Genomic DNA, 286,136 nt, shown 5'->3' with positions numbered 1-286,136 from the left:
ATACTGTGTGCCGGGATCCCGACATTCGGCAACCAGTAGACCACCCCATTGTTACAGGTTTAGCAATCTGGAATTGAAACGTGTTGTTCATTTCCTTAAATGTCCTTTCAACTTGTAACAATCTATAAACATGTGCGCACACAAGGGGGAAAACATTTCTTCTTTATTATTTCTTTCCTTAAGTTACACTCCTGGGGTATATTTACTAATATTTTGATTTCATTCGAATCCATTCGGTTTCAGTAATTTCCTCTAAGTGTGATTTCGGTAATTTACTAACCCAGATATGCGGCCGCGTTTTAAGCATTCGTATTTTTTCCCCCCGCCTCGAACACAAATACGAATGAATACACCATCGGTCAATTTTGTCAGTAATTGTATAGAATACAGTAATTTACTACTGATTCGTATTTGTGTTTTCGGCCGTAAATACCTTCATCTCTGCCGCAAATCTGCTTGATTCGTACTAAAGTTCGATTTTCAAATAGAACTGCTTTTGGCAGGCGTGTTTGCATACGAACACTATTTTTTTTAAAGTATGTAAGTGTTAAGTGTTTGTCTGTAAGTGTATGTTTTGTAACCTCGCTGTATTTATAACCCAACAATACACTTTGTTGTGTCCTTGTTTACTTTTATGTCCTTTTACATTGTATGTCCTGTCATTGCACACAGTGGATGTACCAAATATTTATGCTGTAATGGTTTGTGTTTTACATTTTAAAAACATGCATTACTATATTCCCCTGGTACTGTTACCATTTGTCTTTGGATTAGTGGTTGATTAACTACTGCTGTAAATCACAAATGCACTGGTGTATGTTATGTGAATTCTGCTTGCTTCTATGGCTTGTATATGATAACATTTTCCAATTATATGTGTAATGTATTTCTCAAAAGTAAAAACAAGAATATGATGTAGTACAGTACCTTGATTTTACTGGCACATTAGGCGAGATGAACGAACATTTTATAACTGTAAACTTGTGTTCATAACTGATTTTGGAATACACACCAACGCTGCGTAAATCAAGTCAACAAATAACATTCCACCCACATGCTTACGCACAACTATTTATGCGGTCTGCCACTTGAGGGGGCTGGGCCTTTTTCTCTGGTGTGTTGGCGACTTCTGCTTGAGCGTCTTGGAGGGGTTGTTACTGGTGTCACCAAGGGGGTTGTGGTGCCGGAACTCGAGCCTGTCTGTTGTTCTGGATGCATTAGATGCTGTGTAAGCGTCGTCATAGTACCATGTAAGTCTCGAGTTGCCGCCGTGTGATTCTCCATGACTCTCAGCATTGTGTCTTGTGTGATTTGGTTGGCTTGTATTATTTGCAAGTATGTTTGATGTAGTCGTATATTGTCGTCCATTACTCTTTGAAATGTATCTAGCATGCGGGTATTGTCTGCCCGCATTAGTTCGACTGTATTGGTCAATCTAGTGAGCTCCGTATGTTGGCGACTGTTGCTTCTGCATGTGATGGGCTAGACTCGTTAATGCTTGGGTCTGTTTTGTCAGACTTTCTGTGGTGTGGGCTTGTTGTGTGGCCCAGGTGGACCAAAATGCCCAGTCTGTTGACTGGGTGTAGTACTGCTGACCGGCGGTCAGGAGACCGCCGGTCAGCTTACCGACGCCGGGATCCCGGCGGGGAGGGGCGAGTGCAGCAAGCCCCTTGCGGGCTCGCTGCGCTCGCCACGCTGCGGGCTCGGTGGCGACCTGCGGTCGCCATGGGTTCTATTCCCACTCTATGGGTGTCGTGGACACCCACGAGTGGAAATAGTCCCCGTCGGTCGGCATGCCGACCATCGGGATACTGACCCGTCGGGCTGGTGGAGGAGGTCATGTGACTGTCGGTCAGCTGACCGGCGGTCACATGAATACCACCCTGTTGACTGAGGCATGGCTATGCTTGGGCTTATGTGATGCTCAGGTGTTTGTGGTTGTGTTTGGGTTGGTAAATCTGTGGGTGTGGCGTATGATGGTGGTATTGTTGTAAGCTGAAGGGTAAATGTGTCCTCAGTTTGTTGCTGTTGTGTGTCACTTTCAGGTTGATTGGTGTCCTCTGAAAAGATAAAGCAGTTATGTTTTGTTATATATTGTGAAGGACATTGTATTTTTTAAGGACAATTTAATTTTTTTAGTTTAACAATAGCTTTACAAAAAGCACATTTGTGACTGACATTTCTGTCCATACGTTTTTTTGTAGATAAATTCACGTTTTTGAACTAAACTATAATTGTACTCAGTAGCGCAATGTTAGCGTGTTTGAATTTGGAGGTCAACTTAGCATTTTTGGAGTTCTGCTTCCATATTTCTGTAAATGTTGGTTATGCTAATATATACATTGTGCACATATTGTGACGATGCAATGTCATTATGTATTTATATGTGCTTTTATGATGAGGATAACTTGCCAAGTGCAGTTTTACATCTATATTTCTCAACATTTGCACAACTTTGCTGCTTTTTAAGTGAATACCTTAAATTTAAAATGATGGATTGCACACAGCAACTCACCTGGCAAATGTGGTGATTGTGGCGACAAGCGTGGAGGACTGTCCAGCAGTTGTTGTGGGGGCACGGGTGAAACCAGCAATACGCGGCGTTGGGGTGATGGCTGGAGTGGTGAAGCAAGTACCTGGAATCTGATTGGTTGCTATGGGCAACATACCATCTTAAATAGAACTCCCATCTTAGTAAATTTCCCCCATTGAGTGTGAAACACAACAAGGGGTTATGAATTTACCTCCATCTGCATCATCCTCTGCTTCAGACAAAGTGCTAGCATGTCCAGAAGATGTGTGTGTTATTTTGGACACTGCAAACATAAAGGATTTAAAATGTCAATCTTATCCTGTTTTAGTTTTATTTAAATTTTTGACAATATACACCTCCATTTCTATTAGTTTAAATATTGAGCATGGGCAAAGGAATTGTCCCTAAAAATACCATTAGAAAAATGAAAAACACAAAAAGCAGCATGTCTGAACTCTATTCCAGCATGCAAATGAAAATGTCTTGCCAAACTCATCCTACAAACATTTCTTGGTCCAATATTTGCCACTCACATAATACAAAACATACGTTACAATATATAATGGACACATACCTCCCAACTTTCTTCTTCGGGGAAGCGGGACACTCGTGCGGCGAAGCCGCGCGCTCCTGAAAAGTGGGCGTGGCCTACGAAAAGGGGGCGGGGTTTCGCGGGAGGACCCGCAATCGCGAGTCACGCCCCCTTTTCGTCACTGAGGGGGCATGCCCAGCGCTCTGTGAGCCGCTGGCATGCCTCCTCTCCCTCTGTCTGCACTGAATAGACGCTGTGCGCATGCGCACAGCGTCTATTCACCACTGCTCTGCTAAGCAGGGCAGCGGGTGACAGAGACTCCCAACTGCCCCCCCCCCCACCGCGGTACACTGCGGCCCGCGGGTGGGACAGCGGGACAGTCCCCAAAAAACGGGACTGTCCCACGAAAATCGGGACAGTTGGGAGGTATGTGGACACCTTTAGGACTGAAATATGTTTTGAACTACATATCTTAGTCTGTGTTTTTTTAAAATGTTGCACAAATATATGCATTATCCGAAAATACATTATGCTAAACATATGAAGGCCAAAGAAAAGTGAACACAATAGAAGTGAATAATAACTACAAAGATGCCCAAAGTCCATTTTGCACACATACATCAGCATATGTGGCCTTACCAGGCCAAAAAAATAGCCACATACCAAAAAAAAAAAAAAAACGGGAAAAACAAACACATCATATTAAACCACCGGTGGGCCCATCATGCCCCAGACCGAAACTGACTAAGGATAAGGGCAAAGGAGCAAGTTTAAACATAACCTGTATTTAAATAGATTATGAATGAAACATTTAGGACAACAGAGCATACACAATTTAAGATATAATAATAGACAATCCAACACATATTGTTTGTTTCCCAAAATAAGAACACAAAAAAAACCCACTAACCTGACACCCTGGGCCGATCAGAGTCCCGCACATATGTGGCCCGCACTACCTCCGGGGGAATCAGCCTCTGCAGCGGCTCCTCATATTCCAAATAGGTGGCTACAAATGGGCGGCCACCTCCTGTTTGGCATGCAGACTTGGCCTCCTTCGCCATTTTGGCTTTCACACGCCACTTAATATCATAATACTGCTTTTTGCAGGTCTCCTCTGTTCGCCGCACAATCCCCTCACTAGTCACAGCGTCTACCACCTTCTGCCACATTAAAGCTTTTTTCCTTGCTGACACCTTACCACAGGCATTCCCAACCACGGTCCTCAAGGCACACCAACAGTGCAGGTTTTAGTGATATCCAGGCTGCAGCACAGATGATTCAATCAAAATAACTAAGGTACTAATTAAGTCACCTGTGCTCAAGCCTGGATATCACTAAAACCTGCACTGTTGGTGTGCCTTGAGGACCTTGGTTGGGAATGCCTGCCTTACCAGCATCCTGACCAAACAACTGACGATGATATTTCATTATCACCCTCACCAGGGCAACATTCTCTGCATAGGTACATTTAACATTATGGCCAGACTTGGTCCTAACACATGGCTGTGGAGCCACATCACTTTCACTAGAGGACTCAGGCACTTCCTCTGCCACCTCCTCCGCCTCACTTCCGTCACTAACCTCCCCAACCTCACTAACCTCCTGCACCTCCCCAACCTCACTCACCTCAGACTCAGACATGCTGAGAACAAACACGGAACAGATAATAAAAAAACCACAAAACAAAAACCTCCTCTACCTCTACACAGCACACACACACAAAAACCGACAAGAGACTATAAAAAAATATACAAGGACAGTAAATAAGACACACTAATAAGTAACAATACAATCACAAAGACAAGACAACTTTCAAAGCACAACACTCAGAAATCTAACTCCAAAAACCAAAACAACTCACCAAGCTCCTCTCAACACTACCTCTCTCCTCTCCACTGACTAAACCCACGAGGTTCGGACGTTTGGGGGGCGTATTTATATGACTACGATCAGCCACTCCCACGTATTCCTCACAACCAATCACGCATCACCTACAGAATCTACACCATTCCTACAATTATGGCCGAAAAATAAACAACTCTGCTGCATCGTAAAAAAAATACGAAACATGCGTCACAAAACACATCTTTGGCCGAAATACAACACAATCGGCCGAAAAAACATAAAAAAAATACGAACCTTATCGACATCGGAAAATGCGAAATACCAAAAATCGACAGCTTAGTAAATTACTGAAGATGTTTTCAAAAAGTTGCAGGAAAATACGACCGATAAAATTCGAAATCAAACTCCCTACAAATCGACACCAACACGAATATTAGTAAATATACCCCCTGGTCTGTCATTCAGTCAGAGTAGTTATTTCAACTCATCCCCTGTTGTTCAGTAAAGGGCTACAATTATCCCAAGAACTGTTAATAGGTGTGCTGCTTCATAAATTTGTTCCCAAATAAGAGCAATCTCCGTCTTATATACTGTAATGTCTCTATGTTGGAATTATAAAATAGTTGAGAACCTGCGCAAATTGATTCAAAGGTGCAGCTAAAAACTGTGGGGGTAATTCCAAGTTGATCGCAGCAGGAAATTTTTTAGCAGTTGGGCAAAACCATGTACACTGCAGGGGAGGCAGATATAACATGTGCAGAGAGAGTTAGATTTGGGTGTGGTGAGTTCACTCTGCAATCTAAATTGCAGTGTAAAAATAAAGCAGCCAGTATTTACCCTGCACAGAAACAAAATAACCCACCCAAATCTAACTCTCTCTGCAAATGTTATATCTGTCCCCCCTGCAGTGCACACATGGGCCCTCATTCCGAGTTGATCGCTCGCAAGGCGATTTTAGCAGAGTTACACACGCTAAGCCGCCGCCTACTGGGAGTGAATCTTAGCTTCTTAAAATTGCGACCGATGTATTCGCAATATTGCGATTACAAACTACTTAGCAGTTTCAGAGTAGCTTCAGACTTACTCGGCATCTGCGATCAGTTCAGTGCTTGTCGTTCCTGGTTTGACGTCACAAACACACCCAGCGTTCGCTCAGACACTCCCCCGTTTCTCCGGCCACTCCTGCGTTTTTTCCGGAAACGGTAGCGTTTTTATCCACACGCCCATAAAACGCCGTGTTTCCGCCCAGTAACACCCATTTCCTGTCAATCACACTACGATCGCCGGAGCGAAGAAAAAGCCGTGAGTAAAAATACTATCTTCATTGTTAAATTACTTGGCGCAGTCGCAGTGCGAATATTGCGCATGCGTACTAAGCGGAATTTCACTGCGATGCGATGAAAATTACCGAGCGAACGACTCGGAATGAGGGCCATGGTTTTGCCAAACTGCTAAAGATTTTCCTGCTGCGATCAACTTGGAATTACCCCCTGTATCTCTAAGTGTACACCCCTTTACACTTGCATTGGACAATTAGAAAAAGGAAAGGGAGATACAGACTTAAAGCGCTCCAATAAAGACCCAAAATTACAGACAAGCACCCAGTGGGTAATTAAAAGGATAATACCGTTAATTATGGGTATATCACATATTCTGATATTCTTTGAGGTATTTTATTCTTTGAGGTGTTGCATTTATTTTATTACTGAGCAGGTCTTCTACGCATCAAAGAACAAAATGGGACTGCTGTTTTTTGTTTCCTTTTCAATACCCGTCTTTTGTGTACACTGGGTATTGTCTGGATATACATACTGTAGATGTCCTTAATGCTGTGGTTATTCGTTATGTTGGTATTGCACAGATATGTTATTGCTCGGCAGGTCTCAATCTTCTGCACATCACATGTACTAGAGCCACTGCTATACACATAAGGATGTTGATAATAGACTACAGTATAATTACATTCTGTGACAAGAATTTATTTGTTAATGTATTTCAGTGATTGTGTTTATTTCATTTTTATGCAGATCACCTGCATATTGTACATGGACCACGACTGTCGCCATTGATTTAAATTCCGACACTTGTACCTTATACCTTATAAATACCGTGTGCTATTTAGGCCAACAGACGTCCTTATCTCATCAGATCTTGGTCCTGCACCATTTACTTTACAAGTATCAGTGCTGCTCCTTCTGTACTTATAACTCTGATGCCTGTTATTAATGTTTGTAGTGAATAAACCGCTAGCCTGCTCCCGGAACACACTCCCACATCTCTCAGAGGGACAGTGAAAACCCGGGCGAACTAGCAAGGTTTGCAGATAGCGGGAGGCTAAATTAAAAAATGGGAGCCTCCCGCAGCACGGGAGGGTAGGCAAGCAAGCCTGCTCCTGTCCCCGCTCCTCGCCTCACCATTCCGTCTCCTTCACTGAGCTAGCCCGTCCTCCTCACCTGCCCACCGTTTCTTCCTCCTCTCAGCTCCTCCGTCCTCCTCATCCTCACCCATACCCACACTCCTCAAAACATGTCACCACCACCCTCAAAACATGTCCTAACTAGAGATGAGCGCCTGAAATTTTTCGGGTTTTGTGTTTTGGTTTTGGGTTCGGTTCCGCGGCCGTGTTTTGGGTTCGAACGCGTTTTGGCAAAACCTCACCGAATTTTTTTTGTCGGATTCGGGTGTGTTTTGGATTCGGGTGTTTTTTTCAAAAAACACTAAAAAACAGCTTAAATCATAGAATTTGGGGGTCATTTTGATCCCAAAGTATTATTAACCTCAAAAACCATAATTTACACTCATTTTCAGTCTATTCTGAATACCTCACACCTCACAATATTATTTTTAGTCCTAAAATTTGCACCGAGGTCGCTGTGTGAGTAAGATAAGCGACCCTAGTGGCCGACACAAACACCGGGCCCATCTAGGAGTGGCACTGCAGTGTCACGCAGGATGTCCCTTCCAAAAAACCCTCCCCAAACAGCACATGACGCAAAGAAAAAAAGAGGCGCAATGAGGTAGCTGTGTGAGTAAGATTAGCGACCCTAGTGGCCGACACAAACACCGGGCCCATCTAGGAGTGGCACTGCAGTGTCACGCAGGATGGCCCTTCCAAAGAACCCTCCCCAAACAGCACATGACGCAAAGAAAAAAAGAGGCGCAATGAGGTAGCTGTGTGAGTAAGATTAGCGACCCTAGTGGCCGACACAAACACCGGGCCCATCTAGGAGTGGCACTGCAGTGTCACGCAGGATGTCCCTTCCAAAAAACCCTCCCCAAACAGCACATGACGCAAAGAAAAAAAGAGGCGCAATGAGGTAGCTGTGTGAGTAAGATTAGCGACCCTAGTGGCCGACACAAACACCGGGCCCATCTAGGAGTGGCACTGCAGTGTCACGCAGGATGTCCCTTCCAAAAAACCCTCCCCAAACAGCACATGACGCAAAGAAAAAAAGAGGCGCAATGAGGTAGCTGACTGTGTGAGTAAGATTAGCGACCCTAGTGGCCGACACAAACACCGGGCCCATTTAGGAGTGGCACTGCAGTGTCACGCAGGATGTCCCTTCCAAAAAACCCTCCCCAATCAGCACATGATGCAAAGAAAAAGGTTAGGTGGTATACAATTATGGACGGACTGCCTGCCGAGTGCAGACACAGAGGTAGCCACAGCCGTGAACTACCGTACTGTACTGTGTCTGCTGCTAATATAGACTGGTTGATAAAGAGATGTCGTAGTAGTATGTATGTATAAAGAAGAAAAAAAAAACACGGTTAGGTGGTATACAATTATGGACGGACTGCCTGCCGAGTGCAGACACAGAGGTAGCCACAGCCGTGAACTACCGTACTGTGTCTGCTGCGACTGGATGATAAATGATATAAAAAATATATATATATCACTACTGCAGCCGGACAGGTATATATTATATATTATATAATGACGGACCTGCTGGACACTGTCTGTCAGCAGAATGAGTTTTATTTTTATAGAATAAAAAAAACAACAACACACAAGTGAAGTCACACGACGAGTGTTTAACTTTTTCAGGCAATCACAATATAAGTATACTACTAACTATACTGGTGGTCAGTGTGGTCAGGTCACTGGTCAGTCACACTGGCAGTGGCACTCCTGCAGCAAAAGTGTGCACTGTTTAATTTTAATATAATATTATGTACTCCTGGCTCCTGCTATAACCTATAACTGGCACTGCAGTGCTCCCCAGTCTCCCCCACAATTATAAGCTGTGTGAGCTGAGCAGTCAGACAGATATATAATATATATAGATGATGCAGCACACTGGGCTGAGCCTGAGCAGTGCACACAGATATGGTATGTGACTGAGTCACTGTGTGTATCGCTTTTTTCAGGCAGAGAACGGATATATTAAATAAACTGCACTGTCTGGTGTTCACTCACTATATAATATTATGTACTCCTGGCTCCTGCTATAACCTATAACTGGCACTGCAGTGCTCCCCAGTCTCCCCCACAATTATAAGCTGTGTGAGCTGAGCAGTCAGACAGATATATAATATATATAGATGATGCAGCACACTGGGCTGAGCCTGAGCAGTGCACACAGATATGGTATGTGACTGAGTCACTGTGTGTATCGCTTTTTTCAGGCAGAGAACGGATATATTAAATAAACTGCACTGTCTGGTGGTCACTCACTAGTAAACTCTCTGCACTCTCTACACTTCTACAGTACTCCTCCTAGTCCTAAGCTCCAGTAAATCTCTCTCTTTTATAATCTAAATGGAGAGGACGCCAGCCACGTCCTCTCACTATCAATCTCAATGCACGTGTGAAAATGGCGGCGACGCGCGGCTCCTTATATAGAATCCGAGTCTCGCGAGAATCCGACAGCGTCATGATGACGTTCGGGCGCGCTCGGGTTAACCGAGCAAGGCGGGAGGATCCGAGTCTGCTCGAACCCGTGAAAAAAACCATGAAGTTCGGGCGGGTTCGGATTCAGAGAAACCGAACCCGCTCATCTCTAGTCCTAACCCCTCCATAACCCGACTCATCGCCTCTCTACCGCTTCTCTTCTCACCCATTCATCTCATCTCAACATTTCGTCTCACGTCCTCCTCATCTGCATCCTCTAAGCTTCTCCGCTCCCCTCACCTGCATCCTCCTCCTCCTTTTCTCTGCTCCGCCATTCTGCTCAGCTGCCTGCCCTCCTCCTCCTCCTCTTATACCCACTGCTGTCATTGCCACCTCTGTCACTGTGACGTCATCCTACTGTGACGTCATCCCTCTGTTACTGTGACGTCATCCCTGTCCCCGCACGCTTACTGCTCCCTCTGGATTGGTGGACAATCTTTGACAGACAACCAATTGTACTGCCATCTCAATCGGGTGTGAATCTAAGAGTCGACCAGATTTAGGATCACAGTGTCTAGGTCGACCACAAGCATTAGGTCAACATGTACAAGGTTGACATGAGAAAAGCTCAGGGCGTTTTCATCGTAGAGTGAACGGGAACCCCAATTAGTGCACCATGTCCCCTCGCATGGCTCGCTTCGCTCACCATACTTCGGGCAAGATGCCTCGCTTTGCTCACCATACTTCGGGCAAGATGCCTCGCTCCGCTACCGCAGTGCTCAGCACAGGTTACCTTGCCCAATCGTAGTCCACGTGGATCGTTAAGTATGAAAAAGTTAAAAAAAAATAGTTTAAAAAAAAAAACCTCACGTCGACCTTTTGTCATGTTGACCTAGAACAGGTTGACCTAGTGTCCATGTTGATCTAATGCATGTCAACCAATAGTGGTCAACCTAGACACCTTTGTCCTGTCCCTGAGACCCCTCTCTCCTGTCCCCTCTGTTCTGTCCTGGCCCTGTCACCTCTGTCCTGTCCCTGACACCCTTCTCTCCGGTCCCCTCTATGCTGTCATTGGCCCTGTCATCCCTGTCCCCTCTGTCCTGGTCCTGTCACCCATCTCTCCTGCCCCTCTATTCGGTCCTGGCCCTGTCACCTCTTTCCTGTGCCTGTCCCCTCTGTCTTAGTCTGTCCTGGCTCCACTGGACTTTTCATTTCATCTCAGTACTGGCCCTGACACCTCTGTCCTTGCACTTTTTTTTCCGAGGGTTGGGGGCACCAAACTCTAACTTGCCTCTGGACGACGGGGATGAACTTACGCCGCTGGCTATGCCTACAACGTATCTTCACATAAAATACATGGAAATTGTTATATTACAAACTCATATTTGCACAATAAAATGTATCCAGTGACTTACAACTTGCAGTATCTAAGAGCAGTAACCATTCACCTGTGTATACAAGAAGCTGCAACTATCACATGTACCTACCGCAAACTCTACACGCAAGAGAATTAAGTGCATGACGTATGACCGCTCCCTGCTCCGCATATGACGTAATAATGCTCATGGCCCGTGTATGACATAATAATGCACATGGCACGTATATGACGTAATAATGCCCATGGCACACATATGACGTAATAATGCCCATATGACGTAATAATGCCCCAATGACGCACACCCTGGGGATGCAGACGCCGCTTATACCCTGTGCTGTCACTTACAGTGGGGCAAAACAGTATTTGGACAGCCACCGATTGTACAAGTTGACCCACTTAAAAAGATGAGAGAGGTCTGTAATTTCCATCATAGGTACACTTCAACTGTGAGAGACAGAATCTAAAAAAAACCAAACAAACAGGAAATCACATTGTATGATTTTGAAACAATTTACTTGTATATTCTTGTGGAAAATAAATATTTGGACACCTACCAAGCAGCAAGATTTCTGGCTCTCACAGACCTGTTACTTCTTCTTTAAGAAGCTCTTCTATCCTCCACTCATTACCTGTATTAATGGCACCTGTTTGAACTGGTTATCTGTATAAAAGGCACCTGTCCACACCCTCAAACAGACTGCTACCTCTCCACCATGGCCAAGACCAGAGAGCTGTCTAAGGACACCAGAGACAAAATTGTAGAGCTGCACAAGGCTGGGATGAGCTACTCGACAATAGGCAAGCAGCTTGGTGAGAAAAGATCAACTGAAGGAGCAATTATTAAAAAATGGAAGAAATACAAAATCACTGACAATCTCCCTCGACCTGGGGCTCCATGCAAGATCTCATCTCGTGGGGTATCAATGATCTTGAGAATGGTGAGTAATCATCCCCGAACTACACAGGGGGACCTGGTCAATGACCTCAAGAGAGCTGGGACCACAGTCATAAAGCTTACCATTAGTAACATATTACGTCGTCCTGGATTGAAATCCTACAGTGCCCGAAAGGTCCCCCTGCTTAAGCCAGCACATGTCCAGGCCCATCTAAAGTTTGCCAGTGATCATCTGGATGATCCAGAGGAGGATTGGGAGAATGTAATGTGGTCAGATGAAAGCAAAATCAAACTTTTTGTTATAAACTCCACTCGCCGTTTTTGGAGGGAAAAGAATGATGAACGGCATCCCAAGAACACCATACCCACTGTGAAGCAATGGCTGCTTTTCTGCAAAGGGGACAGGACGACTGATCCGTATAAAGGAGAGGATGAATGGGGCCATGTATCATGAGATTTTGGGCAAAAACCTCCTCCCCTCAGTAAGAGCATTAAATTTGGAACGTGGCTGGGTCTTCCAGCATGACAATGACCCCAAACACACCACCCGGGCAACTAAGGAGTGGCTCCGTAAGAAGCATTTCAAGGTCCTGGAGTGGCCTAGCCAGTCTCCAGACCTCAACCCAATAGAAAATCTGTGGAGGGAGTTGAAAGTCCGTGTTGCCCGGCGACAGCCCCAAAACATGACAGATCTAGAGAAGATCTGCATGGAAGAGTGGGCCAAAATACCTGCTACATTGTGTGCAAACCTGGTCAAGAACTACATGAAACGTTTGACATCTGTAATTACCAACCGAGGTTATATTACAAAGTATTGAGTTAAACTTTTTGATTGTCCAAATATTTATTTTCTGCAAGAATATACAAATAAATTATTTAAAAATCATACAATGTGATTTCCTAGTTTTTTTTTCAGATTCTGTCTCTCACAGTTGAAGTGTACCTATGATGGAAATTACAGACCTCTCTCTTTTTAAGTGGGTCAACTTGCACAATCGGTGGCTGTCCAAATACTTTTTTGCCCCACTGTATGTCTAACCCATCCGGCGGCCGGGGCTTCTAATGCTGAGCTCTGGTGTCCCTTCTGTGCTGCTACTGTCCCAGTGTTTTCCGACACTAACTCGCTCCTCACCCATCCTGCTCCTCTCCTCACCATTTTGTCTCCTCATCTTAGCTCCTCCTCATTCATCCCCGCTGCATCTTCTCTCCTGTCCCCGCTCCTCTCCTAACCTATCCCTGCTCCTCTTCTGTCCCCAATCATCACCTCTCCTGTCCCCACTTCTCTCCTCACATTGTCCCCTCCTATCTGTCCCTGCCCCTCTTCTCACCCGTCCCCTCTCATCTCAACATTTCGTCTCCTCCTCTCATCTCCTCCGCTCTCCTCACCTGCCTCATCCTCCTCTCAGCTCCTCTGCTCCCCTCACTTGCATCCGTCTCCTCCTCCGTCCCCCTCACCTCACCTGCACCCCCCTCCTCTCGGCTCCTCTGCTCCACTCCCCTCACCTGCATTTGCCTCCTCCTGGCAGTCATAATACCAACAGCGGCATCACAACGCTCAGGATATTGACACCTAATACTCAAACCCCCTAACCCTCCTCTTCCGCACCCTGACTCTAGCCCCCACCCCCCTGCAGCCTAACCCTAAGCCTCCCCAGTGAAGCCTAACCCCCCTATCCCCACCCCAACCCTGGAGCCTAACCCTCTCCCCGCAGTCTAAACCTAACACCCCCGCCTCCGCACACAGCTTACCCCAGCCCTGGCAAACTCTCGTTTGGGATCCCAGTGGTCGGGGTGATGACACAGGGATTGTGATCCGTGTTGGAATGCCGGCACCAGCATTCCGATTAGCAGTGGGATTCCGGCATCACTATTTCGGCTGCTGGGATCCAGTTTCACACTTAACAGAATCTTCTGATATACAATATAAAGACTGTAATATGAAGAGTGCTAAAAATTAAAATTCATATGTATCCTCTAATATGCTGCTATGCCTACAACGTATCTTCACATAAAATACATGCAAATTGTTATATTACAGACTCATATTTGCACTATAAAAGACACGTCAAGACATATCCTTGCCCCCCCATCATCACCCGACTCATCTCCTTTCCTGTCCACCGATTCTCTTCTCAACTGTCCCCACTCATCTCAACATTTCGTCTCCTTTGTCTTCACCTGCCTCCTCCTCTTGGCTGCTCTGCTTCCCTCAGCTGCATCCTCCTCTTCCTCTCGGCTCCTTCATTCTGCCACCTCCCTCTGTCAATGTGTATTTTGACTGCAGGGATCCCGTTTCACACTTAACAGAATCTTCTGATATACAATATAAAGACTGTAATATGAAGAGTGCTAAAAAATAAAATAAATTTCATATGTATCCGCTTATATGCTGCTAGGCCTACAATGTAGCTACACATAAAATACATCCAAATTGTTATATTAGTGACTCTTATTTGCACAATAAAATGTATCCAGTGACGTACAGTTACATACAGATTGCAGTATCTCAGAGCAGTAACCATTCACCTGTGTATACAAGAAGCTGCAACTATCACATGTACCTACCGCAAACTCTATGCGCGAGAGAATTAAGGGGGTAATTCAGAGTTGATCATAGATGTGCTAAATTTAGCACATCTACAATCAGTTACTCTGACATGCGGGGGGAACGACCAGCACAGGGCTAGTCCACCCCGCATGTCAGGCCCTATCCCTCCCCCCCCTCCCCGCACAGGTACAAAAGCATCACAGCTGTGCAATGCTTTTGTACCTGATGAGTAGCTCCGTGCCAGCGCAGCTCCTGCATGCCTGCAGGGAGGTACTGGTCGCAGTGGCTGCATGTGATGTCACGCCCGTGGCCCGCCCCCCCAACGGTCCGGCCACACCTCCGTTACCCGGACCGCACCCCACCAACGATGTTCTAACGCCATTAGCACGCCCATTTCAATAAGGCAGAGGTGATTGCAGCCAGTGAGATGCTGATAGCATCTCACTGGGGTCCCGAGGTACGCACATGCACAGTGGCCGCTGCACGTGCGCCCTCCACACAGTAATGCAGACTGCGATTGCTGCCGTTGCAGTGATCCAGTCTGAATTACCCCCACAGTGTATGAGGTATGACTGCTCCCTGCTCTGCATATGACGTATGAGTGCTCATGGCCCGTATATGACATAATAATGCCCCTATGATGCAAGCCCTGTGGAGGCAGACGCCGCTCATACCCCGTGCTGTCACTTATGTATGACCCGTCTGACCGGCGGGGCCTCTAATGCTGAGCGTCAGTGTCCCGTTCGTGCTGCTGCTGTCCCAGTGTTTCCCGTCAGTGACCCGTTCCTCCTCTCTACTCGTCCTTTCTCCTCGATCGACCCGCGTTTACTCACCCCTCCCGCTCCTCGCCCCACCAGAACTGGGTGAGGAGCGGGACGGGTCAGCTCCTCTGTCCTCTTCTCCTGTCACCACTCCTCTCTTCACATGGTCCCCGCCCCCTCCTACCTGTCATTGCTCTTCTCCTTACACGTCCCCTCATCATCACCCGTCCCTAATCATCTGTTCCCCTGTGCCCGCTCCTCGCCTCACCACTCCATCTCCTTCCCTCAGCTAGTCCATCCTCCTCACCTGCCCACCATCTCTTCCTTTTCCTCACCCATCCCCACACCCCTCAAAACATGTCCCTGCCCCTTAAGACATGTCCTGACTCATTTCCTCTCCTGTCCACCGCTTCTCTTCTCACCCATCCCTACTCATCTCAACATTTTGTCTCCTCCGTCCTCCTCACCTGTGTCCTCCTCTCAGCTGCTCTGCTCCTTCCAGCTGCATCCTCCTCCTCCTCTCGGCTCCTCCGTTCTGTCAGCTGTCTGCCCTCCTCCTCCTCTTATACCAACTGCTGTCATTGCCACTTCTGTCACTGTGACATCATCCTTCTGTGACGTCATCCCTCTGTCACTGTGACGTCACCCCTCTGACCCCGCACGTTTACTGCTCCCTCTGTATTGGTGGAGAATCTTTGACCATCAACCAATCAGCAATACGTGCTGCCGTGGGATTCAGTGAAACCCAGACCGGACCTGTTTCCGGAATGCCGGACCGGATCAGCTCCCTGCAGCAACCTCTGCCACTGAGGAGCTGTGCAAGCATGTCCCTTCCTGGGGAGCGTGTCCGCGACGGTCTGTCAGCGGGGAGGGAGAGATCATTGCTGGCTCCCTGCACGAGGCTTCTACTGCACTGCCAGGAGGCTGTAAGCCCTGCACGATGCAGGGCTGACAGCCTCCTAGCTACGGGGCCGCATTGGCCCCTAAAGTTTCAGGAAAGTTTCCGGGAGGTGGGCTGGAGTGTGGGGCTGAATGCAGAATGTGGCCCCGCCACCAGTGGATCGTGAATGACACTCGCTATAATTCCCGACAAGCATAGGGCAGGCAGCCTGTCGGTACATGTCAGAGACAGCAGCTTAGAGGAGCTCTGTGATTCTGCAGCCATAAGAAACTGGAGACAGTGCTCCTCCAGTCCCCGGCCAGCACCCGCCCAGACAGAAGAGCACAGCAGAGACTGACACATGGCCATGAATTGAGTGGCCGCCCTCTCTCCTTCCTGTCACTTTCGTCCAGTGCCTCTTGTTTCCTCACCTCTCCACCCTCAATTCTTTCTTGCTCTGCTAGCTTCCCTCCCTCCTACTGCACCAAACATTCTGTGACACCCCCTCCCACAGCTTCCCCTCACAGCTCCAAACCCATCTCCCCATACACAGCACCCGTGACCTACCCTCTCCCCACAGGATGCCCTCTCCTGTTACTCTCCCCTCACCTTGGCATCCAGCGTGTTTTCATCAAACGCTGCCGCATTCTGACTTCAGTATAAGTTAAAAGCGGTTTGGCGGGAGATCCTCGTTCCTGCTGGCTGCTTCCACAATTGGAGCAACACTGAGAGAACGCTGTACAGTATAGGAGGAACTCACTGCTGCTACATGCAACAGGCAGCGATGCTTACATGCAAGTTCCACGAGGCTGAAGTTAGCTAACTTCTGCCTCGTACAAATTCCATCATCTGTACAGCAGCAGCAGCAGGGTGAGTCCCCGCTGCCATGTATGTGGGTATGTAACAGGTAAGTACTGTGGGAATGTGGTTGCAGGTGTAGCTGTCGGGGGACGTACCTGGATTCTTCACTGGAATCACTTCCGAAACCGGATCTCACTGCTGGAACCCTAGGCAGAGGAATAAGGAACCCCAACCCCAGAGGACCCAGTACAATAGTCACCACATGTTAGGACAGTGATATATGATTTATTATTCAGGAACAAAACTGATTACCACTGTATAATTAGATGGTTAAAAACAAAGGCACATCACAATGAGGAGAACAACATAAATAAGCAGTAGTTTTGCAACCATAAAATACAGATGTAATATAAATGTTGATGACAGTTCACAATAATAATCACTGGCAATTTCCTAACGCTTCCACATAGTGGTGGTATAACCTCAGCTATCACTGTAACCTGCTCTAACTTAACGCATGTACTCCATTTGTAGTTACTCTAAGTAACAAAATAGTCAAATTATGTGAACCCTTTACAATCCACAGTCTTTAAGGCAGGCAGTTCAGTGAAAGGTGAAGAATGGCATGAAATGTCTTAACACTGCTCAGGCCAAATGAGAGCATGCATAAGCTGCAGAGTAGCAAAGTACTGTGTACAGGGCAAGCAGCTGTGATTAGATAAGGCAAGCAAAGCTGGCAGATGAACAGCACTGGCTAATTCTAATATAAAATGAAAAAGGGTGTGTGCTCTCTCTACAATGGCACTGGTCTCTCTTACGGTCACCTAGGTATGTGGATAATACCCAGGTGTGAAAGTGTATGTTGAAACACACTGGTATGGTAAATAAAATAGAATTTAATACAATACTAACATGCAATGTCTAAAAACAAGCAATACACAAAAAAACAAGTGGACTGGGAACAGGCCATGGGGGGAATGTGATCCTACCGATGCAGGTGGAGGAGCCGCAGGTGTCAAATAAAGGCAGGGTACCCCGGGAAATACCCTGCTGGTGGCTCCTCTGATCGAATTCCCTTCCAGGCAATCAGGAAAACAGTCTGCCAAACATCCAGGGGGTGGGCAGCACCACAAGGTAGACATTGCATGTTAGTATTGTATTAAATTCCATTTTATTTACCATACCAGTGTGTTTCAACATACACTTTCACACCTGGGTATTATCCACATACCTAGGTGACCGTAAGAGAGACCAGCGCCATTGTAGAGAGAGCACACCCCCTTTTTCATTTTGCACTTTTGTACTAAGCCGTTAGGGAGCTCTGGCACTCTCCACACGGCCAGCTGTCTCAGTCCTATACAGCGCAGACTTGCTACCCCCGCCCTCCAGTTTGCACTAATTCTAATATAAGACAGTTAACACTATACTGTAGTTCCTCACTAGGGTCAATCAGCATTGAGTAAGAATAAGCAAGGCAGTATCCGGTTGATAGATAGACAGTGTCTAGTTAGACAGTCATTAGATAGACACCATATGTTAGACAAACATTAGGTCGACAGGGTCAAAATGTCGACAGGGTCAAAAGGTCAACATGGAAAGGGTAGACAGTACAAAAGGTCGACATGCTCAAAGGTCGACATGAAAATGGTTGACATAAAAAAGATAGACAAATGTTTTTTTTAAATGTAACATGTTTTGGGACTATTTCATACCTTCCCTATCCATGTCGGCATAGAGTTGGTTATAAACCTTGTGGCAAGCACAGCGAGCCACCGAGCCCGAAGCGTGGTGAGCAAAGCGAGCCCCGCGAAGGTATGCCTTTCTACAATTGGGGGTCCCAGATGACAAAACTATCTACACAAACCACAAAGATGCAAAAAAAGGTGTCTACCTTTTTTATGTCGACCATTTTCATGTCGACCTTTTGATCATGTCGACCTTTTGTACTGTCAACCTTTTGATACTGTCTACCTAATGTCTGTCTAACATATGGGGGTTTATTAACTAAAGTCCCAATTTTTGGCTAGTTTTTTTTTTTTATAAGTGTGAAGACGGGAATTTACTAAGTACAAATCTCGGCAGTGTTGGGGCTATTCGTAATGGTTTTCATGACAGAGGGCAGAAATACAAATGAATACACCATCGGTCAAACACGGCTGTTTGTTCATACAACACAGGAATTTACTATTAATTCGTATTTTGGTGTTTGTCAGTGAGTGGTCAATTGTGGTCATTTTTTTTTGCAAATCGTAAAAAAAATCAGGAAAAAAATAGACCTGCTTTTTCATGGCGTGTTGGATGGTCAATAACGGATCAGTGAGATCCGTGCATGCTTATCTGTGGGAAAGTGTCTTATTCCGTTAAAATGTAAAAAAAAAATTGCGTGGGGTCCCCCCTCTTATGCATAACCAGCCTCAGTCTCTTTGAGCCGGTCCTGGTTGTAAAAATACAGGGGAAAATTTGTGTAGGGTTCTCACATATTTAAACAACCAGCACCGGGCTCTGCATCCGGTCCTGGTTCAAAGCATATGGGGGACAAAAGACATAGGGGTCCCCCATATTTTTTAAACCAGCACCGGGCTCCACTAGCCAGAGAGATAATGCCACAGCTGGGGGACACTGTTAATTGGGGTCACTCTTGTGGGTGACCCCAATTAACTGCGTTTAACCGCAGACCACAAAGTTCCCATTATTGGTATTAATGGAGCTGCGCTAAGCTACATTGTAACCAGTGCGCTCCTCCTGATTGACATTTGTAAACCTTTCATCAATTAGTAGAATATACACAATGATGCTCTGCACGGATCTCACTGATCTGGCCGGGATTCATTGTGTTATGTCCGGCAGTGTTTTACTAATCACTCCCGTAAAACACTGCCCAACAATACGAATCACATCGACATCGTAAAAAATGAAAATAGAAAACTCGGCAGCTTAGTAAATTACCATAGATGGATTCAAAAAGTTGCAGTCAAATACATCTGATAAAATTTGAGATCAAACTCCCTAAAACTCGGCACAAACACGAATATTAGTAAATTAACCCCCTGGTGTCTATCTATTGATTGTCTAACTAGACAGTATCTATCTTTTACACTACACCCAAGCCACCAGGCAGCTTAGTAATGTAAGTAGAGAGTAGCATGCAGTTCAGTTACTTCCCTTGAGAAATGGGCATGCAATTTACTGTCATACATCATAGCACCATTCAATCCTTAGTAACTGGTAGGCAAATGAGTAAGGTCTGATAACAGCAAAAGAGTGTCAGATGTCACAGTAAACAGTAGTTCAAAGCACTTGTTCTGCACAGACATTGAAAAAGTAAGCTGGTAGACGGAAAAGGTCTCAGGGTGATACCATGAAGCCCCTGACTAAGGGCCTAATTCAGACCTGATCGCTCGCTAGCAGTTTTTTGCAGTGCTGCGATCAGATAGTCACCGCCAACAGGGAAGTGTATTTTTTCTGTGCAAGCATCACACAAAGTCACTGTGCGATGCTTTTGTACTTGTGTGGGGGGGTCGGGTCTGACATGTGGGGCGGACTAGCCCTGTGCTGGTGTGCCCCCGCATGTCTGTGTGACTGATCGTAGATGTGCTAAATTTTGCACATCTATGATCAGGTCTGAATTAGGCCCTTTGTCCTATGTAAGCATTGTGATATTAACATAGTGGCACCACACAAGTACAGAATGCTTGAGCTTGTTGTGCCTTTGCTTTACAGCCACAAATTCCACCATGCCTGAATGGTTGTGTGTGGTCTGGGATATAATGGGGATAGATGTTGGTGGTGGGGTTACATGATGGATGCAGTGTTCCCCAACTTTACTATAATACCTGCTTTGGAGCACTCTATGACAATAATGTATCAATGTTTTTGATGTGCAGTACTAGTGGAAGCTATAGTGTAGGGTATAGAGGGGTCAGTAGTGTAGGGTATAGAGGGGTCAGTAGTGTAGGGTATAGAGAAGTCAGTAGGGTATAGAAGGGTCAGTAGGGTATAGCGGTGTCAGTAGTGTAGGGTATAGAGGTGTCAGTAGGGTATAAAGTGGTCAGTAGTGTAGGGTATAGAGGGGTCAGTAGCATAGGGTATAGAGGGGTCAGTAGCATAAGGTATAGAAGGGTCAGTAGCGTAGGGTATAGAGGGGTCAGTAGGGTATAGAAGGGCCAGTAGTATAGGGTATAGAGGGGTCAGTAGTGTAGGGTATAGAAGGGTCAGTAGTGATAAAGCTAATTATTTATCTTATAACATTCACTATATATTGGTAAGAGACCCAGTACGCAATGGGCGTACGGGGTACCGTAAGGGTACGCACTTAGCGTAGCAGACGCTAGGCCGTGGTCGAGACGCACGAGCGGCACGTTCGCTCACGGCTTACGCTGGGTATCGAGCATGCCATAGGCGGTCCGAGTACCGTAATGCTACGCTACTAGCGTAGCGGATGCTGTGCCCACAAGAGGAACACAAGCGGCGCAGACGCTCACAGGATGACACACAATAAACCTTGTATGCAACACAATGAAGGGATATACTTATACTGTAATGATAAAAAGCTTCTTAACCTTGTTAATATAAAAGCTGCTTGAGCAATTGAGACGCTCCGAATACCCTTAGCTATGTAATGATACACACAATACCTTGTAAGGTTCCAAAACCTTTATCTAGATGATTTTAGTATGTAAAAGGGGAAAACAGTTACAGCTTATACACTACAGCACTAACATAAACACCTAAACAGAATAGCTGAAATTATACAATATACAACAGTTTCTTAATCCTAAACAATAACAGAGAGAGAGAGAGTATGGCAAATACAAACAGAGAACAAGTTGGTTACAGAGAAAAACTTACACACGTGGGAATGACTTCGCCGGCGCAACCTGGACCAGGGCTCTAGCCTTCAGTGTGAAAACCTTGCAGAGTCTTGTGTCACCAAGCCTATTGCAAGCTATATTTATTTACTAACTCAAGACATACTACAATAGATACTGTGTGCTCTCTTTCCATTGGTTAGGGGGTGGGACATGTACTGCACCTGGGATCATTGGTTAGTTCAAGAAGTGGGCGATGGCTAGGACATGTTAGTATTCTAAATTCCTCTTTGTCTGATTATATTGAGGAAAGCTATTGTTTTGGATCTTCCAAACAAACTCTGTCTCTGGGCTTTGTTTACCCCACCTTCAGTTGAGACAATTGACTACTCAGCACTCATTATTCTGGAGAGAAACCTGGTTCTATTCATAAACAAAGGTGTAAGCCCTCTTCATAGAATCTCAAAGCTTAGTGTAAATAAGGCTATTGTATTCAGTCTGTGGGAAAGAAATGACTGAATTCCATTCACCTACCCTGCACTTATGTGTAATTTATTCGGAATGCAATTAATCTTATTTTCTACTTCTGTGCATAACCATGAGCAGGAACTATGCGAATCCCTCCCAACTATCATAGGCACAACACCCCTTCAATACCCCACAGCTGGACACCATACACTACCCTCCAACCTTTGTCTGAGCCCTCCCAGCATGCAAAGAGGAATCTCTCTGTCCCTGAACCAGTTACACTAATCATACTTACAGATATTATTAAAGGGAATATTACCTATAAAATACATTATTTGGATTAAATATGTAACGATCGAGTCGCCCACCAGATGCACACAAACTCTACCGTAAATGCACATACCACGCGCCTGAGCACACAACCGTGGAGGCGCCGTCACGCAACTGCGAATATGCGCACGCACTGGAGAGAATGTGCACGTGCAGCGGGCAAGCGTATGGGGTTAGTACAAGGCATCATAGGTCGCTATATTTTTCGACTTTGACAGTCCACCCTTTGGCAGTCACCAATAACTGCCACTTCCTAAACAATTCAAACAGAAAAATATATGTCATCATGTAAATACCTTTTTATGATTGGGTAAAAGGAGGAGAGGAGAAGGTGGGAAAGATATGACCTAGTGAGATAGTAAAGCATGTGAGTATGAATCCATGTCTGAGGGGTCATGTATCATCGTGCCGTACGTGTTCTAAATCAAGCTTCGAGGTATTGCGAAGTATACATTTGAATCCTTCTTATCCCGTATCAAGGGTCTGTGGATGGGCTGTCAAACTCTACCGAGCTCTTTTCGGCTTTTGGTTGCAACAAATGGGGGAGCACATTTAGTTGATGATACATGAATGGGGGGAACATGTGAATGCTGATATATGTGTCTATACTCCCTGTCGACTATGTGTGTCATTACCTGGAGGTTGTAGAGATGAAGATAAGAAACAATCGTTATAAATACAGTTGTAAACTATGTGAGTTTAAATAAACAGTCGCCGATTGAGGTCTTGTCTGATGTCTTGTCTGATGTACATGTTGTCTGATGTCTCTCGGTGCTTTTGCTATAAATAACGAGCAAAAGCTGTTCCATTGTCCATAAAATTACAGTCTCTAAAGTATTGGGCTTTCGTAAAAAGTTAAAGTCACTGGGGATATTGGGGGTCTGTGGCATAGTTCATCAATGGTCTGTATAAAAGAGGTTGTCAAATTCTTCTTCCAAGCGGATGTCTTTGTACCTTGGAGGAAAACAAAGGAGAAACGGGTGAAAGAAACGGACCGTGGAATCACATTTTCATCACAACATTGTCTCTATCGTTGGGTCATAAATCAAATTAGTTGTTGTTATTACAGTGTCCTCGCGCCTCAGACTCATCACTCTGTTACTACCTTTACACTTCGTTAAAGTCCGAACGCATCTAAATATCAGACCAACCAATATGACGACTCCCAGAATACACAAGAGAAATTTCCCTACCTCAATAATAATACCTTGGGCCCATTCTCCTTAACCGGAGAACCAATTTCGTGGGTTCAACCATGACACCCAACTGGTCAGCTCCTTACCCAGAGCAGCGAGTGTGAGATTGTGTTTCCTTCGAAACTCCCACTTCAATTGCAAAATGTCATCCATCTTTTGGTCTATGACCTCGGCCGGGTCCTCAGTGCTGTTTGTAATATACGTGCAGCATTTTATTCCATATTGAGTTGCTAGGGTAACACAATACCCGCCTGTCACTGCTGTGAGATAATTGAGAATCATCCTATGCTGAACCAGCTCTGTTTTGTAAGCTTGTAACTCTTTCCCAGTGTACCTGAATGTGTCGTCATACATTTCGGTGATATTGTCTAACAAGTTCGCTAGCGCAGATATATATCTATAGTTTATCACTCCTCTGGCGGTACGAGTGATATCTAACGCGAGTAAGAATTGAATCCCGGTGGATTCATGGATCAGATCAGAGGCCGGATGCTTTGTCCTTTAAATCAGGTGCCGTTTAACGACGTGCTCGTAATGAGTGTGAGTATAAGGAGCTTGGGCACCGCGGTGAATATCTTTCATTTTGTTATGGGATACAGTCATTACTTCAGGCAGTACCTTTCCAATGTAACACAATCCCTCTGAGTTTGGGGCAAGCCACTTATATGCCTTTCTCCCGCATATGAAATATGCATCATCGGGGAGAACATATGGGACGGAGTATGACATAACCATGTTACAAATTTTCCATGTGAAATCTCCTAACCCTAACTCTCCCATCTGTTTAGTACACGTATCAGGTTGTACGATATGTGCACAGTATCCTGGTGATACTTCTCCAACTCGCATGGTCCTACTTCCTAGAGTATACCTATACCGGGAATATTTTCCACTGTTGGCTATCTTGCGTATAAGCTCTGTGTCTATGGGCATTCTATCGGCTCTATATGAAAATGTCATGGTTTGATTACTCCATGACACTTCCCAATTTCCCGGCTTTCGGGGATTGGAAATGTTAAAGCATACTAAGGACTTATCCACATGATACTGGTGGAGCTTCAAACTAGGAGGACTAGAGATATTAAACCTCTTGTCCACCAGCCTCCCACCACTTAACTCAAGTACCTCTCCTACAGTTAAAGGGAATGGTACTAGTCCTGATTTGCTATGACCTTGAGGTACTTGAGAGCATACCCAACAGTCTGTCTGGTTTAACACTTTACCCACTAAGGAGTGGTAGTCACTCAATGGATGCCGGTCCATGTGGACATTAAAACTGGACTGACATTTCTTGATGCACCCATCCTCAACTATATTGTCACAATGCCTACAGATGCAGTTCTCTTCAGCTAACAATCCTTCACAATTCCTTCTATTGTCAATGCTACCAGATCTTTTTCTGATACTCGCCTTTACTCAGTGATTATGTTGCTCTTGGAAAACTACGCCTCCATCCTGGTCATTAGAACCCATTCCAGATCCTTTCTCAACCTCCATGGTACTCTCACCGAAACAGACTGTTCTGGTCAACATCATGGTCAACAGGAAAATCCAGATCACAGTCTCTTGGGGCAAGTCCATCTTACAGGAGGAGAAGGAGAAATTTGTAATGGGGGTACAAAAAATAATTTGAGGGGAAAGAAAAATGTTACGATGTCTTCTAGTCTTGTTGTTCCTCTTGCTCTGTCGTCATCTCAAAGGTGCTGTCTCTCAGTCTCCCAAACGAACATTCTGGTGATACAATATTCCTTCCAAATCTGCGATCTTTCTGTAAGGAGCAAAAATCTTGCATTACCATTTGTCTAACTGACGTGTGACATACCATCTGTAAAGCATGAGAACATGAGAGAGAAGAGGAAAAAAAAACACACGAGAGAGAGAACAATTCATATATATGTTACATAAAACAACAAACAAAAAAAACATTGTCAGATCTTCCGCTCACCATCAGGCTGTCACACCATCACATCCATTGGTATCCTTGCGAAGTCTCCCCCAACAGTATTTCCACACTCCACCCTTTTGTGCCTGGCCAGGACACACCTATGTCGGTAGGTCACACTGGGGTTAGGTAGACTTCTGCAAAGACCAAGTAGCTATGTGATGTTTGAGTTCTGCCGATGAACGTCAGAGATGGGGAAAAAGAAACATTTCCAGATAAATTACAAAGTTTACTCGGCCGTTCCTGTGTCTACAAGGGACTGACCTCCCAATATCCTTACCTGTAACCTCAGGCTTACTATCAAGGTTAAATGACCAACTTTCCGGATCATAAATTATAGGTGTAGCTCAAAATTTTACATATGTGGTACCTGATTACAATTTCATTTTTCATGTCGTTGCCTAGGGGTTTTATATGACTTTTGTATATTTTTCACTCTACAGTCTCGTGCAAAATGTCCCTCTTTGTGACAATGGTAACAAACTATCACATTTGAATTTCTCACAAGGGTTTGGGGCTTAAGCTGGTGTGGCTTCGTTGTCAGGGCTTGTCTACTGATTGTCATTTGCTTACTGCCCTGTGACTCCAGGTGTCTTTTGATGTTCCATTCATGGTCAATAGCAAACTCTCTCAAAACAGCCACCGAGACACCTCTCCAGTTAGGTAGAGAGGTCTGTACCCTTGTTCTCAACACTTCCTGTAAACCATCCATTAATACCTTAACCGCTATATCTCTATGCTGTGCATTTTTCTCAATGTCCGTGATCCTAGTATCTCTAGCCATTACTCGCAGTGCTCGATCGAAATAATTAGAAGTACTTTCCCCCTCACTTTGTCTTATGGAGAAAAAAATTTTCCACTCGACAACGGCTGGGAAATATACTCCTAACTGTCGGTTGATCTGCTTAATACATTCCTGATTGTGTTCCTCCGTACGAGGTACTTCTGTGTCTAATTTACAATCAGTAATAAATTCCACAGGGTCAACACTGGAAGGCAAACATGCCCTCAGCACTGTCCGCCACTCTTTGTTGGTGGGTTCTGTGGAGTTTCCTAGTTCTTTAATAAACCTCTGACATGCAACTAGATCTCTCCTAGGATCAGGAAATTCAGACATAATTGTCCTTAATTCTGTCCGGGACCAGGGGCAGGGCATTGCACTGTTCCTGGCGGGAATGATTCCCTGAGCGTCAGTCTTCCCATTTGGGACTGCGATCACCCCGACAGGGTTAAGTTCAACTACATCATCTTGTGTTGGTTCTACAATATGAGGTACATTTGTTTGTGCGTGATATATAACACCGTACGTACCTGTGGACACGACCTCACCTGACCCTCCGTTAGGGGGTTCGACTACTGCCTTTACCGATTGGGTCGCGTCCACCTGGATGTCTTGTATGATGGCTGCTGGAAAAGGTGCCGACCTCGTGCTGGGCTCACTTTCTTGCTTGTAATCCTGAGGGAAGTTTAACATGGGGTGCAACTTGCACAGGTTAACAGTTGTACATTTAACAGTTTTACTTTTATCATTGTTACATTTACTACTACCATAATTATTAATACAGTTGCTAAGTGCATTTTTATCATACACCAGTGTGCCATTCTCTGTAACCACTTTCTCTCCCGTTGCCATATTTTTCTTACCAAAGTGAGAGTCAGCTGTATAAGCTAATTCTCCTTGTATTTCACTTTCCCGTTGCCATAACTGTAAACAATCATAATATTTGATCCGTCTCTTTGCAGATTTTATTAGACATATCCTTTTCTTTAGATTTTGTAACACCTTGGGGCTAAAACTGCCTACCCGTGGGAACTTTTCCCCGTCATGCACAGTCATTCTTTCCCATTCATCGCACAAAATCTCTGTGTGTGAACCGTATTTCTCACACATGATATACCTTGCCGACCCTATTGGTCGGTTTACTAAATCAACCTGAACCAGGGTTGATCGTCCCCTACCTAAACAACTGGCCCCCATCTTTGCAGGTGTTGCTTTCACTACCTCTGACCTTACAAAAACCAAGATGTCCGTTGTAGGCCGACGGTGAAAGTTTACCGAGTACCTTCACTCACTCGCCCACGTCGACCAATACGCCCACACACTGCCTTAGTGCTGGCGTACTCAACCTAGGGCCCCTGCAACCTGAACCTCTATTTACTGGAACGTGTGGGTGTGATCCGAAGAGCACTTAACCCTTCCCAGTAAATATCAGTTGCCGGAGAATTCCTGAGTGACCAGCGAACCTCCCTTAAAATAAAAAAATTTACACAAATCACGTTAGAATGTACAAATAGCGTTTATGACCCCTCTAGCGTACGCAAATGGTACTGGGTCAAGTTACAAACTAATGCACACAATTACATGCGGTACAATCGTTCTGCACATAAGCAACTAATCTTATGTGCGGAACGACCAGTGGAATCGAAAATTGTGGCTGCGAATTCCTTCAGCCGGAGCTTAATGGCCTATATGGGTATTGCACCAAGCCTCCTGGGGTTGTGCTTCTTGACTCTATCTATAGCGGACTTCCTAGTCCGCTGTACCTAGACCTCCTGGTCTGTCTCTGGACCTCCTGGTCCGTGACCTCCTGGTCTGCTATACTCTAATGCTCTTATTTCAATATTTAACAAGGGATGCCTCCCAAGCCACGCGCTGTCACTTTCAGGAATGTACCTCACGAGAACTCGATTTCCTGTGGTTCCACCCAAAAATGAGAAACTTATATATATATGAATACACACTCTTTCACCTCATATACTCTTTACTTTCGTTTCTGTACAGAAATCCCTTTCATTCAGTATCGCAGTCTTAGTCCCAAAGGAGTTACAACTAGAGAAGGATTATTTACGCTAAAATTTAGGACACTGAGATTGACTTGCGCTATTATCGCGTTGCCTCCGTATCGCCTACTAAAACAATACTATTGTGTGATTTGTATTACGTGGGCGTACCCATATGCTCCGTTGCGTAATATACGCTACGTGTGTGAGCCCTTGCGTATGCTAGTCCCGCCCTTTGTTAGAGACACGTGTACGCAGGCCAGACACGTCCACAGTAACACAAGTAACACGTTTCTATCAATGCAAATGATATTTAACTGTAATCATTTACTGAACACCACACAGAACTTCCTTGTATCTTGGGCAAGCCGTGTGCGTGTTTTACAAATTACTTCCTTATGTATTAATTTTACTTTTAACTACCAATAGCAATAGATCTTTCTCAGCACGTTATCAATGATAAATGGCAAACAGGAAGGCGAGATGAGAAATTACACAAATGAAAAATGCAGGTGTGTGCGTGTGTTGCGTATGCAATGTGTATCAGACAGAAATAAAACAGTTTTAAAAGACAATAGCGTACTGTTCTTACCTTCCGGTTCTGGATTCCACCAGCACTCCTACAGCGTAGCGATGCAGACGCTTATCTAGTCAGCACTACCGTATCCCTCACCATCAACACAGATACGAAGGGATACGCCTTCCCGCCCTTTGCTGACAGATAAAGTCTGCTTGTGTTCGCTAGAGCGGATATGTGGAGGACGGACGAGCCGCCAATTGATAAAGCTAATTATTTATCTAATAACATTCACTATATATTGGTAAGAGACTCAGTACGCAATGGGCGTACGGGGTACCGTAAGGGTACGCACTTAGCGTAGCAGACGCTAGGCCGTGGTCGAGACGCACGAGCGGCACGTTCGCTCACGGCTTACGCTGGGTATCGAGCACGCTATGGCGGTCCGAGTTAGAGATGAGCGGGTTCGGTTTCTCTGAATCCGAACCCGCCCGAACTTCATGTTTTTTTACACGGGTCCGAGCGACTCGGATCTTCCCGCCTTGCTCGGTTAACCCGAGCGCGCCCGAACGTCATCATCACGCTGTCGGATTCTCGCGAGGCTCGGATTCTATCGCGAGACTCGGATTCTATATAAGGAGCCGCGCGTCGCGGCCATTTTCACACGTGCATTGAGATTGATAGGGAGAGGACGTGGCTGGCGTCCTCTCCGTTTAGAAATTAAAATAGATAGGAGAGTGAGAGTGAGACACTTCATTTACTTACTGGAGCTTAGGAGGAGTTATACTAGTGACTGATGACCAGTGACCTGACCACCAGTGCAGTTTTATAATTTATTATTATTTAATAATCCGTTCTGTTCTTGTTCTCTGCCTGAAAAAAACGATACACAGTGACTCAGTCACACTCACATACCATATCTGTGCTCAGCCCAGTGTGCTGCATCATCTATGTATAATATCTGACTGTGCTCACACAGCTTAATTGTGGGGGAGACTGGGGAGCAGTTATAGGTTATAGCAGGAGCCAGGAGTACATATTAAACAGTGCACACTTTTGCTGCCAGAGTGCCACTGCCAGTGTGACTGACCACTGACCACTGTGACCAGTGACCTGACCACACTGACCACCAGTATAGTATATTGTGATTGAATGTCTGCCTGAAAAAGTACACTCGTCGTGTGACTTGTGTGGTGTTTTTTTATTCTATAAAAATTAAAAAACTCATTCTGCTGACAGACAGTGTCCAGCAGGTCCGTCATTATATAATATATACCTGTCCGGCTGCAGTAGTGATATATATATTTTTTATATCATTATTTATCATCCAGTCTATACTAGCAGCAGACACAGTACGGTAGTTCACGGCTGTAGCTACCTCTGTGTCGGCACTCGGCAGTCCATCCATAATTGTATACCACCTACCCGTGTTTTTTTTTTTCTTTCTTCTTTATACATACTACATCTCATTATCATCCAGTCTATATTAGCAGCAGACACAGTACAGTACGGTAGTCCACGGCTGTAGCTACCTCTGTGTCGGCACTCGGCAGTCCATCCATAATTGTATACCACCTACCCGTGGTTTTTTTTTTCTTTCTTCTTTATACATACTACATCTCATAATCATCCAGTCTATATTAGCAGCAGACACAGTACAGTACGGTAGTCCACGGCTGTAGCTACCTCTGTGTCGGCACTCGGCAGTCCATCCATAATTGTATACCACCTACCCGTGGTTTTTTTTTCTTTCTTCTTTATACATACTACATCTCATTATCAGCCAGTCTATATTAGCAGCAGACACAGTACGGTAGTTCACGGCTGTAGCTACCTCTGTGTCGGCACTCGGCAGTCCATCCATAATTGTATACCACCTACCCGTGGTTTTTATTTTTCTTTCTTCTTTATACATACTACATCTCATTATCATCCAGTCTATATTAGCAGCAGACACAGTACAGTATGGTAGTCCACGGCTGTAGCTACCTCTGTGTCGGCACTCGGCAGTCCATCCATAATTGTATACCACCTACCCGTGGTTTTTTTTTTCTTTCTTCTTTATACATACTACATCTCATTATCATCCAGTCTATATTAGCAGCAGACACAGTACAGTACGGTAGTCCACGGCTGTAGCTATCTCTGTGTCGGCACTCGGCAGTCCATCCATAATTGTATACCACCTACCCGTGGTTTTTTTTCTTCTTTCTTCTTTATACATACTACATCTCATTATCAACCAGTCTATATTATCAGCAGACACAGTACAGTACGGTAGTCCACGGCTGTAGCTACCTCTGTGTCGGCACTCGGCAGTCCATCCATAATTGTATACCACCTACCCGTGGTTTTTTTTTCTTTCTTCTTTATACATACTACATCTCATTATCAACCAGTCTATATTAGCAGCAGACACAGTACGGTAGTTCACGGCTGTAGCTACCTCTGTGTCGGCACTCGGCAGTCCATCCATAATTGTATACCACCTACCCGTGGTTTTTATTTTTCTTTCTTCTTTATACATACTACATCTCATTATCATCCAGTCTATATTAGCAGCAGACACAGTACAGTACGGTAGTCCACGGCTGTAGCTACCTCTGTGTCGGCACTCGGCAGTCCATCCATAATTGTATACCACCTACCCGTGGTTTTTTTTTTCTTTCTTCTTTATACATACTACATCTCATTATCAACCAGTCTATATTAGCAGCAGACACAGTACGGTAGTTCACGGCTGTAGCTACCTCTGTGTCGGCACTCGGCAGTCCATCCATAATTGTATACCACCTACCCGTGGTTTTTTTTTTCTTTCTTCTTTATACATACTACATCTCATTATCATCCAGTCTATATTAGCAGCAGACACAGTACAGTACTGTAGTCCACGGCTGTAGCTACCTCTGTGTCGGCACTCGGCAGTCCATCCATAATTGTATACCACCTACCCGTGGTTTTCTTTTTCTTTCTTCTTTATACATACTACATCTCATTATCATCCAGTCTATATTAGCAGCAGACACAGTACAGTACGGTAGTCCACGGCTGTAGCTACCTCTGTGTCAGCACTCGGCAGTCCATCCATAATTGTATACCACCTACCCGTGGTTTTTTTTTTCTTTCTTCTTTATACATACTACATCTCATTATCAACCAGTCTATATTAGCAGCAGACACAGTACAGTACGGTAGTCCACGGCTGTAGCTACCTCTGTGTCGGCACTCGGCAGTCCATCCATAATTGTATACCACCTACCCGTGTTTTTTTTTTCTTTCTTCTTTATACATACTACATCTCATTATCAACCAGTCTATATTAGCAGCAGACACAGTACAGTACGGTAGTCCACGGCTGTAGCTACCTCTGTGTCGGCACTCGGCAGTCCATCCATAATTGTATACTAGTATCCATCCATCTCCATTGTTTACCTGAGGTGCCTTTTAGTTGTGCCTATTAAAATATGGAGAACAAAAATGTTGAGGTTCCAAAATTAGGGAAAGATCAAGATCCACTTCCACCTCGTGCTGAAGCTGCTGCCACTAGTCATGACCGAGACGATGAAATGCCAGCAACGTCGTCTGCCAAGGCCGATGCCCAATGTCATAGTACAGAGCATGTCAAATCCAAAACACCAAATATCAGTAAAAAAAGGACTCCAAAACCTAAAATAAAATTGTCGGAGGAGAAGCGTAAACTTGCCAATATGCCATTTACCACACGGAGTGGCAAGGAACGGCTGAGGCCCTGGCCTATGTTCATGGCTAGTGGTTCAGCTTCACATGAGGATGGAAGCACTCAGCCTCTCGCTAGAAAACTGAAAAGACTCAAGCTGGCAAAAGCACCGCAAAGAACTGTGCGTTCTTCGAAATCCCAAATCCACAAGGAGAGTCCAATTGTGTCGGTTGCGATGCCTGACCTTCCCAACACTGGACGTGAAGAGCATGCGCCTTCCACCATTTGCACGCCCCCTGCAAGTGCTGGAAGGAGCACCCGCAGTCCAGTTCCTGATAGTCAGATTGAAGATGTCAGTGTTGAAGTACACCAGGATGAGGAGGATATGGGTGTTGCTGGCGCTGGGGAGGAAATTGACCAGGAGGATTCTGATGGTGAGGTGGTTTGTTTAAGTCAGGCACCCGGGGAGACACCTGTTGTCCGTGGGAGGAATATGGCCACTGACATGCCTGGTGAAAATACCAAAAAAATCAGCTCTTCGGTGTGGAAGTATTTCAACAGAAATGCGGACAACAGGTGTCAAGCCGTGTGTTGCCTTTGTCAAGCTGTAATAAGTAGGGGTAAGGACGTTAACCACCTCGGAACATCCTCCCTTATACGTCACCTGCAGCGCATTCATAATAAGTCAGTGACAAGTTCAAAAACTTTGGGCGACAGCGGAAGCAGTCCACTGACCAGTAAATCCCTTCCTCTTGTAACCAAGCTCACGCAAACCACCCCACCAACTCCCTCAGTGTCAATTTCCTCCTTCCCCAGGAATGCCAATAGTCCTGCAGGCCATGTCACTGGCAATTCTGACGAATCCTCTCCTGCCTGGGATTCCTCCGATGCATCCTTGCGTGTAACGCCTACTGCTGCTGGCGCTGCTGTTGTTGCTGCTGGGAGTCGATGGTCATCCCAGAGGGGAAGTCGTAAGCCCACTTGTACTACTTCCAGTAAGCAATTGACTGTTCAACAGTCCTTTGCGAGGAAGATGAAATATCACAGCAGTCATCCTGCTGCAAAGCGGATAACTGAGGCCTTGACAACTATGTTGGTGTTAGACGTGCGTCCGGTATCCGCCGTTAGTTCACAGGGAACTAGACAATTTATTGAGGCAGTGTGCCCCCGTTACCAAATACCATCTAGGTTCCACTTCTCTAGGCAGGCGATACCGAGAATGTACACGGACGTCAGAAAAAGACTCACCAGTGTCCTAAAAAATGCAGTTGTACCCAATGTCCACTTAACCACGGACATGTGGACAAGTGGAGCAGGGCAGGGTCAGGACTATATGACTGTGACAGCCCACTGGGTAGATGTATGGACTCCCGCCGCAAGAACAGCAGCGGCGGCACCAGTAGCAGCATCTCGCAAACGCCAACTCTTTCCTAGGCAGGCTACGCTTTGTATCACCGGTTTCCAGAATACGCACACAGCTGAAAACCTCTTACGGCAACTGAGGAAGATCATCGCGGAATGGCTTACCCCAATTGGACTCTCCTGTGGATTTGTGGCATCGGACAACGCCAGCAATATTGTGTGTGCATTAAATACGGGCAAATTCCAGCACGTCCCATGTTTTGCACATACCTTGAATTTGGTGGTGCAGAATTTTTTAAAAAACGACAGGGGCGTGCAAGAGATGCTGTCGGTGGCCAGAAGAATTGCGGGACACTTTCGGCGTACAGGCACCACGTACAGAAGACTGGAGCACCACCAAAAACTACTGAACCTGCCCTGCCATCATCTGAAGCAAGAATTGGTAACGAGGTGGAATTCAACCCTCTATATGCTTCAGAGGTTGGAGGAGCAGCAAAAGGCCATTCAAGCCTATACAATTGAGCACGATATAGGAGGTGGAATGCACCTGTCTCAAGCGCAGTGGAGAATGATTTCAACGTTGTGCAAGGTTCTGATGCCCTTTGAACTTGCCACACGTGAAGTCAGTTCAGACACTGCCAGCCTGAGTCAGGTCATTCCCCTCATCAGGCTTTTGCAGAAGAAGCTGGAGACATTGAAGGAGGAGCTAACACGGAGCGATTCCGCTAGGCATGTGGGACTTGTGGATGGAGCCCTTAATTCGCTTAACAAGGATTCACGGGTGGTCAATCTGTTGAAATCAGAGCACTACATTTTGGCCACCGTGCTCGATCCTAGATTTAAAGCCTACCTTGGATCTCTCTTTCCGGCAGACACAAGTCTGCTGGGGTTGAAAGACCTGCTGGTGAGAAAATTGTCAAGTCAAGCGGAACGCGACCTGTCAACATCTCCTCCTTCACATTCTCCCGCAACTGGGGGTGCGAGGACTAGGCTCAGAATTCCGAGCCCACCCGCTGGCGGTGATGCAGGGCAGTCTGGAGCGACTGCTGATGCTGACATCTGGTCCGGACTGAAGGACCTGACAACGATTACGGACATGTCGTCTACTGTCACTGCATATGATTCTCTCAACATTGAAAGAATGGTGGAGGATTATATGAGTGACCGCATCCAAGTAGGCACGTCACACAGTCCGTACTTATACTGGCAGGAAAAAGAGGCAATTTGGAGGCCCTTGCACAAACTGGCTTTATTCTACCTAAGTTGCCCTCCCACAAGTGTGTACTCCGAAAGAGTGTTTAGTGCCGCCGCTCACCTTGTCAGCAATCGGCGTACGAGGTTACATCCAGAAAATGTGGAGAAGATGATGTTCATTAAAATGAATTATAATCAATTCCTCCGCGGAGACATTGACCAGCAGCAATTGCCTCCACAAAGTACACAGGGAGCTGAGATGGTGGATTCCAGTGGGGACGAATTGATAATCTGTGAGGAGGGGGATGTACACGGTGATATATCGGAGGATGATGATGAGGTGGACATCTTGCCTCTGTAGAGCCAGTTTGTGCAAGGAGAGATTAATTGCTTCTTTTTTGGTGGGGGTCCAAACCAACCCGTCATATCAGTCACAGTCGTGTGGCAGACCCTGTCACTGAAATGATGGGTTGGTTAAAGTGTGCATGTCCTGTTTATACAACATAAGGGTGGATGGGAGGGCCCAAGGACAATTCCATCTTGCACCTCTTTTTTCTTTAATTTTTCTTTGCGTCATGTGCTGTTTGGGGAGGGTTTTTTGGAAGGACCATCCTGCGTGACACTGCAGTGCCACTCCTAGATGGGCCCGGTGTTTGTGTCGGCCACTAGGGTCGCTTATCTTACTCACACAGCTACCTCATTGCGCCTCTTTTTTTCTTTGCGTCATGTGCTGTTTGGGGAGGGTTTTTTGGAAGGGACATCCTGCGTGACACTGCAGTGCCACTCCTAGATGGGCCCGGTGTTTGTGTCGGCCACTAGGGTCGCTTATCTTACTCACACAGCTACCTCATTGCGCCTCTTTTTTTCTTTGCGTCATGTGCTGTTTGGGGAGGGTTTTTTGGAAGGGACATCCTGCGTGACACTGCAGTGCCACTCCTAGATGGGCCCGGTGTTTGTGTCGGCCACTAGGGTCGCTTATCTTACTCACACAGCTACCTCATTGCGCCTCTTTTTTTCTTTGCGTCATGTGCTGTTTGGGGAGGGTTTTTTGGAAGGGACATCCTGCGTGACACTGCAGTGACACTCCTAGATGGGCCCGGTGTTTGTGTCGGCCACTAGGGTCGCTTATCTTACTCACACAGCTACCTCATTGCGCCTCTTTTTTTCTTTGCGTCATGTGCTGTTTGGGGAGGGTTTTTTGGAAGGGACATCCTGCGTGACACTGCAGTGACACTCCTAGATGGGCCCGGTGTTTGTTTCGGCCACTAGGGTCGCTTATCTTACTCACACAGCTACCTCATTGCGCCTCTTTTTTTCTTTGCGTCATGTGCTGTTTGGGGAGGGTTTTTTGGAAGGGACATCCTGCGTGACACTGCAGTGACACTCCTAGATGGGCCCGGTGTTTGTGTCGGCCACTAGGGTCGCTTATCTTACTCACACAGCTACCTCATTGCGCCTCTTTTTTTCTTTGCGTCATGTGCTGTTTGGGGAGGGTTTTTTGGAAGTGACATCCTGCGTGACACTGCAGTGACACTCCTAGATGGGCCCGGTGTTTGTGTCGGCCACTAGGGTCGCTTATCTTACTCACACAGCTACCTCATTGCGCCTCTTTTTTTCTTTGCGTCATGTGCTGTTTGGGGAGGGTTTTTTGGAAGGGACATCCTGCGTGACACTGCAGTGACACTCCTAGATGGGCCCGGTGTTTGTGTCGGCCACTAGGGTCGCTTATCTTACTCACACAGCTACTTCATTGCGCCTCTTTTTTTCTTTGCGTCATGTGCTGTTTGGGGAGAGTTTTTTGGAAGGGACATCCTGCGTGACACTGCAGTGACACTCCTAGATGGGCCCGGTGTTTGTGTCGGCCACTAGGGTCGCTTATCTTACTCACACAGCTACCTCATTGCGCCTCTTTTTTTCTTTGCGTCATGTGCTGTTTGGTGAGGGTTTTTTGGAAGGGACATCCTGCGTGACACTGCAGTGACACTCCTAGATGGGCCCGGTGTTTGTGTCGGCCACTAGGGTCGCTTATCTTACTCACACAGCTACCTCATTGCGCCTCTTTTTTTCTTTGCGTCATGTGCTGTTTGGGGAGGGTTTTTTGGAAGGGACATCCTGCGTGACACTGCAGTGCCACTCCTAGATGGGCCCGGTGTTTGTGTCGGCCACTAGGGTCGCTTATCTTACTCACACAGCTACCTCATTGCGCCTCTTTTTTTCTTTGCGTCATGTGCTGTTTGGGGAGGGTTTTTTGGAAGGGACATCCTGCGTGACACTGCAGTGACACTTCTCGATGGGCCCGGTGTTTGTGTCGGCCACTAGGGTCGCTTATCTTACTCACACAGCTACCTCATTGCGCCTCTTTTTTTCTTTGCGTCATGTGCTGTTTGGGGAGGGTTTTTTGGAAGTGACATCCTGCGTGACACTGCAGTGACACTCCTAGATGGGCCCGGTGTTTGTGTCGGCCACTAGGGTCGCTTATCTTACTCACACAGCTACCTCATTGCGCCTCTTTTTTTCTTTGCGTCATGTGCTGTTTGGGGAGGGTTTTTTGGAAGGGACATCCTGCGTGACACTGCAGTGACACTCCTAGATGGGCCCGGTGTTTGTGTCGGCCACTAGGGTCGCTTAGCTTAGTCATCCAGCGACCTAGGTGCAAATTTTAGGACTAAAAATAATATTGTGAGGTGTGAGGTATTCAGAATAGACTGGAAATTAGTGTAAATTATGGCTTTTGAGGTTAATAATACTTTGGATCAAAATGACCCCCAAATTCTATGATTTAAGCTGTTTTTTAGTGTTTTTTGAAAAAAACACCCGAATCCAAAACACACCCGAATCCGACAAAAAAAATTCGGTGAGGTTTTGCCAAAACGCGGTCGTACCCAAAACACGGCCGCGGAACCGAACCCAAAACCAAAACACAAAACCCGAAAAATTTCCGGCGCTCATCTCTAGTCCGAGTACCGTAATGCTACGCTACTAGCGTAGTGGACGCTGTGCCCACAAGAGGAACACAAGCGGCGCAGACGCTCACAGGATGACACACAATAAACCTTGTATGCAACACAATGAAGGGATATACTTATACTGTAATGATAAAACGCTTCTTAACCTTGTTAATATAAAAGCTGCTTGAGCGATTGAGACGCTCCGAATACCCTTAGCAATGTTATGATACACACAATACCTTGTAAGGTTCCAAAACCTTTATCTAGATGATTTTAGTATGTAAAAGGGGAAAACAGTTACAGCTTATACACTACAGCACTAACATAAACACCTAAACAGAATAGCTGAAATTATACAATATACAACAGTTTCTTAATCCTAAACAATAACAGAGAGAGAGAGAGTATGGCAAATACAAACAGAGAACAAGTTGGTTACAGAGAAAAACTTACACACGTGGGAATGACTTCGCCGGCGCAACCTGGACCAGGGCTCTAGCCTTCAGTGTGAAAACCTTGCAGAGTCTTGTGTCACCAAGCCTATTGCAAGCTATATTTATTTACTAACTCAAGACATACTACAATAGATACTGTGTGCTCTCTTTCCATTGGTTAGGGGGTGGGACATGTACTGCACCTGGGATCATTGGTTAGTTCAAGAAGTGGGCGATGGCTAGGACTTGTTAGTATTCTAAATTCCTCTTTGTCTGATTATATTGAGGAAAGCTATTGTTTTGGATCTTCCAAACAAACTCTGTCTCTGGGCTTTGTTTACCCCACCTTCAGTTGAGACAATTGACTACTCAGCACTCATTATTCTGGAGAGAAACCTGGTTCTATTCATAAACAAAGGTGTAAGCCCTCTTCATAGAATCTCAAAGCTTAGTGTAAATAAGGCTATTGTATTCAGTCTGTGGGAAAGAAATGACTGAATTCCATTCACCTACCCTGCACTTATGTGTAATTTATTCGGAATGCAATTAATCTTATTTTCTACTTCTGTGCATAACCATGAGCAGGAACTATGCGAATTCCTCCCAACTATCATAGGCACAACACCCCTTCAATACCCCACAGCTGGACACCATACACTACCCTCCAACCTTTGTCTGAGCCCTCCCAGCATGCAAAGAGGAATCTCTCTGTCCCTGAACCAGTTACACTAATCATACTTACAGATATTATTAAAGGGAATATTACCTATAAAATACATTATTTGGATTAAATATGTAACGATCGAGTCGCCCACCAGATGCACACAAACTCTACCGTAAATGCACATACCACACGCCTGAGCGCACGACCGTGGAGGCGCCGTCACGCAACTGCGAATATGCGCACGCACGGGAGAGAATGTGCACGTGCAGCGGGCAAGCGCATGGGGTTAGTACAAGGCATCATAGGTTGCTATATTTTTCGACTTTGACAGTAGTGTACGGTATAGAGGTGTGAGTAGTGTAGGGTATATTATTATTATTATTTATTATTAACAGTTTCTTATATAGCACAGCAAATTTCATTGCACTTTACAACTGGACACAATTAGAAGACAAAACTGGGTAAAAACAAACAGTCATAAAGGTAGGAGGGCCCTGCTCGCAAGCTTACAATCTATGGGTAAATAAGCATTGATATACAAGAACAGGTGCTATCTATTGCATAGTTGTCCACCATATTGCAGAGGTTATTGGTGGGCTGCATGATATCACATCACATTAGTGATGAATCAGGGTCAGGAGAAAGGGAGAGTGATGAATTAAATATGTGGGGAACATGTGTGGACTGTACTGTGGGTATATAATTGTATAGGAAAGTTATAAAGGTTATGTGAGTGGTTCTGGAATTTGATAAGCTTGTCTGAATAGGTGAGTTTTCAGGGAATGCTTGAAGGTTTGAAAACTAGAGGAGAGTCTTAATGTACATGGTAGGACATTCCACAGAGTGGGTGCAGCCCGAAGAAAGTCCAGTAATCGTGAATGGGTGCAATGAGTGTGGATGAGAGATGTAGATCTTGTGAAGAGCAAAGGGGCCAGATTGGGAGATATTTTGAGATAAGCGATGAGATGTACGTGGGTGTAGTATGGTTAATAGCCTTGTGTGTAAGTAACAGTATTTTATATTGAATATGTTAGAATACAGGTAGCCAATGGAGGGACTGACATAGTGGGTCTGTAGATGATGAACGTCTAGTGAGGAATATTAGCCTTGCAGCTGCATTCAGAATGGATTGTAATGGTGAGAGTCTCTTCTTAGTAAGACCAGTAAGAAGACTATTGCAATAATCAATGCGGGAGATAATGAGAGCATGGATTAGAGTTTTAGCAGTATCTTGTGTAAGGTATGATTGTATTTTGGATATGTTTCTTAGATTCATGTAACATGATTTTGAGACAGATTGAATGTGGGGAGCAAAGGACAGTTCTGAGTCAAGTATGACACCTAGGCAGCGAGCTTGTTGTGTAGGGTTGATTGTAGAGTTCTCAACAGTGAAATATCAGGTTGGTAACTGCTATTGGCTGGTGAAAATATAATTAACTCTGTTTTAGAAATATTAAGTTTGAGGTGGCGAGATGACATACAAGATGAAACAGCAGAAAGGCATTCCGTGACCCGGCCCAATACAGATAGAGGCAAATCAGGGGAGGATAGGCAGATATGAGTATCATCTGCGTACAGATGATACTGAAATCCAAAAGAGCTTATTAGTTTCCCAAGGAAGAGATGAGCTTTAGATTGAGAAAAGCAGAGGACCTAAGACTGAGCCTTGCGGTACTCCAACTGAGAGAGGTAGCGAAGAAGAGGTGGATTCGGAGAAACGGACACTGAAAGAGCGATTAGATAGGTAGGATAGGAACCAAGAGAGGGCAGTGTCCTGAAAACATAGGGATTGCAGTGTTTGTATGAGAAGAGAGCGGTCAACAGTGTCAAAAGCAGCAGAGAGATCTAGAAGAATAAGTAGTGAGTTATGGCCTTTAGACTTCACAGTGACCAGATCATTCACTACTTTAGTCAGTGCTGTCTCTGTGGAGTGTTGGGAGCGATAGCCTGATTGTTGTGGGTCCAATAAGTTGTATGAGTTAAGAAAGTGTGTGAGGTGAGTGTAGGCAAGTTTCTCAAGTAGCTTGGAGAGACATGGGAGTTGAGAGATGGGACGGTAGTTTGAGAGAGAGTTAGGGTCAGAATTTTGTTTTTTTCAGAATGGGAGTAATTACTGCATGCTTGAACAGTGAAGGAAAGATACCAGTAGAGAGAGAGAGAGAGAGATTACAGATGTTAGTTAAGGTTGGGATGAGCATAGGAGACAGAGCTTTACTTATTTGTGAGGGTATAGGATCAAGAAGAGAGGTAGTAGAGTAGCAGGATGAGAAGAGTGTTGATACTTCATCTTCATTTGTGGGATCAAATGATGAGAAAGTACCAGAGGGTTATGGTAGAGTATTGAGTAGGTCACTGGTTGAGGAAGAGCATACCATTTCATCTTGTATCTTATCAATCTAGTCCTTGAGGTAGGAAGCATGATCTTGTGCCTTGATAGTGGCTAGTGGGTTGGGTGAATGAGGGTTGAGAAGTGATTTAAATGTATTAAAAAGTCGTTTGGGTTTAGAGGCTTGAGCAGAGATGAGAGTTTGGAAATATGTTTGTTTGGCAGTGTCCAGGGCATTATGATAAGAGTGGTAGACAGTCTTATATGTGAGTAAGTCACTTGGAATACGAGATTTACGCCACTAGTGTTCAACTTTACTTGACATTTTTTGTAACTGTCTTGTTACTTTAGAGTGCCACGGTTGATATCTAGGCCTACTTGGGGTGTGATGGGTAGCAGAAGCCACTTTGTCAAAGGCTATCTCTAGAGTCTGGTTCAGGTGTGATACAGCCATCTCAGGAGAAGTGAATGCAGAAATAGGTGAGAGCAGTTGTTGCAGTGAGGTGGAAAGTTCTTGTCACAATCCTGATTGTAGTTTTCATATTTGGTGACTTACCTCTGCCATCTCTGTCCTGGATCCTGCATCTTTCTGCTCACTGGGATAAACAGCTTGCCAATACCATGAGTTTCCTGAGTCCTGAGTTCTCTGCCTGGAAGGTAATAGTTAACGAGCTCCACCTGTGTTGATTAATCTTCTGTGTGAGTCTGAATTCAGCAATCAGAAGTTTAGGCCTAAAAGCCAGCATCCTCTGTTTGTTTGCAGAAGTTCAGGCTTCAGTGTTCTCTCGGCCTGCTAGGCTTCACTCCACATCACAGCCTAGTCTAGAGTACTCACATGACAGTGACTGTTGACCTGACCCAGAGCTGTCCAGAGCTGTCCAATCCTGTGCCAGCCTGAGACTCTCTGAATCACCTGACACTGCTCACCAATCACCAAGGACCAGGAAGTATAAGTCAGGAGACTGAGTTGGAAACTCTGCCAGTTCCTTGTGTCACACACAGCTCTGTGTAAGCTTTGAAGCTGAGCTCCCTAAAGGTAACCCTTGTACTTCAGTTCCTGTAAAAACTCTGTTCCTTTGCTACCTAGTTTGGATTACATTTGTATTACTGTTGATATCCAGTATTTCTACAGTTTCATCTTAAAGGCACAGTTGCAGTATTCCATAGTTTCATCTTAAAGTCACAGTCGCAGTATTAAACAGTCTCAATTTAAAACCACAGCTGCAGTATTCTACCGTCTCATCATAAAGTCACAGCCGCAGTATTCTTCAGCCTTGTCCAAAAGTCATAGCCACAGTTATCGTTCTACTTTCAGTTGCGTTTCCAGTTATATCCGGTACCAGCCCAGATTACAGTTGCATCCCAGTCTCACCGATAACCAGCCCGGTTCTCAGTCTCACCAGTAACCAGTCTGTCTTACTATCTCGCCAGTAACATTGAGTACATAAGCACCCACTCCTGTGACACTATATCCAGTACAGTCTCACCTATACATTCATCATCCTGCTATCAAAGTCCCTGGTGATCCAGTGGTCAGGATATGGCTTCCTCTGCCGAGGCCCGGGTTCGATCCCCGGTCAGGGATTGCTCCTTCTTCTCACTGATTCCTTCAGACCAGCCTAATATTCACATAGTCCTCCAGTCACCCGCACAGACTTCACTAACACCGGGTTCACAAAAACCACAGTCATGACAGTTCTTGAAGATTAATTGTGTTAATATTTCTGAGGGTTTGAGGAGGATTGGAGGATGTCAGCGACACTAAGTTTGAAGTATTAGAGGAGTGCATGCAGGTGATAAGGTTGTGATCTGAGAAAGGGAAAGGCATGTTAGTGAATTGAGAGAGTAGAGGAGTCAGTCCATTGTGAGAGGCCGAGAGAGGAGGTTAGAGAGAGTAGACTGGAGGTATGATCAGCGGATTTTGGACTATCAATAGCAATATTGAAATCTCATGATAATGGTGGAGATGTTAGAGGATAAGAAGTGAGGGAGCCAGGCAGAAAAACCATCTAGAAATTGGGCGATAGATAGCTGCAACATGCAGAGAAAAAGGAGTGTAAATTCTGATAGAATGTACTTCAAATTATGTAAATGTGAGTGATGGAACCTGTTGTAGAACTGTGTATGCGAAAGATTGGGAAAGTAATAATCCAACCCCACCACCTCTACTGTTACCAGGCCTGGGTGTGTGTGTGTGAAGTGGAGACCACCGTGTGACAGTGCTGCAGGGGAGGCCATGTCTGGTTGTGTTAGCAATGTTTCTGTAATAGCCAGCAGGTTGAAGTTGTTAGATGTGAAGAGGTCGTGAACAGATGTTAGTTTGTTACAAACAGAGCGTGCATTCCATAAGCCATATTTTAGTGATTTGGAAGGTGATGGGAGACACAGCTAATAGCAGTAAGAGAGAGAAATAAATAAATAAATAGAGTTGTATGAGGTTTGTGAATGCTTTTTATGGTGTCCAGTTGTGGATGTTATTGTTAAAGTACAAAGATGAGTAAAAAGCTCATGAGTGTTAATAAGAGGTGTGTGGATAATTGAGATGGCAATGTGTACAGAGGGGTGGGTTGCAGGGAGAGTAGACAATGGGGTATATTTACTAAGGTCCCGATTTTGACCGAGATGCCGTTTTTTCTTCAAAGTGTCATCTCGGTAATTTACTAAGCAAAAATCACGGCAGTGATGAGGGCATTCGTAATATTTTGGAAGTCCTTGGAAAAAATCACGAATCAATACACCATCGGTCAAATACGCCTGCAATTTGGTAGAAATCGGTCATTTACTAAAAAGTGCAAAACACAAACACTGCCGACAATAGCCAAACACTGCCGTGCTAAAATACAAATCGTGAAAAAGTGCTAAAAAAAAACAGACCTGCTTTTTTATCCCGTGTTTGTATAGGCATGCACGGATCCATGAGATCCGTGCATGTTTATCAGTGGGAAGGGGTGGGAAATGTTATAATTTTTCCCCAAAAAAATGCGTGGGGTCCCCCCTCCTAAACCAAACCAGCCTCGGGCTCTTTGAGCCGGCCCTGGTTGCAAAAATATGGGAAAAAAATTGACAGGGGTTCCCCCATATTTAAGCAACCAGCACCGGGCTCTGTGCCTGGTCCTGGTTCCAAAAATACGGGGGACAAAAAGCGTAGGGGTCCCCCGTATTTTTGAAACCAGCACCGGGCTCCACTAGCTGGACAGATAATGCCACAGCCGGGGGTCACTTTTATACAGTGCCTTGCGGCCGTGGCATCAAATATCCAACTAGTCACCCCTGGCCGGGGTACCCTGGGGGAGTGGGGACCCCTTCAATCAAGGGGTCCCCCCCCAGCCACCCAAGGGCCAGGGGTGAAGCCCGAGGCTGTCCCCCCCATCCAATGGGCTGCGGATGGGGGGCTGATAGCCTTTGTAAAAAGTGTTTGATATTGTTTTTAGTAGCAGTACTACAAGGCCCAGCAAGCCTCCCCCGCAAGCTGGTACTTGGAGAACCACAAGTACCAGCATGCGGCGGAAAACCGGGCCCGCTGGTACCTGTAGTAGTACTACTACTAAAAAAATACCCCAATAAAGACATCACACACACACCTTGAAAGTATAACTTTAATACATACATGCACACCAACATACATACATACTTACCTATGTTCCCACGCAGGTCGGTCCTCTTCTCCAGTAGAATCCATGGTGTACCTGTAGAAAAAATTATACTCACATAATCCATGGTTAAAGGCTCCTCTGCTTGTAATCCTTTTGTAATCCACGTACTTGAAAAAATAAAAAAACGGATACCCGACCACGAACTGAAAGGGGACCCATGTTTTCACATGGGACCCCTTTCCCCGAATGCCAGAAACCCCCTCTGACTGATGTCTAAGTGGGTTTCTTCAGCCAATCAGGGAGCGCCACGTTGTGGCACCCTCCTGATCGGCTGTGTGCTCCTGTACTGTCTGACAGGCGGCACACGGCAGTGTTACAATGTAGCGCCTATGCGCTCCATTGTAACCAATGGTGGGAACTTTCAGGTCAGCGGTTGACCGAAAGTGACCTCACCGCTGACCTGAAAGTTCCCACCATTGGTTACAATGGAGCGCATAGGCGCTACATTGTAACACTGCCGTGTGCCGCCTGTCAGACAGTACAGGAGCACACAGCCGATCAGGAGGGTGCCACAACGTGGCGCTCCCTGATTGGCTGAAGAAAACACTTAGACATCAGTCAGAGGGGGTTTCTGGCATTCGGGGAAAGGGGTCCCATGTGAAAACATGGGTCCCCTTTCAGTTCGTGGTCGGGTATCCGTTTTTTTATTTTTTCAAGTACGTGGATTACAAAAGGATTACAAGCAGAGGAGCCTTCAACCATGGATTATGTGAGTATAATTTTTTCTACAGGTACACCATGAATTCTACTGGAGAAGAGGACCGACCTGCGTGGGAACATAGGTAAGTATGTATGTATGTTGGTGTGCATGTATGTATTAAAGTTATACTTTCAAGGTGTGTGTGTGATGTCTTTATTGGGGTATTTTTTTAGTAGTAGTACTACAGGTACCAGCGGGCCCATTTTTCCGCCGCATGCTGGTACTTGTGGTTCTCCAAGTACCAGCTTGCGGGGGAGGCTTGCTGGGCCTTGTAGTACTGCTACTAAAAACAATATCAAACACTTTTTACAAAGGCTATCAGCCCCCCATCCGCAGCCCATTGGATGGGGGGGACAGCCTCGGGCTTCACCCCTGGCCCTTGGGTGGCTGGGGGGGGCCCCTTGATTGAAGGGGTCCCCACTCCCCCAGGGTACCCCGGCCAGGGGTGACTAGTTGGATATTTGATGCCACGGCCGCAAGGCACTGTAAAAAAATGACCCCCGGCTGTGGCATTATCTGTCCAGCTAGTGGAGCCCGGTGCTGGTTTCAAAAATACGGGGGACCCCTACGCTTTTTGTCCCCCGTATTTTTGGAACCAGGACCAGGCGCAGAGCCCGGTGCTGGTTGCTTAAATATGGGGGAACCCCTGTCAATTTTCCCCCCATATTTTTGCAACCAGGGCCGGCTCAAAGAGCCCGAGGCTGGTTTGGCTTAGGAGGGGGGACCCCACGCAATTTTTTTTTTAAGTTTAAACATTTTTTTTTTTTTTTTTTACAAGGTGCACAATGAAGCCCTGCACGGATCTCTCAGATCTGGCCGAGATTCATTGCATTAAAGTCGGCAGTGTTTTACAAGTCACTCACGTAAAACACTGCCTAAAAAAACGAATGACATCGACATCGGAAAAACCGAAAATGCAGAATACGGCAGCTTAGTAAATTAGTCGTAATCAATTCAAAAAGTTGCATATTTACACTTTCGATGTCATTCGTGATTGAACTTTGACCTCAAACGGGAAAATACGAATTTTAGTAAATTTACCCCAATGTATTTGCTTTGAGGAGAATACCATGGAGTGCAATGAAGTACAACAATTTGAGGTGCATGGCGTGTTTGTGAAAGAAGTTGTTTAGGCTAAAGCATGAATGTATGTGCAAGTTTTTAAGTTGAACATTCAAATACTTGATTACTGGTGTTCAGCTGTTCATTTACAAACACCTTATGAATGTGAATGCACGTTGACCAGCACAGCTGACCCTAGATTGCATGTAATGAATACTATGGCTAATTGATTCAGGCTACCAATGAGAAAAAAGTGATGTTGATGAAAGGTGATAAATTACACTGTATTGATCTAGGCAAACAACAGCCATATAGACCTTCAGTAAGTATTATTACTACCAGTTATTTATATAGCGCACACATATTCCACAGTGCTTCACAGAGAATATTTGGCCATACACATCAGTCCCTGCCCCAGTGGAGCTTACAGTCTATATTCCCTACCACATGAATACGCACACACACACATTCAACCTAGTGTTAATTTTGTTGGGAGCCAATTAACTTGCTAGTATATTTTTGGATTGTGGGAGGAAACCAGAGTACTCGGAGGAAACCCACGCAAGTACTGGGGGAATATACAAACTCCACACAGTCAGGGCCATGGTGGGAATCGAACCCATGACCTCAGTGCTGTGAGGCAGTAATGCTAACCATTACACCATCCGTACTGCCCAGTATGAGTTAATAAGTAAAATTAGAAGTACAAGTATTATAATTGTATGCAAATCATGATAGAACAAAAGTTGCTAAGCATAGATTGTTTGCATAGTGATCACAAAGTGAGGGCCGCAGAGTAATATATACATACATTTGAAATTGCAAAGAAGTTCATTTGTAGTTGTTTTAGGTGCTTGATGTTTCCTTTCAGTTTTTGTACAGTTAAAGTACAGGCTGCAAAACACTTACATTTCTACTGGCTAATACTACTTTAACCATATCTTGTTGCTGTTTGTGTTGATGTTAAGTAAATGACTGTATTGAAGTCAGATTTAGAAAAGCAATTGATTATTTATTGTAAGGACCACGCCCGTATACAGGTTGAGAGACCACATTCTCTCCGCCTGGATCAAATGAATCAACCCCAAAACATGTCAATACAATGATTTTTATAACATCCAGTTACGCCCCATTCTTATAACCCTCCCATATGATTTCATGCATCTTGAGTACAGTGTTATGCAATATTAGGACAATTGGCAAAAACAACCAAGAAATATTTAGCAACACCCATCCTTGTGATGAGGCTAACTCTTGCTTTTCAACTATGTGTCCATATTAGGAATTAAACTGGACTCCATCGGCTTTTCGGATGTGTGTACATGGCTCTTCAGCTGACTAATTTGTTATTGTACTGGAAAGTAGGCTAAAGGTACTTTAGCCTGTATACAGTTCATATGAATATACTTTCCTCTATAAGATAGAACCAAAATGGAGTCTGTTATGCTTTTAGACTATAATGGTGAATATGAGGTCACCTTTGATATTGTGATTATTATGTGTATGCATAAGGGCCCTCATTCCGAGTTGTTCGCTCGCAAGCTGCTTTTAGCAGCATTGCACACGCTAAGCCGCCGCCTACTGGGAGTGAATCTTAGCATAGTAGATTTGCGAACGAAAGATTAGCAGATTTGCGAATAGACAGTTCTTAGCAGTTTCTGAGTAGCTCGAGACTTACTCTGCCACTGCGATCAGTTCAGTCAGTTTCGTTCCTGGTTTGACGTCACAAACACACCCAGCGTTCGCCCAGTCACTCCCCCGTTTCTCCAGCCACTCCCGCGTTTTTCCCAGAAACGGCAGCGTTTTTCCGCACACTCCCATAAAACGCCCAGTTTCCGCCCAGAAACACCCACTTCCAGTCAATCACACTATGATCACCAGAACAAAGAAAAAACCTCGTAATGTCGTGAGTAAAATACCAAACTTAATAGCAAATTTACTTGGCGCAGTCGCACTGCAGACATTGCGCATGCGCATTAGCGACTAATCGCTCCGTTGCGGAAAAAAAATAACGAGCGATCAACTCGGAATGACCCCCAATATACGTACTATCCCGTAGTACATATATATGGCTGTTAGGCCTTTAGAATGTTGTCTCTGTCACAGTATTTGACACTACACTTTGATTTCTACACCCTGCCTATGTCAGCCAGGCTATATCAGCCTTGTATTCCTTAATATGTAGACCAAATACCAAGTGTTTGAATTTTCACTGATTAAGGCCACACCTCACTACCCATCACACACAGAGGGGTAGTGAGAGCAGTACATTTAAAACAAACAGATGCTGAGGGGAGAGACACAATCACAGAAACACAAAGCACTAACAGATCAGACTGTTATTAAAATTATTTCAAATTACCTAATGCAGTAATATTAATTAAGCCCAATGTATCAGGGTTTGCTGGGAGCAGTAGTTCGATAAGATGAACATGAATGTGTAGGGTATAGAAGGGTCAATAGTGTAGGGTATAGAGGGGTCAGTAGGGTATAGAAGAGTCAATAGGGTAGGGTATAGAGGTCTCAGTAGTGTAGGGTATAAAAGTGTCAGTAGTGTAGGGTATAAAGGGGTCAGTAGGGTATAGAAGGGTCAGTAGTGTAGGGTATAGAGGGGTCAGTAGAGTATAGAGGGGTCAGTAGTGTAGGGTGTAGAGGGGTTAGTATTGTAGGGTATAGAGGGGTCAGTAGTGTAGGGTGTAGAGGGGTCATTAACATAGTGTAAGGTGTAGAGGGGTCAGTGATGTAGTGTAGAGGGGTCAGTAATGTAGTGTAGGGTGTAGAAGGGTCAGTAATGTAGTGTAGGGTGTAGAAGAGTCAGTAGTGTAGAGGTATCAGTGATGTAGGGTAGGGTGTAAAAGGTTCAGTAGTGTAGGGTATAGAGGGGTCAGTGGGTTATAGAAGGGTCAGTAGTGTAGGGTATAGAGGAGTCAGTAGGGTATAGAGGGGTCAGTAGTGTAGAGTATAGAGGGGTCAGTAGTGTAGGGTATAGAGGGGTCAGCAGGGTATAGAAGGGTCTGTAGCGTAGGGTATAGAGGGGTCAGAATTGTAGGGTATAGAGGGGTCAGCATTGTAGGGTATAGAGGGGTCAGTAGTGTAGGTTATAGAGGGGTCATTAATGTAGCGTAGGGTTTAGAAGGGTCAGTAATGTAGTGTAGGGTGTAGAAGAGTCTGTAATGTTGTGTAGAGGGGTCAGTGATGTAGTGTAGGGTGTAGAAGGGTCAGTAGTGTAGGGTATAGAGGGGTCAGTAGTGTAGGGTATAGAAGGGTCAGTAGTGTAGGGTATAGAAGTGTCAGTAGTATAGGGTACAGAAGTGTCAGTAGTGTAGGGTATAGAGGGGTCAGTAGTGTAGGGTACAGAGGAGTCAGTAGGGTATAGAGGGGTCAGTAGTGTAGGGTATAGAGGGGTCAGTAGTGTAGGGTATATAGGGGTCAGTAGGGTATAGAAGGTTCAGTAGTGTAGTGTATAGAGGGTCAGTAGGGTATAGAAGGGTCAGTAGTGTAGGGTATAGAGGGGTCAGTAGAGTATAGAAGGGTCAGTAGTGTAGTGTATAGAGGGGTCAGTAGAGTATAGAGCGGTCAGTAGTGTAGGGTATAGAGGGGTCAGTAGTGTAGGGTATAGACGGGTCAGTAGTGTAGTGTAGTGTAGTGTGTAGAGGGGTCAGTAACGTAGTGTAAGGTGTACATTAAACTTGTTCAGAACATTAAAACTTGTACCCTCGCGGGCTCGCTCTGCTCACTACAGGTTAGTATTCCCCATAGATGTCCATGTGGATAGTAAAACTGTTAGCCCAGGCCAGGGCTCCCATGTTCTGACATTGAGCCCAGTGTTTGATATCATAGCGTGACTTGCTATTATTCCTAGTTATCATGTATTCACTGAAAAAGCTTTGTATTGAGACAGTATTCATAATCAGAGTATGAATTGCTACATGGGCTGACTACAGGGGGCCCTGTCTATTTTGTCAGTCCCGGGCCCCACAATTTCTGATGGCAGCACTGCACACACAGGCTACCCTCTCCTGTATTCTCTCCCCTCACAACCCCATTCGCTGCACCCGCAACCATAGGAGTGCGCACGGGTTGTGCATTGTGTGCACAGCACACCCTAATGCCAACCATTTCAGGGATGGATTACTGGCAGGTGATGGGAGGGTGGGCCAGGTGACAGTGATATGCATGGTGCATATCACTGTCACACACACAATTGTGCTGCCTTCAGGACCCTTTGCAATGGCACGTATCACACCCCTCTAGTTATGGCCATGTGTACTAATCCTGCCTACTTTGGTGTTAGTTCCGCCTATCATTGATTTGGTGCCACCCACATGAGGCCACTTCATGAAATTTTTCCAGGGCCACTTTTAGTTCCCAATCCGCCCCTGGGTCGGGGTCTATATGGTCGTACAGGATGAAAGAGGAGAGAGAACAGGTACTATATGAGTGCACAGGGTGACAAGGGAGAGGTGTCAGAGTGACAGGGGAGAGGGGTCAGGTACTTTATGGGCATAGTCAGTGACTAGGAAGTGTGGTCAGGTACTATATGGGAAAACAGATGGATGTGAAAGGAGACAGGTACTATATGAGCACACAGGGCGACAGGGGGAGGGATCAGGTAGTATATGGGCACACAGGGTGACGGGAGAGGGGTCAGGCACTATATGTGTGCATAGTATTACTGCTGTAGAGGGGCCAGGTTACATAACGTGAGGGAAGAGAAAGCTCAGGTTCTACACGGGAACACAGGAGGATAGGGTGGAGGAGTCAGGTACTATATGGGCATGTATGGTGAGAGTGTAAGTGGTTAGGTCCTGAGTGACAGAGGAGAGGGGTCAGGTACTATGTGGGCTCACTGGGTGAAAATGGAGAGGGGCCAGGTACTCTATGGGCCCACAGGGTGATGGAGGAGGAGACAGGTACTTTATGGGTGCACAGGGTTATGGAATAGGAGAGGAGACAGGTACTGTATGTGCGCACAGGGTTACAAGTGTAGAGGGTGAGAGGAGAGAGGTCAGGTACTACATGGGCAGATGGGAGAAAGGGGAGGGAGGTCAGATACTATATGGGCACACCGGATGACAGAAAAAGAGGGGTCACCCACTATATGAGAGCACAGCATGATGTGAGCAGAGTCAAGTATTATATGGACACACAGGGTGACAGCGGTGAGAGATTAGGTATTATTTGGGCGCACAGTGTGATAGGTGTCAGGAACTATGTGATCAAACAGGGTGACGGGAGAGGGTTTAGGCACTATATGGGCGCATAGGGTGATAAGGGTGAGAGGTCAGGTAATATATGGGCACACAGGGGAGAGGGGTCAGGTCTTAAATGGGTGCACAGTGTGATAGGGGTCAGGAACTGTATGGGCAAACAGGGTGACGGGAGAGGGGTCAAGTACTATATGTACACGCAGAGAGACAGGGGGAGAGGGGTTGTGTACTCTGTAGAGAGGCTAACTGGGCACATGTACTTTTCAGGGGGAGTGGTCTAATTACAGGAGGCACGCCCATGCACCCTTAGAACAAAATACAGAAAAAAATTATTTTAAGCACCTCCCTGGCTACACTGCAGCCCAGCACATAGCAGCGTTCGCTGGGCTGAGGAGAAGAGATGCAGCTGTCGGGTAAGGGAGGGGGATACCTAGGGCCCCATTTGGGCACCTCTATCAGACTTGAGCCTGGGTAATATAGTACCACCCTCCCTCTCTGCGCCACTGGGTACTATATGGGCACATAAGGTGAAAGGGGAGAGGGGTCAGGCACTTTATGAGCACAGAGGGTGACAGATTAAGATGGATCATGTGCTATATGGGCGCACAGGGTTAAAAGTAGAAAAGGGTCGGGAACTATATGGGTGCATAGAGTGAGAGGTGATAGGACAGGTAAATCAAGGGGACAGGGGAGAGAGTTCAGATTTTATATGGGCACACAGGGTGACAGAGGAAGATGGGTCTGTTACTATATGAGAGCAAAGAGTTACAGGTGAGAATAATCAGGTACTATACAGGCACATAGGATGACAGGGGTGAGAGATCAAGTACTATACGGGCGCTTAGGTTGACGTGAGAGAGGTCAGTTACTTTATAGGTGCACAGGGTAACAGGGGATAAGTGTCAGGTACTATATGGGCACACAGAATGACATGTGTTGAGAGGTCAGGGTAATAGGGTCAGAGATGTAGCTAGGTGCCATGGTGCCCAGAGCAAGGGTATGTTTTGGCACCCCGTCCCTGTTCTGAATTGGGGGCATGTTACATTTGAAAAGAAAAAATATTTAAAAAGTCTAAATTCGTGACAGGGCCAGTTCTAGACCTTGTGGAGCTCAGGGCAAAATTTTACTTTGGGCGCCCCCAAAGGTTAAAAACAAGGACAGTGCGCGCCGAAAGTGTGCAACAAAAATATAGAGGAGTGGCTTCATGTGAAGGGGCGTGGTCACAGAATAGTAACAATTCATATTACACCACACAGTATTGTCCGTTATTCATATAACACAACACAGTAGTACCTTTTATACACTTTATGCCACACAGTATAGTCCCTTATACACATTACGCCACACAGAAGAGCCCTTATACATGTTACACAGCACAGTAAAGCCGCTTATACCTGCTACGACACAGTAGAGTTGCTTATATATTTTACACCACAGTAGAGCTGTTTATATACATTGTACCAAAGTAGAGCCGCTTATACAAGTTACACCACAGTAGAGCTGCCTATACACATTACACCGCAGTAGAGCTATTTACACGGGATGCAATCAATTTGCCTACAATCAAAATCCCGACAACCATTGACCGACGGTCAAAATCCCGACAAGGTTGAAATCCTGTGCCCAAAGCATGGAGAGCGCAGCGAGCCATGCGAGGGGATGCCGGAACACTTACACGGCGTCCATGTCGAGCTATGACATTGACAAAGAAAAACAGAAAAACTCATGACGGTATTTTGACATGTCGGCATTTAAAATGTCGGTATTTTGACCATGTCAGTATTTTGAACTTGTTGGGATTTTGCCCGTCGGTCAATTGTTGCCGGTATTTTCACCGTCTGCATTTTGATTGTAGGTATTTCATACTAAACCCATTTATACATGTTATGCCACAGTAGAGCCATTTATACTTGTTACTCTGCAGCTTCTAATGCAGAGAGAGGTGCTGTAGCTGCAGCTGGGGCAGGGAGAGATGCTGCAGCAACAATGTAGAGAGAGGTGCTGCAGCAGCCAGGACAGAAAGAGATTCTGCTGTATCGAGGGCAGAGTGGTGTAGCAAAACAGACGTAACCCTGCTGTACAGCTTCAAGCAGACAGACATATAAAGAGGGCGGCAGAGCTACGGCATGTACTGGCTGTCAGTGTCTCCTGCTTTCACCTCTGGCCTGCCCTGTTCCCTACCTAGCCTCCTTGTCCCTCTGCTTCTCCTCCTCCTGCTCTGCGGCGGCCTATACAGTGGCCCATGGTATAGATGGCGAAGGGAGGGGGAGGCGGCAGCGTATCTTCTAACTTTTCAGGCACCCAGGGCTCACGCTCCTCTGGAGCCACCCTTGCTACACCCCTCGATAGGGTAAAGGTTAACAAGTACTACGTGGGCGCACAGGATGAAAGAGGAGAGGTGTCAGGTACTATGGGCCTAATGCAGATCTGATCATAGCAGCAAATTTGTTAGCAGATGGGCAAAACCATGGGCCTAATTCAGACCTGATCATTGATGTGCTTCCCTGACAAGCGGGGGGACGCCCAGCACAGGACTAGTCCAGCCTGCATGTCAGGCCCTACCCTGCGGCACAAGTACAAAAGCATTGCACGGCAGCAGGGTGCTAGTATCTCCCTACAGCACAGCTCCTGCACACTGGCAGGGAGCTACTTGTCACTGTCCAGGTTGCAGCGGCAGCGTGTGATGTTACGCCTGTGTTGCCTGAACTGCGCCCCCTAAAACAGACCGCCCCCTTCCGCCCGGTGACCACCTCTGCCTGTCAATCAGGCAGAGGTGATTGCAGGGCTGAGACGACTGCGATCACATCCGCAGTTCAGACCTGATTGGCTGCTGTGCGAAAATGCACAGCAGCGATCAGGTCTGAATTAGGCCCCATGTGCACTGCAGGAGGGGCAGATATAACATGTGCAGAGAGAGTTAGATTTGGGTGGGATGTGTTCAAACTGAAATCTTAATTGCAGTGTCAAAATAAAGCAGCCAGTATTTACCCTGCACAGAAACAATATAACCCACCCAAATCTAACTCTCTACACATGTTCTATCTGCCCACCCTGCAGTGCACATGGGGCCTAACTCAGATCTGTTCGCTCGCTAGCGTTTTTCGCTGCACAGAGATCAGGTAACTAATGCACAGGCGTATGCACCGCAATGCGCAGGCATGCCATATGTTTACAAAGCGGATCGTTTTGTACACTGGTTCTAGCGAAGAAACCATTCGCACAGCCGTTCGCAAGGAGATTGACAGGAAGAGGGCATTTGTGGGTGGTAACTGACCATTTCCTGGGAGTGGTTGGAAAAACGCAGGAGTGTCAAAGTGTTTGCAGGGCGGGTGTCTGATGTCAATTCCGGGCTCCAATAGGCTGAAGTGATCGCAGCGGCTGAGTAAGGTCAGAGCTACTCAGAAACAGCACAAGCTGTTTTTGTACAGGGCAGCTGCACACGTGTTCGCACACTTGCAAAGCTAAAATACACTCCCCTATAGGTGGAATCTATCTTTTTGCAGCGCTGCAAAAAATAGCTAGCGAGCGAACAGATTTGAATTAGGCCCATGGTTTTGCCCATCTGCTAACAAATTTGCTGCTACAATCAGGTCTGAAATATATGCACACAGCGTGATAGGATAGAGACTAACAAGTACTATATGGGCAAACACAGTGACAGGGAAGAACGGTCAGATGCTATATGGGCACAGGATGACAGGAGAGGGGTCAGGTACTATTTGGGGACACATGATGACAGGAGAGAGAGGTCAGTTACTATATGGTGCACAGGGAAATGGGAGAGGGATCAGGAACTAGAGGGATAAGCTACTATATGAGAACACAAGGTGATGGGTGAGAGGTCAGATACTATGGGGTATATTCAATTGCGGTCAAATTCATGAAATTGTCGAAAAACGGGGCATTTTCGACAAAAGAAAACCTGTCGAATTGGATTCGACAATTCAATACAGTACTTTTTGACAAAAAAACTGCCGTTTCATTTTCGACTTTTTTCAATTCGACATTTTTTCAATTCGACATGTCTGCAATGGTAAAAATGCGGCTTTTCGACAAAAGTATATTCAATTGAAGAATGTCGATTCGACAACAGTGCTTTTCGACAGTCATTTCGTCAATTTCATTCTGCCTCATTTTTCTGTCGTGAGCTGATAACTTTTTTAATAACATGTATTTTTTGGTGCTTTTTTATCTATTTATATTTGAAGGGATTATCTACTTAGTTTGTCTATTTATGACCCACAAGTATTATTTAATTGATTTTTTTTAAAGAATATTTATTCCTGCACTCGGCTGAGGGAAATGTACCCATGATTCCACAGTTTTACCCAGGATACACTTCGGCAAAGCCACTCCTCTCTCCTCGCTCCCGTTTTTGACACTTCAGGGAGAGGAGCCATTACAGTCAGCTCTCTTGTGGAATCGTTTTTTTAGGACAATCCCTGCGTTTTACCACATTTATATCCTATTTTTGTACTGACTACAATAATGGAGCCTTTTTCTGACCAGATTGTGATGTTCATGCTGGCTGCAAGTATGGAGGAAGAAAGGGCTGCTGAACATCAGGATCAAGGTCAGCAAATGTCTGCATTGAGTCAGTAGTGCGTGTTTCATTTCCACGTCCACGCCAGTATCGCACTAGGCGTGAACTGGAGGATCACAGCGAGTTCGAGGTGATTCAAAATTATTGCTTATTGACTAGCGAAATATATTCGCTGTACGATCTGTTGGAGGCCGACCTGGATCCTCGGGCACGGACCAATCGCGCAGTCAGTGGTTTCCAGATACTGCTGGCTACGTTACATTTTTTGGCGTCAGACACATTCCAGCCTACTTTGTCTCAAACATGCGGTTTTTCACAGCCGACACTGTCGCGCAGTATAACCCAGGACATTAGGGCTTTCCGCAAATTGACAACCCAGTTCATCAGATTTCCAGATACAGTCAGCAGATGGCGTGAGATCCAATTAGGCTTTTTCACTGAACACAAATTTCCCAATGTTTTGGGCGCGATTGACTGTACCCACGTGCACATCAGGCCGCCACGGAATTTGGAAGAATGTTTTTGGAACTGAAAACGCTTCCATTCCATGAATATACAGGCGGTCTGTGATGTCAATATGAAATTTACCAATATTTTTGTGGAATTTCCTGGGTCATCTCACGACTCCTTCATCCTAAGCCAGTCATCGCTGTTTGACAATTTCGAGACAGGAACAATGCCGAGTGGCTGGCTGTTAGGTAATTTTTAAAAAAATTATTATTATTATTTTTTTATATTACCCACCATTTTTCTTTTTCCCATAGGCAATGCGGGTTATCCCAACAAATCTTGGCTCTTGACCCCATTGTCTAATCCTGTTGGTGAAGCTAAAGAACGGTACCAAGAGCCACACAATACATCGAGGGGAGTAATTGAGCGTGCCTTCGGTGTACTCAAAAGCCAGTTTAGATGTTTAGACACTTCCGGTGGTGCTCTTTTGTACTCACTGGTGAAGGTTTGCAGCATGGTAAATGCATGTTGTATTTTACACAACATATGTGTCACAAACCGTTTGTCGGTGACTCTTCATCGCAGGGCTTTCCGATGCGGGAACCGTTCTTCTGCTCCACTGGTGGGTATGGATGAAGGAGATGATTTTCGAAGGACACTGCTCAACACTTTTTTTTCCACTGCCTGTGAGTATACTTGTAATATTTGTATTTTCCTGGAAACTGAAATTGTCATATTCTAAAAAAAAATGTTTATTTATGTATTACAGAGTTGCACAGTTTACATCCTGTTGATGGCCCTTCCCAGGAATATTTTCATCCTGTTGATGCCCTGTTACCACCAGTTTTTTTCTGTTGTTGGGTTGCCGCAGTTATTGGTCCAGTTTACCCCCCTCTACCATGGACGTCCTACTTGTGATGTGGACATGAACCACCGCCATGTTACAGAGTCACTCTTTCAGGTGAGATGTATTGGCCAAAACTCCATCTTGTCTGAGTAACCTGTATGTATGCGCAGTGTTGCTGGGACCTCTTGTTCTTTCCCAAGGTGGAGGAAACACTCTCAAATTACCTGGTACTTAATCCTTTTTCACTTCCACAGGTCTTGCGGAGTATCCTTCCCAAGTTGCAGTAACCAGCGTGGATGTGAAGTGACATGACAGTTCCCCTGCTGTACCATGGGCGACCTACCACAATACCACCGCATCTCTGAAATGCCCTATTTTACATTTCATTTACTAATAATTTAAAGAAAACACACAAAACTTCTCAATTTAACAATTTATTGCAGAATATTACACTTGCATTTTATTTTGTATTAAAAAATAAACTATAATAAAACAAAAAAGAAGTGTTTGTTCTTCTTTAAACATTACTTTTTCTTGTGTAGATATCTGTTAAAAAAAAAAGAAATTCCATATTAAGTAAAGACACTGTAATGATGTCATGTTCACATTCTTTTCCCAAGAACATTTGTGGAACCAAACAGTCCAGCATGACCCATTGCTGGACGGTGTTGTTCCCCAAGGGCAGGAGGTCCAAAGTGGCAGAGTGGTGTCAGTGTTCAGCACTTTGACACGCCTGCACTTATGGAACCATACAGTCCAGCATGACCCATTGCTGGACTGTGTTGATCCCCAAGGGCAGGCGGTCCAAAGTGGCAGAGTCAAGACAGTGTTCAGCACTTTGACACGCCTGCACTTGTGGAACCACACAGTCCAGCATGACCCATTGCTGGACTGTGTTGTTCCCCAAGGGCAGGCGGTCCAAAGTGGCAGAGTCAAGACAGTGTTCAGCACTTTGACACGCCTGCACTTGTGGAACCACACAGTCCAGCATGACCCATTGCTGGACTGTGTTGTTCCCCAAGGGCAGGCGGTCCAAAGTGGCAGAGTCAAGACAGTGTTCAGCACTTTGACACGCCTGCACTTGTGGAACCACACAGTCCAGCATGACCCATTGCTGGACTGTGTTGTTCCCCAAGGGCAGGCGATCCAAAGTGGCAGAGTGGTGTCAGTGTTCAGCACTTTGACACGCCTGCACTTGTGGAACCACACAGTCCAGCATGACCCATTGCTGGACTGTGTTGTTCCCCAAGGGCAGGGGGGACAAAGTTTCTTGAATATATACAGTTGTGCTCATAAGTTTACATACCCTAGCAGAATTTGTGATTTTCTGGCCATTTGTCAGAGAATATGAATGATAACTCACAAACTTTTCTCTCACTCATGGTTAGTGGTTGGGTGAAGCCATTTATTGTCAAAGAACTGTGTTTACTCTTTTTAAATCATAATGACAACAGAAACTACCCAAATGACCCTCATCAAAAGTTTACATACCCTGGAGATTTTGGCCTGATAACATGCACACAAGTTGACACAAACGGGTTTGAATGGCTACTAAAGGTAACCATCCTCACCTGTGATCTGTTTGCTTGTAATCAGTGTGTGTGTATAAAAGGTCAGTGAGTTTCTGGACTCCTAAAAGACCCTTGCATCTTTCATCCAGTGCTGCACTGACGTGTCTGGATTCTGAGTTATGGGGAAAGCAAAAGAATTGTCAAAGGATCTGCGGGAAAAGGTAATTGAACTGTATAAAACAGTAAAGGGATATAAAAGATATCCAAGCAATTGAGAATGCCAATCAGCAGTGTTCAAACTCTAATTAAGAAGTGGAAAATGAGGGATTCTGTGGAAACCAAATCACGGTCAGGTAGACCAACAAAAATTTCAGCCACAACTGCCAGGAAAATTGTTCGGGATGCAAAGAAAAATCCACAAATAACTTCAGCTGAAATACAGGACTCTCTGAAAAAAAAGTGGTGTGGTTGTTTCAAGATGCACAATAAGGAGGCATTTGAAGAAAAATGGGCTGCATGGTCGAGTCGCCAGAAGAAAGCCATTACTACGCAAATGCCACAAAGCATCCCGCCTACAATACTCCAAACAGCACAGAGACAAGCTCCTTGGTAGTACCCGGTCGGGGGTGGGGGAGGCCAACACAAATTTAAAACAATAGCAAGAAGAAAAAAAAACTAATGGGAGGGAGAGAAAGGGAAACATGAAAAACATAGTAAATAATAAAACAATACGACCGCGCTTATGGTGGTTGTTGGCTGTCCGGATCCTCTTCCTCTTGATGTGGCGACGATGTCCTGGGCGGCTGTGGAGTGCCTTGAGTTGGCCTTGGTGGCCGTGCTGGTGTAAATGTTGCGGCTGGTGTTGGTGGTGGAGGCATCTGGTAGGTGGGGTACATCCCTGTATATCCTTGGTACAGCTGTGACTGTCCATACCAGGATTGTGGTGGAGCAAGGGCAGGAGGTGTCAGTGTGGTTTGTGGTGGTGGATGTGGTGGTTGACCAGCGTGTTGATGAGCTGACTCTGGGAGCTTATCGTAGATCATCTGTAGCGTTGTTGCAATGATCTGATGGCTGGCTGCGGAATGTCGTTGGCTCTCTGACATGTTCTGAACGCTGTGTGCCTGGCATGCCGTGTTATCCACCAGCCGGTTGATGGATGTGACCAGAACGTGAAGGATGTCCATAGTCTCCCTGTGATCTGCTTGCCTGGTCTTTCGCGTTTCTGCCGTGCTGTCGGCAAGAGCCTTTTGCATTTCAACCATACCAGTTGCCATCTTCTCCATTGTCTTCTCAATGGCGTCCAGTCTGGTATCAACGACAAACGTGTAATTATCCTGGCGGGCATTCATCTCTGCTGCCAGGGTGTTTACCCTCTGAACATTTGAGGGATCCTGCCCTTGCTGAATGTCTGCCACCAATTGCATTTGTGCAGCTGAAAAGAAAATTAGAAATTATAATACACATTCATACATATGTTTGAAGGTTCACAATTTGTTAGATAATTACTCACACAGGGATGTAGAAACAGCGGGCTGCTGCACTTCCACCTCGTCGTCCGACTCATCCTGTAAGAGATCCGGCCTGAAGTAGGGACCAATCCCTGACGCAAATCCGTTGCTGGTCCGTGGCACCTCTGTTTGCAAAAGAAAAAACACAACAATAAAATTAATAAACTATACAAAAATGGTGACCCCCCCACACCCCCCAAAAAATAAATAAATAACCTTCTCCATCCTGTGGTGCCACTGCTCCAGGAGCTTCACTGGTCCTCAATTCTGGAGACTTTTCTTGGGTATGGCTGGATGCGTCTACACGGCTGTCATCAAACCCTAGAAAAGTCTTGTCCGTTAACCCTGTCGACTCAAACAGTTCAGGTGATGGGTCCACAACGGTAGTGTCTTCTTGAGGCTCTTGTGTCACAGTCCCAGAGCTCCTGGAGAGATCATGAGCTGATGATGCCCTGCGCGCAGGAGATGTAGTTTGGCGCCCAGCTGGTGGTGTGGTCGCCGACAGTGTCTGGTGCGCAGGTGACGTTCTGCGCACTGATGTCTGGCGCGCAGGTGATGGTCTGCGCGCTGACGATGTCTGGTGCGCAGGTGACTTTCTGCGCACTGATGATGTCTGGCGCGCAGGTGATGGTCTGCGCGCTGCTGATGCTTGCTGCGCAGGTGATGGTACGTGCGCTGCTGCTGATGCCTGCTGCGCAGGTGATGGTCCGCGCGCTGGCGATGTCCTGCGCGCAGGTGATGTCCTCTGGGCAGGAGGGTCTGGGGGAAAGAACAAACACATTAGCAAATAAAAACAAAAATGTTTAGTACAGCTCATCTGAATGTATTCTTACCATCACTCCTCCTTTTGGACTGCTTTTCTCCTGCCGTCTTCCGTCTTCTGGGTGGTTCTTCTTCGTCCTCGGGAAAGCCAGCAGGGTGGCTGGAGTCCACACCTCCGCGAACTCCTTGGACCATGACAGGGTTCATGCACCTTTTTAGAACTTCCTCCCAGGGAAGCCACTTCAAATTGAGAGCCGGACCACTTCCGGTAGCTGTCTTGTGTCGGCGCTGAATCCCCATCTTTTTCTTGGTCTGTCTACAGCAATCACTGTACCGCTTCATGCAGTTTCTGGTGCTCCGACGGTTTCCAGATACTGCAGTGACTTGTCTCGCGATGGCATCCCAGATGTTTTGCTTTGTCTTAGCTGCTGTGATCTGTGCCCTTGGTCCATACAGAACATATTAGGAACTGTCGACGCCATCCACTAGGGCACAGTTTTCCGCCTCAGTGTATCTGGGTCCACGCGGATTCTTCCGTCCTGTGTCTTCACCAGAGGCTTCCTCCTCCGACTGATCCTCTGGCTGGCTTCTTGCCTTTAGGGATAAAAAACATGCAATTAATACTAACACAATGATCTGTATGTCCCTGGGAGTGTGTCAGTATCCCTGGCAGTGCGCAAAGATACCTGTTGGTGTGCCTGGCAGTGCGCAAACTAGCCCATGGGTGTGTCAAGTTGGATGCTATTGTGTCTGCAGGTGTTGTCAGTAATTACCTTTCTAGGCCTTTTCTTTTTCTTTCTCTTTTCCGTTTGGTACATTGATGACCGCGGCTGATCACTGGATGCCTATTCAGTCATCTCCTCCTCCTGGGTCGGCTCCCACTCCTCGTTGCTGGCCAGGGAAAATTCTTCTGAGGGGTGGGGGGAAGGGGGGTATCGGGGGAGCTTGTCCCTGGACATCTCTGGTGTAAAAATAAAGTTTTTTTTACAAATTTACCCCACATTACATAATTACATGCAACCACACATGTCATGCTGCTGGGACCACAGTGCCCAAACAGGACCAAACACACATTCGCACATAGAAAACCACGCCCAAACTGGCAAAAAGTAAGTAAATGTGCCAGCAGCATGACATGTTGGGATGCAGCAGTGCTGAAGCATGACCAAACTTTAAAAAAAATAAAAAAAATACCAAAACGCTATTAGAGACACACCAACATGACATGCTGCTGGGACCCCAGTGCTCAAGCAGGACCAAACACACATATATAAAAAAATAAAAAATAAAAAATTGCAAAACCTCACCCAAACAAGCCAAAAAGGCAGTAAATGCATCCCTGCACCCCAACATATCATGCTGGTGGTACACCAGTGCTAAAGAATGACCCAAAAAAATATGTTTTGCAAATAAAAGGGGAGCACATGTAAACCGCATGGCACAAACCAAACATGCAAACCCCCCCCCCCCCCAAACAAGCCAAAAAGCCAGTAAATGCATCCCTGCACCCCAGCATGTCATGCTGGTGGTACACCAGTGCTAAAGAATGACCCAAAAAACATGTTTTGCAAATAAAAGGGGAGCACATGTAAACCGCATGGCACAAACCAAACATGCAAAACCTCATCCAAACAATCCAAAAAGGCAGTAAATGTATCCATGCACCCCAACATGTTATGCTGGTGGCACACCAGTGCTAAAGAATGACCCAAAAAACATGTTTTGCAAATAAAAGGGGAGCACATGTAAACCTCATTGCACAAACCAAACATGCAAACCCTCTCACAAACAAGCCAAAAAGCCAGTAAATGCATCCCTGCACCCCAACATGTAATGCTGGTGGTACACCAGTGCTAAAGCATGACCCAAAAAACATTTTATGCAACCAAAAAAACGTGAAAAACTACCCCCAAACAAAAACGCAAAAAAATACATGCAGCGATACAAGCAGGACCTGCAGCAATACAAACAGGACCTATATACACATACCTGTACACATATACATACCCCAAACACCCCAAAGCAACACCACATGTACACCTCATGGCACCCTCCCACCACCCAAACATTACATACTGCACTCATACCTCATCCAAAACAGTAGCCAAGCACTCAGAACAACACCCGTACACTACACAAACACCTACATGCAACACCAGACCACAAGTGGTACTTACCTACAAATGTAGAAATCGCTCCAAAAACGACTCTCCTCCGGGGTAACAGGTCTTCTGTCCGTCCTGGATTAAAGTCTGCTGGGTGTACAAACGATACCACAGCAAAAAACAACAACCAATTTGCTAGCTCTGCAGCACCTCCACACCTCTCTGCAGTTTCACAAAATGGCTGCTGAGCACGCAGCAAACAAGCCCTATATAGAACTCCAAACGTCGGGAAGTCGAATCCAGGCCGCCCACTATTCAACGATTGCTCCGTTTTTCGACAGGGGGAGTGTCGAATCCGTTATGAAATGAATATGTCGAATTCATGGTCCCGGGTGGAGGGTTCGACTGTCGAATAGTGTCGAATCCAAAAATTGGTCGAAATCACGCCGTAATTCGATCGGAATTGAATATATCCCTCTATGTGCAAACAAGGTGCCAGGAAAGAGAGGTCAGAAACTATATGGGTGCAAAGGGTAACGGGAGATGGGGCAGGTACTATATGGGTGCACAGGGGGGAAAAAAGGAGAGTAGTCAGGTACTATGGGAGACATTTACTAAGCAGTGATAAGTGCAGAGAAGTGAGCCAGTGGAGAAGTTGCCCATGGCAACCAATCAGCACTGAAGTAACATCTATAATTTGCATACATTAAAATTATACAGAGCTGCTTATTGGTTGATGGGACAACTTCTCCACCGGCTCACTTCTCTGCTCTTATCACTTCTTAGTACATGTCCCCCTATATTACCCCTTTCACATCGCAAAAATAACCAGGTATTGACCCGGCATATTGCCCGGTCGACATGGGTTCGTGTGCGGTGTGAAAGGTCCATGGCCGAATTCCCGGGTTGCCTGACCCAGTAATTCAACCCAGGTTATAAGAAGGGTTATTCCTGGGTTGAATACCGGGTCAGTGGCAGCATAAACGGATTCTGACCAGTTTACTACATAGGGAGAGGCGGCGCAGAGATGAGCTCATCTCCCAGCTCCACCTACGCCGCAACTGCCGCCTCCGTCTCCCACCGCTATGTCAACCGACCTGTGCCGGGTCGGGAAGCCAGCGCTTAGCCTCCAATGCCGAATCCCACCTGGAAAGGACCCGTTTCCAGTTCCCGCGTGGGATCCGGCATTGGAGATGTGAAAGGGGTATATGAGAGCATAGAGTGACGGGATCAGTACTAAATGCCGCCGGTCGGAATCCCGGCAGGTATTATATGGGCACACTGGGTGATGGGGTTAAAGGGTTCAGGTTATATGTGGGCCCATAGGGTGAAAAGGGAGAGGAGTCAGGTATTATATGGGCACACAAGGTGACAGGGGAGAGTCAGTCTAGTTAAATGCTAACTGGCATCTGATCAGAGCAACAATTGAATAGCTCTGATAGTTTCACATTCATTGAGATGGCCAGCAGGAGGCATGCACTACAAATGAATCATCCCCTGTGTACTGCAGAGCACTCTGACTGATGATGGACCTTACCCAGTCCCCAGCACAAGAGATTGGTGGCAGATGATTAGAGATGGCTGCACGTGGTGCAGGCATGCTTTACTTTCTGGTTCTCACTGTGCATATCCTAGACAGACAGTTTAGCAGAATTTTATAACATATACATAATTATACAATAGATTAAGAAGCCAACAAATGTTTCAACTGTGAGTGGGCACCATGCTGGGGGAACAAAGGAGGTCCCTTACCTCCGTTTCCCTTGGGTGGGCGGCGGTACGCGGCGGGATGCGGCAGTGCGGCGAGCTTCCAGGACGGAGGGGCTTGTATCTGCTGGGATTCAAGCCCCTCCAATCACGTTGTAGCCATTTGAATTTGGGGCCGGGCGTGAGCCAATCGGGGCTCGCGTCCGGTCAGCCAATAGGAACGGGCCGCGACAAGCCAATCAAGGCTCGTTGCCTCATAGCTCCGCCCCCTCCCAGCATCATATAACAGATGCTGCGGAGCGGGAGAGCTCAGTCAGGCGCCGGAGCCGGAGCGGTTAAGAGCTCTAGAAGAGAAGAAGCCAGCAGCGGAGGAAGACCCAGCGGCAGTGGAGGAAGACCTGGCGGCAGCGGAGGAAGACCCGGTGGCAGGGAGAAGAGGAGGCGTGGCCGAGGACCAAGAGGAGGCGGAGCCCGGGATCCAGCGGCGGAGGTCCGGTAGGGAGTGCTGCAGTGTGTGGGCAGCAAAAGAGCTAACGAAGCTACCCACTGCAGCCTCTCCCTAGGAACCAGGTAGGAGGCCTTTGGCCATCAGCACAATCCTCTAGACCACCGGGTGTTCAGGCAATAGGCCTGTGGGAATAAACAGGCAATAGGCCTGAGTTGCAGATAGGAGTACGGTCCACCAATTTGTCAGTAGTAACTTCTACCCTCTGTTTGGCAGGCATTAGGCCTGGGCGCACTACAGGCTTAGGGCCTGCGAGGACATAGGTTTATTAGCCACAGGTATAATTTGTAATCTTGGTGCTAGGCCAAGGTTAAAGCATCACTAGGCAGGCAATAGGCCTGAGAGGCAATTACCGGCATTAGGCCACGGGTGCATTAGGAAAATAGGATTTGGATTGTGGTCTTTGCTCTAGGCCAGGACCACCAATGATAAAGTAGAGGGCTCTAGGTCCACTGGGTTATTCCAGGGTTTTCACCCCCAAAGTGGGAGAAGTTCACAGTACAGACCCCCCTCTCTGGCTGGGTACCCGCAGCGGGTGGGCTGTACGGTAGCTCGCTCGGGGGCCAGTTGCAGGTCGGGTGCGGAGGGCCGGCTGGCCCTCGTATTCTGTACACAGCTGTAGTGTTGTGGAGGCTGTGGAGAGACTGTCCAGCCTCACACGGCCTACCCCTTGACTATGGAGTAGGCGGCGGCCCCCGTAGGGAATTAGATTATGCAGGCAATTGTCCACCGGCGCGAAGTGGTTGAATCTTCCACCAAACCGGACTAGAGAGGTAACACATTTTGGGGGTAATTCCAAGTTGATCGCAGCAGGATTTTTGTTAGCAGTTGGGCAAAACCATGTGCACTGCAGGGGAGGCAGATAAAACATGTGTAGAGAGAGTAAGATTTGGGTGGGTTATTTTGTTTCTGTGCAGGGTAAATACTGGCTGCTTTATTTTTACACTGCAATTTAGATTGCAGATTGAACACACCACACCCAAATCTTACTCTCTCTGCACATGTTAAATCTGCCTCCCCTGCAGTGCACATGGTTTTGCCCAACTGCTAACAAAAATCCTGCTGCGATCAACTTGGAATTACCCCCTTTGTTCTGTTGTCACATTGTTGCCTTGTATGTGCTTGTACTGCTTGCTGGAGTTAGGTGTAGTAGCTAACCAAGTTGCACTGTTTAGAGTTTGTAGTAAATAGGCTCAGTTCCGTTGTTTGTCTGTTTATAAGTTTGTAGGGAGGCTGCTGTCATTCTCTTTCCAGGAGTGACAGGCAAGCTGACAAGAGTGCCAGTGTGAGTATACTCGGTGTGTGTGTGTCCTGGTCCGCATTGAGCGCTGGTTTGCGAGACCCCGCTAGGCCTAGTGGGCTCGCTTTCACCTAGGTGCGCAAGTGCTGAGTAGGTGACGTTTGGGTGGCTGAGGCCTTAAGGCCAGTGATGATATTCACCAAACCGGTGAAAGTCGGAGCCACCCCGGTGTGCCCTTTCTCCCATCGCGGAAAGAGCTGACACACAGTGATAGTGTTTCTTTTCCCCCTAGCCGTCGGGCCCTCCAGGCTGAGTCCCCGTCTTGAGGTTTAAAGGAAGGATTTCCCCAGACAAAGTAAACATGCGGTCGGGAACTGAGGATAACCACTTGTGGTAAGGAGCGCGGTACACCTGCACGGCAGCAGGCACTACACTGCACCGCCACCCTTACACAACCAAGACTCCAGCTGATGACTGAGACAAGAAAGTGAGCCATCTATTGTGTTATAAACATAAGAGAAAGGCAGTACCTGTACTACCAGTAACTGCTGCCATCTAATGGCAGCAGAAAAAAACAACATTGGCCCTCAGTCCGAGTTGTTCGCTCTCAGGCTGCTTTTAGCAGCATTGCACACGCTAAGCCGCCGCCTACTGGGAGTGAATCTTAGCTTAGCAAAATTGCGAACGAAAGATTCTCAAAATTGCGAATAGAAATTTCTAAGCAGTTTCTGAGTAGCTCGACACTTACTCTGCCACTGCGATCAGTTCAGTCAGTTTCGTTCCTGATTTGACGTCACAAACACACCCAGCGTTCGCCCAGACACTCCCCCGTTTCTCCAGCCACTCCCGCATTTTTCCCAGAAACGGCAGCGTTTTTTCACACACACCCATAAAACGTCCAGTTTCCGCCCAGAAACACCCACTTCCTGTCAATCACACAACGATCACCAGAACGAAGAAAAAACCTCGTAATGCCGTGAGTAAAATACCAAACTTCTTAGCAAATTTACTTGGCGCAGTCGCAGTGCGAACATTGCGCATGCGCAGTTTGCGGAAAATCGCTGCGATGCGATGAAAAAGAACGAGCGAACAACTCGGAATGAGGGCCATATTTCTTAAGCATGCATAAGAACAGTCTCAGGTAGCAAATTATTTTCTTTTCTCTGGATGTTTATCACAGAATAAGTTAGTAAAGAAGACTTTGGTTGATTTTAAGCTTTCTCCATTTATGTAGAAAATTGGAACTATTCTCAGGTAACTTCATCTTAATGTGAGCAGAGTTTTTCTTTAATAAAGCTTGTCCCAGTACAAACAACAGATCAGCCTGTGCGCTAAGCATTGTAGGTTAGCACAGATTGCTCAGCACACTTCGCTATACACCGCTATACACACAGCGATGTGTGCTAAGCGATCTGTGCTAACCAGTGTTCTTAATGCACATGCTAGGCAATCTAACTAGATCTTGCCTACATGCATGAATGAACTGAGCTGGCGATAGTGGAGCGCGGGGTCGTGTATCACTATCGCTATGGGGCATACACACAGAGCAATGTATGCTTAATTTCTAAATGATCTAGTCCAGTGTTTTTCAACCACTGTGCCGTGGCACACTAGTGTGCCCTGAGCAGTCTCCAGGTGTGCCGCCAAAGAAACAGAGCCAGGACCATCAGTGTTTTGCCGCTACTGAGGCCCTGGAACGATTAATACTGGTGGGTTTAGTGGTTGCAGAGCCAGTTCTAATTTTGGGCCCGGGCAGTGTTGGGCTTTTCTGGCTTTTTCAGAAGTGGCTCAGGCATTACCTATGGAGAAGCTGCGACATGACATCCTAGGACACGCAACTGCACCATGCATCACCATAATATTTGAATGTGCCTTGGCAATATTTAGATCTTGTTCAGTGTGCCGCGAGTTGTAAAAGGTTGAAAATCTCTGATCTAGTCAGATCGCTTAGAAAATAGGTAAAAATCGCCCTGTGTGTACTCCCCATAAGACTAGCTTGTTGCATCTGATGCAGTGTCCTGGACCCCAGTTTACACATTATGTTGCAATATTAACTAGTTACAGCTGCTAGTGTTTAATATCAAATAGCAGCCAGCTTGGCTGTGATTAGACGGGAAGCATTCAATATCCCAGCTGTCGGAATCCCGGTGCTCAGCATAACAGCCGTGATATTGTAGTAGACCCAGTTAGAGTGTAGGTGAGGTCCTCATCAGTTTCTTCTGTGGCCCATTGTAATGGATAGTACTTTTAGCCTGGGGCTTGACTTGGCTGATGTAAGCTATGATCCTCAATCTTCCTGGTTAATCTTTATTAAGAACACTTCCTATCCCATGGTAGCTGGGATAGGATGACTGTGATGTGATGACTATCCACATGATGAATATATGGCTTACTGGGTTTTTCATAAATCCAGAGCCTCTATTAGACATGTGTTTGGCTTTTAAAAGGGTTCTGCACAAGGAGTACATCTTGCATCGGAATTAACATTAGGAGTTTCAAGATGCTACTTTACTGATAGCATGGTCCACTTTGATCAGTAGCTTGTACTCATGGTGTACCGAAACACAAAACGGTAGTAGACACAGAATTTGCAAAATGGTTTTAGCTCAAATAAACTAAAAGACAGGATGAGGCCAGTTTCTTTATTTTGACTAAAGCCAGTATGTCCTTATATATTTTACAGATATTTGGGGAAGCTTACATTTAGCAAGAGAAAGATTTAGTCCATATTCTCTGAAACAACTAATGGCTTACAGGAGACTTAATTCATGCTATTCTTGCATCAAACCTACAGAGCAGCTCATGTACAGCAAACTGGAAGGATCCCAGTAGGCGGAGACTTGAAATAGTTGAATCTAGGCACGTAATACTGATTCATTATAGTCCTCCTCTTTAATGTCCATCTGTCAACACACAGGTAAATTGATCCAGTCCCTTTTGTATAAAACGTCAGTTGGTAAAGTATACAGATAAGAGTGTTAGTGGTCTATTTATTAACAACAAAAAGCTCTAAATCCAGTGAGAATGTCCCATTGAGAAATGTTGCCTATTTTTCACAACTCAACTGCGGGTGTAGGCTATTGTTGGCAGTAGCCAGCGATGGCCTATAGTGGGGGAACTCTGAGATGTATGGCGAAGTCTATCATAGATAGCAGTAATTTCAAGTACTGCTGCTGTTCTACAATAGCTAATGTTGTCGATGGTATAAATCACATGAACATTTTGGTAGAAAAATATGGTTGTTTATTAAAAAATATATTTTTTTCTTCTTTCTTGTTTGTTACTAATTGTATTTTCAATTTTTTTAAAACTTATTTCTTATTCTAATTAACCAAACTTGTATGGCATTTGTTAAGACTATTCTCACTGCTGCTGGACAGTGTTGCTATAGAGCAGAGTATTACTAAGCACCAGGATTTTTTTCAAATTACAATTAATCGGTCCAATTTTTTCAATTTTTGGAATTAATCTGGTCCAGTTTGACAGACAGGCCCATAGTGTGTAGATTTTGGCCCTCATTCCGAGTTGATCGCTCGCTAGCTGCTTTTAGCAGCAGTGCACACGCTAAGCCGCCGCCCTCTGGGAATGTATCTTAGCTTAGCAGAAGTGCGAACTAAAGAGTAGCAGAATTGCTATTAAAAACTTTCATGCCGTTTCTGAGTAGCTCCAGACCTACTCCTAGCTTGCGATCACTGCAGTCAGTTTAGTTCCTGGTTTGACGTCACAAACACGCCCTGCGTTCGGCCAGCCAGTCCACCGTTTCTCCAGCCACTCCTGCGTTTTTGCCTGGCACGCCTGCGTTTTTTAGCACACACCCGGAAAACGCTCAGTTACCACCCAGAAACACCCACTTCTTGTCAATCACTCACCGATCAGCAGAGCGACTGAAAAGCGTCGCTTGGCCGTGTGTAAAATTGCATAGGTTTGTGTGAAATTACTTAGAGCGTGTGCCCTGCGGCCCATACGCATGCGCAGAATTGCCGGTTTTTAGCCTGATTGCAATTCTGCAAAAAAAGGCAATGAGCGATCAACTCGGAATGACCACCTTTGTTAATATCCACTGGCCTTTCATCTTTTTAACAATCTTTTGATAATCATTGAGAGTTACTAGGAAGGATTCTACTGGACCTTTCTCAAAAACAAATGTTATCGATAGAGATGAGCGGGTTCGGTTCTTCGAGATCCGAACCCCCCCAAAATTCACGTGTTTTACACGGGTCCGAGGCAACCTCGGATCTTCCCGCCTTGCTCGGTTAACCCGAACGAGGCTGAACGTCATCATCCCGCTGTCGGGTTCTCGCTAGTGATGTGCACCAGAAATTTTTCGGGTTTTGTGTTTTGGTTTTGGATTCGGTTCCGAGGCCGTGTTTTGGATTCGGACGCGTTTTGGCAAAACTTTCCTGAAATTTTTTTGTTGGATTCGGGTGTGTTTTGGATTCGGGTATTTTTTTTTTACAAAAAACCTCAAAAACAGCTTAAATCATAGAATTTGGGGGTCATTTTGATCCCATAGTATTATTAACCTCAATAACCATAATTTCCACTCATTTTCAGTCTATTCTGAACACCTCACACCTCACAATATTATTATTAGTCCTAAAATTTGCACCGAGGTCGCTGGATGACTAAACTAAGCGACCCAAGTGGCTGACACAAACACCTGGCCCATCTAGGAGTGGCACTGCAGTGTCAGACAGGATGTCAGATTTAAAAAATAGTCCCCAAACAGCACATGATGCAAAGAAAAAAAGAGGTGCACCAAGGTCGCTCGATGGCTAAGCTAAGCGACACAAGTGGCCGACACAAACACCTGGCCCATCTAGGAGTGGCACTGCAGTGTCAGGCAGGATGGCACTTCAAAAAAATAGTCCCCAAACAGCACATGATGCAAAGAAAAAAAGAGGCGCAATGAGGTAGCTGTGTGACTAAGCTAAGCGACCCAAGTGGCCGACACAAACACCTGGCCCATCTAGGAGTGGCACTGCGGTGTCAGACAGGATATCAGATTTAAAAAATAGTCCCCAAACAGCACATGATGCAAAGAAAAAAAGAGGTGCACCAAGGTCGCTGGATGGCTAAGCTAAGCGACACAAGTGGGCGACACAAACACCTGGCCCATCTAGGAGTGGCACTGCAGTGTCAGACAGGATGGCACTTCAAAAAAATAGTCCCCAAACAGCACATGATGCAAAGAAAAAAAGAGGTGCACCAAGGTCGCTGGATGGCTAAGCTAAGATGCAAAGAAAAATGAAAGAAAAAAGAGGTGCAAGATGGAATTGTCCTTGGGCCCTCCCACCCACCCTTATGTTGTATAAACAGGACATGCACACTTTAACGAACCCATCATTTCAGCGACAGGGTCTGCCACACGACTGCGACTGAAATGACTGGTTGGTTTGGGCCCCCACCAAAAAAGAAGCAATCAATCTCTCCTTGCACAAACTGGCTCTACAGAGGCAAGATGTCCACCTCCTCCTCATCGTCCGATTCCTCACCCCTTTCACTGTGTACATCCCCCTCCTCACAGATTATTAATTCATCCCCACTGGAATCCACCATCTCAGGTCCCTGTGTACTTTCAGGAGGCAATTGCTGGTGAATGTCTCCACGGAGGAATTGAGGTAGAGGTAGAGCAGTGGCCTTCTGTACCGTACTGCTATATATTATATACTGGTGGTCAGCAAACTGTGCAAAACTGAAATGCACCACAGGTATGGATGGATAGTATACTTGACGACACAGAGGTAGGTAGAGCAGTGGCCTACTGTACCGTACTGCTATATAGTATATACTGGTAGTCAGCAAACTGTGCAAGACTGAAATGCACCACAGGTATGGATGGATAGTATACTTGACGACACAGAGGTAGGTAGAACAGTGGCCTACTGTACCGTACTGCTATATAGTATATACTGGTGGTCAGCAAACTGTGCAAAACTGAAATGCACCACAGGTATGGATGGATAGTATACTTGACGAAACAGAGGTAGGTAGAACAGTGGCCTACTGTACCGTACTGCTATATAGTATATACTGGTGGTCAGCAAACTGTGCAAAACTGAAATGCACCACAGGTATGGATGGATAGTATACTTGACGACACAGAGGTAGGTAGAGCAGTGGCCTACTGTACCGTACTGCTATATAGTATAAACTGGTGGTCAGCAAACTGTGCAAAACTGAAATGCACCACAGATATGGATGGATAGTATACTTGACGACACAGAGGTAGGTAGAGCAGTGGCCTACTGTACCGTACTGCTATATAGTATATACTGGTGGTCAGTAAACTGTGCAAAACTGAAATGCACCACAGGTATGGATGGATAGTATACTTGACGAAACAGAGGTAGGTAGAGCAGTGGCCTACTGTACCGTACTGCTATATAGTATATACTGGTGGTCAGCAAACTGTGCAAAATTGAAATGCACCACAGGTATGGATGGATAGTATACTTGACGACACAGAGGTAGGTAGAGCAGTGGCCTACTGTACCGTACTGCTATATAGTATATACTGGTGGTCAGCAAACTGTGCAAAACTGAAATGCACCACAGGTATGGATGGATAGTATACTTGACGACACAGAGGTAGGTAGAGCAGTGGCCTACTGTACCGTACTGCTATATAGTATATACTGGTGGTCAGCAAACTGTGCAAAACTGAAATGCACCACAGGTATGGATGGATAATATACTTGACGACAATGAGGTAGGTAGAGCAGTGGCCTACTGTACTGTACTGCTATATAGTATATACTGGTGGTCAGCAAACTGTGCAAAACTGAAATGCACCACAGGTATGGATGGATAATATACTTGACGACACAGAGGTAGGTAGAGCAGTGGCCTACTGTACCGTACTGCTATATAGTATATACTGGTGGTCAGCAAACTGTGCAAAACTGAAATGCACCACAGGTATGGATGGATAGTATACTTGATGACACAGAGGTAGGTAGAGCAGTGGCCTACTGTACCGTACTGCTATATAGTATATACTGGTGGTCAGCAAACTGTGCAAAACTGAAAAGCACCACAGGTATGGATGGATAGTATACTTGACGAAACAGAGGTAGGTAGAACAGTGGCCTACTGTACCGTACTGCTATATAGTATATACTGGTGGTCAGCAAACTGTGCAAAACTGAAATGCACCACAGGTATGGATGGATAGTATACTTGACGACACAGAGGTAGGTAGAGCAGTGGCCTACTGTACCGTACTGCTATATAGTATAAACTGGTGGTCAGCAAACTGTGCAAAACTGAAATGCACCACAGATATGGATGGATAGTATACTTGACGACACAGAGGTAGGTAGAGCAGTGGCCTACTGTACCGTACTGCTATATAGTATATACTGGTGGTCAGTAAACTGTGCAAAACTGAAATGCACCACAGGTATGGATGGATAGTATACTTGACGACACAGAGGTAGGTAGAGCAGTGGCCTACTGTACCGTACTGCTATATAGTATATACTGGTGGTCAGCAAACTGTGCAAAACTGAAATGCACCACAGGTATAGATGGATAGTATACTTGACGACACAGAGATAGGTAGAGCAGTGGCCTACTGTACCGTACTGCTATATAGTATATACTGGTGGTCAGCAAACTGTGCAAAACTGAAATGCACCACAGGTATGGATGGATAATATACTTGACGACAATGAGGTAGGTAGAGCAGTGGCCTACTGTACTGTACTGCTATATAGTATATACTGGTGGTCAGCAAACTGTGCAAAACTGAAATGCACCACAGGTATGGATGGATAATATACTTGACGACACAGAGGTAGGTAGAGCAGTGGCCTACTGTACCGTACTGCTATATAGTATATACTGGTGGTCAGCAAACTGTGCAAAACTGAAATGCACCACAGGTATGGATGGATAGTATACTTGATGACACAGAGGTAGGTAGAGCAGTGGCCTACTGTACCGTACTGCTATATAGTATATACTGGTGGTCAGCAAACTGTGCAAAACTGAAATGCACCACAGGTATGGATGGATAGTATACTTGACGAAACAGAGGTAGGTAGAGCAGTGGCCTACTGTACCGTACTGCTATATAGTATATACTGGTGGTCAGCAAACTGTGCAAAATTGAAATGCACCACAGGTATGGATGGATAGTATACTTGACGACACAGAGGTAGGTAGAGCAGTGGCCTACTGTACCGTACTGCTATATAGTATGTACTGGTGGTCAGCAAACTGTGCAAAACTGAAATGCACCACAGGTATGGATGGATAGTATACTTGACGACACAGAGGTAGGTAGAGCAGTGACCTACTGTACCGTACTGCTATATAGTATATACTGGTGGTCAGCAAACTGTGCAAAACTGAAATGCACCACAGGTATGGATGGATAGTATACTTGACGACACAGAGGTAGGTAGAGCAGTGGCCTACTGTACCGTACTGCTATATAGTATATACTGGTGGTCAGCAAACTGTGCAAAACTGAAATGCACCACCAGTATGGATAGATAGTATACTTGACGACACAGATGTAGGTAGAGCAGTGGCCTACTGTACCGTACTGCTATATAGTATATACTGGTGGTCAGCAAACTGTGCAAAACTGAAATGCACCACAGGTATGGATGGATTGTATACTTGACGACACAGAGGTAGGTAGAGCAGTGGCCTACTGTACCGTACTGCTATATAGTATATACTGGTGGTCAGCAAACTGTGCAAAACTGAAATGCACCACAGGTATGGATGGATAGTATACTTGACGACACAGAGGTAGGTAGAGCAGTGGCCTACTGTACCGTACTGCTATATAGTATATACTGGTGGTCAGTAAACTGTGCAAAACTGAAATGCACCACAGGTATGGATGGATAGTATACTTGACAACACAGAGGTAGGTAGAGCAGTGGCCTACTGTACCGTACTGCTATATAGTATATACTGGTGGTCAGCAAACTGTGCAAAACTGAAATGCACCACCAGTATGGATAGATAGTATACTTGACGACACAGATGTAGGTAGAGCAGTGGCCTACTGTACCGTACTGCTATATAGTATATACTGGTGGTCAGCAAACTGTGCAAAACTGAAATGCACCAGAGGTATGGATGGATTGTATACTTGACGACACAGAGGTAGGTAGAGCAGTGGCCTACTGTACCGTACTGCTATATAGTATATACTGGTGGTCAGTAAACTGTGCAAAACTGAAATGCACCACAGGTATGGATGGATAGTATACTTGACAACACAGAGGTAGGTAGAGCAGTGGCCTACTGTACCGTACTGCTATATAGTATATACTGGTGGTCAGCAAACTGTGCAAAACTGAAATGCACCACAGGTATGGATGGATAGTATACTTGACGACACAGAGGTAGGTAGAGCAGTGGCCTACTGTACCGTACTGCTATATAGTATATACTGGTGGTCAGCAAACTGTGCAAAACTGAAATGCACCACAGGTATGGATGGATAGTATACTTGACGACACAGAGGTAGGTAGAGCAGTGGCCTACTGTACCGTACTGCTATATAGTATATACTGGTGGTCAGCAAACTGTGCAAAACTGAAATGCACCACAGGTATGGATGGATAGTATACTTGACGACACAGAGGTAGGTAGAGCAGTGGCCTACTGTACCGTACTGCTATATAGTATATACTGGTGGTCAGCAAACTGTGCAAAACTGAAATGCACCACAGGTATGGATGGATAGTATACTTGACGACACAGAGGTAGGTAGAGCAGTGGCCTACTGTACCGTACTGCTATATAGTATATACTGGTGGTCAGCAAACTGTGCAAAACTGAAATGCACCACCAGTATGGATAGATAGTATACTTGACGACACAGAGGTAGGTAGAGCAGTGGCCTACTGTACCGTACTGCTATATAGTATATACTGGTGGTCAGCAAACTGTGCAAAACTGAAATGCACCACAGGTATGGATGGATTGTATACTTGACGACACAGAGGTAGGTAGAGCAGTGGCCTACTGTACCGTACTGCTATATAGTATATACTGGTGGTCAGCAAACTGTGCAAAACTGAAATGCACCACAGGTATGGATGGATAGTATACTTGACGACACAGAGGTAGGTAGAGCAGTGGCCTACTGTACCGTACTGCTATATAGTATATACTGGTGGTCAGTAAACTGTGCAAAACTGAAATGCACCACAGGTATGGATGGATAGTATACTTGACAACACAGAGGTAGGTAGAGCAGTGGCCTACTGTACCGTACTGCTATATAGTATATACTGGTGGTCAGCAAACTGTGCAAAACTGAAATGCACCACAGGTATGGATGGATAGTATACTTGACGACACAGAGGTAGGTAGAGCAGTGGCCTACTGTACCGTACTGCTATATAGTATATACTGGTGGTCAGCAAACTGTGCAAAACTGAAATGCACCACAGGTATGGATGGATAGTATACTTGACGACACAGAGGTAGGTAGAGCAGTGGCCTACTATACCGTACTGCTATATAGTATATACTGGTGGTCAGCAAACTGTGCAAAACTGAAATGCACCACAGGTATGGATGGATAGTATACTTGACGACACAGAGGTAGGTAGAGCAGTGGCCTACTGTACCGTACTGCTATATAGTATATACTGGTGGTCAGCAAACTGTGCAAAACTGAAATGCACCACAGGTATGGATGGATAGTATACTTGACGAAACAGAGGTAGGTAGAGCAGTGGCCTACTGTACCGTACTGCTATATAGTATATACTGGTGGTCAGCAAACTGTGCAAAATTGAAATGCACCACAGGTATGGATGGATAGTATACTTGACGACACAGAGGTAGGTAGAGCAGTGGCCTACTGTACCGTACTGCTATATAGTATGTACTGGTGGTCAGCAAACTGTGCAAAACTGAAATGCACCACAGGTATGGATGGATAGTATACTTGACGACACAGAGGTAGGTAGAGCAGTGACCTACTGTACCGTACTGCTATATAGTATATACTGGTGGTCAGCAAACTGTGCAAAACTGAAATGCACCACAGGTATGGATGGATAGTATACTTGACGACACAGAGGTAGGTAGAGCAGTGGCCTACTGTACCGTACTGCTATATAGTATATACTGGTGGTCAGCAAACTGTGCAAAACTGAAATGCACCACCAGTATGGATAGATAGTATACTTGACGACACAGATGTAGGTAGAGCAGTGGCCTACTGTACCGTACTGCTATATAGTATATACTGGTGGTCAGCAAACTGTGCAAAACTGAAATGCACCACAGGTATGGATGGATTGTATACTTGACGACACAGAGGTAGGTAGAGCAGTGGCCTACTGTACCGTACTGCTATATAGTATATACTGGTGGTCAGCAAACTGTGCAAAACTGAAATGCACCACAGGTATGGATGGATAGTATACTTGACGACACAGAGGTAGGTAGAGCAGTGGCCTACTGTACCGTACTGCTATATAGTATATACTGGTGGTCAGTAAACTGTGCAAAACTGAAATGCACCACAGGTATGGATGGATAGTATACTTGACAACACAGAGGTAGGTAGAGCAGTGGCCTACTGTACCGTACTGCTATATAGTATATACTGGTGGTCAGCAAACTGTGCAAAACTGAAATGCACCACCAGTATGGATAGATAGTATACTTGACGACACAGATGTAGGTAGAGCAGTGGCCTACTGTACCGTACTGCTATATAGTATATACTGGTGGTCAGCAAACTGTGCAAAACTGAAATGCACCAGAGGTATGGATGGATTGTATACTTGACGACACAGAGGTAGGTAGAGCAGTGGCCTACTGTACCGTACTGCTATATAGTATATACTGGTGGTCAGTAAACTGTGCAAAACTGAAATGCACCACAGGTATGGATGGATAGTATACTTGACAACACAGAGGTAGGTAGAGCAGTGGCCTACTGTACCGTACTGCTATATAGTATATACTGGTGGTCAGCAAACTGTGCAAAACTGAAATGCACCACAGGTATGGATGGATAGTATACTTGACGACACAGAGGTAGGTAGAGCAGTGGCCTACTGTACCGTACTGCTATATAGTATATACTGGTGGTCAGCAAACTGTGCAAAACTGAAATGCACCACAGGTATGGATGGATAGTATACTTGACGACACAGAGGTAGGTAGAGCAGTGGCCTACTGTACCGTACTGCTATATAGTATATACTGGTGGTCAGCAAACTGTGCAAAACTGAAATGCACCACAGGTATGGATGGATAGTATACTTGACGACACAGAGGTAGGTAGAGCAGTGGCCTACTGTACCGTACTGCTATATAGTATATACTGGTGGTCAGCAAACTGTGCAAAACTGAAATGCACCACAGGTATGGATGGATAGTATACTTGACGACACAGAGGTAGGTAGAGCAGTGGCCTACTGTACCGTACTGCTATATAGTATATACTGGTGGTCAGCAAACTGTGCAAAACTGAAATGCACCACCAGTATGGATAGATAGTATACTTGACGACACAGAGGTAGGTAGAGCAGTGGCCTACTGTACCGTACTGCTATATAGTATATACTGGTGGTCAGCAAACTGTGCAAAACTGAAATGCACCACAGGTATGGATGGATTGTATACTTGACGACACAGAGGTAGGTAGAGCAGTGGCCTACTGTACCGTACTGCTATATAGTATATACTGGTGGTCAGCAAACTGTGCAAAACTGAAATGCACCACAGGTATGGATGGATAGTATACTTGACGACACAGAGGTAGGTAGAGCAGTGGCCTACTGTACCGTACTGCTATATAGTATATACTGGTGGTCAGTAAACTGTGCAAAACTGAAATGCACCACAGGTATGGATGGATAGTATACTTGACAACACAGAGGTAGGTAGAGCAGTGGCCTACTGTACCGTACTGCTATATAGTATATACTGGTGGTCAGCAAACTGTGCAAAACTGAAATGCACCACAGGTATGGATGGATAGTATACTTGACGACACAGAGGTAGGTAGAGCAGTGGCCTACTGTACCGTACTGCTATATAGTATATACTGGTGGTCAGCAAACTGTGCAAAACTGAAATGCACCACAGGTATGGATGGATAGTATACTTGACGACACAGAGGTAGGTAGAGCAGTGGCCTACTATACCGTACTGCTATATAGTATATACTGGTGGTCAGCAAACTGTGCAAAACTGAAATGCACCACAGGTATGGATGGATAGTATACTTGACGACACAGAGGTAGGTAGAGCAGTGGCCTACTGTACCGTACTGCTATATAGTATATACTGGTGGTCAGCAAACTGTGCAAAACTGAAATGCACCACAGGTATGGATGGATAGTATACTTGACGAAACAGAGGTAGGTAGAGCAGTGGCCTACTGTACCGTACTGCTATATAGTATATACTGGTGGTCAGCAAACTGTGCAAAACTGAAATGCACCACAGGTATGGATGGATAGTATACTTGACGACACAGAGGTAGGTAGAGCAGTGGCCTACTGTACCGTACTGCTATATAGTATATACTGGTGGTCAGCAAACTGTGCAAAACTGAAATGCACCACAGGTATGGATGGATAGTATACTTGACGACACAGAGGTAGGTAGAGCAGTGGCCTACTGTACCGTACTGCTATATAGTATATACTGGTGGTCAGCAAACTGTGCAAAACTGAAATGCACCACCAGTATGGATAGATAGTATACTTGACGACACAGAGGTAGGTAGAGCAGTGGCCTACTGTACCGTACTGCTATATAGTATATACTGGTGGTCAGCAAACTGTGCAAAACTGAAATGCACCACAGGTATGGATGGATTGTATACTTGACGACACAGAGGTAGGTAGAGCAGTGGCCTACTGTACCGTACTGCTATATAGTATATACTGGTGGTCAGCAAACTGTGCAAAACTGAAATGCACCACAGGTATGGATGGATAGTATACTTGACGACACAGAGGTAGGTAGAGCAGTGGCCTACTGTACCGTACTGCTATATAGTATATACTGGTGGTCAGTAAACTGTGCAAAACTGAAATGCACCACAGGTATGGATGGATAGTATACTTGACAACACAGAGGTAGGTAGAGCAGTGGACTACTGTACCGTACTGCTATATAGTATATACTGGTGGTCAGCAAACTGTGTAAAAATGAAATGCACCACAGGTATGGATGGATAGTAGTGATGAGCACCGGAAATTTTTCGGGTTTTGTGTTTTGGTTTTGGGTTCGGTTCCGCGGCCGTGTTTTGGGTTCGAACGCGTTTTGGCAAAACCTCACCGAAATTTTTTTTGTCGGATTCGGGTGTGTTTTGGATTCGGGTGTTTTTTTCAAAAAACCTTAAAAAACAGCTTAAATCATAGAATTTGGGGGTCATTTTGATCCCAAAGTATTATTAACCTCAATAACCATAATTTCCACTCATTTTCAGTCTATTCTGAACACCTCACACCTCACAATATTATTTTTAGTCCTAAAATTTGCACCGAGGTCGCTGGATGACTAAGCTCAGCGACCCAAGTGGCCGACACAATCACCTGGCCCATCTAGGAGTGGCACTGCAGTGTCACGCAGGATGGCCCTTCAAAAAACTACTCCCCAAACAGCACATGACGCAAAGAAGAAAAAAAAGAGGCGCAATGAGGTAGCTGTGTGACTAAGATAAGCGACCCTAGTGGCCGACACAAACACCTGGCCCATCTAGGAGTGGCACTGCAGTGTCACGCAGGATGGCCCTTCCAAAAAACACCCCCCAAACAGCACATGACGCAAACAAAAAAAGAGGCGCAATGAGGTAGCTGTGTGACTAAGATAAGCGACCCAAGTGGCCGACACAAACACCTGGCCCATCTAGGAGTGGCACTGCAGTGTCACGCAGGATGGCCCTTCCAAAAAACACCCCCCAAACAGCACATGACGCAAAGAAAAAAATAGGCGCAATGAGGTAGCTGTGTGACTAAGATAAGCGACCCAAGTGGCCGACACAAACACCTGGCCCATCTAGGAGTGGCACTGCAGTGTCACGCAGGATGGCCCTTCCAAAAAACACCCCCCAAAGAGCACATGACGCAAAGAAAAAAAGAGGAGCAATGAGGTAGCTGTGTGACTAAGATAAGCGACCCAAGTGGCCGACACAAACACCTGGCCCATCTAGGAGTGGCACTGCAGTGTCACGCAGGATGGCCCTTCCAAAAACTACTCCCCAAACAGCACATGACGCAAAGAAAAATGAAAGAAAAAAGAGGTGCAAGATGGAATTGTCCTTGGGCCCTCCCACCCACCCTTATGTTGTATAAACAGGACATGCACACTTTAACCAACCCATCATTTCAGTGACAGGGTCTGCCACACGACTGTGACTGAAATGACGGGTTGGTTTGGACCCCCACCAAAAAAGAAGCAATTAATCTCTCCTTGCACAAACTGGCTCTACAGAGGCAAGATGTCCACCTCATCATCATCCTCCGATATATCACCGTGTACATCCCCCTCCTCACAGATTATCAATTCGTCCCCACTGGAATCCACCATCTCAGCACCCTGTGTACTTTGTGGAGGCAATTGCTGCTGGTGAATGTCTCCACGGAGGAATTGATTATAATTCATTTTAATGAACATCATCTTCTCCACATTTTCTGGATGTAACCTCGTACGCCGATTGCTGACAAGGTGAACGGCGGCACTAAACACTCTTTCGGTGTAACCACTTGTGGGAGGGCAACTTAGGTAAAATAAAGCCAGTTTGTGCAAGGGCCTCCAAATTGCCTCTTTTTCCTGCCAGTATAAGTACGGACTGTCTGACGTGCCTACTTGGATGCGGTCACTCATATAATCCTCCACCATTCTTTCAATGGGGAGAGAATCATATGCAGTGACAGTAGACGACATGTCCGTAATCGTTGTCAGGTCCTTCAGTCCGGACCAGATGTCAGCATCAGCAGTCGCTCCAGACTGCCCTGCATCACCGCCAGCGGGTGGACTACTGTACCGTACTGCTATATATATAGTTATACTGGTGGTCAGCAAAATTCTGCACTGTCCTCCTACTATATACTACAATGAAGCACAGGAGCGTTTTTCAGGCAGAGAACGTATAATACTGGTGGTCACTGGTCAGCAAATCTCTGCACTGTCCTCCTACTATATAATACTGCTGGTCCCCAGTCCCCATAATAAAGCAATTAGCACACTGAGCACAGATATTTGCAGCACACTGAGCACAGTCAGATATGGAGCGTTTTTCAGGCAGAGAACGTAGATATTTGCACTTGCAGCACACTGAGCACAGATATTTGCAGCACACTGAGCACAGATATTTGCAGCACAATTTGCAGCCCACTGAACATAGAAACAGAGAGGACGCCAGCCACGTCCTCTCACGATCATCTCCAATGCACGAGTGAAAAATGGCAGCAACGCGTGGCTCCTTATATAGAATATGAATCTCGCGAGAATCCGACCGCGGGATGATGACGTTCGGGCGCGCTCGGGTTAACCGAGCAAGGCGGGAGGATCCGAGTTGCTCGGACCCGTGAAAAAAAAGGTGACGTTCGGGCGGGTTCGGATCCCGAGGATCCGAACCCGCTCATCACTAGTTCTCGCGAAATTCGTATTCCATATAAAGAGCCGTGCATTGCCGCCATTTTCACTCGTGCATTGTAGATTGAGCGGAGAAGTCGTGGCTGCATTCTCTGCCTGAAAAGCTCGATATCTGTGCTCAGTGTGCTGCATTGTGGTGACCACCAGTATATTATAGTAGTACAGTACAGTAGGTCATTGCTGTATCTTGCAGCTCCGTGTCAGACTCAGTTCTAGTATCCTGATCAGTGCTCAATATCTGCTGCATTGTTGTGTGACCAGTATAGTAGTACAGTGCAGCATTTTGGTGGACCACCAGTATATATAGTAGTACAGTACAGTAGGCCATTGCTGTATCTTGCAGCTCTGTGTTACTTCTAGTATCCATATCTGTGCTGCATTGTTGTGAGCACTATATAGTAGTACAGTGCAGCATTTTGGTGACCACCAGTATATATAGTAGTACAGTACAGTAGGCCATTGATGTATCTTGCAGCTCTGTGTCACTTCTAATATCCATATCTGTGCTGCATTGTTGCGAGCAGTATATAGTAGTACAGTGCAGCATTTTGGTGACCACCAGTATATAAAGTAGTACAGTACAGTAGGCCATTGCTGTATCTTGCAGCTCCCTGTCACTTCTAGTATCCATCTCTGTGCTGTGTTGTTGTGAGCAGTATATAGTAGTACAGTGCAGCATTTTGGTGACCACCAGTATATATAGTAGTACAGTACAGTAGGCCATTGCTGTATCTTGCAACTCTGTGTCACTTCTATTATCCATATCTGTGCTGCATTGTTGTGAGCAGTACATAGTAGTAAAGTGCAGCATTTTGGTGACCACCAGTATATAAAGTAGTACAGTACAGTAGGCCATTGCTGTATCTTGCAGCTCCGTGTCACTTCTAGTATCCATATTTGTGCTGCATTGTTGTGAGCAGTATATAGTAGTACAGTGCAGCGTTTTGGTGACCACCAGTATATATAGTAGTACAGTACAGTAGGCCATTGCTGTATCTTGCAGCTACATGTCACTTATAGTATCAATATCTGTGCTGCATTGTTGTGAGCAGTATATAGTAGTACAGCGCAGCATTTTGGTGACCACCAGTATATATAGTAGTACAGTACAGTAGGCCATTGCTGTATCTTGCAGATCCGTGTCACTTCTAGTATCCATATTTGTGCTGCATTGTTGTGAGCAGTATATAGTAGTACAGTACAGCATTTTGGTGACCACCAGTATATATAGTAGTACAGTACAGTAGGCCATTGGTGTATCTTGCAGCTCTGTGTCACTTCTAGTATCAATATCTGTGCTGCATTGTTGTGAGCAGTATATAGTGATACAGTGCAGCATTTTGGTGACCACCAGTATATATAGTAGTACAGTACAGTAGGCCATTGCTATTGATATAATAATATTACTGGCATATAATTCCACACATTAAAAAATGGAGAACAAAAATGTGGAGAGTAAAATAGGGAAAGAGCAAGATCCACTTCCACCTAGTGCTGAAGCTGCTGCCACTAGTCATGGCAGAGACGATTCAATGCCATCAACGTCGTCTGCCAAGGCCGATGCCCAATGTCATAGTAGAGAGCATGTAAATTCCAAAAAACAAAAGGGCAGTAAAATTACCCAAAAACCTTATTAAAAGCATCTGAGGAGAAGCGTAAACTTGCCAATATGCCATTTACGACACGGAGTGGCAAGGAACGGCTGAGGCCCTTGCCTATGTTCATGGCTAGTGGTTCAGCTTCACATGAGGATGGAAGTACTCATCCTCCGCTAGAAAAATGAAAAGAGTTAAGCTGGCAAAAGCACAGCAAAGAACTGTGCGTTCTTCTAAATCACAAATCCCCAAGGAGAGTCCAATTGTGTCGGTTGCGATGCCTGACCTTCCCAACACTAGACGGGAAGAGGTGGCTCCTTCCACCATTTGCGTGCAGGGGGCAAGTGCTGGAAGGAGCACCCACAGTCCAGTTCCTGATAGTCAAATTGAAGATGTCACTGTTGAAGTACACCAGGATGAGGATATGGGTGTTGCTGGCGCTGAGGAGGAAATTGACAAGGAGGATTCTGATGGTGAGGTGGTTTGTTTAAGTCAGGCACCCGGGGAGACACCTGTTGTCCGTGGGATGAATATAGCCATTGACATGCCTGGTCAAAATACAAAAAAAATCATTTCTTCGGTGTGGAATTATTTTAACAGAAACGTGGACAACAGGTGTCAAGCCGTGTGTTGCCTTTGTCAAGCTGTAATAAGTAGGGGTAAGGACGTTAACCACCTAGGAACATCCTCCCTTATATGTCACCTGGAGCGCATTAATCAGAAGTCATTGACAAGTTCAAAAACTTTGGGTGACAGCGGAAGCAGTCCACTGACAACTAAATCCCTTCTTCCTCTTGTACCCAAGCTCCCAGTGCAAACCACACCACCAACTCCCTCAGTGTCAATTTCCTCCTTAGACAGGAACGCCAATAGTCCTGCAGGCCATATCACTGGCAAGTCTGATGAGTCCTCTCCTGACTGGGATTCCTCGGATGGATCCTTGAGTGTAACGCCTACTGCTGCTGGCGCTGCTGTTGTTGCTGCTGGGAGTCAATCGTCATTCCAGAGGGGAAGTCGGAAGACCACTTGTACTACTTCCAGTAAGCAATTGACTGTCCTACAGTCCTTTGCGAGGAAGATGAAATATCACAGCAGTCATCCTGTTGCAAAGTGGATAACTCAGGCCTTGGCAGCTGTGTTGGTGTTAGACATGCGTCTGGTATCCACCATTAGTTCACAGGGACTTAGAGAATTTCTTGAGGTAATGTGTCCCCGGTAAATGTCATCTAGGTTCCACTTCTCTAGGCAGGCGATACCGAAAATGTACACAGACCTCAGAAAAAGAGTCACCAGTGTCCTAAAAAATGCAGTTGTACCCAATGTCCACTTAACCACGGACATGTGGACAAGTGGAGCAGGGCAGACTCAGGACTATATGACTGTGACAGCCCACTGGCTAGATGTATTGCCTCCTGCAGCAACAACAGCAGCGGCGGCACCAGTAGCAGCATCTCGCAAACGCCAACTCGTTCCTAGGCAGGCTACGCTTTGTATCACCACTTTCCATAAGAGGCACACAGCTGACAACCTCTTACGGAAACTGTGGAAAATCATCGCAGATTGACTTACCCCAATTGGACTCTCCTGGGGATTTGTGATATCGGACAATGCCAGCAATATTGTGCATGCATTACATGTGGGCAAATTCCAGCACATCCCATGTTTTGCACATACAATGAATTTGTTGGTGCAGAATTTAAAAAAAAAACGACAGGGGCGTGCAAGAGATGCTGTCGGTGGCCTGAAGAATTGCATGACACTTTCGGCATTCAGCCACTGCGTGCCGAAGACTGGAGCACCAGCAAACAATCCTGAACCCGCCCCACCATCAGCTGAAGCAAGATGTGGTAACGAGGTGGAATTCAACCCTCTATATGCTTCAGAGGATGGGGGAGCAGCAAAAGGCCATTCAAGCATATACATCTGCCTACGATATAGGCAAAGGAGGGGGGATGCACCTGACTCAAGCGCAGTGGAGAATGATTTCAACGTTGTGCAAGGTTCTGTAACCCTTTGAACTTTCCACATGTGAAGTCAGTTCAGACACTGCCAGCCTGAGTCAGGTCATTCCCCTTATCTGACTTTTGCAGAAGCAGCTGGAGAGATTAAAGGAGGAGCTAAAGTGGAGCGATTCCGCTAGGCATGTGGGACTTGTGGATGGAGCCCTTAATTCGCTTAACCGGGATTCACGGGTGGTCAATCTGTTGAAATCAGAGCACTACATTTCTGACACTGTGCTCGATCCTAGGTTTAAAGTCTACGTTGTATCTCTCTTTCCGGCAGACACAAGTCTGCAGATGTTCAAAGACCTGCTGGTGAGACACTTGTCAAGTCAAGCGGAACGTGACCCGCCAACAGCTCCTCCTTCATTTTCTACCGCCACTGGAGTTGCCAGGAAAAGGATCAGATTTCCAAAACCACCCACTGGCGGTGATGCAGGGCAGTCAGGAGCGATAGTTGACATCTGGTCCGGACTGAAGGACCTGCCAACGATTACTGACATGTTGTCTACTGTCACTGCATATGATTCTGTCACCATTGAAAGAATGGTGGAGGATTATATGAGTGACAGCATCCAAGCAGGCATGTCAGACAGTCCGTACGTATACTGGCAGGAAAAAGAGGCAATTTGGAGGCCCTTGCACAAACTGGCTTTATGTTACCTAAGTTGCCCCCCCTCCAGTGTGTACTCTGAAAGAGTGTTTAGTGCAGCCGGTCACCTTGTCAGCGATCGGCGTACGAGGTTACTTCCACAAAATGTGGAGAAGATGATGTTCATCAAAATGAATTATAATCAATTCCTCCGTGGAGACATTTACCAGCAATTGCCTCCAGAAAGTACACAGGGACCTGTGATGGTGGATTCCAGTTGGGACGAATTAATACTCTGTGAGGAGGGGGATGTACACAGTGAAAGGGGTGAGGAATCGGAGGATGATGATGAGGTTTACATCTTGCCTCTGTAGAGCCAGTTTGAGCAAGGAGAGATTGATTGTTTCTTTTTTTGGTGGGGGCCCAAACCAACCAGTCATTTCAGCCACAGTCGTGTGGCACACCCTGTCACTGAAATGATGGGTTTGTTAAAGTGTGCATATCCTTTTTATACAACATAAGGGTGGGTGGAAGGGCCCAAGGACAATTCCATCTTGCACCTCTTTTTTATTGTATTTATCTTTGCATCATGTGATGTTTGGGGCCAATTTTTTTAAGTGCCATCCTGTCTGACACTGCAGTGCCACTCCTAGATGGGCCAGGTTTTTGTGCCGGCCACTTTGGTCGCTTAGCTTAGTCATCCAGAGACCTTGGTGTAAATTTTAGGACTAAAAATAATATTGTGAGGTGTGAGGTGTTCAGAATAGACTGGAAATGAGTGGAAATTATGGTTATTGAGGTTAATAATACTATAGGATCAAAATGACCCTCAAATTATATGATTTAAGCTGTTTTTGAGGGTTTTTTGAAAAAAAAACCCACCCGAATCCAAAACACACCCGAATCCGACAAAAAATTTTAAGGGAAGTTTTGCCAAAACGCGTCCGAATCCAAAACGCGGCCGCGGAACAGAATCCAAAACCAAAACACAAAACCCGAAAAATTTCCGGTGCACATCTCTAGTTATCGATGGTTTGTATGTAGAATATTGTTATCTGTCATATATCCATCTTTTTATTGGGGAACTCGTATTTCCTCCATAAAAGATAACAAAGCAGATTTTTTGAAGGTTCAGTACTAATAAAATCATCCTTTCTACTGAAGAGATATTCAGAAACATTAAGTATTCACCTATCTGACAGGATAACAGGGTGAGAAGTTACACTTCTAATGAATCTATTCAGTAATCACCAGGGGCATAACTAGAAGTACATGGGCCCCATAGCAAAAGCTTGAAAGGCCCCCCATCCAGCTTTTGTCACCTTTTCTGCCCCCCCCCCCCCCCCACCACCACCACAGTTCTTACTACAATGCCCCTTATTGGAGCAGGAGAGAGAGACAAAAAAAGTGTAAGGGGGAAATAGAGAAAGAGAGGAGCAAGAAGAGTGGTGGATGGCAGGAAGAGAGAGAGAGGGGGTTTCATGGAAAAAGAGGGCATGAGAAAAAAATAGGATCTTGGTTACCTACCGGTAAATCCTTTTCTCGTAGTCCATAGAGGATGCTGGGGTCCACATTAGTACCATGGGATATAGACAGGTCCACCAGGAGTCATTGGCACTTTAAGAGTTTGAGAGTGTGGGCTGGCTCCTCCCTCTGTGCCCCTCCTTCCAGACTCAGTCTAGAAAGTGTGCCCGAGGAGACAGACATCTTCAAGAGAAGGATTATACACAGATAGTGGTGAGATTCATACCAGCTCACACATACAAGGCACGTCAAGCCAACGAAGCTTAAACACTCAGCAACTGCTGAAACATTACTTACCAAGTAACAATGCAGTACTCAACTAAAACAAAGTTGTACTGAACCAGACAATGGTTGCAGGAAAGCGAAGCGCTGTGCAGGCGCCCAGCATCCTCTACGGACTACAAGAAAAGGATTTACCGGTAGGTAACCAAAATCCTATTTTCTCTTACATCCTAGAGGATGCTGTGGTCCACATTAGTACCATGGGGATGTACCAAAGCTCCCAGAATGGGAGGGAGAGCGCGGAGGCTCCTGCAGAACTGATTGACTGAACTTCAGATCATCAGAGGCAAAAGTATCGAACTTGTAAAACTTTGCAAACGTGTTCGACCCAGACCAAGTTGCAGCTCGGCAAAGTTGCACTGCCGAGACACCCCGGGCAGCCGCCCAGGAAGACCCCACCTTACGAGTAGAGTGGGGCTTAACAGATTTTGGACACGGCAGTCCTGCTGTAGAATAAGCGTGCTGGATAGTGAACCTAATCCAGCGAGAAATAGTCTGCTTAGAAGCAGGACACCCAATTTTCTTGGGATCATATAGGACAAACAGAGAGTGACGAGAAGTTCTCTTCACATATATCTTCAGAGCCCTTACAACATCCAAGGACTTTGAAGTAATTGAGGAGTCAGTAGCCACTGGCACCACAATAGGTTGGTTGATATGAAATGCTGACACAACCTATGGAAGAAACTGCTGACGTGTCCGGAGCTCAGCTCTATCTTCGTGGAAGATCAAGTAAGGGCTTTTACAGGATAAAGCCCCCAACTCGGACATGCGTCTAGCAGAAGCTAAGGCCAACAACGTGACCACCTTCCATGTAAGAAATTTGACCTCAACCTCCTGGAGAGGCTCAAACCAATCTGACTGGAGGAACTGCAACACCACGTTAAGGTCCCAAGGTGCCGTAGGCGGTACAAAGGGAGTTTGTATGTGCAGAACTCCCTTCAACAAAGTCTGAACCTCAGGGAGGGCAGCCAATTGTTTCTGAAAGAAAATGGACAGGACAGAAATCTGGACCTTCACAGATCCTAACCTCAGGCCCATATCCACACCTGCTTGCAGGAAGAGGAGAAAACGTCGTAGTTGAAACTCCACTGTAGGAAACTTATTGGATTCACACCAAGAGACATATTTCTTCCAAATACGATGGTAATGTTTAGACATTATCCCTTTCCTAGCCAGTATCAGGGTAGGAACGACCTTCTTCGGAATGCCCTTCTGAGTAAATATCAGGCGCTCAACTTACATGCCGTCAAACGTAGCCGCGGTAAGTCTTGATAGGCAAACGGCCCCTGTTGCAGCAGGTCCTCACGAAGAGGAAGAGGCCTCGGATCTTTTAGCAGTAGATTCAGAAGGTCTGCGTACCAAGCCCTTCTTGGGCATTCTGTGGCAATGAGGATTGCTTGAACCCTTGTTCTCCTTATGAGCTTTAGGATTCTTGGGATGAGTGGAACACCCATGGAGACACCAGGACATCCACTGCCACTACCTGTGGGTCCCTCGACCTGGAACAATAACGCCGAAGCTTCTTGTTGAGACAAGAGGCTATCATGTCTATTTGGGGTAATCCCCAAAGATGTGTTATTTCCTTGAACACCTCCGGATGGAGACCCCTCTCCCCTGGATGTAGATCGTGTCTGCTGAGGAAGTCTGCCTCCCAGTTGTCTACTCCCGGAATGAAGATGGCTGATAGCGCCAACGCATGCTTCTCTGTCCAGAGGAGTGTTCTTGTCACCTCTGACATTGCCGCTCTGCTCTTCATTCCGCCTTGTCAGTTTATGTAAGCCACTGTTGTTACGTTGTCCGACTGCACTTGAATGGCCCGATTTCTTAGAAGAGGGACCGCCTGAAGAAGACCATTGTAGACGGCTCTTAGTTCCAGGATGTTGATCAGCAGGCTGGTTTCCAGGCTTGACCACCGTCCTTGGAAGGTTACTCCTTGAGTGACTGCTCCCTAGCCCCGAAGGCTCGCATCCGTGGTTAGAAGGACCCAGTCCTGAATCCTGAACCTGCGGCCCTCCAGAAGATGAGGCAATTGGAGCCACCAGAGGAGTGAAATCCTGGCCTGTGGTGACAGACAAATTCTCTGGTGCATGTGGAGATGAGATCCTGACCACTTGTCCTGGAGATCCAGTTGGAAGGTCCGAGCGTGGAACCTCCTGTACTGGAGAGCCTCGTAAGAGGCCACCATCTTTCCCAATAGGTGAATGCAATGATGAACCGACACCCGGACTGGCTTCAGGACATCCCGGTCCATAGCTTGTTTCACCAACGCCTTTTCCTGCGGGAGAAACACCTTCTGCACTTCCGTATCCAGGATCATTCCCAGAAAGGACAAACTCTGGGCTGGTTCCAAATGTGACTTTGGAAGGTTCAGAATCCAACCATGACTCCTGAGGAGGCATGTTGTGAGAGCAATGGACTGCAACAGCTTCTCCTTGGATGATGCCTTTATCAGCAGATCGTCCAGATATGGAATGATGTTCACACCCTGTTTGCGGAGGAGAACCATCATTTCTGCCATCACCTTGGTAAACACCCTTGGTGATGTGGAGAGGCTGAATGGCAGGGCCTGGAACTGGAAATGACAGTCCAGCAATGCGAAACGGAGATAAGCCTGATGCAGCAGCCAGATCGGAATGTGGAGGTACGCGTCCTTGATATCCAGTCATGGAACCCAGGTCTTTCATGGATTCTACCATAAAACCTGCTGAATCATGTATGTTGCGTAAATATAATGCAACATCATCCCTATCCATCGTACCCAAATCCTCAAGTAAGGTAGCCGACCACTTTACTATTGCCTTTGCAATCCATGCAGTAGCAATAGTAGGACGTAATATGGCCCCTGAGGCAGTGTACATTGATTTAGGCGTGTTATCAATTTTTCTATCAACGGCTCCTTTAAGGCGATAGATCCTGGAATAGGCAAAACCACCTTCTTTGAGAGTCTAGACACAGATGCATCAACAATCGGCGGGTTTTCCCATTTTTTTCTAACCTCCTCAGGGAATGGAAATGCCACCTGGACCCTTTTAGGGACCTGGAATTTTTTCTCAGGGTGTACCCATACTTTTTCAAATATAGCATTCAATTCCTTTGAAGCAGGAAAGGTTAGTGAGGCTTTTTTTATTTTCAGTGAAAAAAGCCTCCTCAACCTGCTCAGGTGTGGTATCATTAACATTCAACACATTCCTGATAGCCTCTATCAACAATTGCACACCCTTTGCAAGAGATGCGGACCCCCCAACACATCCCCATCACCGTCTGTGGTGTCAGAATCGGTATCCGTGTCATCTTGTGTGACATGCACAAGCGGACATTTGTGGAGGTATATAGCGGGCGTCCTGAGTTACCAGAAACCGGCCATATTGCCATAGAGCTCTGTAATACCTGGGTTGCAGATTCATTACTTGCAACCCTGTCAGAAATCTGATAAATCCAAGATTTGATAGAGGAAAACCACTCAGGCTCCCTTGCTGGTATCTGTGCTAAACCAGTGCTATCCTGACTACATGGAATGGGATCATCCTGGGAGGTTAAAGCCTCTGCAGCATATAACACAGTGTCCCTGGACATAGCTAAAGGAGACCACCAAACGCTCCACACACACACACAGGTGAGGGCAGATAGAGTTTACCCCCAAGAATAGAAAGAGAGACACAGAGATTGGAGCCAACCCACATACAGCACTTTTAGCAAAGGGAGACCCCTTGTCAGCACTGACTGTGCATCTTAATAGGACACACAATCCTACAACCCCCTGGTACCGTGTACAGATAGGTGGAGTTGCTGTGGAGGGACCTGTTTTTCCTCTCAGCGCTGTGCAGGCAGGAAAATGGTGCAGAAACGCTGCTGGGTCCGCTCTGAGGAGAAGCTCAGCCCCCTTAATGGCGCTGTCTTCCCGCTCTTCATGGATTTTACTGGCCTGAGGAATTAGTGCTGGCTGAGATCCAAGGAGCCCGACAGGCTTCTGGACCAGTGTAAGGGGTAAGCGCTGGCCCAGGGTGCCCCTCACAGCACCGCACCATGTACCACTGAGCCTTCCCAGGAGCGCAGTTAAAACTGCACTACCTCCCCACTGCCACCATCTTCACACCGGCCCCCCGCTTGCTAGGGGGGTCAGTGTCTCACTCACCAATACTTCAGCACTGTAAGGAGTTGGCGGCATGCTGCTTGGGCGAGCAGTCCCCTGTGATGGAGAATGATCAGACCCCTCTGGAGCTCAGTGCCCAGTCAGCGGAGACAGTGGCTCAGACCCCGCCGGGCGTACACTGCTCCCCCCCCTTAGTCCCTCGCTGCAGGGAGGCTGTTGCCAGCAGCCTCCCTTTAAAATAAAAAACTCTAAGTTAAACTTTACTAGAAAAGCTCTGTAGAGCCCCCCTAGCTGTGACCGGCTCCTCTGGTCACATTTTCTAAACTGAGTCTGGTAGTAGGGGCATAGAGGGAAGAGCCAGATCACACTCTCAAACTCTTAAAGTGCCAATGGCTCCTGATGGACCCATCTATACCCCATGGTACTAATGTGACCCCAGCATCCTCTAGGACGTAAGAGAAAATAGAGAGGAGCAAGAAAGAGGGTGTCAGGGAGAAAGAGAGAAAGGGATGAGGGGGGAGAGAGAGGACATCAGTGAGAGAGAGGGTGTCGAAGAGAGAGAGAAAGTATGTCACAGAGAGAGAGAAGGGGGAGGAGCAAGAAAGGGAGGGAAGTGAGAGGGAGTGAGAGAGATAGTCTCAGGGAGGGAGAGAGAAAGAGGGGAGCAAGAGAGAGTGTCTTGGAGAAAAAGAGGGAAAGAGAGAGGGAGAAAGAGAATGAGAGAGAGGGTGTCAGGGAGAAAGTGAGCGAGAGCGTCAGAGAGGGAGAGTGTGTCAGAGAGAGAGAGATAGAGTATCAGGGAGAGAAGGAGAGAGACAGTGTCAGTGGGAGAGAGAGAGAGAGAGAGAGAGGGAGAGAGAGAGAACATGTAAATGAGAGGGACAGTGTCTGGGAGAGAGACAGTGTCTGGTAGATGGATAGAGAGATAGTATCAGGGAGAGAGAGAGGGTGAGACGATGTCAGAGAAAGAAAGAGTGTGTCAGAGAGAAAGAGACAGTGTCAGGGAGAGAGATAGACAGTGTCAGGGAGAGAGAGTAAGACTGTCTGGGGGAGAGAGAGAGAGAGAGAGACAATGTTGGAGAGAGAGAATGTGTCTGGGAGAGAGACAGTAACAGGGAGGGAGAGAGATAGTGTCAGGGAGAGAGAGAGAGAGAGAGAGTGTGTCAGAGAAAGAGAGAGACAGTGTCAGGGAGAAAGAGAGAGACAATGTCAGGGAAAGAGAGTGGGAGTGTGCCAAGAAGAGAGTGAGGGAGAGAGAGAGAGAGAGAGTGTCAACTGGGATATAGACTATCAGGGAGAGAGAAAGAGACAGAGGAACAAGAGAGGGAGGGAGGAAGAGAGAGAGGAAGAGGGAGGGTGAGTGAGCACTACCTAACTTCTTCAGAGTTCTCTGATGTGGGTGGACACTTCCTGACATAGGCCCTGCCCCCTAAATAACTGCAAATTGTGGGTCTCAGAGCCGGCCCGGTAGAGCCCCCACTGCTTCACTCTCCATGCGGCTGCACTGCCTTGGGAGAACGGGGCTTAGTTATATCAGTGTCGCCCGTTCTTAGAGGTGGGGCGGGAGATGAATGGGAGATATGGACCTCGGAGAGGGGGGGAAGCAGCGGGCCCTGAAAGCAGCCTGGGTCCCTTAGCAGCTTCTCCCCCTGCACCCTTGATAGTTACACCAGTGGTTATCACATTAGAAAGGGATCATCACCAATGCCGGTCCTTAGTAAGAGCTTCCCATCAGTGATGTGCGGTGAGGTGAGGCAGAGCCTTTCCTGTCATACTAATGTATAAGCCAGAGTTTTGACTTTAAAATGTATATGAAAAATACAAAGTATGGGGGTCATTCCGAGTTGTTCGCTCGTTGCCGATTTTTGCTATGCTGCGATTTGGCAGGGCACATGCGCTTAGTTATTTAACTAAAAACTTAGCAGATTTGCTGTGGATTCTGCGGCGCTTTTCAGTCGCTCTGCTGATCGGTAAATGATTGACAGAAAAGGGGCGTTTCTGGGTGGTAACTGAGCGTTTTCCGGGAGTGTGCTAAAAAACGCAGGCGTGTCAGGGAAACATGCAGGAGTGGCTGGAGAAACGGGGGAGTGGCTGGCCGAACGCAGGGCGTGTTTGTGACATCAAACCAGGAACTAAACGGGACTGAGCTGATCGCAATCTGTGAGTAGGTCTGGAGCTACTCAGAAACTGCTAAGAATTATTTATTAGCAGTTCTGCTAATCTTTCATTCGCAATTCTGATAAGCTAAAATACACTCCCAGAGGGCGGCGGCCTAGCGTGTTCAATGCTGCTAAAAGCAGCTAGCGAGTGAACAACTCGGAATGAGGGCCTATATCTTAGAAATATATTTTTGTATTATTATAATCATTTTTATAGTCAAAACTCTGGAGTAAAAAGTCTATGTATCTTTTCTGCACATCTCTGCTCAAAACTCACCAAATTTCCAGCAGTATATACTGCTGCACCTGTGTACAATGACCATATGTACCCTTTGGCTCATATAGGCCCTCATTCCGAGTTGTTCGCTCGTTGCCGAGTTTCGCTATATTGCGATTAGTCGATTACTGCGCATGCGCAAGGTTCGCAGAGCGCATGCGCTTAGTTATTTTACTGAAAAGTTTGGTATTTTACTCACGGCATAACGAGGATTTTTCATCGTTCTGGTGATTGGAGTGTGATTGACAGGAAGTGGATGTTTCTGGGCGGAAACTTGCTGTTTTATGGGAGTGTGCGAAAAAACGCTGGCGTTTCTGGGAAAAACGCGGGAGTGTCTGAAAAAACGGGGGAGTGTCTGGGCGAACGCTGGGTGTGTTTGTGACGTCAAACCAGGAACGAAACTGACTGAACTGATCGCAATGGCTGAGTAAGTCTGGAGCTACTCAGAAACTGCTAAGAATTTTCTATTCGCAAATCTGCTAATCTTTCGTTTGCAATTCTGCTATGCTAAGATACACTCCCAGAGGGCGGCGGCTTAGCGTGTGCAATGCTGCTAAAAGCAGCTAGCGAGCGAACAACTCGGAATGAGGGCCATAGTGTGTGTAAATCTTGCTTTGGTGCTGATTCAGAATGTAGCATCCACAACCACAGCATTCAGGGAACTTTGCACATGTTGCATTCTAGAGTGTTTAGTAATAGTTTGATAAAGGTCTGAACTTTCCTCAAGCCGTGGTGTTTGTATTCTAATTAACAGTTGGCTTACTAACGGGTTGGGGTAGACAATATGAAGAATGGGGTGCCATCAATTATGGCAGGATGATTCTGCTCGTACCTCCATAGGCTGTGAGCATATTTAGCCCTCAGTGAGTTAATGTGCATAGCCACTGGAACCTGTTCATGGCAGCCTCTGCTTTTAATTGAAACTGCCCCAGTTTGTCTACTGCTCCCAACTACCAGTACTATCAACTATCAGTGTGTCTCCAAACATTACTGTGACTCCCAGTCCTATCAATGTGTTTCCCAATCCTGTACGTACTGTAAGTGTGTGTGTGCCAGTCATGTTAGTGTGTCTTCCAATCAGTGCTGCAAGTATGGCGGTACAGAGCGGTACGACGTACCAGTAAGAAATTCCCAGCCGATACGCTGTACCGCCGGGCTGCTACCTTGCAGAGACCGGGTGTTGGAAAGAGGAGACCACAACATGCGCCTCTCCTGCCTGCCCAGTCACTCCCGAGTCCCCTGAGTCCAGCGCCGGCGTGCGCTGAAATGCTGGTTTCATGAGCCAATCAGAGCCGCCGCTGTCGGACTGCGAGCCCTGATTGGCTCGCGAACCGGCGCCAGATCAAATGTACAGGATGCCGCCGCAGGAGGACTCGGAGACTGGACTGAGGGCAGCAGAGGGGCAGGAGGGGCACGTGCAGCACTCTCCTCTCCCCAGCAGCAGCAGAAGACAGTACCAGACCAAGGCAGCAGCAGCAACAACAACAACAACAACAACAACAACAACAACGGTGAGTTGCACTGCTGGGGCATATCTGGCACTCTGGGGGCATGTGTATCTGGCAAAGTGGGGGCATATCTGGCACTCTGGGGGGCATATCTGGCACTCTGGGGGCATGTGTATCTGGCAAAGTGGGGGCATATCTGGCACTCTTGGGGGCATATCTGGTACTCTGGGGGCATGTGTATCTGGCAAAGTGGAGGCATATCTGGCACTCTGGTGGCATATCTGGCACTCTGGGTGCATGTGTATCTGGCAAAGTGGGGGCATATCTGGCACTGTGGTGGCATATCTGGCACTGAAGGGGCACATCTGACACTCAAAGAGCATATGTGTATCTGGCACTGTGGGGGCATATCTAGCACTGTGGGGGCATGTGTATCTGGCAAAGTGGGGGCATATCTGGACTGTTTGCGCATATCTGGTGCTGTGGGAGCATATCTGGCACTGTGGGGGCATGTGTATCTGGCAAAGTGGGGGCATATCTGGCACTCTGGGGCATAACTGGCACTGTGGGGGGCATGTTTATCTGGCAAAGTGACGGCATATCTGGCACTGTGGGGGCATATCTGGCACTCTGGGGGGCTATGTGTATCTGGCACTGTGGGAGCATATTTAGCACTGTGGGGGCATGTGTATCTGGCACTTTGGGGGCATATCTAGCACTGTGGGGGCATATCTGGCACTCTGGGGGCATATCTGGCACTCTGGGGGCATGTGTATCTGACAAATTGGGGACATATCTGGCAAAATGGGGGCATATCTGGCACTTTGGGGGCATATCTGGCACTCTGGGGGCATATCTGGTACTGAAGGGGCATATCTTGCACTCTGGAGGCATATGTGTATCTGGCACTCTGGGGGCATATCTAGCACTGTGGGGGCATGTGTATCTGGCAAAGTGGAGGCATTTATGGCACTCTGGGGACATATCTGGCACTCTAGGGGCATATCTGGCAACCTGGGGGCATGCGTATCTGGTAAAGTGGGGCATATCTGGCACTGTGGAGGCATGTGTATCTGGAAAAGTGGGGGCATATCTGGCACTTAAGGGGCATACCTGGCATTCTGGGGGCATATGTGTATCTGGCACTGAGGGGGCATATCTAGCACTGTGGGGGTATGTGTATCTGGCAAAGTGGGGCCATATCTGGCACTGTGGGGGCATATCTAGCACTGTGGGGACATGTGTATCTGACACTTTGGGGCATTTCTAGCACTCTGTGGGCATATCTGGCACTCTGGGGGCATATCTGGCATTCTGGGGGCATGTGTATCTGGCAAAGTGGGAACATATCTAGCAAAGTGGGGGCATATCTGGCACTGTGGGGGAATTTCTGGCACTTAAGGGGAATATCTGGCACTCTGGGGGCATATATGTATCTGGCACTGTAGGGGCATATCTAGCCCTGTAGGGGTATGTGTATCTGGCAAAGTGGGGGCATATCTGGCACTGTGGGGGCATATCTAACACTGTGGGGACATGTGTATCTGGCACTTTGGGGGCATATCTAGCACTCTGTGGGCATATCTGGCACTCTGGGAGCATATCTGGCATTCTGGGGGCATGTGTATCTGGCAAAGTGGGGACATATCTGGCAAAGTGGGGGCATATCTGGCACTGTGGGGGAATATCTGGCACTGAAGGGGCATATCTGGCACTCTGGGGGAATATGTGTATCTGGCACTGTAGGGGCATATCTAGCCTTGTAGGGGTATGTGTATCTGGCAAAATGGGGGCATATCTGGCACAGTGGGCGCATATCTGGCACTGTGGGGGCATATGTGTATCTGACAGGGTTGGGGCATATCTGCCACTGTGGGGGCATATGTGTATCTGTCACAGTGGGAACATATCTGGCATATGTGTATCTGGCACTGTGGGGGCATATGTGTATCTGGCACTGTGGGGACATATATGGCACTACTGGGGGCATTTGTGTATCTGGCACCATAGGGCATTTGTGCATCTGGCACCGTGGGACATTTGTGCATCTGGCACCGTGGGGCATTTGTTTATTTGGCACTGTAGGAGCATATCAGGCACGGTAGGGGTATATCTGGCACTGTGGGGCATATGTGTATCTGGCACTATTGGGGTCGTATGTGTATCTGGCCCCCATATGTGAATCACCCCCCCATTTTCATTGGCCACGCCCAATGTGGCATTTGGTCACACCCATTTTGGGCGCGCGCACACAGTACCTATAAGACATTTTTTCTACTTGCACCACTGCTTCCAATCCTGTCAGTGTGTCTCCAATCATATTAGTGTGTCTTCCAGACCTTTCAGTGTCACCAGTCATGTCGGTGTGCCTCCCAGTTCTGCCAGTGTGTCTCCAATCTGGCTTGTGTGTTTTCCAATCTAGTGTGTCTCTGATTACTGTTGGTATAGTCATAGTTCTGTTGGTGTGTCACAATCCTGCTTTTATGGTGAGGAGTGGCAGTCTACCACCAAGCATGAAATTGTTAGTATGGCTATACACCAGGATGATTTGGCCTCCAATCCCCCGGTTTCGACGCATCGTATGATCAGTTTTATGGAAAAAGTGCAGAATCGTACCTGTTTTGACAATGATTCTGGTCCGATGTGCGCTCCCGCCGCTCATATGTTGGATTGGAGATTTTACCTACTGCAGTAAAGATTCATCAATCCGAACTCCGATTGGGTGCCGATCGTGTGTGTGTGTGTTTCCATCTCCATTCCATCGTGAGACCATTGTGCGACCCACCTAATTGAGTGGCATTTCCTGGACACTCCCACTCTCACAAAGCAGAGCAAAATAGCTATGTACAGCGTTCAGCTGGTATACATGAAGCCTCACACACACAGCACAAATGCACAGATCTAAAATGGCTGCTGCTATTTATATCCCCTTAGCTAGTCCTGCCCATTATTTAAATTTCAAAGGCCAATCTGCAAGATGGTCGCATGGTGTACTGTGCAACACACAATGCACCGGATCCGACTGTCTAACGACCATCGGAATCGTCTCGTGATCGTTTGACAATCGTTTGACACAAATGCACCGTTATTAACAAATCGTGAGCTTAGGACTGCCCGGGAGCTCCCGGGAAGTTCAAGGGAAATCACTTCACGATCGTCGCATGATCGTGGTCGTTCTGGCGTGTACCCACCCTTAGTGTTTTGCTTATGTTATTACATTTTAGGGCCAGGTTCAACTGACCCCGGAAGCCAATGGAATAGGTTTTGGCTGTTTTGCATGTTATGACCCATTAGCTGATTTCCACTCACAGCCAATGTAGGTGCAAGCACAAATCAGTTAAATAAACTGCCCGACAGCAGTTTGCGATTATTTGAATCCAGCATATGGGGTAAATTTACTAAGATTCTTGTTTGGTCCGAGATCAAACATGATTGGCATCGCTGGGATACGTGAGAGCTTTTCAGGTTCCTTCACTCAAATTTACTAAGAATCGTGTTTTCCAGTAGTGTATGCACTGGTGTTTAGTTGTGTGTGAATTCAGTCACGCCTGTGCCTGAATTCAATAGACCTGTATGTGAGAAGCGTATTTTGCAGAAGTCTGCACAGATCAGTGTGATCTGTGCAGTGCTTCTGTGTGTGTGTCACTGTAAAGAAAGTGTTATAGATCAAAAAAGAAATTGTGTGTTCTCCACCATAAACAAAAAACCAGAAGAGCTGGCCCTAAAAATACGAGGATAAATTACGTAGAGGTCCCCCGTATTTAAAGAACCAGCACTGGGGTCAACTAGCAGGGGGGTAATGCCACAGCTAGGGGACACACTTCACGGGGTCACCCCACCCAAAGCATTATCCCCCCAACTAGTCAGCTTAGGGATTCCTCTGGAAGTGGGGACGCCCACAATAATCTGTGCAGGCATCTGCAAAACATGCTGCTCACAGGCAAGTCTACTGAATTGGGGCACAACACGACTGAATTCACATACCACTAAACAGGATTGCACAGAACAGGGATGGGGAACCTTTGGCCCTCCAGCTGTTGTTGAACTACACATACCAGCATGCCTTGCTACAGTTTTGCTATTTGGCCTTGCTAAAACTGTTGCAGGGCATGCTGGGATGTGTAGTTCAACAACAGCAGGAAGGCCGAAGATTCCCGATCCCTGGCATAGACCATCAGAAAACACAATTCTGTCAAACACAAGTCTTAGTAATTTTGAGTGTTTGAACTTGAAAGACTTTCACGTATGCAAGTGATGCCCATCGTGTTTGATCTCAGACCAAACATGATTCTTAGTGAATTAACCCCATAGGGCTGGAAGTCGTCTATTTGAAAAGTCTACAAGTACCTGTGAGTTGGTTTGATGGTATATTGACTTCTTTTTGCGTGTTCGGCCATGCTTTGCAGTTTGATTCGTGTTTTCACACTTGTGTTTGGCTTTATTAAATTACCCCTGTGTTAATTTTATACAGTAAAGGGCCCCATACACTAAAACGATAATGACCGATTTCATTCAATTAAGAACTTTCAAGCCGATAAATCAGATGGAAAGTGGCAAATCGGAAATGTTTTACATCCGATCCAATGCGTGGTCCCGTGAGCATCGGATCGGAGCCCCTAGGTCGTTAGTGCTGCACTCATGATGTCGGATCCCGCAGGCATGGCTGGGATCGCATACAATACATTGTATGCAAAAGGAACACATACAATGTATTGTATGCGATCCTGCCACCCGAGCAGCTGCCGGGCGGTTCAAGGGAAATCGCATCCGACTTTGGCCCTCATTCCAAGTTGATCGCTCACTAGCTGTTTTTAGCAGCAGTGCAAATGCTAAGCCGCCGCCCTCTGGGAGTGTATCTTAGCTTAGCAGAAGTGCGAACGAAAGGATTGCAGCTCAGCTGCAAAAAAAGATTGTGCAGTTTCTGAGTAGCTCGAGACTTACTCCTAGCAAGCGATCACTTCAGTCTGTTTTGTTCCTGTTTTGATGTCACAAACACGCCCTGCGTTCGGCCAGCCACGCCTACGTTTCCCCAGCCACTCCTGCGTTTTTATCTGGCATGCCTGCGTTTTAACACACACTCCCCGAAAACGGTCAGTTACCACACAGAAACACCCACTTCCTGTCAATCACTCTGCGGCCAGCAGTGCGACTGAAAAGCGTCGTTAGAGCTTGTGTAAAACTGCATTGGCTTTTGTGAAAGTACGTCGCGCGTGCTCAGTGCGCACCATACGCATGCGCAGAAGTGACGATTTTTAGCCTGATCGCTGCGCTGCAAACAACGGCAGCTAGCGATAAACTCGGAATGAGGGCCTTTATCCTCCGACATGTCTCTGTAGTGTATGGGCCCTTAACTGTGGAATTATATCTTTAAGGTGGCAGAAAATAATAATTTGGTGTATTTTCTTTAATTCTCTTTTAATTGGTGTGTGGTTCTTTTTGTTGCAGAATGTTGATGGAGCCAGTGATAAGGGATAAGAGAGCCTTTATTTTATATTATAGCAGAAAGTAACCTTTTCAAGGGGTAGCAGTTGATTTACCGACGGACACAGTACCGAATGTCATAATCCTGACAGTCATTGAACGACAGTCAATATATATCGTCACTGTCAAAATACCGACATTCATTATGCCCACATGTTCAAAATCCCGACATAGTCAGAATACCGAAATTTGAAATGCCACCGTCTGTGGGAAAACTCTTCATGAATGGTTGACAACAAAGGGAAGTTATAGGTAGTCGACATTTTGTTCATTTGGTGACTGCCAGTGCTATTGTAAGCATGCTACCTTTTTTCCCTATTGTCTTTTCTTCACCAATTGGACTACAATGAATCAAGGATGAAAGATTTTCTTTTTCATTGGGCGGTGTATCAAAATGTGATATTATATTTAATAAATTGGTAAACAGTAAGTTTACTTATTCTTTACTGTTTTTGATTAAAGGATAGGAGTTTTAGAGATTTTCCATCCATTATGGTGGGATGTCTGTAGTTGCACATTAGCCCTCATTCCGAGTTGTTCGCTCGCTAGCCGCTTTTCGCAGCAGTGCACACGCTAAGCCACCACCCTCTGGGAGTGAATCTTAGCTTAGCAGAATTGCGAATGAAAGATTCGCAAAATTGCGAATAGAAATTTCTTAGCAGTTTCTGAGTAGCTCGACACTTACTCTGCCACTGCGATCAGTTCAATCAGTTTCGTTCCTGGTTTGACGTCACAAACACACCCAGCGTTCGCCCAGACACTTCCCCGTTTCTCCAGCCACTCCCGCGTTTTTCCCAGAAACGGCAACGTTTTTTCACACACTCCCATAAAACGTCCAGTTTCCGCCCAGAAACACCCACTTCCTGTCAATCACACTACGATCACCAGAACGAAGAAAAAAACCTCGTAATGCCGTGAGTAAAATACCAAACTTCTTAGCAAATTTGCTTGGCGCAGCCACAGTGTGAACATTGCGCATGCGCAGTTAGCGGAAAATCGCACCGATGCGAAGGAAAATAACGAGCGAACAACTCGGAATGAGGGCCATTGTGTGTAGTCTTTTCCATTAATTTCAGTGGCCTATTCAATGGGTTTGAGAACTCCTTGCTTTGATCTAACTTTAATTTGGACTAATCAAATCTGTAATTATGTTGGACAAGAACAGTCACCATTGATATGTGCATGTTCATATGTTTTGGGTTTCTACATGCAGTGCATATGATGGAATCCCAATATAAATTAATAGACTATGGAAATTAATGGAAATACATTCAAACTATTGGGGTCATTCCGAGTTGATCGCTAGATGAAAATGTTTGCTGCGCAGCGATGATGCCAAAAAATGGCACTTCTGCACATGCGTATGCAGTGCAATGCGCACACGCGACGTACTTTAACAACGGCTGATGTAGTTTCACACAATGCCTAGCGAAGCTTTTCAGTCGCACTGCTGGCGGCAGAGTGATTGACATGAAGTGGGCATTTCTGGGTGTCAACTGACCGTTTTCAGGGAGTGTTCGAAAAAACGCAGGCTTGCCAGGAAAAACGCAGGCGTGACTGGGCGAACGCAGGGCATGTTTGTGACGTCAAAACAGGAACTGAACAGTCTGAAGTCATTGCAAGCGCTGAGTAGGTCTGAAGCTACTCTGAAACTGCACAAAATTATTTTGTAGCCGCTCTGCGATCCTTTCGTTCACACTTCTGCTAAGCTAAAATACACTCCCAGTGGGAGGAGGCATAGCGTTTGCACGGCTGCTAAAAACAGCTAGCGAGCGATCAACTCGGAATGACCCCCTATATGTCGGCCAAGATGTGAACAGCAACATTGTTGTCTTTTCCTCTTACCCTGTAGAGGTGCACAGGAGAATTAGTGATGATAAGCTATTGGTGTACACTGAAATATATATAGATGAACATCGCAGGATGTCTGGCATCACATCACTGCTAATTGAATTTCCTCTGTATTTTTTTTTTTTTTTAAATTGCATACAAATCAACCAAATGCACCACAAAGTGCTTCATTTTTTTTCTAGCAATTTTTTTTTAATATACTGTAGGCCCATTAAATAATAAAACATACTGTAGCCTATATGTCTAGCTGTGACTTGTTTATTATATTTGGCCTGTATAATAGCTAACTGCTAACTCATGATACATTACAGACATTATCTAACATGGGAGCAGATGTATTATATTAAGCCTGGAGAAGTGATAAAGTGGCAGGTGATAACGCACCAGCCAATCAGCTCCTAGCTGTCATTTTTCAGATCCAGTCTGTAACTTGACAGTTAGGAGCTGATTGGCTGGTGAGTTATCCCCTTCCCCTTTATCACTTCTCCAAGCTTAATACATCTGCCCCATGATGACACAATGCTTATGACAACATCACAAAGACCTCCAAAGAGTAAATGTATTTGCTCCAACATTGGAGGTAATTCCAAGTTGATCGCAGCAGGAATTCTGTTAGCAATTGGGCAAAACCATGTGCACTACAGGGGAGGCAGATATAACATGTGCAGAGAGAGTTAGATTTGGGTGGGGTGTGTTCAATCTGCAATCTAATTTGCAGTGTAAAAATAAATTAGCCATTATTTACCCTGCACAGAAATAAAATAACCCACCCAAATCTAACTCTCTCTGCAAATGTTATATCTGCCCCCCCTGCAGTGCACATGGTTTTGCCCAACTGCTAAAATATTTCCTGCTGCGATCAACTTGGAATTACTCCCATAAACTGCTTATTTCCTCCAGTCACTCTAAGCAGCCACTGAGAGAGCCAGACATGGGGGGTAATTCCAAGTTGATCGCAGTATCAAATTTGTTAGCAGTTGGGCAAAACCATTTGCACTGCAGGTGTGACAGATATAACATTTGCAGAGAGAGTTAGATTTGGGTGGGGTGTGTACAAACTGAAATGTAAATTGCAGTGTAAAAATAAAGCAGCCAATATTTACCCTGCACAGAAACAAAATAACCCACCCAAATCTAACTCTCTCTGCAAATGTTATATCTGCCCCCCCCCCCCCCCCCCCCCCCCCTGCAGTGCACATGGTTTTACCCAACTGCTAGCAAATTTGATGCTGCGATCAACTCGGAATTACCCCCCTGGACACTGCATTTAAGGTAATGATGGTCAGACACTGTGAGATCAAACTCACCATCAGACAGACAAATTATCTGACAACGCCATACACTGTCAGACAACTGTTATTTCTGTTGGATTGTGAGTATATCCACTGTCAGATCCTAGACGCAATTATCATATACAGTATGTAATGCATGCAGAAAGATTTCTCATGCCCATCAGAGCAATAATTGCTACCGATCGCAGCCATAGTCTGTGCATATATCAGCCAGATTGGATAATTGGATGATTGGACCGATAATAACACAGTGTATGGTCATCTTTACAGAGACTGTTAACTGTTAATAATGACAAAAACAAATTTTGGGGAATTTTTATTAACTGTAAGATTCTAAACTCGATAATTATAATTTCTTATCACTGCTAGTCATGGCAATAAGAAAGGACTGATCATCTGATGTATTAAAATACATATGCAGGGACAGTTGCTCTGAAAGGAACCTGTAACTGCAGCATGTTAGAAGTGAAGTGATTGCTGAACTTCACTTCTTCTTCTGGACCCCAGTGCCGTTGTGCACATACCAGGGGGTATATTTACTAAGATTCGTAATTGTCGGGATTTGGAGGGAGATTAAACACGAATGACATCGGTAGTGTGAATTTGCAACTTTTTGTTTTTTTACGACTCATTTACTAAGCTGTCGTATTCTGCATGTTCGTTTTTTCCGATGCCGATGTCATTAGTAATGTCTGGCAGTGTTTACGGGAGTGATTAGTAAAACACTGCCGGACTTAACACAATTAATCCCGACCGGATCTGTGAGATCCAAGCAGGGCTTCATTGTGTATATTAGGAGGTGAAGAAAGAGTTAAAAATCAGAAAAAAAATGCATGCGATCCCCCCTCCTAAGCATAACCAGCCTCTGGCTCTTTGAGCCGGTCCTGGTTGTAAAAATACGGGGGGAAAAATGACTGTGGTCCCCCCATATTTAAACAACCAGCACCGGGCTCTGCGCCTGGTCGTGGTGCAAAAAATACGGGGGACAAAAAACGTAGGGGTCCCCCATATTTTTAACACCAGCACCGGGCTCCACTAGTCAGAGAGATAATGCCACAGACGGGGGACACTTTTATATTGGTCCCTGCGGCCCTGGCATTAAATCACCAACTAGTCACCCCTGGCCGGGGTACCCTGGAGGAGTGGGGACCCTTTAAATCAAGGGGTCCTCCCCCTCCAGCCACCGAAGGACCAGGGGTGAAGCCCGAGGCTGTCAATCCCATCCGTGGGCGGTGAATGGGAGGCTGATAGCCTTTTTTGTAAAAAAAGAATATTGTTTTTTGTTGCAGAACTACAAGTCCTGGCAAGCCTCCCCCGCAAGCTGGTACTTGGAGAACCACAAGTACCAGCATGGGGGGGGGGAATGGGCCCGCTGGTACCTGTAGATCTACTACAAAAAAATACCCAAATAAAAACAATACACAGACACCGTGAAAGTAAAAGTTTAATGAACATACATGCACACTTACATTAGAGATGAGCGGGTTCGGTTCTCCGAGATCCGAACCCCCCCGAACTTCACCTACTTTACACGGTTCCGAGGCAGCCTCGGATCTTCTCGCCTTGCTCGGTTAACCTGAACGTGGCCGAAGGTCATCATCCCGCTGTTGGATTCTCGCGAGATTCGTATTCTATATAAAGAGCCGCGTGTCGCCACCATTTTCACTCGTGCATTGGAGATTGAACGGAGAGGACGTGGCTGCATTCTCTCCCTGAAAAGCTCAGTTTCTGGCCTCAGTGTGCTGCAAATATCTGTGCTCAGTGTGCTGCAAATATATGTGCACAGCATGCTGAAAATATCTACATTCTCTGCCTGAAAATGCTCCATATCTGTGCTCATTGTGCTGCAAATATCTGTGCTCAGTGTGCTGCATTGTGGGGACCACCAGTATATAATTATAGTAGTACAGTACAGTAGGCCATTGCTGTATCTTGCAGCTCTGTGTCAAGTATACTATCCATATCTGTGCTGCATTATTGTGAGCAGTATATAGTAGGACAGTGCAGCATTTTGGTGACCAGCAGTATACATATACAGTAGTACAGTACAGTATGCCATTGCTGTATCTTGCAGCTCCGTGTCAGACTCAGTTCTAGTATCCTGATCAGTGCTCAATATCTGCTGCATTGTTGTAACCAGTGTATAGTAGTACAGTGCAGCATTGTGGTGACCACCAGTATATAGTAGTACAGTACAGTAGGCCATTGCTGTATCTTGCAGATCTGTGTCACTTCTAGTATCCTGATCAGTGCTTAATATCTGTGCTCAGTGTCAGTGCTGCATTGTGGTGACCAGTATACTACAGTACAATAGTCCAGTGCTGTTCTCGCTGCTCAGTGTCAGTTCTCCGTAGTATCATCAGTGATCAGTATAATCAGTTCTCAGTATAATCAGTGCACTGTCAGACGTGTGCCCGTTTTCCGCCATTAGTGGAGGGGAATTTAGGCAAATGATGAAGTTATTGTGTCCCCGGTACAAAATCCCATCTAGATTCCACTTCACTAGGCAGGCGATAGCGAGATTTTACCAATTAATATCAGTGATTTATAATTATTAATTACAGTGATCTTGCCAAATAATTCCAGTGATTTTGACATTTTCTTCCAGTGATTTGGACCAATAATACCATTGATTAGAACGAATAATTCCAGTGATTTTGTCATTTTCTTCCAGTGATTTGGACCAATAATACCATTGATTAGAACGAATAATTGCTGTGATATTGAGGTGTTTGTGTCGCTTAGCTTAGCCATCCAGTGATCACAGTGCACCTCTTTCTCTGACGTCCTAGTGGATGCTGGGGACTCCGTAAGGACCATGGGGAATAGACGGCTCCGCAGGAGACTGGGCACACTAAAAGAAAGATTTGGTACTACCTGGTGTGCACTGGCTCCTCCCTCTATGCCCCTCCTCCAGACCTCAGTTAGATTTCTGTGCCCGGCCGAGCTGGATGCACACTAGGGGCTCTCCTGAGCTCCTAGAAAGAAAGTATATGTTAGGTTTTTTATTTTACAGTGAGACCTGCTGGCAACAGGCTCACTGCAACGAGGGACTAAGGGGAGAAGAAGCGAACCTACCTGCTTGCAGCTAGCTTGGGCTTCTTAGGCTACTGGACACCATTAGCTCCAGAGGGATCGACCGCAGGACCCGTCCTTGGTGTTCGTTCCCGGAGCCGCGCCGCCGTCCCCCTTACAGAGCCAGAAGCATGAAGATGGTCCGGAAAATCGGCGGCAGAAGACTTCAGTCTTCACCAAGGTAGCGCACAGCACTGCAGCTGTGCGCCATTGCTCCTCATACACACTTCACACTCCGGTCACTGAGGGTGCAGGGCGCTGGGGGGGGGGCACCCTGAGCAGCAATAAAAACACCTTGGCTGGCAAAATAATCACAATATATAGCCCCAGAGGCTATATATGTGATAATTACCCCTGCCAGAATACAGAAAAAAGCGGGAGAAAAGTCAGCGAAAAAGGGGCGGAGCTATCTCCCTCGGCACACTGGCGCCATTTTCTCTTCACAGTGTAGCTGGAAGACAGCTCCCCAGGCTCTCCCCTGTAGTTTTCAGGCTCAAAGGGTTAAAAAGAGAGGGGGGGCACTAAATTTAGGCGCAATATTGTTTATGCAAGCAGCTATTGGGGAAAATTCACTCAGTGATAGTGTTTATCCCTACATTATATAGCGCTCTGGTGTGTGCTGGCATACTCTCTCTCTGTCTCCCCAAAGGGCTGTGTGGGGTCCTGTCCTCAGTCAGAGCATTCCCTGTGTGTGTGCGGTGTGTCGGTACGGCTGTGTCGACATGTTTGATGAGGAGGCTTATGTGGAGGCGGAGCAGTTGCCGAAAATGGGATGTCGCCCCCTTTGGGCCGACACCAGAGTGGATGGATAGGTGGAAGGTATTAACCGACAGTGTCAACTCCTTACATAAAAGGCTGGATGACGTAACAGCTATGGGACAGCCGGCTTCTCAGCCCGCGCCTGCCCAGGCGTCTCAAAGGCCATCAGGGGCTCAAAAACGCCCGCTCCCTCAGATGGCAGACACAGATGTCGACACGGAGTCTGACTCCAGTGTCGACGAGGTTTAAACATATACACAATCCACTAGGAACATCCGTTACATGATCCCGGCAATAAAAAATGTGTTACACATTTCTGACATTAACCCAAGTACCACTAAAAAAGGGTTTTATGTTTGGGGAGAAAAAACAGGCAGTGTTTTGTTCCCCCATCCAATGAGTGAATGAAGTGTGAAAAAGCGTGGGTTCCCCCGATAAGAAACTGATAATTTCTAAAAGGTTACTGATGGCGTACCTTTTCCCGCCAGAGGATAAGTTACGCTGGGAGATATCCTCTAGGGTGGATAAGGCGCTCACACGTTTGTCAAAAAAGGTGGCACTGCCGTCTTAGGATACGGCCACTTTGAAGGTACCTGCTGATAAAAAGCAGGAGGCTATCCTGAAGTCTGTATTTACACACTCAGGTACTAGACTGAGACCTGCAGATAGTGCTGCTGCAGCGTGGTCTGTAACCCTGTCAAACAGGGATACTATTTTGCGAACATAAGACGTCGTCTTATATATGAGGGATGCACAGAGGGATATTTTGCCGGCTGGCATCCAGAATTAATGCAATGTCCATTTTGTCAGGAGGGTATTAGAGACCCGACACTGGACAGGTGATGCTGACTTTAAAAGGCACATAGAGCCTTATAAGGGTGAGGAATTGTTTGGGGATGGTCTCTGGGACCTCGTATCCACAGCAACAGCTGGGAAGAAAATTTTTTACCTCAGGTTTCCTCACAGCCTAAGAAAGCACTGTATTATCAGGTACAGTCCTTTCGGCTTCAGAAAGGCGCTTCCTTTCTGCACAGAGACGTGGGAAGAGGGAAAAAGCTGCACCAGTCAGCCAGTTCCCAGAATCAAAATTCTTCCCCCGCTTCCTCTGAGTCCACCGCATGACGCGGGGGCTCCACAGGCGTAGCCAGGTACGGTGGGGGGCCGCCTCAAAATTTCAGCGATCAGTGGGCTCGCTCACAGGTGGATCCCTGGATCCTTCAAGTAGTATCTCAGGGGTACAAGCTGGAATTCGAGGCGTCTCCCCCCCGCCGTTTCCTCAAATCTGCCTTGCCGACAACTCCCTCAGGCAGGGAGGCTGTGCTAGAGGCAATTCACAAGCTGTATTCCCAGCAGGTGATAGTCAAGGTGCCCCTACTTCAACAAGGACGGGGTTACTATTCCACACTGTTTGTGGTACCGAAACCGGAGGTTCGGTGAGACCCATTTTAAATTTGAAGTCCTTGAACATAAAAAAATTCAAGTTCAAGATGGAATTGCTCAGGGCGGTTATTGCAAGCCTGGAGGAGGGGGATTACATGGTATCCCTGGACATCAAGGATGCTTACCTACATGTCCCCATTTACCATCCTCACCAGGTGTACCTCAGTTTTGTGGTACAGGATTGCCATTACCAATTCCAAACACTGCCGTTTGGACTGTCCACGGCGCCGAGGGTCTTTACCAAGGTAATGGCAGAAATGATGATACTCCTTCAAAAAAAGGGAGTTTTTAATTATCCCGTACTTGGACGATCTCCTTATAAAGGCGAGGTCCATGGAGCAGTTGTTGGTCGGAGTAGCACTATCTCGGGAAGTGCTACAACAGCACGGATGGATTCTATACATTCCAAAGTCACAGCTGGTTCCTACCACACGCCTGCTGTTCCTGGGGATGGTTCTGGACACAGAACAGAAAAAAGTGTTTCTCCCGCAGGAGAAAGCCAAGGAGCGGTCATCTCTAGTCAGAGACCTCCTGAAACCAAAACAGGTATCGGTGCATCACTGCACACGAGTCCTGGGAAAAATGGTAGCTTCTTACGAAGCAAAATTCCATTCGGCAGGTTCCATGCAAGAACCTTTCAGTGGGACCTCTTGGACAAGTGGTCGGAATCGCATCTTCAGATGCATCGGCTGATAACCCTGTCTCCAAGGACCAGGGTATCTCTACTGTGGTGGCTGCAGAGTGCTCATCTTCAAGAGGGCCGCAGATTCGGCATACAGGACTGGGTCCTGGTAACCACGGATGCCAGCCTTCAAGGCTGGGGGGCAGTCACACAGGGAAGAAATTTCCAAGGACTTTGGTCAAGTCAGGAGTCGTCCCTACACATAAATATTCTGGAACTGAGGGCCATTTACAATGCCCTAAGTCTGGCAAGGCCTCTGCTTCAAAACCAGCCGGTACTGATCCAATCAGACAACATCACGGCAGTCGCCCATGTAAACCGTCAGGGCGGCACAAGAAGCAGGATGGCGATGGCAGAAGCCACAAGGATTCTCCGATGGGCGGAAAATCACGTCTTAGCACTGTCAGCAGTGTTCATTCCGGGAGTGGACAACTGGGAAGCAGATTTCCTCAGCAGACACGACCGACACCCAGGAGAGTGGGGACTTCATCCAGAAGTCTTCCAACTGTTGGTAAACCGTTGGGAAAGGCCACAGGTGGACATGATGGCGTCCCACCTAAACAAAAAACTAGATATTGCGCCAGGTCAAGGGACCCTCAGGCGATAGCTGTGGACGCTCTAGTGACACCGTGGGTGTACCAGTCGGTCTATGTGTTCCCTCCTCTGCCCCTCATACCAAAGGTACTGAGAATAATAAGAAGGCGAGGAGTAAGAACGATACTCGTGGTTCCGGATTGGCCAAGAAGAGCTTGGTACCCGGAACTTCAAGAAATGTTATCAGAGGACCCATGGCCTCTACCGCTCAGACAGGATCTGCTACAGCAGGGGCCCTGTCTGTTCCAAGACTTACCGCGGCTGCGTTTGACGGCATGGCGGTTGAATTCTGGATCCTAAAGGAAAAGGGCATTCCGGAGGAAGTAATTCCTACGCTGATAAAAGCCAGGAAAGAAGTAACCGCAAACCATTATCACCGCATTTGGCGAAAATATGTTGCGTGATGTGAGGCCAGGAAGGCCCCTACAGAGGAATTTCAGCTGGGTCGTTTTCTGCACTTCCTACAGTCAGGAGTGACTATGGGCCTAAAATTGGGTTCCATTAAGGTCCAGATTTCGGCTCTGTCGATTTTCTTCCAGAAAGAACTGGCTTCACTACCTGAAGTTCAGACTTTTGTAAAGGGAGTGCTTCATATTCAGCCCCCTTTTGTGCCTCCTGTGGCACCTTGGGATCTCAAGGTGGTGTTGAGTTTCCTAAAATCACATTGGTTTGAACCACTTAAAACCGTGGATCTCAAATATCTCACGTGGAAAGTGGTCATGTTATTGGCCTTGGCTTCGGCCAGGCGTGTGTCAGAATTGGCGGCTTTGTCAAAAAAAGCCCATATCTGATTTCCCATATGGATAGGGCAGGATTGAGGACTCGTTCCCAATTTCTCCCTAAGGTGGTATCAACTTTTCACTTGAACCAACCTATTGTGGTGCCTGCGGCTACTAAGGACTTGGAGGATTCCAAGTTACTGGACGTAGTCAGGGCCTTGAAAATTTATGTTTCCAGGACGGCTGGAGTCAGGAAAACTGACTCGCTTTTTATCCTGTATGCACCCAACAAAATAGGTGCTCCTGCTTCTAAGCAGGCTATTGCTCGCTGGATTTGTAGCACAATTCAGCTGGCGCATTCTGCGGCTGGATTGCCGCATCCTAAATCAGTAAAAGCCCATTCCACGAGGAAGGTGGGCTCATCTTGGGCGGCTGCCCGAGGGGTCTCGGCTTTACAACTTTGCCGAGCTGCTACTTGGTCAGGGGCAAACACGTTTGCTAAATTCTACAAATTTGATACCCTGGCTGAGGAGGACCTTGAGTTCTCTCATTCGGTGCTGCAGAGTCATCCGCACTCTCCCGCCCGTTTGGGAGCTTTGGTATAATCCCCATGGTCCTTACGGAGTCCCCAGCATCCACTAGGACGTCAGAGAAAATAAGAATTTACTCACCGGTAATTCTATTTCTCGTAGTCCGTAGTGGATGCTGGGCGCCCATCCCAAGTGCGGATTGTCTGCAATACTTGTATATAGTTATTGCCTAACTAAAGGGTTATTGTTGAGCCATCTGTTGAGAGGCTCAGTTGTATTTCATACTGTTAACTGGGTTAAATATCACGAGTTATACGGTGTGATTGGTGTGGCTGGTATGAGTCTTACCCGGGATTCAAAATCCTTCCTTATTGTGTCAGCTCTTCCGGGCACAGTATCCTAACTGAGGTCTGGAGGAGGGGCATAGAGGGAGGAGCCAGTGCACACCAGGTAGTACCAAATCTTTCTTTTAGTGTGCCCAGTCTCCTGCGGAGCCGTCTATTCCCCATGGTCCTTATGGAGTCCCCAGCATCCACTACGGACTACGAGAAATAGAATTACCGGTGAGTAAATTCTTATTTTTTCTATTTTCTTTGCATCATGTGCTGTTTGGGGACTATTTTTTTAAGTGCCATCCTGTCTGACACTTCTGTATATGTCCAGTGGTACTGCCATTTGATATAATTCCCGACATTACTGCTATTTAATTCCAGTGATTTTATCATTTTCTTCCAGTAATGTGGACCAATAATACCATTGATTAGAATGAATAATTTCAGTGATTTTGTCATTTTCTTCCAGTGATTTGGACCAATAATACCATTGATTAGAACGAATAATTCCTGTGATTTTGTCATTTTCTTCCAGTGATTTGGAGCAATAATACCATTGATTAGAACGAATAATTCCTGTGATATTGAGGTGTTTGTGTCGCTTAGCTTAGCCATCCAGCGACCACAGTGCACCTCTTTTTCTCTTTTCTTTGCATCATGTGCTGTTTGGGGCCAATTTTTTTAAGTGCCATCCTGTCTGACACTGCAGTGCCACTCCTAGATGGGCCAGGTCAGTGGTTCCCAAACTGTGTGCCGTGGCACCCTGGGGTGCCTCGGGACACTTGCAGGGGTGCCTCGGGGTGATGGTCCAGAACCAATTCAAATTCTGCATGGTCAATGTAAAAAGCAAAACCAGTGTTAATGGCTGCCAATCATAAAAGATAAAAATACAATCAAAAGCAAATCTTGTCCCTCACCACATAAGTTACCCTAAGGATGACATAGAAAGACAATTTACTTAATTTTATATTTCTTTCTAAATTTTTCAATAAGAAACTATTGGCTTAGGGGTGCCGTGAAAAAAATTCTGATACTCTAGGGTGCCGTGATTCAAAAAAGTTTGGGAACCACTGGGCCAGGTGTTTGTGCTGGCCACTTGGGTCGCTTAGCTTAGTCATCCAGTGACCTCGGTGCAAATTTTAGGACTAAAAATAATATTGTGAGGTGTTCAGTGTTCAGAATAGACTGGAAATGAGTGGAAATTATGGTTATTGAGGTTAATAATACTATAGGATCAAAATTACCCCCAAATTCTATGATTTAAGCTGTTTTTGAGGGGGTTTTGGAAAAAAAACACCCGAATCCAATACACACCCGAATCCGACAAAAAAATTTCAGGGAGGTTTTGCCAAAACGCGTCCGAATCCAAAACACAGCCGCGGAACCAAATCCAAAACCAAAACACAAAACACAAAAAAATTCTGGTGCACATCTCTAACTTACATACATACATACTTTCCTATGTGGATAAGAAGCACTAGGTCCTCTTCTCCAGTAGAATCCAGAGGTACCTGTAAATAAAATATATACTTACAAAGAATCCAGTGTAGATCGGTCCTCTTCTTAAAAGTTATAATCCACATACTTGTTAAAAAAACAACGAAATACCCGATCCACGCACTGAAAAGGATCCCATGTTTACACATGGAACCCCTTTCTCCGAATGTCGGAACCCCCATGACTCCTGTCAAAGAGGGTACCTTCAGCCAATCAGGGAGTGCCACGTCATGGCACTCTCCTGATTGGCTGTGCGCTCCTGCACTGTCAGTCAGGCGGCGCACTGTGGATACAATGTAGCACAGCGGCGCTACATTATATCCAATGGTGGGAACTTTGCGGTCTGCGGTAGACCGCAAGGTTAAGTGGGGTCACTCTTGTGGTTGGCCCCACTTAACCTCATAGTCTACCGCAGACCGCAAAGTTCCCACCATTGGATATAATGTAGCACCGCTGCGCTACATTGTATCCACAGTGCGCCGCCTGACTGACAGTGCAGGAGCGCACAGCCAATCAGGAGAGTACCATGACATGGCACTCCCTGATTGGCTGAAGGGACCCTCTTTGACAGGAGTCATGGGAGGTCCCAACATTCAGGGAAAGGGGTTCCATGTGTAAACATGGGACCCCTTTCAGTGAGTGGATCGGGTATTTTGTTTTTTTTTAACAAGTATGTGGATTATAACTTTTAAGAAGAGGACTGATCTACACCGGATTCTTTGTAAGTATATATTTTATTTACAGGTACCCCTGGATTCTACTGTAGAAGAGGACCGACTGCTTCGGGTCAACATAGGTAAGTATGTATGTATGTAAGTGTGCATGTATGTTCATTAAACTTTTACTTTCACGGTGTCTGTGTATTATTTTTATTTGGGTATTTTTTTGTAGTAGAACTACAGATACCAGCAGCCCATTTCCCCCCGCATGCTGGTAATTCTGGTTCTCCAAGTACCAGCTTGCGGGGAGGCTTGCTGGGACTTGTAGTTCTGCTACAAAAAACAATATTCTTTTTTTACAAAAAAGAATATCAGCCTCCCATCCACCGCCCACGGATGGGGGGGACAGCCTCGGTCTTCACCCCTGGTCCTTGGGTGACTGGAGGGGGGACCCCTTGATTTAAGGGGTACCCACTCCTCCAGGGTACCCCGGCCAGGGGTGACTAGTTGGTGATTTAATGCCAGGGCCACAGGTACCAATATAAAAGTGTCCCCCATCTGTGGCATTATTTCTCTGACTAGTGGAGCCCAGTGCTGGTGTTAAAAATATGGGGGACCCCTACATTTTTTGTCCCCCGCATTTTTTGCACCACCACCATATGCAGAGCCCAGTGCTGGTTTTTTAACTATGGGGGGACCACAGTAATTTTCCCCCGTATTTTTACAACCAGGACCGGCTCAAAGAGCCCGAGGCTGGTTATGCTTAGGACGGGGGACCCCACGCAATTTTTTTTTTAGATTTTTAACTCTTTCACACCCCTTCCCACTGATAAACATGCACGGATCTCACTGATCCGTGCATGCCTATCAGAATACGGTAAAAAAAGCAGGTCTATTTGAAAACTGCTTTTTTCTTTACGATTTGTACTTTTTCACGGCAGTGTTTAGCTATTGCTGGCAGTGATTGTGAATATGAATTTTTAGTAAATTACTGAGTTGTGTAAAATTACAGGTGTGTTTGACCGATGGTGTATTTATTCATATTTTTTTTCTTTGCCTTCAAAAAAAATACGAATGCCCTCATCACTGCCGAGATTTTAGTTTAGTAAATTCACGAGATGACATTTTGAAGAAAAAACTCAAAATCGGTCAAAATCGTGAGCTTAGTAAATATACCCCCAGGTCTGTTGACTATGCATGAGTTAGTGGAGAGGACCTATGGATCCCTCTCCAGTATCTTTTGCAGTAAGTAGCCCATAGGCTACTGATGCCTATGCATAACAGAGCTTAGTAGGTTTGACAAATAAGCAGATTTCATAAAATTCAATTGAAAACAGAGGATCGGAGATATCTGCTGTGGTCCCCTGTAAATACAGTTAGGGTATATATATATATATATATATATATATATATATATATATATATTTTTTTTTTTATCAATAGCTTTTATTTAGTTTAAATGTGTAAGCCAGGGGTGGCCAAACAGTCGATCGTGATCGACTGGTCGATCGCGGACATGCGACCAGTTGATCGTGATTTGCCGTCCATCCACCCAAGGTGAGGAGAGCGCAGCGCACGCCTCTCCTGCCTGCCGCCCTGCCCCTCAGTCTGATCTCCGGCAGTGACGGCAGAGTGTATAGCTCAAATCAGGTGCCGGTTCATTAGCCAATCAGAGCTCGCGGACCGACGCCTGATTTGAGATATACACACTGCCATCACCGCTGGATACCAGACTCTCCACACAGCAGCAAAACAATGAGCAGCACTATGTGGGCATATCTGACACTGTGGGCACATGGCACAGTGGGGTCATATCTGGCACTGTGGGGTCATATCTGGCACTGTGGGGTCATATCTAGCACTGTGGGCACATGGCACTGTGGGGTCATATCTGTATCTGGCACTGTGGGGGCATATCTAGCACTGTGGGCACATGGCACTGTGGGGTCATATGTGGCACTGTGGGGTCTTATGTGACACTGTGGGGTCATATGTGGCACTGTGGGGGCATATCTAGCACTGTGGGCACATGGCACTGTGGGGTCATATCTGGCACTGTGGGGTCATATCTGGCACTGTGGGCACATGGCACTGTGGGGGATTATCTGTATCTGGCACTGTGGAGGCATATCTAGCACTGTGGACACATGGCACTGTGGGGTCATATCTGGCACTGTGGGGTCATATCTGGCACTGCGGGGGCATATCTGGTGCTTTGGGGGCATATCTAGTACTGTGGGGTCATATCTGTATCTGGCACTGTGGGGTCATATCTGGCACTGTAGGGTCATATCTGGCACTGTGGGGTCATATATGGCACTGTGTGGGTATATCTGGCACTGTGGGCACATGGCACTGTTGCGGCATATCTGTATCTGGCACTGTGGGGGCATATCTAGCACTGTGGACACATGGCACTGTGGGGGCATATCTGGCACTGTGGGGGAATATGGGTATCTGGCACTGTGGGGGCATATGTGTTTGAGGTTTTTACCTGTGGGTGCCAATGTGTTATTTCATGCGAGACAGTCATTATACTCTGTGCAGCAAGGATATGTCCCTTTTTTTGTTATACCACGCCCACTTTTTTGTTATTCCATGCCCCTTTTTTGGGGCGCACGCCTGCGGCGCACAATATTATCCCACCAAGGTAGATCACAAAAGCTTTTCAGCTTTCAAAGTAGATCACCGACTCCAAAAGTCTGGCCACCCCTGGTGTAAGCAATAAGGGTACAGAAATAAGAAAGAGGAGTAATATATGGGATGCATGTATGGGTCTTGGCAGACATACAAACACATAAGAAGCAAAATCCATACAGTAAGAATAAATAAATCAAGGTCACGGAAAGCCCTAGGCCGCAGAAGCGTGGACCTACAGAAGAGCCACATCATAAACTATCACAAATCCGTAACCCCAGAAATAAAAAAGAACATAACATGAAACTAAAGCAGGGGCACAGAGCAGAGGGGAAAGAGAGAGGAAAAGGATAGGAAAGATGGGGGATGCCAAGTGCATGCCAACGTACTCTAAGAAAGTTTATACAGTCAGATCAACAAATGCACTTCCAGAGAAAGAAGGACCCTGCTGCTCCATGTATTCACCCCATTTGAACCATTTCTTCTGAGGGCATGAAGCCGTTGTGGAATAAGGACATTCAGATGTTTCATAAAGATAATGTTTATGGATATTATTAATAATAGTGTTAAGGGTAGGGATCGAATCCGATTTCCACATTTGGGCAATGGCATCTTCTGCTGCGATTAAAACATGGCCTAGCAAATAGGCATCACCATCCGTTTATAAACTTGGGTGGTAGTGAAATGGGGCAATTACCGGGTCATCAGGGATCTCTTCTCCCAGTACATCCTTAATAAGCGCAAATACGCTTAGCCACTTGGGTTGTACCTTTGGACAGGTCCAGAAAATATGAAATAAGGAGCCAATAAACCCACATTTCCTCCAGCAATATTTTGAAGTGTCAGTCCAGATCTTATGTTGTCTTTCCGGGGTAAAATACGCCCTGTGGCACAATTTATAATACATCTCTGAGTGATTTATGCACCTAGAGATTTTAAAACATAACCCGGAGATATGGTTCCAATCTGCTACAGAGAGAGGCCTAGCTAGATCCATTTCCCACTTAATCTGAGCAGGTACAGTAATTTACCTCTTTTAGATTCCCTGAGTAAAAATTAGTACCACCAAGAGATTCCGTCTTTACTGCTTAATAACTGAAAATGGGACAGTAATACCTTTAGAAAAGATGGGGAACGACATTAGCTTCAGCTTGGCTACGTAACCAATGGTGAAGCTGTAAATATTTATAAAAATCTTGCTTTGGAATATCATGTGTCAGTTGCATTTCAGTGAAGGAAATCAGACAAATGTCCCTTACTTTTACAAAGCCCCTAGTCACCCAAGAGTGAAGACATAAATTGGGAATAAGAGAGGCAATAACTGACAATTACAATTCAGGCGTGGGCAAGGCGAGCCCCTCACATGAGGAGACAAATTTGTGCCATACATGCAAAGTCGCCCGGACCGCCTTGCCTGAGCCAGAACGCAGGGAGGAGACTCCTGTCGGCAACCACAGTAGTTCCGAGAGAGGCATGGGATCTACAAAGGATTGTTCTATTGTCACCCAAAGTTTCGGATTCTCCAGTTTAAACAAATCAGTGAGTTGATTAAGGAGACATGCGCTATGATATGTCTCAAAGTCAGGAAAGACTACTCCACCTTACTCTTTAGGTAAAATTAGAGATGTGCAGCGGGCATTTTTCGTGTTTTGTGTTTTGGTTTTGGATTTGGTTCCGCGGTCGTGTTTTGGATTTGGATGCATTTTGGCAAAACCACCCTTTCGGATTTTTGTCAGATTCGGATGCGTTTTGGATTCGGGTGTTTTTTTTTAAAAAAGCCCCTCAAAAACAGCTTAAATCATAGAATTTGGGGGTAATTTTGATCCTATAGTATTATTAACTTCAATAGCCATAATTTCCACTCATTTCCAGTCTATTCTGAACACCTCACAATATTATTTTTAGTCCTAAAATTTGCACCGAGGTCGCTGGATGACTAAGCTAAGCGACCCAAGTGGGCGGCACAAACACCTGGCCCATCTAGGAATGGCACTGCAGTGTCAGACAGGATGGCACTTAAAAAAATAGTCCCCAAACAGCACATGATGCAAAGATAAATATAAAAAGAGGTGCAAGATGGAATTGTCCTTGGGCCCTCCCACCCACTCTTATGTTGTATAAACAGGACATTCACAATTTAACAAACCAATCATTTCAGCGACAGGGTCTGCCACACGACTGTGGCTGAAATGACTGGTTGGTTTGGGCCCCCACCAAAAAAGAAGCAATCAATCTCTCCTTGCACAAACTGGCTCTACACTGTGTACATCCTCCTCCTCCTCACAGAGTATTAATTCATCCCCACTGGAATCCACCATCACAGGTCCCTGTGTACTTTCTCGAGGCAATTGCTGGTAAATGTCTCCATGGAGAAATTTATTATAATTCATTTTGATGAACATCATCTTCTCCACATTTTCTGAAAGTAACCTCCTACGCCGATCGCTGACAAGGTGACCGGCTGCACTAAACACTCTTTTGGAGTACACACCGGAGGGGGGGCAATTTAGGTAAAATAAAGCCAGTTTGTGCAAGTGCCTCCAAATTGCCTCTTTTTCCTGCCAGTATACGTACGGACTGTCTGACATGCCTACAGTGAGGGGAATGACCTGACTTAGGCTGGCAGTGTCTGAACTGACTTCACGTGTGGCAAGTTCAAAGGGTTGGAGAACCTTGCAAAACATGGAAATCATTCTTCACTGCTCTTGAGTCAGGTGCATTCCCCCTTCTTTGCCTATATCATAGGCAGATGTATAGGCTTGAATGGCCTTTTGCTGCTCCTCCATCCTCTGAAGCATATAGAGGGTTGAATTACACCTCGTTACCACCTCTTGCTTCAGCTGATGGCAGGGCATGTTCATGAGTGTTTGCTGGTGCTCCAGTCTTCGGCATGCGGTGGCTGAATGCCGAAAGTGGCCCGCAATTTTTCTGGCCACCGACAGCATCTCCTGCATGCCCCTGTCGGTTTTCAGAAAATTATGCACCACCAAATTGTATTAATTGTATTAATTGTATGTGCAAAACATGGAAAGTGCTGGAATTTGCCCACATGTAATACACGCATAATATTGGTGGCATTGTCCGGTATCACAAATCCCCAGGAAAGTCCAATTGGGGTAAGCCAATCTGCGATGATGTTCCTCAGTTTCCGTAAGAGGTTGTCAGCTGTGTGCCTCTTATGGAAAGCGGTGATACAAAGCGTAGCCTGCCTAGGAACGAGTTGGCTTTTGCGAGATGCTGCTACTGGTGCCGCCGCTGTTGTTGCTGTGGGAGGCAATATATCTACTCAGTGGGCTGTAACTGTCATATAGTCCTTAGTCTGCCCTGCTCCTCTTGTCCACATGTCCGTGGTTAAGTGGACTGTGGGTACAACTGCATTTTTTAGGACACTGAGGACACTTTTTCTGATGTCTGTGTACATTCTCGGTATCGCCTGCTTAGAGTAGTGTAACCTAGATGGGATTTGGTACCGGGGACACACTACCTCAAGCAATTCTCTAAGTCCCTGTGAACTAACGGTCGATACCAGACGCACATCTAACATTAAAATAGTTGTCAAGGCCTAAGTTATCCGCTTTGCAACAGGATGACTGCTGTGATATTTCATCTTCCTCGCAAAGGGCTGTTGGACAGTCAATTGCTTAGTGGAGGTAGTACAAGTGGTCTTCCGACTTCCCCTCTGGGATGACGATCGACTCCCAGCAGCAACAACAGCAGCGCCAGCAGCAACAGCAGCAATAGGCGTTCCACTCAAGAATCCATCAGAGGAATCCCAGTTAGGAGAGGACTCGTCAGACTTGCCAGTGACATGGCCTGCAGGACTATTGGCATTCCTGTCTAAGGAGGAAATTGACATTGAGGGAGTTGGTGGTGTGGTTTGCAGGAGTTTGGGTACAAAAGGAAGAAGGGATTTAGTTGTCAGTGGACTGCTTCCGCTGTCACCCAAAGTTTTTGAACTTGTCAATGACTTCTGATGAATGCGCTCTATGTGACGTATAAGGGAGGATGTTCCTAAGTGGTTAACGTCCTTACTCCTACTTATTACAGCTTGACAAAGGCAACACACGGCTTGACATCTGTTGTCCGCGTTTCTGTTGAAATAATTCCACACCGAAGAGGTGATTTTTTTTTGTATTTTGACCAGGCATGTCAATGGCCTTATTCATCCCACGGACAACAACTGTCTCCCCGGGTGCCTGACTTAAACAAACCACATCACCATCAGAATCCTCATCGTCAACTTCCTCAGCGCTAGCAACACCCATATCCTCACCCTGGTGTACTTCAACAGTGACATCTTCAATTTGAATATCAGGAACTGGACTGTGGGTGCTCCTTCCAGCACTTGCAGGGGGTGTGCAAATGGTGGAAGGAGCCACCTCTTCCCGTCCAGTGTTGGGAAGGTCAGGCATCGCACCCGCCGACACATTTGGACTCTCCTTGGGGATTTGTGATTTAGAATGCACAATTCTTTGCTGTGCTTTTGCCAGCTTAACTCTTCATTTTTCTAGTGGGAGGATGAGTGCTTCCATCATCATGTGAAGCTGAACCACTAGTCATGAGGAACATAGGAGAGGGCCTTAGCCATTCCTTGCCACTTTGTGTCTTAAATGGCATATTGGCAAATCTAAGTTTCTCCTCAGACAGTTTTAAATTAGATTTTTGGGTCATTTTACTGAGCGTTTGCTTTTTGGATTTTACTTGCTCTCTACTATGACATTGGGCATCGGCCTTGGCAGACGACGTTGATGGCATTTCATCGTCTCTGCCATGACTAGTGGCTGCAGCTTCAGCACTAGGTGGAAGTGGATCTTGATCTTTCCCTATTTTACCCTCCACATTTTTGTTCTCCATTTTTTAATGTGTGGAATTATATGCCAGTAATATATCTGGAATTAGACGGTGGTAATGTCTGTAATTAGATACCACTAGATAGATACCAGATACCACTGTGACTGGAATGATGATGACCTATGCACAGTGACAGGACACTACCACAGCACCCTACAGCAGCAAGATGCAGCATAAGACACTGGACTAGTATATTAGTAATATACTGTAGTATTACTGAGTACCACAATGCAGCACAAGACAATGAGCAGTGATACTAAGCACTGATGATGATAATACTGAGAACTGACACTGAGCAGCAAGAGGTAGCACATGGCACTGGACTAGTATATTAATAATGTACTGTAGTATTACTGAGCACCAAAATGCAGCACAAGACAATGAGCAGTGATACTGAGCACTGATGATGATAATACTGAGAACTGTCACTGAGCAGAAAGATGCAGCACAAGACACTGGACTAGTATATTAGTACTGTACTGTAGTATTACTGAGCACTACAATGCAGCACAAGACAATGGGCAGTGATACTGAGCACTGATGATGATACTACTGAGAACTGACACTGAGCAGCAAGATGCAGCACAAGACACTGGACTAGTATATTAGAAATGTACAGTAGTATTACTGAACACCACAATGCAGCACAAGACAATGAGCAGTGATACTGAGCACTGATGATGATAATACTGAGAACTGACACTGAGCAGCAAGATGCAGCACAAGACACTGGACTAGTGTATTAGTAATGTACTGTAGTATTACTGAGCACCACAATGCAGCACAAGACAATGAGCAGTGATACTGAGCACTGATGATGATACTACTGAGAACTGACACTGAGCAGCAAGATGCAGCACAAGACACTGGACTAGTATATTAGTAATGTACTGTAGTATTACTGAGCACTACAATGCAGCACAAGACAATGAGCAGTGGTACTGAGCACTGATGAGGATACTACTGAGAACTGACACTGAGCAGCAAGATGCAGCACAAGACACTGGACTAGTATATTAGTAATGTACAGTAGTATTACTGAGCACCACAATGCAGCACAAGACAATGAGCAGTGATACTGAGCACTGATGATGATAATACTGAGAACTGACACTGAGCAGCAAGATGCAGCACAAGACACTGGACTAGTATATTAGTAATGTACTGTAGTATTACTGAGCACCACAATGCAGCACAAGACAATGAGCAGTGATACTAAGCACTGATGATGATACTACTGACAACTGACACTGAGCAGCAAGATGCAACACAAGAGAGAGACTGTACTTGTATTACTGAGCAGCAATAAGCACTGTGTTAGGGTCTCCTGCCCTGTGCTGCCACGTCGTCATGGCAACCGGGAGACAAGTGCTAGTGGAGTAACCTGAGCGCAGCTGATACTCCGGTTCGGGTCTTTTGCTGTGCAGTGGTTATAGGCTCTGTGCACGGCAGGGGATCCGGTGCTGGTTTTTGTGCTCACAGTCTGTGAGGTCTGAGTGGGGCGTGGACAGCACCTGCTTTATAAGGCCTCTTTTCAGGGTAAGCAGATGCTGCTGAATCTTTGTTGGTTAGTCAGTTCATGAACGTTAGCCAGTACTGTGTAGCTTTGTATTTGTTTGTTGCTTACTGCAAATAGGCCTGGGAATTTGGTATTACACTCTGCCAATCCAGACCTAGCAGTAAGACTGGAGTCAGTCGTTTAGCTTGCTGGGGTTCTGTTACTACCCTGTGAACTTAGCAAGTTTGCGGCTGTATTCTAAGACTTGCCTGTCTAATCCTGTCTCACTGTGCTAGATGTCAGGGGTCAGTTTAGTGGCAGTAAGCTAAAACCTGTGCACTGCAAGTGAGAATTTGGATTGTGGAGATTCTCCTTGTGTCTATCATTCCATCTCTGACCAAGGAGTTTACTGCCACACCCGTTGGTAACCCTTTAGGGTTTTGCTGTTGCCCTTAGCAACAGCATTTCGGGTACTCTACGTATTAAAACACAACATCTTGCTTTTTCCATCTTAGCAGTTCTAATACAAGGGAGATACCCAGTTCCTTAGCCTCTGGGCTTCTCTGTTCACTTTGTGTGTATTTTGTTACCCTATCACCTTCTGTGTACGTTATGTCATATCCCCCAGTTTGTCTGTGAGTCCATCTGTTTTGCATAACAGTTCAAACACCAGTACATTCCTGCAGACACTGGAGTGCATAACAGTTCTGACACCAGTACTTTCCTGCTGGCACTGGTGTGCATAACACACTGATACTGAGCACTGATATTGAGATTTGCCACTGAGAGAACGTAGCCACGTCATCTCTGCTCTCTCTACAATGCACGAGTGAAAATGGCGGCTCTTTATATGGAATCCGAATCTCGCGAGAACCCGACAGCAGGATGTTGATGTTTTGCCTCATTTGGGTTTTCTGAATCAGGCAGGAACAACCGAGCCTGCCTCGGACCAGTGTAAACCACGTGGAGTTCGGACGGGTTTGGATCTCGGAGAACCGAACTCGCTCATCTCTAATCTTAATATCCATTAAAATACCCAGTTATGTAATATTTTAAACTCCAAACAGTACAAAGTTAACCATGCACATCAAAATTAACATAAATAGTGCATTAGTATTTGCCATGAAAAGATCCTGAGTACCGCACAAGGATGGCTGAGTGGTTAAGGCATTGGACTTAAGATCCAATGGATATCTTTCTGCATGGGATTGAACCCCAATTCTGGTATGCATGTTAATTTCAGATTCCTAAATATGTACGAGGCGTAATGTTATCAATTAAGGACATGTACAAAAGGATGCCTGCATTTGTAAACCACAATACTTCTTCCACAAAATCCTTGATGTAACAAGGCAAAAAAACAATGATAGCAACTATCTACAAATGTTGCTTGAAATCATACAAAAGAAAGGACAGTCTTGGTAGATAAGCAATACAAAATGTGGAGAAAATAAATGACTTTAAACAAATATGGAAATATTATGAAACTTTTTATTCAAAAGAGCCTTACTTGTTGTGAAGAATAGAAATATAAGTATCATACTTTTAAAAACAACAATAACCAGACTTATGTAATAAGTTACAGTCAAAGCAGTATAAAGTTTGCTGAATAATTGTCCATGCACATTAAAAGATACATATGCTTTGCAATAGTATTTGACACGAAAATCACACCAGGATGGCCGAGCGATTAAGGCGTTGGACTTAAAATCCATAAATATTCACATTGGCTCGAATCCCACTACTGGTATGCATTTTATTTTCAGCTAACTAAATATTTACAATGAAGATTTCGGCAATTAGGGAAAACTCTCAAAATTGGGTGAAAATCATTATCTTAAAATACATTGCTAAAAAAATATTTTCAATCCATTTTTTCCAAAGATCCTAGCTTTCTATGTAGAAAGGAAACAATGATATCATGATATCCATTAAAATACTCAAAGTTATATAATATTTTAAACTCCAAGCAGTTCAAAGTTAACCATGCACATCAAAATGAACATGAATAGTGCAATAGTATTTGCCATGCATATGGGCCCTCATTCCGAGTTGTTCGCTCGCTAGCTGCTTTTAGCAACTTTGCACACGCTAAGCCGTCGCCTACTGGGAGTGAATCTTAGCATAGTAAAATTGCGAACGAAAGATTAGCAAAATTGCGAATAGACACTTCTTAGCAGTTTCTGAGTAGCTCCACACTTACTCGGCATCTGCGATCAGGTCAGTGCTTGTCGTTCCTGGTTTGACATCATAAACACACCCAGCGTTCGGCCAGACACTCCTCCGTTTCTCCAGCCACTCCCGTGTTTTCCCCAGAAACTGTAGCGTTTTTTTGCACACACCCATAAAACGGCCTGTTTCCGCCCAGAAACACCCACTTCCTGTCAATCACATTATGATCACCAGAACGAAGAAAAAACCTTGTAATGCCGTGAGTAAAATACCTAACTGCATAGCAAATTTACTTGGCGCAGTCGCACTGCGGACATTGCGCATGCGCATTAGTGACTAATCGCTCCGTTGCGAGAAAAAAATAACGAACGAACAACTCGGAATGACCCCCTTGCTTTGCAATAGTATTACACACGCAAATCACACCAGGTTGGCCGAGGGGTTAAGTCGTTGGACCATGTGGGTTCGATCCCTGCTTCTGGTATGCATTTTAATTTAAGCTAACTAAATATGTACGATGAAGATTTCAGCAATTAGGGAAAACTCTCAAAATTGGGTAAAAATCACTAACTCAAAATACATTGCTAAAAAAATATTTTCAATCCATTTTTTCCAAAGAACCTGTAATATTTTAAACTCCAAGCAGTTCAAAGTTAACAATGCACAGCAAACAAAATCGTAAATAGTGCGGTAGTATTTGCCATGAAAAGACTCTGTGCAACATACCAGGATGGCCGAGTGGTTAAGGTGTTGGTGTGGCTTCGAACCCCACTTCTGATATGTATTTTAATTTCAGATTCCTAAATATGTACAAGGAACAATATAATCGATTAGAGAAACGTACAAGAGTCATTTTGTTTACATTTGTAAACTACCATACATGTTCCACAAAAGCATTGAAATGTGACAGTGCAAATAAACTTATGTAATAATTTAGACTCCAAACAGTACAAAGTTTGCATAAAAGTTGACCATGCACATTAACATATACATATGCAATGGGGTACAGAATGTAATCCCGATGGACTGGATGCCTAAGGTCAGAATACCGACATCGGCAACCTGACCATTAAAATCCTGACAGCCCTGCAGTTAATACCATAACCCTTCCATGTTCCCTGCCCTAACCCTAATCCTACCTTTTGGGTGTCTAATCCTTACACCTTCTCCTTGGGTGCCTAAACCTTATCCTCCCCGGGATGCCTAACACTAACCCTCCATTCCCCAATGCCTAAAGCTAATGCTTCCTGCTTGGTGTCTAACACTAACCTCCTCTTCTAAGTGACTAAACCAAACCCTACCTCCCTGGTACCTAACTCTAACCTACCTGTCCCTACACTGTAACCCCCCTTCTAATGCCTAAACCTAACCTCCCCCCTCCCCGTGGCAGGACAAGATTACATCCTGCTGAGAGGACATTCAGAATTCTAGGTGTCAGTATATTCATGCTGTTAATCCCACCTCTGTTGGCATTTTGGTGCCGTTATTATGGCTGGTGGGTACGATTATGGTGTCAGTATTATGATAGCCAGGATCCCGCACGGAAGCCTTTTAACTGGGTTCCATGCTTTGCAAAAGTATTTGCCATGAAAATTTCAAAAGCCTCACATTAGGATGGCTGAGTGGTTAAGGTTTTGGACTTAAGATTCAATGGATTTACATCTGCATGGGATAGATCCCCACTTCTGGTTTGTATTTCAATTTCAGCTAACCATCTGAGGAAGAATTTGTCAATTAGGGAAAACTTTCAAACTATGGTGAAAGTCAATATCTTAAGCTACAGTACTTTGATAAAAAAATATTTTCAATCCATTTTCTCCAAAGAAACTGATTTTCTATAAAGTAAGTAAACAATGATATCCTAATATCCATTAAAATACCCAGTTATGTAATATTTTATACTCCAAACAGTACAAAGTTAACCATGCACATCATAATTAACATGAATAATGCATTAGTATTTGCCATGAAAAACTCCTGGGCACCACACCAGGATGGCTGAGTGGTTAAGGCATTGGACTTAAGATCCAATGGATATATATCTGCATGGGATCGAACTCCAATTCTGGTATGCATGTTAATTTCAGATTCCTAAATATGTACAAGGAATAACATTATTAATTATTCCTTGTACAATCAGCATGGATTCACTGGGGGGAGATCATGTCAAACAAATCTTATTGACTTTTTTGATTGTGTGACTAAAGTGATGGATAAAGGTGGAGCCATGGATATAGCTTATCTAGACTTTAGTAAGGCTTTTGACACTGTTCCACATCGCAGACTGCTAAATAAACTTGAAAGTTTGGGATTGGATATTAGGATTATTGAATGGATAAGATCTTGGTTGAAGGATAGAAAACAGAGAGTTGTGGTAAATGGAGTGCATTCACAGGAGGGAAATGTTACCAGTGGAGTACCCCAGGGATCTGTACTTGGACCAGTGCTTTTTAATATCTTTATTGGTGACATTGCAAATGGCATTAAAGGGAAAGTATGCCTTTTTGCAGATGACACAAAGGTATGCAACAGGGTAGACACACCAGGTGGGGTAAAACAAATGATTGAGGATCTAGGTAGACTAGAGGAATGGTCAAGAGTCTGGCAATTACAGTTTAATGCCAAAAAATGCAAAATCATGCACTTGGGTCTCAAAAATCCTAAAGATAAATATAGTATTAATGGCACTATACTGGAAACTACTGAGGAGGAAAGGGATCTAGGAGTCACTATTTCAGATGACTTAAAGGCAGGTAAGCAATGTAACAAGGCAATGAGGAAGGCTAGTCAGATGCTTGGCTGCATTGAGAGAGGAATCAGCAGCAGAAAGAAAGAAGTAATGATGCCACTGTATAGGTCATTGGTACAGCCTCATCTAGAATACTGTATTCAGTTCTGGAGGCCATATCTTCAAAAGGATATTAATACATTAGAAACTGTACAAAGGAGGGCAACTAAAATGGTGCATGGCCTACATCACAAAACATACCCAGAAAGACTAAGAAATCTCAATATGTATAGTTTGGAGCAGAGAAGGGAAAGGGGGGACATGATAGAAACTTTCAAATATATCAAGGGTTTTAACAAAGTCCAGGAGGGAAACATTCTCCAAATGAAGAGAAGCAATATTACATGAGGACATGCACTGAGACTGGAGGGGGGGAGGTTCAGGAGAAATTTGCGAAAAAATTATTTCACAGAAAGGGTAGTGGACAAGTGGAATAGCCTCCCATCAGAGGTGGTAGAGGCTAAGACAGTAGAGCAATTGAAACATGCATGGGATAGACATAAGGATATCCTTACAAAGAAATAAGGATCAAATAAGGTTAGAGATAAAAATAATGGGAAAAAAAAGGGCAGACTAGATGGGCCAAGTGGTTCTTATCTGCAGACAAATTCTATGTTTCTATGTTTCTATTTAAGGACATGTACAAAAGTTGATGTTGCTTGCATTTGTAAACCACCATACTTGTTCCACAAAATCCTTGACATGTGACAGGGCAAAAAAAAGAACGATAGCAACTATCTACAAATGTTGCTTGTAATCATTCAAAAGAAAGGACAGTCTTGATAGATGAGCAGTTCGAAATGTGGTGAAAATTAATGTCTTTAAACAAATATGGAATTATTATGAAACTTTTTATTCATAAGAGCCTTACTTGTTGTGAAGAATAGAAATATAAGTATCATACTTTTAAAAAAACAACAATTACCAGACTTATGTTATAAGTTACAGTGAAAGCAGTATACAGTTTGCTGAATAAATTGCCCATGCACATTAAAAGATACATATGCTTTGCAATAGTATCGGAAACGACAATCACACCAGGATGGCCGAGTGGTTAAGGCGTTGGACTTAAGATCCAATGAATACATATCCATGTGGGTTCGATCCCCACTTATGGTATGCATTTTAATTTCAGCTAACTAAATATTTACGATGAAGATTTCAGCAATTAGGGAAAACTCTCAAAATTCTCTGAAAATCATTAACTTAAAATACATTGCTAAAAAAATATTTTCAATCCATTTTTTCAAAGAACCTGGCTTTCTATGAAGAAAAGAAACAATGATATCATAATACCCATGAAAATACCCAAAGTTATGTAATATTTTAAACTCCAAGCAGTTCAAAGTTAACAATGCACAGGAAAATAAACATGAATAGTGCAATAGTATTTGCCATGAAAACACCCAGGGCAACATACCAGGATGGCCGAGTGGTTAAGGCGTTGGACTTAAGATCCAATGGATATATATCCGCGTGGGTTCGAACCCCACTTCTGGTATGTATTTTAATTTCAGATTCCTAAATATGTACAAGGAACAATATAATCGATTAGGGAAACGTACAAGAGTCATTTTGTTTACATTTGTAAACTACCATACATGTTCCACAAAAGCATTGAAATGTGACAGTGCAAATAAACTTATGTAATAATTTAGACTCCAAACAGTACAAAGTTTGCATAAAATTTGACCATGCATATTAACATATACATATGCAATGGGGTTCAGAATGTAATCCTGATGGACTGGATGCCTATGGTCAGAATACAGACATCGGCAACCTGACCATTAAAATCCTGACAGCCCTGCATTTAATACCATAACCCTTCCATGTTCCCTGCCCTAACCCTAATCCTACCTTTTGGGTGTCTAACCCTTACACCCTCTCATTGGGTGCCTAAACCTTACCCTCCCCGTGATGCCTAACACTAACCCTCCATTCCCCAATGCCTAAAGCTAATGCTCCCTGCTTGGTGCCTAACACTAACCTCCTCTTCTAAGTGACTAAACCAAACCCTCCCTCCCTGGTATCTAACTCTAACCTACCTGTCCCTACACTGTAACCCCCCTTCTAATGCCTAAACCTAACCACCCCCCTCCCCGTGGCAGGACAAGATTACATCCTGCTGAGAGGACATTCAGAATTCTAGGTGTCAGTATATTCATGCTGTTAATCCCACCTCTGTTGACATTTTGGTGCCGTTATTATGGCTGGTGGGTACGATTATTGTGTCAGTATTATGATAGCCAGGATCCCGCACAGAAGCCTTTTAACTGGGTCCCATGCTTTGCAAAAGTATTTGCCATGAAAATTTCAAAAGCCTCACATTAGGATGGCTGAGTGGTTAAGGTTTTGGACTTAAGATTCAATGGATTTACATCTGCATGGGATAGATCCCCACTTCTGGTTTGCATTTCAATTTCAGCTAACCAAATGAGGAAGAATTTGTCAATTAGGGAAAACTTTCAAACTATGGTGAAAGTCAATAACTTAAGCTACAGTACTTTGATAAAAAAATATTTTCAATCCATTTTCTCCAAAGAAACTGATTTTCTATAAAGTAAGTAAACAATGATATCCTAATATCCATTAAAATACCCAGTTATGTAATATTTTAAACTCAAAACAGTACAAAGTTAACCATGCACATCATAATTAACATGAATAGTGCATTAGTATTTGCCATGAAAAGCTCCTGGGCACCACACCAGGATGGCTGAGTGGTTAAGGCATTGGATTTAAGATCCAATGGGTATATATCTGCATGGGATCGAACCCCAATTCTGGTATGCATGTTATTTTCAGATTCCTAAATATGTACAAGGAATAACATTATTAATTATTCCTTGTACAAACAGCATGGATTCACTGGGGGGAGATCATGTCAAACAAATCTTATTGACTTTTTTGATTGTGTGACTAAAGTGATGGATAAAGGTGGAGCCATGGATATAGCTTATCTAGACTTTAGTAAGGCTTTTGACACTGTTCCACATCGCAGACTGCTAAATAAACTTGAAAGTTTGGGATTGGATATTAGGATTATTGAATGGATAAGATCTTGGTTGAAGGATAGAAAACAGAGAGTTGTGGTAAATGGAGTGCATTCACAGGAGGGAAATGTTACCAGTGGAGTACCCCAGGGATCTGTACTTGGACCAGTGCTTTTTAATATCTTTATTGGTGACATTGCAAATGGCATTAAAGGGAAAGTATGCCTTTTTGCAGATGACACAAAGGTATGCAACAGGGTAGACACACCAGGTGGGGTAAAACAAATGATTGAGGATCTAGGTAGACTAGAGGAATGGTCAAGAGTCTGGCAATTACAGTTTAATGCCAAAAAATGCAAAATCATGCACTTGGGTCTCAAAAATCCTAAAGATAAATATAGTATTAATGGCACTATACTGGAAACTACTGAGGAGGAAAGGGATCTAGGAGTCACTATTTCAGATGACTTAAAGGCAGGTAAGCAATGTAACAAGGCAATGAGGAAGGCTAGTCAGATGCTTGGCTGCATTTGGAGAGGAATCAGCAGCAGAAAGTAAGAAGTAATAATGCCACTGTATAGGTCATTGGTACAGCCTCATCTAGAATACTGTATTCAGTTCTGAAGGCCATATCTTCAAAAGGATATTAATACATTAGAAACTGTACATATGAGGGCAACTAAAATGGTGCATGGCCTACATCACAAAACATACCCAGAAAGACTAAGAAATCTCAATATGTATAGTTTGGAGCAGAGAAGGGAAAGGGGGGACATGATAGAAACTTTCAAATATATCAAGGGTTTTAACAAAGTCCAGGAGGGAAATATTCTCCAAATGAAGAGAAGCAATAGGACACGAGGACATGCACTGAGACTGGAGGGGGGGAGGTTCAGGAGAAATTTGCGGAAAAATTATTTCACAGAAAGGGTAGTGGACAAGTGGAATAGCCTCCCATCAGAGGTGGTAGAGGCTAAGACAGTAGAGCAATTGAAACATGCATGGGATAGACATAAGGATATCCTTACAAAGAAATAAGGATCAAATAAGGTTAGAGATAAAAATAATGAATAAAAAAAAAAAAGGGCAGACTAGATGGGCCAAGTGGTTCTTATCTGCAGACAAAATCTATGTTTCTATGTTTCTATGTTTCTATGTTTCTAATTAAGGACATGTACAAAAGTTGATGTTGCTTGCATTTGTAAACTACCATACTTGTTCCACAAAATCCTTGACATGTGACAGGGCAAAAAAAGAATGATAGCAACTATCTACAAATGTTGCTTGTAATCATTCAAAAGAAAGGACAGTCTTGATAGATGAGCAGTTCGAAATGTGGTGAAAATTAATGTCTTTAAACAAATATGGAATTATTATGAAACTTTTTATTCATAAGAGCCTTACTTGTTGTGAAGAATAGAAATATAAGTATCATACTCTAAAAAATACAACAATTACCAGACTTATGTAATAAGTTACAGTGAAAGCAGTATAAAGTTTGCTGAATAATTGCCCATGCACAGTAAAAGATACATATGCTTTGCAATAGTGTTTGACACGACAATCACACCAGGATGGCCGAGTGGTTAAGGCGTCGGACTTAAGATCCAATTTATACATATCCACGTGGGTTTGATCCCCACTTCTGGTATGCATTTTAATTTCAGCTAACTAAATATTTACGATGAAGATTTCGGCAATTAGGGAAAACTCTCAAAATTCTCTGAAAATCATTAACTTAAAATACATTGCTAAACAAATATTTTCAATCCATTTTTTCAAAGAACCTGGCTTTCTATGAAGAAAGGAATCAATGATATCATAATATCCATTAAAATACCCAAAGGTATGTAATATTTTAAACTCCAAGCGGTTCAAAGTTAACAATGCACAGGAAAATTAACATGAATAGTGCAATAGTATTTGCCATGAAAAGACTCTTGGCAACATACCAGGGTGGCCGAGTGGTTAAGGCGTTGTACTTAAGATCCAATGGATATATATATATATATGCGCGTGGGTTCGAACCCCACTTCTGGTATGTATTTTAATTTCAGATTCCTAAATATGTACAAGGAACAATATAATCGATTAGGGAAACGTACAAGAGTAATTTTGTTTACATTTGTAAACTACCATACATGTTCCACAAAAGCATTGAAATGTGACAGTGCAAATTAACTTATGTAATAATTTAGACTCCAAACAGTACAAAGTTTGCATAAAAGTTGACCATGCACATTAACATATACATATGCAATGGGGTTCAGAATGTAATCCTGATGGACTGGATGCCTATGGTCAGAATACAGACATCGGCAACCTGACCATTAAAATCCTGACAGCCCTGCAGTTAATACCATAACCCTTCCATGTTCCCTGCCCTAACCCTAATCCTACCTTTTGGGAGTCTAACCCTTACACCCTCTCCTTGGGTGCCTAAACCTTACTCTCCCCGGGATGCCTAACACTAACCCTCCATTCCCCAATGCCTAAAGCTAATGCTCCCTGCTTGGTGTCTAACACTAACCTCCTCTTCTAAGTGACTAAACCAAACCCTCCCTCCCTGGTACCTAACTCTAACCTACCTGACCCTACACTGTAACCCCCCTTCTAATGCCTAAACCTAACCTCCCCCCTCCCCGTGGCAGGACAAGATTACATCCTGCTGAGAGGACATTCAGAATTCTAGGTGTCAGTATATTCATGCTGTTAATCCCACCTCTGTTGGCATTTTGGTGCCGTTATTATGGCTGATGGATACGATTATGGTGTCAGTATTATGATAGCCAGGATCCCGCATGGAAGCCTTTTAACTGGGTCCCATGCTTTGCAAAAGTATTTGCCATGAAAATGTCAAAAGCCTCACATCAGGATGGCCGAGTGGTTAAGGTGTTGGATTTAAGATTCAATGGATTTACATCTGCATGGGAAAGATACCCACTTCTGGTTTGTATTTCAATTTCAGCTAACCAAATGAGGAAGAATTTGTCAATTAGGGAAAACTTTCAAACTATGGTGAAAGTCAATAACTTAAGCTACAGTACTTTGATAAAAAAAGTATTTTCAATCCATTTTCTCCAAAGAAACTGATTTTCTATAGAGAAAGTAAACAATGATATCCTAATATCCATTAAAATACCCAGTTATGTAATATTTTAAACTCCAAACAGTACAAAGTTAACCATGCACATCATAATTAACATGAATAGTGCATTAGTATTTGCCATGAAAAGCTCCAGAGCACCACACCAGGATGGCTGAGTGGTTAAGGCATGTGACTTAAGATCCAATGGATATATATCTGCATGGGATCGAACCCCAATTCTGGTATGCATGTTAATTTCAGATTCCTTAATATGTACAAGGAATAACATTATTAATTAAGGACATGTCCAAAAGTTAATGTTGCTTGCATTTGTAAACCACCATACTTGTTCCACAAAATCCTTGACATGTGACAGGGCAAAAAAAGAATGATAGCAACTATCTACAAATGTTGCTTGTAATCATTCAAAAGAAAGGACAGTCTTGATAGATGAGCAGTTTGAAATGTGGTGAAAATTAATGTCTTTAAACAAATATGGAATTATTATGAAACTTTTTATTCACAAGAGCCTTACTTGTTGTGAAGAATAGAAATATAAGTATCATACTTTAAAAAAAAAACAATTACCAGACTTATGTAATAAGTTACAGTCAAAGCAGTATAAAGTTTGTTGAATCATTGCCCATGCACATTAAAAGATACATATGCTTTGCAATAGTATTTGACACGACAATCACACCAGGATGGCCGAGTGGTTAAGGCATTGGACTTAAAATCCAATGGATACATATCCGCGTGGGTTTGATCCCCACTTCTGGTATACATTTTAATTTCAGCTAACTAAATATTTACGATTAAGATTTTGGCAATTAGGGAAAACTCTCAAAATTCTCTGAAAATCATTAACTTAAAATGCATTGCTAAAAAATATTTTCAATCCATTTTTTCAAAGAACCTGGCTTTCTATGAAGAAAAGAAACAATGATATCATTATATCCATTAAAATACCCAAAGTTATGTAATATTTTAAACTCCAAGCGGTTCAAAGTTAACAATGCACAGGAAAATAAACATGAATAGTGCAATAGTATTTGCCATGAAAAGATCCTGGGCAACATACCAGGATGGCCGAGTGGTTAAGGCGTTGGACTTAAGACCCAATGGATATATATCCACGTGGGTTCGAACCCCACTTGAGGTATGTATTTTAATTTCAGATTCCTAAATATGTACAAGGAACAATATAATCGATTAGGGAAATGTACAAGAGTCATTTTGTTTACATTTGTAAACTACCATACATGTTCCACAAAAGCATTGAAATGTGACAGTGCAAATAAACTTATGTAATAATTTAGACTCCAAACAGTACAAAGTTTGCATAAAAGTTGACCATGCACATTAACATATACATATGCAATGGGGTTCAGAATGTAATCCTGATGGACTGGATGCCTATGGTCAGAATACCGACATCGGCAACCTGACCATTAAAATCCTGACAGCCCTGCAGTTAATACCATAACCCTTCCATGTTCCCTGCCCTAACCCTAATCCTCACTTTTGGGTGTCTAACCCTTACACCCTCTCCTTGGGTGCTTAAACCTTACCCTCCCCGGGATGCCTAACACTAACCCTCCATTCCCCAATGCCTAAAGCTAATGCTCCCTGCTTGGTGTCTAACACTAACCTCCTCTTCTAAGTGACTAAACCAAACCCTCCCTCCCTGGTACCTAACTCTAACTTACCTATCCCTACACTGTAACCCCCCTTCTAATGCCTAAATCTAACCTTCCCCCTCCCCGTGGCAGGACAAGATTACATCCTGCTGAGAGGACATTCAGAATTCTAGGTGTCAGTATATTCATGCGGTTAATCCCACCTCTGTTGGCATTTTGGTGCCGTTATTATGGCTGGTGGGTACGATTATGGTGTCAGTATTATGATAGCCAGGATCCCGCACGGAAGCCTTTTAACTGGGTCCCATGCTTTGCAAAAGTATTTGCCATGAAAATGTCAAAAGCCTCACATTAGGATGGCCGAGTGGTTAAGGTTTTGGACTTAAGATTCAATGGATTTACATCTGCATGGGATAGATCCCCACTTCTGGTTTTTATTTCAATTTCAGCTAACCAAATGAGGAAGAATTTGTCAATTAGGGAAAACTTTCAAACTATGGTGAAAGTCAATAACTTAAGCTACAGTACTTTGATAAAAAAAATATGTTCAATACATTTTCTCCAAAGAAACTGATTTTCTATAAAGAAAGTAAACAATGATATCCTAATATCCATTAAAATACCCAGTTATGTAATATTTTAAACTCCAAACAGTACAAAGTTAACCATGCACATCATAATTAACATGAATAGTGCATTAGTATTTGCAATGAAAAGCTCCTGGGCACCACACCAGGATGGCTGAGTGGTTAAGGCATTGGACTTAAGATCCAATGGATATATATCTGCATGGGATCAAACCCCAATTCTGGTATGCATGTTAATTTCAAATTCCTAAATATGTACAAGGAATAACAATATTAATTAAGGACATGTACAAAAGTTGATGTTGCTTGCATTTGTAAACCACCATACTTGTTCCACAAAATCCTTGACATGTGACAGGGCAAAAAAAGAATGATAGCAACTATCTACAAATGTTGCTTGTAATCATTCAAAAGAAAGGACAGTCTTGATAGATGAGCAGTTCGAAATGTGGTGAAAATTAATGTCTTTAAACAAATATGGAATTATTATGAAACTTTTTATTCATAAGAGCCTTACTAGTTGTGAAGAATAGAAATATAAGTATCATACTTTAAAAAAAACACCAATTACCAGACTTATGTAATAAGTTACAGTCAAAGCAGTATAAAGTTTGCTGAATAATTGCCCATGCATAGTAAAAGATACATATGCTTTGCAATAGTGTTTGACACGACAATCACACCAGGATGGCCGAGTGGTTATGGCGTTGGACTTAAGATCCAATGGATACATATCCACGTGGGTTAAATCCCCACTTCTGGTATGCATTTTAATTTCAGCTAACTAAATATTTACGATGAAGATTTTGGCAATTAGGGAAAACTCTCAAAATTGTCTAAAAATCATTAACTTAAAATACATTGCTAAAAAAATATTTTCAATCCATTTTTTCAAAGAACCTGGCTTTCTATGAAGAAAAGAAACAATGATATCATAATATCCATTAAAATACCCAAAGTTATGTAATATTTTAAACTCCAAGCGGATCAAAGTTAACAATGCACAGCAAAATAAACATGAATAGTGCAATAGTAATTGCCATGAAAAGACATTGGGCAAAATACCAGGATGGGCGAGTGGTTAAGGCGTTGGACTTAAGATCAAATGGATATATATCCGCGTGGGTTCGAACCCCACTTCTGGTATGTATTTTAATTTCAGATTCCTAAATATGTACAAGGAACAATATAATCGATTAGGGAAATGTACAAGAGTCATTTTGTTTACATTTGTAAACTACCATACATGTTCCACAAAAGCATTGAAATGTGACAGTGCAAATAAACTGATGTAATAATTTAGACTCCAAACAGTACAAAGTTTGCATAAAAGTTGACCATGTACATTAACATATACATATGCAATGGGGTTCAGAATGTAATCCTGATGGACTGGATGCCTATGGTTAGAATACCGACATCAGCAACCTGACCATTAAAATCCTGACAGCCCTGCAGTTAATACCATAACCCTTCCATGTTCACTGCCCTAACCCTAATCCTCCCTTTTGGGTGTCTAACCCTTACACCCTCTCCTTTGGTGTCTAAACCTTACCCTCCCTGGGATGCCTAACACTAACCCTCCATTCCCCAATGCCTAAAGCTAATGCTCCCTGCTTGGTGTATAACACTAACCTCCTCTTCTAAGTGACTAAACCAAACCCTCCCTCCCTGGTACCTAACTCTAACCTACCTATCCCTACACTGTAACCCCCCTTCTAATGCCTAAATCTAACCTCCCCCCTCCTAGTGGCAGGACAAGATTACATCCTGCTGAGAGGACATTCAGAATTCTAGGTGTCAGTATTTTCATGCGGTTAATCCCACCTCTGTTGGCATTTTGGTGCCGTTATTATGGCTGGTGGGTACGATTATGGTGTCAGTATTATGATAGCCAGGATCCCGCACGGAAGCCTTTTAACTGGGTCCAATGCTTTGCAAAAGTATTTGCCATGAAAATGTCAAAAGCCTCACATTAGGATGGCCGAGTGGTTAAGGTTTTGGACTTAAGATTCAATGGATTTACATCTGCATGGGATATATCCCCACTTCTGGTTTTTATTTCAATTTCAGCTAACCAAATGAGGAAGAATTTGTCAATTAGGGAAAACTTTCAAACTATGGTGAAAGTCAATAACTTAAGCTACAGTACTTTGATAAAAAAAATATGTTCAATCAATTTTCTCCAAAGATACTGATTTTCTATAAAGAAAGTAAACAATGATATCCTAATATCCATTAAAATACCCAGTTATGTAATATTTTAAACTCCAAACAGTACAAAGTTAACTATGCACATCATAATTAACATGAATAGTGCATTAGTATTTGCAATGAAAAGCTCCTGGGCACCACACCAGGATGGCTGAGTGGTTAAGGCATTGGACTTAAGATCCAATGGATATATATCTGCATGGGATCGAACCCCAATTCTGGTATGCATGTTAATTTCAAATTCCTAAATATGTACAAGGAATAACATTATTAATTAAGGACATGTACAAAAGTTTATGTTGCTTGCATTTGTAAACCACCATACTTGTTCCACAAAATCCTTGACATGTGACAGGGCAAAAAAAGAATGATAGCAACTATCTACAAATGTTGCTTGTAATCATTCAAAAGAAAGGACAGTCTTGATAGATGAGCAGTTCGAAATGTCGTGAAAATTAATGTCTTTAAACAAATATGGAATTATTATGAAACTTTTTATTCATAAGAGCCTTACTTGTTGTGAAGAATAGAAATATAAGTATCATACTTTTAAAAAAACACCAATTACCAGACTTATGTAATAAGTTACAGTCAAAGCAGTATAAAGTTTGTTGAATCATTGCCCATGCACATTAAAAGATACATATGCTTTGCAATAGTATTTGACATGACAATCACACCAGGATGGCTGAGTGGTTAAGACGTTGGACTTAAGATCCTATGGATACATATCCGTTTGGGTTTGATCCCCACTTCTGGTATGCATTTTAAGTTCAGCTAACAATATATTTACGATGAAGATTTCGGCAATTAGGGAAAACTCTCAAAATTGTCTGAAAATCATTAACTTAAAATACATTGCTAAAAAATATTTTCAATCCATTTTTTCAAAGAACCTGGCTTTCTATGAAGAAAAGAAACAATGATATCATAATATCCATTAAAATACCCAAAGTTATGTAATATTTTAAACTCCAAGCGGTTCAAAGTTAACAATGCACAGGAAAATAAACATGAATAGTGCAATAGTATTTGCCATGAAAAGATACTGGGCAACATATCAGGATGGCCGAGTGGTTAAGGCGTTGGACTTAAGACCCAATGGATATATATCCTCGTGGGTTCGAACCCCACTTCTGGTATGTATTTTAATTTCAGATTCCTAAATATGTACAAGGAACAATATAAACGATTAGGGAAATGTACAAGAGTCATTTTGTTTACATTTGTAAACTACCATACATGTTCCACAAAAGCATTGAAATGTGACAGTGCAAATAAACTTATGTAATAATTTAGACTCCAAACAGTACAAAGTTTGCATAAAAGTTGACCATGCACATTAACATATACATATGCAATGGGGTTCAGAATGTAATCCTGATGGACTGGATGCCTATGGTCAGAATACCGACATCGGCAACCTGACCATTCAAATCCTGACAGCCCTGCAGTTAATACCATAACCCTTCCATGTTCCCTGCCCTAACCCTAATCCTCCCTTTTGGGTGTCTAACCCTTACACCCTCTCCTTGGGTGCCTAAACCTTACCCTCCCCGGGATGCCTAACACTAACCCTCCATTCCCCAATGCCTAAAGCTAATGCTCCCTGCTTGGTGTCTAACACTAACCTCCTCTTCTAAGTGACTAAACCAAACCCTCCCTCCCTGGTACCTAACTCTAACCTACCTGACCCTACACTGTAACCCCCCTTCTAATGCCTAAACCTAACCTCCCCCCTCCCCGTGGCAGGACAAGATTACATCCTGCTGAGAGGACATTCAGAATTCTAGGTGTCAGTATATTCATGCTGTTAATCCCACCTCTGTTGGCATTTTGGTGCCGTTATTATGGCTGGTGGGTACGATTATGGTGTCAGTATTATGATAGCCAGGATCCCGCACGGAAGCTTTTTAACTGGGTCCAATGCTTTGCAAAAGTATTTGCCATGAAAATGTCAAAAGCCTCACATTAGGATGGCCGAGTGGTTAAGGTGTTGGACTTAAGATTCAATGGATTTACATCTGCATGGGATAGATCCCCACTTCTGGTTTTTATTTCAATTTCAGCTAACCAAATGAGGAAGAATTTGTCAATTAGGGAAAACTTTCAAACTATGGTGAAAGTCAATAACTTAAGCTACAGTACTTTCATAAAAAAATATTTTCAATCCATTTTCTCCAAAGAAACTGATTTTCTATATATAAAGTAAACAATGATATCCTAATATCCATTAAAATACCCAGTTATGTAATATTTTAAACTCCAAACAGTACAAAGTTAACCATGCACTTCATAATTAACATGAATAGTGCATTAGTATTTGCCATGAAAAGCTCCTGGGCACCACACCAGGATGGCCGAGTGGTTAAGGCATTGGACTTAAGATCCAATGGATATATATCTGCATGGGATAGAACCCCAATTCTGGTATGCATGTTAATTTCAGATTTCTAAATATGTACAAGGAATAACATTATTAATTAAGGACATGTACAAAAGTTGATGTTGCTTGCATTTGTAAACCACCATACTTGTTCCACAAAATCCTTGACATGTGACAGGGCAAAAAAAGAATGATAGCAACTATCTACAAATGTTGCTTGTAATCATTCAAAAGAAAGGACAGTCTTGAAAGATGAGCAGTTCGAAATGTGGTGAAAATTAATGTCTTTAAACAAATATGGAATTATTATGAAACTTTTTATTCATAAAAGCCTTACTTGTTGTGAAGAATAGAAATATAAGTATCATACTTTAAAAAAAAAAACAATTACCAGATTTATGTGTTACGCACACCAGTGCTAACAGGAGTATACCGGTGTATGAACAGAGAGGGATGCGAGGCAAAACGAACTCACAGACAGTATAACACAACATACACAGGAGGTGATGGAATAACTAATAAACACAAAATGAACGGGGAAGCCCAAAGGCTCAGGAATTGGGTGTCTCTCTAGTGTCAGGAATGCTCAGATGGAATATAGCGGACAATGAAGCGAGATGTAGTGATTTAACATGTGGAGCACCCGAAATGATGTTGCTAAGAGCAACAGAAAAAACCCCAAAGGGTTACCAACGGGTGTGGGAATAAACTCCTTGGTCAGAGATAGAAATATAGACACAAGGAGAGTATCCACAATCCTAACCCCCACTTGCAGGGCACAGGTTCAGCTTACTGCCACTAAACTGACACCTGGACGCCCTGCACAGTGAGGGAGGATTAAGCAAGCAGGTCTGAGAGTACAGCCGCAAACCTGCTGGGTTCACAGAATAGCAAAAGAACCCCAGCAGGTTAAACAACTGACTCCAGTCTTACTGCTAGGTCCGGATTGGCAGAATGAAGTACCGAATCCCAAGGCCTATTCGCAGTAAGCAACAAGTAAATACAAAGTCACACAGTACTAGCTAACTCTCTGGAACTGACTAACAAACAAAGATTCAGCAGCATTTGCCTAGCCTGAGAGGATGGTTTATATAGCAGGTGCTGTCCACGCCCCACTCAGACCTCACAGACTGTGAGCACAAAACCAGCGCCGGATTCCCTGCCGTGCACAGAGCCTGTAACCACTACACAGTAAAAACCCGGACTGGAGTATCAGCTGCGCTCAGGTTACTTCGCTAACACTTGCCTCCCGGTTGCCATGGCGACGTGGCAGCACAGAGCAGGAGATCCTAACAGTACCCCCCCTCTGACGAGGGGTCAAAGAACCCCTACCACCGGGTTTATGGGGAACTGCGAGATGAAAGAGCGTATCAGTCTGGGGGCATGAAGAGCACAACTGCGCACCCACGACCGCTCCTCCGGGCCATACCCCTTCCAGTGCACCAAAAATGACAGCCGACCCCGAACCATCTTGGAGTCAAGAACCCTTTCAACCACACACTCCCTCTGACCCCGTATCAGAAGAGGAGAAGGTCTTCCACTGGAAGAAGGATTACTAACCGCCAGTTTTAAAAGGGAACAATGAAATGTTTTATTGATACCCAATGAACGGGGCAGATCTAACTGAAATGCCACCGGATTGATAACCCTGGTGATCTTATAAGGGCCGATGAACCGGGGGCCTAACTTATGAGATGGCTGTCTCAACTTCAAATTCTTGGTGGACAACCAGACGAAGTCTCCTAATTTGAAGCTGCAGAGTCTTCTCCGCTTATCAAAAACCCTTTTGGTCACTAATGACACAGACACAAGGGCTTTCTTAACTTTCCTCCAAATACCCCTAAGGGCAGAAACCACAGAGGAACCACCAGGCGTGGAATCCTGGGGGTCAAAAGAATTGGCCTTAGGATGATGCCCATACACACAAAGGAAGGGAGTGATCCCTGTAGCAGAGTGAGCCGCGTTGTTATAGGCAAACTCCGCCATGGACAGATGAGCAACCCAGTCAGTATGACACTTGGAGACATAACACCTGAGGAACTGCTCCAAGGACTGGTTCACCCTCTCAGTCTGCCCATTAGACTGTGGATGGTAGCCTGACGACAAGCTCACAGAAATCTGGAGATCAGAACAAAATGCCCTCCAGAATTTGGCCACAAACTGGGATCCACGGTCAGAGACCACATCAAGTGGCAACCCGTGGAGGCGCACAACATGCTGCATAAATAACTCAGACAGGCGTCTGGCCGATGGCAACCCAACCAGTGGAACGAAATGCGCCATCTTCGAAAACCTGTCAACGACAACCCAAATGGCTGTCATCCCCGAGGATTTGGGCAAGTCCACCACAAAATCCATGGAAATGTGGGTCCATGGCTTAGATGGAATAGAGAGTGGATGTAATGGGCCGACAGGAACCCCTCTAGGAGTTTTATTTCGGGCACAAACGTCACATGCCCGAACCCACTGATCCACATCCCTAGCCACCGAGGGCCACCACACCGCCCTAGTCAGCAACTCCCGAGTTCTGGCAATACCCGGATGCCCTGCCGACCTCTTGGCATGGAATTCCAGGAACACTCGCTGTCTTAACCTAGGAGGCACAAACAAGAGACCTACCGGAAGGTCTGGAGGAGCCTGCTCCTGTGCTCTAAGGACTAATGACAAGAGGTCCTGGGTAATGCCCACTTTAATACATGATGGGGACACAATGGGCAATGGCTCCTCGGTGGTCTCTTGGACTGGAGCAAAACTCCACGAGAGCGCATCAGCCTTGATGTTTTTTGACCCAGGGCGATATGTTATCAAAAAATTAAAGCGAGCAAAAAACAAAGCCCATCGTGCTTGCCTGGCATTGAGCCGCTTCGCTGACTCTAAATATGCCAGATTCTTATGGTCGGTGAGAATTGAGACCACAAACTTAGCCCCCTCAAGCCAGTGTCTCCACTCCCCGAGTGCATCCTTTATAGCCAACAATTCCCGGTTACCCACATCATAATTCATCTCGGCAGACGAAACTTTACGGGAAAAGTAAGCACAGGGATGAAGGCGATTATCAGACACAAGAAAAGAAACAAATAATTCCAGCGCGTTACTAACACCTAACTCATACAATTTTGGGTCGTATGTGCTGAAATAAGCAGCTCTCAACTGGACAGTACTGAACTGTCCACACACAAAACAGCACAAAGGATGATAATATATTATCAGAGAGTGCTTGTAGCTAAATATATCAAATTTATTACATATATAACACAATAAAATAAACACATGTACACATGAAAATAAATAATTAATTAAAAAATTCCCCCTGCTGCAGCGGATTGAGTTTAACCGGATGCTTATATTATGTCCAAATTAAAGTGCTTATTGTGACCTTATTCTCAGTAAAGAGTCCCGAACAATATGCAGTCCTTTTTAGGAACAATTGATGATGCTTGCTGTTTAAATCCAGCTGTAAGTGTTTTTCACATACTCATAGAGATCTCCTTATGTGTCAGATAGGAGCCGGCTTTCCACTCCCGTTAATTAATGCCGCTGAGCGGCCAGGTGCTTTGGATACTTATGCTTTAGTATCTATTTCAACTGACTTTTTTCGTCCACTCTCACTGCGCTTGATAGGGCCACATTTGCAAGATTGTCCACTTTACTCACAGCCAGGAGTGGATCCGTTTAGTATCCGTGGACGGCCCCCGTTGTCAATCACAGCCACAGTCGAGAGAGGCACCGTCCTTGGTTGCGGGGTGCACCAGAGGATCTCTAGAGACGGTTAGCATCCACACACGGACAGTAGCACCAAAGGATATTACTCAACCGGAATCCGCTGGTAGTAGGAAGGATATCAGTATGGAATAAGCCACAGTCCTTACGCGTTTCTCTGCAATTGTCAGTGTGCGGTTTTGTCAGAGGATGACACGGGGCTGTCCTGCATGCTATTTAAATATCAGGGGACCAATCATGTTAGAAACTACCTGCATTGGCACACCTGAATAATCATTGATTTAATCGCACATGTGTAAAATAAATTTCAGTCACATAACAACCCGTATAATACCATAATCTTTACAATATAAATACATAAGGTAGATTTATTATATTGCTGTACACTTATAAACCATAAAATGCTTTCTAAACAATAAAATACTTTATATTGTCTAATTGACGAAAGACAGAGGTGATGGCACTCATTCACTAATTACAAGCAAAAACAACAAGTCTACAAAGAATCCATATCTCCTATATAGACCACTCTAGCTTAGTGGTCTAATGCCTTGTGTTGATAACCGCAAGGTCCTGAGTTCAAATCCGAAGTGTTCCTATATGTGATATTGATTTCTAATTTGTATTTTTATTTTTTTCAATATTGTTGTTATTTCTATTCATCCATTATATACTCCCATATATTACAGCGCATACATAATTCTAACCAATATATAGAAACAGAAAAAATATATCAATACAACAGCAGAGCAATTTTTTAAAAGGGACCACAATCAATGATAATGAATCCCATTCAAAAACTGCACCCCTTATTTTAATGCACTTTTCAGAGTACATTCAATTCTACACCAGGGACAAAGTGACAAATTAATAACAAACTCAACAACCCAATAATAGATCTACACTCTATGAGTTGTTGTACGTGGTGCCACCATTTGCCAGATAGGTACAAATATAATCATACGTATAGGGAATAAGATAACAGGAAGAAAGAGGAGATAAGAGTGGAGAGATATATGGCGAAGAAAGGCTGACAGCAAACATTTCAACTAGCACCTGGAATTCATCTGATATTATTAATCTCCATATTCTCGTTTAGACCCTCGGGCACCAAAGTGCCCAGATTAAAAATCCAGAATGCTTCTCTTGTGCATAATTTATTGAACCTGTCGCCGCCTCTAGGAGTAGGGGCCACAGATTCGATACCTTGTACCTTTAGTGAGTCCACATTACCATCATGATGATGGGTAACGTGTCTTGACACACTATGATAAAGATTCCTCTTAAGGACATTTCGTCTGTGTTCCAAAAACCTGATATTAAGACTCCTAACTGTCCTCCCCACATACTGTTTCCCACATATGCAGCTTATCAGGTAAATGACGTACGTCTGTTGACAATTAATGAAGGTCTCAATTGCAAATTCCAATCCCAGTGTTGCTGATTTAAAAGAGATACTTCTATGTATTATAAATTTACAAGTAATGCAATTGGTCTTACCACATCTAAAACAGCCTACACTTTGATTTAGCCAGGTTTTCTTGACCAATGATTGTGTATTAGCTTGAAAAAAACTTGGAGATAGGTGATTTTTTAAATTCCTAGCCTTCTGAAATACCACTCTAGCCGAATCTCCCAAACAAGGGTTGAGAACTTTATCTAGTTTCAGGAGTTCAAAGTTTTTCTTTATAATTTTCCTAACATCCTCAGCATACGTGTTATATTTTGCTACAAAGGGCATGATCTGGTTGTTATCATGTCTAGCTTTTGATGCCCCCAAATTGGTAGTCGTGGAGAAGAGAGAACTTCTTTCTCTATTAACTACCCTTTTAAGGGAATCCTCCAGAAGTTTCTTAGGTTAGAATTATGTATTTGCTGTAATATATGGGAGTATATAATGGATGAATAGAAATAACAACAATATTGAAAGAAATAAAAATACAAATTAGAAATCAATTTCAGCCCCGTGTCATCCTCTGACGAAACCGCACACTGACAATTGCGGAGAAACGCGTAAGGACTGGGGCTTATTCCATACTGATGTCCTTCCTACTACCAGCAGATTCCGGTTGAGTAATATCCTTTGGTGCTACTGTCCGTGTGTGGATGCTAACCATCTCTAGAGATCCTCCGGTGCACCCCGCAACCAAGGGAGGTGCCTCTCTCGACTGTGGCTGTGATTGACAACGGGGGCCGTCCACGGATACTAAACGGATCCACTCCTGGCTGTGAGTAAAGTGGACAATCTTGCAAATGTGGCCCTATCTAGCGCAGTGAGAGTGGACGAAAAAAGTCAGTTGAAATAGATACTAAAGCATAAGTATCCAAAGCACCTGGCCGCTCAGCGGCATTAATTAACGGGAGTGGAAAGCCGGCTCCTATCTGACACATAAGGAGATCTCTATGAGTATGTGAAAAACACTTACAGCTGAATTTAAACAGCAAGCATCATCAATTGTTCCTAAAAAGGACTGCATATTGTTCGGGACTCTTTACTGAGAATAAGGTCACAATAAGCACTTTAATTTGGACATAATATAAGCATCCGGTTAAACTCAATCCGCTGCAGCAGGGGGAATTTTTTAATTAATTATTTATTTTCATGTGTACATGTGTTTATTTTATTGTGTTATATATGTAATAAATTTGATATATTTAGCTACAAGCGCTCTCTGATAATATATTATCATCCTTTGTGCTGTTTTGTGTGTGGACAGTTCAGTACTGTCCAGTTGAGAGCTGCTTATTTCAGCACATACGACCCAAAATTGTATGAGTTAGGTGTTAGTAACGCGCTGGAATTATTTGTTTCTTTTCTTGTGGGTTCTTTACTGTTTTGTTTCTGGCAGCGGCTATAAGGTATTTTTAGATTATTGTAGATATGTCTTCTTTTAAAAGTGTGACTGATAGATTATTAAGGAGACAGAGGTTGATGGCAGACAATACTGTACAAAATGATGTCGTGGGCACGGATACACCAGAAATTGGCAAGTTATTTTTTGAACTAGAAACATTATTAAAAACAGAAACTCGCCACTGGTGGGATCAAGTGACCCTCACAAAATATTTGGACACAAAAGTGATTCCACGGGGTCTACGTATTCACAAGTCATGTTCATTTAAAGATGACCCTGACTTGACGAAACAATGGAATGATATATTAGATTCCTGTTCTTTTTCCCTTATTAGACTTTTAATTAAGTATAGGGAAGAAAAGGTACACAAACTTTCCAGAGAAATTGAAAAGATACAGGAACAGGTCAAACCTTTTGAAACCAGTAAGGATTTCGTTGAACGAGATGGGTTATTAAATACGGAGATTAAAGATTTTGAACAATCACTTATTGCTTTCAAAAGGAAAAAATTGGAAAGAGATAATAAAGATTATAATTTGGACCAAGTGAGATCCTATAATAGGAGATTTAGGAATGGAGGGAATGAGAGAGAAGGATATCAGGTTAGAATGAAAGAACATGAGACAAATTCATATAACAACAAGCAGTACAATACAAATAAGAATAGGAGAATAAATACTTCATCCACATATGGTCATCATGAGATAAAAACGACTAGTTATGGGGGGGGACCAAGTTATGAAGGAATACAACAAGAAAGAGGAAAAGGTTTTAATAAAGAAGGGAATTATATTCAAAACAAAAGGAGAGGGTCTTTTGAAAGTAGAGGAGCAAGACCTAAGGAACCATATGGGATGGAAGGTGAATATAGGTTTGAACAGAAATCTAGGAAGGATTTTTTAGGAGCAGGGAGAGGTCATCTGGAAGTACAAAACAGATTCCAGATGTTACAACCCAATACCCCCAAAAGGTCAAGACCAGAAGAACCAGAGGGTGTAGAGGAGGAACTAAGACACAACACCAAAAACGGAAGGCTAGGGTAAGGAACAAGGGCATTTTTAATTTATCATCTAGAGTACTGAGTGAGCATGAAAAATCTGTAATTGCCAAAGGTCTTAAGTTTGCTCCATCAGTGAAACCTGACATTTTTGAGCTTTTTGTGGCCCTCAACAGGTATACCAGGGATTTGTGCCGTAAGAGGTACTTTATCAATAAATCTTTAAAACAACATGATATTGAAGGTATACCGATCATATTGAATGATGAGGACCAAAGGGGAGTGGAGATTTTGAATTCATTACTAATGGGGAATGACGATGTAGAACAGGATAGTGAGAGAAGAATCAAGAGGGTCTTTGATATTATAGACAATACACATGAGGGGGTTGGCGTTAATAAAGCCTTCAAAAAGAAGTCAGAATTCTACCCTATTCAACACAGAAGTTCCTACATTGAGACCTTCTATACTTCAACATTAAATGATTTTCGTTCTTTATGTATTAAGAAAAAGGGAGTCACAAAGGGTGATAATTTAAATATTAATGAAAGACGAGCCCTTAAAGCACTTAAAGATGATCATACCATCATCATCATCAAAAGTGCAGACAAGGGGGGAGGGGTTGTGCTACAAGATAAGGCAATATATCATGAGGAAGCCTTGAGACAATTGGGGAACGAGAAATTCTATGTTAGACTTCCTTCCAATCCCACAACGACCTATGTTCAGGTCTTTAAATCTTTTCTCCAGCAAGCCCTAACCGAGGGAGCAATCTCTAAAGATGAGTATTTATTTCTTTTTACTCCTTATCCAGTCATCCCCACTTATTACCACCTTCCCAAAATTCACAAGTCCTTGGTAGCACCCCCAGGGCGTCCAATTATATCTGGTGTAGGGTCCCTCACATCTAATCTGTCAGCATTCGTGGATTCCTTTTTACAACCCCACGTCGTCGGGCTCCGGTCCTACATTAGAGATACCAATCACTTTCTCCATCTAGTGAGTGGTATTGAGTGGCGAGAGAGCTATGTACTCTTGACGTGTGATGTCGAGTCTCTTTACACCAACATCCCCCATCAAGGAGGGGTGGAAGCCTGTTGCCAATTTCTCGAATCTACTGTGGGGCTGTCGCCCGAGCGATGTGGGTTTGTATTGGAATCCATGAATTTTATTTTATCACAGAACTATTTTTTATTTAATTCACAGTTTTATCTTCAAGTGCACGGTACCGCCATGGGCACCAAGTTCGCGCCGAGCTTCGACAATCTCTATATGGGGCTCTTTGAGGAGCAATACATTTGGGGGGGACCCTTCGGCGCGAATTTGGTGCGCTATGGTCGGTACATTGATGATCTGTTTATTATTTGGGATGGGGCTTCTAGTGTGTCTTCTTTTCTTTCTTATCTTAATTCGAACACTTTTGGGCTTAAGTTTAGTCACTCTTGTCACTCTACTCACATTAATTATCTGGATATTGCTCTCTCGGTTAGGGACAATACGTTGGTCACCAAAACCTATAGAAAGGAGGTGGACTGCAGCAGTTTTTTAAATTATGGCAGTTGCCACCACCATAAATGGAAAGACAACATACCTATGGGACAATATCTTAGGATGAAACGCAACTGTACTGATGAAGAGATGTTCTATGAACAATCCAATGTTCTTACAGATGCATTTCTCGACCAGGGTTACCCTAAGAAACTTCTGGAGGATTCCCTTAAAAGGGTAGTTAATAGAGAAAGAAGTTCTCTCTTCTCCACGACTACCAATTTGGGGGCATCAAAAGCTAGACATGATAACAACCAGATCATGCCCTTTGTAGCAAAATATAACACGTATGCTGAGGATGTTAGGAAAATTATAGAGAAAAACTTTGAACTCCTGAAACTAGATAAAGTTCTCAACCCTTGTTTGGGAGATTCGGCTAGAGTGGTATTTCAGAAGGCTAGGAATTTAAAAAATCACCTATCTCCAAGTTTTTTTCAAGCTAATACACAATCATTGGTCAAGAAAACCTGGCTAAATCAAAGTGTAGGCTGTTTTAGATGTGGTAAGACCAATTGCATTACTTGTAAATTTATAATACATAGAAGTATCTCTTTTAAATCAGCAACACTGGGATTGGAATTTGCAATTGAGACCTTCATTAATTGTCAACAGACGTACGTCATTTACCTGATAAGCTGCATATGTGGGAAACAGTATGTGGGGAGGACAGTTAGGAGTCTTAATATCAGGTTTTTGGAACACAGACGAAATGTCCTTAAGAGGAATCTTTATCATAGTGTGTCAAGACACGTTACCCATCATCATGATGGTAATGTGGACTCACTAAAGGTACAAGGTATCGAATCTGTGGCCCCTACTCCTAGAGGCGGCGACAGGTTCAATAAATTATGCACAAGAGAAGCATTCTGGATTTTTAATCTGGGCACTTTGGTGCCCGAGGGTCTAAACGAGAATATGGAGATTAATAATATCAGATGAATTCCAGGTGCTAGTTGAAATGTTTGCTGTCAGCCTTTCTTCGCCATATATCTCTCCACTCTTATCTCCTCTTTCTTCCTGTTATCTTATTCCCTATACGTATGATTATATTTGTACCTATCTGGCAAATGGTGGCACCACGTACAACAACTCATAGAGTGTAGATCTATTATTGGGTTGTTGAGTTTGTTATTAATTTGTCACTTTGTCCCTGGTGTAGAATTGAATGTACTCTGAAAAGTGCATTAAAATAAGGGGTGCAGTTTTTGAATGGGATTCATTATCATTGATTGTGGTCCCTTTTAAAAAATTGCTCTGCTGTTGTATTGATATATTTTTTCTGTTTCTATATATTGGTTAGAATTATGTATGCGCTGTAATATATGGGAGTATATAATGGATGAATAGAAATAACAACAATATTGAAAGAAATAAAAATACAAATTAGAAATCAATATCACATATAGGAACACTTTGGATTTGAACTCAGGACCTTGCGGTTATCAACACAAGGCATTAGACCACTAAGCTAGAGTGGTCTATATAGGAGATATGGATTCTCTGTAGACTTGTTGTTTTTGCTTGTAATTAGTGAATGAGTGCCATCACCTCTGTCTTTCGTCAATTAGACAATATAAAGTATTTTATTGTTTAGAAAGCATTTTATGGTTTATAAGTGTACAGCAATATAATAAATCTACCTTATGTATTTATATTGTAAAGATTATGGTATTATACGGGTTGTTATGTGACTGAAATTTATTTTACACATGTGCGATTAAATCAATGATTATTTAGGTGTGCCAATGCAGGTAGTTTCTAACATGATTGGTCCCCTGATATTTAAATAGCATGCAGGACAGCCCTGTGTCATCCTCTGACGAAACCGCACACTGACAATTGCGGAGAAACGCGTAAGGACTGGGGCTTATTCCATACTGATGTCCTTTCTACTACCAGCAGATTCCGGTTGAGTAATATCCTTTGGTGCTACTGTCCGTGTGTGGATGCTAACCATCTCTAGAGATCCTCTGGTGCACCCCGCAACCAAGGACGGTGCCTCTCTCGACTGTGGCTGTGATTGACAACGGGGGCCGTCCACGGATACTAAACGGATCCACTCCTGGCTGTGAGTAAAGTGGACAATCTTGCAAATGTGGCCCTATCTAGCGCAGTGAGAGTGGACGAAAAAAGTCAGTTGAAATAGATACTAAAGCATAAGTATCCAAAGCACCTGGCCGCTTAGCGGCATTAATTAACGGGAGTGGAAAGCCGGCTCCTATCTGACACATAAGGAGATCTCTATGAGTATGTGAAAAACACTTACAGCTGAATTTAAACAGCAAGCATCATCAATTGTTCCTAAAAAGGACTGCATATTGTTCGGGACTCTTTACTGAGAATAAGGTCACAATAAGCACTTTAATTTGGACATAATATAAGCATCCAGTTAAACTCAATCCGCTGCAGCAGGGGGAATTTTTTAATTAATTATTTATTTTCATGTGTACATGTGTTTATTTTATTGTGTTATATATGTAATAAATTTGATATATTTAGCTACAAGCGCTCTCTGATAATATATTATCATCCTTTGTGCGATTATCAGACACCCCCATCTGAGAGAGCACTGCCCCAATACCTATCTCAGAGGCATCCACTTCTACCACAAAAGGACGCTCTGGATCTGGGTGTCGCAGCACCTTGGCCGAGACAAATGCCCTTTTGAGACGGGCAAAGGCCGCTTTGGCCTCACAAGACCAGTGAGCAACATCCGCCCCTTTCTTAGTGAGTGCCACCAAGGGGGCCACTATAGACGAAAATCCAGCGATGAACCGTCTATAAAAATTCGCAAAGCCCAGAAAACGCTGAAGCGCCTTCAAACTAGTGGGCTGCACCCAATCCAGGACTGCCTGTACCTTAGAACCCTCCATTTGGAAACCTTCTGAGGAGAAAATATACCCTAGAAATGCGATTTGCTGGACTTCAAATTCGCACTTCTCCAGCTTCGCCCCAAGCTGGTGGTCTCTGAGTTTCTGGAGGACTAAGCGTACATGCTTCCGATGTTCCTCCAGGGAATGGGAGAAGATTAGGATGTCATCTAGATAAACAACTAAAAATCTATCCAAATATTCCATGAGCACATCGTTCATGAATTCCTGGAAGACTGCCGGGGCATTAGAGAGCCCAAAAGGCATCACCAAATATTCATAATGCCCTGAGTGGGTATTAAAGGCAGTCTTCCATTCATCCCCCTCTCTTATTCAGATTAGATTGTAAGCACCGCGTAGGTCAATCTTAGAAAAATGGTGGCAGTACGAAGCTGGTCAAATAAAACCGAAATGAGAGGCAGTGGGTACGAGTTTTTAATCGTGATACTGTTTAATTCCCTGAAGTCGATGCAGGGTCGCAACGAACCGTCCTTTTTACCCACGAAGAAGAACCCCGACCCAACTGGGGACTGTGAGGGTCTGATAAATCCCTTAGCCAAGTTCTCCTGAATGTACTCTGCCATAGCCTGAGTCTCAGGACGTGACATGGAGTACAACCTGCTCTTGGGAAGCTTAGCATCCGGCAACAAATCAATGGCACAGTCATAGGGGTGATGGGGAAGTAGTACCTCCGCAACTTTTTTGGAGAACACATCCGCAAAATCTGCATAACATCCTGGCAATCCTGGCAAACTTAGCTGCGAGAGCCTGACTGGAAGGCTCAAGCAACTCCTGAAACAATCACTACCCCAACTAAGAATCTCCCCAGAGACCCAGTTAAATTGAGGGTTATGGGCCCTTAACCAGGGTAACCCTAAAACCAATGGGGCAAAAGAACAGACAGTCACATAGAAAGACAATTTTTCAGAGTGTGTGGCTCCAATAAACAAAGGAATTTGGCTGGTGCAGGAGGTAATTTTATCCTGGGACAATGGTTTCCCGTTTAACCCACAGATCTCAATCTCTGATGCCAAAGGTACTGAGGGAACAGAGTGTTCCAGGGCGAATTGACGGTCCATGAAAACCCCATCGGCCCCACTGTCAACAAAGGCCTCAGTCTTGACAGTTTGACCGAGGATCTCCAAAGTCACCGGAATGAGAAAAGTCTTTTTGGGAAAATCTGACTTCTGGCCTGACAGGATATTTCCCATCACCCTCAGGCCCTGAAGTTTTCCGGCTTTTCTGGGCATGATACTACAACATGACCTTTATTCCCACAGTACAAACACAAACCCTGCTGTCTCCTCCGCGTCTTCTCACGCGAGGAGAGGCGGGTAGCCACAATCTGCATAGGCTCCTCGGAATATTCCTCAGAGTCTGAGGTTCCCTTGGGAAAAAAGGAAACTGCGGTCTCCCTTTCAAGCCTACGCTCTCTCAGCCGTCTATCCACCCGGATGGATAACTGCATGAGCTGATCTAAGCTATCAGGCGAGGGATATTGTACCAGTTGGTCCTTTATCTGGTCAGAAAGGCCCCTTCGGTACTGGTTTCTCTGGGCTGGGTCATTCCACTGGGTATCATGAGCCAACCTCCGAAACTCCGTACTATAAACCTCAGCTGGCCGTCGCCCTTGCTTTAGGACCGTAATCTGAGCCTCGGCTGAAGCCAACTTGTCAGGGTCATCATACAAAATGCCCAGTGCCGTAAAAAAGCATCAACACTTTTAAGCGACGGACAGTCAGGCTGCAACCCATATGCCGAGACCTGTGGGTCTCCTTGTAGCAAGGAAATCACTATGCCCACCCGCTGAATCTCCGACCCAGAAGACTGGGGCCTAAGCCTGAAATATAGCTTACAGCTCTCCTTGAAACAAAAGAACTGCGAGCGATCTCCAGAAAAACGATCCGGGAGATTTACTTTCGGCTCCTTAACCCCTAAACTTGCCGCTGCTGCTGCGGGAGCTCCGCTAGCGGCCTGCGGGGTGCTCATTTTAATGGACATCTCATTAAATTGTCGAGTCAGGACCTGCACCTGATCGACCACCTGTTGCAAAGTATTTTGAGGGGTATGCTCCATATTCCCACAAAATTTCAACAGGAGTAGGGCTGCTGAATATGTTACGCACACCAGTGCTAACAGGAGTATACCGGTGTATGAACAGAGAGGGATGCGAGGCAAAACGAACTCACAGACAGTATAACACAACATACACAGGAGGTGATGGAATAACTAATAAACACAAAATGAACGGGGAAGCCCAAAGGCTCAGGAATTGGGTGTCTCTCTAGTGTCAGGAATGCTCAGATGGAATAGAGCGGACAATGAAGCGAGATGTAGTGATTTAACATGTGGAGCACCCGAAATGATGTTGCTAAGAGCAACAGAAAAAACCCCAAAGGGTTACCAACGGTGTGGGAATAAACTCCTTGGTCAGAGATAGAAATATAGACACAAGGAGAGTATCCACAATCCTAACCCCCACTTGCAGGGCACAGGTTCAGCTTACTGCCACTAAACTGACACCTGGACGCCCTGCACAGTGAGGGAGGATTAAGCAAGCAGGTCTGAGAGTACAGCCGCAAACCTGCTGGGTTCACAGAATAGCAAAAGAACCCCAGCAGGTTAAACAACTGACTCCAGTCTTACTGCTAGGTCCGGATTGGCAGAATGAAGTACCGAATCCCAAGGCCTATTCGCAGTAAGCAACAAGTAAATACAAAGTCACACAGTACTAGCTAACTCTCTGGAACTGACTAACAAACAAAGATTCAGCAGCATTTGCCTAGCCTGAGAGGATGGTTTATATAGCAGGTGCTGTCCACACCCCACTCAGACCTCACAGACTGTGAGCACAAAACCAGCGCCGGATTCCCTGCCGTGCACAGAGCCTGTAACCACTACACAGTAAAAATCCGGACCGGAGTATCAGCTGCGCTCAGGTTACTTCGCTAATACTTGCCTCCCGGTTGCCATGGCGACGTGGCAGCACAGAACAGGAGATCCTAACATTATGTAATAAGTTACAGTCAAAGCAGTATAAAGTTTGCTGAATAATTGCCCATGCACAGTAAAAGATACATATGCTTTGCAATAGTATGTGACACGACAATCACACCAGGATGGCCGAGTGGCTATAGCGTTGGACATAAGATCCAATGGATACATATCCACGTGGGTTTGATCCCCACTTCTGGTATGCATTTTAATTTCAGCTAACTAAATATTTACGATGAAGATTTCGGCAATTAGGGATAACTCTCAAAATTGTCTGAAAATCATTAACTTAAAATACATTGCTAAAAAAATATTTTCAATCCATGTTTTCAAAGAACCTGGCTTTATATGAAGAAAAGAAACAATGATATCATAATATCCATTAAAATACCCAAAGTTATGTAATATTTTAAACTCCAAGCGGATCAAAGTTAATAATGCACAGGAAAATAAACATGAATAGTGCAATAGTATTTGCCATGAAAATAAATTGGGCAACATACGGGGATGGCTGAGTGGTTAAGGCGTTTGACTTAAGATCCAATGGATATGTATCTGCGTGGGTTCAAAACCCACTTCTGGTATGTATTTTAATGTCAGATTCCTAAATATGTACAAGGAACAATATAATCGATTAGGGAAATGTACAAGAGTAATTTTGCAAATAAACTTATGTAATAATTTAGACTCCAAACAGTACAAAGTTTGCATAAAAGTTGACCATGTACTTTAACATATACATATGCAATGGGGTTCAGAATGTAATCCTGATGGACTGGATGCCTATGGTCAGAATACCAACATCGGCAACCTGACCATTAAAATCCTGACCGCCCTGCAGTTAATACCATAACCCTTCCATGCTCCCTGCCCTAACCCTAATCCTCCCTTTTGGGTGTCTAACCCTTACACCCTCTCCTTGGGTGCCTAAACCTTACCCTCCCCGGGATGCCTAACACTAACCCTCCATTCCCCAATACCTAAAGCTAATGCTCCCTGCTTGGTGTCTAACACTAACCTCCTCTTCTAAGTGACTAAACCAAACCCTCCCTCTCTGGTACCTAACTCTAACCTACCTATCCCTACACTGTAACCCCCCTTCTAATGCCTAAACCTAACCTCCCCCCTCCCCGTGGCAGGACAAGATTACATCCTGCCGAGAGGACATTCAGAATTCTAGGTGTCAGTATATTCATGCTGTTAATCCCACCTCTGTTGGCATTTTGGTGCCGTTATTATGGCTGGTGGGTACGATTATGGTGTCAGTATTATGATAGCCAGGATCCTGCACGGAAGCCTTTTAACTGGGTCCCATGCTTTGCAAAAGTATTTGCCATGAAAATGTCAAAAGCTTCACATTAGGATGGCCGAGTGTTTAATGTGTTGGACTTAAGATTCAATGGATTTACATCTGCATGGGATAGAATCCCACTTCTGGTTTTTATTTCAATTTCAGCTAACCAGATGAGGAAGAATTTGTCAATTAGGGAAAACTTTCAAACTATGGTGAAAGTCAATTACTTAAGCTACAGTACTTTGATAAAAAAAAATATTTTCAATCCATTTTCTCCAAAGAAACTGATTTTCTATAAAGAAAGTAAACAATGATATCCTAATATCCATTAAAATACCCAGTTATGTAATATTTTAAACTCCAAACAGTACAAAGTTAACCATGCACATCATAATTAACATGAATAGTGCATTAGTATTTGCCATGAAAAGCTCCTGGGCACCACACCAGGATGGCTGAGTGGTTAAGGCATTGGACTTAAGATCCAATGGATATATATCTGCATGGGATAGAACCCCAATTCTGGTATGCATGTTAATTTCAGATTTCTAAATATGTACAAGGAATAACATTATTAATTAAGGACATGTACAAAAGTTGGTGTTGCTTGCATTTGTAAACCACCATACTTGTTCCACAAAATCCTTGACATGTGACAGGGCAAAAAAAGAGTGATAGCAACTATCTATAAATGTTGCTTGTAATCATTCAAAAGAAAGGACAGTCTTGATAGATGAGCAGTTCGAAATGTGGAGAAAATTAATGTCTTTAAACAAATATGGAATTATTATGAAACTTTTTATTCATAAGAGCCTTACTTGTTGTGAAGAATAGAAATATAAGTATCATACTTTTAAAAAAAAAACAATTACCGGACTTATGTAATAAGTTACAGTCAAAGCAGTATAAAGTTTGCTGAATAATTGCCCATGCACAGTAAAAGATACATATGCTTTGCAATAGTATTTGACACGACAATCACACCAGTATGGCCGAGAGGTTAAGGCGTTGGACTTAAGATCCAATGGATACATATCCACGTGGGTTAGATCCCCACTTCTGGTATGCATTTTAATTTCAGCCAATTAAATATTTACGATGAAGATTTCGGCAATTAGGGAAAACTCTCAAAATTGTCTGAAAATCATTAACATAAAATACATTGCTAAAAAAATATTTTCAATCCATTTTTTCAAAGAACCTGGCTTTCTATGAAGAAAAGAAACAATGATATCATAATATCCATTAAAATACCCAAAGTTATGTAATATTTTAAACTCCAAGCGGATCAAAGTTAACAATGCACAGGAAAATAAACATGAATAGTGCAATAGTATTTGCCATGAAAAGACACTGGGCAAGATACCAGGATGGCCGAGTGGTTAAGGCGTTGGACTTAAGATCCAATGGATATATATCCGCATGGGTTCAAACCTCTCTTCTGGTATGTATTTTAATTTCAGATTCCAAAATATGTACAAGGAACAATATAATTGATTAGGGAAATGTACAAGAGTCATTTTGTTTACATTTGTAAACTACCATACATGTTCCACAAAAGCATTGAAATGTGACAGTGCAAATAAACTTATGTAATAATTTAGACTCCAAACAGTACAAAGTTTGCATAAAAGTTGACCATGCACATTAACATATACATATGCAATGGGGTTCAGAATGTAATCCTGATGGACTGGATGCCTATGGTCAGAATACCGACATCAGCAACCTGACCATTAAAATCCTGACAGCCCTGCAGTTAATACCATAACCCTTCCATGTTCCCTGCCCTAAACCTAATCCTCCCTTTTGGGTGTCTAACCCTTACACCCTCTCCTTGGGTGCCTAAACCTTACCCTCCCCGGGATGCCTAACACTAACCCTCCATTCCCCAATGCCTAAAGCTAATGCTCCCTGCTTGGTGTCTAACACTAACCTCCTCTTCTAAGTGACTAAGCCAAACCCTCCCTCCCTGGTACCTAACTCTAACCTACCTGTCCCTACACCGTAGCCCCCCTTCTAATGCCTAAACCTAACCTCCCCCCTCCCCGTGGCAGGACAAGATTACATCCTGCTGAGAGGACATTCAGAATTCTAGGTGTCAGTATTTCCATGCTATTAATCCCACCTCTGTTGGCATTTTGGTGCCGTTATTATGGCTGGTGGGTATGATTATGGTGTCTGTATTATGATAGCCAGGATCCCGCATGGAAGCCTTTTAACTGGGTCCCATGCTTTGCAAAAGTATTTGCCATGAAAATGTCAAAAGCCTCACATCAGGATGGCCGAGTGGTTAAGGTGTTGGACTTAAGATTCATTGGATTTACATCTGCATGGCATAGATCCCCACTTCTGGTTTGTATTTCAATTTCAGCTAACCAAATGAGGAAGAATTTGTCAATTAGGAAAACTTTCAAACTATGGTGAAAGTCAATAACTTAAGCTACAGTACTTTGATAAAAAAAATACGTTCAATCCATTTTCTCCAAAGAAACTGATTTTCTCTAAAGTAAGTTAACAATGATATCCTAATATCCATTAAAATACTCAGTTATGTAATATTTTAAACTCCAAACAGTACAAAGTTAACCATGCACATCATAATTAACATGAATAGTGCATTAGGATTTGCCATGAAAAGCTCCTGGGCACCACACCAAGATGGCTGCATGGTTAAGGCATTTGACTTAAGATCCAATGGATATATATCTGCATGGGATCAATCCCCAATTCTGGTATGCATGTTAATTTCAGATTCCTAAATATGTACAAGGAATGACTTTATTAATTAAGGACATGTACAAAAGTTGATGTTGCTTGCATTTGTAAACCACCATACTTGTTCCACAAAATCCTTGACATGTGACAGGGCAAAAAAGAATGATAGCAACTATCTACAAATGTTGCTTGTAATCATTCAAAAGAAAGGACAGTCTTGATAGATGAGCAGTTCGAAATGTGGTGAAAATTAATGTCTTTAAACAAATATGGAATTATTATAAAACTTTTTATTCATAAGAGCCTTACTTGTGAAGAATAGAAATATAAGTATCATACTTTTAAAAAAACAACAATTACCAGACTTATGTAATAAGTAACAGTCAAAGCAGTATAAAGTTTGCTGAATAATTGCCCATGCACATTAAAAGATATATATGATTTGCAATAGTATTTGACATGACAATCACACCAGGATGGCAAAGTGGTTAAGGCGTTGGACTTAAGATCCAATGGATACATATCCGCATGGGTTCGATCCCCACTTCTGGTATGCATTTTAATTTCAGCTAACTAAATATTTACGATGAAGATTTCGGCAATTAGGGAAAACTCTCAAAATTCTGTGAAACTCATTAACTTAAAATACATTGCTAAAAAAATATTATCAATCCATTTTTTCAAAGAACCTGGCTTTCTATGAAGAAAAGAAACAATGATATCATAATATCCATTAAAATACCAAAAGTTATGTAATATTTTAAACTCCAAGCGGTTCAAAGTTAACAATGCACTGGAAAATAAACATGAATAGTGCAATAGTATTTGCCATGAAAATACCCAGGTCAACATACCAGGATGGCCGAGTGGTTAAGGCGTTGGACTTAAGATCCAATGGATATATATTCAGATGGGTTCGAACCCCACTTCTGGTATGTATTTTAATTTCGGATTCCTAAATATGTACAAGGAACAATATAATCGAATAGGGAAATGTACAAGAGTCATTTTGTTTACATTTGTAAACTACCATACATGTTCCACAAAAGCATTGAAATGTGACAGTGCAAATAAACTTATGTAATAATTTAGACTCCAAACAGTACAAAGTTTGCATAAAAGTTGACCATGCACATTAACATATACATATGCAATGGGGTTCAGAATGTAATCCTAATGGACTGGATGCCTATGGTCAGAATACCGACATCAGCAACCTGACCATTAAAATCCTGACAGCCCTGCAGTTAATACCATAACCTTCCATGTTCCCTGCCCTAACCCTAATCCTCCCTTTTGGGTGTCTAACCCTTACACTCTCTCCTTGGGTGCCTAAACCTTACCCTCCCCGGGATGCCTAACACTAACCCTCCATTCCCCAATGCCTAAAGCTAATGCTCCCTGCTTGGTGTCTAACACTAACCTCCTCTTCTAAGTGACTAAACCAAACCCTCCCTCCCTGGTACCTAACTCTAACCTACCTGTCCCTACACCGTAACCCCCCTTCTAATGCCTAAACCTAACCTCCCCCCTCCCCGTGGCAGGACAAGATTACATCCTGCTGAGAGGACATTCAGAATTCTAGGTGTCAGTATTTTCATGCTGTTAATCCCACCTCTGTTGGCATTTTGGTGCCGTTATTATGGCTGGTGGGTATGATTATGGTGTCAGTATTATGATAGCCAGGATCCCGCATGGAAGCCTTTTAACTGGGTCCCATGCTTTGCAAAAGTATTTGCCATGAAAATGTCAAAAGCCTCACATCAGGATGGCCGAGTGGTTAAGGTGTTGGACTTAAGATTCAATGGATTTACATCTGCATGGGATAGATCCCCACTTCTGGTTTGCATTTCAATTTCAGCTAACCAAATGAGGAAGAATTTGTCTATTAGGGAAAACTTTCAAACTATGGTGAAAGTCAATAACTTAAGCTACAGTATTTTGATAAAAAAAATATGTTCAATCCATTTTCTCCAAAGAAACTGATTTTCTCTACAGTTAGTTAACAATGATATCCTAATATCCATTAAAATACCCAGTTATGTAATATTTTAAACTCCAAACAGTACAAAGTTAACCATGCACATCATAATTAACATGAATAGTGCATTAGTATTTGCCATGAAAAGCTCCTGGGCACCACACCAGGATGGCTGCATGGTTAAGGCATTTGATTTAAGATCCAATGGATATATATCTGCATGGGATCAAACCCCAATTCTGGTATGCATGTTAATTTCAGATTCCTAAATATGTACAAGGAATAACTTTATTAATTAAGACATGTACAAAAGTTGATGTTGCTTGCATTTGTAAACCACCATACTTCCACAAAATCCTTGACATGTGACAGGGCAAAAAAGAATGATAGCAACTATCTACAAATGTTGCTTGTAATCATTCAAAAGAAAGGACAGTCTTGATAGATGAGCAGTTCGAAATGTGGTGAAAATTAATGTCTTTAAACAAATATGGAATTATTATAAAACTTTTTATTCATAAGAGCCTTACTTGTGAAGAATAGAAATATAAGTATCATACTTTAAAAAAAACAACAATTACCAGACTTATGTAATAAGTAACAGTCAAAGCAGTATAAAGTTTGCTGAATAATTGCCCATGCACATTAAAAGATATATATGCTTTGCAATAGTAATTGACATGACAATCACACCAGGATGGCAGAGTGGTTAAGGCGTTAGACTTAAGATCCAATGGATATATATCCGCGTGGGTTCGATCCCAACTTCTGGTATGCATTTTAATTTCAGCTAACTAAATATTTACAATGAAGATTTCGGCAATTAGGGAAAACTCTCAAAATTCTGTGAAAATCATTAACTTAAATTACATTGCTAAAAAAATATTTTCAATCCATTTTTTCAAAGAACCTGGCTTTCTATGAAGAAAAGAAACAATGATATCATAATATCCATTAAAATACCAAAAGTTATGTAATATTTTAAACTCCAAGCGGTTCAAAGTTAACAATGCACAGGAAAATAAACATGAATAGTGCAATAGTATTTGCCATGAAAGTCCCCAGGGCAACATACCAGGATGGCCGAGTGGTTAAGGCGTTGGACTTAAGATCCAATGGATATGTATCCGCATGGGTTCGAACCCCACTTCTGGTATGTATTTTAATTTCGGATTCCTAAATATGTACAAGGAACAATATAATCGAATAGGGAAATGTACAAGAGTCATTTTGTTTACATTTGTATACTACCATACATGTTCCACAAAAGCATTGAAATGTGACAGTGCAAATAAACTTATGTAATAATTTAGACTCCAAACAGTACAAAGTTTGCATAAAAGTTGACCATGCACATTAACATATACATATGCAATGGGGTTCAGAATGTAATCCTGATGGACTGGATGCCTATGGTCAGAATACCGACATCAGCAACCTGACCATTAAAATCCTGACAGCCCTGCAGTTAATACCATAACCCTTCCATGTTCCCTGCCCTAACCCTAATCCTCCCTTTTGGGTGTCTAACCCTTACACCCTCTCCTTTGGTGCCTAAACCTTACCCTCCCCGGGATGCCTAACACTAACCCTCCATTCCCCAATGCCTAAAGCTAATGCTCCCTGCTTGGTGTCTAACACTAACCTCCTCTTCTAAGTGACTAAACCAAACCCTCCCTCCCTGGTACCTAACTCTAACCTACCTGTCCCTACACCGTAACCCCCCTTCTAATGCCTAAACCTAACCTCCCCCCTCCCCGTGGCAGGACAAGATTACATCCTGCTGAGAGGACATTCAGAATTCTAGGTGTCAGTATTTTCATGCTGTTAATCCCACCTCTGTTGGCATTTTGGTGCCGTTATTATGGCTGGTGGGTATGATTATGGTGTCAGTATTATGATAGCCAGGATCCCGCATGGAAGCCTTTTAACTGGGTCCCATGCTTTGCAAAAGTATTTGCCATGAAAATGTCAAAAGCCTCACATCAGGATGGCCGAGTGGTTAAGGTGTTGGACTTAAGATTCAATGGATTTACATCTGCATGGGATAGATCCCCACTTCTGGTTTGTATTTCAATTTCAGCTAACCAAATGAGGAAGAATTTGTCAATTAGGGAAAACTTTCAAACTATGGTGAAATTCAATAACTTAAGCTACAGTACTTTGATAAAAAAAATATTTTCAATCCATTTTCTCCAAAGAAACTGATTTTCTCTAAAGTAAGTTAACAATGATATCCTAATATCCATTAAAATACCCAGTTATGTAATATTTTAAACTCCAAACAGTACAAAGTTAACCATGCACATCATAATTAACATGAATAGTGCATTAGTATTTGCCATGAAAAGCTCCTGGGCACCACACCAGGATGGCTGCATGGTTAAGGCATTTGATTTAAGATCCAATGGATATATATCTGCATGGGATCAAACCCCAATTCTGGTATGCATGTTAATTTCAGATTCCTAAATATGTACAAGGAATAACTTTATTAATTAAGGACATGTACAAAAGTTGATGTTGCTTGCATTTGTAAACCACCATACTTGTTCCACAAAATCCTTGACATGTGACAGGGCAAAAAAGAATGATAGCAACTATCTACAAATGTTGCTTGTAATCATTCAAAAGAAAGGACAGTCTTGATAGATGAGCAGTTCGAAATGTGGTGAAAATTAATGTCTTTAAACAAATATGGAATTATTATAAAACTTTTTATTCATAAGAGCCTTACTTGTGAAGAATAGAAATATAAGTATCATACTTTAAAAAAAAAACAATTACCAGACTTATGTAATAAGTAACAGTCAAAGCAGTATAAAGTTTGCTGAATAATTGCCCATGCACATTAAAAGATATATATGCTTTGCAATAGTATCTGACATGACAATCACACCAGGATGGCCGAGTGGTTAAGGCGTTGGACTTAAGATCCAATGGATATATATCCGCGTGGGTTCGATCCCAACTTCTGGTATGCATTTTAATTTCAGCTAACTAAATATTTACAATGAAGATTTCGGCAATTAGGGAAAACTCTCAAAATTCTGTGAAAATCATTAACTTAAATTATATTGCTAAAAAAATATTTTCAATCCATTTTTTCAAAGAACCTGGCTTTCTATGAAGAAAAGAAACAATGATATCATAATATCCATTAAAATACCAAAGGTTATGTAATATTTTAAACTCCAAGCGGTTCAAAGTTAACAATGCACAGGAAAATAAACATGAATAGTGCAATAGTATTTGCCATGAAAATTCCAATGGCAACATACCAGGATGGCCAAGTGGATAAGGCGTTGGACTTACTATCCAATGGATATATATCCTCGTGGGTTCGAACCCCACTTCTGGTATGTATTTTAATTTCGGATTCCTAAATATGTACAAGGAACAATATAATCGAATAGGGAAATGTACAAGAGTAATTTTGTTTACATTTGTAAACTACCATACATGTTCCACAAAAGCATTGAAATGTGACAGTGCAAATAAACTTATGTAATAATTTAGACTCCAAACAGTACAAAGTTTGCATAAAAGTTGACCATGCACATTAACATATACATATGCAATGGGGTTCAGAATGTAATTGTCACGATCCGGGTATCTGGACGCCATTTCTTACCCATCAGATGCCTCCTAAGGCTGGCTCAGCGCTCCAGGACCGGATCCCATCTGTTATCCTAATGTTCACATTCCTGCATCCTCTCCTGTCTCTCTGAGACGCTGTCACAGTAACGCCTTATTACATCTGGCATGGCGTCTCCCGCGGCCTCCGCCGCCGTCCCTGAGCTTCTGCATGCAGAGTGTCAGAGTGGCGATTACGTCAGCCGCGGCCTCCGCTGTGTCCGCGTGGTTGGATGTGCACTTGTCAGCCTGGCGTCTCCTGTCTCCAGTGGCCGGCGCCGCCATTACTGTTTTCATTACCACATGGATTACAAACCAAACTTCCCTCCAAGTGTCTGCATGGGCGCAGCCATCTTGGATTCTGTCAGCTGATCATTTCCTCCAATCTGTTGTCAGTATTGTTAATCTGCATAATTGCCTAGCCAATCCCTTCCTTGCTGCAGGTATAAATACACTGTGCCTGAGCAAGGAAGGCGTCAGTGCTTTGGTTGTCAAACCTAGTTCCTGTTTGTCTCTCTCCTGTGATTGTCTTCCAGGTTCCAGCTCCTGTCTCAAGACTTCCACCATAGAGACCCGCACCAGCATTCCACCTGCGGTGTAGCCTGACTCTCCAATCCATTGTGGATTCATCTGTTTCCAGCTACAACATTACCTGCTTCCAGCTCAGCTTTCAGCAGAGTACAGCTTCCCTTAAAGGGCCGGTGTCCTTTCTACACTTTACCACTCTCCACCGGTATTATTATTTCTCCGCTCTCAAGTTCTACATTTCAGTTCATATTTCATCGCTCCCAAGTTCATCTATTATTTAACTGGTTCCAGCCAGTATCCACTCCGTGCTAACAACAGTCTGGTTCCAGCCAGTATCCACAGCAGCTGTTTTACCTTCAGCAACCCAGCTTTTCCTGGAACACCAGCTGGCACAATCCTGGGTTATCTCCATTGCTACAGTCGGGCCTGGTAAGGACTTTCCATCTAGAAGATCATAAGAACTATCTCACACTACCAGTGCCCTGTGGCTCCTGCCATCCTGTAGTACCCAGGAACTGTATTTATTATTTGCTGACTTTTACGTTTTCTTTTACTGCTGCTGTGTTGCGGAGTTGTCATAATAAACATCATTGACTTTTATCCAAGTTGTCGTGGTCACGCCTTCGGGCAGTTATTATTCATGTTACTTACATGTCCAGGGGTCTGATACAACCTCCCAGGTTCCGGTACATCTCAGCCCCTACAACTGAGGCTGCCTCCCGTCAGCTCAGGCCCTCAGTTGTGACAGTAATCCTGATGGACTGGATGCCTATGGTCAGAATACCGACATCAGCAACCTGTTCATTAAAATCCTGACAGCCCTGCAGTTAATACCATAACCCTTCCATGTTCCCTGCCCTAACCCTAATCCTCCCTTTTGGGTGTCTAACCCTTACACCCTCTCCTTGGGTGCCTAAACCTTACCCTCCCCGGGATGCCTAACACTAACCCTCCATTCCCCAATGCCTAAAGCTAATGCTCCCTGCTTGGTGTCTAACACTAACCTCCTCTTCTAAGTGACTAAACCAAAACCTCCCTCCCTGGTACCTAACTCTAACCTACCTGTCCCTACACCGTAGCACCCCTTCTAATGCCTAAACCTAACCTCCCCCATCCCCGTGGCAGGACAAGATTACATCCTGCTGAGAGGACATTCAGAATTCTAGGTGTCAGTATTTTCATGCTATTAATCCCACCTCTGTTGGCATTTTGGTGCAGTTATTATGGATGGTGGGTACGATTATGGTGTCAGTATTATGATAGACAGGATCCCGCACAGAAGCCTTTTAACTGGGTCCCATGCTTTGCAAAAGTATTTGCCATGAAAATGTCAAAAGCCTCACATCAGGATGGCCGAGTGGTTAAGGTGTTGGACTTAAGATTCAATGGATTTACATCTGCATGGGATAGATCCCCACTTCTGGTTTGTATTTCAATTTCAGCTAACCAAATGAGGAAGAATTTGTCAATTAGGGAAAACTTTCAAACTATGGTGAAAGTCAATAACTTAAGCTACAGTATTTTGATAAAAAAATATTTTCAATCCATTTTCTCCAAAGAAACTGATTTTTTATAAAGAAAGTAAACAATGATATCCTAATATCCATTAAAATACCCAGTTATGTAATATTTTGAACTCCAAACAGTACAAAGTTAACCATGCACATCATAATTAACATGAATAGTGCATTAGTATTTGCCATGAAAAGCTCTTGGGCACCACACCAGGATGGCTGCATGGTTAAGGCATTTGACTTAAGATCCAATGGATATATATCCACATGGGATCGAACCCCAATTCTGGTATGCATGTTAATTTCAGATTCCTAAATATGTACAAGGAATAGCTTTATTAATTAAGGACATGTACAAAAGTTGATGTTGCTTGCATTTGTAACCCACCATACTTGTTCCACAAAATCCTTGACATGTGACAGGGCAAAAAAAAAATGATAGCAACTATCTACAAATGTTGCTTGTAATCATTCAAAAGAAAGGACAGTCTTGATAGATGAGCAGTTCGAAATGTGGTGAAAATGAATGTCTTTAAACAAATATGGAATTAATATGAAACTTTTTATTCATAAGAGCCTTACTTGTTGTGAAGAATAGAAATATAAGTATCATACTTTTAAAAAAACAACAATTACCAGACTTATGTAATAAGTAACATTCAAAGCAGTATAAAGTTTGCTGAATAATTGCCCATGCACATTAAAAGATACATATGCTTTGCAATAGTATTTGACATGACACCAGGATGGTCGAGTGGTTAAGGCGTTGGACTTAAGATCCATTGGATACATATCCGTGTGGGTTCGATCCCCACTTCTGGCATACATTTTAATTTCAGCTAACTAAATATTTACGATGAAGATTTCGGCAATTAGGGAAAACTCTCAAAATTCTGTGAAAATCATTAACTTAAAATACATTGCTAAAAAAAATTTTTCAATCCATTTTTTCAAAGAACCTGGCTTTCTATGAAGAAAAGAAACAATGATATCATAATATCCATTAAAATACCAAAAGTTATGTAATATTTTAAACTCCAAGCGGATCAAAGTTAACAATGCACAGGAAAATAAACAAGAATAGTGCAATAGTATTTGCCATGAAAATATCCAGGGCAACATACCAGGATGGCCGAGTGGTTAAGGCATTGGACTTAAGATCCAATGGATATATATCCGCGTGGGTTCGAACCCCACTTCTGGTATGTATTTTAATTTCGGATTCCTAAATATGTACAAGGAACAATATAATCGAATAGGGAAATGTACAAGAGTCATTTTGTTTACATTTGTAAACTACCATACATGTTCCACAAAAGCATTGAAATGTGACAGTGCAAATAAACTTATGTAATAATTTAGACTCCAAATAGTACAAAGTTTGCATAAAAGTTGACCATGCACATTAACATATACATATGCAATGGGGTTCAGAATGTAATCCTGATGGACTGGATGCTATGGTCAGAATACCGACATCAGCAACCTGACCATTAAAATCCTGACAGCCCTGCAGTTAATACCATAACCCTTCCATGTTCCCTGCCCTAACCCTAATCCTCCCTTTTGGGTGTCTAACCCTTACACCCTCTCCTTGGGTGCCTAAACCTTACCCTCCCCGGGATGCCTAACACTAACCCTCCATTCCCCAATGCCTAAAGCTAATGCTCCCTGCTTGGTGTCTAACACTAACCTCCTCTTCTAAGTGACTAAACCAAACCCTCCCTCCCTGGTACCTAACTCTAACCTACCTGTCCCTACACCGTAACCCCCCTTCTAATGCCTAAACCTAACCTCCCCACTCCCCGTGGCAGGACAAGATTACATCCTGCTGAGAGGACATTCAGAATTCTAGGTGTCAGTATTTTCATGCTGTTAATCCCACCTCTGTTGGCATTTTGGTGCCGTTATTATGGCTGGTGGGTATGATTATTGTGTCAGTATTATGATAGCCAGGATCCCGCATGGAAGCCTTTTAACTGGGTCCCATGCTTTGCAAAAGTATTTGCCATGAAAATATCAAAAGCCTCACATCAGGATGGCCGAGTGGTTAAGGTGTTGGACTTAAGATTCAATGGATTTACATCTGCATGGGATAGATCCCCACTTCTGGTTTGTATTTCAATTTCAGCTAACCAAATGAGGAAGAATTTGTCAATTAGGGAAAACTTTCAAACTATGGTGAAAGTCAATAACTTAAGCTACAGTACTTTGATAAAAAAAAATATTTTCAATCCATTTTCTCCAAAGAAACTGATTTTCTCTAAAGTAAGTTAACAATGATATCCTAATATCCATTAAAATACCCAGTTATGTAATATTTTAAACTCCAAACAGTACAAAGTTAACCATGCACATCATAATTAACATGAATAGTGCATTAGTATTTGCCATGAAAAGCTCCTGGGCACCACACCAGGATGGCTGCATGGTTAAGGCATTTGATTTAAGATCCAATGGATATATATCTGCATGGGATCAATCCCCAATTCTGGTATGCATGTTAATTTCAGATTCCTAAATATGTACAAGGAATAACTTTATTAATTAAGGACATGTACAAAAGTTGATGTTGCTTGCATTTGTAAACCACCATACTTGTTCCACAAAATCCTTGACATGTGACAGGGCAAAAAAGAATGATAGCAACTATCTACAAATGTTGCTTGTAATCATTCAAAAGAAAGGACAGTCTTGATAGATGAGCAGTTCGAAATGTGGTGAAAATTAATGTCTTTAAACAAATATGGAATTATTATAAAACTTTTTATTCATAAGAGCCTTACTTGTGAAGAATAGAAATATAAGTATCATACTTTTAAAAAAACAACAATTACCAGACTTATGTAATAAGTAACAGTCAAAGCAGTATAAAGTTTGCTGAATAATTGCCCATGCACATTAAAAGATACATATGCTTTGCAATAGTATTCGCCATGACAATCACACCAAGATGGCCGAGTGGTTAAGGCGTTGGACTTAAGATCCAATGGATATATATCCACATGGGTTCGAACCCAACTTCTGGTATGTATTTTAATTTCGGATTCCTAAATATGTACAAGGAACAATATAATCGAATAGGGAAATGTACAAGAGTCATTTTGTTTACATTTGTAAACTACCATACATGTTCCACAAAAGCATTGAAATGTGACAGTGCAAATAAACTTATGTAATAATTTAGACTCCAAACAGTACAAAGTTTGCATAAAAGTTGACCATGCACATTAACATATACATATGCAATGGGGTTCAGAATGTAATCCTAATGGACTGGATGCCTATGGTCAGAATACCGACATCAGCAACCTGACCATTAAAATCCTGACAGCCCTGCAGTTAATACCATAACCCTTCCATGTTCCCTGCCCTAACCCTAATCCTCCCTTTTGGGTGTCTAACCCTTACACCCTCTCCTTGGGTGCCTAAACCTTACCCTCCCTGGGATGCCTAACACTAACCCTCCATTCCCCAATGCCTAAAGCTAATGCTCCCTGCTTGGTGTCTAACACTAACCTCCTCTTCTAAGTGACTAAACCAAACCCTCCCTCCCTGGTACCTAACTCTAACCTACCTGTCCCTACACCGTAACCCCCCTTCTAATGCCTAAACCTAACCTCCCCCCTCCCCGTGGCAGGACAAGATTACATCCTGCTGAGAGGACATTCAGAATTCTAGGTGTCAGTATTTTCATGCTGTTAATCCCACCTCTGTTGGCATTTTGGTGCCGTTATTATGGCTGGTGGGTATGATTATGGTGTCAGTATTATGATAGCCAGGATCCCGCATGGACGCCTTTTAACTGGGTCCCATGCTTTGCAAAAGTATTTGCCATGAAAATGTCAAAAGCCTCACATCAGGATGGCCGAGTGGTTAAGGTGTTGGACTTAAGATTCAATGGATTTACATCTGCATGGGATGGATCCCCACTTCTGGTTTGTATTTCAATTTCAGCTAACCAAATGAGGAAGAATTTGTCAGTTAGGGAAAACTTTCAAACTATGGTGAAAGTCAATAACTTAAGCTACAGTACTTTGATAAAAAAAATATGTTCAATCCATTTTCTCCAAAGAAACTGATTTTCTCTAAAGTTAGTTAACAATGATATCCTAATATCCATTAAAATACCCAGTTATGTAATATTTTAAACTCCAAACAGTACAAAGTTAACCATGCACATCATAATTAACATGAATAGTGCATTAGTATTTGCCATGAAAAGCTCCTGGGCACCACACCAGGATGGCTGCATGGTTAAGGCATTTGATTTAAGATCCAATGGATATATATCTGCATGGGATCAAACCCCAATTCTGGTATGCATGTTAATTTCAGATTCCTAAATATGTACAAGGAATAACTTTATTAATTAAGGACATGTACAAAAGTTGATGTTGCTTGCATTTGTAAACCACCATACTTCTACAAAATCCTTGACATGTGACAGGGCAAAAAAGAATGATAGCAACTATCTACAAATGTTGCTTGTAATCATTCAAAAGAAAGGACAGTCTTGATAGATGAGCAGTTCGAAATGTGGTGAAAATTAATGTCTTTAAACAAATATGGAATTATTATAAAACTTTTTATTCATAAGAGCCTTACTTGTGAAGAATAGAAATATAAGTATCATACTTTAAAAAAAAAAACAATTACCAGACTTATGTAATAAGTAACAGTCAAAGCAGTATAAAGTTTGCTGAATAATTGCCCATGCACATTAAAAGATATATATGCTTTGCAATAGTATTTGACATGACAATCACACCAGGATGGCTGAGTGGTTAAGGCGTTGGACTTAAGATCCAATAGATACATATCCGCGTGGGTTCGATCCCCACTTCTGGTATGCATTTTAATTTCAGCTAACTAAATATTTACTATGAAGATTTCGGCAATTAGGGAAAACTCTCAAAATTCTGTGAAAATCATTAACTTACATTACATTGCTAAAAAAATATTTTCAATCCATTTTTTCAAAGAACCTGGCTTTCTATGAAGAAAAGAAACAATGATATCATAATATCCATTAAAATACCAAAAGTTATGTAATATTTTAAACTCCAAGCGGTTCAAAGTTAACAATGCACAGGAAAATAAACATGAATAGTGCAATAGTATTTGCCATGTAAGTCCCCAGGGCAACATACCAGGATGGCCGAGTGGTTAAGGCGTTGGACTTAAGATCCAATGGATATATATCCGCGTGGGTTCGAACCCCACTTCTGGTATGTATTTTAATTTCGGATTCCTAAATATGTACAAGGAACAATATAATCGAATAGGGAAATGTACAAGAGTCATTTTGTTTACATTTGTAAACTACCATACATGTTCCACAAAAGCATTGAAATGTGACAGTGCAAATAAACTTATGTAATAATTTAGACTCCAAACAGTACAAAGTTTGCATAAAAGTTGACCATGCACATTTACATATACATATGCAATGGGGTTCAGAATGTAATCCTGATGGACTGGATGCCTATGGTCAGAATACCGACATCAGCAACCTGACCATTAAAATCCTGACAGCCCTGCAGTTAATACCATAACCCTTCCATGTTCCCTGCCCTAACCCTAATCCTCCCTTTTGGGTGTCTAACCCTTACACTCTCTCCTTGGGTGCCTAAACCTTACCCTCCCCGGGATGCCTAACACTAACCCTCCATTCCCCAATGCCTAAAGCTAATGCTCCCTGCTTGGTGTCTAACACTAACCTCCTCTTCTAAGTGACTAAACCAAACCCTCCCTCCCTGGTACCTAACTCTAACCTACCTGTCCCTACACCGTAACCCCCCTTCTAATGCCTAAACCTAACCTCCCCCCTCCCCGTGGCAGGACAAGATTACATCCTGCTGAGAGGACATTCAGAATTCTAGGTGTCAGTATTTTCATGCTGTTAATCCCACCTCTGTTGGCATTTTGGTGCCGTTATTATGGCTGGTGGGTATGATTATGGTGTCAGTATTATGATAGCCAGGATCCCGCATGGAAGCCTTTTAACTGGGTCCCATGCTTTGCAAAAGTATTTGCCATGAAAATGTCAAAAGCCTCACATCAGGATGGCCGAGTGGTTAAGGTGTTGGACTTAAGATTCAATGGATTTACATCTGCATGGGATAGATCCCCACTTCTGGTTTGTATTTCAATTTCAGCTAACCAAATGAGGAAGAATTTGTCAATTAGGGAAAACTTTCAAACTATGGTGAAATTCAATAACTTAAGCTACAGTACTTTGATAAAAAAATATTTTCAATCCATTTTCTCCAAAGAAACTGATTTTCTCTAAAGTAAGTTAACAATGATATCCTAATATCCATTAAAATACCCAGTTATGTAATATTTTAAACTCCAAACAGTACAAAGTTAACCATGCACATCATAATTAACATGAATAGTGCATTAGTATTTGCCATGAAAAGCTCCTGGGCACCACTACCAGGATGGCTGCATGGTTAAGGCATTTGATTTAAGATCCAATGGATATATATCTGCATGGGATCAAACCCCAATTCTGGTATGCATGTTAATTTCAGATTCCTAAATATGTACAAGGAATAACTTTATTAATTAAGGACATGTACAAAAGTTGATGTTGCTTGCATTTGTAAACCACCATACTTGTTCCACAAAATCCTTGACATGTGACAGGGCAAAAAAGAATGATAGCAACTATCTACAAATGTTGCTTGTAATCATTCAAAAGAAAGGACAGTCTTGATAGATGAGCAGTTCGAAATGTGGTGAAAATTAATGTCTTTAAACAAATATGGAATTGTTATAAAACTTTTTATTCATAAGAGCCTTACTTGTGGAGAATAGAAATATAAGTATCATACTTTTAAAAAAACAACAATTACCAGACTTATGTAATAAGTAACAGTCAAAGCAGTATAAAGTTTGCTGAATAATTGCCCATGCACATTAAAAGATATATATGCTTTGCAATAGTATTTGACATGACAATCACACCAGGATGGCTGAGTGGTTAAGGCGTTGGACTTAAGATCCAATAGATACATATCCGCGTGGGTTCGATCCCCACTTCTGGTATGCATTTTAATTTCAGCTAACTAAATATTTACTATGAAGATTTCGGCAATTAGGGAAAACTCTCAAAATTCTGTGAAAATCATTAACTTACATTACATTGCTAAAAAAATATTTTCAATCCATTTTTTCAAAGAACCTGGCTTTCTATGAAGAAAAGAAACAATGATATCATAATATCCATTAAAATACCAAAAGTTATGTAATATTTTAAACTCCAAGCGGTTCAAAGTTAACAATGCACAGGAAAATAAACATGAATAGTGCAATAGTATTTGCCATGTAAGTCCCCAGGGCAACATACCAGGATGGCCGAGTGGTTAAGGCGTTGGACTTAAGATCCAATGGATATATATCCGCGTGGGTTCGAACCCCACTTCTGGTATGTATTTTAATTTCGGATTCCTAAATATGTACAAGGAACAATATAATCGAATAGGGAAATGTACAAGAGTCATTTTGTTTACATTTGTAAACTACCATACATGTTCCACAAAAGCATTGAAATGTGACAGTGCAAATAAACTTATGTAATAATTTAGACTCCAAACAGTACAAAGTTTGCATAAAAGTTGACCATGCACATTAACATATACATATGCAATGGGGTTCAGAATGTAATCCTGATGGACTGGATGCCTATGGTCAGAATACCGACATCAGCAACCTGTTCATTAAAATCCTGACAGCCCTGCAATTAATACCATAACCCTTCCATGTTCCCTGCCCTAACCCTAATCCTCCCTTTTGGGTGTCTAACCCTTACACCCTCTCCTTGGGTGCCTAAACCTTACCCTCCCCGGGATGCCTAACACTAACCCTCCATTCCCCAATGCCTAAAGCTAATGCTCCCTGCTTGGTGTCTAACACTAACCTCCTCTTCTAAGTGACTAAACCAAACCCTCCCTCCCTGGTACCTAACTCTAACCTACCTGTCCCTACACCGTAACCCCCCTTCTAATGCCTAAACCTAACCTCCCCCATCCCCGTGGCAGGACAAGATTACATCCTGCTGAGAGGACATTCAGAATTCTAGGTGTCAGTATTTTCATGCTATTAATCCCACCTCTGTTGGCATTTTGGTGCAGTTATTATGGATGGTGGGTACGATTATGGTGTCAGTATTATGATAGCCAGGATCCCGCACAAAAGCCTTTTAACTGGGTCCCATGCTTTGCAAAAGTATTTGCCATGAAAATGTCAAAAGCCTCACATCAGGATGGCCGAGTGGTTAAGGTGTTGGACTTAAGATTCAATGGATTTACATCTGCATGGGATAGATCCCCACTTCTGGTTTGTATTTCAATTTCAGCTAACCAAATGAGGAAGAATTTGTCAATTAGGGAAAACTTTCAAACTATGGTGAAAGTCAATAACTTAAGCTACAGTATTTTGATCAAAAAATATTTTCAATCCATTTTCTCCAAAGAAACTGATTTTTTATAAAGAAAGTAAACAATGATATCCTAATATCCATTAAAATAACCAGTTATGTAATATTTTAAACTCCAAACAGTACAAAGTTAACCATGCACATCATAATTAACATGAATAGTGCATTAGTATTTGCCATGAAAAGTTCTTGGGCACCACACCAGGATGGCTGCATGGTTAAGGCATTTGACTTAAGATCCAATGGATATATATCCACATGGGATCGAACCCCAATTCTGGTATGCATGTTAATTTCAGATTCCTAAATATGTACAAGGAATAGCTTTATTAATTAAGGACATGTACAAAAGTTGATGTTGCTTGCATTTGTAACCCACCATACTTGTTCCACAAAATCCTTGACATGTGACAGGGCAAAAAAAAAATGATAGCAACTATCTACAAATGTTGCTTGTAATCATTCAAAAGAAAGGACAGTCTTGATAGATGAGCAGTTCGAAATGTGGTGAAAATGAATGTCTTTAAACAAATATGGAATTAATATGAAACTTTTTATTCATAAGAGCCTTACTTGTTGTGAAGAATAGAAATATAAGTATCATACTTTTAAAAAAACAACAATTACCAGACTTATGTAATAAGTAACATTCAAAGCAGCATAAAGTTTGCTGAATAATTGCCCATGCACATTAAAAGATACATATGCTTTACAATAGTATTTGACATGACACCAGGATGGCCGAGTGGTTAAGGTGTTGGACTTAAGATCCATTGGATACATATCCGTGTGGGTTCGATCCCCACTTCTGGTATACATTTTAATTTCAGCTAACTAAATATTTACGATGAAGATTTCGGCAATTAGGGAAAACTCTCAAAATTCTGTGAAAATCATTAACTTAAAATACATTGCAAAAAAAAAATTTTCAATCCATTTTTTCAAAGAACCTGGCTTTCTATGAAGAAAAGAAACAATGATATCATAATATCCATTAAAATACCAAAAGTTATGTAATATTTCAAACTCCAAGCGGATCAAAGTTAACAATGCACAGGAAAATAAACAAGAATAGTGCAATAGTATTTGCCATGAAAATATCCAGGGCAACATACCAGGATGGCCGAGTGGTTAAGGCGTTGGACTTAAGATCCAATGGATATATATCCGCGTGGGTTCGAACCCCACTTCTGGTATGTATTTTAATTTCGGATTCCTAAATATGTACAAGGAACAATATAATCGAATAGGGAAATGTACAAGAGTCATTTTGTTTACATTTGTAAACTACCATACATGTTCCACAAAAGCATTGAAATGTGACAGTGCAAATAAACTTATGTAATAATTTAGACTCCAAACAGTACAAAGTTTGCATAAAAGTTGACCATGCACATTAACATATACATATGCAATGGGGTTCAGAATGTAATCCTGATGGACTGGATGCCTATGGTCAGAATACCGACATCAGCAACCTGACCATTAAAATCCTGACAGCCCTGCAGTTAATACCATAACCCTTCCATGTTCCCTGCCCTAACCCTAATCCTCCCTTTTGGGTGTCTAACCCTTACACCCTCTCCTTGGGTGCCTAAACCTTACCCTCCCCGGGATGCCTAACACTAACCCTCCATTCCCCAATGCCTAAAGCTAATGCTCCCTGCTTGGTGTCTAACACTAACCTCCTCTTCTAAGTGACTAAACCAAACCCTCCCTCCCTGGTACCTAACTCTAACCTACCTGTCCCTACACCGTAACCCCCCTTCTAATGCCTAAACCTAACCTCCCCACTCCCCGTGGCAGGACAAGATTACATCCTGCTGAGAGGACATTCAGAATTCTAGGTGTCAGTATTTTCATGCTGTTAATCCCACCTCTGTTGGCATTTTGGTGCCGTTATTATGGCTGGTGGGTATGATTATGGTGTCAGTATTATGATAGCCAGGATCCCGCATGGAAGCCTTTTAACTGGGTCCCATGCTTTGCAAAAGTATTTGCCATGAAAATGTCAAAAGCCTCACATCAGGATGGCCGAGTGGTTAAGGTGTTGGACTTAAGATTCAATGGATTTACATCTGCATGGGATAGATCCCCACTTCTGGTTTGTATTTCAATTTCAGCTAACCAAATGAGGAAGAATTTGTCAATTAGGGAAAACTTTCAAACTATGGTGAAAGTCAATAACTTAAGCTACAGTACTTTGATAAAAAAAAATATTTTCAATCCATTTTCTCCAAAGAAACTGATTTTCTCTAAAGTAAGTTAACAATGATATCCTAATATCCATTAAAATACCCAGTTATGTAATATTTTAAACTCCAAACAGTACAAAGTTAACCATGCACATCATAATTAACATGAATAGTGCATTAGTATTTGCCATGAAAAGCTCCTGGGCACCACACCAGGATGGCTGCATGGTTAAGGCATTTGATTTAAGATCCAATGGATATATATCTGCATGGGATCAAACCCCAATTCTGGTATGCATATTAATTTCAGATTCCTAAATATGTACAAGGAATAACTTTATTAATTAAGGACATGTACAAAAGTTGATGTTGCTTGCATTTGTAAACCACCATACTTGTTCCACAAAATCCTTGACATGTGACAGGGCAAAAAAGAATGATAGCAACTATCTACAAATGTTGCTTGTAATCATTCAAAAGAAAGGACAGTCTTGATAGATGAGCAGTTCGAAATGTGGTGAAAATTAATGTCTAAACAAATATGGAATTATTATAAAACTTTTTATTCATAAGAGCCTTACTTGTGAAGAATAGAAATATAAGTATCATACTTTAAAAAAAAAAACAATTACCAGACTTATGTAATAAGTAACAGTCAAAGCAGTATAAAGTTTGCTGAATAATTGCCCATGCACATTAAAAGATACATATGCTTTGCAATAGTATTCTCCATGACAATCACACCAGGATGGCCGAGTGTTTAAGGCGTTGGACTTAAGATCCAATGGATATATATCCACATGGGTTCGAACCCCACTTCTGGTATGTATTTTAATTTCGGATTCCTAAATATGTACAAGGAACAATATAATCGAATAGGGAAATGTACAAGAGTCATTTTGTTTACATTTGTAAACTACCATACATGTTCCACAAAAGCATTGAAATGTGACAGTGCAAATAAACTTATGTAATAATTTAGACTCCAAACAGTACAAAGTTTGCATAAAAGTTGACCATGCACATTAACATATACATATGCAATGGGGTTCAGAATGTAATCCTGATGGACTGGATGCCTATGGTCAGAATACCGACATCAGCAACCTGACCATTAAAATCCTGACAGCCCTGCAGTTAATACCATAACCCAGGGGTGTCAAACTCAAATTCATCGGGGGCCGCATCAGCAGTTTGGTCCCCATCAAAGGGCCGGTTGTATCTGTAGGTCTATCCAAAATTTACCGCTCCACCTGCCTTATATGTGCCCAGCCATCTGCCCCCTTTTAAAGTGCCCAGCCATGTGCCCCCTTTTATAGTGCCCAGCCATGTGCCCCCTTTTATAGTGCACAGGTCCCCATTTTACACATTGCGGCAGGCACAGGTCCCCATTTTACACATTGCGGCAGGCACAGGTCCCCATTTTACACATAGCGGCAGGTACAGGTCCCCATTTTACACATTGTGGCAGGCACAGGTCCCCATTTTACACATAGCGGCAGGTACAGGTCCCCATTTTACACATTGTGGCAGGCACAGGTCCCCATTTTACACATTGTGGCAGGCACAGGTCCCCATTTTACACATAGCGGCAGGTACAGGTCCCCATTTTACACATTGTGGCAGGCACAGGTCCCCATTTTACACATTGTGGCAGGCACAGGTCCCCATTTTACACATAGCGGCAGGTACAGGTCCCCATTTTACACATTGTGGCAGGCACAGGTCCCCATTTTACACATTGTGGCAGGCACAGGTCCCCATTTTACACATAGCGGCAGGTACAGGTCCCCATTTTACACATTGTGGCAGGCACAGGTCCCCATTTTACACATTGTGGCAGGCACAGGTCCCCATTTTACACATAGCGGCAGGTACAGGTCCCCATTTTACACATTGTGGCAGGCACAGGTCCCCATTTTACACATAGCGGCAGGTACAGGTCCCCATTTTACACATTGTGGCAGGCACAGGTCCCCATTTTACACATTGTGGCAGGCACAGGTCCCCATTTTACACATTGTGGCAGGTGGTGGAAGGAGGGAGAGAGAGAGAAAGAGAGGAAGGGAGAGGGGCTGACTTACATTTGAAGCGGTTCTCGCCGCTCTTCAGCCGCCTCTCCCTCCTCGTCTGCGCGGCTCCCTTCTCCCTCCTCCGACGGGGTTTCGTTGAATGACGCGTTTGCGCCGTGACGTCACGACGCAATCGCGTCATTCCGCGAAACCCCGCCCCCCCCCGAGCTGGGCACTCGGGAGAAGGGGGTTTCATGGCGGCGGCAACGCGGGCCATCAGACGAGGTCTGGCGGGCCGGATTTGGCCCGCGGGCCTTGTCTTTGACACCCCTGCCATAACCCTTCCATGTTCCCTGCCCTAACCCTAATCCTCCCTTTTGGGTGTCTAACCCTTACACCCTCTCCTTGGGTGCCTAAACCTTACCCTCCCCGGGATGCCTAACACTAACCCTCCATTCCCCAATGCCTAAAGCTAATGCTCCCTGCTTGGTGTCTAACACTAACCTCCTCTTCTAAGTGACTAAACCAAACCCTCCCTCCCTGGTACCTAACTCTAACCTACCTGTCCCTACACCGTAACCCCCCTTCTAATGCCTAAACCTAACCTCCCCACTCCCCGTGGCAGGACAAGATTACATCCTGCTGAGAGGACATTCAGAATTCTAGGTGTCAGTATTTTCATGCTGTTAATCCCACCTCTGTTGGCATTTTGGTGCCGTTATTATGGCTGGTGGGTATGATTATGGTGTCAGTATTATGATAGCCAGGATCCCGCATGGAAGCCTTTTAACTGGGTCCCATGCTTTGCAAAAGTATTTGCCATGAAAATGTCAAAAGCTTCACATCAGGATGGCCGAGTGGTTAAGGTGTTGGACTTAAGATTCAATGGATTTACATCTGCATGAGATAGATCCCCACTTCTGGTTTGTATTTCAATTTCAGCTAACCAAATGAAGAAGAATTTGTCAATTAGGGAAAACTTTCAAACTATGGTGAAAGTCAATAACTTAAGCTACAGTACTTTGATAAAAAAAAATATTTTCAATATTTTCTCCAAAGAAACTGATTTTCTCTAAAGTAAGTTAACAATGATATCCTAATATCCATTAAAATACCCAGTTATGTAATATTTTAAACTCCAAACAGTACAAAGTTAACCATGCACATCATAATTAACATGAATAGTGCATTAGTATTTGCCATGAAAAGCTCCTGGGCACCACACCAGGATGGCTGCATGGTTAAGGCATTTGATTTAAGATCCAATGGATATATATCTGCATGGGATCAAACCCCAATTCTGGTATGCATATTAATTTCAGATTCCTAAATATGTACAAGGAATAACTTTATTAATTAAGGACATGTACAAAAGTTGATGTTGCTTGCATTTGTAAACCACCATACTTGTTCCACAAAATCCTTGACATGTGACAGGGCAAAAAAGAATGATAGCAACTATCTACAAATGTTGCTTGTAATCATTCAAAAGAAAGGACAGTCTTGATAGATGAGCAGTTCGAAATGTGGTGAAAATTAATGTCTTTAAACAAATATGGAATTATTATAAAACTTTTTATTCATAAGAGCCTTACTTGTGAAGAATAGAAATATAAGTATCATACTTTTAAAAAAACAACAATTACCAGACTTATGTAATAAGTAACAGTCAAAGCAGTATAAAGTTTGCTGAATAATTGCCCATGCACATTAAAAGATACATATGCTTTGCAATAGTATTCTCCATGGCAATCACACCAGGATGGCCGAGTGTTTAAGGCGTTGGACTTAAGATCCAATGGATATATATCCACATGGGTTCGAACCCCACTTCTGGTATGTATTTTAATTTCGGATTCCTAAATATGTACAAGGAACAATATAATCGAATAGGGAAATGTACAAGAGTCATTTTGTTTACATTTGTAAACTACCATACATGTTCCACAAAAGCATTGAAATGTGACAGTGCAAATAAACTTATGTAATAATTTAGACTCCAAACAGTACAAAGTTTGCATAAAAGTTGACCATGCACATTAACATATACATATGCAATGGGGTTCAGAATGTAATCCTAATGGACTTGATGCCTATGGTCAGAACACCGACATCAGCAACCTGACCATTAAAATCCTGACAGCCCTGCAGTTAATACCATAACCCTTCCATGTTCCCTGCCCTAACCCTAATCCTCCCTTTTGGGTGTCTAACCCTTACACCCTCTCCTTGGGTGCCTAAACCTTACCCTCCCCGGGATGCCTAACACTAACTCTCCATTCCCCAATGCCTAAAGCTAATGCTCCCTGCTTGGTGTCTAACACTAACCTCCTCTTCTAAGTGACTAAACCAAACCCTCCCTCCCTGGTACCTAACTCTAACCTACCTGTCCCTACACCGTAACCCCCCTTCTAATGCCTAAACCTAACCTCCCCCCTCCCCGTGGCAGGACAAGATTACATCCTGCTGAGAGGACATTCAGAATTCTAGGTGTCAGTATTTTCATGCTGTTAATCCCACCTCTGTTGGCATTTTGGTGCCGTTATTATGGCTGGTGGGTATGATTATGGTGTCAGTATTATGATAGCCAGGATCCCGCATGGAAGCCTTTTAACTGGGTCCCATGCTTTGCAAAAGTATTTGCCATGAAAATGTCAAAAGCCTCACATCAGAATGGCCGAGTGGTTAAGGTGTTGGACTTAAGATTCAATGGATATACATCTGCATGGGATAGATCCCCACTTCTGGTTTGTATTTCAATTTCAGCTAACCAAATGAGGAAGAATTTGTCAATTAGGGAAAACTTTCAAACTATGGGGAAAGTCAATAACTTAAGCTACAGTACTTTGATAAAAAAAATATGTTCAATCCATTTTCTCCAAAGAAACTGATTTTCTCTAAAGTTAGTTAACAATGATATCCTAATATCCATTAAAATACCCAGTTATGTAATATTTTAAACTCCAAACAGTACAAAGTTAACCATGCACATCATAATTAACATGAATAGTGCATTAGTATTTGCCATGAAAAGCTCCTGGGCACCACACCGGGATGGCTGCATGGTTAAGGCATTTGATTTAAGATCCAATGGATATATATCTGCATGGGATCAAACCCCAATTCTGGTATGCATGTTAATTTCAGATTCCTAAATATGTACAAGGAATAACTTTATTAATTAAGGACATGTACAAAAGTTGATGTTGCTTGCATTTGTAAACCACCATACTTCCACAAAATCCTTGACATGTGACAGGGCAAAAAAGAATGATAGCAACTATCTACAAATGTTGCTTGTAATCATTCAAAAGAAAGGACAGTCTTGATAGATGAGCAGTTCGAAATGTGGTGAAAATGAATGTCTTTAAACAAATATGGAATTATTATAAAACTTTTTATTCATAAGAGCCTTACTTGTGAAGAATAGAAATATAAGTATCATACTTTAAAAAAAAAACAATTACCAGACTTATGTAATAAGTAACAGTCAAAGCAGTATAAAGTTTGCTGAATAATTGCCCATGCACATTAAGAGATATATATGCTTTGCAATAGTAATTGACATGACAATAACACCAGGATGGCCGAGTGGTTAAGGCGTTGGACTTAAGATCCAATGGATATATATCCGTGTGGGTTCGATCCCAACTTCTGGTATGCATTTTAATTTCAGCTAACTAAATATTTACAATGAAGATTTCGGCAATTAGGGAAAACTCTCAAAATTCTGTGAAAATCATTAACTTAAATTACATTGCTAAAAAAATATTTTCAATCCATTTTTTCAAAGAACCTGGCTTTCTATGAAGAAAAGAAACAATGATATCATAATATCCATTAAAATACCAAAAGTTATGTAATATTTTAAACTCCAAGCGGTTCAAAGTTAACAATGCACAGGAAAATAAACATGAATAGTGCAATAGTATTTGCCATGAAAGTCCCCTGGGCAACATACCAGGATGGCCGAGTGGTTAAGGCGTTGGACTTAAGATCCAATGGATAAGTATCCGCATGGGTTCGAACCCCACTTCTGGTATGTATTTTAATTTCGGATTCCTAAATATGTACAAGGAACAATATAATCGAATAGGGAAATGTACAAGAGTCATTTTGTTTACATTTGTAAACTACCATACATGTTCCACAAAAGCATTGAAATGTGACAGTGCAAATAAACTTATGTAATAATTTAGACTCCAAACAGTACAAAGTTTGCATAAAAGTTGACCATGCACATTAACATATACATATGCAATGGGGTTCAGAATGTAATCCTGATGGACTGGATGCCTATGGTCAGAATACCGACATCAGCAAAATGACCATTAAAATCCTGACAGCCCTGCAGTTAATACCATAACCCTTCCATGTTCCCTGCCCTAACCCTAATCCTCCCTTTTGGGTGTCTAACCCTTACACTCTCTCCTTGGGTGCCTAAACCTTACCCTCCCCGGGATGCCTAACACTAACCCTCCATTCCCCAATGCCTAAAGCTAATGCTCCCTGCTTGGTGTCTAACACTAACCTCCTCTTCTAAGTGACTAAACCAAACCCTCCCTCCCTGGTACCTAACTCTAACCTACCTGTCCCTACACCGTAACCCCCCTTCTAATGCCTAAACCTAACCTCCCCCCTCCCCGTGGCAGGACAAGATTACATCCTGCTGAGAGGACATTCAGAATTCTAGGTGTCAGTATTTTCATGCTGTTAATCCCACCTCTGTTGGCATTTTGGTGCCGTTATTATGGCTGGTGGGTATGATTATGGTGTCAGTATTATGATAGCCAGGATCCCGCATGGAAGCCTTTTAACTGGGTCCCATGCTTTGCAAAAGTATTTGCCATGAAAATGTCAAAAGCCTCACATCAGGATGGCCGAGTGGTTAAGGTGTTGGACTTAAGATTCAATGGATATACATCTGCATGGGATAGATCCCCACTTCTGGTTTGTATTTCAATTTCAGCTAACCAAATGAGGAAGAATTTGTCAATTAGGGAAAACTTTCAAACTATGGTGAAAGTCAATAACTTAAGCTACAGTACTTTGATAAAAAAAATATGTTCAATCCATTTTCTCCAAAGAAACTGATTTTCTCTAAAGTTAGTTAACAATGATATCCTAATATCCATTAAAACACCCAGTTATGTAATATTTTAAACTCCAAACAGTACAAAGTTAACCATGCACATCATAATTAACATGAATAGTGCATTAGTATTTGCCATGAAAAGCTCCTGGGCACCACACCAGGATGGCTGCATGGTTAAGGCATTTGATTTAAGATCCAATGGATATATATCTGCATGGGATCAAACCCCAATTCTGGTATGCATGTTAATTTCAGATTCCTAAATATGTACAAGGAATAACTTTATTAATTAAGGACATGTACAAAAGTTGATGTTGCTTGCATTTGTAAACCACCATACTTCCACAAAATCCTTGACATGTGACAGGGCAAAAAAGAATGATAGCAACTATCTACAAATGTTGCTTGTAATCATTCAAAAGAAAGGACAGTCTTGATAGATGAGCAGTTCGAAATGTGGTGAAAATGAATGTCTTTAAACAAATATGGAATTATTATAAAACTTTTTATTCATAAGAGCCTTACTTGTGAAGAATAGAAATATAAGTATCATACTTTAAAAAAAACAACAATTACCAGACTTATGTAATAAGTAACAGTCAAAGCAGTATAAAGTTTGCTGAATAATTGCCCATGCACATTAAAAGATATATATGCTTTGCAATAGTAATTGACATGACAATCACACCAGGATGGCCGAGTGGTTAAGGCGTTGGACTTAAGATCCAATGGATATATATCCGTGTGGGTTCGATCCCAACTTCTGGTATGCATTTTAATTTCAGCTAACTAAATATTTACAATGAAGATTTCGGCAATTAGGGAAAACTCTCAAAATTCTGTGAAAATCATTAACTTAAATTACATTTCTAAAAAAATATTTTCAATCCATTTTTTCAAAGAACCTGGCTTTCTATGAAGAAAAGAAACAATGATATCATAATATCCATTAAAATACCAAAAGTTATGTAATATTTTAAACTCCAAGCGGTTCAAAGTTAACAATGCACAGGAAAATAAACATGAATAGTGCAATAGTATTTGCCATGTAAGTCCCCAGGGCAACATACCAGGATGGCCGAGTGGTTAAGGCGTTGGACTTAAGATCCAATGGATAAGTATCCGCATGGGTTCGAACCCCACTTCTGGTATGTATTTTAATTTCGGATTCCTAAATATGTACAAGGAACAATATAATCGAATAGGGAAATGTACAAGAGTCATTTTGTTTACATTTGTAAACTACCATACATGTTCCACAAAAGCATTGAAATGTGACAGTGCAAATAAACTTATGTAATAATTTAGACTCCAAACAGTACAAAGTTTGCATAAAAGTTGACCATGCACATTAACATATACATATGCAATGGGGTTCAGAATGTAATCCTGATGGACTGGATGCCTATGGTCAGAATACCGACATCAGCAACCTGACCATTAAAATCCTGACAGCCCTGCAGTTAATACCATAACCCTTCCATGTTCCCTGCCCTAAACCTAATCCTCCCTTTTGGGTGTCTAACCCTTACACTCTCTCCTTGGGTGCCTAAACCTTACCCTCCCCGGGATGCCTAACACTAACCCTCCATTCCCCAATGCCTAAAGCTAATGCTCCCTGCTTGGTGTCTAACACTAACCTCCTCTTCTAAGTGACTAAACCAAACTCTCCCTCCCTGGTACCTAACTCTAACCTACCTGTCCCTACACCGTAACCCCCCTTCTAATGCCTAAACCTAACCTCCCCCCTCCCCGTGGCAGGACAAGATTACATCCTGCTGAGAGGACATTCAGAATTCTAGGTGTCAGTATTTTCATGCTGTTAATCCCACCTCTGTTGGCATTTTGGTGCCGTTATTATGGCTGGTGGGTATGATTATGGTGTCAGTATTATGATAGCCAGGATCCCGCATGGAAGCCTTTTAACTGGGTCCCATGCTTTGCAAAAGTATTTGCCATGAAAATGTCAAAAGCCTCACATCAGGATGGCCGAGTGGTTAAGGTGTTGGACTTAAGATTCAATGGATTTACATCTGCATGGGATAGATCCCCACTTCTGGTTTGTATTTCAATTTCAGCTAACCAAATGAGGAAGAATTTGTCAATTAGGGAAAACTTTCAAACTATGGTGAAATTCAATAACTTAAGCTACAGTACTTTGATAAAAAAAATATTTTCAATCCATTTTCTCCAAAGAAACTGATTTTCTCTAAAGTAAGTTAACAATGATATCCTAATATCCATTAAAATACCCAGTTATGTAATATTTTAAACTCCAAACAGTACAAAGTTAACCATGCACATCATAATTAACATGAATAGTGCATTAGTATTTGCCATGAAAAGCTCCTGGGCACCACACCAGGATGGCTGCATGGTTAAGGCATTTGATTTAAGATCCAATGGATATATATCTGCATGGGATCAAACCCCAATTCTGGTATGCATGTTAATTTCAGATTCCTAAATATGTACAAGGAATAACTTTATTAATTAAGGACATGTACAAAAGTTGATGTTGCTTGCATTTGTAAACCACCATACTTGTTCCACAAAATCCTTGACATGTGACAGGGCAAAAAAGAATGATAGCAACTATCTACAAATGTTGCTTGTAATCATTCAAAAGAAAGGACAGTCTTGATAGATGAGCAGTTCGAAATGTGGTGAAAATTAATGTCTTTAAACAAATATGGAATTATTATAAAACTTTTTATTCATAAGAGCCTTACTTGTGAAGAATAAAAATATAAGTATCATACTTTAAAAAAAAAAACAATTACCAGATTTATGTAATAAGTAACAGTCAAAGCAGTATAAAGTTTGCTGAATAATTGCCCATGCACATTAAAAGATATATATGCTTTGCAATAGTATGTGACATGACAATCACACCAGGATGGCCGAGTGGTTAAGGCGTTGGACTTAAGATCCAATGGATATATATCCGCGTGGGTTCGATCCCAACTTCTGGTATGCATTTTAATTTCAGCTAACTAAATATTTACAATGATTTCGGCAATTAGGGAAAACTCTCAAAATTCTGTGAAAATCATTAACTTAAATTACATTGCTAAAAAAATATTTTCAATCCATTTTTTCAAAGAACCTGGCTTTCTATGAAGAAAAGAAACAATGATATCATAATATCCATTAAAATACCAAAAGTTATGTAATATTTTAAACTCCAAGCGGTTCAAAGTTAACAATGCACAGGAAAATAAACATGAATAGTGCAATAGTATTTGCCATGAAAGTCCCCTGGGCAACATACCAGGATGGCCGAGTGGTTAAGGCGTTGGACTTAAGATTCAATGGATATATATCCGCGTGGGTTCGAACCCCACGTCTGGTATGTATTTTAATTTCGGATTCCTAAATATGTACAAGGAACAATATAATCGAATAGGGAAATGTACAAGAGTCATTTTGTTTACATTTGTAAACTACCATACATGTTCCACAAAAGCATTGAAATGTGACAGTGCAAATAAACTTATGTAATAATTTAGACTCCAAACAGTACAAAGTTTGCATAAAAGTTGACCATGCACATTAACATATACATATGCAATGCGGTTCAGAATGTAATCCTGATGGACTAGATGCCTATGGTCAGAATACCGACATCAGCAACCTGACCATTAAAATCCTGACAGCCCTGCAGTTAATACCATAACCCTTCCATGTTCCCTGCCCTAACCCTAATCCTCCCTTTTGGGTGTCTAACCCTTACACCCTCTCCTTGGGTGCCTAAACCTTACCCTCCCCGGGATGCCTAACACTAACCCTCCATTCCCCAATGCCTAAAGCTAATGCTCCCTGTTTGGTGTCTAACACTAACCTCCTCTTCTAAGTGACTAAACCAAACCCTCCCTCCCTGGTACCTAACTCTAACCTACCTGTCCCTACACCGTAACCCCCCTTCTAATGCCTAAACCTAACCTCCCCCCTCCCCGTGGCAGGACAAGATTACATCCTGCTGAGAGGACATTCAGAATTCTAGGTGTCAGTATTTTCAAGCTGTTAATCCCACCTCTGTTGGCATTTTGGTGCCGTTATTATGGCTGGTGGGTATGATTATGGTGTCAGTATTATGATAGCCAGGATCCCGCATGGAAGCCTTTTAACTGGGTCCCATGCTTTGCAAAAGTATTTGCCATGAAAATGTCAAAAGCCTCACATCAGGATGGCCGAGTGGTTAAGGTGTTGGACTTAAGATTCAATGGATTTACATCTGCATGGGATAGATCCCCACTTCTGGTTTGTATTTCAATTTCAGCTAACCAAATGAGGAAGAATTTGTCAATTAGGGAAAACTTTCAAACTATGGTGAAATTCAATAACTTAAGCTACAGTACTTTGATAAAAAAAATATTTTCAATCCATTTTCTCCAAAGAAACTGATTTTCTCTAAAGTAAGTTAACAATGATATCCTAATATCCATTAAAATACCCAGTTATGTAATATTTTAAACTCCAAACAGTACAAAGTTAACCATGCACATCATAATTAACATGAATAGTGCATTAGTATTTGCCATGAAAAGCTCCTGGGCACCACACCAGGATGGCTGCATGGTTAAGGCATTTGATTTAAGATCCAATGGATATATATCTGCATGGGATCAAACCCCAATTCTGGTATGCATGTTAATTTCAGATTCCTAAATATGTACAAGGAATAACTTTATTAATTAAGGACATGTACAAAAGTTGATGTTGCTTGCATTTGTAAACCACCATACTTGTTCCACAAAATCCTTGACATGTGACAGGGCAAAAAAGAATGATAGCAACTATCTACAAATGTTGCTTGTAATCATTCAAAAGAAAGGACAGTCTTGATAGATGAGCAGTTCGAAATGTGGTGAAAATTAATGTCTTTAAACAAATATGGAATTATTATAAAACTTTTTATTCATAAGAGCCTTACTTGTGAAGAATAAAAATATAAGTATCATACTTTAAAAAAAAAAACAATTACCAGATTTATGTAATAAGTAACAGTCAAAGCAGTATAAAGTTTGCTGAATAATTGCCCATGCACATTAAAAGATATATATGCTTTGCAATAGTATTCAACATGACAATCACACCAGGATGGCCGAGTGGTTAAGGCGTTGGACTTAAGAACCAATGGATATATATCCGCGTGGGTTCGATCCCAACTTCTGGTATGCATTTTAATTTCAGCTAACTAAATATTTACAATGAAGATTTCAGCAATTAGGGAAAACTCTCAAAATTCTGTGAAAATCATTAACTTAAATTACATTGCTAAAAAAATATTTTCAATCCATTTTTTCAAAGAACCTGGCTTTCTATGAAGAAAAGAAACAATGATATCATAATATCCATTAAAATACCAAAAGTTATGTAATATTTTAAACTCCAAGCGGTTCAAAGTTAACAATGCACAGGAAAATAAACATGAATAGTGCAATAGTATTTGCCATGAAAGTCCCCAGGGCAACATACCAGGATGGCCGAGTGGTTAAGGCGTTGGACTTAAGATCCAATGGATATATATCTGCATGGGTTCGAACCCCACTTCTGGTATGTATTTTAATTTCGGATTCCTAAATATGTACAAGGAACAATATAATCGAATAGGGAAATGTACAAGAGTCATTTTGTTTACATTTGTAAACTACCATACATGTTCCACAAAAGCATTGAAATGTGACAGTGCAAATAAACTTATGTAATAATTTAGACTCCAAACAGTACAAAGTTTGCATAAAAGTTGACCATGCACATTAACATATACATATGCAATGGGGTTCAGAATGTAATCCTGATGGACTGGATGCCTATAGTCAGAATACCGACATCAGCAAAATGACCATTAAAATCCTGACAGCCCTGCAGTTAATACCATAACCCTTCCATGTTCCCTGCCCTAACCCTAATCCTCCCTTTTGGGTGTCTAACCCTTACACCCTCTCCTTGGGTGCCTAAACCTTACCCTCCCCGGGATGCCTAACACTAACCCTCCATTCCCCAATGCCTAAAGCTAATGCTCCCTGCTTGGTGTCTAACACTAACCTCCTCTTCTAAGTGACTAAACCAAACCCTCCCTCCCTGGCACCTAACTCTAACCTACCTGTCCCTACACCGTAACCCCCCTTCTAATGCCTAAACCTAACCTCCCCCCTCCCCGTGGCAGGACAAGATTACATCCTGCTGAGAGGACATTCAGAATTCTAGGTGTCAGTATTTTCATGCTGTTAATCCCACCTCTGTTGGCATTTTGGTGCCGTTATTATGGCTGGTGGGTATGATTATGGTGTCAGTATTATGATAGCCAGGATCCCGCATGGAAGCCTTTTAACTGGGTCCCATGCTTTGCAAAAGTATTTGCCATGAAAATGTCAAAAGCCTCACATCAGGATGGCCGAGTGGTTAAGGTGTTGGACTTAAGATTCAATGGATTTACATCTGCATGGGATAGATCCCCACTTCTGGTTTGTATTTCAATTTCAGCTAACTAAATGAGGAAGAATTTGTCAATTAGGGAAAACTTTCAAACTATGGTGAAAGTCAATAACTTAAGCTTCAGTACTTTGATTAAAAAAATATTTTTAATCCATTTTCTCCAAAGAAACTGATTTTCTCTAAAGTAAGTTAATATTGATATCCTAATATCCATTAAAATACCCAGTTATGTAATATTTTAAACTCCAAACAGTACAAAGTTAACCATGCACATCATAATTAACATGAATAGTGCATTAGTATTTGCCATGAAAAGCTCCTGGGCACCACACCAGGATGGCTGCATGGTTAAGGCATTTGACTTAAGATCCAATGGATATATATCTGCATGAGATCAAACCCCAATTCTGGTATGCATGTTAATTTCAGATTCCTAAATATGTACAAGGAATAACTTTATTAATTAAGGACATGTACAAAAGATGATGTTGCTTGCATTTGTAAACCACCATACTTGTTCCACAAAATCCTTGACATGTGACAGGGCAAAAAAGAATGATAGCAACTATCTACAAATGTTGCTTGTAATCATTCAAAAGAAAGGACAGTCTTGATAGATGAGCAGTTCGAAATGTGGTGAAAATTAATGTCTTTAAACAAATATGGAATTATTATAAAACTTTTTATTCATAAGAGCCTTACTTGTGAAGAATAGAAATATAAGTATCATACTTTTAAAAAAACAACAATTACCAGACTTATGTAATAAGTAACAGTCAAAGCAGTATAAAGTTTGCTGAATAATTGCCCATGCACATTAAAAGATGTATATGCTTTGCAATAGTTTTTGACATGACAATCACACCAGGATGGCCGAGTGGTTAAGGCGTTGGACTTAAGATCTAATGGATACATATCCGTGTGGGTTCGATCCTTACTTCTGGTATGCATTTTAATTTCAGCTAACTAAATATTTACAATGAAGATTTCGGCAATTAGGGAAAACTCTCAAAATTCTGTGAAAATCATTAACTTACATTACATTGCTAAAAATATATTTTCAATCCATTTTTTCAAAGAACCTGGCTTTCTATGAAGAAAAGAAACAATGATATCATAATATCCATTAAAATACCAAAAGTTATGTAATATTTTAAACTCCAAGCGGTTCAAAGTTAACAATGCACAGGAAAATAAACATGAATAGTGCAATAGTATTTGCCATGTAAGTCCCCAGGGTAACATACCAGGATGGCCGAGTGGTTAAGGCGTTGGACTTAAGATCCAATGGATATATATCCGCGTGGGTTCGAACCCCACTTCTGGTATGTATTTTAATTTCGGATTCCTAAATATGTACAAGGAACAATATAATCGAATAGGGAAATGTACAAGAGTCATTTTGTTTACATTTGTAAACTACCATACATGTTCCACAAAAGCATTGAAATGTGACAGTGCAAATAAACTTATGTAATAATTTAGACTCCAAACAGTACAAAGTTTGCATAAAAGTTGACCATGCACATTAACATATACATATGCAATGGGGTTCAGAATGTAATCCTGATGGACTGGATGCCTATGGTCAGAATACCGACATCAGCAACCTGACCATTAAAATCCTGACAGCCCTGCAGTTAATACCATAACCCTTCCATGTTCCCTTCCCTAACCCTAATCCTCCCTTTTGGGTGTCTAACCCTTACACCCTCTCCTTGGGTGCCTAAACCTTACCCTCCCCGGGATGCCTAACACTAACCCTCCATTCCCCAATGCCTAAAGCTAATGCTCCCTGCTTGGTGTCTAACACTAACCTCCTCTTCTAAGTGACTAAACCAAACCCTCCCTCCCTGGTACCTAACTCTAACCTACCTGTCCCTACACCGTAACCCCCCTTCTAATGCCTAAACCTAACCTCCCCCCTCCCCGTGGCAGGACAAGATTACATCCTGCTGAGAGGACATTCAGAATTCTAGGTGTCAGTATTTTCATGCTGTTAATCCCACCTCTGTTGGCATTTTGGTGCCGTTATTATGGCTGGTGGGTATGATTATGGTGTCAGTATTATGATAGCCAGGATCCCGCATGGAAGCCTTTTAACTGGGTCCCATGCTTTGCAAAAGTATTTGCCATGAAAATGTCAAAAGCCTCACATCAGGATGGCCGAGTGGTTAAGGTGTTGGACTTAAGATTCAATGGATTTACATATGCATGGGATAGATCCCCACTTCTGGTTTGTATTTCAATTTCAGCTAACCAAATGTGGAAGAATTTGTCAGTTAGGGAAAACTTTCAAACTATGGTGAAAGTCAATAACTTAAGCTACAGTACTTTGATCAAAAAATATTTTCAATCCATTTTCTCCAAAGAAACTGATTTTTTATAAAGAAAGTAAACAATGATATCCTAATATCCATTAAAATATCCAGTTATGTAATATTTTAAACTCCAAACAGTACAAAGTTAACCATGCACATCATAATTAACATGAATGGTGCATTAGTATTTGCCATGAAAAGCTCCTGGGCACCACACCAGGATGGCTGCATGGTTAAGGCATTTGACTTAAGATCCAATGGATATATATCTGCATGGTATCAAACCACAATTCTGGTATGCATGTTAATTTCAGATTCCTAAATATGTACAAGGAATAACTTTACTAATTAAGGACATGTACAAAAGTTGATGTTGCTTGCATTTGTAAACCACCATACTTGTTCCACAAAATCCTTGACATGTGACAGGGCAAAAAAGAATGATAGCAACTATCTACAAATGTTGCTTGTAATCATTCAAAAGAAAGGACAGTCTTGATAGATGAGCAGTTCGAAATGTGGTGAAAATAAATGTCTTTAAACAAATATGGAATTATTATAAAACTTTTTATTCATAAGAGCCTTACTTGTGAAGAATAGAAATATAAGTATCATACTTTGAAAAAAACAACAATTACCAGACTTATGCAATAAGTAACAGTCAAAGCAGTATAAAGTAGAGATGAGCGGGTTCGGTTTCTTTGAATCCGAACCCGCACGAACTTCACTTTTTTTTTCACGGGTCCGAGCGACTCGGATCTTCCCGCCTTGCTCGGTTAACCCGAGCGCGCCCGAACGTCATCATGACGCTGTCGGATTCTCGCGAGACTCGGATTCTATATAAGGAGCCGCGCGTCGCCGCCATTTTCACACGTGCATTGAGATTGATAGGGAGAGGACGTGGCTGGCGTCCTCTCCATTTAGATTAGATTTAGAAGAGAGAGAGAGAGAGAGATTGCTGTGATACTGTAGATTAGAAGAGAGTGCAGACAGAGTTTAGTGACTGACGACCACAGTGACCAGTGACCACCAGAGACAGTGCAGTTGTTTGTTTTATTTAATATATCCGTTCTCTGCCTGAAAAAAACGATACACAGTCACACAGTGACTCAGGGGCAGATTTATTAAGCTCGGTGAAGTGATAAAGTGGAAGGTGATAAAGCACCAGCCAATCAGATCCTAACTACCATGTCACAGGCTGGGTTTGAAAAATGACAGTTAGGAGCTGACTGGTCGATCCTTTATCACCTTCCAATTTATCACTTCACCGAGCTTAATAAATCTGCCCCTCAGTCTGTGTGCACTGCTCAGCCCAGTGTGCTGCACATCAATGTATTGTAAATAAAGCTTATAATTGTGGGGGAGACTGGGGAGCACTGCAGGTTGTTATAGCAGGAGCCAGGAGTACATGACAGTTAGGCTATATTGTGTGGCTATAATATAATGGTTTTTTTTTCATTCTTTATACCGTCGTCATACTAGTTGTTACGAGTATACTACTATCTCTTTATCAACCAGTGTACATATTATATTAAAATTAAACAGTGCACACTTTTGCTGCAGGAGTGCCACTGCCAGTGTGACTAGTGGTGACCAGTGCCTGACCACCAGTATATTAGTAGTATTGTATACTATCTCTTTATCAACCAGTCTATATTAGCAGCAGACACAGTACAGTGCGGTAGTTCACGGCTGTGGCTACCTCTGTGTCGGCACTCGGCAGGCAGTCCGTCCATCCATAATTGTATTATAATATATACCACCTAACCGTGGTTTTTTTTTCATTCTTTATACCGTCGTCATACTAGTTGTTACGAGTATACTACTATCTCTTTATCAACCAGTGTACAGTGCGGTAGTTCACGGCTGTGGCTACCTCTGTGTCGGCACTCGGCAGGCAGTCCGTCCAACCATAATTGTATTATATACCACCTAACCGTGGTTTTTTTTTCATTCTTTATACCGTCGTCATACTAGTTGTTACGAGTATACTACTATCTCTTTATCAACCAGTGTACAGTGCGGTAGTTCACGGCTGTGGCTACCTCTGTGCCGGCACTCGGCAGGCAGTCCGTCCATCCATAATTGTATTATAATATATACCACCTAACCGTGGTTTTTTTTTCATTCTTTATACCGTCGTCATACTAGTTGTTACGAGTATACTACTATCTCTTTATCAACCAGTGTACAGTGCGGTAGTTCACGGCTGTGGCTACCTCTGTGTCGGCACTCGGCAGGCAGTCCGTCCAACCATAATTGTATTATAATATATACCACCTAACCGTGGTTTTTTTTTCATTCTTTATACCGTCGTCATACTAGTTGTTACGAGTATACTACTATCTCTTTATCAACCACTGTACAGTGCGGTAGTTCACGGCTGTGGCTACCTCTGTGTCGGCACTCGGCAGGCAGTCCGTCCAACCATAATTGTATTATATACCACCTAACCGTGGTTTTTTTTTCATTCTTTATACCGTCGTCATACTAGTTGTTACGAGTATACTACTATCTCTTTATGAACCAGTGTACAGTGCGGTAGTTCACGGCTGTGGCTACCTCTGTGTCGGCACTCGGCAGGCAGTCCGTCCAACCATAATTGTATTATAATATATACCACCTAACCGTGGTTTTTTTTTCATTCTTTATACCGTCGTCATACTAGTTGTTACGAGTATACTACTATCTCTTTATCAACCAGTGTACAGTGCGGTAGTTCACGGCTGTGGCTACCTCTGTGTCGGCACTCGGCAGGCAGTCCGTCCAACCATAATTGTATTATATACCACCTAACCGTGGTTTTTTTTTCATTCTTTATACCGTCGTCATACTAGTTGTTACGAGTATACTACTATCTCTTTATCAACCAGTGTACAGTGCGGTAGTTCACGGCTGTGGCTACCTCTGTGTCGGCACTCGGCAGGCAGTCCGTCCAACCATAATTGTATTATAATATATACCACCTAACCGTGGTTTTTTTTTCATTCTTTATACCGTCGTCATACTAGTTGTTACGAGTATACTACTATCTCTTTATCAACCAGTGTACAGTGCGGTAGTTCACGGCTGTGGCTACCTCTGTGTCGGCACTCGGCAGGCAGTCCGTCCATCCATAATTGTATTATAATATATACCACCTAACCGTGGTTTTTTTTTCATTCTTTATACCGTCGTCATACTAGTTGTTACGAGTATACTACTATCTCTTTATCAACCAGTGTACAGTGCGGTAGTTCACGGCTGTGGCTACCTCTGTGTCGGCACTCGGCAGGCAGTCCGTCCAACCATAATTGTATTATAATATATACCACCTAACCGTGGTTTTTTTTTCATTCTTTATACCGTCGTCATACTAGTTGTTACGAGTATACTACTATCTCTTTATCAACCAGTGTACAGTGCGGTAGTTCACGGCTGTGGCTACCTCTGTGTCGGCACTCGGCAGGCAGTCCGTCCAACCATAATTGTATTATATACCACCTAACCGTGGTTTTTTTTTCATTCTTTATACCGTCGTCATACTAGTTGTTACGAGTATACTACTATCTCTTTATCAACCAGTGTACAGTGCGGTAGTTCACGGCTGTGGCTACCTCTGTGTCGGCACTCGGCAGGCAGTCCGTCCATCCATAATTGTATTATAATATATACCACCTAACCGTGGTTTTTTTTTCATTCTTTATACCGTCGTCATACTAGTTGTTACGAGTATACTACTATCTCTTTATCAACCAGTGTACAGTGCGGTAGTTCACGGCTGTGGCTACCTCTGTGTCGGCACTCGGCAGGCAGTCCGTCCAACCATAATTGTATTATAATATATACCACCTAACCGTGGTTTTTTTTTCATTCTTTATACCGTCGTCATACTAGTTGTTACGAGTATACTACTATCTCTTTATCAACCACTGTACAGTGCGGTAGTTCACGGCTGTGGCTACCTCTGTGTCGGCACTCGGCAGGCAGTCCGTCCAACCATAATTGTATTATAATATATACCACCTAACCGTGGTTTTTTTTTCATTCTTTATACCGTCGTCATACTAGTTGTTACGAGTATACTACTATCTCTTTATCAACCAGTGTACAGTGCGGTAGTTCACGGCTGTGGCTACCTCTGTGTCGGCACTCGGCAGGCAGTCCGTCCATCCATAATTGTATTATAATATATACCACCTAACCGTGGTTTTTTTTTCATTCTTTATACCGTCGTCATACTAGTTGTTACGAGTATACTACTATCTCTTTATCAACCAGTGTACAGTGCGGTAGTTCACGGCTGTGGCTACCTCTGTGTCGGCACTCGGCAGGCAGTCCGTCCAACCATAATTGTATTATAATATATACCACCTAACCGTGGTTTTTTTTTCATTCTTTATACCGTCGTCATACTAGTTGTTACGAGTATACTACTATCTCTTTATCAACCAGTGTACAGTGCGGTAGTTCACGGCTGTGGCTACCTCTGTGTCGGCACTCGGCAGGCAGTCCGTCCAACCATAATTGTATTATAATATATACCACCTAACCGTGGTTTTTTTTTCATTCTTTATACCGTCGTCATACTAGTTGTTACGAGTATACTACTATCTCTTTATCAACCAGTGTACAGTGCGGTAGTTCACGGCTGTGGCTACCTCTGTGTCGGCACTCGGCAGGCAGTCCGTCCATCCATAATTGTATTATATACCACCTAACCGTGGTTTTTTTATACCACCTAACCGTGGCAGTCCGTCCATAATTGTATACTAGTATCCAATCCATCCATCTCCATTGTTTACCTGAGGTGCCTTTTAGTTCTGCCTATAAAATATGGAGAACAAAAAAGTTGAGGTTCCAAAATTAGGGAAAGATCAAGATCCACTTCCACCTTGTGCTGAAGCTGCTGCCACTAGTCATGGCCGAGACGATGAAATGCCAGCAACGTCGTCTGCCAAGGCCGATGCCCAATGTCATAGTACAGAGCATGTCAAATCCAAAACACCAAATATCAGAAAAAAAAGGACTCCAAAACCTAAAATAAAATTGTCGGAGGAGAAGCGTAAACTTGCCAATATGCCATTTACCACACGGAGTGGCAAGGAACGGCTGAGGCCCTGGCCTATGTTCATGGCTAGTGGTTCAGCTTCACATGAGGATGGAAGCACTCAGCCTCTCGCTAGAAAACTGAAAAGACTCAAGCTGGCAAAAGCACCGCAAAGAACTGTGCGTTCTTTGAAATCCCAAATCCACAAGGAGAGTCCAATTGTGTCGGTTGCGATGCCTGACCTTCCCAACACTGGACGTGAAGAGCATGCGCCTTCCACCATTTGCACGCCCCCTGCAAGTGCTGGAAGGAGCACCCGCAGTCCAGTTCCTGATAGTCAGATTGAAGATGTCAGTGTTGAAGTACACCAGGATGAGGAGGATATGGGTGTTGCTGGCGCTGGGGAGGAAATTGACCAGGAGGATTCTGATGGTGAGGTGGTTTGTTTAAGTCAGGCACCCGGGGAGACACCTGTTGTCCGTGGGAGGAATATGGCCGTTGACATGCCAGGTGAAAATACCAAAAAAATCAGCTCTTCGGTGTGGAGGTATTTCACCAGAAATGCGGACAACAGGTGTCAAGCCGTGTGTTCCCTTTGTCAAGCTGTAATAAGTAGGGGTAAGGACGTTAACCACCTCGGAACATCCTCCCTTATACGTCACCTGCAGCGCATTCATAATAAGTCAGTGACAAGTTCAAAAACTTTGGGTGACAGCGGAAGCAGTCCACTGACCAGTAAATCCCTTCCTCTTGTAACCAAGCTCACGCAAACCACCCCACCAACTCCCTCAGTGTCAATTTCCTCCTTCCCCAGGAATGCCAATAGTCCTGCAGGCCATGTCACTGGCAAGTCTGACGAGTCCTCTCCTGCCTGGGATTCCTCCGATGCATCCTTGCGTGTAACGCCTACTGCTGCTGGCGCTGCTGTTGTTGCCGCTGGGAGTCGATGGTCATCCCAGAGGGGAAGTCGTAAGCCCACTTGTACTACTTCCAGTAAGCAATTGACTGTTCAACAGTCCTTTGCGAGGAAGATGAAATATCACAGCAGTCATCCTACTGCAAAGCGGATAACTGAGTCCTTGACAACTATGTTGGTGTTAGACGTGCGTCCGGTATCCGCCGTTAGTTCACAGGGAACTAGACAATTTATTGAGGCAGTGTGCCCCCGTTACCAAATACCATCTAGGTTCCACTTCTCTAGGCAGGCGATACCGAGAATGTACACGGACGTCAGAAAAAGACTCACCAGTGTCCTAAAAAATGCAGTTGTACCCAATGTCCACTTAACCACGGACATGTGGACAAGTGGAGCAGGGCAGGGTCAGGACTATATGACTGTGACAGCCCACTGGGTAGATGTATGGACTCCCGCCGCAAGAACAGCAGCGGCGGCACCAGTAGCAGCATCTCGCAAACGCCAACTCTTTCCTAGGCAGGCTACGCTTTGTATCACCGCTTTCCAGAATACGCACACAGCTGAAAACCTCTTACGGCAACTGAGGAAGATCATCGCGGAATGGCTTACCCCAATTGGACTCTCCTGTGGATTTGTGGCATCGGACAACGCCAGCAATATTGTGTGTGCATTAAATATGGGCAAATTCCAGCACGTCCCATGTTTTGCACATACCTTGAATTTGGTGGTGCAGAATTTTTTAAAAAACGACAGGGGCGTGCAAGAGATGCTGTCGGTGGCCAGAAAAATTGCGGGACACTTTCGGCGTACAGGCACCACGTACAGAAGACTGGAGCACCACCAAAAACTACTGATTCTGCCCTGCCATCATCTGAAGCAAGAAGTGGTAACGAGGTGGAATTCAACCCTCTATATGCTTCAGAGGTTGGAGGAGCAGCAAAAGGCCATTCAAGCCTATACAATTGAGCACAATATAGGAGATGGAATGCACCTGTCTCAAGTGCAGTGGAGAATGATTTCAACGTTGTGCAAGGTTCTGATGCCCTTTGAACTTGCCACACGTGAAGTCAGTTCAGACACTGCCAGCCTGAGTCAGGTCATTCCCCTCATCAGGCTTTTGCAGAAGAAGCTGGAGGCATTGAAGAAGGAGCTAACACGGAGCGATTCCGCTAGGCATGTGGGACTTGTGGATGCAGCCCTTAATTCGCTTAACAAGGATTCACGGGTGGTCAATCTGTTGAAATCAGAGCACTACATTTTGGCCACCGTGCTCGATCCTAGATTTAAAGCCTACCTTGGATCTCTCTTTCCGGCAGACACAGGTCTGCTGGGGTTGAAAGACCTGCTGGTGACAAAATTGTCAAGTCAAGCGGAACGCGACCTGTCAACATCTCCTCCTTCACATTCTCCCGCAACTGGGGGTGCGAGGAAAAGGCTCAGAATTCCGAGCCCACCCGCTGGCGGTGATGCAGGGCAGTCTGGAGCGACTGCTGATGCTGACATCTGGTCCGGACTGAAGGACCTGACAACGATTACGGACATGTCGTCTACTGTCACTGCATATGATTCTCTCAACATTGATAGAATGGTGGAGGATTATATGAGTGACCGCATCCAAGTAGGCACGTCACACAGTCCGTACTTATACTGGCAGGAAAAAGAGGCAATTTGGAGGCCCTTGCACAAACTGGCTTTATTCTACCTAAGTTGCCCTCCCACAAGTGTGTACTCCGAAAGAGTGTTTAGTGCCGCCGCTCACCTTGTCAGCAATCGGCGTACGAGGTTACATCCAGAAAATGTGGAGAAGATGATGTTCATTAAAATGAATTATAATCAATTCCTCCGCGGAGACATTGACCAGCAGCAATTGCCTCCACAAAGTACACAGGGAGCTGAGATGGTGGATTCCAGTGGGGACGAATTGATAATCTGTGAGGAGGGGGATGTACACGGTGATATATCGGAGGGTGAAGATGAGGTGGACATCTTGCCTCTGTAGAGCCAGTTTGTGCAAGGAGAGATTAATTGCTTCTTTTTTGGGGGGGGTCCAAACCAACCCGTCATATCAGTCACAGTCGTGTGGCAGACCCTGTCACTGAAATGATGGGTTGGTTAAAGTGTGCATGTCCTGTTTTGTTTATACAACATAAGGGTGGGTGGGAGGGCCCAAGGATAATTCCATCTTGCACCTCTTTTTTCTTTTCTTTTTCTTTGCATCATGTGCTGATTGGGGAGGGTTTTTTGGAAGGGACATCCTGCGTGACACTGCAGTGCCACTCCTAGATGGGCCCGGTGTTTGTGTCGGCCACTAGGGTCGCTAATCTTACTCACACAGCTACCTCATTGCGCCTCTTTTTTTCTTTGCGTCATGTGCTGTTTGGGGAGGGTTTTTTGGAAGGGACATCCTGCGTGACACTGCAGTGCCACTCCTAGATGTGCCCGGTGTTTGTGTCGGCCACTAGGGTCGCTAATCTTACTCACACAGCTACCTCATTGCGCCTCTTTTTTTCTTTGCGTCATGTGCTGTTTGGGGAGGGTTTTTTGGAAGGGACATCCTGCGTGACACTGCAGTGCCACTCCTAGATGTGCCCGGTGTTTGTGTCGGCCACTAGGGTCGCTAATCTTACTCACACAGTCAGCTACCTCATTGCGCCTCTTTTTTTCTTTGCGTCATGTGCTGTTTGGGGAGGGTTTTTTGGAAGGGCCATCCTGCGTGACACTGCAGTGCCACTCCTAGATGGGCCCGGTGTTTGTGTCGGCCACTAGGGTCGCTAATCTTACTCACACAGCTACCTCATTGCGCCTCTTTTTTTCTTTGCGTCATGTGCTGTTTGGGGAGGGTTTTTTGGAAGGGACATCCTGCGTGACACTGCAGTGCCACTCCTAGATGGGCCCGGTGTTTGTGTCGGCCACTAGGGTCGCTTATCTTACTCACACAGCGACCTCGGTGCAAATTTTAGGACTAAAAATAATATTGTGAGGTGTGAGGTATTCAGAATAGACTGAAAATGAGTGTAAATTATGGTTTTTGAGGTTAATAATACTTTGGGATCAAAATGACCCCCAAATTCTATGATTTAAGCTGTTTTTTAGTGTTTTTTGAAAAAAACACCCGAATCCAAAACACACCCGAATCCGACAAAAATAATTCGGTGAGGTTTTGCCAAAACGCGTTCGAACCCAAAACACGGCCGCGGAACCGAACCCAAAACCAAAACACAAAACCCGAAAAATTTCAGGCGCTCATCTCTAGTATAAAGTTTGCTGAATAATTGCCCATGCACATTAAAAGATACATATGCTTTGCAATAGTATTCGCCATGACAATCACACCAGGATGGCCGAGTGGTTGAGGCGTTGGACTTAAGATCCAATGAATACATATCCGCGTGGGTTCGATCCCCACTCCTGGTATACATTTTAATTTCAACTAACTAAATATTTACGATGAAGATTTTGGCAATTAGGGAAAACTCTCAAAATTCTGTGAAAATCATTAACTTAAAATACATTGCTAAAAAAATATTATCAATCCATTTTTTCAAAGAACCTGGCTTTCTATGAAGAAAAGAAACAATGATATCATAATATCCATTAAAATACCAAAAGTTATGTAATATTTTAAACTCCAAGCGGTTCAAAGTTAACAATGCACAGGAAAATAAACATGAATAGTGCAATAGTATTTGCCATGAAAATACTCAGGTCAACATCCCAGGATGGCCGAGTGGTTAAGGCGTTGGACTTAAGATCCAATGGATATATATCCGCGTGGGTTCGAACCCCACTTCTGGTATGTATTTTAATTTTGGATTCCTAAATATGTACAAGGAACAATATAATCGAATAGGGAAATGTACAAGAGTCATTTTGTTTACATTTGTAAACTACCATACATGTTCCACAAAAGCATTGAAATGTGACAGTGCAAATAAACTTATGTAATAATTTAGACTCCAAACAGTACAAAGTTTGCATAAAAGTTGACCATGCACATTAACATATACATATGCAATGGGGTTCAGAATGTAATCCTGATGGACTGGATGCCTATGGTCAGAATACCAACATCAGCAACCTGACCATTAAAATCCTGACAGCCCTGCAGTTAATACCATAACCCTTCCATGTTCCATGCCCTAACCCTAATCCTCCCTTTTGGGTGTCTAACCCTTACACCCTCTCCTTGGGTGCCTAAACCTTACCCTCCCCGGGATGCCTAACACTAACCCTCCATTCCCCAATGCCTAAAGCTAATGCTCCCTGTTTGGTGTCTAACACTAACCTCCTCTTCTAAGTGACTAAACCAAACCCTCCCTCCCTGGTACCTAACTCTAACCTACCTGTCCCTACACCGTAACCCCCCTTCTAATGCCTAAACCTAACCTCCCCCCTCCCCGTGGCAGGACAAGATTACATCCTGCTGAGAGGACATTCAGAATTTTAGGTGTCAGTATTTTCATGCTGTTAAGCCCACCTCTGTTGGCATTTTGGTGCCGTTATTATGGCTGGTGGGTATGATTATGGTGTCAGTATTATGATAGCCAGGATCCCGCATGGAAGCCTTTTAACTGGGTCCCATGCTTTGCAAAAGTATTTGCAATGAAAATGTCAAAAGCCTCACATCAGGATGGCCGAGTGGTTAAGGTGTTGGACTTAAGATTCAATGGATTTACATCTGCATGGGATAGATCCCCACTTCTGGTTTGTATTTCAATTTCAGCTAACCAAATGAGGAAGAATTTGTCAATTAGGGAAAACTTTCAAACTATGGTGAAAGTCAATAACTTAAGCTACAGTACTTTGATAAAAAAAATATGTTCAATCCATTTTCTCCAAAGAAACTGATTTTCTCTAAAGTAAGTTAACAATGATATCCTAATATCCATTAAAATACATAGTTATGTAATATTTTAAACTCCAAACAGTACAAAGTTAACCATGCACATCATAATTAACATGAATAGTGCATTAGTATTTGCCATGAAAAGCTCCTGGGCACCACACCAGGATGGCTGCATGGTTAAGGCATTTGACTTAAGATCCAATGGATATATATCTGCATGGGATCAATCCCCAATTCTGGTATGCATGTTAATTTCAGATTCCTAGATATGTACAAGGAATAACTTTATTAATTAAGGACATGTACAAAAGTTGATGTTGCTTGCATTTGTAAACCACCATACTTCCACAAAATCCTTGACATGTGACAGGGCAAAAAAGAATGATAGCAACTATCTACAAATGTTGCTTGTAATCATTCAAAAGAAAGGACAGTCTTGATAGATGAGCAGTTCGAAATGTGGTGAAAATGAATGTCTTTAAACAAATATGGAATTATTATAAAACTTTTTATTCATAAGAGCCTTACTTGTGAAGAATAGAAATATAAGTATCATACTTTTAAAAAAACAACAATTACCAGACTTATGTAATAAGTAACAGTCAAAGCAGTATAAAGTTTGCTGAATAATTGCCCATGCACATTAAAAGATATATATGCTTTGCAATAGTATTTGACATGACAATCACACCAGAATGGCTGAGTGGTTAAGGCGTTGGACTTAAAATCCAATAGATACATATCCGGGTGGGTTCGATCCTCACTTCTGGTATGCATTTTAATTTCAGCTAACTAAATATTTACTATGAAGATTTCGGCAATTAGGGAAAACTCTCAAAATTCTGTGAAAATCATTAACTTACATTACATTGCTAAAAAAATATTTTCAATCCATTTTTTCAAAGAACCTGGCTTTCTATGAAGAAAAGAAACAATGATATCATAATATCCATTAAAATACCAAAAGTTATGTAATATTTTAAACTCCAAGCGGTTCAAAGTTAACAATGCACAGGAAAATAAACATGAATAGTGCAATAGTATTTGCCATGTAAGTCCCTAGGGCAACATACCAGGATGGCCGAGTGGTTAAGGCGTTGGACTTAAGATCCAATGGATATATATCCGCGTGGGTTCGAACCCCACTTCTGGTATGTATTTTAATTTCGGATTCCTAAATATGTACAAGGAACAATATAATCGAATAGGGAAATGTACAAGAGTCATTTTGTTTACATTTGTAAACTACCATACATGTTCCACAAAAGCATTGAAATGTGACAGTGCAAATAAACTTATGTAATAATTTAGACTCCAAACAGTACAAAGTTTGCATAAAAGTTGACCATGCACATTAACATATACATATGCAATGGGGTTCAGAATGTAATCCTGATGGACTGGATGCCTATGGTCAGAATACCGACATCAGCAACCTGTTCATTAAAATCCTGACAGCCCTGCAATTAATACCATAACCCTTCCATGTTCCCTGCCCTAACCCTAATCCTCCCTTTTGGGTGTCTAACCCTTACACCCTCTCCTTGGGTGCCTAAACCTTACCCTCCCCGGGATGCCTAACACTAACCCTCCATTCCCCAATGCCTAAAGCTAATGCTCCCTGCTTGGTGTCTAACACTAACCTCCTCTTCTAAGTGACTAAACCAAACCCTCCCTCCCTGGTACCTAACTCTAACCTACCTGTCCCTACACCGTAACCCCCCTTCTAATGCCTAAACCTAACCTCCCCCCTCCCCGTGGCAGGACAAGATTACATCCTGCTGAGAGGACATTCAGAATTCTAGGTGTCAGTATTTTCATGCTGTTAATCCCACCTCTGTTGGCATTTTGGTGCCGTTATTATGGCTGGTGGGTATGATTATGGTGTCAGTATTATGATAGCCAGGATCCCGCATGGAAGCCTTTTAACTGGGTCCCATGCTTTGCAAAAGTATTTGCCATGAAAATGTCAAAAGCCTCACATCAGGATGGCCGAGTGGTTAAGGTGTTGGACTTAAGATTCAATGGATTTACATCTGCATGGGATAGATCCCCACTTCTGGTTTGTATTTCAATTTCAGCTAACCAAATGAGGAAGAATTTGTCAATTAGGGAAAACTTTCAAACTATGGTGAAAGTCAATAACTTAAGCTACAGTACTTTGATAAAAAAAATATTTTCAATCCATTTTCTCCAAAGAAACTGATTTTCTCTAAAGTAAGTTAACAATGATATCCTAATATCCATAAAAATACCCAGTTATGTAATATTTTAAACTCCAAACAGTACAAAGTTAACCATGCACATCATAATTAACATGAATAGTGCATTAGTATTTGCCATGAAAAGCTCCTGGGTACCACACCAGGATGGCTGCATGGTTAAGGCATTTGACTTAAGTTCCAATGGATATATATCTGCATGGGATCAATCCCCAATTCTGGTATGCATGTTAATTTCAGATTCCTAAATATGTACAAGGAATAACTTTATTAATTAAGGACATGTACAAAAGTTGATGTTGCTTGCATTTGTAAACCACCATACTTGTTCCACAAAATCCTTGACATGTGACAGGGCAAAAAAGAATGATAGCAACTATCTACAAATGTTTCTTGTAATCATTCAAAAGAAAGGACAGTCTTGATAGATGAGCAGTTCGAAATGTGGTGAAAATAATGTCTTTAAACAAATATGGAATTATTATAAAACTTTTTATTCATAAGAGCCTTACTTGTGAAGAATAGAAATATAAGTATCATACTTTAAAAAAAAAAACAATTACCAGACCTATGTAATAAGTAACAGTCAAAGCAGTATAAAGTTTGCTGAATAATTGCCCATGCACATTAAAAGATATATATGCTTTGCAATAGGATTTGACATGACAATCACACCAGGATGGCCGAGTGGTTAAGGCGTTGGACTTAAGATCCAATGGATACATATCCACGTGGGTTCGATCCCCACTTCTGGTATGCATTTTAATTTCAGCTAACTATATATTTACGATGAAGATTTCGGCAATTAGGGAAAACTCTCAAAATTCTGTGAAAATCATTAACTTAAATTACATTGCTAAAAAAATAATTTCAATCCATTTTTTCAAAGAACCTGGCTTTCTATAAAGAAAAGAAACAATGATATCATAATATCCATTAAAATACCAAAAGTTATTTAATATTTTAAACTCCAAGCGGTTCAAAGTTAACAATGCACAGGAAAATAAACATGCATAGTGCAATAGTATTTGCCATGAAAGTCCCCAGGGCATCATACCAGGATGGCCGAGTGGTTAAGGCGTTGGACTTAAGATCCAATGGATATATATCCGCATGGGTTCGAACCCCACTTCTGGTATTTATTTTAATTTCGGATTCCTAAATATGTACAAGGAACAATATAATCGAATAGGGAAATGTACAAGAGTCATTTTGTTTACATTTGTAAACTACCATACATGTTCCACAAAAGCATTGAAATGTGACAGTGCAAATAAACTTATGTAATAATTTAGACTCCAAACAGTACAAAGTTTGCATAAAAGTTGACCATGCACATTAACATATACATATGCAATGGGGTTCAGAATGTAATCCTGATGGACTGGATGCCTATGGTCAGAATACCGACATCAGCAACCTGACCATTAAAATCCTGACAGCCCTGCAGTTAATACCATAACCCTTCCATGTTCCCTGCCCTAACCCTAATCCTCCCTTTTGGGTGTCTAACCCTTACACCCTCTCCTTGGGTGCCTAAACCTTACCCTCCCCGGATGCCTAACACTAACCCTCCATTCCCCAATGCCTAAAGCTAATGCTCCCTGCTTGGTGTCTAACACTAACCTCCTCTTCTAAGTGACTAAACCAAACCCTCCCTCCCTGGTACCTAACTCTAACCTACCTGTCCCTACACCGTAACCCCCCTTCTAATGCCTAAACCTAACCTCCCCCCTCCCCGTGGCAGGACAAGATTACATCCTGCTGAGAGGACATTCAGAATTCTAGGTGTCAGTATTTTCATGCTGTTAATCCCACCTCTGTTGGAATTTTGGTGCCGTTATTATGGCTGGTGGGTATGATTATGGTGTCAGTATTATGATAGCCAGGATCCCGCATGGAAGCCTTTTAACTGGGTCCCATGCTTTGCAAAAGTATTTGCCATGAAAATGTCAAAAGCCTCACATCAGGATGGCCGAGTGGTTAAGGTGTTGGACTTAAGATTCAATTGATTTACATATGCATGGGATAGATCCCCACTTCTGGTTTGTATTTCAATTTCAGCTAACCAAATGAGGAATAATTTGTCAGTTAGGGAAAACTTTCAAACTATGGTGAAAGTCAATAACTTAAGCTACCGTACTTTGATCAAAAAATATTTTCTCCAAAGAAACTGATTTTTTATAAAGAAAGTAAACAATGATATCCTAATATCCATTAAAATATCCAGTTATGTAATATTTTAAACTCCAAACAGTACAAAGTTAACCATGCACATCATAATTAACATGAATGGTGCATTAGTATTTGCCATGAAAAGCTCCTGGGCACCACACCAGGATGGCTGCATGGTTAAGGCATTTGACTTAAGATCCAATGGATATATATCTGCATGGTATCAAACCACAATTCTGGTATACATGTTAATTTCAGATTCCTAAATATGTACAAGGAATAACTTTACTAATTAAGGACATGTACAAAAGTTGATGTTGCTTGCATTTGTAAACCACCATACTTGTTCCACAAAATCCTTGACATGTGACAGGGCAAAAAAGAATGATAGCAACTATCTACAAATGTTGCTTGTAATCATTCAAAAGAAAGGACAGTCTTGATAGATGAGCAGTTCGAAATGTGGTGAAAATTAATGTCTTTAAACAAATATGGAATTATTATAAAACTTTTTATTCATAAGAGCCTTACTTGTGAAGAATAGAAATATAAGTATCATACTTTTAAAAAAACAACAATTACCAGACTTATGCAATAAGTAACAGTCAAAGCAGTATAAAGTTTGCTGAATAATTGCCCATGCACATTAAAAGATACATATGCTTTGCAATAGTATTCACCATGACAATCACACCAGGATGGCCGAGTGGTTAAGGCGTTGGACTTAAGATCCAATGAATACATATCCGCGTGGGTTCGATACCCACTCCTGGTATACATTTTAATTTCAGCTAACTAAATATTTACGATGAAGATTTCGGCAATTAGGGAAAACTCTCAAAATTCTGTGAAAATCATTAACTTAAAATACATTGCTAAAAAAATATTATCAATCCGATTTTTCAAAGAACCTGGCTTTCTATGAAGAAAAGAAACAATGATATCATAATATCCATTAAAATACCAAAAGTTATGTAATATTTTAAACTCCAAGCGGTTCAAAGTTAACAATGCACAGGAAAATAAACATGAATAGTGCAATAGTATTTGCCATGAAAATACTCAGGTCAACATACCAGGATGGCCGAGTGGTTAAGGCGTTGGACTTAAGATCCAATGGATATATATCCAAATGGGTTCGAACCCCACTTCTGGTATGTATTTTAATTTCGGATTCCTAAATATGTACAAGGAACAATATAATCGAATAGGGAAATGTACAAGAGTCATTTTGTTTACATTTGTAAACTACCATACATGTTCCACAAAAGCATTGAAATGTGACAGTGCAAATAAACTTATGTAATAATTTAGACTCCAAACAGTACAAAGTTTGCATAAAAGTTGACCATGCACATTAACATATACATATGCAATGGGGTTCAGAATGTAATCCTGATGGACTGGATGCCTATGGTCAGAATACCGACATCAGCAACCTGACCATTAAAATCCTGACAGCCCTGCAGTTAATACCATAACCCTTCCATGTTCCCTGCCCTAACCCTAATCCTCCCTTTTGGGTGTCTAACCCTTACACCCTCTCCTTGGGTGCCTAAACCTTACCCTCCCCGGGATGCCTAACACAAATCCTCCATTCCCCAATGCCTAAAGCTAATGCTCCCTGTTTGGTGTCTAACACTAACCTCCTCTTCTAAGTGACTAAACCAAACCCTCCCTCCCTGGTACCTAACTCTAACCTACCTGTCCCTACACCGTAACCCCCCATCTAATGCCTAAACCTAACCTCCCCCCTCCCCGTGGCAGGACAAGATTACATCCTGCTGAGAGGACATTCAGAATTCTAGGTGTCAGTATTTTCATGCTGTTAATCCCACCTCTGTTTGCATTTTGGTGCCGTTATTATGGCTGGTGGGCATGATTATGGTGTCAGTATTATGATAGCCAGGATCCCGCATGGAAGCCTTTTAACTGGGTCCCATGCTTTGCAAAAGTATTTGCCATGAAAATGTCAAAAGCCTCACATCAGGATGGCCGAGTGGTTAAGGTGTTGGACTTAAGATTCAATGGATTTACATCTGCATGGGATAGATCCCCACTTCTGGTTTGTATTTCAATTTCAGCTAACCAAATGAGGAAGACTTTTTCAATTAGGGAAAACTTTCAAACTATGGTGAAAGTCAATAACTTAAGCTACAGTACTTTGATAAAATAAATATGTTCAATCCATTTTCTCCAAAGAAACTGATTTTCTCTAAAGTAAGTTAACAATGATATCCTAATATCCATTAAAATACCCAGTTATGTAATATTTTAAACTCCAAACAGTACAAAGTTAACCATGCACATCATAATTAACATGAATGGTGCATTAGTATTTGCCATGAAAAGCTCCTGGGCACCACACCAGGATGGCTGCATGGTTAAGGCATTTAACTTAAGATCCAATGGATATATATCTGCATGGGATCAATCCCCAATTATGGTATGCATGTTAATTTCAGATTCCTAAATATGTACAAGGAATAACTTTATTAATTAAGGACCTGTACAAAAGTTAATGTTGCTTGCATTTGTAAACCACCATACTTGTTCCACAAAATCCTTGACATGTGACAGGGCAAAAAAGAATGATAGCAACTATCTACAAATGTTGCTTGTAATCATTCAAAAGAAAGGACAGTCTTGATAGATGAGCAGTTCGAAATGTGGTGAAAATTAATGTCTTTAAACAAATATGGAATTATTATAAAACTTTTTTTTCATAAGAGCCTTACTTGTGAAGAATAGAAATATAAGTATCATACTTTTAAAAAAACAACAATTACCAGACTTATGCAATAAGTAACAGTCAAAGCAGTATAAAGTTTGCTGAATAATTGCCCATGCACATTAAAAGATACATATGCTTTGCAATAGTATTAACCATGACAATCACACCAGGATGGCCGAGTGGTTAAGGCGTTGGACTTAAGATCCAATGAATACATATCCGCGTGGGTTCGATACCCACTCCTGGTATACATTTTAATTTCAGCTAACTAAATATTTACGATGAAGATTTCGGCAATTAGGGAAAACTCTCAAAATTCTGTGAAAATCATTAACTTAAAATACATTGCTAAAAAAATATTATCAATCCGATTTTTCAAAGAACCTGGCTTTCTATGAAGAAAAGAAACAATGATATCATAATATCCATTAAAATACCAAAAGTTATGTAATATTTTAAACTCCAAGCGGTTCAAAGTTAACAATGCACAGGAAAATAAACATGAATAGTGCAATAGTATTTGCCATGAAAATACTCAGGTCAACATACCAGGATGACCGAGTGGTTAAGGCGTTGGACTTAAGATCCAATGGATATATATCCAAATGGGTTCGAACCCCACTTCTGGTATGTATTTTAATTTCGGATTCCTAAATATGTACAAGGAACAATATAATCGAATAGGGAAATGTACAAGAGTCATTTTGTTTACATTTGTAAACTACCATACATGTTCCACAAAAGCATTGAAATGTGACAGTGCAAATAAACTTATGTAATAATTTAGACTCCAAACAGTACAAAGTTTGCATAAAAGTTGACCATGCACATTAACATATACATATGCAATGGGGTTCAGAATGTAATCCTGATGGACTGGATGCCTATGGTCAGAATACCGACATCAGCAACCTGACCATTAAAATCCTGACAGCCCTGCAGTTAATACCATAACCCTTCCATGTTCCCTGCCCTAAACCTAATCCTCCCTTTTGGGTGTCTAACCCTTACACCCTCTCCTTGGGTGCCTAAACCTTACCCTCCCCGGGATGCCTAACACTAATCCTCCATTCCCCAATGCCTAAAGCTAATGCTCCCTGTTTGGTGTCTAACACTAACCTCCTCTTCTAAGTGACTAAACCAAACCCTCCCTCCCTGGTACCTAACTCTAACCTACCTGTCCCTACACCGTAACCCCCCATCTAATGCCTAAACCTAACCTCCCCCCTCCCCGTGGCAGGACAAGATTACATCCTGCTGAGAGGACATTCAGAATTCTAGGTGTCAGTATTTTCATGCTGTTAATCCCACCTCTGTTGGCATTTTGGTGCCGTTATTATGGCTGGTGGGCATGATTATGGTGTCAGTATTATGATAGCCAGGATCCCGCATGGAAGCCTTTTAACTGGGTCCCATGCTTTGCAAAAGTATTTGCCATGAAAATGTCAAAAGCCTCACATCAGGATGGCCGAGTGGTTAAGGTGTTGGACTTAAGATTCAATGGATTTACATCTGCATGGGATAGATCCCCACTTCTGGTTTGTATTTCAATTTCAGCTAACCAAATGAGGAAGAATTTGTCAATTAGGGAAAACTTTCAAACTATGGTGAAAGTCAATAACTTAAGCAACAGTACTTTGATAAAATAAATATGTTCAATCCATTTTCTCCAAAGAAACTGATTTTCTCTAAAGTAAGTTAACAATGATATCCTAATATCCATTAAAATACCCAGTTATGTAATATTTTAAACTCCAAACAGTACAAAGTTAACCATGCACATCATAATTAACATGAATAGTGCATTAGTATTTGCCATGAAAAGCTCCTGGGCACCACACCAGGATGGCTGCATGGTTAAGGCATTTAACTTAAGATCCAATGGATATATATCTGCATGGGATCAATCCCCAATTATGGTATGCATGTTAATTTCAGATTCCTAAATATGTACAAGGAATAACTTTATTAATTAAGGACCTGTACAAAAGTTAATGTTGCTTGCATTTGTAAACCACCATACTTGTTCCACAAAATCCTTGACATGTGACAGGGCAAAAAAGAATGATAGCAACTATCTACAAATGTTGCTTGTAATCATTCAAAAGAAAGGACAGTCTTGATAGATGAGCAGTTCGAAATGTGGTGAAAATTAATGTCTTTAAACAAATATGGAATTATTATAAAACTTTTTATTCATAAGAGCCTTACTTGTGAAGAATAGAAATATAAGTATCATACTTTAAAAAAAAACAACAATTACCAGACTTATGTAATAAGTAACAGTCAAAGCAGTATAAAGTTTGCTGAATAATTGCCCATGCACATTAAAAGATATATATGCTTTGCAATAGTATTTGACATGACAATCACACCAGGATGGCCGAGTGGTTAAGGCGTTGGACTTAAGATCCAATGGATACATATCCGCGTGGGTTCGATCCCCACTTCTGGTATGCATTTTAATTTCAGCTAACTAAATATTTACGATGAAGATTTCGGCAATTAGGGAAAACTCTCAAAATTAGCCAGGTTCTTTGAAAAAATGGATTGAAAATATTTTTTTAGCAATGTAATTTAAATTACATTGCTAAAAAAATATTTTCAATCCATTTTTTCAAAGAACCTGGCTTTCTATGAAGAAAAGAAACAATGATATCATAATATCCATTAAAATACCAAAAGTTATGTAATATTTTAAACTCCAAGCGGTTCAAAGTTAACAATGCACAGGAAAATAAACATGAATAGTGCAATAGTATTTGCCATGAAAGTCCCCAGAGCAACATACCAGGGTGGCCGAGTGGTTAAGGCATTGGACTTAAGATCCAATGGATATATATCCGTATGGGTTCAAACCCCACTTCTGGTATGTATTTAATTTCGGATTCCTAAATATGTACAAGGAACAATATAATCGAATAGGGAAATGTACAAAAGTCATTTTGTTTACATTTGTAAACTACCATACATGTTCCACAAAAGCATTGAAATGTGACAGTGCAAATAAACTTATGTAATAATTTAGACTCCAAACAGTACAAAGTTTGGATAAAAGTTGACCATGCACATTAACATATACATATGCAATGGGGTTCAGAATGTAATCCTGATGGACTGGATGCCTATGGTCAGAATACCGACATCAGCAACCTGACCATTAAAATCCTGACAGCCCTGCAGTTAATACCATAACCCTTCCATGTTCCCTGCCCTAACCCTAATCCTCCCTTTTGGGTGTCTAACCCTTACACCCTCTCCTTGGGTGCCTAAACCTTACCCTCCCCGGGATGCCTAACACTAACCCTCCATTCCCCAATGCCTAAAGCTAATGCTCCCTGCTTGGTGTCTAACACTAACTTCCTCTTCTAAGTGACTAAACCAAACCCTCCCTCCCTGGTACCTAACTCTAACCTACCTGTCCCTACACCGTAACCCCCCTTCTAATGCCTAAACCTAACCTCCCCCCTCCCTGTGGCAGGACAAGATTACATCCTGCTGAGAGGACATTCAGAATTCTAGGTGTCAGTATTTTCATGCTGTTAATCCCACCTCTGTTGGCATTTTGGTGCAGTTATTATGGCTGGTGGGTATGATTATGGTGTCAGTATTATGATAGCCAGGATCCAGCATGGACGCCTTTTAACTGGGTCCCATGCTTTGCAAAAGTATTTGCCATGAAAATGTCAAAAGCCTCACATCAGGATGGCCGAGTGGTTAAGGTGTTGGACTTAAGATTCAATGGATTTACATCTGCATGGGATAGATCCCCACTTCTGGTTTGTATTTCAATTTCAGCTAACCAAATGAGGAAGAATTTGTCAATTAGGGAAAACTTTCAAACTATGGTGAAAGTCAATAACTTAAGCAACAGTACTTTGATAAAATAAATATGTTCAATCCATTTTCTCCAAAGAAACTGATTTTCTCTAAAGTAAGTTAACAATGATATCCTAATATCCATTAAAATACCCAGTTATGTAATATTTTAAACTCCAAACAGTACAAAGTTAACCATGCACATCATAATTAACATGAATAGTGCATTAGTATTTGCCATGAAAAGCTCCTGGGCACCACACCAGGATGGCTGCATGGTTAAGGCATTTAACTTAAGATCCAATGGATATATATCTGCATGGGATCAATCCCCAATTCTGGTATGCATGTTAATTTCAGATTCCTAAATATGTACAAGGAATAACTTTATTAATTAAGGACATGTACAAAAGTTGATGTTGCTTGCATTTGTAAACCACCATACTTGTTCCACAAAATCCTTGACATGTGACAGGGCAAAAAAGAATGATAGCAACTATCTACAAATGTTGCTTGTAATCATTCAAAAGAAAGGACAGTCTTGATAGATGAGCAGTTCGAAATGTGGTGAAAATTAATGTCTTTAAACAAATATGGAATTATTATAAAACTTTTTATTCATAAGAGCCTTACTTGTGAAGAATAGAAATATAAGTATCATACTTTGAAAAAAACAACAATTACCAGACTTATGTAATAAGTAACAGTCAAAGCAGTATAAAGTTTGCTGAATAATTGCCCATGCACATTAAAAGATATATATGCTTTGCAATAGTATTTGACATGACAATTGCACCAGGATGTCCGAGTGGTTAAGGCGTTGGACTTAAGATCCAACGGATACATATCCGCGTGGGTTCGATCCCCACTTCTGGTATGCATTTTAATTTCAGCTAACTAAATATTTACGATGAAGATTTCGGCAATTAGGGAAAACTCTCAAAATTATGTGAAAATCATTAACTTAAATTACATTGCTAAAAAAATATTTTCAATCCATTTTTTCAAAGAACCTGGCTTTCTATGAAGAAAAGAAACAATGATATCATAATATCCATTAAAATACCAAAAGTTATGTAATATTTTAAACTCCAAGCGGTTCAAAGTTAACAATGCACAGGAAAATCAACATGAATAGTGCAATAGTATTTGCCATGAAAGTCCCCAGGGCAACATACCAGGGTGGCCGAGTGGTTAAGGCATTGGACTTAAGATCCAATGGATATATATCCGTATGGGTTCGAACCACACTTCTGGTATGTATTTAATTTCGGATTCCTAAATATGTACAAGGAACAATATAATCGAATAGGGAAATGTACAAGAGTCATTTTGTTTACATTTGTAAACTACCATACATGTTCCACAAAAGCATTGAAATGTGACAGTGCAAATAAACTTATGTAATAATTTAGACTCCAAACAGTACAAAGTTTGCATAAAAGTTGACCATGCACATTAACATATACATATGCAATGGGGTTCAGAATGTAATCCTGATGGACTGGATGCCTATGGTCAGAATACCAACATCAGCAACCTGACCATTAAAATCCTGACAGCCCTGCAGTTAATACCATAACCCTTCCATGTTCCCTGCCCTAACCCTAATCCTCCCTTTTGGGTGTCTAACCCTTACACCCTCTCCTTGGGTGCCTAAACCTTACCCTCCCCGGGATGCCTAACACTAACCCTCCATTCCCCAATGCCTAAAGCTAATGCTCCCTGCTTGGTGTCTAACACTAACCTCCTCTTCTAAGTGACTAAACCAAACCCTCCCTCCCTGGTACCTAACTCTAACCTACCTGTCCCTACACCGTAACCCCCCTTCTAATGCCTAAACCTAACCTCCCCCCTCCCCATGGCAGGACAAGATTACATCCTGCTGAGAGGACATTCAGAATTCTAGGTGTCAGTATTTTCATGCTGTTAATCCCACCTCTGTTGGCATTTTGGTGCAGTTATTATGGCTGGTGGGTATGATTATGGTGTCAGTATTATGATAGCCAGGATCCCGCATGGACGCCTTTTAACTGGGTCCCATGCTTTGCAAAAGTATTTGCCATGAAAATGTCAAAAGCCTCACATCAGGATGGCCGAGTGGTTAAGGTGTTGGACTTAAGATTCAATGGATTTACATCTGCATGGGATAGATCCCCACTTCTGGTTTGTATTTCAATTTCAGCTAACCAAATGAGGAAGAATTTGTCAGTTAGGGAAAACTTTCAAACTATGGTGAAAGTCAATAACTTAAGCTACAGTACTTTGATCAAAAAATATTTTCAATCCATTTTCTCCAAAGAAACTGATTTTTTATAAAGAAAGTAAACAATGATATCCTAATATCCATTAAAATATCCAGTTATGTAATATTTTAAACTCCAAACAGTACAAAGTTAACCATGCACATCATAATTAACATGAATGGTGCATTAGTATTTGCCATGAAAAGCTCCTGGGCACCACACCAGGATGGCTGCATGGTTAAGGCATTTGACTTTAGATCCAATGGATATATATCTGCATGGTATCAAACCACAATTCTGGTAAGCATGTTAATTTCAGATTCCTAAATATGTACAAGGAATAACTTTATTAATTAAGGACATGTACAAAAGTTGATGTTGCTTGCATTTGTAAACCACCATACTTGTTCCACAAAATCCTTGACATGTGACAGGGCAAAAAAGAATGATAGCAACTATCTACAAATGTTGCTTGTAATCATTCAAAAGAAAGGACAGTCTTGATAGATGAGCAGTTCGAAATGTGGTGAAAATTAATGTCTTTAAACAAATATGGAATTATTATAAAACTTTTTATTCATAAGAGCCTTACTTGTGAAGAATAGAAATATAAGTACAGTATCATACTTTTAAAAAAACAACAATTACCAGACTTATGTAATAAGTAACAGTCAAAGCAGTATAAAGTTTGCTGAATAATTGCCCATGCACATTAAAAGATATATATGCTTTGCAATAGTATTTGACATGACAATCACACCAGGATGGCCGAGTGGTTAAGGCGTTGGACTTAAGATCCAATGGATACATATCCGTGTGGGTTCGATCCCCACTTCTGGTATGCATTTTAATTTCAGCTAACTAAATATTTACGATGAAGATTTTGGCAATTAGGGAAAACTCTCAAAATTATGTGAAAATCATTAACTTAAATTACATTGCTAAAAAAATATTTTCAATCCATTTTTTCAAAGAACCTGGCTTTCTATGAAGAAAAGAAACAATGATATCATAATATCCATTAAAATACCAAAAGTTATGTAATATTTTAAACTCCAAGCGGTTCAAAGTTAACAATGCACAGGAAAATAAACATGAATAGTGCACTAGTATTTGCCATGAAAGTCCCCAGGGCAACATACCAGGATGGCCGAGTGGTTAGGGCGTTGGACTTAAGATCCAATGGATATATATCCGCATGGGTTCAAACCCTATTTCTGGTATGTATTTTAATTTCGGATTCCTAAATATGTACAAGGAACAATATAATCGAATAGGGAAATGTACAAGAGTCATTTTGTTTACATTTGTAAACTACCATACATGTTCCACAAAAGCATTGAAATGTGACAGTGCAAATAAACTTATGTAATAATTTAGACTCCAAACAGTACAAAGTTTGCATAAAAGTTGACCATGCACATTAACATATACATATGCAATGGGGTTCAGAATGTAATCCTGATGGACTGGATGCCTATGGTCAGAATACCGACATCAGCAACCTGACCATTAAAATCCTGACAGCCCTGCAGTTAATACCATAACCCTTCCATGTTCCCTGCCCTAACCCTAATCCTCCCTTTTGGGTGTCTAACCCTTACACCCTCTCCTTGGGTGCCTAAACCTTACCCTCCCCGGGATGCCTAACACTAATCCTCCATTCCCCAATGCCTAAAGCTAATGCTCCCTGTTTGGTGTCTAACACTAACCTCCTCTTCTAAGTGACTAAACCAAACCCTCCCTCCCTGGTACCTAACTCTAACCTACCTGTCCCTACACCGTAACCCCCCATCTAATGCCTAAACCTAACCTCCCCCCTCCCCGTGGCAGGACAAGATTACATCCTGCTGAGAGGACATTCAGAATTCTAGGTGTCAGTATTTTCATGCTGTTAATCCCACCTCTGTTGGCATTTTGGTGCAGTTATTATGGCTGGTGGGCATGATTATGGTGTCAGTATTATGATAGCCAGGATCCCGCATGGAAGCCTTTTAACTGGGTCCCATGCTTTGCAAAAGTATTTGCCATGAAAATGTCAAAAGCCTCACATCAGGATGGCCGAGTGGTTAAGGTGTTGGACTTAAGATTCAATGGATTTACATCTGCATGGGATAGATCCCCACTTCTGGTTTGTATTTCAATTTCAGCTAACCAAATGAGGAAGACTTTTTCAATTAGGGAAAACTTTCAAACTATGGTGAAAGTCAATAACTTAAGCTACAGTACTTTGATAAAATAAATATGTTCAATCCATTTTCTCCAAAGAAACTGATTTTCTCTAAAGTAAGTTAACAATGATATCCTAATATCCATTAAAATACCCAGTTATGTAATATTTTAAACTCCAAACAGTACAAAGTTAACCATGCACATCATAATTAACATGAATAGTGCATTAGTATTTGCCATGAAAAGCTCCTGGGCACCACACCAGGATGGCTGCATGGTTAAGGCATTTAACTTAAGATCCAATGGATATATATCTGCATGGGATCAATCCCCAATTATGGTATGCATGTTAATTTCAGATTCCTAAATATGTACAAGGAATAACTTTATTAATTAAGGACCTGTACAAAAGTTAATGTTGCTTGCATTTGTAAACCACCATACTTGTTCCACAAAATCCTTGACATGTGACAGGGCAAAAAAGAATGATAGCAACTATCTACAAATGTTGCTTGTAATCATTCAAAAGAAAGGACAGTCTTGATAGATGAGCAGTTCGAAATGTGGTGAAAATTAATGTCTTTAAACAAATATGGAATTATTATAAAACTTTTTATTCATAAGAGCCTTACTTGTGAAGAATAGAAATATAAGTATCATACTTTTAAAAAAACAACAATTACCAGACTTATGTAATAAGTAACAGTCAAAGCAGTATAAAGTTTGCTGAATAATTGCCCATGCACATTAAAAGATATATATGCTTTGCAATAGTATTTGACATGACAATCACACCAGGATGGCCGAGTGGTTAAGGCGTTGTACTTAAGATCCAATGGATACATATCCGCGTGGGTTCGATCCCCACTTCTGGTATGCATTTTAATTTCAGCTAACTAAATATTTACGATGAAGATTTCGGCAATTAGGGAAAACTCTCAAAATTATGTGAAAATCATTAACTTAAATTACATTGCTAAAAAAATATTTTCAATCCATTTTTTCAAAGAACCTGGCTTTCTATGAAGAAAAGAAACAATGATATCATAATATCCATTAAAATACCAAAAGTTATGTAATATTTTAAACTCCAAGCGGTTCAAAGTTAACAATGCACAGGAAAATAAACATGAATAGTGCAATAGTATTTGCCATGAAAGTCCCCAGAGCAACATACCAGGGTGGCCGAGTGGTTAAGGCATTGGACTTAAGATCCAATGGATATATATCCGTATGGGTTCAAACCCCACTTCTGGTATGTATTTAATTTCGGATTCCTAAATATGTACAAGGAACAATATAATCGAATAGGGAAATGTACAAGAGTCATTTTGTTTACATTTGTAAACTACCATACATGTTCCACAAAAGCATTGAAATGTGACAGTGCAAATAAACTTATGTAATAATTTAGACTCCAAACAGTACAAAGTTTGGATAAAAGTTGACCATGCACATTAACATATACATATGCAATGGGGTTCAGAATGTAATCCTGATGGACTGGATGCCTATGGTCAGAATACCGACATCAGCAACCTGACCATTAAAATCCTGACAGCCCTGCAGTTAATACCATAACCCTTCCATGTTCCCTGCCCTAACCCTAATCCTCCCTTTTGGGTGTCTAACCCTTACACCCTCTCCTTGGGTGCCTAAACCTTACCCTCCCCGGGATGCCTAACACTAACCCTCCATTCCCCAATGCCTAAAGCTAATGCTCCCTGCTTGGTGTCTAACACTAACTTCCTCTTCTAAGTGACTAAACCAAACCCTCCCGCCCTGGTACCTAACTCTAACCTACCTGTCCCTACACCGTAACCCCCCTTCTAATGCCTAAACCTAACCTCCCCCCTCCCTGTGGCAGGACAAGATTACATCCTGCTGAGAGGACATTCAGAATTCTAGGTGTCAGTATTTTCATGCTGTTAATCCCACCTCTGTTGGCATTTTGGTGCAGTTATTATGGCTGGTGGGTATGATTATGGTGTCAGTATTATGATAGCCAGGATCCCGCATGGACGCCTTTTAACTGGGTCCCATGCTTTGCAAAAGTATTTGCCATGAAAATGTCAAAAGCCTCACATCAGGATGGCCGAGTGGTTAAGGTGTTGGACTTAAGATTCAATGGATTTACATCTGCATGGGATAGATCCCCACTTCTGGTTTGTATTTCAATTTCAGCTAACCAAATGAGGAAGAATTTGTCAATTAGGGAAAACTTTCAAACTATGGTGAAAGTCAATAACTTAAGCTACAGTACTTTGATAAAATAAATATGTTCAATCCATTTTCTCCAAAGAAACTGATTTTCTCTAAAGTAAGTTAACAATGATATCCTAATATCCATTAAAATACCCAGTTATGTAATATTTTAAACTCCAAACAGTACAAAGTTAACCATGCACATCATAATTAACATGAATAGTGCATTAGTATTTGCCATGAAAAGCTCCTGGGCACCACACCAGGATGGCTGCATGGTTAAGGCATTTAACTTAAGATCCAATGGATATATATCTGCATGGGATCAATCCCCAATTCTGGTATGCATGTTAATTTCAGATTCCTAAATATGTACAAGGAATAACTTTATTAATTAAGGACATGTACAAAAGTTGATGTTGCTTGCATTTGTAAACCACCATACTTGTTCCACAAAATCCTTGACATGTGACAGGGCAAAAAAGAATGATAGCAACTATCTACAAATGTTGCTTGTAATCATTCAAAAGAAAGGACAGTCTTGATAGATGAGCAGTTCGAAATGTGGTGAAAATTAATGTCTTTAAACAAATATGGAATTATTATAAAACTTTTTATTCATAAGAGCCTTACTTGTGAAGAATAGAAATATAAGTATCATACTTTTAAAAAAACAACAATTACCAGACTTATGTAATAAGTAACAGTCAAAGCAGTATAAAGTTTGCTGAATAATTGCCCATGCACATTAAAAGATATATATGCTTTGCAATAGTATTTGACATGACAATTGCACCAGGATGTCCGAGTGGTTAAGGCGTTGGACTTAAGATCCAACGGATACATATCCGCGTGGGTTCGATCCCCACTTCTGGTATGCATTTTAATTTCAGCTAACTAAATATTTACGATGAAGATTTCGGCAATTAGGGAAAACTCTCAAAATTATGTGAAAATCATTAACTTAAATTACATTGCTAAAAAAATATTTTCAATCCATTTTTTCAAAGAACCTGGCTTTCTATGAAGAAAAGAAACAATGATATCATAATATCCATTAAAATACCAAAAGTTATGTAATATTTTAAACTCCAAGCGGTTCAAAGTTAACAATGCACAGGAAAATCAACATGAATAGTGCAATAGTATTTGCCATGAAAGTCCCCAGGGCAACATACCAGGGTGGCCGAGTGGTTAAGGCATTGGACTTAAGATTCAATGGATATATATCCGTATGGGTTCGAACCACACTTCTGGTATGTATTTAATTTCGGATTCCTAAATATGTACAAGGAACAATATAATCGAATAGGGAAATGTACAAGAGTCATTTTGTTTACATTTGTAAACTACCATACATGTTCCACAAAAGCATTGAAATGTGACAGTGCAAATAAACTTATGTAATAATTTAGACTCCAAACAGTACAAAGTTTGCATAAAAGTTGACCATGCACATTAACATATACATATGCAATGGGGTTCAGAATGTAATCATGATGGACTGGATGCCTATGGTCAGAATACCAACATCAGCAACCTGACCATTAAAATCCTGACAGCCCTGCAGTTAATACCATAACCCTTCCATGTTCCCTGCCCTAACCCTAATCCTCCCTTTTGGGTGTCTAACCCTTACACCCTCTCCTTGGGTGCCTAAACCTTACCCTCCCCGGGATGCCTAACACTAACCCTCCATTCCCCAATGCCTAAAGCTAATGCTCCCTGCTTGGTGTCTAACACTAACCTCCTCTTCTAAGTGACTAAACCAAACCCTCCCTCCCTGGTACCTAACTCTAACCTACCTGTCCCTACACCGTAACCCCCCTTCTAATGCCTAAACCTAACCTCCCCCCTCCCCGTGGCAGGACAAGATTACATCCTGCTGAGAGGACATTCAGAATTCTAGGTGTCAGTATTTTCATGCTGTTAATCCCACCTCTGTTGGCATTTTGGTGCAGTTATTATGGCTGGTGGGTATGATTATGGTGTCAGTATTATGATAGCCAGGATCCCGCATGGACGCCTTTTAACTGGGTCCCATGCTTTGCAAAAGTATTTGCCATGAAAATGTCAAAAGCCTCACATCAGGATGGCCGAGTGGTTAAGGTGTTGGACTTAAGATTCAATGGATTTACATCTGCATGGGATAGATCCCCACTTCTGGTTTGTATTTCAATTTCAGCTAACCAAATGAGGAAGAATTTGTCAGTTAGGGAAAACTTTCAAACTATGGTGAAAGTCAATAACTTAAGCTACAGTACTTTGATCAAAAAATATTTTCAATCCATTTTCTCCAAAGAAACTGATTTTTTATAAAGAAAGTAAACAATGATATCCTAATATCCATTAAAATATCCAGTTATGTAATATTTTAAACTCCAAACAGTACAAAGTTAACCATGCACATCATAATTAACATGAATGGTGCATTAGTATTTGCCATGAAAAGCTCCTGGGCACCACACCAGGATGGCTGCATGGTTAAGGCATTTGACTTTAGATCCAATGGATATATATCTGCATGGTATCAAACCACAATTCTGGTAAGCATGTTAATTTCAGATTCCTAAATATGTACAAGGAATAACTTTATTAATTAAGGACATGTACAAAAGTTGATGTTGCTTGCATTTGTAAACCACCATACTTGTTCCACAAAATCCTTGACATGTGACAGGGCAAAAAAGAATGATAGCAACTATCTACAAATGTTGCTTGTAATCATTCAAAAGAAAGGACAGTCTTGATAGATGAGCAGTTCGAAATGTGGTGAAAATTAATGTCTTTAAACAAATATGGAATTATTATAAAACTTTTTATTCATAAGAGCCTTACTTGTGAAGAATAGAAATATAAGTATCATACTTTTAAAAAAACAACAATTACCAGACTTATGTAATAAGTAACAGTCAAAGCAGTATAAAGTTTGCTGAATAATTGCCCATGCACATTAAAAGATATATATGCTTTGCAATAGTATTTGACATGACAATCACACCAGGATGGCCGAGTGGTTAAGGCGTTGGACTTAAGATCCAATGGATACATATCCGCGTGGGTTCGATCCCCACTTCTGGTATGCATTTTAATTTCAGCTAACTAAATATTTACGATGAAGATTTTGGCAATTAGGGAAAACTCTCAAAATTATGTGAAAATCATTAACTTAAATTACATTGCTAAAAAAATATTTTCAATCCATTTTTTCAAAGAACCTGGCTTTCTATGAAGAAAAGAAACAATGATATCATAATATCCATTAAAATACCAAAAGTTATGTAATATTTTAAACTCCAAGCGGTTCAAAGTTAACAATGCACAGGAAAATAAACATGAATAGTGCACTAGTATTTGCCATGAAAGTACCCAGGGCAACATACCAGGATGGCCGAGTGGTTAGGGCGTTGGACTTAAGATCCAATGGATATATATCCGCATGGGTTCAAACCCTATTTCTGGTATGTATTTTAATTTCGGATTCCTAAATATGTACAAGGAACAATATAATCGAATAGGGAAATGTACAAGAGTCATTTTGTTTACATTTGTAAACTACCATACATGTTCCACAAAACCATTGAAATGTGACAGTGCAAATAAACTTATGTAATAATTTAGACTCCAAACAGTACAAAGTTTGCATAAAAGTTGACCATGCACATTAACATATACATATGCAATGGGGTTCAGAATGTAATCCTGATGGACTGGATGCCTATGGTCAGAATACCGACATCAGCAACCTGACCATTAAAATCCTGACAGCCCTGCAGTTAATACCATAACCCTTCCATGTTCCCTGTCCTAACCCTAATCCTCCCTTTTGGGTGTCTAACCCTTACACCCTCTCCTTGGGTGCCTAAACCTTACCCTCCCCGGGATGCCTAACACTAACCCTCCATTCCCCAATGCCTAAAGCTAATGCTCCCTGCTTGGTGTCTAACACTAACCTCCTCTTCTAAGTGACTAAACCAAACCCTCCCTCCCTGGTACCTAACTCTAACCTACCTGTCCCTACACCGTAACCCCCCTTCTAATGCCTAAACCTAACCTCCCCCCTCCCCGTGGCAGGACAAGATTACATCCTGCTGAGAGGACATTCAGAATTCTAGGTGTCAGTATTTTCATGCTGTTAATCCCACCTCTGTTGGCATTTTGGTGCCGTTATTATGGCTGGTGGGTATGATTATGGTGTCAGTATTATGATAGCCAGGATCCCGCATGGAAGCCTTTTAACTGGGTCCCATGCTTTGCAAAAGTATTTGCCATGAAAATGTCAAAAGCCTCACATCAGGATGGCCGAGTGGTTAAGGTGTTGGACTTAAGATTCAATGGATTTACATCTGCATGGGATAGTTCCCCACTTCTGGTTTGTATTTCAATTTCAGCTAACCAAATGAGGAAGAATTTGTCAGTTAGGGAAAACTTTCAAACTATGGTGAAAGTCAATAACTTAAGCTACAGTACTTTGATCAAAAAATATTTTCAATCCATTTTCTCCAAAGAAACTGATTTTTTATAAAGAAAGTAAACAATGATATCCTAATATCCATTAAAATATCCAGTTATGTAATATTTTAAACTCCAAACAGTACAAAGTTAACCATGCACATCATAATTAACATGAATGGTGCATTATTATTTGCCATGAAAAGCTCCTGGGCACCACACCAGGATGGCTGCATGGTTAAGGCATTTGACTTTAGATCCAATGGATATATATCTGCATGGTATCAAACCACAATTCTGGTATGCATGTTAATTTCAGATTCCTAAATATGTACAAGGAATAACTTTATTAATTAAGGACATGTACAAAAGTTGATGTTGCTTGCATTTGTAAACCACCATACTTGTTCCACAAAATCCTTGACATGTGACAGGGCAAAAAAGAATGATAGCAACTATCTACAAATGTTGATTGTAATCATTCAAAAGAAAGGACAGTCTTGATAGATGAGCAGTTCGAAATGTGGTGAAAATTAATGTCTTTAAACAAATATGGAATTATTATAAAACTTTTTATTCATAAGAGCCTTACTTGTGAAGAATAGAAATATAAGTATCATACTTTTAAAAAAACAACAATTACCAGACTTATGTAAGAAGTAACAGTCAAAGCAGTATAAAGTTTGCTGAATAATTGCCCATGCACATTAAAAGATATATATGCTTTGCAATAGTATGTGACATGACAATCACACCAGGATGGCCGAGTGGTTAAGGCGTTGGACTTAAGATCCAATGGATACATATCCGCGTGGGTTCGATCCCCACTTCTGGTATGCATTTTAATTTCAGCTAACTAAATATTTACTATGAAGATTTCGGCAATTAGGGAAAACTCTCAAAATTCTGAGAAAATCATTAACTTACATTACATTGCTAAAAAAATATTTTCAATCCATTTTTTCAAAGAACCTGGCTTTCTATGAAGAAAAGAAACAATGATATCATAATATCCATTAAAATACCAAAAGTTATGTAATATTTTAAACTCCAAGCGGTTCAAAGTTAACAATGCACAGGAAAATAAACATGAATAGTGCAATAGTATTTGCCATGAAAGTCCCCAGGGCAACATACCAGGATGGCCGAGTGGTTAAGGCGTTGGACTTAAGATCCAATGGATATATATCCGCGTGGGTTCGAACCCCACTTCTGGTATGTATTTTAATTTCGGATTCCTAAATATGTACAAGGAACAATATAATCGAATAGGGAAATGTACAAGAGTCATTTTGTTTACATTTGTAAACTACCATACATGTTCCACAAAAGCATTGAAATGTGACAGTGCAAATAAACGTATGTAATAATTTAGACTCCAAACAGTACAAAGTTTGCATAAAAGTTGACCATGCACATTAACATATACATATGCAATGGGGTTCAGAATGTAATCCTGATGGACTGGATGCCTATGGTCAGAATACCGACATCAGCAACCTGACCATTAAAATCCTGACAGCCCTGCAGTTAATACCATAACCCTTCCATGTTCCCTGCCCTAACCCTAATCCTCCCTTTTGGGTGTCTAACCCTTACACCCTCTCATTGGGTGCCTAAACCTTACCCTCCCCGGGATGCCTAACACTAACCCTCCATTCCCCAATGCCTAAAGCTAATGCTCCCTGTTTGGTGTCTAACACTAACCTCCTCTTCTAAGTGACTAAACCAAAGCCTCCCTCCCTGGTACCTAACTCTAACCTACCTGTCCCTACACCGTAACCCCCCTTCTAATGCCTAAACCTAACCTCCCCCCTCCCCGTGGCAGGACAAGATTACATCCTGCTGAGAGGACATTCAGAATTCTAGGTGTCAGTATTTTCATGCTGTTAATCCCACCTCTGTTGGCATTTTGGTGCCGTTATTATGGCTGGTGGGTAAGATTATGGTGTCAGTATTATGATAGCCAGGATCCCGCATGGAAGCCTTTTAACTGGGTCCCATGCTTTGCAAAAGTATTTGCCATGAAAATGTCAAAAGCCTCACATCAGGATGGCCGAGTGGTTAAGGTGTTGGACTTAAGATTCAATGGATTTACATCTGCATGGGATAGATCCCCACTTCTGGTTTGTATTTCAATTTCAGCTAACCAAATGAGGAAGAATTTGTCAATTAGGGAAAACTTTCAAACTATGGTGAAAGTCATTAACTTAAGCTACAGTACTTTGATAAAAAAAATATTTTCAATCCATTTTCTCCAAAGAAACTGATTTTCTCTAAAGTAAGTTAACAATGATATCCTAATATCCATTAAAATACCCAGTTATGTAATATTTTAAACTCCAAACAGTACAAAGTTAACCATGCACATCATAATTAACATGAATAGTGCATTAGTATTTGCCATGAAAAGCTCCTGGGCACCACACCAGGATGGCTGCATGGTTAAGGCATTTGACTTAAGATCCAATGGATATATATCTGCATGGGATCAAACCCCCATTCTGGTATGCATGTTAATTTCAGATTCCTAAATATGTACAAGGAATAACTTTATTAATTAAGGACATGTACAAAAGTTGATGTTGCTTGCATTTGTAAACCACCATACTTGTTCCACAAAATCCTTGACATGTGACAGGGCAAAAAAGAATGATAGCAACTATCTACAAATGTTGCTTGTAATCATTCAAAAGAAAGGACAGTCTTGATAGATGAGCAGTTCGAAATGTGGTGAAAGTTAATGTCTTTAAACAAATATGGAATTATTATAAAACTTTTTATTCATAAGAGCCTTACTTGTGAAGAATAGAAATATAAGTATCATACTTTTAAAAAAACAACAATTACCAGACTTATGTAATAAGTAACAGTCAAAGCAGTATAAAGTTTGCTGAATAATTGCCCATGCACATTAAAAGATATATATGCTTTGCAATAGTATTTGACATGACAATTGCACCAGGATGTCCGAGTGGTTAAGGAGTTGGACTTAAGATCCAATGGATACATATCCGCGTGGGTTCGATCCCCACTTCTGGTATGCATTTTAATTTCAGCTAACTAAATATTTACGATGAAGATTTTGGCAATTAGGGAAAACTCTCAAAATCATGTGAAAATCATTAACTTAAATTACATTGCTAAAAAAATATTTTCAATCCATTTTTTCAAAGAACCTGGCTTTCTATGAAGAAAAGAAACAATGATATCATAATATCCATTAAAATACCAAAAGTTATGTAATATTTTAAACTCCAAGCGGTTCAAAGTTAACAATGCACAGGAAAATCAACATGAATAGTGCAATAGTATTTGCCATGAAAGTCCCCAGGGCAACATACCAGGGTGGCCGAGTGGTTAAGGCATTGGACTTAAGATCCAATGGATATATATCCGTATGGGTTCGAACCACACTTCTGGTATGTATTTAATTTCGGATTCCTAAATATGTACAAGGAACAATATAATCGAATAGGGAAATGTACAAGAGTCATTTTGTTTACATTTGTAAACTACCATACATGTTCCACAAAACCATTGAAATGTGACAGTGCAAATAAACTTATGTAATAATTTAGACTCCAAACAGTACAAAGTTTGCATAAAAGTTGACCATGCACATTAACATATACATATGCAATGGGGTTCAGAATGTAATCCTGATGGACTGGATGCCTATGGTCAGAATACCGACATCAGCAACCTGACCATTAAAATCCTGACAGCCCTGCAGTTAATACCATAACCCTTCCATGTTCCCTGTCCTAACCCTAATCCTCCCTTTTGGGTGTCTAACCCTTACACCCTCTCCTTGGGTGCCTAAACCTTACCCTCCCCGGGATGCCTAACACTAACTCTCCATTCCCCAATGCCTAAAGCTAATGCTCCCTGCTTGGTGTCTAACACTAACCTCCTCTTCTAAGTGACTAAACCAAACCCTCCCTCCCTGGTACCTAACTCTAACCTACCTGTCCCTACACCGTAACCCCCCTTCTAATGCCTAAACCTAACCTCCCCCCTCCCCGTGGCAGGACAAGATTACATCCTGCTGAGAGGACATTCAGAATTCTAGGTGTCAGTATTTTCATGCTGTTAATCCAACCTCTGTTGGCATTTTGGTGCAGTTATTATGGCTGGTGGGTATGATTATGGTGTCAGTATTATGATAGCCAGGATCCCGCATGGACGCCTTTTAACTGGGTCCCATGCTTTGCAAAAGTATTTGCCATGAAAATGTCAAAAGCCTCACATCAGGATGGCCGAATGGTTAAGGTGTTGGACTTAAGATTCAATGGATTTACATCTGCATGGGATAGATCCCCACTTCTGGTTTGTATTTCAATTTCAGCTAACCAAATGAGGAAGAATTTGTCAGTTAGGGAAAACTTTCAAACTATGGTGAAAGTCAATAACTTAAGCTACAGTACTTTGATCAAAAAATATTTTCAATCCATTTTCTCCAAAGAAACTGATTTTTTATAAAGAAAGTAAACAATGATATCCTAATATCCATTAAAATATCCAGTTATGTAATATTTTAAACTCCAAACAGTACAAAGTTAACCATGCACATCATAATTAACATGAATGGTGCATTAGTATTTGCCATGAAAAGCTCCTGGGCACCACACCAGGATGGCTGCATGGTTAAGGCATTTGACTTTAGATCCAATGGATATATATCTGCATGGTATCAAACCACAATTCTGGTAAGCATGTTAATTTCAGATTCCTAAATATGTACAAGGAATAACTTTATTAATTAAGGACATGTACAAAAGGTGATGTTGCTTGCATTTGTAAACCACCATACTTGTTCCACAAAATCCTTGACATGTGACAGGGCAAAAAAGAATGATAGCAACTATCTACAAATGTTGCTTGTAATCATTCAAAAGAAAGGACAGTCTTGATAGATGAGCAGTTCGAAATGTGGTGAAAATTAATGTCTTTAAACAAATATGGAATTATTATAAAACTTTTTATTCATAAGAGCCTTACTTGTGAAGAATAGAAATATAAGTATCATACTTTTAAAAAAACAACAATTACCAGACTTATGTAATAAGTAACAGTCAAAGCAGTATAAAGTTTGCTGAATAATTGCCCATGCACATTAAAAGATATATATGCTTTGCAATAGTATTTGACATGACAATCACACCAGGATGGCCGAGTGGTTAAGGCGTTGGACTTAAGATCCAATGGATACATATCCGCGTGGGTTCGATCCCCACTTCTGGTATGCATTTTAATTTCAGCTAACTAAATATTTACGATGAAGATTTTGGCAATTAGGGAAAACTCTCAAAATTATGTGAAAATCATTAACTTAAATTACATTGCTAAAAAAATATTTTCAATCCATTTTTTCAAAGAACCTTGCTTTCTATGAAGAAAAGAAACAATGATATCATAATATCCATTAAAATACCAAAAGTTATGTAATATTTTAAACTCCAAGCGGTTCAAAGTTAACAATGCACAGGAAAATAAACATGAATAGTGCAATAGTATTTGCCATGAAAGTCCCCAGGGCAACATACCAGGATGGCTGAGTGGTTAAGGCGTTGGACTTAAGATCCAATGGATATATATCCGCATGGGTTCAAACCCCATTTCTGGTATGTATTTTAATTTCGGATTCCTAAATATGTACAAGGAACAATATAATCGAATAGGGAAATGTACAAGAGTCATTTTGTTTACATTTGTAAACTACCATACATGTTCCACAAAAGCATTGAAATGTGACAGTGCAAATAAACTTATGTAATAATTTAGACTCCAAACAGTACAAAGTTTGCATAAAAGTTGACCATGCACATTAACATATACATATGCAATGGGGTTCAGAATGTAATCCTGATGGACTGGATGCCTATGGTCAGAATACCGACATCAGCAACCTGACCATTAAAATCCTGACAGCCCTGCAGTTAATACCATAACCCTTCCATGTTCCCTGTCCTAACCCTAATCCTCCCTTTTGGGTGTCTAACCCTTACACCCTCTCCTTGGGTGCCTAAACCTTACCCTCCCCGGGATGCCTAACACTAACCCTCCATTCCCCAATGCCTAAAGCTAATGCTCCCTGCTTGGTGTCTAACACTAACCTCCTCTTCTAAGTGACTAAACCAAACCCTCCCTCCCTGGTACCTAACTCTAACCTACCTGTCCCTACACCGTAACCCCCCTTCTAATGCCTAAACCTAACCTCCCCCCTCCCCGTGGCAGGACAAGATTACATCCTGCTGAGAGGACATTCAGAATTCTAGGTGTCAGTATTTTCATGCTGTTAATCCCACCTCTGTTGGCATTTTGGTGCAGTTATTATGGCTGGTGGGTATGATTATGGTGTCAGTATTATGATAGCCAGGATCCCGCATGGACGCCTTTTAACTGGGTCCCATGCTTTGCAAAAGTATTTGCCATGAAAATGTCAAAAGCCTTATATCAGGATGGCCGAGTGGTTAAGGTGTTGGACTTAAGATTCAATGGATTTACATCTGCATGGGATAGATCCCCACTTCTGGTTTGTATTTCAATTTCAGCTAACCAAATGAGGAAGAATTTGTCAGTTAGGGAAAACTTTCAAACTATGGTGAAAGTCAATAACTTAAGCTACAGTACTTTGATAAAAAAATATTTTCAATCCATTTTCTCCAAAGAAACTGATTTTTTATAAAGAAAGTAAACAATGATATCCTAATATCCATTAAAATATCCAGTTATGTAATATTTTAAACTCCAAACAGTACAAAGTTAACCATGCACATCATAATTAACATGAATGGTGCATTAGTATTTGCCATGAAAAGCTCCTGGGCACCACACCAGGATGGCTGCATGGTTAAGGCATTTGACTTTAGATCCAATGGATATATATCTGCATGGTATCAAACCACAATTCTGGTAAGCATGTTAATTTCAGATTCCTAAATATGTACAAGGAATAACTTTATTAATTAAGGACATGTACAAAAGGTGATGTTGCTTGCATTTGTAAACCACCATACTTGTTCCACAAAATCCTTGACATGTGACAGGGCAAAAAAGAATGATAGCAACTATCTACAAATGTTGCTTGTAATCATTCAAAAGAAAGGACAGTCTTGATAGATGAGCAGTTCGAAATGTGGTGAAAATTAATGTCTTTAAACAAATATGGAATTATTATAAAACTTTTTATTCATAAGAGCCTTACTTGTGAAGAATAGAAATATAAGTATCATACTTTTAAAAAAACAACAATTACCAGACTTATGTAATAAGTAACAGTCAAAGCAGTATAAAGTTTGCTGAATAATTGCCCATGCACATTAAAAGATATATATGCTTTGCAATAGTATTTGACATGACAATCACACCAGGATGGCCGAGTGGTTAAGGCGTTGGACTTAAGATCCAATGGATACATATCCGCGTGAGTTCGATCCCCACTTCTGGTATGCATTTTAATTTCAGCTAACTAAATATTTACGATGAAGATTTTGGCAATTAGGGAAAACTCTCAAAATTATGTGAAAATCATTAACTTAAATTACATTGCTAAAAAAATATTTTCAATCCATTTTTTCAAAGAACCTGGCTTTCTATGAAGAAAAGAAACAATGATATCATAATATCCATTAAAATACCAAAAGTTATGTAATATTTTAAACTCCAAGCGGTTCAAAGTTAACAATGCACAGGAAAATAAACATGAATAGTGCAATAGTATTTGCCATGAAAGTCCCCAGGGCAACATACCAGGATGGCCAAGTGGTTAAGGCGTTGGACTTAAGATCCAATGGATATATATCCGCATGGGTTCAAACCCCATTTCTGGTATGTATTTTAATTTCGGATTCCTAAATATGTACAAGGAACAATATAATCGAATAGGGAAATGTACAAGAGTCATTTTGTTTACATTTGTAAACTACCATACATGTTCCACAAAACCATTGAAATGTGACAGTGCAAATAAACTTATGTAATAATTTAGACTCCAAACAGTACAAAGTTTGCATAAAAGTTGACCATGCACATTAACATATACATATGCAATGGGGTTCAGTATGTAATCCTGATGGACTGGATGCCTATGGTCAGAATACCGACATCAGCAACCTGACCATTAAAATCCTGACAGCCCTGCAGTTAATACCATAACCCTTCCATGTTCCCTGTCCTAACCCTAATCCTCCCTTTTGGGTGTCTAACCCTTACACCCTCTCCTTGGGTGCCTAAACCTTACCCTCCCCGGGATGCCTAACACTAACCCTCCATTCCCCAATGCCTAAAGCTAATGCTCCCTGCTTGGTGTCTAACACTAACCTCCTCTTCTAAGTGACTAAACCAAACCCTCCCTCCCTGGTACCTAACTCTAACCTACCTGTCCCTACACCGTAACCCCCCTTCTAATGCCTAAACCTAACCTCCCCCCTCCCCGTGGCAGGACAAGATTACATCCTGCTGAGAGGACATTCAGAATTCTAGGTGTCAGTATTTTCATGCTGTTAATCCCACCTCTGTTGGCATTTTGGTGCCGTTATTATGGCTGGTGGGTATGATTATGGTGTCAGTATTATGATAGCCAGGATCCCGCATGGAAGCCTTTTAACTGGGTCCCATGCTTTGCAAAAGTATTTGCCATGAAAATGTCAAAAGCCTCACATCAGGATGGCCGAGTGGTTAAGGTGTTGGACTTAAGATTCAATGGATTTACATCTGCATGGGATAGTTCCCCACTTCTGGTTTGTATTTCAATTTCAGCTAACCAAATGAGGAAGAATTTGTCAGTTAGGGAAAACTTTCAAACTATGGTGAAAGTCAATAACTTAAGCTACAGTACTTTGATCAAAAATATTTTCAATCCATTTTCTCCAAAGAAACTGATTTTTTATAAAGAAAGTAAACAATGATATCCTAATATCCATTAAAATATCCAGTTATGTAATATTTTAAACTCCAAACAGTACAAAGTTAACCATGCACATCATAATTAACATGAATGGTGCATTAGTATTTGCCATGAAAAGCTCCTGGGCACCACACCAGGATGGCTGCATGGTTAAGGCATTTGACTTTAGATCCAATGGATATATATCTGCATGGTATCAAACCACAATTCTGGTATGCATGTTAATTTCAGATTCCTAAATATGTACAAGGAATAACTTTATTAATTAAGGACATGTACAAAAGTTGATGTTGCTTGCATTTGTAAACCACCATACTTGTTCCACAAAATCCTTGACATGTGACAGGGCAAAAAAGAATGATAGCAACTATCTACAAATGTTGATTGTAATCATTCAAAAGAAAGGACAGTCTTGATAGATGAGCAGTTCGAAATGTGGTGAAAATTAATGTCTTTAAACAAATATGGAATTATTATAAAACTTTTTATTCATAATAGCCTTACTTGTGAAGAATAGAAATATAAGTATCATACTTTTAAAAAAAAAACAATTACCAGACTTATGTAAGAAGTAACAGTCAAAGCAGTATAAAGTTTGCTGAATAATTGCCCATGCACATTAAAAGATATATATGCTTTGCAATAGTATGTGACATGACAATCACACCAGGATGGCCGAGTGGTTAAGGCGTTGGACTTAAGATCCAATGGATACATATCCGCGTGGGTTCGATCCCCACTTCTGGTATGCATTTCAATTTCAGCTAACTAAATATTTACTATGAAGATTTCGGCAATTAGGGAAAACTCTCAAAATTCTGAGAAAATCATTAACTTACATTACATTGCTAAAAAAATATTTTCAATCCATTTTTTCAAAGAACCTGGCTTTCTATGAAGAAAAGAAACAATGATATCATAATATCCATTAAAATACCAAAAGTTATGTAATATTTTAAACTCCAAGCGGTTCAAAGTTAACAATGCACAGGAAAATAAACATGAATAGTGCAATAGTATTTGCCATGAAAGTCCCCAGGGCAACATACCAGGATGGCCGAGGGTTAAGGCGTTGGACTTAAGATCCAATGGATATATATCCGCGTGGGTTCGAACCCCACTTCTGGTATGTATTTTAATTTCGGATTCCTAAATATGTACAAGGAACAATATAATCGAATAGGGAAATATACAAGAGTCATTTTGTTTACATTTGTAAACTACCATACATGTTCCACAAAAGCATTGAAATGTGACAGTGCAAATAAACTTATGTAATAATTTAGACTCCAAACAGTACAAAGTTTGCATAAAAGTTGACCATGCACATTAACATATACATATGCAATGGGGTTCAGAATGTAATCCTGATGGACTAGATGCCTATGGTCAGAATACCGACATCAGCAACCTGACCATTAAAATCCTGACAGCCCTGCAGTTAATACCATAACCCTTCCATGTTCCCTGCCCTAACCCTAATCCTCCCTTTTGGGTGTCTAACCCTTACACCCTCTCCTTGGGTGCCTAAACCTTACCCTCCCCGGGATGCCTAACACTAACCCTCCATTCCACAATGCCTAAAGCTAATGCTCCCTGTTTGGTGTCTAACACTAACCTCCTCTTCTAAGTGACTAAACCAGACCCTCCCTCCCTGGTACCTAACTCTAACCTACCTGTCCCTACACCGTAACCCCCCTTCTAATGCCTAAACCTAACCTCCCCCCTCCCCGTGGCAGGACAAGATTACATCCTGCTGAGAGGACATTCAGAATTCTAGGTGTCAGTATTTTCATGCTGTTAATCCCACCTCTGTTGGCATTTTGGTGCCGTTATTATGGCTGGTGGGTATGATTATGGTGTCAGTATTATGATAGCCAGGATCCCGCATGGAAGCCTTTTAACTGGGTCCCATGCTTTGCAAAAGTATTTGCCATGAAAATGTCAAAAGCCTCACATCAGGATGGCCGAGTGGTTAAGGTGTTGGACTTAAGATTCAATGGATTTACATCTGCATGGGATAGATCCCCACTTCTGGTTTGTATTTCAATTTCAGCTAACCAAATGAGGAAGAATTTGTCAATTAGGGAAAACTTTCAAACTATGGTGAAAGTCAATAACTTAAGCTACAGTACTTTGATAAAAAAAATATTTTCAATCCATTTTCTCCAAAGAAACTGATTTTTTTATAAAGAAAGTTAACAATGATATCCTAATATCCATTAAAATATCCAGTTATGTAATATTTTAAACTCCAAACAGTACAAAGTTAAACATGCTCATCATAATTAATATGAATGGTGCATTAGTATTTGCCATGAAAAGCTCCTGGGCACCACACCAGGATGGCTGCATGGTTAAGGCATTTGACTTTAGATCCAATGGATATATATCTGCATGGTATCAAACCAAAATTCTGGTATGCATGTTAATTTCAGATTCCTAAATATGTACAAGGAATAACTATTAATTAAGGACATGTACAAAAGTTGATGTTGCTTGCATTTGTAAACCACCATACTTGTTCCACAAAATCCTTGACATGTGACAGGGCAAAAAAGAATGATAGCAACTATCTACAAATGTTGCTTGTAATCATTCAAAAGAAAGGACAGTCTTGATAGATGAGCAGTTCGAAATGTGGTGAAAATTAATGTCTTTAAACAAATATGGAATTATTATAAAACTTTTTATTCATAAGAGCCTTACTTGTGAAGAATAGAAATATAAGTATCATACTTTTAAAAAAACAACAATTACCAGACTTATGTAATAAGTAACAGTCAAAGCAGTATAAAGTTTGCTGAATAATTGCCCATGCACATTAAAAGATATATATGCTTTGCAATAGTATGTGACATGACAATCACACCAGGATGGCCGAGTGGTTAAGGCGTTGGACTTAAGATCCAATGGATACATATCCGCGTGGGTTCGATCCCCACTTCTGGTATGCATTTTAATTTCAGCTAACTAAATATTTACGATGAAGATTTCGGCAATTAGGGAAAACTCTCAAAATTCTGAGAAAATCATTAACTTAAATTACATTGCTAAAAAAATATTTTCAATCCATTTTTTCAAAGAACCTGGCTTTCTATGAAGAAAAGAAACAATGATATCATAATATCCATTAAAATACCAAAAGTTATGTAATATTTTAAACTCCAAGCGGTTCAAAGTTAACAATGCACAGGAAAATAAACATGAATAGTGCAATAGTATTTGCCATGAAAGTCTCCAGGGCAACATACCAGGATGGCCGAGTGGTTAAGGCGTTGGACTTAAGATCCAATGGATATATATCCGCGTGGGTTCGAACCCCACTTCTGGTATGTATTTTAATTTCGGATTCCTAAATATGTACAAGGAACAATATAATCGAATAGGGAAATGTACAAGAGTCATTTTGTTTACATTTGTAAACTACCATACATGTTCCACAAAAGCATTGAAATGTGACAGTGCAAATTAACTTATGTAATAATTTAGACTCCAAACAGTACAAAGTTTGCATAAAAGTTGACCATGCACATTAACACATACATATGCAATGGGGTTCAGAATGTAATCCTGATGGACTGGATGCCTATGGTCAGAATACCGACATCTGCAACCTGACCATTAAAATCCTGACAGCACTGCAGTTAATACCATAACCCTTCCATGTTCCCTGCCCTAACCCTAATCCTCCCTTTTGGGTGTCTAACCCTTACACCCTCTCCTTGGGTGCCTAAACCTTACCCTCCCCGGGATGCCTAACACTAACCCTCCATTCCCCAATGCCTAAAGCTAATGCTCCCTGCTTGGTGTCTAACACTAACCTCCTCTTCTAAGTGACTAAACCAAACCCTCCCTCCCTGGTACCTAACTCTAACCTACCTGTCCCTACACCGTAACCCCCCTTCTAATGCCTAAACCTAACCTCCCCCCTCCCCGTGGCAGGACAAGATTACATCCTGCTGAGAGGACATTCAGAATTCTAGGTGTCAGTATTTTCATGCTGTTAATCCCACCTCTGTTGGCATTTTGGTGCCGTTATTATGGCTGGTGGGTATGATTATGGTGTCAGTATTATGATAGCCAGGATCCCGCATGGAAGCCTTTTATCTCGGTCCCATGCTTTGCAAAAGTATTTGCCATGAAAATGTCAAAAGCCTCACATCAGGATGGCCGAGTGGTTAAGGTGTTGGACTTAAGATTCAATGGATTTACATCTGCATGGGATAGATCCACACTTCTGGTTTGTATTTCAATTTCAGCTAACCAAATGAGGAAGAATTTGTCAATTAGGGAAAACTTCCAAACTATGTTGAAAGTCAATAACTTAAGCTACAGTACTTTGATAAAAAAAATATTTTCAATCCATTTTCTCCAAAGAAACTGATTTTCTCTAAAGTAAGTTAACAATGATATCCTAATATCCATTAAAATACCCAGTTATGTAATATTTTAAACTCCAAACAGTACAAAGTTAACCATGCACATCATAATTAACATGAATAGTGCATTAGTATTTGCCATGAAAAGCTCCTGGGCACCACACCAGGATGGCTGCATGGTTAAGGCATTTGACTTAAGATCTAATGGATATATATCTGCATGGGATCAAACCCCAATTCTGGTATGCATGTTAATTTCAGATTCCTAAATATGTACAAGGAATAACTTTATTAATTAAGGACATGTACAAAAGTTGATGTTGCTTGCATTTGTAAACCCCCATACTTGTTCCACAAAATCCTTGACATGTGACAGGGCAAAAAAGAATGATAGCAACTATCTACAAATGTTGCTTGTAATCATTCAAAAGAAAGGACAGTCTTGATAGATGAGCAGTTCGAAATGTGGTGAAAATTAATGTCTTTAAACAAATATGGAATTATTATAAAACTTTTTATTCATAAGAGCCTTACTTGTGAAGAATAGAAATATAAGTATCATACTTTTAAAAAAACAACAATTACCAGACTTATGTAATAAGTAACAGTCAAAGCAGTATAAAGTTTGCTGAATAATTGCCCATGCACATTAAAAGATATATATGCTTTGCAATAGTATGTGACATGACAATCACACCAGGATGGCCGAGTGGTTAAGGCGTTGGACTTAAGATCCAATGGATACATATCCGCGTGGGTTCGATCCCCACTTCTGGTATGCATTTTAATTTCAGCTAACTAAATATTTACGATGAAGATTTCGGCAATTAGGGAAAACTCTCAAAATTCTGAGAAAATCATTAACTTAAATTACATTGCTAAAAAAATATTTTCAATCCATTTTTTCAAAGAACCTGGCTTTCTATGAAGAAAAGAAACAATGATATCATAATATCCATTGAAATACCAAAAGTTATGTAATATTTTAAACTCCAAGCGGTTCAAAGTTAACAATGCACAGGAAAATAAACATGAATAGTGCAATAGTATTTGCCATGAAAGTCCCCAGGGCAACATACCAGGATGGCCGAGTGGTTAAGGCGTTGGACTTAAGATCCAATGGATATATATCCGCGTTGGTTCGAACCCCTCTTCAGGTATGTATTTTAATTTCGGATTCCTAAATATGTACAAGGAACAATATAATCGAATAGGGAAATGTACAAGAGTCATTTTGTTTACATTTGTAAACTACCATACATGTTCCACAAAAGCATTGAAATGTGACAGTGCAAATAAACTTATGTAATAATTTAGACTCCAAACAGTACAAAGTTTGCATAAAAGTTGACCATGCACATTAACATATACATATGCAATGGGGTTCAGAATGTAATCCTGATGGACTGGATGCCTATGGTCAGAATACCGACATCAGCAACCTGACCATTAAAATCCTGACAGCCCTGCAGTTAAAACCATAACCCTTCCATGTTCCCTGCCCTAACCCTAATCCTCCCTTTTGGGTGTCTAACCCTTACACCCTCTCCTTGGGTGCCTAAACCTTACCCTCCCCGGGATGCCTAACACTAACCCTCCATTCCCCAATGACTAAAGCTAATGCTCCCTGTTTGGTGTCTAACACTAACCTCCTCTTCTAAGTGACTAAACCAAACCCTCCCTCCCTGGTACCTAACTCTAACCTACCTGTCCCTACACCGTAACCCCCCTTCTAATGCCTAAACCTAACCTCCCCCCTCCCCGTGGCAGGACAAGATTACATCCTGCTGAGAGGACATTCAGAATTCTAGGTGTCAGTATTTTCATGCTGTTAATCCCACCTCTGTTGGCATTTTGGTGCCGTTATTATGGCTGGTGGGTATGATTATGGTGTCAGTATTATGATAGCCAGGATCCCGCATGGAAGCCTTTTAACTGGGTCCCATGCTTTGCAAAAGTATTTGCCATGAAAATGTCAAAAGCCTCACATCAGGATGGCCGAGTGGTTAAGGTGTTGGACTTAAGATTCAATGGATTTACATCTGCATGGGATAGATCCCCACTTTTGGTTTGTATTTCAATTTCAGCTAACCAAATGAGAAAGAATTTGTCAATTAGGGAAAACTTTCAAACTATGGTGAAAGTCAATAACTTAAGCTACAGTACTTTGATAAAAAAAATATGTTCAATCCATTTTCTCCAAAGAAACTGATTTTCTCTAAAGTAAGTTAACAATGATATCCTAATATCCATTAAAATACCCAGTTATGTAATATTTTAAACTCCAAACAGTACAAAGTTAACCATGCACATCATAATTAACATGAATAGTGCATTAGTATTTGCCATGAAAAGCTCCTGGGCACCACACCAGGATGGCTGCATGGTTAAGGCATTTGACTTAAGATCCAATGGATATATATCTGCATGGGATCAATCCCCAATTCTGGTATGCATGTTAATTTCAGATTCCTAAATATGTACAAGGAATAACTTTATTAATTAAGGACATGTACAAAAGTTGATGTTGCTTGCATTTGTAAACCACCATACTTGTTCCACAAAATCCTTGACATTTGACAGGGCAAAAAAGAATGATAGCAACTATCTACAAATGTTGCTTGTAATCATTCAAAAGAAAGTACAGTCTTGATAGATGAGCAGTTCGAAATGTGGTGAAAATTAATGTCTTTAAACAAATATGGAATTATTATAAAACTTTTTATTCATAAGAGCCTTACTTGTGAAGAATAGAAATATAAGTATCATACTTTTAAAAAAACAACAATTACCAGACTTATGTAATAAGTAACAGTCAAAGCAGTATAAAGTTTGCTGAATAATTGCCCATGCACATTAAAAGATATATATGCTTTGCAATAGTATTTGACATGACAATCACACCAGGATGGCCGAGTGGTTAAGGCGTTGGACTTAAGATCCAATGGATACATATCCGCGTGGGTTTGATCCCCACTTCTGGTATGCATTTTAATTTCAGCTAACTAAATATTTACGATGAAGATTTCGGCAATTAGGGAAAACTCTCAAAATTCTGTGAAAATCATTAACTTAAATTACATTGCTAAAAAAATATTTTCAATCCATTTTTTCAAAGAACCTGGCAATCTATGAAGAAAAGAAACAATGATATCATAATATCCATTAAAATACCAAAAGTTATGTAATATTTTAAACTCCAAGCGGTTCAAAGTTAACAATGCACAGGAAAATAAACATGAATAGTGCAATAGTATTTGCCATGAAAGTCCCCAGGGCAACATACCAGGATGGCCGAGTGGTTAAGGCGTTGGACTTAAGATCCAATGGATATATATCCGCGTGGGTTCGAACCCTACTTCTGGTATGTATTTTAATTTCGGATTCCTAAATATGTACAAGGAACAATATAATCGAATAGGGAAATGTACAAGAGTCATTTTGTTTACATTTGTAAACTACCATACATGTTCCACAAAAGCATTGAAATGTGACAGTGCAAATTAACTTATGTAATAATTTAGACTCCAAACAGTACAAAGTTTGCATAAAAGTTGACCATGCACATTAACATATACATATGCAATGGGGTTCAGAATGTAATCCTGATGGACTGGATGCCTATGGTCAGAATACCGACATCTGCAACCTGACCATTAAAATCCTGACAGCACTGCAGTTAATACCATAACCCTTCCATGTTCCCTGCCCTAACCCTAATCCTCCCTTTTGGGTGTCTAACCCTTACACCCTCTCCTTGGGTGCCTAAACCTTACCCTCCCCGGGATGCCTAACACTAACCCTCCATTCCCCAATGCCTAAAGCCAATGCTCCCTGCTTGGTGTCTAACACTAACCTCCTCTTCTAAGTGACTAAACCATACACTCCCTCCCTGGTACCTAACTCTTACCTACCTGTCCCTACACCGTAACCCCCCTTCTAATGCCTAAACCTAACCTCCCCCCTCCCCGTGGCAGGACAAGATTACATCCTGCTGAGAGGACATTCAGAATTCTAGGTGTCAGTATTTTCATGCTGTTAATCCCACCTCTATTGGCATTTTGGTGCCGTTATTATGGCTGGTGGGTATGATTATGGTGTCAGTATTATGATAGCCAGGATCCCGCATGGAAGCCTTTTAACTGGGTCCCATGCTTTGCAAAAGTATTTGCCATGAAAATGTCAAAAGCCTCACATCAGGATGGCCGAGTGGTTAAGGTGTTGGACTTAAGATTCAATGGATTTACATCTGCATGGGATAGATCCCCACTTCTGGTTTGTATTTCAATTTCAGCTAACCAAATGAGGAAGAATTTGTCAATTAGGGAAAACTTTCAAACTATGGTGAAAGTCAATAACTTAAGCTACAGTACTTTGATAAAAAAATATTTTCAATCCATTTTCTCCAAAGAAACTGATTTTCTCTAAAGTAAGTTAACAATGATATCCTAATATCCATTAAAATACCCAGTTATGTAATATTTTAAACTCCAAACAGTACAAAGTTAACCATGCACATCATAATTAACATGAATAGTGCATTAGTATTTGCCATGAAAAGCTCCTGGGCACCACACCAGGATGGCTGCATGGTTAAGGCATTTGACTTAAGATCCAATGGATATATATCTGCATGGGATCAAACCCCAATTCTGGTAAGCATGTTAATTTCAGATTCCTAAATATGTACAAGGAATAACTTTATTAATTAAGGACATGTACAAAAGTTGATGTTGCTTGCATTTGTAAACCACCATACTTGTTCCACAAAATCCTTGAAATGTGACAGGGCAAAAAAGAATGATAGCAACTATCTACAAATGTTGCTTGTAATCATTCAAAAGAAAGGACAGTCTTGATAGATGAGCAGTTCGAAATGTGGTGAAAATTAATGTCTTTAAACAAATATGGAATTATTATAAAACTTTTTATTCATAAGAGCCTTACTTGTGAAGAATAGAAATATAAGTATCATACTTTTAAAAAAACAACAATTACCAGACTTATGTAATAAGTAACAGTCAAAGCAGTATAAAGTTTGCTGAATAATTGCCCATGCACATTAAAAGATATATATGCTTTGCAATAGCATTTGACATGACAATCACACCAGGATGGCCGAGTGGTTAAGGCGTTGGACTTAAGATCCAATGGATACATATCTGCGTGGGTTCAATCCCCACTTCTTGTATGCATTTTAATTTCAGCTAACTAAATATTTACTATGAAGATTTCGGCAATTAGGGAAAACTCTCAAAATTCTGTGAAAATCATTAACTTACATTACATTGCTAAAAAAATATTTTCAATCCATTTTTTCAAAGAACCTGGCTTTCTATGAAGAAAAGAAACAATGATATCATAATATCCATTAAAATACCAAAAGTTATGTAATATTTTAAACTCCAAGCGGTTCAAAGTTAACAATGCACAGGAAAATAAACATGAATAGTGCAATAGTATTTGCCATGAAAGTCCCCAGGGCAACATACCAGGATGGCCGAGTGGTTAAGGCGTTGGACTTAAGATCCAATGGATATATATCCGCGTGGGTTCGAACCCCACTTCTGGTATGTATTTTAATTTCGGATTCCTAAATATGTACAAGGAACAATATAATCGAATAGGGAAATGTACAAGAGTCATTTTGTTTACATTTGTAAACTACCATACATGTTCCACAAAAGCATTGAAATGTGACAGTGCAAATTAACTTATGTAATAATTTAGACTCCAAACAGTACAAAGTTTGCATAAAAGTTGACCATGCACATTAACATATACATATGCAATGGGGTTCAGAATGTAATCCTGATGGACTGGATGCCTATGGTCAGAATACCGACATCTGCAACCTGACCATTAAAATCCTGACAGCACTGCAGTTAATACCATAACCCTTCCATGTTCCCTGCCCTAACCCTAATCCTCCCTTTTGGGTGTCTAACCCTTACACCCTCTCCTTGGGTGCCTAAACCTTACCCTCCCCGGGATGCCTAACACTAACCCTCCATTCCCCAATGCCTAAAGCCAATGCTCCCTGCTTGGTGTCTAACACTAACCTCCTCTTCTAAGTGACTAAACCATACACTCCCTCCCTGGTACCTAACTCTTACCTACCTGTCCCTACACCGTAACCCCCCTTCTAATGCCTAAACCTAACCTCCCCCCTCCCCGTGGCAGGACAAGATTACATCCTGCTGAGAGGACATTCAGAATTCTAGGTGTCAGTATTTTCATGCTGTTAATCCCACCTCTATTGGCATTTTGGTGCCGTTATTATGGCTGGTGGGTATGATTATGGTGTCAGTATTATGATAGCCAGGATCCCGCATGGAAGCCTTTTATCTGGGTCCCATGCTTTGCAAAAGTATTTGCCATGAAAATGGCAAAAGCCTCACATCAGGATGGCCGAGTGGTTAAGGTGTTGGACTTAAGATTCAATGGATTTACATCTGCATGGGATAGATCCCCACTTCTGGTTTGTATTTCAATTTCAGCTAACCAAATGAGGAAGAATTTGTCAATTAGGAAAAACTTTCAAACTATGGTGAAAGTCAATAACTTAAGCTACAGTACTTTGATAAAAAAAATATTTTCAATCCATTTTCTCCAAAGAAACTGATTTTCTCTAAAGTAAGTTAACAATGATATCCTAATATCCATTAAAATACCCAGTTATGTAATATTTTAAACTCCAAACAGTACAAAGTTAACCATGCACATCATAATTAACATGAATAGTGCATTAGTATTTGCCATGAAAAGCTCCTGGGCACCACACCAGGATGGCTGCATGGTTAAGGCATTTGACTTAAGATCCAATGGATATATATCTGCATGGGATCAAACCCCAATTCTGGTAAGCATGTTAATTTCAGATTCCTAAATATGTACAAGGAATAACTTTATTAATTAAGGACATGTACAAAAGTTGATGTTGCTTGCATTTGTAAACCACCATACTTGTTCCACAAAATCCTTGAAATGTGACAGGGCAAAAAAGAATGATAGCAACTATCTACAAATGTTGCTTGTAATCATTCAAAAGAAAGGACAGTCTTGATAGATGAGCAGTTCGAAATGTGGTGAAAATTAATGTCTTTAAACAAATATGGAATTATTATAAAACTTTTTATTCATAAGAGCCTTACTTGTGAAGAATAGAAATATAAGTATCATACTTTTAAAAAAACAACAATTACCAGACTTATGTAATAAGTAACAGTCAAAGCAATATAAAGTTTGCTGAATAATTGCCCATGCACATTAAAAGATATATATGCTTTGCAATAGCATTTGACATGACAATCACACCAGGATGGCCGAGTGGTTAAGGCGTTGGACTTAAGATCCAATGGATACATATCCGCGTGGGTTCGATCCCCACTTCTGGTATGCATTTTAATTTCAGCTAACTAAATATTTACGATGAAGATTTTGGCAATTAGGGAAAACTCTCAAAATTCTGAGAAAATCATTAACTTAAATTACATTGCTAAAAAAATATTTTCAATCCATTTTTTCAAAGAACCTGGCTTTCTATGAAGAAAAGAAACAATGATATCATAATATCCATTAAAATACCAAAAGTTATGTAATATTTTAAACTCCAAGCGGTTCAAAGTTAACAATGCACAGGAAAATAAACATGAATAGTGCAATAGTATTTGCCATGAAAGTCCCCAGGGCAACATACCAGGATGGCCGAGTGGTTAAGGCGTTGGACTTAAGATCCAATGGATATATATCCGCGTGGGTTCGAACCCCACTTCTGGTATGTATTTTAATTTCGGATTCCTAAATATGTACAAGGAACAATATAATCGAATAGGGAAATGTACAAGAGTCATTTTGTTTACATTTGTAAACTACCATACATGTTCCACAAAAGCATTGAAATGTGACAGTGCAAATTAACTTATGTAATAATTTAGACTCCAAACAGTACAAAGTTTGCATAAAAGTTGACCATGCACATTAACATATACATATGCAATGGGGTTCAGAATGTAATCCTGATGGACTGGATGCCTATGGTCAGAATACCGACATCTGCAACCTGACCATTAAAATCCTGACAGCACTGCAGTTAATACCATAACCCTTCCATGTTCCCTGCCCTAACCCTAATCCTCCCTTTTGGGTGTCTAACCCTTACACCCTCTCCTTGGGTGCCTAAACCTTACCCTCCCCGGGATGCCTAACACTAACCCTCCATTCCCCAATGCCTAAAGCTAATGCTCCCTGCTTGGTGTCTAACACTAACCTCCTCTTCTAAGTGACTAAACCAAACCCTCCCTCCCTGGTACCTAACTCTAACCTACCTGTCCCTACACCGTAACCCCCCTTCTAATGCCTAAACCTAACCTCCCCCCTCCCCGTGGCAGGACAAGATTACATCCTGCTGAGAGGACATTCAGAATTCTAGGTGTCAGTATTTTCATGCTGTTAATCCCACCTCTGTTGGCATTTTGGTGCCGTTATTATGGCTGGTGGGTATGATTATGGTGTCAGTATTATGATAGCCAGGATCCCGCATGGAAGCCTTTTAACTCGGTCCCATGCTTTGCAAAAGTATTTGCCATGAAAATGTCAAAAGCCTCACATCAGGATGGCCGAGTGGTTAAGGTGTTGGACTTAAGATTCAATGGATTTACATCTGCATGGGATAGATCCCCACTTCTGGTTTGTATTTCAATTTCAGCTAACCAAATGAGGATGAATTTGTCAATTAGGGAAAACTTCCAAACTATGTTGAAAGTCAATAACTTAAGCTACAGTACTTTGATAAAAAAAATATTTTCAATCCATTTTCTCCAAAGAAACAGATTTTCTCTAAAGTAAGTTAACAATGATATCCTAATATCCATTAAAATACCCAGTTATGTAATATTTTAAACTCCAAACAGTACAAAGTTAACCATGCACATCATAATTAACATGAATAGTGCATTAGTATTTGCCATGAAAAGCTCCTGGGCACCACACCAGGATGGCTGCATGGTTAAGGCATTTGACTTAAGATCTAATGGATATATATCTGCATGGGATCAAACCCCAATTCTGGTATGCATGTTAATTTCAGATTCCTAAATATGTACAAGGAATAACTTTATTAATTAAGGACATGTACAAAAGTTGATGTTGCTTGCATTTGTAAACCCCCATACTTGTTCCACAAAATCCTTGACATGTGACAGGGCAAAAAAGAATGATAGCAACTATCTACAAATGTTGCTTGTAATCATTCAAAAGAAAGGACAGTCTTGATAGATGAGCAGTTCGAAATGTGGTGAAAATTAATGTCTTTAAACAAATATGGAATTATTATAAAACTTTTTATTCATAAGAGCCTTACTTGTGAAGAATAGAAATATAAGTATCATACTTTTAAAAAAACAACAATTACCAGACTTATGTAATAAGTAACAGTCAAAGCAGTATAAAGTTTGCTGAATAATTGCCCATGCACATTAAAAGATATATATGCTTTGCAATAGTATGTGACATGACAATCACACCAGGATGGCCGAGTGGTTAAGGCGTTGGACTTAAGATCCAATGGATACATATCCGCGTGGGTTCGATCCCCACTTCTGGTATGCATTTTAATTTCAGCTAACTAAATATTTACGATGAAGATTTCGGCAATTAGGGAAAACTCTCAAAATTCTGAGAAAATCATTAACTTAAATTACATTGCTAAAAAAATATTTTCAATCCATTTTTTCAAAGAACCTGGCTTTCTATGAAGAAAAGAAACAATGATATCATAATATCCATTAAAATACCAAAAGTTATGTAATATTTTAAACTCCAAGCGGTTCAAAGTTAACAATGCACAGGAAAATAAACATGAATAGTGCAATAGTATTTGCCATGAAAGTCCCCAGGGCAACATACCAGGATGGCCGAGTGGTTAAGGCGTTGTACTTAAGATCCAATGGATATATATCCGCGTGGGTTCGGACCCCACTTCTGGTATGTATTTTAATTTCGTATTCCTAAATATGTACAAGGAACAATATAATCGAATAGGGAAATGTACAAGAGTCATTTTGTTTACATTTGTAAACTACCATACATGTTCCACAAAAGCATTGAAATGTGACAGTGCAAATAAACTTATGTAATAATTTAGACTCCAAACAGTACAAAGTTTGCATAAAAGTTGACCATGCACATTAACATATACATATGCAATGGGGTTCAGAATGTAATCCTGATGGACTGGATGCCTATGGTCAGAATACCGACATCAGCAACCTGACCATTAAAATCCTGACAGCCCTGCAGTTAATACCATAACCCTTCCATGTTCCCTGCCCTAACCCTAATCCTCCCTTTTGGGTGTCTAACCCTTACACCCTCTCCTTGGGTGCCTAAACCTTACCCTCCCCGGGATGCCTAACACTAACCCTCCATTCCCCAATGACTAAAGCTAATGCTCCCTGTTTGGTTTCTAACACTAACCTCCTCTTCTAAGTGACTAAACCAAACCCTCCCTCCCTGGTACCTAACTCTAACCTACCTGTCCCTACACCGTAACCCCCCTTCTAATGCCTAAACCTAACCTCCCCCCTCCCCGTGGCAGGACAAGATTACATCCTGCTGAGAGGACATTCAGAATTCTAGGTGTCAGTATTTTCATGCTGTTAATCCCACCTCTGTTGGCATTTTGGTGCCGTTATTATGGCTGGTGGGTATGATTATGGTGTCAGTATTATGATAGCCAGGATCCCGCATGGAAGCCTTTTAACTGGGTCCCATGCTTTGCAAAAGTATTTGCCATGAAAATGTCAAAAGCCTCACATCAGGATGGCCGAGTGGTTAAGGTGTTGGACTTAAGATTCAATGGATTTACATCTGCATGGGATAGATCCCCACTTTTGGTTTGTATTTCAATTTCAGCTAACCAAATGAGAAAGAATTTGTCAATTAGGGAAAACTTTCAAACTATGGTGAAAGTCAATAACTTAAGCTACAGTACTTTGATAAAAAAAATATGTTCAATCCATTTTCTCCAAAGAAACTGATTTTCTCTAAAGTAAGTTAACAATGATATCCTAATATCCATTAAAATACCCAGTTATGTAATATTTTAAACTCCAAACAGTACAAAGTTAACCATGCACATCATAATTAACATGAATAGTGCATTAGTATTTGCCATGAAAAGCTCCTGGGCACCACACCAGGATGGCTGCATGGTTAAGGCATTTGACTTAAGATCCAATGGATATATATCTGCATGGGATCAATCCCCAATTCTGGTATGCATGTTAATTTCAGATTCCTAAATATGTACAAGGAATAACTTTATTAATTAAGGACATGTACAAAAGTTGATGTTGCTTGCATTTGTAAACCACCATACTTGTTCCACAAAATCCTTGACATTTGACAGGGCAAAAAAGAATGATAGCAACTATCTACAAATGTTGCTTGTAATCATTCAAAAGAAAGTACAGTCTTGATAGATGAGCAGTTCGAAATGTGGTGAAAATTAATGTCTTTAAACAAATATGGAATTATTATAAAACTTTTTATTCATAAGAGCCTTACTTGTGAAGAATAGAAATATAAGTATCATACTTTTAAAAAAACAACAATTACCAGACTTATGTAATAAGTAACAGTCAAAGCAGTATAAAGTTTGCTGAATAATTGCCCATGCACATTAAAAGATATATATGCTTTGCAATAGTATTTGACATGACAATCACACCAGGATGGCCGAGTGGTTAAGGCGTTGGACTTAAGATCCAATGGATACATATCCGCGTGGGTTCGATCCCCACTTCTGGTATGCATTTTAATTTCAGCTAACTAAATATTTACGATGAAGATTTCGGCAATTAGGGAAAACTCTCAAAATTCTGTGAAAATCATTAACTTAAATTACATTGCTAAAAAAATATTTTCAATCCATTTTTTCAAAGAACCTGGCAATCTATGAAGAAAAGAAACAATGATATCATAATATCCATTAAAATACCAAAAGTTATGTAATATTTTAAACTCCAAGCGGTTCAAAGTTAACAATGCACAGGAAAATAAACATGAATAGTGCAATAGTATTTGCCATGAAAGTCCCCAGGGCAACATACCAGGATGGCCGAGTGGTTAAGGCGTTGGACTTAAGATCCAATGGATATATATCCGCGTGGGTTCGAACCCTACTTCTGGTATGTATTTTAATTTCGGATTCCTAAATATGTACAAGGAACAATATAATCGAATAGGGAAATATACAAGAGTCATTTTGTTTACATTTGTAAACTACCATACATGTTCCACAAAAGCATTGAAATGTGACAGTGCAAATTAACTTATGTAATAATTTAGACTCCAAACAGTACAAAGTTTGCATAAAAGTTGACCATGCACATTAACATATACATATGCAATGGGGTTCAGAATGTAATCCTGATGGACTGGATGCCTATGGTCAGAATACCGACATCAGCAACCTGACCATTAAAATCCTGACAGCCCTGCAGTTAATACCATAACCCTTCCATGTTCCCTGCCCTAACCCTAATCCTCCCTTTTGGGTGTCTAACCCTTACACCCTCTCCTTGGGTGCCTAAACCTTACCCTCCCCGGGATGCCTAACACTAACCCTCCATTCCCCAATGACTAAAGCTAATGCTCCCTGTTTGGTGTCTAACACTAACCTCCTCTTCTAAGTGACTAAACCAAACCCTCCCTCCCTGGTACCTAACTCTAACCTACCTGTCCCTACACCGTAACCCCCCTTCTAATGCCTAAACCTAACCTCCCCCCTCCCCGTGGCAGGACAAGATTACATCCTGCTGAGAGGACATTCAGAATTCTAGGTGTCAGTATTTTCATGCTGTTAATCCCACCTCTGTTGGCATTTTGGTGCCGTTATTATGGCTGGTGGGTATGATTATGGTGTCAGTATTATGATAGCCAGGATCCCGCATGGAAGCCTTTTAACTGGGTCCCATGCTTTGCAAAAGTATTTGCCATGAAAATGTCAAAAGCCTCACATCAGGATGGCCGAGTGGTTAAGGTGTTGGACTTAAGATTCAATGGATTTACATCTGCATGGGATAGATCCCCACTTTTGGTTTGTATTTCAATTTCAGCTAACCAAATGAGAAAGAATTTGTCAATTAGGGAAAACTTTCAAACTATGGTGAAAGTCAATAACTTAAGCTACAGTACTTTGATAAAAAAAATATGTTCAATCCATTTTCTCCAAAGAAACTGATTTTCTCTAAAGTAAGTTAACAATGATATCCTAATATCCATTAAAATACCCAGTTATGTAATATTTTAAACTCCAAACAGTACAAAGTTAACCATGCACATCATAATTAACATGAATAGTGCATTAGTATTTGCCATGAAAAGCTCCTGGGCACCACACCAGGATGGCTGCATGGTTAAGGCATTTGACTTAAGATCCAATGGATATATATCTGCATGGGATCAATCCCCAATTCTGGTATGCATGTTAATTTCAGATTCCTAAATATGTACAAGGAATAACTTTATTAATTAAGGACATGTACAAAAGTTGATGTTGCTTGCATTTGTAAACCACCATACTTGTTCCACAAAATCCTTGACATTTGACAGGGCAAAAAAGAGTGATAGCAACTATCTACAAATGTTGCTTGTAATCATTCAAAAGAAAGTACAGTCTTGATAGATGAGCAGTTCGAAATGTGGTGAAAATTAATGTCTTTAAACAAATATGGAATTATTATAAAACTTTTTATTCATAAGAGCCTTACTTGTGAAGAATAGAAATATAAGTATCATACTTTTAAAAAAACAACAATTACCAGACTTATGTAATAAGTAACAGTCAAAGCAGTATAAAGTTTGCTGAATAATTGCCCATGCACATTAAAAGATATATATGCTTTGCAATAGTATTTGACATGACAATCACACCAGGATGGCCGAGTGGTTAAGGCGTTGGACTTAAGATCCAATGGATACATATCCGCGTGGGTTCGATCCCCACTTCTGGTATGCATTTTAATTTCAGCTAACTAAATATTTACGATGAAGATTTCGGCAATTAGGGAAAACTCTCAAAATTCTGTGAAAATCATTAACTTAAATTACATTGCTAAAAAAATATTTTCAATCCATTTTTTCAAAGAACCTGGCAATCTATGAAGAAAAGAAACAATGATATCATAATATCCATTAAAATACCAAAAGTTATGTAATATTTTAAACTCCAAGCGGTTCAAAGTTAACAATGCACAGGAAAATAAACATGAATAGTGCAATAGTATTTGCCATGAAAGTCCCCAGGGCAACATACCAGGATGGCCGAGTGGTTAAGGCGTTGGACTTAAGATCCAATGGATATATATCCGCGTTGGTTCGAACCCTACTTCTGGTATGTATTTTAATTTCGGATTCCTAAATATGTACAAGGAACAATATAATCGAATAGGGAAATATACAAGAGTAATTTTGTTTACATTTGTAAACTACCATACATGTTCCACAAAAGCATTGAAATGTGACAGTGCAAATTAACTTATGTAATAATTTAGACTCCAAACAGTACAAAGTTTGCATAAAAGTTGACCATGCACATTAACATATACATATGCAATGGGGTTCAGAATGTAATCCTGATGGACTGGATGCCTATGGTCAGAATACCGACATCTGCAACCTGACCATTAAAATCCTGACAGCACTGCAGTTAATACCATAACCCTTCCATGTTCCCTGCCCTAACCCTAATCCTCCCTTTTGGGTGTCTAACCCTTACACCCTCTCCTTGGGTGCCTAAACCTTACCCTCCCCGGGATGCCTAACACTAACCCTCCATTCCCCAATGCCTAAAGCCAATGCTCCCTGCTTGGTGTCTAACACTAACCTCCTCTTCTAAGTGACTAAACCATACACTCCCTCCCTGGTACCTAACTCTTACCTACCTGTCCCTACACCGTAACCCCCCTTCTAATGCCTAAACCTAACCTCCCCCCTCCCCGTGGCAGGACAAGATTACATCCTGCTGAGAGGACATTCAGAATTCTAGGTGTCAGTATTTTCATGCTGTTAATCCCACCTCTATTGGCATTTTGGTGCCGTTATTATGGCTGGTGGGTATGATTATGGTGTCAGTATTATGATAGCCAGGATCCCGCATGGAAGCCTTTTAACTGGGTCCCATGCTTTGCAAAAGTATTTGCCATGAAAATGTCAAAAGCCTCACATCAGGATGGCCGAGTGGTTAAGGTGTTGGACTTAAGATTCAATGGATTTACATCTGCATGGGATAGATCCCCACTTCTGGTTTGTATTTCAATTTCAGCTAACCAAATGAGGAAGAATTTGTCAATTAGGGAAAACTTTCAAACTATGGTGAAAGTCAATAACTTAAGCTACAGTACTTTGATAAAAAAAATATTTTCAATCCATTTTCTCCAAAGAAACTGATTTTCTCTAAAGTAAGTTAACAATGATATCCTAATATCCATTAAAATACCCAGTTATGTAATATTTTAAACTCCAAACAGTACAAAGTTAACCATGCACATCATAATTAACATGAATAGTGCATTAGTATTTGCCATGAAAAGCTCCTGGGCACCACACCAGGATGGCTGCATGGTTAAGGCATTTGACTTAAGATCCAATGGATATATATCTGCATGGGATCAAACCCCAATTCTGGTAAGCATGTTAATTTCAGATTCCTAAATATGTACAAGGAATAACTTTATTAATTAAGGACATGTACAAAAGTTGATGTTGCTTGCATTTGTAAACCACCATACTTGTTCCACAAAATCCTTGAAATGTGACAGGGCAAAAAAGAATGATAGCAACTATCTACAAATGTTGCTTGTAATCATTCAAAAGAAAGGACAGTCTTGATAGATGAGCAGTTCGAAATGTGGTGAAAATTAATGTCTTTAAACAAATATGGAATTATTATAAAACTTTTTATTCATAAGAGCCTTACTTGTGAAGAATAGAAATATAAGTATCATACTTTTAAAAAAACAACAATTACCAGACTTATGTAATAAGTAACAGTCAAAGCAGTATAAAGTTTGCTGAATAATTGCCCATGCACATTAAAAGATATATATGCTTTGCAATAGCATTTGACATGACAATCACACCAGGATGGCCGAGTGGTTAAGGCGTTGGACTTAAGATCCAATGGATACATATCTGCGTGGGTTCGATCCCCACTTCTTGTATGCATTTTAATTTCAGCTAACTAAATATTTACTATGAAGATTTCGGCAATTAGGGAAAACTCTCAAAATTCTGTGAAAATCATTAACTTACATTACTTTGCTAAAAAATATTTTCAATCCATTTTTTCAAAGAACCTGGCTTTCTATGAAGAAAAGAAACAATGATATCATAATATCCATTAAAATACCAAAAGTTATGTAATATTTTAAACTCCAAGCGGTTCAAAGTTAACAATGCACAGGAAAATAAACATGAATAGTGCAATAGTATTTGCCATGAAAGGCCCCAGGGCAACATACCAGGATGGCCGAGTGGTTAAGGCGTTGGACTTAAGATCCAATGGATATATATCCGCTTGAGTTCGAACCCCACTTCTGGTATGTATTTTAATTTCGGATTCCTAAATATGTACAAGGAACAATATAATCGAATAGGGAAATGTACAAGAGTCATTTTGTTTACATTTGTAAACTACCATACATGTTCCACAAAAGCATTGAAATGTGACAGTGCAAATAAACTTATGTAATAATTTAGACTCCAAACAGTACAAAGTTTGCATAAAAGTTGACCATGCACATTAACATATACATATGCAATGGGGTTCAGAATGTAATCCTGATGGACTGGATGCCTATGGTCAGAATACCGACATCAGCAACCTGACCATTAAAATCCTGACAGCCCTGCAGTTAATACCATAACCCTTCCATGTTCCCTGCCCTAACCCTAATCCTCCCTTTTGGGTGTCTAACCCTTACACCCTCTCCTTGGGTGCCTAAACCTTACCCTCCCCGGGATGCCTAACACTAACCCTCCATTCCCCAATGACTAAAGCTAATGCTCCCTGTTTGGTGTCTAACACTAACCTCCTCTTCTAAGTGACTAAACCAAACCCTCCCTCCCTGGTACCTAACTCTAACCTACCTGTCCCTACACCGTAACCCCCCTTCTAATGCCTAAACCTAACCTCCCCCCTCCCCGTGGCAGGACAAGATTACATCCTGCTGAGAGGACATTCAGAATTCTAGGTGTCAGTATTTTCATGCTGTTAATCCCACCTCTGTTGGCATTTTGGTGCCGTTATTATGGCTGGTGGGTATGATTATGGTGTCAGTATTATGATAGCCAGGATCCCGCATGGAAGCCTTTTAACTGGGTCCCATGCTTTGCAAAAGTATTTGCCATGAAAATGTCAAAAGCCTCACATCAGGATGGCCGAGTGGTTAAGGTGTTGGACTTAAGATTCAATGGATTTACATCTGCATGGGATAGATCCCCACTTTTGGTTTGTATTTCAGTTTCAGCTAACCAAATGAGAAAGAATTTGTCAATTAGGGAAAACTTTCAAACTATGGTGAAAGTCAATAACTTAAGCTACAGTACTTTGATAAAAAAAATATGTTCAATCCATTTTCTCCAAAGAAACTGATTTTCTCTAAAGTAAGTTAACAATGATATCCTAATATCCATTAAAATACCCAGTTATGTAATATTTTAAACTCCAAACAGTACAAAGTTAACCATGCACATCATAATTAACATGAATAGTGCATTAGTATTTGCCATGAAAAGCTCCTGGGCACCACACCAGGATGGCTGCATGGTTAAGGCATTTGACTTAAGATCCAATGGATATATATCTGCATGGGATCAATCCCCAATTCTGGTATGCATGTTAATTTCAGATTCCTAAATATGTACAAGGAATAACTTTATTAATTAAGGACATGTACAAAAGTTGATGTTGCTTGCATTTGTAAGCCACCATACTTGTTCCACAAAATCCTTGACATTTGACAGGGCAAAAAAGAGTGATAGCAACTATCTACAAATGTTGCTTGTAATCATTCAAAAGAAAGTACAGTCTTGATAGATGAGCAGTTCGAAATGTGGTGAAAATTAATGTCTTTAAACAAATATGGAATTATTATAAAACTTTTTATTCATAAGAGCCTTACTTGTGAAGAATAGAAATATAAGTATCATACTTTTAAAAAAACAACAATTACCAGACTTATGTAATAAGTAACAGTCAAAGCAGTATAAAGTTTGCTGAATAATTGCCCATGCACATTAAAAGATATATATGCTTTGCAATAGTATTTGACATGACAATCACACCAGGATGGCCGAGTGGTTAAGGCGTTGGACTTAAGATCCAATGGATACATATCCGCGTGGGTTCGATCCCCACTTCTGGTATGCATTTTAATTTCAGCTAACTAAATATTTACGATGAAGATTTCGGCAATTAGGGAAAACTCTCAAAATTCTGTGAAAATCATTAACTTAAATTACATTGCTAAAAAAATATTTTCAATCCATTTTTTCAAAGAACCTGGCAATCTATGAAGAAAAGAAACAATGATATCATAATATCCATTAAAATACCAAAAGTTATGTAATATTTTAAACTCCAAGCGGTTCAAAGTTAACAATGCACAGGAAAATAAACATGAATAGTGCAATAGTATTTGCCATGAAAGTCCCCACGGCAACATACCAGGATGGCCGAGTGGTTAAGGCGTTGGACTTAAGATCCAATGGATATATATCCGCTTGAGTTCGAACCCCACTTCTGGTATGTATTTTAATTTCGGATTCCTAAATATGTACAAGGAACAATATAATCGAATAGGGAAATGTACAAGAGTCATTTTGTTTACATTTGTAAACTACCATACATGTTCCACAAAAGCATTGAAATGTGACAGTGCAAATAAACTTATGTAATAATTTAGACTCCAAACAGTACAAAGTTTGCATAAAAGTTGACCATGCACATTAACATATACATATGCAATGGGGTTCAGAATGTAATCCTGATGGACTGGATGCCTATGGTCAGAATACCGACATCAGCAACCTGACCATTAAAATCCTGACAGCCCTGCAGTTAATACCATAACCCTTCCATGTTCCCTGCCCTAACCCTAATCCTCCCTTTTGGGTGTCTAACCCTTACACCCTCTCCTTGGGTGCCTAAACCTTACCCTCCCCGGGATGCCTAACACTAACCCTCCATTCCCCAATGCCTAAAGCCAATGCTCCCTGCTTGGTGTCTAACACTAACCTCCTCTTCTAAGTGACTAAACCATACACTCCCTCCCTGGTACCTAACTCTTACCTACCTGTCCCTACACCGTAACCCCCCTTCTAATGCCTAAACCTAATCTCCCCCCTCCCCGTGGCAGGACAAGATTACATCCTGCTGAGAGGACATTCAGAATTCTAGGTGTCAGTATTTTCATGCTGTTAATCCCACCTCTATTGGCATTTTGGTGCCGTTATTATGGCTGGTGGGTATGATTATGGTGTCAGTATTATGATAGCCAGGATCCCGCATGGAAGCCTTTTAACTGGGTCCCATGCTTTGCAAAAGTATTTGCCATGAAAATGTCAAAAGCCTCACATCAGGATGGCCGAGTGGTTAAGGTGTTGGACTTAAGATTCAATGGATTTACATCTGCATGGGATAGATCCCCACTTCTGGTTTGTATTTCAATTTCAGCTAACCAAATGAGGAAGAATTTGTCAATTAGGGAAAACTTTCAAACTACGGTGAAAGTCAATAACTTAAGCTACAGTACTTTGATAAAAAAAATATTTTCAATCCATTTTCTCCAAAGAAACTGATTTTCTCTAAAGTAAGTTAACAATAATATCCTAATATCCATTAAAATACCCAGTTATGTAATATTTTAAACTCCAAACAGTACAAAGTTAACCATGCACATCATAATTAACATGAATAGTGCATTAGTATTTGCCATGAAAAGCTCCTGGGCACCACACCAGGATGGCTGCATGGTTAAGGCATTTGACTTAAGATCCAATGGATATATATCTGCATGGGATCAAACCCCAATTCTGGTAAGCATGTTAATTTCAGATTCCTAAATATGTACAAGGAATAACTTTATTAATTAAGGACATGTACAAAAGTTGATGTTGCTTGCATTTGTAAACCACCATACTTGTTCCACAAAATCCTTGAAATGTGACAGGGCAAAAAAGAATGATAGCAACTATCTACAAATGTTGCTTGTAATCATTCAAAAGAAAGGACAGTCTTGATAGATGAGCAGTTCGAAATGTGGTGAAAATTAATGTCTTTAAACAAATATGGAATTATTATAAAACTTTTTATTCATAAGAGCCTTACTTGTGAAGAATAGAAATATAAGTATCATACTTTTAAAAAAACAACAATTACCAGACTTATGTAATAAGTAACAGTCAAAGCAGTATAAAGTTTGCTGAATAATTGCCCATGCACATTAAAAGATATATATGCTTTGCAATAGCATTTGACATGACAATCACACCAGGATGGCCGAGTGGTTAAGGCGTTGGACTTAAGATCCAATGGATACATATCTGCGTGGGTTCGATCCCCACTTCTTGTATGCATTTTAATTTCAGCTAACTAAATATTTACGATGAAGATTTCGGCAATTAGGGAAAACTCTCAAAATTCTGTGAAAATCATTAACTTAAATTACATTGCTAAAAAAATATTTTCAATCCATTTTTTCAAAGAACCTGGCTTTCTATGAAGAAAAGAAACAATGATATCATAATATCCATTAAAATACCAAAAGTTATGTAATATTTTAAACTCCAAGCGGTTCAAAGTTAACAATGCACAGGAAAATAAACATGAATAGTGCAATAGTATTTGCCATGAAAGTCCCCAGGGCAACATACCAGGATGGCCGAGTGGTTAAGGCATTGGACTTAAGATCCAATGGATATATATCCGCGTGGGTTCGAACCCCACTTCTGGTATGTATTTTAATTTCGGATTCCTAAATATGTACAAGGAACAATATAATCGAATAGGGAAATGTACAAGAGTCATTTTGTTTACATTTGTAAACTACCATACATGTTCCACAAAAGCATTGAAATGTGACAGTGCAAATAAACTTATGTAATAATTTAGACTCCAAACAGTACAAAGTTTGCATAAAAGTTGACCATGCACATTAACATATACATATGCAATGGGGTTCAGAATGTAATCCTGATGGACTGGATGCCTATGGTCAGAATACCGACATCTGCAACCTGACCATTAAAATACTGACAGCACTGCAGTTAATACCATAACCCTTCCATGTTCCCTGCCCTAACCCTAATCCTCCCTTTTGGGTGTCTAACCCTTACACCCTCTCCTTGGGTGCCTAAACCTTACTCTCCCCTGGATGCCTAACACTAACCCTCCATTCCCCAATGCCTAAAGCTAATGCTCCCTGCTTGGTGTCTAACACTAACCTCCTCTTCTAAGTGACTAAACCATACACTCCCTCCCTGGTACCTAACTCTTACCTACCTGTCCCTACACCGTAACCCCCCTTCTAATGCCTAAACCTAACCTCCCCCCTCCCCGTGGCAGGACAAGATTACATCCTGCTGAGAGTACATTCAGAATTCTAGGTGTCAGTATTTTCATGCTGTTAATCCCACCTCTGTTGGCATTTTGGTGCCGTTATTATGGCTGGTGGGTATGATTATGGTGTCAGTATTATGATAGCCAGGATCCCGCATGGAAGCCTTTTAACTGGGTCCCATGCTTTGCAAAAGTATTTGCCATGAAAATGTCAAAAGCCTCACATCAGGATGGCCGAGTGGTTAAGGTGTTGGACTTAAGATTCAATGGATTTACATCTGCATGGGATAGATCCCCACTTCTGGTTTGTATTTCAATTTCAGCTAACCAAATGAGGAAGAATTTGTCAATTAGGGAAAACTTTCAAACTATGGTGAAAGTCAATAACTTAAGCTACAGTACTTTGATAAAAAAATATTTTCAATCCATTTTCTCCAAAGAAACTGATTTTCTCTAAAGTAAGTTAACAATGATATCCTAATATCCATTAAAATACCCAGTTATGTAATATTTTAAACTCCAAACAGTACAAAGTTAACCATGCACATCATAATTAACATGAATAGTGCATTAGTATTTGCCATGAAAAGCTCCTGGGCACCACACCAGGATGGCTGCATGGTTAAGGCATTTGACTTAAGATCCAATGGATATATATCTGCATGGGATCAAACCCCAATTCTCGTATGCATGTTAATTTCAGATTCCTAAATATGTACAAGGAATAACTTTATTAATTAAGGACATGTACAAAAGTTGATGTTGCTTGCATTTGTAAACCACCATACTTGTTCCACAAAATCCTTGAAATGTGACAGGGCAAAAAAGAATGATAGCAACTATCTACAAATGTTGCTTGTAATCATTCAAAAGAAAGGACAGTCTTGATAGATGAGCAGTTCGAAATGTGGTGAAAATTAATGTCTTTAAACAAATATGGAATTATTATAAAACTTTTTATTCATAAGAGCCTTACTTGTGAAGAATAGAAATATAAGTATCATACTTTTAAAAAAACAACAATTACCAGACTTATGTAATAAGTAACAGTCAAAGCAGTATAAAGTTTGCTGAATAATTGCCCATGCACATTAAAAGATATATATGCTGTGCAATAGCATTTGACATGACAATCAAACCAGGATGGCCGAGTGGTTAAGGCGTTGGACTTAAGATCCAATTGATACATATCTGGGTGGGTTCGATCCCCACTTCTTGTATGCATTTTAATTTCAGCTAACTAAATATTTACTATGAAGATTTCGGCAATTAGTAAAAACTCTCAAAATTCTGTGAAAATCATTAACTTACATTACATTGCTAAAAAAATATTTTCAATCCATTTTTTCAAAGAACCTGGCTTTCTATGAAGAAAAGAAACAATGATATCATAATATCCATTAAAATACCAAAAGTTATGTAATATTTTAAACTCCAAGCGGTTCAAAGTTAACAATGCACAGGAAAATAAACATGAATAGTGCAATAGTATTTGCCATGAAAGTCCCCAGGGCAACATACCAGGATGGCCGAGTGGTTAAGGCGTTGGACTTAAGATCCAATGGATATATATCCGCGTGGGTTCGAACCCCACTTCTGGTATATATTTTAATTTCGGATTCCTAAATATGTACAAGGAACAATATAATCGAATAGGGAAATGTACAAGAGTCATTTTGTTTACATTTGTAAACTACCATACATGTTCCACAAAAGCATTGAAATGTGACAGTGCAAATAAACTTATGTAATAATTTAGACTCCAAACAGTACAAAGTTTGCATAAAAGTTGACCATGCACATTAACATATACATATGCAATGGGGTTCAGAATGTAATCCTGATGGACTGGATGCCTATGGTCAGAATACCAATATCAGCAACCTGACCATTAAAATCCTGACAGCCCTGCAGTTAATACCATAACCCTTTCATGTTCCCTGCCCTAACCCTAATCCTCCCTTTTGGGTGTCTAACCCTTACACCCTCTCCTTGGGTGCCTAAAACTTACCCTCCCCGGGATGCCTAACACTAACCCTCCATTCCCCAATGCCTAAAGCTAATGCTCCCTGTTTGGTGTCTAACACTAACCTCCTCTTCTAAGTGACTAAACCAAACCCTCCCTCCCTGGTACCTAACTCTAACCTACCTGTCCCTACACCGTAACCCCCCTTCTAATGCCTAAACCTAACCTCCCCCCTCCCCGTGGCAGGACAAGATTACATCCTGCTGAGAAGACATTCAGAATTCTAGGTGTCAGTATTTTCATGCTGTTAATCCCACCTCTGTTGGCATTTTGGTGCCGTTATTATGGCTGGTGGGTATGATTATGGTGTCAGTATTATGATAGCCAGGATCCCGCATGGAAGCCTTTTAACTGGGTCCCATGCTTTGCAAAAGTATTTGCCATGAAAATGTCAAAAGCCTCACATCAGGATGGCCGAGTGGTTAAGGTGTTGGACTTAAGATTCAATGGATTTACATCTGCATGGGATAGATCCCCACTTCAGGTTTGTATTTCAATTTCAGCTAACCAAATGAGGAAGAATTTGTCAATTAGGGAAAACTTTCAAACTATGGTGAAAGTCAATAACTTAAGCTACAGTACTTTGATAAAAAAAATATTTTCAATCCATTTTCTCCAAAGAAACTGATTTTCTCTAAAGTAAGTTAACAATAATATCCTAATATCCATTAAAATACCCAGTTATGTAATATTTTAAACTCCAAACAGTACAAAGTTAACCATGCACATCATAATTAACATGAATAGTGCATTAGTATTTGCCATGAAAAGCTCCTGGGCACCACACCAGGATGGCTGCATGGTTAAGGCATTTGACTTAAGATCCAATGGATATATATCTGCATGGGATCAAACCCCAATTCTGGTAAGCATGTTAATTTCAGATTCCTAAATATGTACAAGGAATAACTTTATTAATTAAGGACATGTACAAAAGTTGATGTTGCTTGCATTTGTAAACCACCATACTTGTTCCACAAAATCCTTGAAATGTGACAGGGCAAAAAAGAATGATAGCAACTATCTACAAATGTTGCTTGTAATCATTCAAAAGAAAGGACAGTCTTGATAGATGAGCAGTTCGAAATGTGGTGAAAATTAATGTCTTTAAACAAATATGGAATTATTATAAAACTTTTTATTCATAAGAGCCTTACTTGTGAAGAATAGAAATATAAGTATCATACTTTTAAAAAAACAACAATTACCAGACTTATGTAATAAGTAACAGTCAAAGCAGTATAAAGTTTGCTGAATAATTGCCCATGCACATTAAAAGATATATATGCTTTGCAATAGCATTTGACATGACAATCACACCAGGATGGCCGAGTGGTTAAGGCGTTGGACTTAAGATCCAATGGATACATATCTGCGTGGGTTCGATCCCCACTTCTTGTATGCATTTTAATTTCAGCTAACTAAATATTTACGATGAAGATTTCGGCAATTAGGGAAAACTCTCAAAATTCTGTGAAAATCATTAACTTAAATTACATTGCTAAAAAAATATTTTCAATCCATTTTTTCAAAGAACCTGGCTTTCTATGAAGAAAAGAAACAATGATATCATAATATCCATTAAAATACCAAAAGTTATGTAATATTTTAAACTCCAAGCGGTTCAAAGTTAACAATGCACAGGAAAATAAACATGAATAGTGCAATAGTATTTGCCATGAAAGTCCCCAGGGCAACATACCAGGATGGCCGAGTGGTTAAGGCATTGGACTTAAGATCCAATGGATATATATCCGCGTGGGTTCGAACCCCACTTCTGGTATGTATTTTAATTTCGGATTCCTAAATATGTACAAGGAACAATATAATCGAATAGGGAAATGTACAAGAGTCATTTTGTTTACATTTGTAAACTACCATACATGTTCCACAAAAGCATTGAAATGTGACAGTGCAAATTAACTTATGTAATAATTTAGACTCCAAACAGTACAAAGTTTGCATAAAAGTTGACCATGCACATTAACATATACATATGCAATGGGGTTCAGAATGTAATCCTGATGGACTGGATGCCTATGGTCAGAATACCGACATCTGCAACCTGACCATTAAAATACTGACAGCACTGCAGTTAATACCATAACCCTTCCATGTTCCCTGCCCTAACCCTAATCCTCCCTTTTGGGTGTCTAACCCTTACACCCTCTCCTTGGGTGCCTAAACCTTACTCTCCCCTGGATGCCTAACACTAACCCTCCATTCCCGAATGCCTAAAGCTAATGCTCCCTGCTTGGTGTCTAACACTAACCTCCTCTTCTAAGTGACTAAACCATACACTCCCTCCCTGGTACCTAACTCTTACCTACCTGTCCCTACACCGTAACCCCCCTTCTAATGCCTAAACCTAACCTCCCCCCTCCCCGTGGCAGGACAAGATTACATCCTGCTGAGAGTACATTCAGAATTCTAGGTGTCAGTATTTTCATGCTGTTAATCCCACCTCTGTTGGCATTTTGGTGCCGTTATTATGGCTGGTGGGTATGATTATGGTGTCAGTATTATGATAGCCAGGATCCCGCATGGAAGCCTTTTAACTGGGTCCCATGCTTTGCAAAAGTATTTGCCATGAAAATGTCAAAAGCCTCACATCAGGATGGCCGAGTGGTTAAGGTGTTGGACTTAAGATTCAATGGATTTACATCTGCATGGGATAGACCCCCACTTCTGGTTTGTATTTCAATTTCAGCTAACCAAATGAGGAAGAATTTGTCAATTAGGGAAAACTTTCAAACTATGGTGAAAGTCAATAACTTAAGCTACAGTACTTTGATAAAAAAAATATTTTCAATCCATTTTCTCCAAAGAAACTGATTTTCTCTAAAGTAAGTTAACAATGATATCCTAATATCCATTAAAATACCCAGTTATGTAATATTTTAAACTCCAAACAGTACAAAGTTAACCATGCACATCATAATTAACATGAATAGTGCATTAGTATTTGCCATGAAAAGCTCCTGGGCACCACACCAGGATGGCTGCATGGTTAAGGCATTTGACTTAAGATCCAATGGATATATATCTGCATGGGATCAAACCCCAATTCTCGTATGCATGTTAATTTCAGATTCCTAAATATGTACAAGGAATAACTTTATTAATTAAGGACATGTACAAAAGTTGATGTTGCTTGCATTTGTAAACCACCATACTTGTTCCACAAAATCCTTGAAATGTGACAGGGCAAAAAAGAATGATAGCAACTATCTACAAATGTTGCTTGTAATCATTCAAAAGAAAGGACAGTCTTGATAGATGAGCAGTTCGAAATGTGGTGAAAATTAATGTCTTTAAACAAATATGGAATTATTATAAAACTTTTTATTCATAAGAGCCTTACTTGTGAAGAATAGAAATATAAGTATCATACTTTTAAAAAAACAACAATTACCAGACTTATGTAATAAGTAACAGTCAAAGCAGTATAAAGTTTGCTGAATAATTGCCCATGCACATTAAAAGATATATATGCTTTGCAATAGCATTTGACATGGCAATCAAACCAGGATGGCCGAGTGGTTAAGGCGTTGGACTTAAGATCCAATGGATACATATCTGGGTGGGTTCGATCCCCACTTCTTGTATGCATTTTAATTTCAGCTAACTAAATATTTACTATGAAGATTTCGGCAATTAGTAAAAACTCTCAAAATTCTGTGAAAATCATTAACTTACATTACATTGCTAAAAAAATATTTTCAATCCATTTTTTCAAAGAACCTGGCTTTCTATGAAGAAAAGAAACAATGATATCATAATATCCATTAAAATACCAAAAGTTATGTAATATTTTAAACTCCAAGCGGTTCAAAGTTAACAATGCACAGGAAAATAAACATGAATAGTGCAATAGTATTTGCCATGAAAGTCCCCAGAGCAACATACCAGGATGGCCGAGTGGTTAAGGCGTTGGACTTAAGATCCAATGGATATATATCCGCGTGGGTTCAAACCCCACTTCTGGTATATATTTTAATTTCGGATTCCTAAATATGTACAAGGAACAATATAATCGAATAGGGAAATGTACAAGAGTCATTTTGTTTACATTTGTAAACTACCATACATGTTCCACAAAAGCATTGAAATGTGACAGTGCAAATAAACTTATGTAATAATTTAGACTCCAAACAGTACAAAGTTTGTATAAAAGTTGACCATGCACATTAACATATACATATGCAATGGGGTTCAGAATGTAATCCTGATGGACTGGATGCCTATGGTCAGAATACCAATATCAGCAACCTGACCATTAAAATCCTGACAGCCCTGCAGTTAATACCATAACCCTTTCATGTTCCCTGCCCTAACCCTAATCCTCCCTTTTGGGTGTCTAACCCTTACACCCTCTCCTTGGGTGCCTAAAACTTACCCTCCCCGGGATGCCTAACACTAACCCTCCATTCCCCAATGCCTAAAGCTAATGCTCCCTGTTTGGTGTCTAACACTAACCTCCTCTTCTAAGTGACTAAACCAAACCCTCCCTCCCTGGTACCTAACTCTAACCTACCTGTCCCTACACCGTAACCCCCCTTCTAATGCCTAAACCTAACCTCCCCCCTCCCCGTGGCAGGACAAGATTACATCCTGCTGAGAAGACATTCAGAATTCTAGGTGTCAGTATTTTCATGCTGTTAATCCCACCTCTGTTGGCATTTTGGTGCCGTTATTATGGCTGGTGGGTATGATTATGGTGTCAGTATTATGATAGCCAGGATCCCGCATGGAAGCCTTTTAACTGGGTCCCATGCTTTGCAAAAGTATTTGCCATGAAAATGTCAAAAGCCTCACATCAGGATGGCCGAGTGGTTAAGGTGTTGGACTTAAGATTCAATGGATTTACATCTGCATGGGATAGATCCCCACTTCTGGTTTGTATTTCAATTTCAGCTAACCAAATGAGGAAGAATTTGTCAATTAGGGAAAACTTTCAAACTATGGTGAAAGTCAATAACTTAAGCTACAGTACTTTGATAAAAAAAATATTTTCAATCCATTTTCTCCAAAGAAACTGATTTTCTCTAAAGTAAGTTAACAATAATATCCTAATATCCATTAAAATACCCAGTTATGTAATATTTTAAACTCCAAACAGTACAAAGTTAACCATGCACATCATAATTAACATGAATAGTGCATTAGTATTTGCCATGAAAAGCTCCTGGGCACCACACCAGGATGGCTGCATGGTTAAGGCATTTGACTTAAGATCCAATGGATATATATCTGCATGGGATCAAACCCCAATTCTGGTAAGCATGTTAATTTCAGATTCCTAAATATGTACAAGGAATAACTTTATTAATTAAGGACATGTACAAAAGTTGATGTTGCTTGCATTTGTAAACCACCATACTTGTTCCACAAAATCCTTGAAATGTGACAGGGCAAAAAAGAATGATAGCAACTATCTACAAATGTTGCTTGTAATCATTCAAAAGAAAGGACAGTCTTGATAGATGAGCAGTTCGAAATGTGGTGAAAATTAATGTCTTTAAACAAATATGGAATTATTATAAAACTTTTTATTCATAAGAGCCTTACTTGTGAAGAATAGAAATATAAGTATCATACTTTTAAAAAAACAACAATTACCAGACTTATGTAATAAGTAACAGTCAAAGCAGTATAAAGTTTGCTGAATAATTGCCCATGCACATTAAAAGATATATATGCTTTGCAATAGCATTTGACATGACAATCACACCAGGATGGCCGAGTGGTTAAGGCGTTGGACTTAAGATCCAATGGATACATATCTGCGTGGGTTCGATCCCCACTTCTTGTATGCATTTTAATTTCAGCTAACTAAATATTTACGATGAAGATTTCGGCAATTAGGGAAAACTCTCAAAATTCTGTGAAAATCATTAACTTAAATTACATTGCTAAAAAAATATTTTCAATCCATTTTTTCAAAGAACCTGGCTTTCTATGAAGAAAAGAAACAATGATATCATAATATCCATTAAAATACCAAAAGTTATGTAATATTTTAAACTCCAAGCGGTTCAAAGTTAACAATGCACAGGAAAATAAACATGAATAGTGCAATAGTATTTGCCATGAAAGTCCCCAGGGCAACATACCAGGATGGCCGAGTGGTTAAGGCATTGGACTTAAGATCCAATGGATATATATCCGCGTGGGTTCGAACCCCACTTCTGGTATGTATTTTAATTTCGGATTCCTAAATATGTACAAGGAACAATATAATCGAATAGGGAAATGTACAAGAGTCATTTTGTTTACATTTGTAAACTACCATACATGTTCCACAAAAGCATTGAAATGTGACAGTGCAAATTAACTTATGTAATAATTTAGACTCCAAACAGTACAAAGTTTGCATAAAAGTTGACCATGCACATTAACATATACATATGCAATGGGGTTCAGAATGTAATCCTGATGGACTGGATGCCTATGGTCAGAATACCGACATCTGCAACCTGACCATTAAAATACTGACAGCACTGCAGTTAATACCATAACCCTTCCATGTTCCCTGCCCTAACCCTAATCCTCCCTTTTGGGTGTCTAACCCTTACACCCTCTCCTTGGGTGCCTAAACCTTACTCTCCCCGGGATGCCTAACACTAACCCTCAATTCCCCAATGCCTAAAGCTAATGCTCCCTGCTTGGTGTCTAACACTAACCTCCTCTTCTAAGTGACTAAACCATACACTCCCTCCCTGGTACCTAACTCTTACCTACCTGTCCCTACACCGTAACCCCCCTTCTAATGCCTAAACCTAACCTCCCCCCTCCCCGTGGCAGGACAAGATTACATCCTGCTGAGAGTACATTCAGAATTCTAGGTGTCAGTATTTTCATGCTGTTAATCCCACCTCTGTTGGCATTTTGGTGCCGTTATTATGGCTGGTGGGTATGATTATGGTGTCAGTATTATGATAGCCAGGATCCCGCATGGAAGCCTTTTAACTGGGTCCCATGCTTTGCAAAAGTATTTGCCATGAAAATGTCAAAAGCCTCACATCAGGATGGCCGAGTGGTTAAGGTGTTGGACTTAAGATTCAATGGATTTACATCTGCATGGGATAGATCCCCACTTCTGGTTTGTATTTCAATTTCAGCTAACCAAATGAGGAAGAATTTGTCAATTAGGGAAAACTTTCAAACTATGGTGAAAGTCAATAACTTAAGCTACAGTACTTTGATAAAAAAAATATTTTCAATCCATTTTCTCCAAAGAAACTGATTTTCTCTAAAGTAAGTTAACAATGATATCCTAATATCCATTAAAATACCCAGTTATGTAATATTTTAAACTCCAAACAGTACAAAGTTAACCATGCACATCATAATTAACATGAATAGTGCATTAGTATTTGCCATGAAAAGCTCCTGGGCACCACACCAGGATGGCTGCATGGTTAAGGCATTTGACTTAAGATCCAATGGATATATATCTGCATGGGATCAAACCCCAATTCTCGTATGCATGTTAATTTCAGATTCCTAAATATGTACAAGGAATAACTTTATTAATTAAGGACATGTACAAAAGTTGATGTTGCTTGCATTTGTAAACCACCATACTTGTTCCACAAAATCCTTGAAATGTGACAGGGCAAAAAAGAATGATAGCAACTATCTACAAATGTTGCTTGTAATCATTCAAAAGAAAGGACAGTCTTGATAGATGAGCAGTTCGAAATGTGGTGAAAATTAATGTCTTTAAACAAATATGGAATTATTATAAAACTTTTTATTCATAAGAGCCTTACTTGTGAAGAATAGAAATATAAGTATCATACTTTTAAAAAAACAACAATTACCAGACTTATGTAATAAGTAACAGTCAAAGCAGTATAAAGTTTGCTGAATAATTGCCCATGCACATTAAAAGATATATATGCTTTGCAATAGCATGTGACATGGCAATCAAACCAGGATGGCCGAGTGGTTAAGGCGTTGGACTTAAGATCCAATGGATACATATCTGGGTGGGTTCGATCCCCACTTCTTGTATGCATTTTAATTTCAGCTAACTAAATATTTACTATGAAGATTTCGGCAATTAGTAAAAACTCTCAAAATTCTGTGAAAATCATTAACTTACATTACATTGCTAAAAAAATATTTTCAATCCATTTTTTCAAAGAACCTGGCTTTCTATGAAGAAAAGAAACAATGATATCATAATATCCATTAAAATACCAAAAGTTATGTAATATTTTAAACTCCAAGCGGTTCAAAGTTAACAATGCACAGGAAAATAAACATGAATAGTGCAATAGTATTTGCCATGAAAGTCCCCAGGGCAACATACCAGGATGGCCGAGTGGTTAAGGCGTTGGACTTAAGATCCAATGGATATATATCCGCTTGGGTTCGAACCCCACTTCTGGTATGTATTTTAATTTCGGATTCCTAAATATGTACAAGGAACAATATAATCGAATAGGGAAATGTACAAGAGTCATTTTGTTTACATTTGTAAACTACCATACATGTTCCACAAAAGCATTGAAATGTGACAGTGCAAATAAACTTATGTAATAATTTAGACTCCAAACAGTACAAAGTTTGCATAAAAGTTGACCATGCACATTAACATATACATATGCAATGGGGTTCAGAATGTAATCCTGATGGACTGGATGCCTATGGTCAGAATACCGACATCAGCAACCTGACCATTAAAATCCTGACAGCCCTGCAGTTAATACCATAACCCTTCCATGTTCCCTGCCCTAACCCTAATCCTCCCTTTTGGGTGTCTAACCCTTACACCCTCTCCTTGGGTGCCTAAACCTTACCCTCCCCGGGATGCCTAACACTAACCCTCCATTCCCCAATGACTAAAGCTAATGCTCCCTGTTTGGTGTCTAACACTAACCTCCTCTTCTAAGTGACTAAACCAAACCCTCCCTCCCTGGTACCTAACTCTAACCTACCTGTCCCTACACCGTAACCCCCCTTCTAATGCCTAAACCTAACCTCCCCCCTCCCCGTGGCAGGACAAGATTACATCCTGCTGAGAGGACATTCAGAATTCTAGGTGTCAGTATTTTCATGCTGTTAATCCCACCTCTGTTGGCATTTTGGTGCCGTTATTATGGCTGGTGGGTATGATTATGGTGTCAGTATTATGATAGCCAGGATCCCGCATGGAAGCCTTTTAACTGGGTCCCATGCTTTGCAAAAGTATTTGCCATGAAAATGTCAAAAGCCTCACATCAGGATGGCCGAGTGGTTAAGGTGTTGGACTTAAGATTCAATGGATTTACATCTGCATGGGATAGATCCCCACTTCTGGTTTGTATTTCAATTACAGCTAACCAAATGAGAAAGAATTTGTCAATTAGGGAAAACTTTCAAACTATGGTGAAAGTCAATAACTTAAGCTACAGTACTTTGATAAAAAAAATATGTTCAATCCATTTTCTCCAAAGAGACTGATTTTCTCTAAAGTAAGTTAACAATGATATCCTAATATCCATTAAAATACCCAGTTATGTAATATTTTAAACTCCAAACAGTACAAAGTTAACCATGCACATCATAATTAACATGAATAGTGCATTAGTATTTGCCATGAAAAGCTCCTGGGCACCACACCAGGATGGCTGCATGGTTAAGGCATTTGACTTAAGATCCAATGGATATATATCTGCATGGGATCAATCCCCAATTCTGGTATGCATGTTAATTTCAGATTCCTAAATATGTACAAGGAATAACTTTATTAATTAAGGACATGTACAAAAGTTGATGTTGCTTGCATTTGTAAACCACCATACTTGTTCCACAAAATCCTTGAAATGTGACAGGGCAAAAAAGAATGATAGCAACTATCTACAAATGTTGCTTGTAATCATTCAAAAGAAAGGACAGTCTTGATAGATGAGCAGTTCGAAATGTGGTGAAAATTAATGTCTTTAAACAAATATGGAATTATTATAAAACTTTTTATTCATAAGAGCCTTACTTGTGAAGAATAGAAATATAAGTATCATACTTTTAAAAAAACAACAATTACCAGACTTATGTAATAAGTAACAGTCAAAGCAGTATAAAGTTTGCTGAATAATTGCCCATGCACATTAAAAGATATATATGCTTTGCAATAGTATTTGACATGACAATCACACCAGGATGGCCGAGTGGTTAAGGCGTTGGACTTAAGATCCAATGGATACATATCCGCGTGGGTTCGATCCCCACTTCTGGTATGCATTTTAATTTCAGCTAACTAAATATTTACGATGAAGATTTCGGCAATTAGGGAAAACTCTCAAAATTCTGTGAAAATCATTAACTTAAATTACATTGCTAAAAAAATATTTTCAATCCATTTTTTCAAAGAACCTGGCTTTCTATGAAGAAAAGAAACAATGATATCATAATATCCATTAAAATACCAAAAGTTATGTAATATTTTAAACTCCAAGCGGTTCAAAGTTAACAATGCACAGGAAAATAAACATGAATAGTGCAATAGTATTTGCCATGAAAGTCCCCAGGGCAACATACCAGGATGGCCGAGTGGTTAAGGCATTGGACTTAAGATCCAATGGATATATATCCGCGTGGGTTCGAACCCCACTTCTGGTATGTATTTTAATTTCGGATTCCTAAATATGTACAAGGAACAATATAATCGAATAGGGAAATGTACAAGAGTCATTTTGTTTACATTTGTAAACTACCATACATGTTCCACAAAAGCATTGAAATGTGACAGTGCAAATTAACTTATGTAATAATTTAGACTCCAAACAGTACAAAGTTTGCATAAAAGTTGACCATACACATTAACATATACATATGCAATGGGGTTCAGAATGTAATCCTGATGGACTGGATGCCTATGGTCAGAATACCGACATCTGCAACCTGACCATTAAAATCCTGACAGCACTGCAGTTAATACCATAACCCTTCCATGTTCCCTGCCCTAACCCTAATCCTCCCTTTTGGGTGTCTAACCCTTACACCCTCTCCTTGGGTGCCTAAACCTTACTCTCCCCTGGATGCCTAACACTAACCCTCCATTCCCCAATGCCTAAAGCTAATGCTCCCTGCTTGGTGTCTAACACTAACCTCCTCTTCTAAGTGACTAAACCATACACTCCCTCCCTGGTACCTAACTCTTACCTACCTGTCCCTACACCGTAACCCCCCTTCTAATGCCTAAACCTAACCTCCCCCCTCCCCGTGGCAGGACAAGATTACATCCTGCTGAGAGTACATTCAGAATTCTAGGTGTCAGTATTTTCATGCTGTTAATCCCACCTCTGTTGGCATTTTGGTGCCGTTATTATGGCTGGTGGGTATGATTATGGTGTCAGTATTATGATAGCCAGGATCCCGCATGGAAGCCTTTTAACTGGGTCCCATGCTTTGCAAAAGTATTTGCCATGAAAATGTCAAAAGCCTCACATCAGGATGGCCGAGTGGTTAAGGTGTTGGACTTAAGATTCAATGGATTTACATCTGCATGGGATAGACCCCCACTTCTGGTTTGTATTTCAATTTCAGCTAACCAAATGAGGAAGAATTTGTCAATTAGGGAAAACTTTCAAACTATGGTGAAAGTCAATAACTTAAGCTACAGTACTTTGATAAAAAAAATATTTTCAATCCATTTTCTCCAAAGAAACTGATTTTCTCTAAAGTAAGTTAACAATGATATCCTAATATCCATTAAAATACCCAGTTATGTAATATTTTAAACTCCAAACAGTACAAAGTTAACCATGCACATCATAATTAACATGAATAGTGCATTAGTATTTGCCATGAAAAGCTCCTGGGCACCACACCAGGATGGCTGCATGGTTAAGGCATTTGACTTAAGATCCAATGGATATATATCTGCATGGGATCAAACCCCAATTCTCGTATGCATGTTAATTTCAGATTCCTAAATATGTACAAGGAATAACTTTATTAATTAAGGACATGTACAAAAGTTGATGTTGCTTGCATTTGTAAACCACCATACTTGTTCCACAAAATCCTTGAAATGTGACAGGGCAAAAAAGAATGATAGCAACTATCTACAAATGTTGCTTGTAATCATTCAAAAGAAAGGACAGTCTTGATAGATGAGCAGTTCGAAATGTGGTGAAAATTAATGTCTTTAAACAAATATGGAATTATTATAAAACTTTTTATTCATAAGAGCCTTACTTGTGAAGAATAGAAATATAAGTATCATACTTTTAAAAAAACAACAATTACCAGACTTATGTAATAAGTAACAGTCAAAGCAGTATAAAGTTTGCTGAATAATTGCCCATGCACATTAAAAGATATATATGCTTTGCAATAGCATTTGACATGACAATCAAACCAGGATGGCCGAGTGGTTAAGGCGTTGGACTTAAGATCCAATGGATACATATCTGGGTGGGTTCGATCCCCACTTCTTGTATGCATTTTAATTTCAGCTAACTAAATATTTACTATGAAGATTTCGGCAATTAGTAAAAACTCTCAAAATTCTGTGAAAATCATTAACTTACATTACATTGCTAAAAAAATATTTTCAATCCATTTTTTCAAAGAACCTGGCTTTCTATGAAGAAAAGAAACAATGATATCATAATATCCATTAAAATACCAAAAGTTATGTAATATTTTAAACTCCAAGCGGTTCAAAGTTAACAATGCACAGGAAAATAAACATGAATAGTGCAATAGTATTTGCCATGAAAGTCCCCAGGGCAACATACCAGGATGGCCGAGTGGTTAAGGCGTTGGACTTAAGATCCAATGGATATATATCCGCGTGGGTTCGAACCCCACTTCTGGTATATATTTTAATTTCGGATTCCTAAATATGTACAAGGAACAATATAATCGAATAGGGAAATGTACAAGAGTCATTTTGTTTACATTTGTAAACTACCATACATGTTCCACAAAAGCATTGAAATGTGACAGTGCAAATAAACTTATGTAATAATTTAGACTCCAAACAGTACAAAGTTTGCATAAAAGTTGACCATGCACATTAACATATACATATGCAATGGGGTTCAGAATGTAATCCTGATGGACTGGATGCCTATGGTCAGAATACCAACATCAGCAACCTGACCATTAAAATCCTGACAGCCCTGCAGTTAATACCATAACCCTTTCATGTTCCCTGCCCTAACCCTAATCCTCCCTTTTGGGTGTCTAACCCTTACACCCTCTCCTTGGGTGCCTAAAACTTACCCTCCCCGGGATGCCTAACACTAACCCTCCATTCCCCAATGCCTAAAGCTAATGCTCCCTGTTTGGTGTCTAACACTAACCTCCTCTTCTAAGTGACTAAACCAAACCCTCCCTCCCTGGTACCTAACTCTAACCTACCTGTCCCTACACCGTAACCCCCCTTCTAATGCCTAAACCTAACCTCCCCCCTCCCCGTGGCAGGACAAGATTACATCCTGCTGAGAAGACATTCAGAATTCTAGGTGTCAGTATTTTCATGCTGTTAATCCCACCTCTGTTGGCATTTTGGTGCCGTTATTATGGCTGGTGGGTATGATTATGGTGTCAGTATTATGATAGCCAGGATCCCGCATGGAAGCCTTTTAACTGGGTCCCATGCTCTGCAAAAGTATTTGCCATGAAAATGTCAAAAGCCTCACATCAGGATGGCTGAGTGGTTAAGGTGTTGGACTTAAGATTCAATGGATTTACATCTGCATGGGATAGATCCCCACTTCTGGTTTGTATTTCAATTTCACCTAATCAAATGAGGAAAAATTTGTCAATTAGGGAAAACTTTCAAACTATGGTGAAAGTCAATAACTTAAGCTACAGTACTTTGAAAAAAAAAATATGTTCAATCCATTTTCTCCAAAGAAACTGATTTTCTCTAAAGTAAGTTAACAATGATATCCTAATATCCATTAAAATACCCAGTTATGTAATATTTTAAACTCCAAACAGTACAAAGTTAACCATGCACATCATAATTAACATGAATAGTGCATTAGTATTTGCCATGAAAAGCTCCTGGGCACCACACCAGGATGGCTGCATGGTTAAGGCATTTGACTTAAGATCCAATGGATATATATCTGCATGGGATAGAACCCCAATTCTGGTATGCATGTTAATTTCAGATTCCTAAATATGTACAAGGAATAAGATTATTAATTAATGACATGTACAAAAGTTGATGTTGCTTGCATTTGTAACCAACCATACTTGTTCCACAAAATCCTTGACATGTGACAGGGCAAAAAAAGAATGATAGCAACTATCTACAAATGTTGCTTGTAATCATTCAAAAGAAAGGACAGTCTTGATAGATGAGCAGTTCGAAATGTGGTGAAAATTAATGTCTTTAAACAAATATGGAATTATTATGAAACTTTTTATTCATAAGAGCCTTACTTGTTCTGAAGAATAGAAATATAAGTATCATACTTTGAAAAAAACAACAATTACCAGACTTATGTAATAAGTAACAGTCAAAGCAGTATAAAGTTTGCTGAATAATTGCCCATGCACATTAAAAGATACATATGCTTTCCAATAGTATGTGGCATGACAATCACACCAGGATGGCCGAGTGGTTAAGGCGTTGGACTTAAGATCCAATGGACACATATCTGGGTGGGTTCGATCCCCACTTCTGGTATGCATTTTAATTTCAGCTAACGAAATATTTACGATGAAGATTTCGGCAATTAGGGAAAACTCACAAAATTCTGTGAAAATCATTAACTTAAATTACATTGCTAAAAATATATTTTCAATCCATTTTTTCAAAGAACCTGGCTTTCTATGAAGAAAAGAAACAATGATATAATAATATCCATTAAAATACCAAAAGTTATGTAATATTTTAAACTCCAAGCGGTTCAAAGTTAACAATGCACAGGAAAATAAACATGAATAGTGCAATAGTATTTGCCATGAAAATGACCAGGGAAACATACCAGGATGGCCGAGTGGTTAAGGCATTGGACTTAAGATCCAATGAATATATATCCGCGTGGGTTCGAACCCCACTTCTAGTATGTATTTTAATTTCGCATTCCTAAATATGTACAAGGAACAATATAATCGAATAGGGAAATGTACAAGAGTCATTTTGTTTACATTTGTAAACTACCATACATGTTCCACAAAAGCATTGAAATGTAACAGTGCAAATAAACTTATGTAATAATTTAGACTCCAAACAGTACAAAGTTTGCATAAAAGTTGACCATGCACATTAACATATACATATGCAATGGGGTTCAGAATGTAATCCTGATGGACTGGATGCCTATGGTCAGAATACCGACATCAGCAACCTGACCATTAAAATCCTGACAGCCCTGCAGTTAATACCATAACCCTTCCATGTTCCCTGCCCTAACCCTAATCCTCCCTTTTTGGGTGTCTAACCCTTACACCCTCTCCTTGGGTGCCTAAACCTTACCCTCCCCGGGATGCCTAACACTAATCCTCCATTCCCCAATGCCTAAAGCTAATGCTCCCTGCTTGGTGTCTAACACTAACCTCCTCTTCTACGTGACTAAACCAAACCCTCCCTCCCTGGTACCTAACTCTAACCTACCTGTCCCTACACCGTAACCCCCCTTCTAATGCCTAAACCTAACCCCCCCCCCCTCCCCGTGGCAGGACAAGATTACATCCTGCTGAGAGGACATTCAGAATTCTAGGTGTCAGTATTTTCATGCTATTAATCCCACCTCTGTTGGCATTTTGGTGCCGTTATTATGGCTAGTGGGTACGATTATGGTGTCAGTATTATGATAGCCAGGATCCCGCACGGAAGCCTTTTAACTGGGTCCCATGCTTTGCAAAAGTATTTGCCATGAAAATGTCAAAAGCCCCACATCAGGATGGCCGAGTGGTTAAGGTGTTGACCTTAAGATTCAATGGATTTACATCTGCATGGGATAGATCCCCACTTCTGGTTTGTATTTCAATTTCAGCTAACCAAATGAGGAAGAATTTGTCAGTTAGGGAAAACTTTCAAACTATGGTGAAAGTCAATAACTTAAGCTACAGTACTTTGATCGAAAAATATTTTCAATCCATTTTCTCCAAAGAAACTGATTTTTTATAAAGAAAGTAAACAATGATATCCTAATATCCATTAAAATATCCAGTTATGTAATATTTTAAACTCCAAACAGTACAAAGTTAACCATGCACATCATAATTAACATGAATGGTGCATTAGTATTTGCCATGAAAAGCTCCTGGGCACCACACCAGGATGGCTGCATGGTTAAGGCATTTGACTTAAGATCCAATGGATATATATCTGCATGGGATCAAACCACAATTCTGGTATGCATGTTAATTTCAGATTCCTAAATATGTAGAAGGAATAACTTTACTAATTAAGGACATGTACAAAAGTTGATGTTGCTTGCATTTGTAAACCACCATACTTGTTCCACAAAATCCTTGAAATGTGACAGGGCAAAAAAGAATGATAGCAACTATCTACAAATGTTGCTTGTAATCATTCAAAAGAAAGGACAGTCTTGATAGATGAGCAGTTCGAAATGTGGTGAAAATTAATGTCTTTAAACAAATATGGAATTATTATAAAACTTTTTATTCATAAGAGCCTTACTTGTGAAGAATAGAAATATAAGTATCATACTTTGAGAAAAAAAACAACAATTACCAGACTTATGTAATAAGTAACAGTCAAAGCAGTATAAAGTTTGCTGAATAATTGCCCATGCACATTAAAAGATACATATGCTTTGCAATAGTATTTGACACAACAATCACACCAGGATGGCTGAGTGGTTAAGGCGTTAGACTTAAGATCCAATGGATACATATCTGCGTGGGTTCGATCCCCACTTCTGGTATGCATTTTAATTTCAGCTAACTAAATATTTACGATGAAGATTTCGGCAATTAGGGAAAACTCTCAAAATTCTGTGAAAATCATTAACTTAAATTACATTGCTAAAAAAATATTTTCAATCCATTTTTTCAAAGAACCTGGCTTTCTATGAAGAAAAGAAACAATGATATCATAATATCCATTAAAATACCAAAAGTTATGTAATATTTTAAACTCCAAGCGGTTCAAAGTTAACAATGCACAGGAAAATAAACATGAATAGTGCAATAGTATTTGCCATGAAAATACCCAAGGCAACATACCAGGATGGCCGAGTGGTAAAGGCGTTGGACTTAAGATCCAATGGATATATATCCGCGTGGGTTTGGACCCCACTTCTGGTATGTATTTTAATTTCGGATTCCTAAATATGTACAAGGAACAATATAATCGAATAGGGAAATGTACAAGAGTCATTTTGTTTACATTTGTAAACTACCATACATGTTCCACAAAAGCATTGAAATGTGACAGTGCAAATAAACTTATGTAATAATTTAGACTCCAAACAGTACAAAGTTTGCATAAAAGTTGACCATGCACATTAACATATACATATGCAATGGGGTTCAGAATGTAATCCTGATGGACTGGATGCCTATGGTCAGAATACCGAAATCAGCAACCTGACCATTAAAATCCTGACAGCCCTGCAGTTAATACCATAACCCTACCATGTTCCCTGCCCTAACCCTAATCCTCCCTTTTGGGTGTCTAACCCTTACACCCTCTCCTTGGGTGCCTAAACCTTACCCTCCCCGGGATGCCTAACACTAACCCTCCATTCCCCAATGCCTAAAGCTAATGCTCCCTGCTTGGTGTCTAACACTAACCTCTTCTTCTAAGTGACTAAACCAAACCTTCCCTCCCTGGTACCTAACTCTAACCTACCTGTCCCTACACCGTAACCCCCCTTCTAATGCCTAATCCTAACCTCCCCCCTCCCCGTGGCAGGACAAGATTACATCCTGCTGAGAGGACATTCAGAATTCTAGGTGTCAGTATTTTCATGCTGTTAATCCAACCTCTGTTGGCATTTTGGTGATGTTATTATGGCTGGTGGGTACGATTATGGTGTCAGTATTATGATAGCCAGGATCCCGCACGGAAGCCTTTTAACTGGGTCCCATGCTTTGCAAAAGTATATGCCATGAAATTGTCAAAAGCCTCACATCAGGATGGCCGAGTGGTTAAGGTGTTGGACTTAAGATTCACTGGATTTACATCTGCATGGGATAGATCCCCACTTCTGGTTTGTATTTCAATTTCAGCTAACCAAATGAGGAAGAATTTGTCAATTAGGGAAAACTTTCAAACTATGGTGAAAGTCAATCACTTAAGCTACAGTACTTTGATCAAAAAAAAATTTCTCCAAAGAAACTGATTTTTTATAAAGAAAGTAAACAATGATATCCTAATATCCATTAAAATACCCAGTTATGTAATATTTTAAACTCCAAACAGTACAAAGTTAACCATGCACATCATAATTAAAATGAATAGTGCATTAGTATTTGCCATGAAAAGCTCTTGGGCACCACACCAGGATGGCTGCATGGTTAAGGCATTTGACTTAAGATCCAATGGATATATATCCGCATGGGATTGAACCCCAATTCTGGTATGCATGTTAATTTCAGATTCCTAAATATGTACAAGGAATAACATTATTAATTAATGACATGTACAAAAGTTGATGTTGCTTGCATTTGTAAACCACCATACTTGTTCCACAAAATCCTTGACATGTGACAGGGCAAAAAAGAATGATAGCGACTATCTACAAATGTTGCTTGTAATCATTCAAAAGAAAGGACAGTCTTGATAGATGAGCAGTTCGAAATGTGGTGAAAATTAATGTCTTTAAACTAATATGGAATTATTATAAAACTTTTTATTCATAAGAGCCTTACTTGTGAGGAATAGAAATATAAGTATCATACTTTAAAAAAAAAAACAATTACCAGACTTATGTAATAAGTAACAGTCAAAGCAGTATAAAGTTTGCTGAATAATTGCCCATGCACATTAAAAGATACATATGCTTTGCAATAGTATTTGGCATGACAATCACACCAGGATGGCCGAGTGGTTAAGGCGTTGGACTTAAGATCCAATGGATACGTATCTGAGTGGGTTCGATCCCCACTTCTGGTATGCATTTTAATTTCAGCTAACTAAATATTTACGATGAAGATTTCGGCAATTAGGGAAAACTCTCAAAATTCTGTGAAAATCATTAACTTAAATTACATTGCTAAAAATATATTTTCAATCCATTTTTTCAAAGAACCTGGCTTTCTATGAAGAAAAGAAACAATGATATCATAATATCCATTAAAATACCAAAAGTTATGTAATATTTTAAACTCCAAGCGGTTCAAAGTTAACAATGCACAGGAAAATAAACATGAATAGTGCAATAGTATTTGCCATGAAAATAACCAGGGAAACATACCAGGATGGCCGAGTGGTGAAGGTGTTGGACTTAAGATCCAAT

General features: G+C 41.7%; 116 non-coding genes across 116 annotated transcripts; all 116 read left to right on the top strand.

The window, feature by feature from the left end:
* Nucleotides 1-131,936: 131,936 nt before the first annotated feature.
* TRNAL-UAA (transfer RNA leucine (anticodon UAA)) lies at nt 131,937-132,019 on the top strand. The gene has a single exon. It is a non-coding gene; the product is annotated as a tRNA-Leu (tRNA).
* A 299-nt stretch (nt 132,020-132,318) lies between these two features.
* On the top strand, nt 132,319-132,401 carry TRNAL-UAA (transfer RNA leucine (anticodon UAA)). Its single transcript has one exon. It is a non-coding gene; the product is annotated as a tRNA-Leu (tRNA).
* A 1,208-nt stretch (nt 132,402-133,609) lies between these two features.
* TRNAL-UAA (transfer RNA leucine (anticodon UAA)) lies at nt 133,610-133,692 on the top strand. The gene has a single exon. It is a non-coding gene; the product is annotated as a tRNA-Leu (tRNA).
* Nucleotides 133,693-135,464: 1,772 nt separating this feature from the next.
* TRNAL-UAA (transfer RNA leucine (anticodon UAA)) lies at nt 135,465-135,547 on the top strand. Its single transcript has one exon. It is a non-coding gene; the product is annotated as a tRNA-Leu (tRNA).
* Nucleotides 135,548-135,846: 299 nt separating this feature from the next.
* Nucleotides 135,847-135,937, top strand: TRNAL-UAA (transfer RNA leucine (anticodon UAA)). The gene has a single exon. It is a non-coding gene; the product is annotated as a tRNA-Leu (tRNA).
* Nucleotides 135,938-137,682: 1,745 nt separating this feature from the next.
* On the top strand, nt 137,683-137,765 carry TRNAL-UAA (transfer RNA leucine (anticodon UAA)). The gene has a single exon. It is a non-coding gene; the product is annotated as a tRNA-Leu (tRNA).
* A 298-nt stretch (nt 137,766-138,063) lies between these two features.
* Nucleotides 138,064-138,146, top strand: TRNAL-UAA (transfer RNA leucine (anticodon UAA)). The gene has a single exon. It is a non-coding gene; the product is annotated as a tRNA-Leu (tRNA).
* Nucleotides 138,147-139,355: 1,209 nt separating this feature from the next.
* Nucleotides 139,356-139,438, top strand: TRNAL-UAA (transfer RNA leucine (anticodon UAA)). Its single transcript has one exon. It is a non-coding gene; the product is annotated as a tRNA-Leu (tRNA).
* Nucleotides 139,439-139,892: 454 nt separating this feature from the next.
* TRNAL-UAA (transfer RNA leucine (anticodon UAA)) lies at nt 139,893-139,975 on the top strand. Its single transcript has one exon. It is a non-coding gene; the product is annotated as a tRNA-Leu (tRNA).
* Nucleotides 139,976-140,274: 299 nt separating this feature from the next.
* Nucleotides 140,275-140,357, top strand: TRNAL-UAA (transfer RNA leucine (anticodon UAA)). The gene has a single exon. It is a non-coding gene; the product is annotated as a tRNA-Leu (tRNA).
* A 1,209-nt stretch (nt 140,358-141,566) lies between these two features.
* Nucleotides 141,567-141,649, top strand: TRNAL-UAA (transfer RNA leucine (anticodon UAA)). The gene has a single exon. It is a non-coding gene; the product is annotated as a tRNA-Leu (tRNA).
* An 835-nt stretch (nt 141,650-142,484) lies between these two features.
* Nucleotides 142,485-142,567, top strand: TRNAL-UAA (transfer RNA leucine (anticodon UAA)). Its single transcript has one exon. It is a non-coding gene; the product is annotated as a tRNA-Leu (tRNA).
* Nucleotides 142,568-143,775: 1,208 nt separating this feature from the next.
* On the top strand, nt 143,776-143,858 carry TRNAL-UAA (transfer RNA leucine (anticodon UAA)). Its single transcript has one exon. It is a non-coding gene; the product is annotated as a tRNA-Leu (tRNA).
* A 16,676-nt stretch (nt 143,859-160,534) lies between these two features.
* On the top strand, nt 160,535-160,617 carry TRNAL-UAA (transfer RNA leucine (anticodon UAA)). The gene has a single exon. It is a non-coding gene; the product is annotated as a tRNA-Leu (tRNA).
* Nucleotides 160,618-161,071: 454 nt separating this feature from the next.
* TRNAL-UAA (transfer RNA leucine (anticodon UAA)) lies at nt 161,072-161,154 on the top strand. Its single transcript has one exon. It is a non-coding gene; the product is annotated as a tRNA-Leu (tRNA).
* A 299-nt stretch (nt 161,155-161,453) lies between these two features.
* On the top strand, nt 161,454-161,536 carry TRNAL-UAA (transfer RNA leucine (anticodon UAA)). Its single transcript has one exon. It is a non-coding gene; the product is annotated as a tRNA-Leu (tRNA).
* Nucleotides 161,537-163,277: 1,741 nt separating this feature from the next.
* TRNAL-UAA (transfer RNA leucine (anticodon UAA)) lies at nt 163,278-163,360 on the top strand. Its single transcript has one exon. It is a non-coding gene; the product is annotated as a tRNA-Leu (tRNA).
* Nucleotides 163,361-163,659: 299 nt separating this feature from the next.
* Nucleotides 163,660-163,742, top strand: TRNAL-UAA (transfer RNA leucine (anticodon UAA)). The gene has a single exon. It is a non-coding gene; the product is annotated as a tRNA-Leu (tRNA).
* A 1,737-nt stretch (nt 163,743-165,479) lies between these two features.
* On the top strand, nt 165,480-165,562 carry TRNAL-UAA (transfer RNA leucine (anticodon UAA)). Its single transcript has one exon. It is a non-coding gene; the product is annotated as a tRNA-Leu (tRNA).
* Nucleotides 165,563-165,861: 299 nt separating this feature from the next.
* Nucleotides 165,862-165,944, top strand: TRNAL-UAA (transfer RNA leucine (anticodon UAA)). Its single transcript has one exon. It is a non-coding gene; the product is annotated as a tRNA-Leu (tRNA).
* Nucleotides 165,945-167,685: 1,741 nt separating this feature from the next.
* TRNAL-UAA (transfer RNA leucine (anticodon UAA)) lies at nt 167,686-167,768 on the top strand. The gene has a single exon. It is a non-coding gene; the product is annotated as a tRNA-Leu (tRNA).
* A 299-nt stretch (nt 167,769-168,067) lies between these two features.
* TRNAV-UAC (transfer RNA valine (anticodon UAC)) lies at nt 168,068-168,150 on the top strand. The gene has a single exon. It is a non-coding gene; the product is annotated as a tRNA-Val (tRNA).
* Nucleotides 168,151-171,206: 3,056 nt separating this feature from the next.
* TRNAL-UAA (transfer RNA leucine (anticodon UAA)) lies at nt 171,207-171,289 on the top strand. Its single transcript has one exon. It is a non-coding gene; the product is annotated as a tRNA-Leu (tRNA).
* A 299-nt stretch (nt 171,290-171,588) lies between these two features.
* On the top strand, nt 171,589-171,671 carry TRNAL-UAA (transfer RNA leucine (anticodon UAA)). Its single transcript has one exon. It is a non-coding gene; the product is annotated as a tRNA-Leu (tRNA).
* Nucleotides 171,672-173,413: 1,742 nt separating this feature from the next.
* TRNAL-UAA (transfer RNA leucine (anticodon UAA)) lies at nt 173,414-173,496 on the top strand. Its single transcript has one exon. It is a non-coding gene; the product is annotated as a tRNA-Leu (tRNA).
* Nucleotides 173,497-175,235: 1,739 nt separating this feature from the next.
* TRNAL-UAA (transfer RNA leucine (anticodon UAA)) lies at nt 175,236-175,318 on the top strand. Its single transcript has one exon. It is a non-coding gene; the product is annotated as a tRNA-Leu (tRNA).
* Nucleotides 175,319-175,617: 299 nt separating this feature from the next.
* TRNAL-UAA (transfer RNA leucine (anticodon UAA)) lies at nt 175,618-175,700 on the top strand. The gene has a single exon. It is a non-coding gene; the product is annotated as a tRNA-Leu (tRNA).
* Nucleotides 175,701-177,442: 1,742 nt separating this feature from the next.
* TRNAL-UAA (transfer RNA leucine (anticodon UAA)) lies at nt 177,443-177,525 on the top strand. The gene has a single exon. It is a non-coding gene; the product is annotated as a tRNA-Leu (tRNA).
* A 299-nt stretch (nt 177,526-177,824) lies between these two features.
* Nucleotides 177,825-177,907, top strand: TRNAL-UAA (transfer RNA leucine (anticodon UAA)). Its single transcript has one exon. It is a non-coding gene; the product is annotated as a tRNA-Leu (tRNA).
* A 1,739-nt stretch (nt 177,908-179,646) lies between these two features.
* Nucleotides 179,647-179,729, top strand: TRNAL-UAA (transfer RNA leucine (anticodon UAA)). Its single transcript has one exon. It is a non-coding gene; the product is annotated as a tRNA-Leu (tRNA).
* A 299-nt stretch (nt 179,730-180,028) lies between these two features.
* On the top strand, nt 180,029-180,111 carry TRNAL-UAA (transfer RNA leucine (anticodon UAA)). Its single transcript has one exon. It is a non-coding gene; the product is annotated as a tRNA-Leu (tRNA).
* Nucleotides 180,112-181,852: 1,741 nt separating this feature from the next.
* On the top strand, nt 181,853-181,935 carry TRNAL-UAA (transfer RNA leucine (anticodon UAA)). The gene has a single exon. It is a non-coding gene; the product is annotated as a tRNA-Leu (tRNA).
* A 2,943-nt stretch (nt 181,936-184,878) lies between these two features.
* On the top strand, nt 184,879-184,961 carry TRNAL-UAA (transfer RNA leucine (anticodon UAA)). Its single transcript has one exon. It is a non-coding gene; the product is annotated as a tRNA-Leu (tRNA).
* A 1,738-nt stretch (nt 184,962-186,699) lies between these two features.
* On the top strand, nt 186,700-186,782 carry TRNAL-UAA (transfer RNA leucine (anticodon UAA)). Its single transcript has one exon. It is a non-coding gene; the product is annotated as a tRNA-Leu (tRNA).
* Nucleotides 186,783-187,081: 299 nt separating this feature from the next.
* On the top strand, nt 187,082-187,164 carry TRNAL-UAA (transfer RNA leucine (anticodon UAA)). The gene has a single exon. It is a non-coding gene; the product is annotated as a tRNA-Leu (tRNA).
* A 1,739-nt stretch (nt 187,165-188,903) lies between these two features.
* Nucleotides 188,904-188,986, top strand: TRNAL-UAA (transfer RNA leucine (anticodon UAA)). The gene has a single exon. It is a non-coding gene; the product is annotated as a tRNA-Leu (tRNA).
* Nucleotides 188,987-189,285: 299 nt separating this feature from the next.
* Nucleotides 189,286-189,368, top strand: TRNAL-UAA (transfer RNA leucine (anticodon UAA)). Its single transcript has one exon. It is a non-coding gene; the product is annotated as a tRNA-Leu (tRNA).
* Nucleotides 189,369-191,110: 1,742 nt separating this feature from the next.
* Nucleotides 191,111-191,193, top strand: TRNAL-UAA (transfer RNA leucine (anticodon UAA)). Its single transcript has one exon. It is a non-coding gene; the product is annotated as a tRNA-Leu (tRNA).
* Nucleotides 191,194-191,489: 296 nt separating this feature from the next.
* On the top strand, nt 191,490-191,572 carry TRNAL-UAA (transfer RNA leucine (anticodon UAA)). The gene has a single exon. It is a non-coding gene; the product is annotated as a tRNA-Leu (tRNA).
* Nucleotides 191,573-193,314: 1,742 nt separating this feature from the next.
* On the top strand, nt 193,315-193,397 carry TRNAL-UAA (transfer RNA leucine (anticodon UAA)). The gene has a single exon. It is a non-coding gene; the product is annotated as a tRNA-Leu (tRNA).
* Nucleotides 193,398-193,696: 299 nt separating this feature from the next.
* Nucleotides 193,697-193,779, top strand: TRNAL-UAA (transfer RNA leucine (anticodon UAA)). Its single transcript has one exon. It is a non-coding gene; the product is annotated as a tRNA-Leu (tRNA).
* A 1,742-nt stretch (nt 193,780-195,521) lies between these two features.
* Nucleotides 195,522-195,604, top strand: TRNAL-UAA (transfer RNA leucine (anticodon UAA)). Its single transcript has one exon. It is a non-coding gene; the product is annotated as a tRNA-Leu (tRNA).
* Nucleotides 195,605-195,903: 299 nt separating this feature from the next.
* TRNAL-UAA (transfer RNA leucine (anticodon UAA)) lies at nt 195,904-195,986 on the top strand. The gene has a single exon. It is a non-coding gene; the product is annotated as a tRNA-Leu (tRNA).
* Nucleotides 195,987-206,255: 10,269 nt separating this feature from the next.
* Nucleotides 206,256-206,338, top strand: TRNAL-UAA (transfer RNA leucine (anticodon UAA)). Its single transcript has one exon. It is a non-coding gene; the product is annotated as a tRNA-Leu (tRNA).
* Nucleotides 206,339-206,637: 299 nt separating this feature from the next.
* On the top strand, nt 206,638-206,720 carry TRNAL-UAA (transfer RNA leucine (anticodon UAA)). The gene has a single exon. It is a non-coding gene; the product is annotated as a tRNA-Leu (tRNA).
* A 1,739-nt stretch (nt 206,721-208,459) lies between these two features.
* Nucleotides 208,460-208,542, top strand: TRNAL-UAA (transfer RNA leucine (anticodon UAA)). Its single transcript has one exon. It is a non-coding gene; the product is annotated as a tRNA-Leu (tRNA).
* A 299-nt stretch (nt 208,543-208,841) lies between these two features.
* Nucleotides 208,842-208,924, top strand: TRNAL-UAA (transfer RNA leucine (anticodon UAA)). The gene has a single exon. It is a non-coding gene; the product is annotated as a tRNA-Leu (tRNA).
* Nucleotides 208,925-210,665: 1,741 nt separating this feature from the next.
* On the top strand, nt 210,666-210,748 carry TRNAL-UAA (transfer RNA leucine (anticodon UAA)). The gene has a single exon. It is a non-coding gene; the product is annotated as a tRNA-Leu (tRNA).
* Nucleotides 210,749-211,047: 299 nt separating this feature from the next.
* TRNAL-UAA (transfer RNA leucine (anticodon UAA)) lies at nt 211,048-211,130 on the top strand. The gene has a single exon. It is a non-coding gene; the product is annotated as a tRNA-Leu (tRNA).
* Nucleotides 211,131-212,859: 1,729 nt separating this feature from the next.
* Nucleotides 212,860-212,942, top strand: TRNAL-UAA (transfer RNA leucine (anticodon UAA)). The gene has a single exon. It is a non-coding gene; the product is annotated as a tRNA-Leu (tRNA).
* A 299-nt stretch (nt 212,943-213,241) lies between these two features.
* On the top strand, nt 213,242-213,324 carry TRNAL-UAA (transfer RNA leucine (anticodon UAA)). The gene has a single exon. It is a non-coding gene; the product is annotated as a tRNA-Leu (tRNA).
* A 1,742-nt stretch (nt 213,325-215,066) lies between these two features.
* TRNAL-UAA (transfer RNA leucine (anticodon UAA)) lies at nt 215,067-215,149 on the top strand. Its single transcript has one exon. It is a non-coding gene; the product is annotated as a tRNA-Leu (tRNA).
* Nucleotides 215,150-215,448: 299 nt separating this feature from the next.
* TRNAL-UAA (transfer RNA leucine (anticodon UAA)) lies at nt 215,449-215,531 on the top strand. Its single transcript has one exon. It is a non-coding gene; the product is annotated as a tRNA-Leu (tRNA).
* A 1,743-nt stretch (nt 215,532-217,274) lies between these two features.
* TRNAL-UAA (transfer RNA leucine (anticodon UAA)) lies at nt 217,275-217,357 on the top strand. The gene has a single exon. It is a non-coding gene; the product is annotated as a tRNA-Leu (tRNA).
* A 333-nt stretch (nt 217,358-217,690) lies between these two features.
* TRNAL-UAA (transfer RNA leucine (anticodon UAA)) lies at nt 217,691-217,773 on the top strand. The gene has a single exon. It is a non-coding gene; the product is annotated as a tRNA-Leu (tRNA).
* Nucleotides 217,774-219,514: 1,741 nt separating this feature from the next.
* On the top strand, nt 219,515-219,597 carry TRNAL-UAA (transfer RNA leucine (anticodon UAA)). The gene has a single exon. It is a non-coding gene; the product is annotated as a tRNA-Leu (tRNA).
* Nucleotides 219,598-219,896: 299 nt separating this feature from the next.
* On the top strand, nt 219,897-219,979 carry TRNAL-UAA (transfer RNA leucine (anticodon UAA)). Its single transcript has one exon. It is a non-coding gene; the product is annotated as a tRNA-Leu (tRNA).
* A 1,745-nt stretch (nt 219,980-221,724) lies between these two features.
* Nucleotides 221,725-221,807, top strand: TRNAL-UAA (transfer RNA leucine (anticodon UAA)). Its single transcript has one exon. It is a non-coding gene; the product is annotated as a tRNA-Leu (tRNA).
* Nucleotides 221,808-222,106: 299 nt separating this feature from the next.
* On the top strand, nt 222,107-222,189 carry TRNAL-UAA (transfer RNA leucine (anticodon UAA)). Its single transcript has one exon. It is a non-coding gene; the product is annotated as a tRNA-Leu (tRNA).
* Nucleotides 222,190-223,931: 1,742 nt separating this feature from the next.
* Nucleotides 223,932-224,014, top strand: TRNAL-UAA (transfer RNA leucine (anticodon UAA)). Its single transcript has one exon. It is a non-coding gene; the product is annotated as a tRNA-Leu (tRNA).
* A 299-nt stretch (nt 224,015-224,313) lies between these two features.
* On the top strand, nt 224,314-224,396 carry TRNAL-UAA (transfer RNA leucine (anticodon UAA)). The gene has a single exon. It is a non-coding gene; the product is annotated as a tRNA-Leu (tRNA).
* A 1,741-nt stretch (nt 224,397-226,137) lies between these two features.
* Nucleotides 226,138-226,220, top strand: TRNAL-UAA (transfer RNA leucine (anticodon UAA)). The gene has a single exon. It is a non-coding gene; the product is annotated as a tRNA-Leu (tRNA).
* Nucleotides 226,221-226,519: 299 nt separating this feature from the next.
* On the top strand, nt 226,520-226,602 carry TRNAL-UAA (transfer RNA leucine (anticodon UAA)). Its single transcript has one exon. It is a non-coding gene; the product is annotated as a tRNA-Leu (tRNA).
* Nucleotides 226,603-228,342: 1,740 nt separating this feature from the next.
* TRNAL-UAA (transfer RNA leucine (anticodon UAA)) lies at nt 228,343-228,425 on the top strand. Its single transcript has one exon. It is a non-coding gene; the product is annotated as a tRNA-Leu (tRNA).
* Nucleotides 228,426-228,724: 299 nt separating this feature from the next.
* Nucleotides 228,725-228,807, top strand: TRNAL-UAA (transfer RNA leucine (anticodon UAA)). The gene has a single exon. It is a non-coding gene; the product is annotated as a tRNA-Leu (tRNA).
* A 1,741-nt stretch (nt 228,808-230,548) lies between these two features.
* TRNAL-UAA (transfer RNA leucine (anticodon UAA)) lies at nt 230,549-230,631 on the top strand. The gene has a single exon. It is a non-coding gene; the product is annotated as a tRNA-Leu (tRNA).
* Nucleotides 230,632-230,930: 299 nt separating this feature from the next.
* Nucleotides 230,931-231,013, top strand: TRNAL-UAA (transfer RNA leucine (anticodon UAA)). Its single transcript has one exon. It is a non-coding gene; the product is annotated as a tRNA-Leu (tRNA).
* A 1,742-nt stretch (nt 231,014-232,755) lies between these two features.
* TRNAL-UAA (transfer RNA leucine (anticodon UAA)) lies at nt 232,756-232,838 on the top strand. Its single transcript has one exon. It is a non-coding gene; the product is annotated as a tRNA-Leu (tRNA).
* A 299-nt stretch (nt 232,839-233,137) lies between these two features.
* Nucleotides 233,138-233,220, top strand: TRNAL-UAA (transfer RNA leucine (anticodon UAA)). Its single transcript has one exon. It is a non-coding gene; the product is annotated as a tRNA-Leu (tRNA).
* A 1,740-nt stretch (nt 233,221-234,960) lies between these two features.
* TRNAL-UAA (transfer RNA leucine (anticodon UAA)) lies at nt 234,961-235,043 on the top strand. The gene has a single exon. It is a non-coding gene; the product is annotated as a tRNA-Leu (tRNA).
* Nucleotides 235,044-235,342: 299 nt separating this feature from the next.
* On the top strand, nt 235,343-235,425 carry TRNAL-UAA (transfer RNA leucine (anticodon UAA)). Its single transcript has one exon. It is a non-coding gene; the product is annotated as a tRNA-Leu (tRNA).
* Nucleotides 235,426-237,166: 1,741 nt separating this feature from the next.
* On the top strand, nt 237,167-237,249 carry TRNAL-UAA (transfer RNA leucine (anticodon UAA)). The gene has a single exon. It is a non-coding gene; the product is annotated as a tRNA-Leu (tRNA).
* A 299-nt stretch (nt 237,250-237,548) lies between these two features.
* TRNAL-UAA (transfer RNA leucine (anticodon UAA)) lies at nt 237,549-237,631 on the top strand. Its single transcript has one exon. It is a non-coding gene; the product is annotated as a tRNA-Leu (tRNA).
* A 1,740-nt stretch (nt 237,632-239,371) lies between these two features.
* Nucleotides 239,372-239,454, top strand: TRNAL-UAA (transfer RNA leucine (anticodon UAA)). Its single transcript has one exon. It is a non-coding gene; the product is annotated as a tRNA-Leu (tRNA).
* A 299-nt stretch (nt 239,455-239,753) lies between these two features.
* On the top strand, nt 239,754-239,835 carry TRNAL-UAA (transfer RNA leucine (anticodon UAA)). The gene has a single exon. It is a non-coding gene; the product is annotated as a tRNA-Leu (tRNA).
* A 1,741-nt stretch (nt 239,836-241,576) lies between these two features.
* Nucleotides 241,577-241,659, top strand: TRNAL-UAA (transfer RNA leucine (anticodon UAA)). The gene has a single exon. It is a non-coding gene; the product is annotated as a tRNA-Leu (tRNA).
* Nucleotides 241,660-241,958: 299 nt separating this feature from the next.
* On the top strand, nt 241,959-242,041 carry TRNAL-UAA (transfer RNA leucine (anticodon UAA)). Its single transcript has one exon. It is a non-coding gene; the product is annotated as a tRNA-Leu (tRNA).
* A 1,742-nt stretch (nt 242,042-243,783) lies between these two features.
* Nucleotides 243,784-243,866, top strand: TRNAL-UAA (transfer RNA leucine (anticodon UAA)). The gene has a single exon. It is a non-coding gene; the product is annotated as a tRNA-Leu (tRNA).
* A 299-nt stretch (nt 243,867-244,165) lies between these two features.
* On the top strand, nt 244,166-244,248 carry TRNAL-UAA (transfer RNA leucine (anticodon UAA)). Its single transcript has one exon. It is a non-coding gene; the product is annotated as a tRNA-Leu (tRNA).
* A 1,742-nt stretch (nt 244,249-245,990) lies between these two features.
* Nucleotides 245,991-246,073, top strand: TRNAL-UAA (transfer RNA leucine (anticodon UAA)). The gene has a single exon. It is a non-coding gene; the product is annotated as a tRNA-Leu (tRNA).
* A 299-nt stretch (nt 246,074-246,372) lies between these two features.
* TRNAL-UAA (transfer RNA leucine (anticodon UAA)) lies at nt 246,373-246,455 on the top strand. Its single transcript has one exon. It is a non-coding gene; the product is annotated as a tRNA-Leu (tRNA).
* A 1,741-nt stretch (nt 246,456-248,196) lies between these two features.
* Nucleotides 248,197-248,279, top strand: TRNAL-UAA (transfer RNA leucine (anticodon UAA)). The gene has a single exon. It is a non-coding gene; the product is annotated as a tRNA-Leu (tRNA).
* Nucleotides 248,280-248,578: 299 nt separating this feature from the next.
* Nucleotides 248,579-248,661, top strand: TRNAL-UAA (transfer RNA leucine (anticodon UAA)). Its single transcript has one exon. It is a non-coding gene; the product is annotated as a tRNA-Leu (tRNA).
* Nucleotides 248,662-250,403: 1,742 nt separating this feature from the next.
* Nucleotides 250,404-250,486, top strand: TRNAL-UAA (transfer RNA leucine (anticodon UAA)). Its single transcript has one exon. It is a non-coding gene; the product is annotated as a tRNA-Leu (tRNA).
* Nucleotides 250,487-250,785: 299 nt separating this feature from the next.
* Nucleotides 250,786-250,868, top strand: TRNAL-UAA (transfer RNA leucine (anticodon UAA)). Its single transcript has one exon. It is a non-coding gene; the product is annotated as a tRNA-Leu (tRNA).
* Nucleotides 250,869-252,610: 1,742 nt separating this feature from the next.
* TRNAL-UAA (transfer RNA leucine (anticodon UAA)) lies at nt 252,611-252,693 on the top strand. Its single transcript has one exon. It is a non-coding gene; the product is annotated as a tRNA-Leu (tRNA).
* A 299-nt stretch (nt 252,694-252,992) lies between these two features.
* TRNAL-UAA (transfer RNA leucine (anticodon UAA)) lies at nt 252,993-253,075 on the top strand. Its single transcript has one exon. It is a non-coding gene; the product is annotated as a tRNA-Leu (tRNA).
* A 1,742-nt stretch (nt 253,076-254,817) lies between these two features.
* On the top strand, nt 254,818-254,900 carry TRNAL-UAA (transfer RNA leucine (anticodon UAA)). The gene has a single exon. It is a non-coding gene; the product is annotated as a tRNA-Leu (tRNA).
* Nucleotides 254,901-255,199: 299 nt separating this feature from the next.
* On the top strand, nt 255,200-255,282 carry TRNAL-UAA (transfer RNA leucine (anticodon UAA)). Its single transcript has one exon. It is a non-coding gene; the product is annotated as a tRNA-Leu (tRNA).
* Nucleotides 255,283-257,024: 1,742 nt separating this feature from the next.
* Nucleotides 257,025-257,107, top strand: TRNAL-UAA (transfer RNA leucine (anticodon UAA)). Its single transcript has one exon. It is a non-coding gene; the product is annotated as a tRNA-Leu (tRNA).
* Nucleotides 257,108-257,406: 299 nt separating this feature from the next.
* On the top strand, nt 257,407-257,489 carry TRNAL-UAA (transfer RNA leucine (anticodon UAA)). Its single transcript has one exon. It is a non-coding gene; the product is annotated as a tRNA-Leu (tRNA).
* Nucleotides 257,490-259,231: 1,742 nt separating this feature from the next.
* TRNAL-UAA (transfer RNA leucine (anticodon UAA)) lies at nt 259,232-259,314 on the top strand. Its single transcript has one exon. It is a non-coding gene; the product is annotated as a tRNA-Leu (tRNA).
* Nucleotides 259,315-259,612: 298 nt separating this feature from the next.
* On the top strand, nt 259,613-259,695 carry TRNAL-UAA (transfer RNA leucine (anticodon UAA)). The gene has a single exon. It is a non-coding gene; the product is annotated as a tRNA-Leu (tRNA).
* A 1,742-nt stretch (nt 259,696-261,437) lies between these two features.
* TRNAL-UAA (transfer RNA leucine (anticodon UAA)) lies at nt 261,438-261,520 on the top strand. The gene has a single exon. It is a non-coding gene; the product is annotated as a tRNA-Leu (tRNA).
* Nucleotides 261,521-261,819: 299 nt separating this feature from the next.
* TRNAL-UAA (transfer RNA leucine (anticodon UAA)) lies at nt 261,820-261,902 on the top strand. Its single transcript has one exon. It is a non-coding gene; the product is annotated as a tRNA-Leu (tRNA).
* Nucleotides 261,903-263,644: 1,742 nt separating this feature from the next.
* TRNAL-UAA (transfer RNA leucine (anticodon UAA)) lies at nt 263,645-263,727 on the top strand. Its single transcript has one exon. It is a non-coding gene; the product is annotated as a tRNA-Leu (tRNA).
* Nucleotides 263,728-264,026: 299 nt separating this feature from the next.
* Nucleotides 264,027-264,109, top strand: TRNAL-UAA (transfer RNA leucine (anticodon UAA)). The gene has a single exon. It is a non-coding gene; the product is annotated as a tRNA-Leu (tRNA).
* A 1,741-nt stretch (nt 264,110-265,850) lies between these two features.
* Nucleotides 265,851-265,933, top strand: TRNAL-UAA (transfer RNA leucine (anticodon UAA)). Its single transcript has one exon. It is a non-coding gene; the product is annotated as a tRNA-Leu (tRNA).
* A 299-nt stretch (nt 265,934-266,232) lies between these two features.
* Nucleotides 266,233-266,315, top strand: TRNAL-UAA (transfer RNA leucine (anticodon UAA)). The gene has a single exon. It is a non-coding gene; the product is annotated as a tRNA-Leu (tRNA).
* A 1,742-nt stretch (nt 266,316-268,057) lies between these two features.
* Nucleotides 268,058-268,140, top strand: TRNAL-UAA (transfer RNA leucine (anticodon UAA)). Its single transcript has one exon. It is a non-coding gene; the product is annotated as a tRNA-Leu (tRNA).
* Nucleotides 268,141-268,439: 299 nt separating this feature from the next.
* On the top strand, nt 268,440-268,522 carry TRNAL-UAA (transfer RNA leucine (anticodon UAA)). Its single transcript has one exon. It is a non-coding gene; the product is annotated as a tRNA-Leu (tRNA).
* Nucleotides 268,523-270,264: 1,742 nt separating this feature from the next.
* Nucleotides 270,265-270,347, top strand: TRNAL-UAA (transfer RNA leucine (anticodon UAA)). Its single transcript has one exon. It is a non-coding gene; the product is annotated as a tRNA-Leu (tRNA).
* A 299-nt stretch (nt 270,348-270,646) lies between these two features.
* TRNAL-UAA (transfer RNA leucine (anticodon UAA)) lies at nt 270,647-270,729 on the top strand. Its single transcript has one exon. It is a non-coding gene; the product is annotated as a tRNA-Leu (tRNA).
* Nucleotides 270,730-272,471: 1,742 nt separating this feature from the next.
* TRNAL-UAA (transfer RNA leucine (anticodon UAA)) lies at nt 272,472-272,554 on the top strand. Its single transcript has one exon. It is a non-coding gene; the product is annotated as a tRNA-Leu (tRNA).
* A 299-nt stretch (nt 272,555-272,853) lies between these two features.
* On the top strand, nt 272,854-272,936 carry TRNAL-UAA (transfer RNA leucine (anticodon UAA)). Its single transcript has one exon. It is a non-coding gene; the product is annotated as a tRNA-Leu (tRNA).
* Nucleotides 272,937-274,678: 1,742 nt separating this feature from the next.
* On the top strand, nt 274,679-274,761 carry TRNAL-UAA (transfer RNA leucine (anticodon UAA)). The gene has a single exon. It is a non-coding gene; the product is annotated as a tRNA-Leu (tRNA).
* Nucleotides 274,762-275,060: 299 nt separating this feature from the next.
* On the top strand, nt 275,061-275,143 carry TRNAL-UAA (transfer RNA leucine (anticodon UAA)). Its single transcript has one exon. It is a non-coding gene; the product is annotated as a tRNA-Leu (tRNA).
* Nucleotides 275,144-276,885: 1,742 nt separating this feature from the next.
* TRNAL-UAA (transfer RNA leucine (anticodon UAA)) lies at nt 276,886-276,968 on the top strand. Its single transcript has one exon. It is a non-coding gene; the product is annotated as a tRNA-Leu (tRNA).
* A 299-nt stretch (nt 276,969-277,267) lies between these two features.
* TRNAL-UAA (transfer RNA leucine (anticodon UAA)) lies at nt 277,268-277,350 on the top strand. The gene has a single exon. It is a non-coding gene; the product is annotated as a tRNA-Leu (tRNA).
* A 1,742-nt stretch (nt 277,351-279,092) lies between these two features.
* Nucleotides 279,093-279,175, top strand: TRNAL-UAA (transfer RNA leucine (anticodon UAA)). The gene has a single exon. It is a non-coding gene; the product is annotated as a tRNA-Leu (tRNA).
* Nucleotides 279,176-279,474: 299 nt separating this feature from the next.
* On the top strand, nt 279,475-279,557 carry TRNAL-UAA (transfer RNA leucine (anticodon UAA)). The gene has a single exon. It is a non-coding gene; the product is annotated as a tRNA-Leu (tRNA).
* A 1,746-nt stretch (nt 279,558-281,303) lies between these two features.
* On the top strand, nt 281,304-281,386 carry TRNAL-UAA (transfer RNA leucine (anticodon UAA)). Its single transcript has one exon. It is a non-coding gene; the product is annotated as a tRNA-Leu (tRNA).
* Nucleotides 281,387-281,685: 299 nt separating this feature from the next.
* Nucleotides 281,686-281,768, top strand: TRNAL-UAA (transfer RNA leucine (anticodon UAA)). Its single transcript has one exon. It is a non-coding gene; the product is annotated as a tRNA-Leu (tRNA).
* Nucleotides 281,769-283,515: 1,747 nt separating this feature from the next.
* TRNAL-UAA (transfer RNA leucine (anticodon UAA)) lies at nt 283,516-283,598 on the top strand. Its single transcript has one exon. It is a non-coding gene; the product is annotated as a tRNA-Leu (tRNA).
* A 299-nt stretch (nt 283,599-283,897) lies between these two features.
* On the top strand, nt 283,898-283,980 carry TRNAL-UAA (transfer RNA leucine (anticodon UAA)). Its single transcript has one exon. It is a non-coding gene; the product is annotated as a tRNA-Leu (tRNA).
* Nucleotides 283,981-285,710: 1,730 nt separating this feature from the next.
* TRNAL-UAA (transfer RNA leucine (anticodon UAA)) lies at nt 285,711-285,793 on the top strand. Its single transcript has one exon. It is a non-coding gene; the product is annotated as a tRNA-Leu (tRNA).
* The last annotated feature ends 343 nt before the right edge of the window (nt 285,794-286,136 follow it).

This window comes from Pseudophryne corroboree, unplaced genomic scaffold (genome assembly GCF_028390025.1).
Source record: "Pseudophryne corroboree isolate aPseCor3 unplaced genomic scaffold, aPseCor3.hap2 scaffold_513, whole genome shotgun sequence".
Taxonomy (NCBI): domain Eukaryota; kingdom Metazoa; phylum Chordata; class Amphibia; order Anura; family Myobatrachidae; genus Pseudophryne; species Pseudophryne corroboree.
The sequence above is the reverse complement of the archived record's forward strand: the minus strand, read 5'-3'. Positions and strand labels throughout refer to the sequence as shown.